General features: G+C 43.5%; 2 protein-coding genes and 1 long non-coding RNA gene across 54 annotated transcripts; 1 reads left to right on the top strand and 2 right to left on the bottom strand.

Annotated features, from left to right (window-relative positions):
• The first annotated feature begins 2,350 nt into the window (after nucleotides 1-2,350).
• On the top strand, nucleotides 2,351-33,921 carry TMEM200B (transmembrane protein 200B). Of its 3 annotated transcripts, XM_083627544.1 has the most exons (3): nucleotides 2,351-2,478; nucleotides 3,651-3,877; nucleotides 31,747-33,921. In XM_083627544.1, exon 3 carries the CDS (start codon nucleotides 31,769-31,771, stop codon nucleotides 33,134-33,136), a length of 1,368 nt encoding a protein of 455 aa, XP_083483670.1. In that variant the 5' UTR covers nucleotides 2,351-2,478; nucleotides 3,651-3,877; nucleotides 31,747-31,768; the 3' UTR covers nucleotides 33,137-33,921. The 3 variants fall into 3 exon arrangements, with proteins under 3 accessions (XP_083483670.1, XP_083483672.1, XP_083483671.1); XM_083627546.1 differs by lacking the exons at nucleotides 2,351-2,478; nucleotides 3,651-3,877 and adding an exon at nucleotides 29,186-29,489; XM_083627545.1 differs by lacking the exons at nucleotides 2,351-2,478; nucleotides 3,651-3,877 and adding an exon at nucleotides 29,186-29,598.
• A 20,933-nt stretch (nucleotides 33,922-54,854) lies between these two features.
• EPB41 (erythrocyte membrane protein band 4.1) lies at nucleotides 54,855-195,816 on the bottom strand. 50 transcript variants are annotated; one of them, XM_083626814.1, is made up of 24 exons: nucleotides 195,394-195,794; nucleotides 179,386-179,497; nucleotides 126,184-126,615; nucleotides 123,670-123,900; nucleotides 121,994-122,098; nucleotides 115,764-115,806; nucleotides 113,897-113,972; nucleotides 111,943-112,161; nucleotides 110,127-110,214; nucleotides 107,607-107,759; nucleotides 107,282-107,379; nucleotides 106,129-106,301; nucleotides 105,232-105,348; nucleotides 103,316-103,432; nucleotides 102,806-102,931; nucleotides 101,077-101,282; nucleotides 96,765-96,827; nucleotides 91,107-91,286; nucleotides 75,963-76,445; nucleotides 74,675-74,803; nucleotides 67,521-67,622; nucleotides 62,329-62,409; nucleotides 61,680-61,804; nucleotides 54,855-59,904 (listed from the first exon to the last, which is right to left on the bottom strand). In XM_083626814.1, exons 4-23 carry the CDS (start codon nucleotides 123,721-123,723, stop codon nucleotides 61,709-61,711), a joined length of 2,709 nt encoding a protein of 902 aa, XP_083482940.1. In that variant the 5' UTR covers nucleotides 123,724-123,900; nucleotides 126,184-126,615; nucleotides 179,386-179,497; nucleotides 195,394-195,794; the 3' UTR covers nucleotides 54,855-59,904; nucleotides 61,680-61,708. The 50 variants fall into 50 exon arrangements, with proteins under 50 accessions (XP_083482940.1, XP_083482941.1, XP_083482945.1 ...); XM_083626815.1 differs by having other exon boundaries at nucleotides 101,077-101,279; XM_083626819.1 differs by lacking the exon at nucleotides 67,521-67,622.
• LOC310769273 lies at nucleotides 141,610-147,327 on the bottom strand. The gene is made up of 2 exons (XR_014551596.1): nucleotides 144,868-147,327; nucleotides 141,610-144,679 (listed from the first exon to the last, which is right to left on the bottom strand). It is a non-coding gene; the product is annotated as an uncharacterized lncRNA (long non-coding RNA).
• Nucleotides 195,817-207,512: the final 11,696 nt, after the last annotated feature.

Raw genomic sequence — 207,512 nt, 5'->3', positions numbered from 1 at the left:
GTAGGCAGACTGGCACCTAGAGAAGAAAGGAACCTTAGAGACAGGAAGCCTAAAGGCAAGGTACTGAAGAAAGGGGAGAGAATAGGAAAGGAACTAAGAAACAGAAACCAAAATGCAAGAGAAAGAGACAGGTAAACAAGTGCCTAGGAAAGGGCTGGGGAACCTGGCCGCCAACTCCCATCAGACCCAGCCAAGATGGCCACTGGTCAGGGACAAAAAGGAAACTATTGGCCAACAAACTATTGGCCAACAAAAGGAACTATTGGCCAACAACATGTGGAGCACCAAAGGTTCATCAGCAGTAGGATGGGAGATGTCTGTGTGGCAGGCCCAGCACCAGAATGCATTTTTTGGGGTACCAGCAACCTGATAGGGCCTTTTCCTGACATCTGCATTGGGTCCCCTTTAAAGCTTTAAAATGACCAGTGCATTTTAATCTCCCACAAATGTCCACACTACATGATGGGAAATTAAAATGTCAGCCATCTAGCACTGATCAGAGATCCTCAATGCTGCTGTCACCAGTTAAGCCTGTTGATGTCTTCTTTTAATCTGGAGCCAAGCTCTGATGCCTGGTGTATATGAGTTTCATGTGTTTGGGTTGGATCCAGACTTAGGGCTATATTCGACTCTAAGAGCTACCCAAAGCAGACCCACTGAAACCAATGGACCTAAGTCATGTTTATTGGTCTACTCTGAGCGTTTCTAATGTTGGGTACAACCGATTGTCATGCATAGAGTAGACCCAGTGAAATTCATGGGACTTGAGTCAGCTATGACTAAGTTTCACTGTTACTCTGAACAGGACTAGGTCTGTAGCGAACCACTGGTTTGAATTAGCCAGCCAATTATTTGGCTATAGGCTTTTGAGTATCCAGCCTTAGTCATACTCAAGAGCATCCCCACTGAAATTAATGGACATTACTAAATGAGGACTATTAATTGCAATGGGATTACTCTGACTGAACTTAGTTGGCTACAACCCCATTTAGTTTTTCACCAGAATCTGTAACTTTGGTAGCATGCAGAACACCATGCATTTAAAGATTCCACAAGGAATCTTGGGAGTTGTAGTTAATCTCACAGAGCTACAATTCCCAGCAACCATAACAAATGAGGAGTGGTTTTGTGTGTGGAAGATATGTGTCTTAAATCAATGGCTACTATCCATGATGGCGATGCCCAGTGTCCAAAGTCAGAGTCTTCTGAATACCAGTTGCTGGACCCCGCAGGAGGGGAGAATGCTCTTGCTTTCCAGTCCTGCTTCCCATAGGCATCTGGTTGGCCACTGTGAGAACAGGATGCTGGCCTCCATGGGCCACTGATCTGATGCAGCAGGGTTGTTCTTTACTCATGGTGTGCATCAGCCTTAAAGAAGCAGATTACACACCTCACATCACAGCTACCATAGGAGCCAACGGTTCTAGGGGCCGAGGGGGTCTTTGCCCCCCCAAATAAAATATTTGAGGGGGCTGCCCCTCTAAAGTTGATGGGCATTGTCATTCAAATAGTGTGCGTACACCGCATCATGTGATTGATTGTGTGGGGCGGAGAGTATTTTATTCAAATTGGCACCCCTGACAGCAACACTTTCCCCAGTTCCTTGCCCTTTTCGTAAGGGCAATTGAGGGCACCCACCTACCCACAGAGAATATTTCAGAATCATTTCCCTAGGCAAGGAGTTGACGCACCTTCTATTCAATCCCACTCTGAATTCAGCTGCTCCGACACGTGTGTGTGCGCGCGGGGGGGGGGCGCAGCTCAGTTGATTCTCTGCCCCCGCCCCCTGTTTCTTCTTCGCCTTCTCCGTAACCCCTCCCCTCTTGGGCCACGAACTCTTTCCCTCTACCAAGTTTGAAGCGGGAACTGGGCTGGCAGGGAGCGACCTACCTTTTCCAGTTTCAGCCTTGGGGAAGGAGAGCGTCTCGCTCCGCGAATGAACGCAAGGCAAGAAAAGAGCGGGAGCAAATCTCTTTCAAGCGCGATCGCGAGCACAATTAGTCCTGAGTTCCGAGCAGAGTAACCCGATACGAGAGAGAGAGAGAGAGAGAGAGAGAGAGAGAGAGAGAGAGAGAGAGACTCCGGAGACAGAGCGTATGCGTAAAAGCGCACGAGAGAAAGACTGCAGAAGGAGCCAAAGAACAAATAACGGACTTGGGCGCAACAGAAGCGGGATCTAGCAGAACGACGCAGAGGGATCCTCTTCTGGAGAGGGCAGAGAGGAGGCAGGTGGGCTGGGATCCAGCGGATCTGGCTGGGTCTCTGCGCCGCCGCCGCCGCCTCTGCCTCTCTCTCTCCCCCTCCCCACGTGGCTGCTCCATTTTGCCCTAACTGCGCGAAGGCAGGAGGAGGGGGACCAAGGAGGAGGAGGAGGAGGCATCCACTGCGCTTGGGCCGCCGCGAAGGCGCCTTTGCGGGGGTGGGAAGAAGCCGGGAGCAGCTGCCGAGACTGTGGGGAGCCCGGCGGCGTGGCGCAAGGTAACGGGGGGGAGCAAGGGAGAGTCCGCGCCGGGCGCTTCGTGCGTCCGCCCTCGGTTCCTGGGCTCGAACTTCCTTTGGCACCTCGTGGACAGAGAGGGAGAGGAGCGGGCTGGGGCTTTGATGTGGGACGCGGTTTGGCGGAGCGAAGACGCGGCAAGGCTTGGCGACAGAGGAAGGGGGGCTGTTTTCGTGGGGAGGTGGGAGGGGGTGTCTTTGCCTCTTCCCGGCAACAGATCCTCCAGGCTGGGGAAACTCCTCCTGCTGGGGAGCGACCCGCTTTGTGCTTTGCCCGCTATCCCATTATAAAAGGAGTAATAATGTTCATAATATGACCATATAAGCCCGCGAGAGAGCGCGACAGAGAACTTCGTAGGAAACTGGCTTTTGCGGAGTCAAACCATTGCTCTGCCCAGCTCAATATCCTCCACGAGGGCTCTCCTGGGTTTCAGGCGGAAGCCTCCCCACCCCCTCCGACCCTACATGCAGATGCCGGGGATCGAACCCAGGAGCTTCTGCATGCGCAGCAGATGTCCGGCCGCTGACTTGCGGCCCTTTCCCCTTAATTTGCACGTGGGCGCCGTGGAACTGACGTGTATATGTGTGCGTGTGTGTGAGAGAGAGAGACCACTTGGATACAAAACCACTGCTCCCAGTAAATCTCGATGGATGAAGTCCTCTACCATTCCACACCCCCCCCCCGCAAAAAAGATGAAACAGGAATGCCCAACCAGGGAGGGGTGAACTCCCCTCCCCCCCACTCCATCAGCCAATAAGGCGTTGTGTGTTGTTACACAGGCAGGGATCTGAGAGGAACCTTGCTCATGTAAGGTAAGCCAGAGGTCCCCATACATTTAAAACCCACTTAGCGTACATTTAATGCACATGACTCCACTCAAAGAAACCTAGGAACTGTAGTTCTCTCCCCCTCACAAAGCTGCGATTCCTAGCACCCTTTATTAAACTACAGTTCCCGGGATTCTTTTTGGGGAGAGGTGCTTTAAATGTGCGTCAAAATGTGCTTTAGATATATGGTGTGGATGGACTTAATTTTCATATGCATCCTTTTGGTTTTTCTTGCTGTTTTGTGCCCAGCCAAACAAACAAACAAAATCAGAAACTAGTCTGAGAGAAATTCACAGAGGTTTTCTTCTTTCCCCCCCACTTTCAAGCTCACCTTTGCAAAGAGTCTGTGGCTGCAGCCTGCTCCCTCCCCCTTCCTGACATGTTTCTCTTCGGATGGCTCAGGAGGAACCAGCAAGCTGGGATGCTCCACTTCTGAGCTCCTCTCTCTTCCTCCGTCCTCTACGGGAGAGCAGAACCAGGTGCCGCTGGGGGAATAAGCCAAAGGCAAGGCGATCAGCCCACACACTTGAAGCAATGCGGTGGTGGACGAACGGTAGGTGGCTCTTTCAAGTTGATTCCCCTGTGGGCTGGGGTAGGTGGGTTGCGTTGCCGTTCGGGGGTGCAGCATCTCCGAAACGGGTGTCGGGGGCATGCAAGATGTTTGGATGCATTTGTTAGAAAGGGAACATCTTATACTTGGAGGGAGTGTTAAACTCTGCACTTAATGTTCTTACGGGGGGCTCTTTCTTTAAATGGTAAGGTGTATTAATTACTCTGCTTACTTCAGAAGCTAGTAAGGCAACCCTACTGTGTTGGGGGGTTTTTTGGGAGCGGGGCTGCTTGAGGGGGGGAGCTTTTTATGCTGCCTGCAATGCCTAGCCTGATGGCACCGCTGCCTGAATTCACTCGCAGAAAGCTTCAAATCTCTCCTTGGACAGCCCCAAAATGACATTCCTAGAAGTGTTATAAGGTCGGGGGGGTGACCCAAAGAGACCTGAAAATGGTTGAAGTTCTTGTCTGAACGCAACACTGAGCTAGGCATTTATGCTGGACTCAGTGCAGACTCTTGCTTTCTCAACTGCTGTGCCTCAGATTGGCCAGAGGGCTAAAGTCAGACAGTTGGGGCTCCCCCCCCCCCAGCTGTTTCTTTCGTTGATCTAGGGATCCTTGGGGCAGTTCAGGAGAGGGGGGTTCAGGAAGAGAAGGAACATCCATTGTTTGAAGCCCAAAGCTTAAAGCTCTGGAAGGAAGACTGGGGGTGGAAGCATGTCCATAAATCTAGATTCTTGGCGCGGTGACAAAATCATAATAATAATAAAAAAAACAACCCTCCCGGGTTTTATAGGACTGGTGGGGCTGCAGAAGTGCCTGTAGCATTCCATTGTTTTTAATCGAGGAGGCGGCTGTGTGCCTGAGCATGGCTATGTGCAGGGAGGGAGGGAGGGAGGGAGGGAGGGAGGGAGAAGCCCCTTGGCAGGTATCCATCCACTGTTGATAAAAAGAGATTTAAACGCAAGGAGACAGGCTTTACAGCCCGAGAGAGAGAGAGGAGATGCAGTGGGGTGAGAGTTCAAGACAGTGTCAGGCAATATCCTAGTAAAACTCGCTGGACTTATAATTCCTTTTCTGGAATGGGCCAAAGCTGAGTGGTAGATCGTCTGCTTTGCATGCAGGAGGTCTCAGGTTCAGTTCCTGGGGCTGGGACTCTTGTCCGAAACCCCAGAGAGCTGCTGCCAGTCACTGTAGAATAGATCATGCTGAGCTAGATAGACGAATGTCCGACCCCAGTTAGAAATTAGCCAGGTGCCAGGCGCGTTTTTCAACTGGTACGGGTCCAGTTGTGACTACCTGGAGATCTCTGGATGCCAGAATGACGACCAGGGTAGCCAGTGATCAGGAATGATGGGAGCTGTAGTCCCCTGGAGGGCGCCAGGTTGGGGAAGGATTATATGAGCCACGGTTGTCAATTTTGACTGGCAGGAGTTCTCCAGATCCACTGGCAGAGAAGTCTTTCCCAGGCCTGCTATCTGATATCATTTTTTTAACTGGAGATGCTGTGGATTGTGCCTAGGGCTTTGCAAAGCATGTCCTGTGCCAATGAGCTGACTCTCAAGTGAGCATAGAATTGCAGCCTTAATTACACAGGGTGGGATTCAGTTAGGTGTTACTCAAAGTAGACCCACTGCAATTAATGGACCTAACAGAGCTATGCCCATGAATTTCCATGGTTCTGCTATGAATCGCACTTCATTGAATTCCACACATACCTTAAAAGATCCATAGATGTCAAATATCCCCATTCACTTGGCACATTCTCACCTCGCTCCAATAATGTGACCTACTCTCTCCTGTTCTTTTACCATTGTTGGAAAAAAGTTATTAAGCACAAAAAAACCCTCTCTCCTCCCTTTGTGTGACCTTTCCTGTATGGAGTAGAGGATAATTTTCAATAGCTAATGGGGGATCAACATTTACAGTGCAATTCTGTATAATTGAGTTCAGTGGGGCTTACTCCCTGCTAAGAAGTCTCTTCCCACAGTTTTGTTTAAGGAAACTCTCCCCCCATGGGGATTTTAGACTGTGATGCAGAAAACCCCCACCTCATTTCAGAAGACTTTTTCTTTAGCAGTTGCTTAAGCAGAGCTCCCAAACTGTGCTTTAGACTCCTCTTATTAATGTGTGTGATGCAAAACATGGATGAGCAGCGTGGAGGGAAATGGTTATAAAACCTCTTGAGAGATTATCTAGAACTCAAATTATGACTCAAGCCTTTCCCCACTGTTTATCGCACAGCAGAAATTATTATCGTTATGCTTCCATCAATGTAACATTCATTTGCAAACGTGAAAAGCAAAAGGCCACCTTAGCTCCATGCAGAGCACACACGTTGTATTGAAAGGTTTAGTCCCTGGCATGTCCAGCTAAGGCTGAGAAAGGTCCCTGTGTCAGATTCCCTGGAGAGCAGCTGCCAGTCAGTGTAGAACGTGCTGGGTGAGATGGACCAGCTATCTGACTTGATAGTTTTCTGCATTTGTATGATGCTGTTCAAATACATTCGTAATCTTCAGCTCTCACTTTAAGCAGTGCTGGTCCAAACTAAAAGTGGAGTTTCAAGAACACGTTGATGCCCCATCAAAGGACAATTTCTTTTTTTTCAGGGGAAGGCAAAGGAATCCCAAAATGGAGTGGTGGGACAGAATGTGTCCATGCAGCACAGCAAGGCAGTGGATGTTTCCCTCGTGGCATCCGTTCTATCAGACTGCAGAGTAGGGGGAGAGAAGGAAGGCAGGACTATTATTCCATTGGCTCTGCTGAGAGACCGTCTACTGCCTTGGGCTCTTCCTCAGCCTAGTGGTAGCATCCATTCCATCAGGCTGCAGAGCAGAGAGAAGCAGGGCTTTGCAAAGAGACCATCTGCTGCCTTTGACTCTGCACCCAAAAAATGTCCCCTAGCAGCAGCCGTTCCATCAGGCTACCTAAATTGTTTGCTAGTTGTTACGAGAACGGTAACTTTCAGAACTTGTGCCTGCCTTTTTCCTTCTCCTTCTCCATCCCTGTTTCCTTTTGTGTTATGTCCTTTAGATTCTAAGCTTGAGGATGGGGGCTGTGTGACTTTGCAAGTCACCCTGGGAGTCTTTTTGCCTGAAGGGTGGGATAAAAATGCTTGTTGTCAAGAGAGCCTGTCTGCCATCCTAAAGGGGAGCTTCCTTCCCACTTAAACATACATTCAAAGTAAGGGCAAAGGATTGGCATTGTTTGCTCTCATTGACATTGCCCTATAGCCGGACCTGATTGGCTCTGCAACACCGTGGTGCCGTCGCGTTCACTGTGTGATCCCTAATTGGTTGGGATCGCAGTAAAAAAGGAGAAAGCCTTTACAAATGGCACAGAAACAGCAGCATGGCATGAATCCCTAGTTGGAAGACTACTGCAGTATTTCAGTAAAAATGAGATATGCCCCCTTGCGCCCATACTCTACTGTAACAAAGTAATGGCATGTAATGGCAGTAATCCTATACACTCGCCCTGTTCATTCCCTTTCCCTTTCAATGCTTTGCATAAGAACATAGGAAGCTGCCTTATATGGAGCTGTCAGACCATTGAGTCATCTAACTCATTACCTTTGACATTGACTGGCAGCGACTTTCTCAAACGCCAAGTGGGTTTTCCACCCCTGTCCTACTTGGAAGTGCTGGACCTAGGGCTCTCCCGCTGAACTATGGCTGCTTGGTCTCCCTTGTGGCATTTTCCAGATTGTAAGCTTCTTGGGGCAGGGATCTGACCACCTTGGAACAAGTCTCGAATTAGTTCTCTTCCTAAGACAGTCTGCATTAGCAGATGGCATTTCATCAGTCCGTGGTAATACCAAGTGCTTTGGTGGTTTGGCATGGCAGTTAAAGGGAAATGCTGGGGAACAAATTGGCAACTGTTTCACTCTGAGGAACTCAGGCAACACACATGTAAGCCATTTGTTGAACTAGGGAGGCTGGGGAGTTCCATGGAGGAGCATTTAACATCATGCATTTTTTTTAAAAAAAGAAATATGGATATGCCCAAGTGCAAAACATGTTGCTCTAGATTTCTGGCTTAATTATTAAGGATGGGAACCAGCTTCGCTTAAAGAATGCCAAAGTGCTGAGTAGAAATGCTTTGCAGGAGTTGGCCGCAGTGTGCTAAATGGTCCCACGGGTATGAGTCAGGGTGTATTTTTACTTTTTTGCTTTCTGTTATCCAGAGATTCCAATTACAGTCATATCTTGGTTGTCAAATGCCCTGGAACTCAGACGTTTTGGCTCCTGATCGCCGCAAACCCGGAAGTGATTGTTCCGGTTAGTGAAAGTCCTTTGGAACCCAAACGTCCGATGGGGTTGGAGCTTCCTGCAGCCAATCGGAAGCTGTGCCTTGGTTTCCGAACATTTTGGAAGTCGAATGGACTTCTGGAATGGATTCCGCTCGACTTCCATGGTACTACTTTATATATATTTTTTGTATCCAGATTTCTCAGGGGTCTCTTCCAATTCTAGAGTTCTATTATTTCCATGTCTCTCTCCTCCCCTCCTCTCACTGCATGTCGTCCCCTCCCTCACTGACAGTCTTAGTGAAGTGTGATGTGGGTTTTCAGAACAGAGCTGTGGCTCCATGGTTGAGCATCTACTTTGCACATGGAAGGTCCCAGGTTCAGTTCCCAGTATCTCCAAGTGGGGCTGGGAAAGTATCCTGCCTGAAAACCCTAGAGAGCTGCTGACAGTCAGTGTAGGCCAGGCATAGGCAAACTCGGCCCTCCAGATGTTTTGGGACCACAACTCCCATCATCCCTAGCTAACAAGACCAGTTGTCAGGGATGATGGGAATTGTAGTCTCAAAACATCTGGAGGGGCGAGTTTGCCTATGCCTGGTGTAGACAGTACTGAGCTAGATGGACCAATGAGTCTGACCCTGTATCCGATGTGCCTAACATTTCTGATTTGGTATGTTTGAATGATGTGCTTCTTCCGACTTTAAACCATCACCTTATCTACCACCCCACCTATTTACAGATTCATAGAATACATAGAACGTGTGTTTGCGTGGTGTATTTAAAATATTGCATCCAGCTACATTTTACTCAAGAGTAGACCCATTGAGATTAATGGACCTAAGTTAACCACACCTACTGATTTCAGTGGGTCTAGCACTGAAGGCAACCCTGTGATTCCCGAAAAAGATAATTGCAACTCTGAAATGGGCTTTGCCTGTATCCATATAGGGTGTTGCAGGAATTAACGTTCTGAAACCACGTATTTCTCTGACCCGCATCGCTGTAGAGTAGGGCAGCAAGGGAGGAAAGGGCTCCTGCACCTTTAATTGTTGTGTAGGAAGAGGGGGTTTCTACAGGCTGTCATGTGGCCCTCCCCTTATGTCTAGCTGCCCTGCCATTCAGTGCAGGGGAAAGGGCCATGGCTCAGTGGCAGAACATCAGTTTTGCAGGCAGAAGGTCCCAGGTTCAATCCCCGGCATCTTCAGGTAGGGATGGAAATCTCCCCCATCTGAAGCCTCAGAGAGCCGCTGCCAGCTGCTGCTGCTGCTGCCGGTATGGAGGAAGATGGACCAATGGTCAGACTTCAGTGTGATGCTGGATGAGGGTGAACAAACTGAAGCTTAATCCAGACAAGACAGAGGAGTTCCTTGGGAGTCAGAAGGTCAGACAGGCTCTCCCTGAAAACTCCGGTTCGCTGCTTGAGTGTGTTCCTGGATTCAACCCTAAGGCTAGATGCCCAGGTGTTTGGAGGGGGGTGTCCGCTGCACCCCTTTCTGAGGATGTCTGATCTGGCCATAGCGATGCACAGCTTAGTTACACCCTGTTTGGATAACTGTCATGTATTCTGCACGGGACTGCCTTTAAGAAGTGCTGGGAAACCTCAGCAGGTCCAAGATGTTGCTGCCAGATTGCTGACCAGAGCTGGTTATAGGGAGAACAGACGCTCCTGTTACAACAGTTCCACTTCAATTCAATGTAATGGCTATGACCTACAAAGCCCTATACAGCTTGGGTCTAGGCTACCCAAAGAACCTTATCTCCCTGTATGAGCCTGCCTGAGCTTTGAGAACTTCTGGGGAGGCCTTTGTCTCAGTCTTGCCACCTTCACAGGCAGGTTGGTAAGGACACAAGACAGGGCCTTCTCAGTGGCTGCTCCCAGATTAGGAATTTGCTTCCATGGAAAACTAGACAGGCCCTCTCTCTGCTTTGCTTTCACCAGCAGGCAAAGACTTGTTTTTTTGTACAGACACTAACTGGCTGTCTTCTGAGGGTGGGTGCTGTACATGTTGTCTTTTGTGTGTGCTTCCAAACAGTGTCAAGTGTATCTAAGGCTGTTTTTAAATAGGGCTACTTTAAAAAATAATAATTTATATTGATTGTATGTTTTTAGCTGCATTTGTTTCAATTCATGCTGGGAGTCTCCTAAGATCCTGTAAGAGGGGAAAAGGTGGAATATAAATAATATAAGCATAACATAGGCAGCTTCCTATGTAAGTGTAGCCAGATTTCTGTACATGTGAGTTTTCCCTTACAAGGCAAAATAGCATCTTTGGTGAAATTGCTTTAGTTGGGGAAACGATGTGGGAAAGAACAGCAGATCTCCCCTCTCTCAGCACCACTTCCCTGATCAAGATGGTGCTCCCCTCCTTGAGGCAGTTCTTTGCCATTTTTAAAGAGACGGGAGATCAGATCTTCACCATCTCCTCTCTCTCCCCCCCCCTTTCGACCTTTTACATCATTGTCACCAAAACCCAATCGAATATGGGTAGCGGTAAGTAGCTGGACATTTGTAAGGTTTGTGCTGTTTCTCACTTGTAGACCCTTTGCAGAAAGAGCTCTGAAAAACATGGTTGTGGAACCTGCCACCCTACAAATATTGCTGAACTCCCATCACCGTGAGCAATGTGCCATGCTGGCTGTAGCTGATGGGCAGTTCAACAATATCTGGACGGTCGCAGGTTAGCCATCCCTGCCTTAAAATGTTCTCCTGACAAGTATGGTTAAGAGCATAAGAATTTGCAAGCTCAGAAGGACAAAGGACAAACATGGGGCTTTCCAATGGTCCGATTCTCTCCAACTACCCGTACAGAACTGGCTGTGCTATGAGTTACCCTAGCTCAGCAGTTCTCAGCCTGTGGGTCCCCAGATGTTGTTGGACTACAACTCCCATCATCCCTGAGCTCTGGCCTTGCTAGCTAGGGGTATGGGAGTTGTAGTTCAACAACATCTGGGGACCCACAGGCTGAGAAAGGCTGACCTAGCTTGTTGCAAGGATCTGCCCCATCAGTTCTATGCATGCTCTGACCTTAAGCTTATCAGAAGAGTTGAGCAATGCAAGTGCCCTGATTTCTGAAGATAATAAATGGCTGGAAAGTGTTCAGTGTGTTTCTGTAGTCTTTGGTAGGAACTGGATCATGCCAAATGTAAAGGCTTCAGGCGGCCAACTCATTTGGTGACCCTTCTGCCTTATGAGAGACTGCGGTTCCCTTTCCTAGCTAGAGAGCTGAGTTTAATTAGCAGTGTGGAAATGGGGGCGGGAGACAGTAGACTCTGTAATTAGCATTTGGCCATTGCACTGAATAGTTCAGCATGCCACTTCTGTCATACAGAAGACTGCACCAGACAGGCTCAAGAGCCCTCCTTTATGAAAAGGAAAGGTTACTGCAATCCTTTATTATTATTATTTATTAAATTTGTATGCCGCCCTTCCTCCGAAGATCACAGGGCAGTTCACAACAGAAAAATGAGGACACAAGAATACATAACAAAGCAAAAACAAGAATAAAATCTGACCACCAACCCACCTCCCACAACCACACTTAAAAGGCCATGAAATGTTAATCAGCAAAACGCCTGGTTGAAGAGAAGCATTTTCACCTGGTGCCTAAAGATATGTAATGAAGGGCCAGTCGAGCCTCCCTGGGGAGGAGAGCATTCCACAAATGGGAAGCCACAGCAGAAAGGCTCATTCTAGCGTTGACACCCTCCGGACCTCTCGAGGAGGAGGCACACAAAGAAGGGCCTCAGAAGATGATCGCAGGGTCTGGGGCAGTTCACACTGGGAGAGACAGTCCTTGAGGTATTGAGGTCCTGAGCCATTTCAGGCTTTATAGGTCAAAACCAGCACTTGGAAACTTAAGTGGAAGCCAGTGCAGTCAGGCCAGGATTGGTGTAATATGCTCAAACCATCTCGTCCCAGTGAGCAACCTGGCTGCTGAATCCTACACCAGCTGAAGTTTTGAAACCATCTTCAGAGGCAGCCCTATGTATAATGGTTTGCAGTAATCTAACCTAGAGGTTACCAGATACTCATGGAACTGTGGGTTTGATTCTGCAGTGGCTGTGCACACCTATTCCTCTGCCGGGAACTGGTGTATGCAGCCAAAATCAGCAGGATTTAACCTCCACTCATCAGCTGATGAGCAGGTATTAAATCCTGTTCAGTTTGGTTATCTGTGCCTATTCCTCTGCTGGGAACAGGCGTGCCCAGCCAAAGTTCATAAGGGGCTGTTTGAAAGCCCTTTTGCAAACAGCCTTGCACTGCTCTTTTGGTGATTCAAAAAAGCAGTGTGGGGTTGTTTGCAAAAGCTGTTTCAGAGAGCTCTGTACTGCTCTTAGGAGCCCCAACAGCCAGGGCTTCACAGTGCTGTCAAATCTGATGTCGCTATGATGTCAGGTGATTGACAGGAGAGAAGCCCCAACCACCTGTCAGATTTGGGCCTCCAGGGGTGGAGAGATAAGAATCTGGCCTCCTGCCAGAAAAGGTTCCCCACCCTTGATATATAGTTTTGAACTAAGCATCTAGTTCTTCTTCTGCAGGCTCCTGGGATTAATGCACAGCAACGGTGCCAGGGCCATAGACTCTGACATTGTAACCCTAGTGGGCATTCTACCAGTTAGAATCATAGAATCATAGAGTTGGAAGAGACCACAAGGGCCATCGAGTCCAACCCCCTGCCAAGCAGGAAACACCATCAGAGTACTCCTGACATATGGTTGTCAAGCCTCTGCTTAAAGACCTCCAAAGAAGGAGACTCCACCACACTCCTTGGCAGCAAATTCCACTGTCGAACAGCTCTTACTGTCAGGAAGTTCTTCCTAATCTTTAGGTGGAATCTTCTTTCTTGTAGTTTGGATCCATTGCTCCGTGTCCGCTTCTCTGGAGCAGCAGAAAACAACCTTTCTCCCTCCTCTATGTGACATCCTTTTATATATTTGAACATGGCAGTTATTTGAGTTCATTTCTGTATGCACAATCTCTTAGCAGGCCTTCAGAATCAGTCTACGTAAAAGAGATAGATAGATAGAAAATGGAACTGAGCCCAGGAATTCTCACTGCTTTTACGGAAATGACACTCTTCGCTTCCATCTCTCCTGTGACTCTGAGCTGATTGCTGCTGTGTGCCAACTTGTGGCTTGGGTCCAGCTCCGTAAAAAGAGCAGTTCTGTTGACAGCTCTCTGGTGGAGAGAGCAAAAGTGCCAGTTAACGAAGGGCACATTCACAGATCACGAGCCCGCTGCCAGCTCTTCCAAACTGGAGCATCCTTACCATTTTCAAACTTCTTTTCACATTCTTTTTGCTTTAATCTCATGCCACATCAGGCTTTGTTGCTGTGTTTCCTGAGCGTTCAGTATGAAGGATGTGGCCAACATGACAGTCAAGTCTGGGCAATGGGATGGGCTTCCTTTAGTCCGTAGCTCAGCGGTAGAGCAGATGGTTTGCATGCAGTTCCCAGGATCGAGCCTTGGCATCTCGGGTTAGAAAGAGCAGGTGGCAAGCAATAGGAAAGAGACCCTGAGACCCCAGTTAGGCTGCCAGTCAGAGTAGACAACACTGGGTTAGATGGACAAAGAAGACAGCTTCCTGTTTTCATGATGCTTCTGATTCCCACAATATCTATGTCAGGATGCTCAGGACACCGAAATGTGGGATGACAGGGTGGGGAGAGAAACAACCTTTTAAGTTTGTGTTTATTATACATAATAGGGACGCGGGTGGCGCTGTGGGTAAAACCTCAGTGCCTAGGACTTGCCGATCGTATGGTCGGCGGTTCGAATCCCCGCGGCGGGGTGAGCTCCCGTCATTCGGTCCCAGCTCCTGCCCACCTAGCAGTTCAAAAGCACCCCTAAGTGCAAGTAGATAAATAGGTACCGCTTTATAGCGGGAAGGTAAACGGCGTTTCCGTGTGCTGCGCTGGTGCTGGCTTGCCAGAGCAGCTTCGTCACGCTGGCCACGTGACCCGGAGGTGTCTCCGGACAGCGCTGGCCCCCGGCCTCTTAAACGAGATGAGCGCGTAACCCTAGAGTCGGACACGACTGGCCCGTACGGGCAGGGGTACCTTTACCTTATTGTATATAATGCCTTCTCCCGCATGGTGGAGGTCAAGGCAGTGTTCATAGGACTCCTGAAAAGTCTCCCATCCAAAGATTGACCAGAGTAAGGTGGCTGCATCATATACCTTCAGATCATGTTGTCAAGTGCACATAGCTATATTGACATAACTCCAGCTGACATAACTATGCTGGCAGCAGTGTTAGAAGCTGATATATAAAAGCTATTCTCCATATGACCTAGGTTACGGGCACACTAACAGAATGTTTAGGCCCCTTTTGAAAAAAGAATATTAGAAAACTGAAAATGAATTGTGTGTATTGTCAGCTCCAGCTAACATCTGACTCGTGCCATAGCACAGCACCAAAAAAAATGCTGCTGTGTGCCAGCCAGTCAGATGGTGGAGATGTCAGGTGCCATCTTGGCACCTGGGCATCTTCACTTGGTTGCAAGTGACCAATAACCAGGTGCAAAATGCACCTGGCTAATTTCAAATACTGTTTGGCAGGGAGGGTTTTCATTGGAGTGTCAGCAGCTGGCACAAAGTCAGTAGCAGGCAGCGGGGCTTACCTGACCTCCCGTTGCTGCTGCCTGCCAGGGGCAGAAGGGGCAAGGTTGGCACGGTGCAAATGCACTGGCAGAACCAATCCATATTCCTGCTGGTTCAATGGCACTGCTCCATCCTTGCTACGGCCCTCTCCCTGGCCCAGGAAGCTGCAGCAATGCTAGTGATGGGTAGTCAGATAAGTGCCACCACCTCACTGACATCTGCTGTGCTAAGCCTACAGTCCTGTGCCAGCTTACTTGGGAAAACACCTTATTGACTACAGCAAGACTAACTTTTGAGTAAACATGCCTAGGATTGCCTTATAAATCAGGGTTCAGGGGGTGTAATAACATGCTTAGGGTCTTTTTTTGCAAACAAGCATTACTGGTGTAATGGTGCACACAAAGGACGTTTTCACGCGTGGGATTAAGGGGAAGAAATCTGATGAAGATCACTTGTGAAAGTGAACCTACCTAATTCGCACATTTTCGGAAAAACAGGAGAATTGAAACACAGCTCTGCCATTTTAATAAGTCATAATGTCCTGATGTAGCATCACTCCAGGCACTTTGGGAAAGTTAAACGATAGCTCTGAGCCTCCCGTTGAGTATTGCAACACTGCTGTTGTAGCGGTCTCTTCCCTTCTAGCCAGCGCAGGGGTTCACAAGAGGGCACTTTGCTCAGGGTGCTCTTAGTCTTGGAGCCCATTTTACTGAGAGCACAATGGGCTTCCCTTCACCTTCAGCACAGCACACGCTTCTTTTATCACTTGTGAGTGCGCTTTCCAAAAGCTATGACTTGTTTGCTTATTATTGGCATTTTGTGTGTGTGTTTTATCAGTGGAGGATTATCACACACCCCCTTCCGTTCTCTGCAGGTTAACACAGGTTACCATCCAAGCAGGAATTATTTGCATGACGCAGTTAATGCGATCGTATCATTTTTATAAAACAGAACTGGTGGTACTTTTTGTGCATGTTCATTTTCGAACATTTATAGGGTGCTTAATCTTGTAAGTGTTAAGGTTTGTTTCACATGCTTTCTTTTTTAAACAAAAAAACACCCGCCAGTGAGTGTGTGACAGGTCCTTTTTAGACCACATTCTGTTGAGAAACTCATGTGGCTGCTCTGACCTATTTATCTGTCTAACCTTGAATGCAAGCCTGGACAGGAAAGAGCAATGGGAACAGAATTATAGGGATGACTAATAAGCAGCAGTGGAAACCTTGCTCCATGGGGTCTTCAGGTTTGGCTGCCCCCATCCCAAGAATAATTTTCTGGAGCTCAAAATAGTGTGAGGAACAGGGTAACCAAGCTCACATTCACACCATCCAGTTAAAGCACATGGCTTTGTACCAAAGAATCTCGGGAACTGTAGTTTGTTAAGGGTGCTTGGAATTGTAGCTCTTTGGGGGGGGGTTAAGCTAACATTCCTAGAACACTTTGAGGAAGTGGTCTAAATGTGCTTTAAATGTATGGTGCAGATGTGACGCTTAGATGCTCCAAGGTGCATTAAAAAACCCTCAACCTCTTCTACAAGGAAAGGTCAAATACTTTGGAGTTGGTTGAGTTTTTTTGTTTGTTTGTTTAAGGGGAAAACCACCAGTAGAACCCTGTGTATGTCTACTCAGAAGCAAGTCCTGTTGAGTTCAATGGGGTTTACTGCCTGCTGAGTGTGTGTTCAGGGCTGCAGAATTTCAGTGGGACCTGCAACAAAATGTTGCGGTATGGAGTGCTCCTGTTCACTCTTCCAGTCCACACGCCATGCCTTCTCCCACAATCCTCCATTCTGCTCTAGTTTTCCTACCCCTCCACTGTCAGCAAGCTCAGCCCTTTGAGAGTGCGCAGCCCTTACTGTGTCGCTTTTGGGGTAGCTCTCTTGTGTGTTTTGTGTTTTGATTCCAGCGATTTTTGTATTTCTGGAAAATGTTGGGGTTTCTCCAAGCCTGCTGATATTTCCCTCCTGTGCATGGACAGTGCTGTTTTGGAGACAGTGCTCCAGTAGAGAGAAGGGGTGTATGTGTGCATAAATATGGACAAAGCAGATAGAAATACTTTTTTCACTTTCTCATAATATTAGAGCATGGAAGTTACCCAGTGAAACTGATTCGTAGCAGATTCAGCATTCATAGCAGAGAGAAGCTTCTCCAAATCACACATACCTAATGGTGGGATTCATTGCAGAACTGACCACTAGCCGAGATGGCTGTGAAGTGGAGTGAGAGAAATTTGGAGTGGGGGGAGAGAGAGAATCAAATTCCTCAAGGCTCTGTGGTGCAATGGGTCAGTGTGTCTTTGCCGTTTACCAGAAAGCTGCTGGTTTGAGCCCACCCAGAGAGCCCAATGCAGAATTCCTGCATTGCAGGGGGTTGAACTAGATGACCCTTGCGGTTCCTTCCAACTCTATTATTAATTATTATTATTATTACATCTGAAGGTAGCCCTCTTTAGGGAAGCTTTTAATGTTTAATAGATTATTGTATTTTAATATTCTGTTGAAAGCCGCCCACAGTGGCTGGGGAAACCCAGCCAGCTGGGCAGGGTATGTATGTATGTATGTATGTATGTATGTATGTATGTATGTATAAATAAATAAATAAATAAATAAATAAATAATTATTAATCATCTACTGTTCTGTGGTTCTAACACTTATTAGCAAAGAGGGCAATATGGCGCCTCCATGTTCCTAGGCAGTATATCACTGTAGACCAGTTTCCGGGGAGCAGTTGTGGGAGAGGGCTATTGCATGGGCTTCCTGAAAGCATCTGGTTGGGAACTGTGGGAAACTGGATTGGACGGACCATTGCTCTGATCCAGCAAATTTCCTCTTACCATGCCTCTCATAACAACTGGGTGGCTGAGTGCCAGTCATCCAGGACCACAGAGGCTCTTCTCTGATAGGTGCCACTTCCAGTAAAGTCTCATAACTGAGCTTGTAAGAGGTGAAATTATGCCAAAAGCGAATGTTCATTTGAAGGACCAGGGGAAAGCTGCTTACAGCGGACGAGATTTATCAGGGTTTGAGGCAGCATTATTCTCAAAGCCAAAGAACCAGAATGTGCAGACAGCAGGGGATGATCTGGCACAGCCAGGCAGGTGACTCAGGTGACCCTTTAGGGCATTTTTATCCAAGAGACCCTGAACAGCCACAGAGGAAGAGAAAGCGCATCACACATTGTAGCTGATCTAAGGAGAGTTCAAAGTTATTAGTTTCACTGGAGGTGGGGATGGGGGTGGTTCAAAGAGAGCCCCCGACTCCCTGGCCAAAAAGCTCCACTTTTCGGTCTTTTGTCTGTAGACTCACTATATTCAGTCTCTGGACTCTCTATTCAGACGCTGGGATTTCCCAAACAGGGCTTTGTTTCATAAGGTGCCAAGCGTTGGGGTGACCTTTGTGGCTTTGGCAGAACGGAGCCGGCGGTGCAGCAGGAAGGCAAGGCTCGAAGTGGGTCGGCTACAAAGGAGGCTCTGAAGAAGCTGGGCTTGCAAACAAAAGTTTGGCTCTGGGTGCCGGAGGCAGGAAAAATACGCAACCCTTTGATGTCTTACCACTCTCACTGTTTCTCCTTTTGTGCCTTTTCCCAGCCTGCCCTTAGCGCTGCCTCTCTCTCTCTCCCCCCAGCCACACTTTCTCTTTCCTCCCTGCTCAGCACCAGACTGAAATGTTTTTTGGCAGCCTGGGAGAAAAACAGTGAAGTTGGCCTTCTTAACTGTGGCCGGTTTGTGAGCATCCTGCTGGCATTGGCTATCATCAGCTGACTGACTCAGACCATTGGTCCATCCAGCTCTAACTTAGTAGCAGCGAATCTTTGGCAGAGTTTCAGGCAGGGGCCTCACCTGGAGGTGCTAGGAATTGAACGTGGGACCTTCTGCATGCAAGGCAGTTGCTCTCCCACGGAATTGTGGCCCTTTCCTTTACTCTCACGGCAACATTACTCCCGTTGAACTTGACTAGATGCTTGCATTCCACTTCCATCAGCTGAGTCTGTAGGTGTTTGAATCTTGAACTGCCTTCAGATTGCAGAAGCTATAAATAAAGCAGTTACGGTTTTCCCTTTGGCTTAATGTGAGGCTGTAGAACGCACAATTCAGGGCGCATTTAGTCTCTCTGGGTTTGCTTTGGAAACAGCCCCAGGGTGGCCCAATCAGGACTGTGCTGGGCTGGGCCAAGGGGATTAATTCTCTCCGCGGTCGGAAGCAGCAATGCTTCTGAATTCCACTTCTTGGAAACCACAGGAGGAGAGAGGACTCTTGTGCTCAGATCCTGTTGCTGGTTTCCTCACAGCTGGGCGCTCTGAGGGCAGGATGCTGGACTAGATGGGCCATTGGCCCAATCCAGCAGTCTCATCTTATGTTTTTCTCCCCCCGTCTCCAACAAACCCAATGCTGACGAAAATCTCCCACACCTGAAGCTGCTGTTTGATCCAGGAGGGGATCTAGGCGGAGGACTACAGATCAGTGGTAGACAGCCTTGCATGCAGAAGGTTCTAGGTTCCGTCCCTGGCATCTCCAGGTAGGGCTGGGGAAAAGCTCCTTCCTGAAACCCCAGCAAGTGTAGACAAGATGGAGCTGGAGGAAGCAGGAGGCAGTTTCCTGGAGGGGTCCTAAAACTTGGCGTTAATGTCCAACAGGAAGTCAGAGGCTGCAATGAATAAGCACCTCGCACTGAAACCCATCTTCTAAAGGGGGGTGGGGGAATTGCAGCAATGGATAATACTGTGCGCTGCATAATGTGGGCATGTTGTAGGAGACCCTGCAAAAAAAAAAAAAAGAAAGAAAGCACCATCCTTTGCATGCTCTATTTCCCCTTTTTGGAACACAAGACATTTTTGAAGCCAATTAGCAGAGTGAGAGCGCAGGAAATTAGACAACGTAGCCACCTATTTATGGAAAATCAGAGCATATTTGTAATGTGCTGATGTGATGAGCTACAAAGCAATATTCATCTCTGTAAATGTTGGAAGATTCAGGACGGATGGAGCAAAGTGCTTCCTCACACAATGCATAGTTAGATTCTCTGCCCCTAAAGGTGATGATGGCCGCCGGCTTGGACGGCTTTAAGCAAGGATTAGACAAATCCGTGGAGGCTGTCAATGGCTACAGGCTATGTTCTTCCTCCACTGTTGCAGGAAATGTGCCTCTGAATCACAGTTGCTGGGAGATCACAAGTGGGGAGACTGACGTTTCGCTCAGCTCCTGCTGGTGGGTTTCCCGTAGACATCGGGTTGGCCCTTAAGAGAACAGGGTGCTTGGCTAGATGGACCACAGGCCTGATCCAACAGCTCCTTTCGATTTTCATAGATACTACTGGGGAAAATGTTCTTTGCATAAGCAACTGATTTTGTATCTGTTGGTTATGAATTGCTTATGGATATTCTGCTACTTATTTTTACTTGCCTAAACTATTGCTAATCTGATCCCCCGCCTCCATCTTTTTCATCATCATTTCCTTTCAATTATCTTCTAAGTTGTTGCAGAACACAGAAATTAATGTGTCGTTTACCATCACATTTTTTAAAAGATGGCTTCTCGTTGCTACAGCAGTACAACATCGTGATCTTTTTCAGAACGTTCTCACAGAATCAGGAGAGTTGGTGGACCCCCCACCGAGGATACTGCAAAGTTAATCCGGTTTCTTGCCCAACACTGTTTACACAACAGTAACAGGGAACAGAAGGCAGCAGGAAGGATTTCAAAGCAAAGCCTAGTAGGGTGGATGGTAGCATATTTACTAAAGAGTCTTCTGGGTGCCCCAGCAGGTGCTGCATTTTTGGATGCCATCCAAAATTAAAATCAGTGTGAATGTTGCCATTTACATCCTTTGGAGGTGATTTGCACCTTTGGGCCATTATCCTCTGAGCAGCTAGCATGGAGCTGAGGAGCTCTCTGTTCCTCACTTGCTGATTTTGCAATCTGCTTGACATTCTGATCAAAATAAACCTCCCTTCAAGTCAGAATGTTGGGCTGTGTACACGTTGCAGATGAATCTTGATCCAGTGCACACCCACTGCTGGTGTTTGAAACCGAGTGCTCTTGGCATTGGCCACAATCCACCTGTATCCTGTAGTTTCTCGAGAAACGCTGCTGTTCGGTTCGTTCTCCCTCAAATCAGCTTCCATCCGATTTGAAAACCTAAGCTGAGGTGTGTACACTTGACACAGTGATTGCACATGTGCCGATGACAGCTACCATGAATTCAGGCAGGGGAAGTCACAGGCACAGGAAACAGATCAGGTAATGTGCATCAAGTGATGACACCCCTGCCTTCTCTTTGGTGTGCATAGCAATGTAAAAATGTGACTTGAAACACAACAACCTCACTGTATTTGAAGCTGCCAAGGTGCACTTGGCCTTGATCTCAAAAGGCTGGCTTTGAGCACATCCCACTGATTTCTACTGTTTTGAAGTGAATGGGCAGGCCTCTACCTTAGGTCCTCTGGTGAACATGGCACCTAGGAGCACCCAGATCCTGCCCCATGAACTCTCAGTGAATTTGACATGGTAAGAAGCAGCAGCAGCCTCTCAGTTTGCTTGGAAGAGTCTCCTTACATTCTCCAGACCCCAGCACAAATGTGAGGGAAAGCGCCTTATCTCTTAACGGCTTCTGACTTCAGTAGAGAACTGGAGAGGGCTTGACTTCTTGGCTTAGTGAAGGGATGGGGAACCAGTGACTCCAACACCCATCAGCCATCGTTGGTGTGGCCATTGGCCATTGGCCAGTCAACACAAAATGGCTGAAAGTCCTATTCCTTCACAGTGGGTGCATAGTTCCTCCATGCACAGAGGTGTCCTTGATTGGGCCAGGGTCCTCTCTCACACCATGTACATTGCATGGGCTTTGGGAGGCATAGCCTCCAGGTGTGACCAGGTCATGCAGCGACATGGGATCTGCAACAAATACTGTGGTTTGCTGTTCAAGATTCTAGCCTGCCAGTCACCCCTTCTTCCAGAATCTTCCAGCGTGTTCCCATCTACTTTCTGTCACCATCCCCTCAACATTCTGTGGCTACTGAGCATGCTCAGCCTTCACCGGGCTATTTTTTAATTTCCCCTCCTTAGTTTCTCCCCCTGCCCCCAGTGTCTTTTGTTTGTGTGTCCCCCCTCCAAGCTTCCTGAAACCTCATTTTGGGGTATGGGTGGTGCTGTTTTGGCTACAGAAGCACTGAAACACACACCAAGACACCAGAAATGGATGGATTTGTGTCTGAGTGCTTAAGTAAATTATTGTTCCAAGAAGGTCTGGGAGGGCCTTCCATTTTGAGGATTTCTGAAGCATGGAGATGTAAAAGAATGGCAGGAATATGGAAAGAGGCAGTGGGGCAAGGAGTCCTTGAGGGCTGTTCCCTCCTTACCCCTACAGTGTAGGTGACACAAGAAGGCTGTGTTGAAAGGGGGCTATTTTTAAAAACCCCCTATCTCGGTGCAGCCTATGATTAAGATTCTTCGCCATCTCCACAGAAGGAGGTGACTGGAGAAATGAGTGCAGTCGCAGTCAAGAGTTCAGAGCTGCTGCTGCCTTTTCCATAGCTGCCAGTTTCGGGGGTGACGATGCCTCACTAGAAAGTATGTTATCAGAATTAGCTGAGCCTGCAACAACAAGGGAGGAGTGTAAGGCCGCCTTTTGACTCCTCGTACTTTTTAATATTTGGTCACATAACGACGTTTGGACAGGAGGTTTGCTGTTTTCAATCTGGTGGAGCTGCACTGTGACCTTACTTGCCATGTAGTTAAAAAATAATGTTTTCTATGTCCTCTGGCATGCCTTTGTTTCTGAATTAATGTTTCGGCAATGTAGGGGGATCAGATTTGACGATCCCAGCCCCATCCCTGATGTAGAACCACCGACTTTCGGCAGCACGTTCCCCTCTCCTTTGGGGATGCGAATGATGCTGAGGGGTGTTATGGAGGCAAAGATAGTGGAAGCAGAGTTTGCTACCAGATTTGGATCAGGCGACACCCATCTCTGCCTCTTTCATGCTGGATGACGTGCTACCACTGCAGTAGAGTAGAGGATGCAGGTGGCGCTGTGGTCTAAACCACTGAGCCTCTTAGGCATACCAATCAGAAGGTTGGCGGTTCGAATCCCCGCAACAGGGTGAGCTCCCGTTGCTCTGTCCCAGCTCCTGCCAACCTAGCAGTTCGAAAGCACGCCAGTGCAAGTGGATAAATAGGTACCGTTCCGGCGGGAAGGTAAACGGCGTTTCTGTGCACTCTGGTTTCTGTCATGGTGTTCTGTTGTGCCAGAAGTGGTTTAGTTATGTTATGTAGTCAGGCCACATGACTCGGAAAGCTGTCTGTGGATAAACACCAGCTCCCTCAGCCTGAAAGCGAAATGAGCGCTGCAACCCCATAGTCGCCTTTGCCTGGACTTAACCGTCCAGGGGTGCTTTACCTTTTTTTTTACTTTTAGAGCAGAGGTGAGGAACCTGCCATCTTCCAGGTGTTGTTGCACTCCAGCTGCCATCATCCGTGACGGATGAGCATGTTAGCAGGAGTTGATGGGAAGCTGCCTTATATTGAGTCAGATGCATTTGCCCCTCCACTTCAGTACTGTCTACCCTGACTGGCAACAGCTCTTCAGAGGTTCAGTCTGAGCTACCAAGGACTGAGCTTGCGTGGTGTAGTGGTTAAGAGCGGTAGACTCGTAATCTGGTGAACCGGGTTCGCGTCTCCGCTCCTCCACATGCAGCTGCTGGGTGACCTTGGGCTAGTCACACTTCTCTGAAGTCTCTCAGCCCCACTCACCTCACAGAGTGTTTGTTGTGGGGGAGGAAGGGAAAGGAGATTGTTAGCCACTTTGAGAATCCTTAAGGCAGCCTTTCTCAAACTGTAGGTCCCCAGATGTTGTTGAACTACAACTCCCATCACCACTAGCTAGCAAGGCCAGAGCTCAGGGATGATAAGAGTTGTAGTCCAACAACATCTGGTCACCCACAGGTTGAGAATCGCTGCCTTAAGGGGAGCGAAAGGCGGGATATCAAGTCCAAACTCCTCCTCTTCTTGCGGCATACAAGCTCTGAGCTACAGCCATTCCCCCAAATTACACAAGTAAGGACTGGATTTTTAAAGGGCTCTGTGGGGGTCTGGCTGCATTGCTCCATGTTACCTGCTTCACATTCTGCTGGTGCCCAGCAGGCAAATTCCAAAACCCCAAGATTTATTTATGTTTTCTTAACAGGAAAGATCACTGGAACTGTACCCTTTTCTTCCGACTGGAATAATTTATTCTGACTGCTGAGTTGGTATCTCGGCAGTCGGAATCACAAATGCGCACTTGCTCAACCTTTCTAGGGTCTCCACTGTATAACTGGTACCTTGGAGCAGTTTCGAGAATGGTTCGGTTCCGAGAAATCTTAAGTGTTTCCTCGTCGCTGTCATGTTGCAAAGAGGTCTCAGTTTTCCAAAAATAGCTAGCCTTCCCTCTTGAGAAGAATCTGCTGAGTATGCTAATGCACATGATCAGACGCAAGGCTAGTAGGGAGCGAAGGCTCTGTCAAGAACCCCAATGGCGTTGTATATTTTTCGTGCTCCTAGATACCTGATTAATGCCCATCAGCTTGGAGTAGGAAACATCTCCATTCCAAATGTAAAAAGTTAATGCTTTTTAAAAAGCAGAATACCGCACTAATTACCCAGTAATGCAGTCAGGCTTTGGAGCAAAGGTGCAAGTAGTCGCTATAAAGCTGCAAACGTCAGAGAAATTGCACTTAAAAACTCCAACTAAAAACCCTGTTGAATCTCAATGGAGCGTCGGCCAGCACAGTTACCATTTTGCCCGGGATGTCCTGTGTTCATTACCTACATCATTAGGCATACATTATGCTGCTTTCCGTAGCTACATTTATATATTTGCCTTTCTGCCAATGCACTCAAAGCCATTTGTAGCTCAAAATAAGACCTTCCCATTTAATAGATGTTAGATGGGATGGTGAAGAGGAAGCAGACGCAGATATTGACCCTTCCATACTGTTACAGAAGTATTAGGTGCTGTTTATTAGATGTATCCCTTGCCCTTCCTCGCAAAGGAGCCCAGAGTACTTAAAACACAACCAAAACTAAAGCAGAAACCTATTTAAAGCAAACCATCTAAAAAACAGTAAAACTCAAGAAAACATATGATGTAAATTTAAGGACAGAGAGAACCAAATCATATGTCTGGATAGGCCTTCCAAAACAGAAAATGTTTCAGCAGGTGTCTATAAAGAAAGGACAGTGATGACCAGTGGTGTGCGGTCAGTGGAGTAACCATCAATAAAAAATCCTTAAAATGTGTTAGAAACAAAATGTAAAGGAAATGCTGCAAACAGCAGTATTTACATATAGAAAAGTGCTGTTGCTTGATATGCTAATAATATTTTCCGTTTTTATTATTGGTATCATTAGCTAAGTACCACGTTGCTAATGGCATCCCATGCGCTCCACATGATTACATTTGACTGCAACGTTTAATTATTATTATTTTAAATTTCTGGCCGATGTGCTTTTCAATTGAGTAGGATCACTGTGGTCCAGACTGGAGACTCCATAGCTGGCACAACACAACTATCCTTCTGGAATGTGTTGCATTGACTCTGATCCGCTTTTTGCATTTCTGCAAAGCATGCCACCATAATTCACACACATTAGTGAACTCTTAGTTCCTGCGTGTTGGTAACAACATCACAGAGCACAAGGAAAAGTCAAATTAGAACTAATTAGGTTGAGAAACTTCTCGGGGGTGGGAATGTCCTGATGTTGATTTTGGACATTCCCTTGGCCAGACATGGGAAACCTGTGGCCTGCCAGATGTTGTCAGGCTCCCATCACCCCCAGTCTCCATGGCCAATGGTCAGGGATGGTGGGAGTTGGAGCCCAGAAACATCTGGAAGGAGAACCAGGCTCCCCATCCCTGCCCTAAAGCATATGGCTAGATGGAGCTCTCCTTTATCCTTGAAATTTACACCAGCAGACTTTGAAGACCTTTGGAGCTCTGCTATAGAATCCTAGAACTATAGAGTTGGAAGGGACCCAGAGGGTCATCTAGTCCAACCCCCTGCAATGCAGGAATCTCCGCTAAAGCATCCATGACAGATGGCCATCCACCCTCTGCTTAAAAACCTCCAAGGAAGAAGAGTCCACAACCTCCCAAGGGAGAGCGTTCCACTGTTGAACAGCTCTTACTGTCAGAAAGTTCTTCCTGGTGTTTACTTAGAATCTCCTTTCTTGTAACACGAAGCCATTCGTTCGAGTCCTACCCTCCAGAGCAGGAGAAAATAAGCTTATTCCCTTTTTTTATGTGACAGCTCTTGATCTATTTGAAGATGGCTACTGTATCTCCTCTCAGTCTCCTCTTTTCCAGGCTAAACTACATATCAAGTCTGTCTCCTCCTCTGACCCACCATACTGTAAATATGGGATGTTCTTATTCCCCTTATGTCTTCCTTTTGTTCCATATCAAATCTAACCCCTTATGCTATTGATCTAGGATGGATGTAGGTAGGCTCGTTTCCACAGGCCAATGTCATCTAGGGGAGGAGGGATTCCCACGGGAGCATTTGGCTCATAGGAGCTTCCTAGGAGAGAAGCACTGTTTGAGCAGGCCTATCCCCTTAGCAATTCCTGTGTTCAATTCCAACCATTTGGCTGAGCAGCCATAGGATAGCAGCCTCAGTGTAATCAGTCCCAGGAGATAAGAGAAGCAACAAAGCAGAGGGAAAGCTTCTTGTCTACCTCTCCAGACTTGTTAAAAGCAGCATGGAGAACTAGGGGACACACACACACAAACACTTACTGGCGAGCAAGCGAGAGAGATTCTTGCAAACCATCTTACAAGTGCTTCAGAACTTTGCATTTTTCTTGAAGCCCACTCAGAAACTGTGTACCCCAGGGCTCAGAACTTTGCTCACTTATTTGCAGGATTGCAAAACATTAGGTAGAATGGTTTTGAAGGTTTGAGGTTGGTGCGTTTATTTGTGTTGAGAAGTGCACTGGAGTTAGATTAATAGTCACCTTCCTTTGTCTTGACCTCTGCAACGAAGAGCCACAGATGGATTTATGCAAGCATCAAAAGTCAGCTGATCTGTCCAGGGATCAGGTCCACCAGCCCAATCCAGTTCCCTTCATCTTGCTATATAGAGCAGGACTGGGAAACCTGTGGCCCTCCAGATGTTTTGGGCTTCCATTCCCATCAGCCCCAGCTAGCATGGCCAGCAACATCTGGAGTGCCTGAACTTCCCCAGCCCTGCTGTTGAGGAATCTAAATAGCTATTAAACTCCTGCTTGGGTGAAATTGTTGCAAGTTCCAAACGCTCCTAGATCCTCTCCAGTTTTGTATATAAATCTGAAGGTTCTCCCCCACCCCAATGGTACGCCAGTGTAGCTCAGCTATCAAAACTCTGATACATTGAATTAGGGAAATAATTCCATTTTATTAAAAAAAGAAAAGAAAAATGCTATCTTACAAAACCTGAAAGCTTAAACTCTGAGTCCCAGCCAAGGCACTGAGCTGTCATAATGTTCTATGATGCTAATAACACATAAATTTCTGGAGCATTTCTCTTCCCTTGAGCTGTCACAAGCCTTAGCGCCACCCCCACCTCCCCAAAATTGAAATGAGGTGGTTGGGGCAGGGGCAAGGGGAAGAGTACTTTTTAATAGGAGGTGGGTAGATTATGGAACTGGATCACAAATGGTCATTGAAAGCAACCTCCTTTGCTGACTTTATATTTAGCTAAGTCGAATGTGCCTTGCTGTAAAGTATAGAATTAATCAGTTAACTTGAGCGACAATGTCAAAGAGTCCTAGACATATATATCTTACGCAACCTTTCTTGGGAATTCTAATAATAAAGCCATGCTCTTGAACTCCATACAAAGAACAGCCTTTCCTAGCTCTGCTTTGTGTTCCCTTTTTCCTCAGCTTTTTAAATTCAACTTTGGCTGATGTCAGACGAATTGAGGTTGCTTTCAGATGACATGTGAACACTGCCTTTTAGCATGGGGCCAAATTGAAAGTCTGTGCATTTTATTTTTTGCACCAGAGTTAGCTAACTATATCCTTCCTTGATCTTGACCTCTCAACCTTTGGTTTGTGTGCTTAGGGACCTGGTCTCAGCCCTTTCCATGTATTTAGATGTCATAACATTAAAGGAGGACCTTAAGTGGAGATCAGAGTACTTGGATTTGCCCTCCTGTTTCCCACAGTTCAGCACTATGGCTGTCCAAAGTGGTTGCTCCTCTCCGTAGTGGAATAGTGTAAACACAACTTCAATGGTCTACGAGGGGAATAGGGTTGGGCAATATCTGGTTTTCAGCATTGTGATATGTCACCAGCTAAATATCGTGATATATTACCAATATATCACGATGTCTGAAATATGTAGGGACGCTGGTGGCGCTGTGGTCTAAACCACAGAGCCTAGGGCTTGCCAATCAGAAGGTCGGCGGTTCAAATCCCCACGACAGGGTGAGCTCCCATTGCTCGTCCCAGCTCCTGCCAACCTAGCAATTCGAAAGCACAAAGTGCAAGTAGATAAATAGGTACTGCTCCGGCAGGAAGGTAAACGGCATTTCCGTGCGCTGCTCTGGTTTGCCAGAAGCGGCTTAGTCATGCTGACCACATGACCCCGAAAAACTGTCTGCAGACAAACGTCGGCTCCCTCAGCCAGTAAAGCGAGATGAGCGCCACAACCCCAGAGTCATTCGTGACTGGACTTAACAGTCAGGGGTCCTTTACCTTTTTTATGTAGAGGCATTGACTAGCTTCGGGTTTCCCCCACATTGTGATTTTTGCATAGCACACACAAACATAATGATTCACAATATATTGCCAGGTCAAAAATTATGAAACCAATAACACTATATGGACTTAAAACCAGTTTGGGACAATATATTGATCTATCACCCAGCCCTAGAGGGGAAATGGTGAAGTTGATTCATTGCTAGTTAGGAAAGGCAGAAATCAAGGTAGACTTTGACCAGAGCATGCAGGGAAACTTAAAGTCAAGCATTCAAAGCTGTTCTTTGCAAAAGAGGACCAGCTGATTGTGTGACGGTTAACAGCTGTACAACAGTTTATTGCCACAAGGCGTAATCCCAACAGCAAGTCCTCCTGAATCAAACGGGAATTGTGCCAGAGCCCATGTGCTTTCAGCTATCCCGTTTATTTCAGTGGCTTGGATAGTGCCCTGTGGCAAGCTCCCCTGCTCAAGCTCCATTGAAATGACTGGAAACGCTAGAAGACCATGAACTCTTCCACAATGCCCTGGGGCAAAGGGTTTCTTTCTGTGCGTTAGTGCAGTGGTGGCTGATATAGTTGCCTTTTCTGTTAACGGAGGGGGGGCATACCTGCGTCCATTTTGTGGTCCTGCTCCCCCCCCCCACTCTTTTAGATGTGGCAGTTATTTTGGGCACGGCAGCCATGTTGCATTCCGCTGTGCCCTAACACGGCAGCCATTTTGCGTTGGGCCATAAACACCGTGGCAGCCATTTTGTGACCGGCGCCCACAGTTGGTGGCCGCTGCCTGAAAGGGCCCTGGCAGATTCTGCGATTGCATCCTCCTGCATGCATTTGGAACGCACATAGAAAACTATGAGAGGAGTCTGAGAAGAGGCGGGGCAGTATAGAAGCAGGCACTGAGAGCTGCCTACACCAATGGGGGTGGCCTGTGAGTTGGCTGAATCTGAGCCCCCCCTCATGGCGATGCTTGGACCCTGGTGCCGAGGACCCCTTGACGGTGAAATCTTTCAAGGAAGAGGCTGTCCCTGCTTGACCCAACAACATGTGATGGTAATTTGCAACGGCGCCTCATGGGTTTTGCAAAAAGGAAAAGTTTGGAAGGGCTGGTACCACCTACCTTGTCAGCAGGAGATTAAGCAGCTTACTGTAACGGTTTAAGGTAGGTCACATCTGAAATGGTAATTAAAGTGAGTTATTCTCAGCAGCAGGCTGACGGGACAAGCACATTTCGAGCCACTGCAGGCTGAAGTGGGGCAGGCAGCATGGAATAATCTCTGGAAAATTTGAAGGCAAGCTTAGAAACGCCTGTTATGGTGGATTTTTTTTCTGCTGGCTGGCACCTGGAAGAGACAAAGGTTACCCACAGGGGGTTGCTTCGTCAAGAGGAAGGGCTTAAATTCATGTTGCCAAAGGATTAGCTGAGTTTGAAATGTTATCTTGCCTCTCCCCGACATCTTTTCTCTCTATATATATATAATAAAATCTCCTTCCTAGAAATTGTCGTAGGTTGACAGTTTGGGACAAGAACACATTTTCCATTCTAAAGTTCAAACACTTAATTCCTTCCTGGGAGACTCATAATACCTTCAAATGAAGAACATGGAAAGGAGGACTTTTCTGTTGGATTTGCTGGTACTCCTTCTGCCTCTTGAATAGAACAAAGTGGTGCCCCGATGGCTTCTGATCTGAGATCCACTTTGAGCCCCAAATGAGTAAAATAAGACCCACTCCTGAAATTTAAGAATGTGTTGGTTCAGATGCAATACAACCATAATTAGTGTTACGTGAATGAGCCTAGGTAAACCCTGAGTTTACACACCCACCCATACCTATATCTTTTCCGGTACAGATCAGATGCAAGGAGGTCTGAAAAGTTTCATTTCTGATTTAGACCAACCGCAGCTTGCTGTGTTGCTTAAGTCCCAACACACTATAGTTCCTCTTGACTATGATCATCTAATGACATAGATATACGCCACCTGTTGAGTTTTGCTGGTACGGTCTGGTTGGTTGCTGCATTTGGGAAGGACATTCTGCATAGGTTAGTTTGGCCAGTGACTCCCCTCACTTCCCTCCTGTAAAACGCAGCTTGGCTCACTTGCCTGAGCTCTTTTGCTATTTCATTCTGCTGGCATTGCAGCACCTCTTTTCTCTGTTTGGTGGATTGGGTAAATTGATGGGGGGGGCTGGTGGGCGGATGGCCTTATATGCAAAGATTCTGCAGAGAACTTGCCTTTATGTTTAAAACATAAGCCTAGAGAAGTTTCAATTTGTAAATCTCTTCTCGGGGGATGCAGCAACATAAAAAAGTACCTTTTAAAATGGAGTCTATAACACTTATTGCACTGTTATTTATATATTATGCATGATATGCAGAGATAATGTGTATATTATATCCCATGTTTCTTTAGTCATAGAAATAAAGGTGGTTTATGCTTTGTGTTCCACTGTGGTTTTCCCTCCAGGCAGTGACCAGTTCAGGACTTGCTTAGCTTCAAGAAGGTGGCAGCATCACATGCCTTCAAACCATGACCTGGGAATACTGGCGGAGGATTGTACTTTAGGCGTAGGGCACCTTGAGGACACTGTGTTTGGGTAAATTAGGCTAAACTTTGCCAAAGGAAGGGGAAGGGCCATAGAATCGTAGAGTTGGAAGGGACCATGAGAATCATCTAGTCCAACCCCTTGCAATGCAGGAAACCTTTACCCAATGTGGGGCTCAAACCCACGGCCTTGACATTAAGAGTCTCATGCTCTATAGCTCAGTGGTGGAGCACCTGGGAATCCAGAAGGTAGCAAGTTCAATCCCTGACATATCCAGCTAGGACTGAAAAAGACCCTAGGGGTTATTGTGTGGTTGTTTTTATTTTGATTATATATTTTGTGGTTTTATATTTTGATTTTGTTCTGTGAACCACCCTGAGACCTCTGGGTATAGGGCGATATATAAATTCAATAAATAATAATAATAATAACTGCTGCCAGTCAGTGTAGACCAAGGACAGGTCCCTCCAGATGTTTTTGACTACAACTTCCATCACTGCTTACCATTGACCACTCTGGCTGGGGCTGATGGGAGTTGTAGTCCAACAACATCTGGAGGGCCACACATTCCCCATCCTAATGTTGAGCTAGGCAGATCAATCATCTGAACTGGTAGAAGGCAGATTCCTATATGCCAGGAAGTAGGCTGGGGTGCGAGTGTATTATTGCTACTATTTCCCAGTGGAGGGAGAGTTTGGACAAGTCGCCTCTGCTTCTTTCCCATGCCTCCCTCTCCTTAACACCTTCTCTCTTTGTTGTCAAGATGGCTGGCGGACGACGTGGGGATGGTGACAGCTGGAGGCCCTGCTGAAGCCGCAAGAGCCATGAAGAACCAGCCCCCTTCAGGGAACGCACCCGCTTCACCCGCCAGCGCCCCTTCCCGATGGCACCGGCGCAGGTTCCGACGCAAGGCCCCCTCAGAGGTGACCGTGAAGGGCCAGCTGCGCATGCGCTCTACCTCGGGAGCCTTTGTGATGGTGGGCGTCTCAGTGGTGCTGGTGGGCATGACCATCGCCGTCATTGGCTACTGGCCTCACCGTGCCAGGTCCGGAGGAGGCAGCCGGCCGGGCAACGCCAGCACCACCGATGAGATCAAGAAGGAAGTGAAGGCCTTGGCCCACCCTCGCCCCTTACCTCACAGCGAGAAGCTGAAGCTCATTGGGCCTGTCATCATGGGCATTGGCCTCTTCATCTTCATCTGTGCCAACACCATGCTGTACGAGAACAGAGACATGGAGACCCGCTTGCTGATGCAGAGGGAGCTCTACTCCATGAGTCTGAGGCTCCCACAGGACACCAGCCAGGCAAGCAGCTACTTTCAGAGGAGGCCTACCTTGTCCTCCCTCCAGGCGAACGCAGACTGTGTGGAAGGTTGCTACGAGGTGGACCTCTCCTCCAGCGGCTTCCAGTCTTGCTCCAGCCCAGCCGCCAAGTGGCCCAACGCTTACGACTCAAACAGGCTACAGGCCACCACCCAGTTCCACAAGAGCGTCTCGCCGTCCCTTTCCCTCCTGAGCGTCCGCTCGGATTCTGGCAATGCTGCGCCGGATAACCGCGGCCTCCCTTTTGCCCGTGGCGCGGAGTCAGTCATCTCGGCCGTCAATGCCCTGTCTCTGCCTCTCATTAAACTCAACAACTGTCTCCTTGAAAGCCAGCGAGTTTCTCGAGCAGCCATCCGGGACTTGGAAGGCAATTGCCTCAGCTTGCCAGAGGAGAAAGATGAGGTGTTGAGGCTTTCGTGGACCGTCCTCCCAGGGTGCAATGCCACGGGTCCCCGGAGAAGCGAGCTCAGAGGCAGCCACGTGGTTATCGATATGGATAATGTTGAGCCTTCCTCAGCCACCTCGGTGGAAAGACTCCTGAACCCCGAATGCACAAAGAGGGGATTCAGCTCGGACACTCAGATCCCTAATGCGGGTCACTCCAAGTCCCTGGATCTCGGCCAGCCAGGGGTAGTGTTAGTAGCGCCAGTCAAAGACAGGAAGCACAGGAGCTGGCCTAGACTCGACCACATTGGCCTGGTCAACTATGCAAAACTGGAAAGCCGGGGTGAGTCTTCTGATAGGCTGTTGGAGCCAGCGAGGGAGCCTATCAGTGGCTTGAGCAGGGAGCCTTCCCGGGAGGTTGTTGCAGAAACGGATTGCGGAAACTGACTCTGCATTGGAAGACGGCACATGCTGTTGGGATTTGCCATGTCATGCCTGGTGTTGCCAGGAGCGAACGTGTATATAGAACGTTTTGCAGCAGCGGCTGCTTAGTCAGTCTGCCAGTGGCCAAGCCCAAGTCTCCTGCCAGAGGAGAGATGCCTTTGAGATGCTGCTGAACAGATTGATTTCCTTCTCAAGGGCCTGCTCAATTCTTGCCTTATAAAGATCCCCTCTTCAGCTTCCCCCACTCTGTGTGTGAAAAGAACTATTTGCTTAGAAATGGAAAGAAGATTTGGGATTGCAATGGGGCGGGTGAGGGGGTGGTTGGTGGGGGCTGGTACTCCTCACTACACCCAAACCCACCCAGCCTCCCTTGGAAACACAGGTGGTAAGATTGCGGGGAAGAACGGGACGATTGCTAAGGTTTCAGAAACAATAAACTGGTGCCTCCTAAAATAGCACAGGTCTAGTTTTCAAAGTCATGAGATTATAATTTTTATACACAGATGCTAGTTTCAGAGCTCTTTGGGGCTAAACATCAGACCTTGCCTGCAGTATTTACCCCACCCCACCCCCGGTAGTAGAACAATTTTTATTTTTATTTTTAAAGAGATTCTTATTGTTTTATTGCCAATCTCATGTTCTGGGCTCTGAGAAAGCCAAAACATTTTAAAGTCAAAATCTTGCAAGTTAATTGGTGACTTTTCTTCTTCCTGCCTCATCCTCTGTCCTGAATCACTGGGTATGTACATGCCAAACAAGGTTATTAAAAAAAAAAAAGGTTTGCCTCACTGCTTTGAAGACCTCGAGTCGTTTGTTATGCCTTAAACATTGTTTGGGATTGCTCTCTTTCCGGGGGAAATTTATCAGCTGATTTCAGCTAGCCCTTGACCAAAAAATGAAAAATAAGCTCCCCCCCCCCCATGGATGGTGGGAATGTTTAGGGTAGGAGACCATGCATTTCCTTAACAACATCTGCAAACTGATCTGAAGGCTCAGAGAGACGCTTCTTCCCAACCACTCCAGCTGGGAACCCCAGTGCCTCAGCACACACACACACACTCAAGTGCCGCTTCCCAAAAGCTGGAGAGAGAAAACTCTTGCAGTTCAAATATAGCCTGAGAACGGGATTCGGGCTGCAGGCATTTCCCATAACTATGAGTGGCTGTTGTGATGCAGATGCTGCAAGTACAGATGCCAGGCACCGAGCCAGATGTGAAGAGGAGGCCTTACAGGGCTGGGTGGTGGAAGGCAGAGAATCACTGCCAAATAGCTGGGACCATAAATACAGGTATCCAGATCCGTTTCAAGCAATCTCATTGTGCGGCTTCTTAATAAGACTTTGTAGCGGCATCCTGCCTGTATGGGTTTTCCTTGTATCTCCACAAGTGAGAGGGCTAGAAACTTACTTTAAAAACAAGGAGAGTTAACAATCCATAAGAACATCAGAGAGTGCTTTATAGCAAGTCCAACCATGGGGTCCATCGGCTACACCGACTGGCAGCAGCTCTCCAGGGTTTTGGACAGGGTGTCTCTCCTAGCCATAGCTGTCAACCTTCCCTTTTTTTGCGGGAAATTCCCTTATTCCAGCACCTTTTCCCACTGCTTCCCACTGCTATCCCGGATTGTTAGATATCCCGTAGACTGTCCCCGGGACAGGTGAGGCTGCTGATCCCTTATTTTCAAATCTGAAAGTTGATAGCTATGCTCCTAGTCCTTCCTGGAGATGCTGAGGATTGAACCTGGAACTTCCTGCATGCAAGGCAGATGCTCTGCCGCTGAGCTATAGGCCCTTCCATACATCACCCTGGAAATCCTGTGTAAGGAATAAGACTTATGCATGTCCAAAGAGAGAGAGAGAGAGAGAGAGAGAAGCATCTGATTTTCATTTTGCTCCCTTTGATTCTGAACGTCTCTTGCCACATTCCTTTCACATTTTTTCCAGTTCCTCTGCCACGACCTCAGCTTCCCTCCAATGCTGGGCGTGCGTTAAGCTGAACTTTCTGTCTCCTGGTTCGTTTCAAAAGGAAGTGACCCGAAAAGAAATACTCCTGCCGTTCTGACCCCACAGACGAGCCTTTAAATAGAAAAATAATGCGGTGGTGCAGGCTGCAACCCAACACATCCCTAACCTGGGAATAAGGCCCAGGGGCCCTACCTCTGAGTAAATATGCATCAGATTGCCTTGGTGATCAACAAGAAGTGAGAAACACAGACATTCCATTGATATCAATGAGATTTCAGGATCTTCTTCTGTGTACTTGCAGCAAGGTTTGGGAGCCACCTACCTGCACTTGCACCCAACACCATGCAGAGAATCCTTAATGTGGGCTAGAAACTTAAAGCCCAAGTTTTGTTTTGCTAGATCATCTCGGTGTGTGAAATCCAGCTGCCGACTCCTCCAACACTGCAGACAACAGGTAGTCCAAAAAACAAAACAAAAAAATCACCACCTATAGATCTGTGGTTCCCAACGTGGGGCACACACCTCACAGGGGGACAATTTGATTTGGGGGGGGCAATTTGAGAATGAGTTATTAACAGTGAATGGCCGTTTAGGCTTCCTCCACGTGAATAATAAGAATTATATGTCATGGGGGGAGGGGATCAGGATTTTAGAGATGCTTAGGTGGGGCATGGCCAAGAAAAGGTTGGGAACCACTGCTTATAGATAAACAACCAATCCAATAGCCCTTATTCCCTTGCTGATGGGTGGGGTCAGACTGACCTCACACATCCAGGGCAAGCAAAGTGACTTCCCCGGGGTGTGAGCCTGGCCAGTGTGTATGGAGGTCCTGGTATGCCCAGACAAGGCCACCCGGGCAACAAGACAGGCGGACCCTTGTGCCGGACAGGGTCATAGCTGTCAACTTACAGATTCGAAAATAAGGGACCAGCAGCCTTAAAAATAAGGGACCAGCAGCCAAAATAAGGGACCTGCAGCCTCACCTGTTCCAGGCACTCCAGTCTTCCTGTCCTCCTGCAGTCTGGTCAAACTCATGCTGGTAGCTTCGAGAACACTGTCCAACCAACTTTGTAACCAGAGGTTCAACTGAATAGAATCTGAATCACATGCACCACAAGGCCTATGAAGCCTCAACTTAAGATGGCTCCCCGACCTGGCTTTGCACTGTAAAGTTTGCAGCAGCACATGCAACAAAATGGCGTCCAGCATTCAAAAACCCCCTCAGCTTGCATTAACTAGCCACACACAAGGCATGCAAGCTCCACCCCCCAGTCGTTCTTAGACTTCTTATTGGTTGAGCAACACAGCCAAGCAACACAGTTGGAGCCTCCCTCCTCGCTGGCCGGCAGGGAGGGAGGGAGAGGAGCTGCTTCCTTTGAAATTTAAGGGACATTTAAGGGACATCCATCAATAAGGGACAGCAGCGGGACATGGCACTGGAATAAGGCACTGTCCCTTCAAATAAGGGACACTTGACAGCTATGGACAGGGTGCAGTGAGTGCTCACCCTCTTTCCACCCAGCAGCAGCAGCAGTGGCAAGGGCAGGGTTACCGTAGTTAGTGTGTTCGGTCCTGCCCTGGGCACCAGCAGATAGTGCTACGCCACTGCTCTCCTCCATGAATTTGACTGATCTTTTAAAGCCATCTAGGTTGGTGGCCATTACTGCTTCCTATGGGAACCAGTTCCATTGTTTATGACTATGCACAGCATAGCCTTCCAAAAGTCAGCTTCATTGGAAGTCCACGAGTGCTATGAAACATGGCCATCCTTTGAAATTCACACTTCTGAACTTAAAAATGCAGACATTGGACCAAGAAATGTGTGCAAAAATGCATATGATGCAGTAAAGGGCATATAAATCAGTGAAGGGCATATATATACATATCAGTGAAAATTAACAGACAGAAATGTATTGCATTATAAGAAACCACTTTGCAAAAATGTGTATATTTGGTAAGACTGCATACAAAAATGTGCACACGAGCAGAAATTCACACTAAAATGCTGGTGAATTTTTCTGTGGACTTTTAAAATGCAAAATTTGCTGGCTGATTTATAAAGGTGGAGAACGGAGCTTAATACAGTGGTACCTCTGGTTACAAACTTAATTCGTTACGGAAGTCCATTCTTAACCTGAAACCGTTCTTAACCTGTGGCACCACTTTAGCTAATGGGGCCTCCCGCTGCCGCTGCACTGCCACCACGCGATTTCTGTTCTCATCCTGAAGCGAAGTTCTTAACCCAAGGTACTACTTCCAGGTTAGCGGAGTGTGTAACCCAAAGTGTTTGTAACCTGAGGTGTTTGTAACCCAAGGTACCACTGTATAAGAAAAATTAGAAACTGAAATAGATTTGTCTATCCTTATCAGTTGCTCATACAGCCCTTCATTTTCATTTTCCCTCTTTTAAATGGCAACATCACTTTCCCATCCTTGGGGCTACCTGGCCAATTTCTGTGAACTTTGTCCCTTTGGGAGGAGGGCTTCCTCCCTACTTCCCACCTGGTCCCAGAGGTCGCTCCTTCTAAAATTGATTTCAGCAGGTGAGTGCTGATAGGACCAAAAGCAGAAAAAAGAGAAGGAGCTATCGGAATGCTAGGCAAATCACAGCACTGTAGAGGTATCAACAAAAAAGGGGGGGCAGGGAGTAAGGGATAAACAAGCAAAAATGGAACTGGAGATTCATGGGAGCTGGCAGACTGTACAAGAGAACACTACACTTCAACATTTTGCTGCAGCCCCAGCTTCTGGTTCTTTGAATGCTGTGCCTTCCAGTTCTCCAGCACTGCGACAAACATGGGAGGGGGGGACATAAAACACAAAACTATGGTGATTTTATGAATATCCCACCGGCTCACCACAACACACTCCTTGTTTACAGCAAGATCTACCACATAGTGCTGCAGCCGTAATGTGGAGATGGGATATCATACAGCTGAACAGGATCATGGCTAGCTCAAGAGTCATGCCAAGGGGAGAACATCCATTTTATTTTTAAATCAGCAAAGCCCGTTTCATTTCATTTTAATTTCCAATCAGCAGCGAAAACCCTTCACCTCCTGGAAGCTCAAGAGTTGGCTTAGGTAGTTGGGCAGGTTGCCAGCAGACTCGGGGGGATCGCTTTACTCCATCTCGAAATCAAATACCGTAAAAACAGCGCAGTCAAAACACAGGAGTCCAGCTGCATGATTGCTTGAGAGTATAAACCACTGTACAAAGAGGTTTGCACTCTTTTCTGTGAAGAATCCACAGCTATGTCATTACTGTCTTCCCACCAAGGGCACCCAAACACATCTTGTATCTGTATACCTTTAAATATCAAAACGCCGGGTGTGAGTACCAACAGGACCCAAACCAGGGCCAATGAGAAGCGGAGGGATGTATCAGGTTGAAAAAGTGGGGAAGGGGAACTAGGGGAGCAGGCCCCCCCAAAAAAACACCTCAACCTACCGGTCATGAGAACTGAGCATGCTCAGTGACAACAAAATGCTTCTTATCTGTTAGGGGAAAGAAACAGAAAATCAAAGGGAAGGAAATCATAGAATTGAAGCGTTGGAAGAGACCATGAAAGCCATCTTGTCATGTGGAAACCAAGCCTTATGAGCAGGGATCAGCAAACTTTTTCAGCAGGGGGCCGGTCCACTGTCCTCAGACCTTGTGGGGGGCCGGACTATATTTTTTAAAAAATAAATGAATGAATTCCTATGCCCCACAAATAAGCCAGAGATGCATTTTAAATAAAAGGACACATTCTCACGTAAAAACACACTGATTCCCGGACCATCCGCGGGCCAGATTTAGAAGGCGATTGGGCCGGATCTGGCCCCTGGGCCTTAGTTTGCCTACCCATGCTTATGAGGAATGGTTGAGGGTCTTGGGTATGTTTAGCCTGGAAAAGAGGAGACTGAGATATGATAGCCATCTTCAAATATCTATAGGGCTGTCACATGGAAGATGTGCTTTTCTCCTGCTCCAGAGCGTAGGATCCAAATCAATGGACTCACATTGCAAGGAAGGAGGTTCTGACTGAAGAAGAAGAAGAAGAGTTTGGATTTGATATCCCGCCTTTCACTCCCTTTAAGGAGTCTCAAAGCGGCTAACATTCTCCTTTCCCTTCCTCCCCCACAACAAACACTCTGTGAGGTGAGTGGGGCTGAGAGACTTCAGAGAAGTGTGACTAGCCCAAGGTCACCCAGCAGCTGCATGTGGAGGAGCGGAGACGCGAACCCGGTTCCCCAGATTACGAGACTACCGCTCTTAACCACTACACCACACTGGCTCTCAACATTAGGAAGAATTTGCTGAACATTAGGAAGAATTTGTTGAAAGTAAGAGCTGTTCTACAGTGCAACAGACTTCTTTGAAAGGTGGTAGACTCTCCTTCCTTGGAAGTTTTTCAGCAGAGGTTGGGTGGGCATGTGTCATGGATGCTTTAGTTGAGATTCCTGCATTGCAGGCGGTTGAGCTAGATGACAATTCGGATCCCTTCCAACTCTACAATTCTATGATATGTAATAAATTAATAATAATAATAATTTATACCCCGCCCATCTGACTGGGTTTCCCCAGCCACTCTGGGCGGCTTCCAGCAGAATATCAAAATACAGTAGTCCATCAAACATTAAAAGCTTCCCTAAACAGGGCTGCCTTCAGATGTCTTCTAAATGTCAGGTAGTTGTTTTTCTCTTTGACATCTGGTGGGAGGGCATTCCACAGGGCAGGTGCCACTATCAAGAAGGCCCTCTGCCTGGTTCCCTGCAACTTGGCTCCTTGCAGTGAGGGAGCGGCCAGAAGGCCCTTGGTGCTGGACCTCAGTGTCCAGGCAGAACTATGGGGTGGAGACGCTCCTTTAGGTATACTGGGCCAAGGCTGTTTAGGGCTTTTAAGGTCAGCACCAACACTTTGAATTGTGCTCGTAAATGTACTGGGAGCCATTGTAGGTCTTTCAGGACCGGTGTTATGTGGTCTCGGCGGCCGCTACCAGTCACCAGTCTAGCTGCCGCATTCTGGATTAGTTGTAGTTTCCAGGGCACCTTCAAAGGTAGCCCCACGTAGAGTGCATTGCAGTAGTCCAAGCGGGAGTTAACTAGAGCATGCACCACTCTGGTGAGACAGTCTGCTGGCAGGTAGGGTCTCAGCCTGTGTACCAGATGGAGCTGGTAGACAGCTGCCCTGGACACAGAATTGACCTGCGCCTCCGATAGCCATGGACAGCTGCTTAACGATAGCCTCCCCGCCTCACCTAGTGCAGAAAAACCAACTCCACTTGATCACAAAACAGAAAAAACAATAACAACAGTACAACTAAGTAATAAAACCGGCATAAAAGAGTGCAGCAGAACAGAAAGTGTTGTAATACATACAGATCACAAAACAGCATGTAAAGAAGAAAGCCAAGACGGGCTTAAAAACTGCCGAAACTGAAAAATAGGAAGGCTTGGGAGAAAAGTTTCCAAGGCACTTGGAAAACATAACAGTGTGGGAGGGCCTGCTTCCCTTCTAAAGGAAGAGCATTCCAGGGAACTGGAGCCACTGCGCTAAAAGCATGTGGAATTGCAGCATGTTTTACCGCAGGGACACGTGGCGTGGCGCCACCCTCCACAGATCTAAGTGACCAGTGGGCGGGAGAGGCGGCTTCCCAGATGCCCTGGATTAAAATCATCTAGGCAGCGAAGGCTGGTCCATAAGGGCGACTGAGGCGCTGCTGCACCAACCTCAGTCTGCTCTTAGAAAAAGCCAGTCCTGAGGGTGGCATCGGCTGCCAGCACCCTCCCTCTGCTGCCTGGTCGCAGGCCCCAGCTGCAGTTCCACATTTAAAGCTGCCTCATGCCACTTCAAACTGCCATGGCTTCCTCCTCACAAAGATGCAGCACAAAGATTAGGATCCAAAATGCAGCAGTCTGATTGGTCCTAGAACAATAGGATCCAGAATGCAGCAGACTGATTGGTCCGCAGGAGCCACCCAATCCAGCTCCAGGTGGAAGTGAATCCGCAACCTGATTGGCTTACAGGAGAATCCCGGAATTACTCCATCGCGTGGGGCCCATTGTGTAAATCATGTATATAAAGCAGACACTTTGGGGGGACTTGCGTTCCTCACTACTATGAGCTGAATAAAGAGCATGAATTTCATACTCGGAGTCGAGTATGCAGTTTCTTAAGCAAGTTGTTGGCAGAACCCTATTCCTCTCAGCCCACTCGCTGGATCATCACCTTGTCGTGGTGAGTGGGCTTGCATGTTCCTATGACCCTTGTGAGCGAAGCCGTCGGGAATCTCGTACTCCCAGCAGGGTCACCCAAGGCTGTAAGGTCAAAGGGAAGGAGCCAGACAAAGAATGAGCCAAGAAGTCCTCAATGGCAGAACAGGCGGATGATGACAAGCGGTATGTTACAACGGCTGTGAAGGCAGATGAAGGCTGCAGCAGATAGGAATCTACTGGTTTGTCGTGGCTACTTCATGCCATCAGAACAGAGCCCTACAGCGAAGACTGTGCGTTGGCCAGCGTGCACTGATCTGCACACATAAAACAAATTCACGCACAGGCGTCTTCCAAAAACCCAACTCAAACAATCTTACTCGGCTACGAGTGATCGCACTATACATTTAAAGCAGTATCATACCACTTTTAAAAAGCCCTGGCCCCAAAGCATCCTGGGAACTGAAGGGTGCTGATCTGGAAGGGTTTAACAATCAACCCCTCTTCCCAGGGAACTCTTGAGAGTTGTGGCTCTGTAAGGGGATAGGGGTCTCCTGACGCCTCTCAGCACCCGGATCAACTACAGTGGGGAAATGAGAGAGGAGGACCTTCTTGGTGGCGGCTCCCAGACTTTGGAACTCCCTACCCAGAGAAGCTAGACCAGCTCCCTCCTTGTTGTCCTTCTGTCAGCAGGTGAAGACTTTCTTGTCCCAATGGACTTTGAGGAACTGACTGCTGTTAATGAAAGGCTGTGCTGTTTTTTATTGTAATTATTTGATTGTTTTTAATAGATTTTATGTATGTTTGTAGTTTGACTTCTACCTCTGTTTAGTTGTTTTTGTTCTATGTTTTTAGCATTTTTATAATGTAAGCCACCTTGGGTCCCGTCAGGGAAAAGGCAGGGTATAAATAAATATATGCCTATTATTTATTTATTTATTTATTTATTTATTTATTTATTTTCCCAGGATGCTCTGGGGAAAGTCACAGCTGTTTAAAGTGGCATGGTAGTGCTTTTAGCGTCTAGGGCAGATGGTGGTCACGGTGCTGCCCCTGTAGAACTCGGAAGGAAGGAGGACGAAGAAAAACTAAAGTCTGTTGACTCTGTCGTTTGATCTGGCTCTGCCTACAGTTCGCCTCCTTGCCCTTAGTCCCAATGGGCACCAGCTACCACTGCATAGAGGGCTTTATACACCAGTAGGAAAACTTTGGAATTAGTTAGGTGGCAGATAGGCAGGCGCCCAGCCAAGCCCGTCCCTTGACGCCAGACCTGCCCTATCTCACAACAAAAGAAAACGTTCTTTTTCAAAGGTTCCCAGAAAAAGAGAGTTGCTCCTTCTGATTTCTCCATCCTACTGCTGTGTGTCCTAATTAGACCCAGAGCGAGGACCATGCAAGAAGAAACAAATTATTTCATAATGACAGTTGTTTTCATGATTAAAGGTTGCACTAATTTTGTTACTTATTTGGCGGAAATGATGTTTTGTTATTATTAACTTGCTAAGAATCCATTTGCTTCCTTCCATTTGTTCTTTGGTTCCCCCTCTTCCCTCTCCCCAACCCATTTACCTTCATTTCTCCTATTGCTGCCATCTGTATAGCAACAGCAGAGGGAATTGAATTCAGCCGCCACACCTAGCAACCACCCATTTCCGTTTCCCACAACACCCAAGACATTTTTGGGCTATGCACACACCATACATTTAGAGAACATTTAAGGCACGTGATTTTCACCAAAGAAACCCTGGGGGCTGCAGCTTATCTCCTCACAGAGTTGTAGTTCCCAGCACCCTCAACAAACTACAGTTCCCAGAATTCTTTCGGACTTCTTCCAGTCACGTGCTCTAAATGTTGCTCCAGTGCTTAAGGCCTTTTATTTCAGCATCCTGTTCTCACAGTGGCCACCCAGATGCCTATGGGAAGCTCAGAAGCAGGACCTGAGCACAACACTCTCCTGCCTTGTGATACCCAAAAATTGGGATTTGGAGACATATTGCCTCTGACAGTGGAGGCAGAACATAGACATCGTGGCCAGTAGCCTCCCTGAATTTGTCTAAACCTCTTTTAAAGCCATCCAGGTCTGTGCCAATGGCTACATCTTCTTAGAGCAAATAATAATAATAATAATAATAATAATAATAATAATAATAATAATAATATATTTGTATCCCTCCCATCTGGCTGGGTTTCCCCAGCCACTCTGGGTGGCTTCCAACAAAGATTAAAAATACATTAAAATGTCACACATTAAAAACTTCCCTAAACAGGGCTGCCTTCTAAATGTCAGGTAGTTGTTTATCTCTTTGACATCTGCTGGGAGGGCATTCCACAGGGCTGGTGCCACTACCGAGAAGGCCCTCTGCCTGGTTCCCTGTCACTTCACTTCTCGCAGTGAGGGAACCGCCAGAAGGCCCTCAGAGCTGGACCTCAGTGTCCGGGCAGAACAATGGGGGTGGAGACACTCCTTCAGTTGTTTATCTCTGCGCTGTGCGAAGAAGTGCTTTAATTTTTTGTCCTGAATCTTCCAATATTCAGCTTCATTGGCTGGTCCTGAGTTTTATGAGGTGGGGAGGGGAATGTCTCCCTATCCACTTTCTTCATGCCGTGCTTAATCTCGCGCACGCCTCTGTCATGCCCCCTGCCCCCAATTACTTGTCTTTTTTCTAAACAAAAAAAAAATCCATTGTTGCTGCCTTTCTTCATGGAGGAGGTGGGAGAAAGATTGCAGCATTTATCTCATAACAATGTTCTTGGCATGCTTCCAACCTGTCGCTGATTTCAGGTGGGATTCAGTCACATGCCTGTAAATTCAGGCTGCGCAATTGTAGCTGATTGGGAGGCCTTGAGCAACAAACTTGTTTCTCCAGAAGTCTGGATGTTTGTGGTAACAAAATTGACAGGGGGGTGCACAGGAAAGTATGCGATCACACTGCCTTTGATGCAGCGTCATCTAATCTGCCCATAAACAAATAGGAAGGAATGCTCAATTAACAGGACACTGGGAAGCGCTCTTAACTTGAGCACTGTTTCTGCCATTTGCAGCCTCTCTCTCAGGCTTGGATTCACTCCCTGCAAAAATGGGAGTCATGATTTACCTAATAAAGCTGTTATGAGAGAATGGGCAAGGGCTGGAAGGCAGCTGGAGCTATGAAAGCGTAATGTAAACTGTTCGTGGGACTTCATGTTTTTGGCAGAGTTTTGTCTGTCAGGTTTAGGAGATCGGAACATCTCAAGTCCTCTCCCATGCCAAGCTTTCCAAATAAACTTCTAAGAGGCATTTGCCAAGCAGAAATGTGCTCAGCAACCCCACCCCTCAAAGCAGGCAACCCAGTCAAGCAGCCTAACGGAACTGAGGGACAATGCGCTGACACCGCTCTGCAAGAAATTAATCCACTCATGTTTACAAACCCAATATATTTTGCTGCCTGAGTGTCATGGACTGGCTGGGTGCAGAGGAGCTGGGGGAGGCACCAGCTGGGGGACTCCCAAGGGAATCCCCAACGGAAGAAGGCACAAAGCCAGGGGAGTCATGGTGGGATGACAATGAGTGGTCAGAGGGAGAAGAAGGAGCAGACTAGGAGAAGGCGGTGTCGGAAGCAGAAGTGGTAACAGGGTTTAGTGAGCAGGAAGAGGTTGTGGCAGAGAGCAGTCCAGATTCAGAGGCAGAAGCAGAGAGGGACCGAGAGGCAGAGTGGAGGCAGGCTGCTGAAGAAGCCAGGGAATCACCCCGATCCTGCTGTGACCAGCCCCCCCAGCCCCCCGGTCTCCCAGAACACGGAGAGGAATGAACAGGGTGGAGTAAAGAGTGAAAAGACGAAGGAGCCTTAGGCTGCTATAGGGAAGGAACCAGGGGAGGAGGAGCCTTAGGGAGTGGTGGGAAGACAGGGACCTTCAGTCCTCGCAGCTGCCTCATTGGGGGCAAGGCCTACTGGGAAGAGTTACTGTGCTCACCAGGCCTGTTTTGTTTCATTGAATAAAGCATTAACTTCACTGGCACCTTGTGAGTTATTGCTGACCTGCTCCTGTTTCCCACCTTGAAACTGAGGTGAAGAATAGGGCACCTCCCTGCACTTCATGTAAAGAAGCCGACCAACCTGGCAACAGGACAGGGCATCCAAGGACAAAAGACTCATTAAAGGGGCACAGAGCACTATTCTCCTACACCTTCTCTACCTCCCAACACCTGCTGCCCAGGTGGCTATCTCACTCCACCCTGGGTGCTAAGATCAGCAGAGGGTACCCTCTTGGCTGTTCTGCCACCTTCGGATTTGGCGGTGGCCGAGGAGAGGGCCTTCTCTGTGGCAGCCCCAGAGGTGTGGAGCTCCCTCCCCACAGAGGTGTGCCTGGCACCTTCATTATACAGCTTTCGGCAAATGATAAAGACACACTTCTCTACCCTGGCTTTTGACACGGGGTATATGTTTTTAGGACACACTTTATGCCTTTAATTTTAAATTGTTTTAAATTTTAAGTCTAATATTGTGTTTAAGTAGAACTTGTTTTGTTGTTTAGTCGTTTAGTCGTGTCCGACTCTTCGTGACCCCATGGACCAGAGCACGCCAGGCACTCCTGTCTTCCACTGCCTCCCGTAGTTTGGTCAAACTCATGCTGGTAGCTTCGAGAACACTGTCCAACCATCTCGTCCTCTGTCATCCCCTTCTCCTTGTGCCCTCCATCTTTCCCAACATCAGGGTCTTTTCCAAGGAGTCTTCTCTTCTCATGAGGTGGCCAAAGTATTGGAGCCTCAGCTTCAGGATCTGTCCTTCCAGTGAGCATTCAGGGCTGATTTCCTTAAGAATGGATAGGTTTGATCTTCTTGCAGTCCATGGGACTCTCAAGAGTCTCCTCCAGCACCATAATTCAAAAGCATCAATTCTTCGGCAATCAGCCTTCTTTATGGTCCAGCTCTCACTTCCATACATCACTACTGGGAAAACCATGGCTTTAACTATATGGACCTTTGTTGGCAAGGTGATGTTTCTGCTTTTTAAGGTTTATCTTTAAAGGTCTTTTAATTTCATGGCTGCTGTCACTATCTGCAGTGATCATGGAGCCCAAGAAAGTAAAATCTCTCACTGCCTCCATTTCTTCCCCTTCTATTTGCAGGAGGTGATGGGCCCAGTATAACTAGTGTGTTGTTATTGCTGTAACCCATCCCGGGACCTTAGGGTGAAGGGCAGGTAATAAATTTGAATAAAACTATAATAATAATGTAGCTATGTATGAAAATGCAAACTGGGGCACATTTTTCCTTCATCCCTAGCCCTAGCAGCTTCTGGGAAAGTGCAGTCCTTGGCTCCTATTTATATATTATTTATTCCTCTGTTGATCCCTTTCCCAAAACTCCCTGCGGGACAGAGACCACCTTTTGACATGTGCCCGGTTAAATAAACTTGAACTGCCACAAATCAAGCCAGATCCTCCTGCTTCTTCAGGAGTGGGAGAGACAGCAACTAAAAATACACAGCTTTGGGATCTTACCTCAGAGTTCAAGATCTCCCCCTTCTTCATCTGAGTGAAGCAGGCTGTTTGGCAGGGACCAGCAGTTTGTCTCTCTGGAAAAGCTGATTAATTTGCTTGGCTATGGGAGCGGGGGCCGAATCATGGCTGCTTTATTAGCTAGAGAAGGAAGAATGCAAGACCAGGCTCTGCTTTGGTGCAAGGCGGGGGTCAGGAACCTCAGGCTTAAGGGCCGAGGTCCTTTCTGGCCTTCAGGACTTTCCTTAGGTCCCACCTGCTTCCCAGGACACATTCAGCAATGCCCTCTTCAAGCGCTTTGGCCTGGCTAGAATGTGGTTCTTGAGCTGCGATAATACTTCTTGCTTGGCTGGGTAGACAGTGGCATGCGTAGAATCTGCTAGTTTTTCCCTACTATGCAGAGATTAAGAGTTACTTTCCTTTGGGGCAGGTTGGGGGAATGGGGGGGGGGGGAGGAGCAATGTTGAGATATCAAATACCATCCACCTCAGACCCTACGATTGGAAGGTGATGCCTTGTTGGTGATGCCAGCACTGGGAGCTGCCTGATTGCTATTGACCAGTGACAGGGCCTTTTCAGTGGTGGCTCCCCAGTTGGGGAATGCGCTCCCAAGTAAGGTACACCTGTCTCCATCATTATTCGTTTTCAGGAGGAATTTAAGAATATTTCCTGTTTACTTAGGCATTTGATGGCTGAAGAATACTATTCCCGGCAACTTCAAGATCATTGGATGGAAGAATGTTTCAACTGCAATTGCTTTTAGAGTGTTTCTGCTTTGCTTTTGTTTTTAAATTGTGTGTCTGTTTGTTGGCCTGGGCCCCTTGGGGTGGAAGAAAAGCAGGATATAAACTCAACAAAGAAATAAATATGGTCTCCCACATCAACTCTGTTGTGGACCTTATGTGCCATTGCTTAAGGCAGCCTCCCCCAACCTGAAGCACACCAGATGTTTCGGACAACGGCTTCCATGATCCTTAAACACCAGCCCATTCTGGCTGGGGCTGATGGAAGTGGAGAGCACAGGTTCTCCACCTCCCTGGTTCAAGGGGACCAGAGGTAAAGGAGGCTGGGACCCTATTATTTTAATGGTTTCCTAGAAAAGAGAATTGGAGCTATTGCAGCTCACCATGCAAAGGTGAGATAAGCAGTGATTGCTGAAATCCCGCCCCCATGTGGAGCTATCATGGCACCTTTAAACCTGGTAAAGGGTATGGCTAAAAAGTAAAGGGACCCCTGACCATTAGGTCCAGTCATGGCTGACTCTGGGGTTGCGGCACTCATTTCGCTTTATTGGCCGAGGGAGCCGGGTCATGTGGCCAGCATGACTAAGCCGCTTCTGGCAAACCAGAGCAGTGCACGGAAACGCCATTTACCTTCCCGCCGGAGCGGTACCTATTTATCTATTTGCACTTTGACGTGCGTTCAAACTGCTAGGTTGGCAGGAGCAGGGACCGAGCAACAGGAGCTCACCCCGTCGCAGGGATTTGAACCTCCAACCTTCTGATCAGCAAGCCCTAGGCTCTGTGGTTTAACTCACAGCGCCACCTGCGTCCCCAGGGTATGGCTATCAGGAGCAACAAATGCAGCCCCTTTGCTCAGATGAGCACAGCTTCTCCTTGTGCTGTTTGCCACTGTTTTTCTTAGCAGAGAGGAGGAGGAGGAACCAGCTTTTTTAACCCTGCAAACCTCTGCTGCCCATGCCCTTCCCTACCACTACCCTCTCCTCCTCTTCCAGCACAGCCCCCCCCCCCCCATGGAGATCTTCCCTGGAGTCAGACAGCTTGATCCTTGCAGCTGGCTCCAGGCCTACTCCAGACTGTACGCATTAAGCTGCAAATGACCCAGTTGCAAAGCCACTTGCAAACTGCAAGCAAAGGAAAAACAGTGGCTCAGACCGTTGAGCGAGGAGGAAGAGAGGGCTGCAGCCCCGAAGGCGGAAGGAGCAGCCAAAAGAGCTTGTGCTTCTTTGACTTCCTTCCCGTATTTTTTTCCCAGGTGTGTTGTTGAAGTCACAGAGCCTCTTGGTCATGAAAGAGGTGACCCACCCTACTCCACAGAGCAGGTGTAGAGAGTTTGGATTTGATATCCCGCTTTATCACTACCCTAAGAAGTCTCAAAGCGGCTAACATTCTCCTTTCCCTTCCTCCCCCACAACAAAAACTCTGTGAGGTGAGTGGGGCTGAGAGACTTCAAAGAAGTGTGACTAGCCCAAGGTCACCCAGCAGCTGCATGTGGAGGAGCGGAGACGCGAACCCAGTTCACCAGATTACGAGTCCACCGCTCTTGACCACTACACCACACTGGCTGTGTAGGGAATCTTTGGCCCTCTGGATGTTGCTGAACTACAATTCCCATCCCTGCTGTGTGATGTAGGGTGTGGGGGGGTCACCTCTGTCAATGGACACGAGGTTCTGTGTCTTCAGCCATGATCCACTAGCCCAAACCAACAGGTGCAATTCCCCCGCATCATTTTATATCACTGCAGCCTAACTAAAGAATTTTAAAATCTAATAAATGTAGATAAAACAGAAACACTGCTGGACTATGAACACTGAATTCATAACAAAGCCGCTAGTTATTTGGCAATGGTGTTTTAAGATAAAAAAAAGATTTATACAAGCTGAATTAGGATGGAATCTAGGATTAAAGAAGAGAGGACTGGAAAAAGCTCAAACTTCCTTTTTTAGATAAAACAGCCATTCTCAAAATGAAAATACTTCCAAGAATTTTTTATTTTATTTTTTTACTACAGCACACGCTGAATGAAGGCACGGGGGTGGGGGGAGCCCAACTGAACAAATGGCAACAAAATATTAGTGGCTTTATACTGGATAGTAAAAATAAAATAGAAGAAGAGTTAAATTAAAAATAATGTGTACTCTTAGAGAAAAGGGTGGATTTTCTTTCCTGGATTTAAGAGCTTATTTTTATGCCAATGGTCTGGTGTGATTATCTGGCTTGATCAAGCTACAAGACACTGTATACACAAATTAGAACAAAGTTTTCTTAAAGAGTGATCAATGAAATATGTAAACAATCTTGATGTGAATTACATGCTCTATACTGCATCGTATTTTGTACTATTATTTGATGTTATAAAAACTGGGGGGGGGACTATTTTTTAAAAAAGGTTTTGTTAAAGAGCCTCTGAACAACTTATTATGGCTGAAGCCCATCAAAAGGAAATTTTCAACAGATATAATTTTCAACAGATACTGCTTAGGGAGAGGCAAAAAGGAAGACGTTCTTCTCCAGATTTACCCCCAGACTCTGCTTTATACGACCGAGATTTAATTTGAATGACATTATAACGATCTTTTCTTTTTAAACGACAACGAAAGGTAAATAACAAATACACTGACTAGATAAGAGAGATGGTCAGATTCCCAACAAATGACAGAGACGAAATGGAGAGTGCAGTACCCCTAATTTTTGGCACACCTATGTCACAGGTGATAAAAACCTTTTCATCCTGATAGCATCCAACAGCCATACCTGATAGATGTATTTGGTAAAAAAGGTAAAGGGACCCCTGACCATTAGGTCCAGTTGTGGCCGACACTGGGGTTGCAGCGCTCATCTCGCTTTACTGGCCGAGGGAGCCTGTGTACAGCTTCCGGGTCATGTGGCCAACGTGACTAAGCCGCGTCTGGCGAACCAGAGCAGCGCATGGAAACGCCGTTTACCTTCCCGCCGGAGCGGTACCTATTTATCTACTTGCACTTTGACATGCTTTCGAACTGCTAGGTGGGCAGGAGCTGGGACTAAGCAACAGGAGCTCACCCCGTCGCAGGGATTCAAACCGCCAACCTCCTGATCGGCAAGCCCTAGGCTCTGTGGTTTAACCCACAGCGCCACCAAAAGAGGCATTCTCTCCTATGTGAGAGAAAAGGGGAATGCCTTTTTTAGCACAGTATTATCATGTGCAGTTTTTAATAGGCGTTTACAGCCCTTCACAGCCTGTTTACTCTCATATTTCTCACACACGTGGGACAGGAGGTTTACATTTTAATTTAGTTAATCCTCAATCCATCTCCATCAATCACGAGGAAACAGAAGTGGGCAGTGGCGTACCCGAATATACCATCTGTTCTCCAATCAACTCCGAAAAGTTGGAGGACTTTCTGTTCCTGAACCTCCGAAAGAATTTTCCATTGGTTCAGACAAGGGAGGCAAACTGATGTCGGGTTCTCTGCAGCCTTTGGTGTTTAATGATGATCCATACATCTACCATACATTCTTACACAAGAACTACCAAGCAATCTTGTTCGCGATCTGGAACTGTCCAAGGCCAAAGCGGAGTTACCGGGATCAAGACTTCAGCAATAGAATCGTCAAGAAAAATGTCTGAGCGGCTTCGTTTCACTCTCGTTCTGAGCAGTTTACACCTTACTTCAGAGAGTAAGATGGCCTTGTATTCTGCTATGATGTAGATGGCCTGATAAATGTCCTCGGAATCACACATGACCCACAAGAATGGTGACTATTCATAGACTCCTCAAAATTGAGTCTCAAGAGTCAAGGCGGTGTTGCTGCATAATGGAAACAGACCTCCCTCCATCCGAGTCAGACACACTGTCTACATGGAACCCACAGCAACCTAAAAACAGCTGTTACGGCTGTATTCAATACAGCAAGTAAGGCTGGCATCTCTGTGGTGACTTTGTGCAGCTGGAATATATGAAGTACAGTGGAACCTCGACTTACGTACGATTCCAGTTATGACCTTCAGTAGGTGCTTCGACTTGTGAACTTTCTCTAGATATGAACAGAGGCCTTGCCAGCAGCCCAGAGCTCGGCTGGCTGGCTGCGGAGCAGCGCTGAGGCCTCTGCTGCTGGGGAGAGGGCCCTCATCCCACCTCTGAAGCTGTGGAAGAGGTGCCGCCTGCAAGAGGCACAGCAGGGTGCACTGCAGCCCCAAACCCCACCGAGGAACTAACCTGAGGAAGTCCAGAGAAGAACCTGGCCTGGCAAAAAAAAACAAGTGACCCTGGCTGAAGTGAATAAGCTCTTTACTGACCCTTGCCCCACCCCCAGCTTGTAGCCAGGTAAGCCCACCCACCTCAATGCACGTAAGAAAATGTTTTTGTTTTTTTTATCTACAATACCGTCTTATTTATTTTATACTACAGTACATTGATTATTGCCTTCATTTTGTGGATCTATGGTCTCGTTAAGACAGTAAAATCCATGTTAAATTGGTTTTAGGGAGTGTTTTTCATTGTCTAGAACCGATCAATTCACTTTTCCGTTACTTTCTATGGAAAAGTGCGCCTCTACTTATGTACATTTCTACTTATGACCAGATCTCCGGAACAGATTATGGTTGTAAGTAGAGGTTTCACTGTACTCTGTTTTTATGTGAATGGGGCAGCCAAGCAAAGACTTTGCACTACGTGAAGAGACTGGCCTCCAAAGGTCGGAGAGAAGAATGTGCAACAGCCAGCACTGGCAGAAATGCACAAAATCCTACTACCGCCCCTATACATCAAACTCAGTCTGGTGAAAAACTTTTTTAAAATCAATGGACCAAACTGGATCAGCTTTCAAATACCTGGCTGACAAATTCCCTTGACTCAGCAAAGTGAAAATTAAAAACGGAGTTTTTGTGGGTCCTCAGATCAACAAGCTCCTCAAAGATGAGATGTTCAACAACCTGCTTCAGAATGACGAGGAAAAAAGCTTGGTCTGGTGTCAACTAACTTCCTTGGGAATGTCAGGACAGAAAACTGGAAGGAACTGGATGAGGATATATCTCTGTATCACAAACATGACTGCAAACTTGGCTTGGCTTTTACAGTACATGATGTATGTATGTAATCCTCGATTATACAATAAACTTTTGCAGATCTCTAAGAATGAGTAGCCAATTTTGTGTTTTCAGTGTCATATTCGGCACCTCAAAATCTACAGAGGCATGATTTTTGTCAACATTTGTTGTGCTGTGTTACCTTGTCCCTCCCAAGGTGAGCTAAATCTGGCAGGACAGCTTTCTCTATGGTTTTAACCCCTTCATGCATTAATTAGATGCATGCATGTTGGTTATGCAAGGCTGGCTATGCCACAGTAGTAATTGTGTCTTGCCAGTTTCACCAATACTGCCCATTCCAAGACTGAGATGCACACAGAATGATACTCAAAAGGATCTCCCTTAACCTTGCAGTCTCAAGAATATGGTGGTCAACTAAACCATCTCCAATAAAGAGGACAAAAGAGGATAAAGTGCTAATTCATTTGAAAAGATGCAAATGTAGACATAATTGCTATAATTTTATTGAGTACATCTCACTATAATGGGGAAAACTGTGACCAGGTAACCTGTGTACCTCCTCAGTCTGTTGTCCAGCTGCAACTTTGAGGCCCCTTCAGATCTCCCTGAAGTTTAAGGTAAAGGTAAAGGTACCCCTGACCGTTAAGTCCAGTCGTGGACGACTCTGGAGTTGCAGCGCTCATCTCGCTTTACTGGCCGAGGGAGCTGGCATTTGTCTGCAGACAGCTTCCAGGTCATGTGGCCAGCATGACTAAGCCGCTACTTGCACTTTGATGTGCTTTCAAACTGCTAGGTTGGCAGGAGCTGGGACCAAGCAACGGGAGCTCACCCCGTTGCGGGGATTCGAACCGTGGATCTTCTGATCAGCAAGCCCTAGGCTCAGTGGTTTAGACCACAGCGCCACCTTACATTTAAAAACTAGAATTGGACCAAACAGCCCTTCAAGTAGAGGTCCTAACCACCATAACATAAGTCACAGGGCTGCCCTACACTAGACTCATTGGATGACAAAACTTCCATCTGACTGGACTCACTGCTCAGTACAGATGTAAGAAGGCGTTGTTTTCTTTTCCATCCTGCATTCATCGCATGCAGCAATATTTCCATTCAGCTGCAATTCACCTTCTGCCCAAAGCTATTATCTGTCCGCTATGCCAAAACTGCATACCTTAAATATTTTACATAATTATTACTTTGTGTTGCTAATACTTTATTTCACCACAATCCTTTCAATGCAAGGGAAACCCTTTGCATGAATTGATTTTCATTCCAGACATGGGACAAATAAGCACACATTGGCAGTTCCTGCTTCTTTCAGAATTCTTTGACATCTGTCCTGCTGAGATGAAGGGGAAACATTAACATTGCTGAGTTCAGGGGGAGAAAAGATGGCTTCAGAGTCAGGTGCTTGGTGGCTTCAGTGAACCATGTAGATTTCTCCCAGACGCTGAGGATAATTTGCAGGCTGCATTAAAAACTGTTCCCTTGAATCTAGGAGAAAAAACCTGACAAAAGCATCACCAAAAAGTTAAGAGACAAAATGTGGAAACAAAGATTTCAAAACAGAAGTTTCTCTAGATTGTGGTGTGCTTTAGCTCTCCAAGAGGAGCCCTTTACACTATGGAGAGGAGATATGTGCACTTTTCCAGGTTTGCAAAGAACCAGAGCATCCTGTTTGATAGATCCCAAACTTTGCAGTGTGCTCCCCCAGGTGGCCCTGCTGTGTACAACATTGAATCAATCTGCAGCATTCAGGGTCGTGCATGAAATCTGATGTCCGCACAGAAATCGTTCAACAGAAATCGTTCAAAAGGGAGTGAGATTCTTAAAGCAATCATTTTCAACTGCAGCAACTGGGAGAGCACTGTTGCGCTCAGGTTCCGCTTGCAAGCTTCCCCTGGTCATCTGGTTGGCCATTGTGGGAACAGGATGCTGGACAAGATGGGCCTTTGGACGAATCCAGCAGCAGGTTTCTCATGTTATTATGCAGCTGCAGAAATGATGGCTGATACTACTGCATGACCTGTGGCATCATGCACTGGTACCACTCATTTATTTATTATTATTTATAAAATTATTAGTTGCTTATTACCTAAAATGTCTCCAAGCAACATTTATTTTAAAACATAAATATATTATACCATGAAAGATCTTAAATCAACCATGCTGACCAAGAAATTGGAGATATCAGTGCTATCAACAAACACCCCTGCTCAAGCTGTATGTGCAGATAAAATAATTAAGATGCAACAATATATGAGTTCAGAATGTGCTGGAAAAGTAGAACTTCAAAGCAGAACCAGAAATGCCATCTTTTATTTGAAAATTTATTGAAAAAATGCAATACAAGTAGCAAGATTGAACACGTCTAAATGCTACATCTACTTTCCCTTTGACTACAAAAGTTCAAAATAACAGCTACTTAAGCTATAAAGATTTGCTTCCCCACCCCCTCTGTTCCTATCCCCCACCCCCAAAGAAAGTAATAATCGGCTATTCTATACAATTCACCATTGTCTTAAAATTTTTACAAAGCTCCTTCATATCTGCAGTGAAATAATTTGTGACTGAATGTGTAAAAAAACAACAAAAACCCCGTCAGAACACAAATATTTAATTGTCCATTATAGGAAAATGGCAAAGCACAGTTTATGAACACTCCCCCAAATAAAACCCAGAAAATTTTTAATAGCTGGCTGCCCACTTCTGTCTGGCAAGTGAAGCTGCAATTTTTATTCCCAGTTTGGTCAGTATAGATTACCATCCTGCTGCCCTTCCTTCTGTACACACATTCATACATAAATAGCTTTCATTTACTATACAGTTAAGACAGTTTCCGGATAATCTCATAGATGAGGGAGGAAGTTACTGGGAACATATTGCCATCTCAGCATTATAAATAAATAGACCATATTTCATTTACTGCCCTAATGGTAGCACTGGCCCCCAGGAATTCCGAAGACCTCTAGAAACCAAATTTATTCTACAGGCAATTAATGTGATGGTGGTGGATTTGAGGTTGCCGGCAGCTCACTTACAAGAAACAGCAATTCCCCATGTTGGTGGCAGATAAATCAGAGGGATGCATCTCTGGTATCTTAGTCCTAAGTGAGGAATAGAGAACCTGTGGCCCTCCAGAAGTTGCTGGACTACCATTCCCAGGAGCACTGGCTATGCTGGCTGAGGCTGATGGGAGTTGGAGTCCAACAGCATCTAGAGGGCCACCAGTTCATCATCCTGGTTCTAAGTGGCCTTCACAGCACCCAGCTTGAAAAGGTAAGCCAGCTCAGCAAATAGTTCAAAAGAAATTTGTTTTGTTTCCACTGGTCTGTCTGCCCCTGGGTATGTGGGTTACTTATGGCACATAAGCAGCCTGAAATGGAAAAGAACCAACTTTGTCTATTGACAAAGGGTACTCTCTGCCTGGTGTTCCTTCCTTACCACAGGTAACCATGTCAGTGGCTATTTTTAAGCCCAGATGCTAAGGAAAAGTTTTCCCTATAGCAAAGGGAGCATATTGAAGGCTGGGGGTGGGGGTGGTATTTTGTGATTTAGCTTTCTAAGAAGCCAAATAATAATGTATTTTTTTAAAAAAAGCAAGCTTCTGGACTTATTAACGCTAAGTTTACAAGTGTACGGGTAATGTCTGCTGAAATCTAGAAATCGGGGGAATTGTTGAAGGGAGTACCTTGTAAAAGCATTGTGCTTCTCTCCCTACAATGATCATTAGCAGAAATGATATAGTTAATAGCAAAATACATGGCACAAAGGTAATATGAATCTGCATGATTTGCATACTTTATACAAGTAGCAGAATTCAGCATTACTTGCCACAGAATTGGGTTACTTCATTGCAGACTTTTTTCTTCTGTTTTGCGCAGAGTACACACAGTCTTGAATGAACCTAAAGGAAGGTAGGGGATCTTCTGTTGGAGACGGAAAGCTTACTACTCATCAGACAAAGCAAGACCAACTTCCATCACCGAAGGCTGTTAGTCCTAAATACCTTAGACTTTTGCCAAGAGGGTCTGTGATGGATTAAAAAACTATTTCAAAAAGAAACTTGGGTGACCCTCAAAGAGTTATTTACTTAGTAATTTACCTTCAGAGTTATGTCTGCCCAGTTGCATTTATACTGTCTCCTCCCAGGATTGTTTCTCACACTTGCTTTCTTCCCTTATGATTTTGTATGATTGAGATTTGAGTAGATTTTTAAGCAATGCTAAATATTTACACCCTGAAGGGGAAGACGGGGATGTGCAAAAGAAGCTAACATCAGATGTCCATATAGGACAGGAGAGCATTGGGGTGTATGGAAAGTCGGAATCACCCCCACTTAAACACACCCTATGCGCAAAACCAGTGGGGAGGGGCAATGTGTCTGCTGGATGAGGTTCCTGCACAAAAGGGGTGGTGAGCTCTTAAACTGGAAAAGCAATAGGTAGGTCAGTGGTCAGGAGAAGGGACAATCTGAGAAGCATGCCCCTGATTAGATAAGAGTAAATTCCTGTTTAATGGGAAATCCAAACTTCATGCAAAAGAAGTGTCTGAAAGTAGTTTTAAAACAGAACAGGACTTCACCAGCTAGTTAGCCACAGGATACAAAAAGTTAAAAATCATGCTGAGTGACAGCTCAAGGAAGGACAAGACATACCTTCAAATAACATACTGAAAAAGCAATAATTCCATTAATAAATGTGTAACAGTGCTGCACTTGTAGTAAGGTTTGAAATTTGATAAAGATGCCTTCTTTAGAATTATGGAACTATTTTATAGCTGGTGCTTAAAGCTTTTAATAGCAGAGGAAAAGGAAGCTGCAGAAGAATTATGCACTAGAGAAAGTGACACAACCAAAATTGTCTTCCACAATAAATACATTTTTTAAGTGCTATGGGTTGATTTTTTATTTTTATTTTTAAAAGTTCAGTCTAAGATTTTTAGGAAGGTAGCCCATTAGTTCTATTTATAAAGAGAAGGGCATATAGAAACCCACAAATAGTGTTACAGCCCGAGTTTGTTCACTTGGAAGGAAGTCTATTGTTTCCAGTTGGGCTTTACTCACAGCTAAGTGCATTAGATGACAACCACTGAAGGCTTGTTGTGGCTGACGGGACCCCAGAGCACATTGGAGGAAAGCTGATTGAGCAGTGCTAAACTCTTACATGTCCATAATGCTTTCAAACTCTAAATAAGACTGTATTAACTCCCTAACTGAAACCTACTCAAAACTGAGGGGGAAAGTAGACATGCGGTATGATAATATAGCTTCCACACAACTGCTCGTTTTCACTGAAATCAGATTCTTTTCAGTATGTGTCCTTGTTTTCTGTAAACTTTCTTTAAACAGCAGAAAGCATCCCTCTTCACTTAAATGCTAGAATCAGCCCTCATCCCGCCCCTCAGCTATTAGGTGGTGCACTCAAAAGAATTTCAACTTCATACCTCTCAGAAAAAACATCACTCATAATTCTACAGAACTTTCACATGCTGCTGGAAGGAAAGAACAAGCCTGCAGTTTTTAGTGTTGCCAAGGAAATCTTTCAACTAAGCATGGAGAAGAAGTTCATCTTATTTGTGAAGAACATGTTGCATCCCAATTTGGAATCCTCTCATTCTTCCTACATGGGGAAAACAGTTAAAGGAAATGAAACTGCTTCCCAGTTAAGAATACTGATACCAACTACCTTTCGCAAGATTTGTTTTAAAAGTGTACTTTTAAAGTCATAAGGAGAAAGAGTTATTTTGGGTAGAAACAAACCCACACAGAGAAAAACCAACTTAAATCTGCTCTTGTTCTGATTTGGATCCTTTTTTTAATGGCATTCAACATTCTCTAGTGATAGCCAATCAGAACATACCTAGGTTAAGATCCTGAGAACTGCAGCCAATCCTGGGGTTTGTTATTTCATTTAGTATGGTAGCAATGCAGCATCCACCATTCATTTCAGCAGCCTTATGCAATAAGTTTTGTATGACCTCAATGACTCAAAGGAAGGAGGTGCAACAGTAGTATGCTCTATGGACTGTGCACAAGAAGAACTACAAATTATTATATTGTCTTATAAGGAGCATTAAGTGACTTGCAAGATGTACAGGCTTAGTTTTTAACAGCAATCATTGGAAACAATCTACAATACTGATGATGCCTTTGTAATTGCCTGCTTAAAGAATACAGATTTAGGAATGCTGGATTGTCTCTAAGGGATGACTTGTGCTTCATTTATCCCTTCCTGTGATATGTTACCAGTGTGCCAAGTTTAAATAGTGCTTTAAAAACCAATATGATTTTAAAACTATGCTACCAAAACCACAAAAACTCAAAACACAAACAATTGGGAAGGAGAAAAAAGAAAATAAATGAACACCTCATCCTATTGTTATAAATTACAGCCTATTTCATAGTGTGTAGAGCCCACACCTCTTAAACACACAATTCTAATAGGCTTAATTTAATGAAGAACAAAAAGAGGGGGGAAATAGGAGAGTGAATTTACAAGAGATTTAGTATTCCAAGGAGTGCAAAAAAAGAAAAAAGGAGAGAGCTGGAAAAACATGGTGCCTTGTCACAATTGATTAAAACCTCTAGAATTCACAGCATAAAAGGTGAAGCAATTTCCATCATTTCTGAATCTAGACTACTACTGAAATACCTGGGCAAATACCACAACCCCCTGCTATATTCAAGCATCTAAGGGGCTGACAAACCAACAAAAGCAAGGGAAATCCAGAGGAAAATAGGGCAGGCACCTTTGTGCCTGGCATATATAAAATAGCTGTGATTAGGAAACTCTGAATATATCTCAGATCCACAAGAGCCAAGACAAAGCATTGCACAAGTGTTTTCCTGATTTCTCAGGCAAGAGGGGTCACTTCTAGGTCACTGAGACCCCCACACTATAACATGTTCAAAGTTATGTGAGAATGCAAACTGCTTGAGGAGGAAAAGAAGGAAGAAGGGCAATGCAGTTCAATCAAAGGCAATCACTTTCGATAAGCTCTACATGTTCTTTTTGTGTGGGCCTCTGACTTCATAATACAGATCCAAAAAGGGTGGTGGGGAAAGGAAATGCAAAAATGCAAAAAGTGGGGTGGGGGATTGCAAAACTGTAAAAAAAAAAAATCAGTACTGTGAAAAGTATGGCATACTGTCGGTCACAATATAAAAATGATAATCAAAAAGGATCCACTGTGTTAAGGAGAATCCGAAGTAAACATCAAAAAGCACAACTTCCTAGTAATAAATGATAGAATGTTTGACTGAGAGTAAATCTGGCAAGTTTGAGGTCATGGTGCTCCAAGGTAGCTTCCTTGTAGTTTTGCTGGTATATGTCGGGTGGCCTTCGCAGACTGAAACAGACATCGCCTAGGGAAAAACAAATTTATGCTAAATTACCAATCAGTAGAAAACAAGTCTGAAATTCTGAAACATCTGCTGGTAAATAGTCTGTATCTTCCTGCCCATCGCCATATGCACACATGCACACACCTTTCACACATGGCAAGAGGTCTGTGCATTTAGGTATCAGCACCAAAGTACACACACAGAGATGAGAATTAGTCTCACTCCACTCCATCAGAAGTAGTAATGAAACCAAGCTACCACGGATCCCTTGTTATATTCTGTGCACATACTACTCAAGTGCTTGAGAATGACTTGTAAGTTTAAATATGCTTTTCAGACGCCAGTTTTATAAGTTTTTGATCATTGCCTCATTATCGCATTTTTTTATTTTGAACTTGTTAGGGTCCCTGCCCTAGATGCTTCCTCAGTAAATGTACTTACATTTCCTGTCTTGCGCTGAATATGCAGTCCAGGAAAGTTTGCCGAATGCCACTTTCCCACAAACCAGGTTCCCTAAGCTGACCATGATATACCTTTTTGAGTGCATTAATGCATACCTCAAACCTAAGCATCCTGCTCTCTGAATATGTAGCATTAGGAGGCCTCTTTCTACAAGTGCCTAGTTCCTGTTCACTCACAAATTTAATAAGCTCTGCTGCAGCCAATCAAAAGTGACTAGACAGAGTAAGCTGAATTTCACTGGTGGAATAAAGTTGGCAAAGCTGTGCAGTTCTCAAGTTAACATTCTTTGAGTGTTGGCAATGTACCCAACACATAAGGGGAACACCCAGTGGGGAACCTGAGCAAGCAGCGTCAAGACTTATGGAAAGGGCTCTCGCCACACTGAATAGCCCAAGGCAGGAAAGGCTGCTAAAAGGATGGGGCTCTCCCTCCTAAATTCAGGATCCAACTACCAAGCATGGAGGTTCAAAATTACATCTGGGTGGTATGTGATTGTTTGTGGACTAAGGGAGTTCAGAGTTCAGTCCCACAAAAAGTAGTTAGCTTGCAATGGGCACCCAAAATCATAGTTAAGTCTACAGCAAGACTGCAAACTCAAACAACTGTGAGTTCTATTACTTGCCCATGCACTCATACCACATTAACTATCCATGGTAATAAAATGCAGACACTTGTGATGTATTTAAAAGATACATGACAGCATATGGAGAAGGAAGTGGAACTTTCAGACTGCATTAGCATCCATTGCAAAGTCACGGCAATTGTGGGACAGACCTCTGAACCTGTGAACTTCTTCTAGCAACAACTGTAACAGCACATGAGCTCTTTAAGCAAATCCTTCACTTAGTCACTTTGTGGCTTATGGGCCACATGTAACGGTTTAAGAGGAAGGCCTAGAAGGCTACAAAAGCTGAAGTTACACATTGTGCCTGTGGGCTTTATGTTGTGCAGGCTCAGCCTATTTATGTCTATGCATTTAGTGTCATTGCTCTAGTCTTAGTGGCAGCTAACTTTCAAGCAGATTTGAAAAGTTACAACCACAGCCAGGCTGACCTCTTGCACATGGAAGCACTTTGTCATATATTGGGGCTGGAGTGTTGACCTACAAAACAGGAATTAAAAGTCCAGACCTGGCCCCTCATCTACCAGCTGCTGAGCCTTCCCTATTAAAAGTCCTGCAAGGACAGAGTCAAAATGTACCAAGCACAAGTTTTGAAAAGGCTTTCCTTGAAAACTGCTAGAAATAAACAACCTTCAGTTGTGACTTAGGTGAAAAACCTTGCCACGCTTCAAGATGCAGGAGTGCTAATAAAAAAAGGAAAAAAGAAAACTACCTGATAATATATGTAGCTGGTCTTGCTATTTATTCTGCAATCTCAGTCTCCTGGTGGACAACCACCTTGGTCACAGACATGTCTGGGTGTTGCTCCTTTGCTTCTCTGATGGCCTGTACCAGAACCTGAAGAAAGATGGCATAAAGAACAAACTTATCTTGAATCGAGTTTAGGGCAACAACATTTTGCTTCCTATCACGATCTAACTTTACCAACTACTTTCCATATAGTAATGAAGGATTGCAACCTATCATTAAGGAAAACATTTTTGGATCAATATGCCAACAAGGTTGTGGCATATTTATTGGGTTCTTTTTCTGACCCACTGCAAGGTCACAGGGCAGCTTTCAATATAAAAATATTATATTTAAACCAGTTAAAACAGTTTACAATACAAAAAAAATAGGGAAGGTCTTAACAATGTATATCAGATGTCAAAGGCCAGGGTAATGCAGTGTCTCTTCAGTACAGAATGAAAGCTATGCACTAAAGGTTGGCAGAGTTCAGAATCTGGCTAGAATCTTATCATGGGTGAACTTCAAATCCCTCTGGAGACCCCAAAGGTCATGCAATATACCTTGCTCCATTGATAAAAGTGCCAGAAACAATGTGCACATACTCAGAATAGTCACTAAACTAAAAGTCTTACTTGATCATGATCAATGTCTGCATCTCCTGTGATGACAATTCTTTTTTCAATTCGTGTTTCTGAAATTCCACCTTTCACAGTCTATGAGAGAACAAACAGCTTACAATGCAACAATGCCAAAATGTTAAAAAATAGTTTTAAAGAGAAAAACAAGCCTAGTTAATCAATCAGAGCAACCAAAAGGTCAAGTCAGCAGGAATGATTCACAATTAGATCTAGTTTAGATGCATATCACTCTTTGACAACCAAATTCCTATGATTGTAAGCTTAATAGATATGCAAATGATTTTCCTACTGCTGTCACAGGCCTGGTTTGCACATCATGGTGAACATGAGAGAACAGGGGCTCCTGGAGAAGAGATTGCAGTTGTTTCACTCCTTCCTGGTCATTCTGCTGTTGCACTGTGCTGAGCTAAGCCATGGTTTGGTTTAGTGTCATCTGAACCCTGGCTCATGGCTTAACTCTGCCAGGCAAACCATGAGCCATAAGCAATAGGACAAGCTTTGGTTACAGCTCATGCTTAGTTTGAAGAGACATAAACCACAATCCCAATTTCCAATGATACTCTATACCAAGCTGTCGCTTGGCTCAGCTCAGCACAGCAGCAGAATGAGTGAGAAGGAGCAAAGAAGCTGCAATTTCTTTCCCAGAAGTCCACATGCTTATGCTAAGCCATGGTTTAGCTTAGCAAGACATGTGAATCAGGCTATAGTGAGAAATGTGAATGGAGTGTGTGATAACTGCTATCACAGGTTTGTTGAACTTATATGGCTCCCAATGGCGGCTGCGTTTTACACAATTCTTAGCTTGTTCAAACCCACAAGAGTGACCAAGCTCTCAGGGACACTATCTCCTTTTTTTCAAAACAGGGATCTGAAATGGAGACATGTTAGAGTCCACTCTAGCCTGGGCTAGACTCCTTTGAACCAAAGCTAACATTCAGGACTATACTGGCTCCTAAGAAAAGCAGACTACAGCACATGTAAGAATACATAAAGGACATCAAAATAAATTGTTTCAGAAATTACTATTCTCTGCTGACATCCTAACAATGCAAAAAAGAAAGAAAAAGAAATGGATGAATTTCCATATAGACACGTATCTTCAATGTATGAATAGTTAGAACCGCACTTAGATCTTGCAGACCTTTATCAGACACAAACTTTGTGTGTCCACTTAATAACTGACCTTTTTAGTCCTTGTAAAGATATACATCTTTGTTTCCTCCTTTCCCTATTCAGTTTTTGCATAAAAAGCTAGTTCCACATTAACAGAAACAGAGAGGGAGAGGAAAGACAAAGAGCAAGTGCAAAAAAAAAAGAAACTAGAAAAAAAGGTTTTGTCCTATGGTCTGATAGGATGAATGCTCACATCTGCATGGGGGAAAGTAACATCTAAAACAGTCCTACTAACATTTGCCTTTCTACTCAGACTACCACCCAATTAGAGAAATCATAGTGGATTCATTGTATGTGTTTTAGTTGTTTGACTACACATACATATGAATAAAAACAACAGTTTTTATGAAAAAACATGTTTTAAAAACATATTTTGTTTTTAGATTCTGCAATCTTTCTTTCAGATAATGTTACAGCAAGCATCAATTCCTGATTGAGAAAGAAGAGGGGAATTCGCCTTAAGATAGTGCTTGCAAATACAAGTACTTGTATTAAAAATGATACTTTAAAAAATCCACTGGACGATTGAGATGCGTCTTTAGTCCTTTTTTAAAATAAACTTTATCTACTAGACTGAAAGTCACAGATCCACTTTCAACCAAATTCATGCTAGCAGAAAACTCTTAGATTCAAACACACACTTCTTATACACCAGGAGAACTGGTACAAAAACAAAGAGAGGTAAAGGTGTGTAAGCAACAAACCTAGTCATTGAAGGAATGATGCAGAAGATGAACAGAAATGCTTAACAGCACAATTGCTTCATAATCTAATCATCCTAACCTACTGGCAAACTTATTCGTCTTCTCACTCTGTTAGTCCAAATGAAATGGAGCCCAGAAAACCTTAGATTGTTTATCAATTTGATCCTTTTAATGTAGTTTTGTATGTTTTGTGGTATTTTATGCACTGTGATTTGCTATTTTATTGATTATAGATTAGTAATTCTTTATTGTAATTGATAAGCGTAAACTTTTATTATTTGATGATGTTTAATTGTACTGTTTACTATTAGGTTGAATGATTGGCAGTTCGAATCCCCGTGACGGGTTGAGCTCCCGTTGCTCGGTCCCTGCTCCTGCCAACCTAGCAGTTTGAAAGCACGTCAAGTGCAAGTAGATAAATAGGTACCGCTCCGGCGGGAAGGTAAACAGTGTTTCCGTGCGCTGCTCTGGTTCGCCAGAAGCAGCTTAGTCATGCTGGCCACATGACCCGGAAGCTGTCTGCGGACAAACGCCGGCTCCCTTGGCCCATAGAGCGAGATGAGTGCGCAACCCCAGAGTCGGTCGCGACTGGACCTAATGGTCAGGGGTCCCTTTACCTTTACCTTTACTAATTGTACTGTTTACTATTAGGTTGAATGATTGAATATTGCTTTTTTGATATAACTTGTTTAATTTTAAAGTTATTGTGTTTTTTTTAATATTGGATCAGATTGTTGCTATGAATGGTTGATGTTTTATTATGTTTTTAAATGTGTTGGAAGCTGCCCAGATAGGTGGGGTATTATTATTATTATTAAACATGCTGAAATGCCTTTATCTGTGTTAACACAATAATACTTCTCCATTATTAAGTGAAACCACGCAACACCTAAACATTAAATATAAATTCCCCTCAGGAGGAAGACATGGACCTATAAATATCCAGTACTTTGGAGGATAAACTGTGGAGAAAGCCATCCTTTAATCCAACAGTGTTTATGGAATTCTCTTTTAAGCTAAGTTACACAAACAGTTGCTTATCTTCCTATTATTGGAGAGGTTGTCCAGTGAGGGGCTCCCTAAGAGACCAAAATAAAATTGTTTCAGAAATTACTTTTCTCGGCTGACATCCTAAGAATGCAAAAAAGAGATGGAGGAATTTCCATTTAGACACATATCTTCAAGTATGAATGGTCAGAACAGCACTTAGATCTTGCACTGAGAGCAGGAAAGATTAGATGAGCCAAAATAAGAAAAACCTTTATAAAGAAAAATGATGGCAACATCAATGACAAGGAAAAGAGAAGTTAGACTATTCATTAACTCAAAGGAACTTGAAACAAAAGACCTTTTTCACTTTATTGGTTTACATGTTTTCAAGCCCTAGGAAAGAATGGTGCTCATTATGTTATTCCTGCCCCTTCCCTTAAGTAATATGTGAACTTGCCCTACCAAAGAGCAACGGTATAAAGGTAGAGGCAATTACTCAGTTAAACCTAATTAGAAGTAAAGCCCCAAAGAAAGAGCAGGCTGAATCCACAGGGTTCTGTGCAAATAATGTCAGAGAAGTGGGGTGGTGATACTTCTCTAAGTGAAACCAGGTTTCATACTCATAAAGATTGTAGACATCACTTAAGTTGCAAGAGTGGCAACTATTCTAGAATGAGTAATGTACAGGATGGTGACAATGAACATTAAAGCATTCTTTCTGGAACATGGACCAGGATTTCCCTTCCAGGGTCAAGTTAATGGGATTGAGGATAACTGAGATTAGGGAGCCATTGAACTGTCAGTCACATCATCCCTCAAAACAGAGAGGTCTTTTAGCTTCCTTGACTAATACATTTCCTTTAAACAAAGCTGCCTTTGAATTCTTTCTGGTGGCTGCCTTCAAGAAAAAGCTTACTGCAGCTTTGATGCCCTCAACTTTGGTGCTTTTCTAACAAGTAGCAGTAACACTGGTGCTGGAGGAGAGCGCATCTGCAAACAAGAGGTAAAAATAATGACTATCTTGTATTTGGCTGCTCTACTACATGTTCGTTTGGGTCAACTGTATTGCAACACACGTGGCATATATATTTTTCTGCCACACATTTTCACAAGTGATGCATCTGGAGAGATCTCCACCAAGTAGTAAAGCTTGCCACATATTGTGAAGACTATCTGGAATTATTTCCACGTGGTATCACTGCACCTAATAGCTACAATGTTTGAGAGCCACTTTCCACATTAGTCATCTGAAATCCATATAGACTCGTTAACACAATCAGGTTGGTTGAACCATATGAACATTCCAGTATTACAGCCATCTTGAGGGACTGTGGAGTATGGAAGCAAAGTGAAGCAGCTTCTATGGGGGGGACCACATAATGACTGAAGCCTTATCTAAATATATTTGTTGTGCTTTAGAATGACTTGGTATTGGAGATGGCTTTCTGTTTTAGTACTATCATCTAGTGTACAAAGGTCAGTAGTAATCTGTGCTTCTTGGCAATCTCTAGTGGCAATTTGTATTTCTCAGCAATCTCTGACCTTGATTTCTAAAACATAATGGGTCCTTTAATGTAGGCTAGCCCCAGCAGAGAGAATATGCTAGACACATACAGCTAAACACCATTTCTTTTGCCAGCAACAGTGTGCTGAGCTTGCTCTATTGGTTATTTCAAATGAATCCTGTGTCCCAGATAATGTTAGCTAATGGTCTCTTCTCGGGGTAGCTACCCACTTATTACTTTAACAACATGGAACCTCCTGTGAATAGCTCCCAAATTGGAAACACCTGTGTACCTAGCTTGGGAAAAGACTTCCGTGTTGAAAGATGTTCAAAGTGGGGTTAGTATGCATTTCTCCAAGCTAGAAAGATCCAGGTGGGTCTGGTCAGTGTCTGGATAGGAGACCATCTAAGGACAGTATGTATGCTGCCTTGAGTTCCACGTTAGGGAAAAAGGTAGGTTATGTATGTTTAATGAGACTCGTTTCCATCAGCTTCTTTCCATACCATTGGAAAGAAGCTGTAAATGGTAGGGAAAATCCTGTTCAACAGTATTTTGAATACCATTTGTCCTAGATTGAAACCTTCAAGTGAAGCATCACTGGTGACTGTGTCACATCTAGAGTACTGACAAGACAAGTAAAAGGAAGCAGACACGAGCCCTACAGTCAGTAAAACTCTGATGTGCCACAAACTGCCAATCCCATTAGAGAGGGGTCACCCAAAGACAGACAGAGACTAGAGTTTGTACAACTCATTCCCTGTCAACGCAAATAGCTTATCAGTGAGGTCACACACTTGAGACTATTGTATTTTACCTTTGTAATCTGGGTAGTGGTAGTGCTGCTGGTGGTCTCTGAAGTGATGGTCTGAGCACTTAGCAGAACTCCAGGGTCTAAATCCCCACTGCCATCATCAGTCTATGGCAGAGATACATAACAAGTATAAATTATCTCCTTGCTCACCTAGAGAGAGTTGTTTGTTCAGCAGAGAAGGCTACAACGGCAAAGTGTAATGAGCCAGAAGGCTGTTGGTAAATTTGCAATAATTTAATGTTACTAATCAAATCTGCATCAATGTGGCACAGGATTGCAACTAATGGTTGTCTTCACACAAAACATTAAACCATAATTTAGCACTACATGAATTAGATATGGCAAGCCTTAGTGAAGAAGCATTGGGTTTCCACGCTCTCCTTTGCACCTTCTGTGGGATCAGGAGGAGGACTTATTCACCAGCAAATCACAAGAATTAAAAATTTGGTATTAAAAACAGTTAGAACCAAATGCAGCCACAGGAATCAGGTGGGTCCTGAAAACACATGTCTCAGCTGTCAAAGGTGAGGGCAACGAGGTGCATCTTCACCTTTCACCAAACGAAACATCTCTGGGAGAAGGGAATTCCACAGCTTAGGGGCCGCCACAGAGAATGCTCTCTTTCAGGTCACCCCCGCAAACTTCCATGGATGGTGGAACTACCAGCAGGGCACTCTCTGAAGATCTTAACCCCCAACAGGGTCTGTAGGGAAGGAGGTTTTCTCTCAGATATTTGGGGGTTAAGGTGTTTAGGGCTCTAAACACTGGTGTGGGCATCCTGAATTGAATCCAGAAACAAAACTGGAAAGCAGTGCAGCTGTTTTACAGCAGGGGTTTATATGAGTTCCAAAGGCAACCACAGCGAATAAACTGGCTGCTGCATTTTAGACCAGCTGAAGTTTCCAAGTCATCCTCACAGGCAGCCCTATACAATACGATACGATATCTTTATTGTCATTGTCCCTTGCGGAACAATGAAATTGAAAAACTACATAAAACTACATAAAACTACCACGAAACTACATAAAACTACATAAAAACTACATAAAACATTCAAAAACCCCTAAAAACTCTAAAACCCCATTTTAAAATACACTATACTACAAAGACAACTTATGCTGCGTTTAGAACCAGAATTGCATTAGCGTAGAAACTGTTTTTCAGGCGGCTAGTCCTGGCCTTTATAACCCTATACCTTCTTCCAGAAGGCAGAAGCTGAAAGAGATCATTTCCGGGGTGCGTACTATCATGTGCTATCTCTGCCGCTTTCTTATGGCACCTGGCAGCATAGATTTGATCTAAGGTGGGAAGAGTTCACCCAATAATTCTCTCTACAGTCTTTAGAACCCTGGATAGCATTGTTTTTCCCCTGGCCGTGCAGCTCCCAAACCACATGCACAGACCATAAGTTAGTACGCTCTCCACAGTGCAATGGTAGAATGCCATCAACAGGTCCTTTGAGAGATTGTTTTTCCGGAGGATTCTCAGAAAATATAACCTCTGCTGTGCTCTCTTCACCAGGTCTTTGCTGTTCTCTCCCCAGGTTAGGTCGTCTCTCAACTCCATTCCCAGAAAAGGAAACACTGAGACCTGTTCCACGCACTTCCCCTCAATAATAAGTGGCTGAATATTCAATTTACATTTCCTAAAATCCACAATGATCTCTTTTGTTTTCTTTAAGTTAAGCAGTAAGTTGTTTTTCCTGCACCACTCCCCCAACTGCTCAACTTCCTTCCTATAGGCCGTCTCCCTATAGAACTCATTGCAATAATCCAGAAGCAACCAGAGCACAGAATACTGTAGTCAAGTAAACTCTATCTAAAAGGGGCCCTAGCTGCTGAAGCAAACGTAGCTGGAACTCCTAGCTGCAAAGGCCACCCGGGCCTTCAGTATCAATGTTGAATCCAGCAGAACCTGCAAGCTATGAACCTGCTCCTAGTAGTGCAATCCCATCTAGAAGTGGAAGTTTTCCCACCACCTAGATTCAAGAACTTGGAACTCATAACACCTCTCTTTTCAGGATTCACTTTTAATTTGTTCAATTTGTTGGCCCCCACTCAGCCTGTCACACCCCACAAACACTTGTCTAGCACCTCAGCTGCCTCCTTTGATTCAGGTGTGTGTGAGAGACAGAGCTTTGTGCCATCTACATATTGAGGGCAATTCACTCCACAACTCCTGATGACAACTCCCAGCAGCTTCACTGAGATCTTAAATAAGACAGAACCCTGCAGGACACCACAGGAAAGCTCCCATGGCACTGAACAGTGTCCCCCATGACTACTTTCTGGAAACAACCCTGTAGGTAGGAGCAGAACCACAAAAGTATAGTGCCCCCACCCGCCTTGAGCCATTACAGAAAGACAGCATGATCAATGGTATGGAAAGCCACTGAGAACTGAAAGAGAACAAGAAGGGCCATACTCCCCCGCTGCCCATCTATCTTCCAACAAGTGTCATCAACCAGGGCAAGCAAGGCAGTTTCATTGCCATGACCAGGCCAGAAGCTGGACAGAAATGTATCCAGATATTCAGTCTCTTCCGAAGATGCCTGAAGCTGGACCACCAGCACCATCCTCTCGAGCAGCTTGCCCCAAAATGGGGTATTTGCCACTGGGTGATACTGAATACTTCCAGGTCCAGACAAATCCAAATGGGGCCACCTTTACTCAGAAGGTGGCAAGCTGTCCAAGATTCAACAATGAAGTGAATTACTTTTCATATTGGACCTGTTGCACAGACAATAGCTAAATCCATGGCAGCTGCCCATGAAAACCACCAGCAAGCGATAAGCCTGAATGTCCTCATCATCATACTTTTGAGTTCAGCTCAGCTAACTGGGACAGGGAGCAAAATGTCTGGTACAACAATATAACCCATTGTCAGCTCTGGTCTCTAATTCAGATACTATGCTTTCCATGTTGCATGGGTTAGGAACTGGACAAAACTGCTAAGGTAAGAATTTCTCCAGGTTTTTGCCCCTATCTTTTGCCCTTTCTCTTAGTCCTCAGGTAATGTGATACAAAAAGTCCCCAGAGAAAGCACACTTTCCAGTCACATTTCCAAAGTGAACTAGTCTTTCAACAAAAAGGGCTAGATAACTACATTAAATGTTTTGGTAGCACAGAGCAACATTTCAACCATTTTTAGGTACAAAGAAAGCTTATGCAGAGCAAGGTGCATCAAAACTCATATGTGCCTAATGTGTCAGAACATCTAAGCCCCATCCAAACAGTGATGCTGCTGTGAAGAAACAAACTAAAAAAACCCTACATCTTAATTCAACACCAAGGTTTAATACCTGCTGAACAATAATGCATTGTTTCCTCAGAATCTGGTTAGTTAGCTGTTTGACAAAACTTGTAGCACCCTCAGTGTTACTTCCTTGTTGCCACAATAGTAGCTTGAGCCTCAATCCTGCTTCTGGAGTTGGATGGCCACACAAACATAATGAAGTAAAAGGGGAGACTTGGCTCAGAGAGGATAGCCATAGTATGTGTTGGGGCAGGTGGTTACGTCTTTTTGAAGGGGGGAAGAAAGCTTTAAAAACCCAGATGTTTGTTCCTATGCTAAAAAAGAGAGCTCTTTTTTTTCTTTAGTAAAAACTAACTACAAACAATGACCTTGATAGTGTGTGTGCGTGTTTATGTGTAGTCTAACAATTAAAAAAACTTCCAAGGGTCACCATGACAGATTAGACTGAAAAAATTCGCTATGCACAGGTTCCTTCAGCAAATGGATGTTTCCCCTGGTTTGCCATCTCAGACTGGAAGAACAACACCAATATTTCTTAGTCTGCCTTTAAACATATTTGTGCCACAGTGAGATATCTACTCATGTACTTGTTTGTTAGAATTACATATTAATTAATATTTTACAAGGGTTGTGAAACTTACTGAAATATCAAATGCAATACCTTCAGAGTGTCCACTAGGTGGAAGCAGCATCCAACAGATATCACAGAATTTCCAAGGTTTCAACATATTCAAATGTGATGAGGACATTTTAAGCATCTCTCAGGTGGAGTCAGCTCTAGAATGTGTGGCTATTCCTTGTATGGTTGGCACAAAATAGCACAGAAATTGTTTTAACTCAGCCAGCAAACCTCCATGCCAGAGCTGACCAAAACCTACTTATACATGAAGTTGAGAGGGATTTTTATAATGTGAAGCTATATTCAAAACATATCAACCTCTACAAATGCAGATAATTTTAAAACAGGTAGTGGATAGCTAAGCTCTGTACCAGCTATTTAGGAACAGAATTTGGACATGTGCCAGGTGATAAACGTCATTCTCTGTCAAAAGGCACTACCAAAATGTTTCACTCAAAAGTTCAAAAGCATTAAAACTAAAAAGGGCCAATTAAAAAAAATTAAATTCATATCCTAACATTCCTCCTAAAGAAACACCAAGAGGAAAAAAATGTTGCATAGTACACTCACCAGCCAAATGGGAAATGCATTTAAAAATGAAAAAAGTTTTTTAACATGCAGACAGAAAAATAAAAAGGATAGATCCAAGCAGTTCTTCTGAAGAAGTGTATTCCGTACAGAAAACGTTGCCACCGAGAAAGCCTTACCCTGTGTTGCTGCTAACCTTATTTTAGCAGGTGGAATGCAGAGATTAGAGAAATTAGTTCCTAAAGCATGAAGGCTCTAAAAGTCAGAACCAACATGGGGAACTGGCCTGAAACAAATAGGCAATCCATGCTGTGAAGCCAGGACTGGAGTTCTACACTGTCTGGGGCCTCCCTTGTTTAATATGGAAGCTACCACATTCAGTGGCAGCTGAATTCCAGCCAGACTTCAAAAGGCAGTGATAAGTAAGCACACTGCAATAATCTAAATGGGAACAAAGCATGGGTGACTGAAGTAAAATCCTTGTAAGAGAAAAAAGGGTGTAGTCAGCTCACCAAGCTAAATGATTAAAAAGAGTGTTCCTCATCATGACTGCCACCTGAGATCAAGGAGCAAGGCAAGGTTAAGTAGCATTCCTATGCTGGATATTTGCTACTCTAAGGGGAGTGAAGCCTCATGATTAACTCTCTAACCCAGTAGAGGCTGGTTCATTAAGATGAACAGGGAAGACCTGGCTACTCCTGGGTTCGGGGGCGGGGATAAAGCAGGGTGTCATACTTAAGATACTCCAAAACTGCTGAATGATTGGCTGAAGTATCTGTGTATAGATACTAAAAAACAGAAGAGATCACAGATGGAACTTTTTGCTATGCCACAATATAAATCCCCAAAGAGTTGAGCAATAGCACCCACTGCTGTCTTCCAATTTTGATCAATCATGTAGGAGAAGAACCACTCCAGAGCAGTGCCTCCAACTCCTAACTGATTAAGCTGCCCCCAAAGGATATGATGGTCTATTGTATGGAACATTAAAAAGAATGTGCCGGACCACACTTTCCCTTTCAGATAATCCATGAGGGCAACAAAAGAGGACTGAAATCCCCAAATCTGCCCTGAACCAACTGGACTTACTCTTTCAAATTGGTTTCTCCTAAGAGTTCCTGCAACTCTGCCACCACCAACCACTCAATCAACCTGTCAGTACTGCTCAGTCCAAGTTGGTAGGTTCCCCCCCCCCCCATTCAGGGACTTTTCAAATTGGAACACTTTCCCCCAGTGATACAATAATCTGAGTCTTATTAGCCTGCCCTAGGTGGCAGGGTTAAAGTGAGCTGGTCATAGGACTCAGATCTTCTCTACAGCCTTGGGTAGCAATAAATCAAAACTTCCATCAAAACTGACAAGGAGGTGCATTACACACTTCACTGTGGCCTGCAGAAAACATGAAGCCTTGTCAGTGAATTCTGACATTGATACTAGTTCGCTTTGGGGAACACGATATTGTATACAGTGGTACCTCTAGTTGGGGACACGATCAGTTCCAGGGTGCCATTCACACCCCAAAAAGTCCACAACTAGAGCGGCACTTCTAAGCAAGCGCGCTGTGCATGTGTGAAGCGTGCAGAACGCTTTTGCGCATGCGCGAAGAATGCTTCTGCTGCGAAACCCGGAAGTATACACTTCCGGGTTTGCCGTGTTCGCAAGCCAAAAAGACGCAACATGAACCTAACGCAACACGAGGTATGACTGTACAGTGGTACCTCGCAAGACGAATGCCTCGGAAGACGAAAAACTCGCAAGACGAAAGAGTTTTTCATTTTTTGAGTTGCTTTGCAAGACGAATTTCCCTATGGGCTTGCTTCGCAAGACGAAAACGTCTTGCCAGTTTGTTTCCTTTTTCTTAAAACCGCTTGAAGAGGTGCAGTTGCGACTTGACCGTGCTTCGCAAGACGAAAAATTCGCAAGACAAAAAAACTCGCAGAACGAATTAATTTTGTCTTGCGAGGCACCACTGTATAGGGAAAGCAAAACAGACACAAAACTTGGCATATATATGCTCACACAAGTTATAATGAATGCATGAGGATGAAAACTACATGCTCAGAAGCCACAAGCTACTTTCAGTTTTGATACTTCTCCCCAGAAAGTCAATATCCACTGGGTAGGAAGTATCTCCCTCATTAAATTCCTCCTAAAGGGTTAATAACCAAGAAGACAGTTGGAGTATCAAAACTTCTAGAAAGTTTTATTGGGGCTGCAATCTGGCTTTGGAATTAATGTAATATGTTTTAAAATTGATGTAAAGATTGTAAAGGTCTAAAGGTTCAAGTTCAATCTAAAGGTTCAGGTTCAAATAGCTGTCTTTGACCACTGCAGCCTCCCCTATTAACGCATACTTTCTTCCCTTTCTTTGTGCCTTCCAGGAGTGTTGTGGCTATTGTGCAAGCATAGTGGGCATAATCCTCATATAGTTTGGGAAGCTCTACTCCTTGTGATCGATGCAGGGGGGAAACAGCATTACACCACTCTTTTCCGCAGCAAAGAGGGAAATCCTAGATGCCATATATATATGTACAAGAGTCTGAAAACTCAAGCCTGATCAGACTTCCCAGATATGTATTTATGTTTGTGTTTGGTGCAGAAAGCACTGGTGTCAACAGTGGTATTTCTCACAACAATTTAAACCTGTGAAGCTCCTCTCAGGTAAGCTTGTCCCATTGATATCAAATTTTCTAATTTTCACTGAGACTATTTACACTACAATAAAACTGTACCACCAGATTATGAAACAGCCTACCTGTGCAGCTTCATAAGTTATAGTCTTGGTCTCTGTATGGACAATAGGAACTTCTTTCGTTGGAATTTCACTTTTCACAGTGTTCGACACATCAGAGATAGTAACTGTCTGAGTCTTCACAAGGGGTGGCTACAAAACAGGATTTTAGAGAGAGAGAAATCACATTTAGTACCATTAAACTCTAACAATATTACTGACAACCATTACAATACTGATCTGATAAAAGCACAATGGACTCCATATAGAAATTTCAGTTGCTATGTTGTTTGCACTAAAGGCACATTTTGGAAAGTCATCTGTCAATGTTTGGAGATAAAATACAAATAACATTTTTCCCCTAGCTTCCTGGCCAAATGTGACCATCTGCGAACTAAAATATGGAAACTGTTTCATAGTTAAAAGGGTAAGCCAAATTTAGCATGCGGATAAGAATCTTTATGGTTAGGAGGAGCTCAAGTCCAATTAATATGCTAGTATATTAAGAGATTATACAAATGTATGATTTCCAGCCAGTGTGAGATGTGTAGAGTCCAGTAGCTTCTATTAAATCAGCATCAGATCATTATTTATGGATATTCAAATCTCAAGAATAACAGGAAAAGAAAAATCAGCTGTGCCACCACCTGATAATTAATCAAACGAGAATGTAATATTAGTAAGAGCACCACCAGGCTTTTCCCACTCTGTTAGGTTCCCTTCACCTTTTCAAAGTCTGACAGTTAGCACCTTGATTATTACCAGATTAAATGTTGAGGTATTTTAGCAGATGGGATTGTTAAGAACACTGGAGCAGGCAATTTTTATTTATTTTTTACTTTGATGGGCAAATGCAGGTGTTTCCTCAGAGATTTCCAAATCAGATAACTACAGACTCAAAGAGCTATGTTTTGTTCTTGTAAATGGAAAGACTTGCGGCGCTGGCTGCTTTTAGCTCAATATTTTCTGCAATGTATTTACAACACACAGAAGACATTTAGCACTATCTCAAAATCTGATGCCTTTTAGAATCGGTTTCCTTTTCTTTTAAATATATTCTGCTTGAGTCAGGAGACAATACTTTTTAAAAAATTGTTTTAATAAAATATACATCTACTTTGTAGATGAGGGGAATCATTCCTATAGACTGGAGATTAAGTGGTTGATTAGTCTGGGGAATATTTCAGGCCATCGAAACATAATCCTTCTTTATGGATTTATGACATATGCTTGCTGCAGTGTTTGTAGAATGACTCCGAAAATGTAGCAGAGAAGACTGCAAAGAGAGATGTTTCAAGTTCACATTTACTACCTGGAAACAGCGAATGAGGGCAGGAAACTCATTATCAATACTTGAGCTGTGACATTCTCCATTTAGCTTGCTAAGTGGCTCACTTGCCCCTTTCCCCCCTTCAACATCACAGGCTTCCTCCTCTTGTTCGTGGAGGTGCAATGGAGGTGAAGAAGGGATTCTATAGACTTCCATCTCATCCTGTTTTGAGTCCTCAGCCTCTTTCTCCACATCTGAGTAAAATCCCTCTCCACACCTTAGGTCTTCCTTGCTCTCACTGAGAGCGGCAGCAGCAACAGAGGCAGCACCCTGCTTTTCCTGCTCCTTGCTGCTTGTGGAAGAAGTGTCAGATTCACAAGTATGTGCAGACTCCTGTGGGCTTGACACTGGGCTCTCACTAAGGGCCACTGAGTGCTTTGAGACCTCCCATTCAAAGTGAGAGATAATATTTCCCCCCTCTGCCATTGCATCCAGATCCTCTTTGAAGGGAGAGTCACTCGCACTCTAAAATGAAATGAATACACAAAAAGGCCAGAAATTAGGAACAGGGCACACTAGAAACATAGACCATTTTAGCACATGTCAATTTGAAAGGGCCTATATGCAACCTATTGCAATCCACACAACAGAAGATCAGTACAGTGGTACCTCGGTTTAAGAACAGCCCTGTTGATGAAATATTCAGTTTATGAACCCCCGAAAACCGGAAGTAGTGTCCCAGTTTGAGAACTTTACCTCGGTCTAAGAACAGAATTCGAACAGTGGAAGGGCATCGGCAGTGGGAGGCCTCATTAGGGAAAGCGCGACTCGGTTTAAGAACAGTTTCGGTTTAAGAACAAGACTTCTGGAACAGATTAAGTTCGTAAACCAAGGTACCACTGTACTTCAAGTGTTTTGAAAAATGGCCAAGTTGCAGGTATGCCTGACACAATGGAATTGACAGCATTGCATATCCTGACAGCAGAACTTCCAGGGCCAGGGTGGGACACCCTGCTCTGCTTTTTGACAAGGTGGGGACAAGATGTCACTGTCCTCTCAACTACTCTTCCTTCCCTTGTCTCTGCCAGCAGGGTAATAATACGTTGGAGATGGGAGATTCAAACATCACTGCCTGTGCTGCCTAATACACACAGATATGATGGGATCACCATGTGTATCAGGCCAAACCAGATGAGATCTAATGGATTTCAGACTGCCCCCAAACTGGACTGGGGCAGCAACAATAAGGGGGCAGAGGGAAACCATCTTCCCCTGTGCCGTTTCCCTGGTTTTAAATTATTCTCTCCACAAAGCTGGTATTAACAGTGGCAGGGAAATGAGACAGAAAGCCATCCTGAATCTATATTTTCTCCTCCTCAGCAAATGGCAGTTTCGGTGTGAGCATTAACTAAGAAAAATGGCACAGGAGAAATGGGTTATCTTTCCAACACTGCACCCCCTATCCTCACCCTATGGCTGCACACAAGTCTTCTATAGTCCCACATATGGATTGGCCCTTGTTGGCACAAGGAGAATGGCTGACGTTTGTGACATGTCAAGTCCTCTCTGCATCTGCACTATATCCATTTCTAAGCAGGCAGTGATTCTTTTAAAAACTAAGTATTAAAGGGTTGTCTTCACCTTACTGAGAATGATCGATTCCTTTAAAAAGACTTCCATAAAGAGAAGGGGAAACCACATTTATTGCTGTATATTGAAAAAATATATTATCCGTGCAGAAGAAAGTTCTATGTGACTTTAGAAAGCTTATATTGCTTCCCAAGAAAGAGTTTGAGGATACAATGCCTTCTCCATGTGGCGAAAGTTCTGATGAGTTGGGATATCTACTTTTATATGCACCTCTAGGAGCCATCTCAGTTGCTGATGCTTCCAGCATTGCAGAACATCAAGTATAACTTTAAAGCAGACAATATTACTGTTTGGTAAGAGTCAAGACTCAGCAGATCTCATGCCAAGAGAGCCCCAAACATACATATGCCACATTCAGAAACCACACTGCAGCCTCAAGACGATATCACACCAGATGTGAGCACATTATTTAACCGTTTGCAATAGTGCTGTTTGTCTGAAAATAATATCTGATCGCTGAAATGCTGCAGTTCTCAACCAATGAGTTCTTTTGATCTTTTACTGTAAAATGAGTAACAAAAAAAGATGATGTGAAACAAAGAAATCCAACCTCCCTAAAAGAAAGCAAGTGTGTCCATAGCACCTGAGATACTTTGGAAGACTGTGCCAAGCCAGAGGATTTAACCAAGGCTGGTGCTATTCTGTCTTCCATCGTGCGCCTGTTAGAAAGTTCTCAACTAGGTCTTCGTACATCTCTGCGAGCCCTCTAGTTAGAACTTGAAGGAAAGGAATAGTAACAGAAGAAAAGACAAGAGTTAAAACATGCACAATACCAGAAAACGTGCATAGTAAGTAGGAAAATCTTAACAGGAAAGGGGGAAAGAGAAAGCTATAAGCCGCATATGTAAATCACAGACCACAGTTTTAAATAGGATGATATTTTTCGAAAGTAAATTTTCCACATTTAGTGGAAAGGATGGTTGGTACAGGCAATCAAATAAGCAAGTGGATGTTTATATAGCAGAATACAAAACATCGATTATTCTGAAACTCTGCTTTATTTAGTAATGGGATAACGCAGTTGAATAATGATAAACAGTCTAAGGAACACTTATTTCCTTTAAAATAAGTTTTTTAGATTTTTGCCCTGGTATCTGCAAATGCACATGCACACCCCAAGTACATGCACAAAAAAGGGTGAGCTTAAAAAAAAAACCTTACTTGTTTCAAAATTAACCAGACAACTATATCTCATTTAGCACTTCTTTCTGTATTTATATGCAAGCAAAAGAACTGTACTTAAGATTGCAATCCTATATATACGTGAGAAAAAGGGATACTGAACTCCATAGATTTACTCAGGTCCAAATCAAATGGGGGAATAATATTGAGGAGGGGAGCAGCTGTTCCGGGCAGATTAGGGGAGTGGCAAACAGCATCATACTCTCCACCTTCCTCCCTGCCAAGCCCTCAGTAGGCAGCAGGAACTGTGCTTTTGTATGGGAACTACTCACTATCAAGCAATAGGAAATGCCTGGTCAGGGCATTGCATGTTAGGTAATTTGATAACGGGCATGAACAGCCACAGCACAGGGAAGCTGAGCTTGCTTCCCACTCTCATTCAAAACTGTTAGCTTGTTTCCTGGAAATCCTATTGAACGATGACCATCTTTAGCTGCAAGAGCAAAAAGCTGTGGATGGATCTTCCCTCCTAGCAAGACTAGGGCCTCACTGCTAATGTGAAGTGGATTATTTTAATTAATTATTTATTTTAAAGTGCATCTAATTATTTTAGGGAGGTGCAGAGGGTGGAAAGCAGTCAGAAGAAAGGATGGTAAAGTGCCCTCTCTTCATGCTGTACAGTCATAGCATTGTATCCCGAACACCTTGGCTCCCAAACAAATCGGCTCCCGAACAATCGAAACCCAAAAGTGAGTGTTCCGGTTTTCGAATGATTTTCAAAAGTCAAACGGAAGCTTCCTGCAGCCAATCAGAAGCTGCGCTTTGGTTTCCAAACATTTTGGAAGTCGAACGGATTCCGTTTGACTTCCAAGGTACAACTGGATATGGAAATGTAATGTATCACAATTTCCTTCACCCTTCACCTCTTTCCTGTCATCTATTCATCCTCTGGCTGCCTTCCTGCCCTGTTCTTTACGTCTTCCCTTCTTTCCTTTCTCTCTTTCTCTCAACTTGTTTCTTTCCTTCTACCACCTTCTTCTCCTTCACTGGGATGCAGGTAGCACTGTGGTCTAAACCACTGAGCCTCTTGGGCTTGCTGATCATAAAGTCAGCGGTTCAAATCCCCATGACAGGGTGAGCTCCTGTTGCTCTGCCCCAGCTCCTGCCAACCTAGTACTTCAGAAGAACGCCAGTACAAGTAGATAAATAGGTACCACTGCGGTGGGAAGGTAAATGGCGTTTCTGTGAGCTTGGTTTGAATAAGATGTTTTTCTGCAGCATATGTAAGTGTGTGTTACAAACAGGAGAAAGGGCACCAAGCCACATTCAGGCATCTGCTCAGCTCCCACCAAGACCTTAATTTGTTAACTGTAGGATAGGCCTTTTCTTGGTTGTGTATTTTAGGGAGTGCTACCTGAGTTTTTTGGTGTGTTTTATTTGTTTGGCCAAGGAGGGGGGAAGGTGTAAGTACTTTGTGGCTTAAAAGTGTGTCCCTGGGCCCAAGGAACTCCATATATTGCCTCCCTACAACCCATAAACGATATGAAGAAATGGTGATTGGGCATAGTTGCAAACATTATCGTATTTCCTCATTGCTTGTATTTCAAATTTCATATCCATCTGCACCTTAAGAATTCTCCCTTTTTATGTCCTGCTCCCTTTTAAATAAAATCTAGATGACTAAGGCTATCTTTTCCCTAGGCTTCCCTCACTTAAACACCACTGAATGATAAATAATTATAGTAGCTCAAAAGGGGTTATTCACAATCAGGGAGAAGCGGGTGGCAGTGGAGACTCCCCCCCATGGCAAAATTTCTACATCTGCAACTGGATTTACTTATCTATATTTATAAACAGCTTTATACCCCTCAAGACATCTTACAATAGTATGCCATTTAAAAATAAGTAACATATATAGCACCTAATTTTAGTATCTTACAATGGTGGGTTATATGTCCCTAGTTATATGTCAGTCACTGAGCAGAAAAACCATCCACCATGAAGTTGTTTAATACAAGTATTTTGGGAGCTGGCCATTTTATGTTAAAAATCTTATCAATCGAATACTCAACATGATCCTACACAGGGCTGTAAATTTTGATGCACAGCCCTTTGCTTACACTGCAATTGTTAAAGCAGGATCTTATGTAAGGCAGGAACAGATCCATTCATTTGGCTCCAAAAACCCTTCCATCTTCCTTGCTACAAAGTTTAGCAAATATGTGCCAGTGCTCAAAGGATGGCCTTTTCTCATAACACTCGGGGTGCTGTGCTAAGTGTACAGATGGGTCTAACCCTAATTTTACCCTTCCAGCTCCACAGCAGCTTTTTCACAGGGTTCGTTCCACAGGGCCAAACCAACCACTGAGAGCTCTATGCCTGAATCCAGCGCCTGATATTTTTAAGAGCCAGAAATCAAACTTAGTGAATTTGAACAAACTTTGCTCAATGGGAGAGACAATTGTCTGCATTAGGAATAACTTGCTAAATGTCAGGGAGATTAGGAAATAGTCTGCAAAAAATTACAATTTTGATTGGGAATAATGATCAAAATATAAATACTCAAAAGGCATCTATAAAGCAAACATGTTTTCAATACACAATAGCTGCAAATGGTCAGCCACATGCAAATCTGAGGGGATGGGAGAAGCATTGATAAGATCAGTTGGTGGGAACAACTTTTTCTTGCCACCGGATTGCACCACCAGCCAAAATTAGCTTCTTTGAGAAGGTGAATGCTTTTACACACACACACACACACACACACACACACACACACACTTTACACTTGGGATTCCCAAAATCTTAAGCCTAAGAAGCCCCTTGCATTAGCACGCTGCTGCTCAAGGGTGGATTCATTTGTATACATAAGAGAGCACTATTTATTTTATTTATTTATTAAATTTGTATACCGCCCTATATCAGTAGATCTCAGGGTGGTTCACAATATAAAAATACAATATAAAAAAGAAAAATAGCCTGGCTCAGGAGAGTTAGAGATTAGTCACGGGGAAAGAGGTTTCCTTCTTATGCCCAGAGCCTCAATCCAGAACTCCCAAGGTTCTAAGGGATCACACAAATATCAGCTACACATGAGCAGCTAGCCATATCTGTGACAGCAACTCGTTTATTCTGGTGCATGAACCGAAATATCTGATCTTACCAAGCTTCTCCCTACTCTACCCACTTTAAAAAAGGTATTAAAAAAACTAAATCAAAACCCAAATGGACTGATTTTTTAGGTGCCAAGGCACAACTTTCATCAAGTAGATGGATAGCCTCCAAAGGAATCAGACCATTTGTTTCTGGCATAAGATACTGCAGCAGTTTTGCTAAAGCCACATATACATATATAATTTACACAGGGGCAAAAAAAAAAGACACAAGATGCAGTGTTCCCTGAATTTCTTTGTAAGCCAAAGCCCGTGGGGAGTTGAATAATGCCAACTAATTGCTATATTACATGTGGTGATCCAGAAGCTCACTGTGCCTAACAGAGCTCTGATGCACTTCTTCATTGACTGATATTCCCATGTGCGTGTCACCACAGTGTGTGATACAATTGTTGACATTGCAGCAAATGGGGAAGGCCATTATTGGTGGGCTTTCGGATCAGGTAGAGTATACATAAAGGTAGCACCAGAATAAAATAAAATAAAAATCAAGTAGGGGATAAACTAATATTGCTTAGTGCAAAAGCAGCAAGGATTGGTCCTGCTTTGTTATTTACTTACACTTGTAATTTCTGCCTTGCCCAACTACATGCATTTAAATTATGCCAAAATCTTAGATCTCCCCAGTAACAATTTATAAAATAGTGCAGCTGCTCAAGTATGCATTACTGTCATAAAATCCTCACAGGCATAAGATGATGCATCCTGAATATATATAAAAAATTACTATAAAAAATGATGTAGAAATTCTAACCAGCTGATCCAATAAGAATTTTATGCTGTGTAGCAATAGTATTAGGTTATCCCCTATATTGAAAGTCTGTGCAGAAGACGACACATCAAAAAGTGCTTAAAAGTGTGCATTTAGCAATTAAGTAGGGGTTAACTTTATAATGTACCACACTCACCAGTTAGAATTCCATAGACCAACATCCAATCTCAACAGGGCTGTCAAAAGTACTTGAGCAAGAAGTATTATGAAGCAGAAAATAGAAATCCCTAATTTAGCATAACTGTTCAATTGTCCATTCTTACAGAAGAAGAAGGGTAACACTTTCAAGCAAAACTACCATTAATTTTTAACTGCAATTTGTATATCTGGATATATTAGGCAGATATTAAAATTGTTAACAAACTGACTACCACCAGAGATGGATTTGTTTCTAAAAAGTGACCAGTCAATAAAACAAAGGAATAGCTAATTCCAATTTGAAGTAAAAATAAGCAAAATCATAACTGCATTTTAAATAGGAGTTTGCTGCCATGGATTAAAGTTACTCTTTTCAAAGACGACAACAACAACACCAAAGCTATCACAATTTTACTTTTCAAGGTGCTGAACCATTTAGAAGAAAAGTTATTAGCAAAAGTTATTTAAATAACCAATCCTCTCCAAAACAGAACAAAATTGTGTAATACACACACACACACACACACATACACAGGATGAAAGACTATATGTTCTATGAATCTACACTTTATGACATCACAAAATGCTCATTTCATGCATTGCTTTCTTCCTTTGCAGAGGAATAGGTATTTACAATAATAACTTCATAATTTGCATTTGTAAATATATTACAAGAACTCAAGAGTAAAGTTCAAAGAAGTAATTATGTTCCAGTGTTGCTTCAGGAGATTATTTAAGGTCTCAGTTAAAAAGTGCTCCATTTAAATGGGAGTTCTGTGCTGTCTCCAGAAATCCAATAGGCACCACATGAGTAATGTCACTTCCCACATTGCTCACATTAAGAATCACTTGCAGTTTTCTGCAATATATGAAGCAAGAAAATGACTTGGAAATGGGGTAAAGGCTCATAGGAAAAAGAATAAATAAATAAATATCCTCTAGCAGGTTATTTGCTTCTAAAATTTCATATCGTTTCATAATTCGTGTCAAAGCCTTCTACAATGGTAGTTTCTTAAAGCCAAAAAGGAGGCTAATGAAATCAGCATGGCAATCTCTTGCCTGACAAAATCATGCAAAAGCTAAACAGCAATGAATTTACATAACACTAAACTGAGAATGAGAAATATGTATACGCTCATCACAACACAGACAACGCTGTGACATATTAAAATCATGACAAAATAATAATTCACCTGGATGTTATGGGAATCTCATGGATATCACTGAAAACAGCATCCCCACTGTATTCTCTTCTCCCCAATAGTAACATAAAATGTGCAATGCAAATATCAATGAGGTTTTCATGTTCCCACAAGTGGCAGCCCAGTGAAGAGGAGCAGGGAAAGTGAGCTCAATAATATAATCATCACACATTTTATTATACAATATGCTATGGGGGGGGGTGGAGAGAGAAGAGGGGCAGCTGCTGCCAAGTCTCCAGTATCACCTAGCGTAGTGTCACCCTAAGAAAAGGCATTGCCTTTTATTAGTTAAATTGCTGTGATCTATTTAGTGCAGCATTGCCTACTTAGATTAGAGTCAACAGCTCTCCAAAACCTCAGGCAGAAAAAGGTCCCACAAAATTATGAGAAGAATAGCTTCCATAAACTGATAAACCTCCAGACGGCACTTATGTAAAATTATAAATGTAGGCAAAATCTGAAATACATTTTGCCAAACTTGAGCACACCCTTTTTACATGGGAAATGTCTTGTTTGTATGTATTCACCATAAGCAGATACATCTGCTACTCACTCGTCAATTATGTAAATACAGATCAAACTATGTAAATTAGCTTTTCCCTCTCTCTGACTTTCTGCAGAATTTATTTTTGCCTTCCTTAGGTGTTTGATTTTTTAATGCAGTGTAGTATAAAGTTATAGTATGCTGTTTAATGCAATATAGTACGAACATTCAAAGGGAGTCAAACTGGCTTAGTGGTCTAACTTACACAGTGGAAACCACTAAAATGATGTACCTTTAAATAATCCCTTAGCACTCTCCAAGATTTAGTGAGTGAAAGATTCAGCTGTAGTTTTGCAAGGGAAAGCAGAATATATACGCATAAACCAGTTTCCAAGGTTCTACTCTAGTGTCACATAAAAAAAGTGAACAAAGGGTTGGCTATACAGATGAAGGAGCTGGGTCATGCAGGCCTACTTAGTGATTCTATAAGGCAAAGTACGTAGACTGCAATCTGAGATCTAGTTAAGGAAGACAAAATCTGAATCCAGGTCCCTCAAGACCAGGATCATCAATCAAATTTAGCCTATGAGGCTGATCCTGATAAAGATCTGGCTCACGGAGCCAAAGGGGTTTTCCATTCCTGACTTACGGAGAAGAGCAACCAAATCCAGAACAGTTTTCCCAAAACAGTTGAAACTATCCTATCTTTAAGACCTCTCGTCCCTGGAAAATGTTGTAAGCAAGAAGGGTCAAGAGTCATGCAAACCAGTGGTAGAATGCACTCCTCTGATAGCCCTATCCACATGCTCAGGCCTCAACAACTGAAATTCATCTGATAAAACTGTTCCAGAGCTTCTAACATTTCTGCATGAGCAGCAGAACTAAAGGCATCCACACAGGTTATAATAGTAGGGAGAATGTGTTTATGAATGATTGTGTCAAACACGAATGCACACCTCACATAGTGTCATCTTTGCATCCCAAGGCCACTCAGGAATCCATCCAGATTCGTCAGCTACTGGCTGATATCAATTGATAATTCCTCTATCAGAAAAAAACCAAGTTACATTGATGGGGGAGAAATCAGGAAACCAAAATCTCCCACCAGTTTATTTCATGGTCTCTTTTCAACATTTACTCCTGCTTCCAAGTCTTACTGCTCACAAATTCTGCAGCTAAGGTCTCGTGGCACCCAGGTTTCATGGCAAGAGTATCAATCCCAGTTTCATTCCTGCATCTACCCTTCTTACCCCTCCTCAATATTTTGCATTCTTCTGTACAGAATTTGATAGAGATTACAAAGGCAGATATTCTGAAGCTGTTTTACAGTACTGGCTCCTATGGGAGAGAGCCTTCCATTTATGTTCTCTACCTTACAAGCTGCATTTTCCAAGATAAATAGGAGGGGAGGAAAACACTCTACAACGAACTATAAGGAGCAAGAGATTTTTCAACTATAAAAATAATGCAGTATGTGTTATCGTCAGGGCTCAGCAGGAGATGATTGCAGTGAATGAAAGTGTTGAAGTATTTGCATTGGTAAATTGCATGGCTGAAAAGTGACCAAAGTGCTCTCTATCTTTCTACAGAGCATTCCAAGATGACCTACATTAACTAGCAGAATGGCTCAAGCAAAATTCCTGAACATTATTATTGGGTAAGCCATCTGTCAGTGGCTAAACATCTTTCCCCCCAGCAATGTTTCAGGAAACAGATGTTTATCCACATCGCTAAGAGTACACAATACATTACAGGAGAATTTGTAATTCAATATTGTCACAAACATACACACAAACACACACAGCGTTTTCTTTCCTTACATTTGTCTGTGCATATGCACATACACAAACATGATTTTCCAAAGTCATATTCTATTTATCTAAAATAATATTCACAATGTGTAATCAGTGGAATGCAAATTGAATCTGATCTGTTAATAAGTAGCTTGCCCAACTTATGAAACCAACTGTCCCATAAGCCTTCCTTCTAGTAGCTCAGCCTAGCTGACTATCATAACTCAGCTCTCAAATGATTTATGAAATTCTCAGCATAAAAGACCCCTTCACCTGTCAGTGCAAGTGATTAGCCAAAACCTTTTATGTTTTTATGCTTTAAAAATGAGATAAAGAAGGTAGATATCAAATAGCTAGCCAGACATTTACATCTGGGTGCTGTTAAGAGTCAAGCAACATGCAAAGGTTTAAACAAACAGAGTTTTACCATCTGAACATATGCCTATTACACTGCTAGATCAACTTAACTGAAATCAACACTATGAACATCAACATTCACAAAACGTGGCACACACTTATAAACATGTTACTTCCATAAAGATAACTGTTACAGTGAAAGTGAAACACAGTTCAGTAAGTATGATACAGAAAAGAGATAAAGCAACAGAAAGACATAGGAAGAACTGGACTTGGAAAACAGCAAAGATTACAGTTTTTAAGCATCACTTCTAATAAATGATTGGTTTTCTACCACCTTAAATGCACCACAAACAGAAACCAGAAGTTACAATCTTTTCATCTACAGAAGAGTCATACAGGCAAGATAAATAACCATAGGTGCATATTGGTGTATACAAGGCAGATTGAGAAAGAATATGCCACCCTCACTTCCAATTTCAGGCAGAGAATGATGCAAGTTCCCTTCATTTTCTACCCAAGCAGCATCTGGCATCCTAACTCACTCCATGCAGTCATACTGATAAATCAAAACACAATTCCAAAACAAACGTCTTTAGGATTGAAGTGTCAGCAGTCGTTAGTAGTGAGGTGTGAAATTCGTTTCAATTTATATTAAATGAATTAATCCAATTCTCTGCAGTTTACTACACAGACACACACCTCCGCATTCTTCCTGAAGAGCTTTGTTTAATTACAGGTGGCAGTTATAGGCTTATCTTGCTCTCTTAGAATAGGACTTTTAATAAAATCATCTTAACAATGAACATAAAACAGTTCTTGAAATTAATTGCTGCTTGGTTTTTTAAAAAAATTCTCAAATGTTTTGCAGGATATGGAGGAGATCTTTTAGGGAAATCATCATATCTTTTCCTTTCAACAACCTGCTGAACTCAAAGACCAAAACCAAAAACACATAACTGACCACATTCATGATTAAAAGCCCGACAGTTTGAGCTTAAAAGGACTGCCAAAACCTTCGTATTTGTCATATTGCAGCTTGCAGGATTATCCACTGTGTCTCTTCCAAGTATGCCAAACTGTATTCTGAACAGTGTTGGTGCAACTGTGTGTGTGCATGAGCACTTTTTTTTTTTTAAAAAAAAAGAAGTTTCAAAAGACTCCCTGGAAGATTGAACTAGAGACAGAAGGGTTAATATGGAAAGAGGCATGGCAGCTTCAGCCAAGAGTTGAAGAGCTTTATAGTCTTGATGATATTTCACAGAAGCCCTCCATTTCCAAAATCACAGAAAAACCAGCCACCACACAGTCAGTGCAAGGACCACCAAAAAAGACATCATAAAGGGAATGCGTGGAGAAGGAAAAGCTCTAGAGTATAGGCGGCATGTTTTGAGCGATTTCTGCTCTTCAGGAATTTGAATAGAAATCTTTGCCTGGATTTCTTCATTTGTTTGTTCGGGCAAAGTTCCCTCAGTAGCTGTCTCTTGCTTTTTATTATTATCTTCATCCTGCACTAACAGAGGACGTTCCAGTGTCTGCTTTCATGGTAGAAGATCAAGAAAGACAGAGAGATGAACAAAATGACAGGTGGAAAGTGCTCAAAAATGATACTCGGGGATGTGCAAGGACAGAAGTCAGAGAAATTGACATGAAGTTAACTAAAGTGTGCTCTGCTGCTGCATTCAATACATTCCTCCACTAATCCTGTACATTGGGACCAGACTATAGGGACAAATACGAAGTGCTTTCTAAGTGGGTAAATTACTCCTAAGTTGATAATAGTTTTCAGTGGAGAAACCCATTTAATGTTAACTCCACCCATGTGCTAAAATACATCTTTCAGCATTAAACTGTAGAAATATTTGCAAAACAATAATCTTTTTGAATTACAAAGAGAAACACTGTTGTACAAAACGTTGGTCATAACTTCCTATGCTACACTGATCTTCAGAATGGCATTAATTATTTGATACTTAAATTGTAGTGCAAATATAATTGAATTTTGTCAAAGATATTGCCATGGAAGATAGTATCAAAAGTTCCACTTCAAAATTATATTGTGGTTAAAGTGCAAAGTGTTCAGTCACCTGAAAAACCAATAAGCTGGAATATTATTTTTTTAATGTTACAATTACAAAGAATGGAGTTACTCCACATTGATTTCATCTGTGTCACCAGTGTGTAAAGAATGTAACACAATACAAAGCTATATTGCAGTTGTATATGAAAACTAAGTGTAAGCTAGAAAACAGGGGATTTCTTTGTTTTGGTCTGTTCAAAACATATTCTATACATTTATTTTTGCTATGTATGGCAAATGAAAGCAGCTATCTAGGAAAGGAAAAAATTAGCTCTCAGCTCTCTCAGCTGAGTCAATCTTCTTTGCTCAGCCTGATATTTGGGGACATTGTCTTTGCACACCCCTAAGTGATGGGTATCAGGGAGAAAGTAGCTGGGGGGCTGGGCAGCAAAAAAAATGATAATGATACAGAATGCAAGAGAGTTTAAAGAAAAACAGGAAAAGAGAGGAAGACAACATAAAAAGAACAGGGTACAGTTAAACTTTCATAATTGCTCTCTCTCTCTCTAAATATATGGCAACATATTCATGCAACTTTTTCAATCAGCCATGCGCTGAAAAAAAGCAACTGAAAGCTGCAAAAGCTTGCAGCAGTGCAAATCCTTTTTAAAAGTGTTAGAACAGGAGGCTGTGAGAGATGAAACTATTTAAAAAGGCAGCCAAAAGAAAATGCCACTCAGCAGCTGCTGTTGAGGGTTTTGGTTTTGCTCAGTGCCATTACAACAGCAAAAGTCTGCTTCAGAAGCACATATCAAAACAGCAGCTTTACCTCTGGCCCACCAACCTGTCTCTCATAGGACTGAAATGTGGCTTGCTTGACCTGGACATGCACAAAGTATGGAAAGTTCAGTTGTTTTGTGATGTAGAATAATAGTAATAATAATAATAGTAATAATAATAATATCACAGCCCCACTGTACAGATTACCAAGATTACTGCAACAATAAAAAGGTAGCCTTCCTTCCACATAAGACATCTACAGACAAGATGTAGTTGTCTGCAGGTGACTCTTATTACAATTGTTAATTACAATTCTTGAAAAGTCCACCAGTCTAATGTTCGATCCCTATATTGGCCATCTGCATATTCTAGAATTGCAGGAGGTTTTACTCGATGGCCCTTGGAGTTACTTCCAACTCTACAATTCTATGATCATTTGCACAGTTCATGGAAGACAAACTTGGGAAATGAATAAGCATTCTCAAACACTGCCCTCAAGTCACAATAACCACTGTTGTAGGAGGGAATGTATCAACAATTCAATTTACACATATCCAGCTCTTACAAAAGCAATACTTGCAACGTCTACTTCAACAACATCTTGCATAAACTTTGCTTTAATCAGAACTCCCAGCCAAACATTTAAAGTTTTGTGTGCTGTTTCACTATCATCAACAAGGATCAATCCATTCATATTTTTATCTTTCAATGTAAACGTAATTGTAATCAGCTGAAAAATACCCTCTCATCTCCTCATTAATCAAATACCAAACTGTAATTTCTGGACATTCTAAGTTTACTCAATATTTAAAATGCCAGATGCCTTGAATATTAAATTAGAAGAAGTATTTGTTCAAACTGAACTAAACATTTAATCTAAGCCAGTGCTCCGTAACATTGCATTCAGGTTACTGGGTTGGATCCAAAGAACCAGGAGCTGATGGAACATAACTGCTGTTCCACAATGCTTGCATGGGTGTCCACAATGAGCAGGTTCTACAGCGGTTCTCATTCTGCTTCTGTTTGTGCAAGAAACTGCATACATTCTTGTACGAGAAGAAGAACATTGCTGAATTTAGAAAGACTTTTTCTCATGTAACATAATAGCGTGAAGCACAAAGCAAGTCCTTTTGCAAGTGAAAGTCACTTTCTGCACATGGAAGAACATCTTTGGATCCAAGCCACTGAAACTACAGTTTTACTGCAAAGGTTGGTAGTAATGTCAAAAACAAATTCAACTACTTCTTTTTTTTCTAAGTAACACAGAACCACTAGCTGATTATTATTCAGAGAGCCCAACAGTTACCCTTTTGTGAAAGTAAATGACTGAGACATGCATATATACATGGGTCTTACTCACTAAATGTCTTATAACTAGAAAGACCTTATGTTGTCACAGAATGACTTTTCAACCCCTTGATTCAGCAGTAGTCTCACAAGATTTGAAAAAGAATCACTTCAGGCAAAGTGGTTTGAAAGCTATGACAAAAAACTGTCAGCTAAGATGTGAAAACAATTCTCACTCAATATACAGAACAGGAATCAGTAACAAAAATATAAATATTGTTGCATTGCCTTTGGTTTATTCCACCCACCTCCCCACCCTGCATTGTACTTCCCTGGAGAACAAAAAGCTGGTTTTGTTAAGAGCAAAGCCAAGCAAATCACCAGTTCCATGCTATGTAAAGTACTCACTCCTTCTACTCCTGTGGGGATCTGTCCATTGATGTTAAGGGTCCTGAAGGGAGAATGAGTTGAGAGGCGCTTGTCCCATTCACTTGGCCGTGGCTCAGGGACAGATTCCATAAAGTTCTTCTTCAGTTCGCTAATGCTAGCATGATGCTTCTTTATCCCCTCTTGAGGTTTATCTAGATCCTATCATTTAAGAAAAAGAAGCCAAAAAACAAACCGGCGAAAAATTTATTAAACATGCATTTACCACCTTCACACTATCAAATTCACTGCACTAGGTGGCTCAGTCTCCATTAGCTCTACTCACAATCTGAACTAAACACACATTGGGAATATCACTTTTTCTTCTTTCCCCAAAAATAAAAGGATATAATTTTATAATGAGTTATAGGTGTCCCCCAGTGAATCATTTAAGTAGTTTTCAGTTTGAAATCTTCTTACCTAGATTAACAAATAAACTCACAACTATTAATTGAACACTGTCTCTCCACACCCCTGCAATGTTGAATTACTTTTAAATAAAAGTAACTATAAATCCCCAATGCACGATAAATAATGTTAGCATCTTTAAGGCTGCAATCCTGTTACCAACTTACCTGGGAGTAAGTCCCATTGAAATCAATGGGATTTACTTCTGAGTAGACATATATTGGATTGCGCTGTAAGAAGCTGGCTCTAGTATCTGTTTCTATGATATACTGTACTACTGAGCTTCACAAAAGCAGCTTATGCATATCCTTTTTTTGCAAAGCATTAGCATACATTGATTTAAGCAATGCAAGAAAAAATAATTCGGGAAGGATGCCAGAGGTTATACAAAAATCAATTAAGTCACTGGCAAACCTAAATTCAGAAAATTATGTTACTTCCCCCTTGCACTTTCCACAGTAGTGTGATTGATTTGATTGATTTGATTTATCATACTTAGAAGGGGAGGGAAAGACAGGGCAGTATATGTGGCAATTTTCCATGTGCAGGAAGCATTTTGCTCTGAAAGATGAACTGAGCCCTTGTAACCTTGTGTAGGACATATGACTGGGCAAGGTCCTCCTTGCAAGTTAAGGGTTGAAAGAATTCAAGAACTTGAGATTGTTCTGGCTTGCACTCTGAACACTTTCTATTATGGCTTCTAGATTTGCCCTCTGTTTTAATCACATATGAGAGCTTTCCAGATAGCGTAACAGCCATCCAAACCACTTATTAATATAGAAGAGAATTCAGACTGCCCCAAGAAAAGTCTGAATCATTAGGGCTGTATCCAACTAAGTTCTATTTGGAGTAAACTAATTCAAATAACAGTGGTACCTTGGTTTAAGAACAGCTTAGTTTATGAACAACTTGGATTAAGAATGCTGCAAACCCGGAAGTAGGTGTTTTGGTTTCTGAACTTTGCCTTGGAGTAAGAACATGTTTCGCTTCCTGTAGAGTGTGTTCCATTTGTAAATTGAGTCCCCCGCTGCTATGGGAAAGCACGCCTTGGTTTAATAACGGACTTCCGGAACGGATTAAGTTCGTAAACCAAAGTACCACTGTAATGGATCCAAGTTAGACTTGGAACAGGAGTGCAGTAAACACTCCCAGATAGGTATTTTGTGTTGTTGTCCTTTAGACTGTATTTTTGATTTGGGAACTGTTGGGACTCCTTAAGTTCCTCTTGTTTCAGGAAAAATTTCCAAGGCTGGGTCATAAGACCCCTGAAGTGATCCAACCAGAAGGAAGGCTACACCATGTAAAATGGCTCATAAAAATAGACATATTTCTACTTAATAGCAATATCCATTAAATTCAATTTGTGCCAGTGATCTAGTATTCAATACTTAAAGGTTCCCAGATTTTTCAAAGACCTGGAATAGCTCAGTTGGTAAAGCATGAGACTCTTAATATCGGGGCCATGGGTTTGAGCCCCATGTTGGGGGAAATATTCCTTCATTGCAGGGGAGTTGGACTCGATGACCCTTGTGATCCCTTCCAACTCTACAAAACTATGATTCTATGAATTCTTAAACATAAAATACTGGGAAAATTTAATGGACACCAACCAGGGTGGGCCCTTGAACAATCTGGGACATAATTAGGCTAAACCACTGAGTAAGAAGATGTCAACAAGATTTGGGCTGCCATCCTACACATGCTTTCCAGGGAGTATGTCCCATTGAATACAGCATGACGTTTCAGTTAACATAAACAGGGCCTCATCGTTAAGCAGGGTTACCCATTACTAATGGAATCTAACAGTGACAGTAAATCTGTGACTCTCCAGCAGGAGAGTCCTCATCTTCCCAGATCATTGACAAGGCAGGCAAAATCTGAAGGGGGACAGATTCCCCATCCCTGCTCTTACATGTTAAGAGCTCCAGTCATAAAGCTGTTTTTTACTCCAGAAATATTTATAGAAAGGTGGCCATTTTAGTCGGTTGTTTTTGCTGCAAAGGGTAATTGAATTTTAATATATTCGATATTCATCTTTAAAGTGTCACAAAACTTGGTTGTTTTTATTCCAAAATATTTTAAATGGCCGGATTTTATATTTTCTGAGGCAGTTTTGTATAATCCAAGATCTACCTCCTCCCCAAAAGCCAATACAATTAATTAGTTAAGTCATGCCCTATGATTTCAATGGTTCTGCTCTGAGAAGGACCATGGCTGCCAGGGCTTCATTGCAAGATCATGCCACCTGAAAGAGCAAAAAGGGAGTTTTTCATTATCAAGTGTGCCACTGCTTCAAAGGATCATATGGTGATTTAAATCTAAGACAAACTGCACAAATTGAAAACTGGAGAACGGCAGATCGTAAGGTGTTTAACTAGGTCTTGTGTGCTTCTTTTAAATGTTGCTGTGATCATCCCTGTGGTCTGATAAGATAAGACAAACAGGTGCATCAGTGGATCACTCTTCTTTCCTAAACACAATCAGATGGAACTGAACTTGCTTGTCCGATACACAAAGTCAAAAAGAAAAAAATAACCACAATCAAGGTTATAATTAGAGGGGTTTTTGTTTTTTATTTGATGACCAGTGAACACCTGCAACAAAACAGTTAAGAGTCAGACCAGGCATGTGAATGGGAGTTGGTAGTAGGCACTGGATCATACAGAGCCTTATATGGCTACGGGAAGGTAACAGTACTGGAAAGAGACATGTGCATGAAGTTATAAAACCCCAACTGGAAGGAGGTAATAGATTAAACTATCAGATAAAGGACAGACTAATATGTCATGGGTGAAATTTTCACCACCTCTTGCCAGAAGAACTCTTCTTGACTGGATTACAGACCATTTTACTGATGTCCAAAAGTTCTGCACTGTAGCAATCAAACCCAAAAGCTGTAAATCACTAAATTAAACTTCAAAAAGTAGTTAGTGCATTTTAAAAGAAGAGACACAGTTTATGAAACTCCTATTAGCTGCTATTTCTGTAAACGTGGATAAAAACACATAGCACATAAGAATGGAGTCAGTATAAGAAGCCACACATCTCCAAATATCAGTAATATATGATTGGAATGTTCAACACTTCCAAGATCTGTGGGATACAAATTTAATCGGTATTAATCTGAAGGCAAGGTAGCCATGATCTACATTGTGTAGTCAAAGCAACATAAAATTTAGTGGTTCTAGAATAACAAGAAATACAAAAAAAGTTACCGGTAAATCAGTTGAAATATAGCAAATGGCCTATGCAAGGAAAATAGCCCCACTCTGCTGTGTGGAAGCAGCTGTCTACACTTTTTAAAACATGCATTCAGAGAAAAAGCTTATGTGATGACATTCTACTTCCAGATTTTAAAATTATTTGCAGAGTTAAGATATAAACTACTATAATATCAGTGCTTTTAAATGCTACTGAATGATTTGTTAATTTTGGGGAGATGGAATATATCTCCCAAGAATCCTATTAGTATTAATTTGGTGGTAGAGTACATGTTCTTCAGGAAAAGGTTCCAGGTTCAGTCCCTGTCATCTCCAGATACGGCTGGGAAAAACTTATCTCTAAAACCTAGAGAGGCATTACCCGTTAGCATGGGACAACTAAGCTAGGTAGACCAATTGTTTGACTTGGAACAAGATACTTTCCAATGATCATCCAGCAATTATGCATTCAGAATGCTCCTTGGGCTTGATCTCCTGCCACTGTCACTAGTTTTTTAAAGCAATACTGTCCTTTTACATAAAAAAAATGTAAGAGCATACAAATGCCCCAGGAGAAACTAAAGTACATAAAATAAATGGAGTACACCTAGCCTCAGTGTAGCTCAGTGAACTGAAAAGAATGAAAATGGTGAAGCAGAACTGCTTGGTGGATTGTGACCATGGTTCCCTAGTAATTCTACTAGATATATTGCACACCACAAAGATGGCAGAGCTTAGTTTGCTGGGGAAACAGTCCTTGGTACTAAAATAAACATAAATTGCAGGTAGCTTTGAAGTCAGCTGTCCAGGACAGAAATCCTCAAACTAGAGGAAGATTGCCATTTGCAACTTCGGGTGGGATGGAAGACAGGCATACTCTCCAATCACTAGGTATTACTACTCAAATTGGCTTGTACTGACTAACCCTTATGCAGGATATGAAATTAAATATCCAGTTCTGCTAATACTTTTCTTGTACTCTTCCTTACAAGGTACCCTGAGTTCCAGTTAGTGCTAGATCCAAATCTGAGTAACTGCTTACTTTTGTTCTTTCAAAAGGAAAAGCATCAATTGATGGTCTCTTTGGTACAACCTTAGACCACTTTTTGCATATAGCATGCATGGTCTGCCCTAATTTAAGGCTGCAATCCTATACGTAGTTTCTTGGGAGCAAGGCTACTGTACTCAATCAGATTCACACTGTAAATCTAGGTAACAGAGTGAGCTTTTCCACCATGAAGATTCCTCCACCACTACCCTTCTTTTATTTTGTTTAGTGCCTAAAGAGTTATGAGGATCTTAAATATTTATCTACTGCTTTATGATGGCTTCATTAATCCCAATGAAAATATTACCCTACTGGCATTTCCTAATTTGTAGCAATTCTTCTACAATAAACCAACAACTGTCCCTCTATACACCAGGAGGGGGAGTATTGCCCTTCTGATGTTACTGAACCCTCAACTACCATCAACCCCAGGCATCATGACCAATAGTCAGGGATGATGGGAGTCGTAGTCCAACAATATCTGGTGGACACAAGTTAGTCACCCATGCATTGTATCTTAAAGGAAAAGGCACTGAAGAAAGATCAGGGCACAAATTTAGTGTTCTGTCAGAACCCTATTAAAGATCTATTCTCAAGTTGGTAATGGGCTTACAGGAAATAGAATGGCATCACAAAATGCAACTCTGAAAACCTGGCTACTTGCTTGGTTCCTCGTAGCCCTTGACTTTTTGTAGACAGCCATGTAATCAAGTTGTTGAGCTTTTAGAAAACACTCAAGTGAAAAACTATCCCAATCACATATTTTTCAGGTAAATTCAACAGAAGAAAAATCTAAACAGGTAGGAAGAATGGCTGTATAGTGTCATGTTTATTGCATGCAAAAGCCTATTTCAACGTCTTCATGCAACAGCATGCAAAACAAAAACAAAACAAATGTAGCAGCAGAGGAGGAAAAAGAGTTCAGCAAAGAATGCAGAGGGTCCAGGCAAACGCAACCAAAAGAAGCTTCAAATTCATACAAACCTCCAACATTAAATTGCTATGTCTTATATAAATGTTTTCACCATCTAGTCTCTTTGATCTTTTCTGTGAAAGTGAAAGAAAGGGGGGGAACAAACAAAAAAAAAGCACAAAAAAAATTAAAAGGTTGTTGTTGCAGGAATTTGCAAATCGGAAAACGAAAAAGGTTAAATTAATGTTCGGAGAGCTGTGATATGCCAATGGGGCGTAGGGTATGGAGCCACAAGATCATGTGAAGAATCTGAGGGAAATGAAAAGTTTTGCTCGTGAATCATGGGGAAATGTAATGAGTTCCCTTTAAAAAAACAGTCCCTAGGGCTTCGCTGGCCTATTTGTGTTGTGAGTGTTCTCTCAGTAAAAAAATGATCATGTACTTTCTGTGGAAGGCAATACATTTTGAGGAATACAGCTGCATGGGACATCAGAATGTCCTGCTGGGTTAAAATAGGTATTTATTAATATTAATAAATGATATACTTAAAAATATGTATGCAATCTGAAATATTTTAATCTGTTCCTTCTTATATTACTTCTGCAGTCAAGCATTTTTCACTTCCTTAAATGCTGACTTTTCACAGTTCTCATGGATGGACGACTACATTTTTATAAGGAGCCAAGAATTAAGTTGTTATCTGCAACGTATAAAATCTAGTCCAAATCATCTGGACAGAGTAGACTGTCTTATAAATTAACAACTACTGATTTTTTAAAAGGCACGTGAAGCAACCAGGACACTGTCTTTTTAAATATGCATGAATGATATGGTAATTTTGCTTTGATGGAAGTGAAGAAACAGCTAACCTTCCTCATTCTTATTGGTTCTTCCTCTTTTCCTGCACGCTGCTGTTTTGTGATAGATTATATAAAAAATGGGGAGGGGGAGGAAAAAAATGGTTCATTTATTTATTTTGGAACTTTCATCTTTCAGCCTTAAAAATAAAAAATAAAATAAAGAATACAAGCAACCTAACCAGACAAACCTGATTTTGGTCACCATTTGTGGTGGGTACTGACACTTCGATATACACTTTCCCCACCTACATTAAAAAAATAAAGTGGCAAAAACATTTTTTTGCTTTGTTAGTAGGGTGTTGGAAACAGGTTTGTTTCAAAAACAGCTATTCGTTTTTGAAACATTTGTAAGCATGCATTAAGTAACATGCAGATTTTAAAGAGTTACAGAAATAAGTGACACCATACCTTTACAGTGACAATTTGTTAGTTCACCATAACTTACTTTGAATTTAACATTTTATAATGTTTTTATAGATATTTTTGAGAAATAAAATATATAGAGAGAAATAAAAAACAGTAAGAAAACAATTTTGGAACAAGTTCTAGATTCAATTTTCCTATCCACTCTCTGATCAAAATTCAGGGTTAATACATTTTAATAATGCTAATAATAAGAAGAAGAATAAATTATTTATACCCCACTCATCTGGCTGGGTTTCCCCAGTCACTCTGAACGGCTCCCAACAGAATATATATAAAAAGCGACAAAACATCAAACATTAAAAACATCCCTAAACAGGGCTGCCTTCAGATGTCTTCTAAAAGTCAGACATCTGATGGGAGGGCGTTCCACGGGACGGGCGCCACTACCAAGAATTAATACCAAAGATCCCAAAATTTACTTTAAACATGCCTAAATGCTTGCACACATCCAGTGTGTTTTTTCACTTATTCTCCCTTTGAAGACTGGAAAGAATATCACAACATACTGCCTAAACTCTCCCCCCACCCTGAACAGCTTGCCACATGGCCTGGTTCAAGTTCCTTGAGCATGTGGAACTATTTATTTTATTTGTATGCAGCTTCGTAAGAACTGCAAATAAATACCACAAAGCAATCGAACTCAAAACATCATGCACATGATCATATAATAAACATCAATATAATCACAAATAACTAAGTAGTTGTCTAGTTCTTTTGATCCCCAGTTTAAGAGTAATATACGTAAGGCAGTAACTCTTCTCACATATTTAAGGAACAATCTAACTTTAAAAGTTATATACTAATAGACATTTCAAGGGAACTTTTGGAGAGGCTCCCATGCAAGCCCCACTGAATATTTTTAGTATTAAAGTTTTTGTGTGCACAATCTGAAAGTGGACTCATGTGCTGCACCATAAACCAACTGTGAAACTCTCCCAAATTTTAAGTCTGGTTTGCAGTGAAGCATGATATATGTACATGGATATGCTCTTTCGGATGGAGCAAAGAAGACTAAAACCCTACGATGTGAAAATCTAGCTAAATGATCATTTGGGATACAATGATTGAAATAAATGCACATTGTGTGGTGGTGCTATCAACTCCACTCATTCCTATCTGTCAACTTATTGACTTTATCTGAATTACTCCTATTTCTGGATATACACACAAATACAGAACTGGTTCATGCTGTCAATTCTGGCTCCACTGAAAATGCCTTCTCAGCTGGTATTGCAATAGCTGAAAATGTGTATCAATAGAGATTCTGGTTCTTATGTGACCATCTCCATACAAATCACTTGGAAAGCGCTGTAATGGAGATGAAAATGACCCTGAGAACTGGCTCTCAGATTTCCTGTTGGGTCAAAAAAATGCCTTGCCGGAATTGACTCATCAGTGGGAAGCTAAATGCTCCACAGAACTCACAAGTAGAGTATGATCAATGGAAAGACCCATTCCCTGATATCATTGTATCTGGTGACAATGAATTATGCAGTGCAAATCGTAGGGCGTCCTATTGTAGTGTCCTGAACTTGTTGGCAATCAAAATCATTCAATGACCCACAAGTTCCAAAGCTGAGAAAATAATTTCACACCTTTTCCAAAAACCTCTCTTGCCTATTTCCCCTTCCCTGATTATTCTTTAAGCTTAAAATACCCAACCTCATCCAAAAGGCTTAAGAATTAATGCTACAAAGCCCTGGTCATTTCATTTGTCTTTTCCACTTTCTTCCAACTATAGGGACACAAGAACTATACCATACGGCCATTAACTGAAGTCACACCAACAAACGAAGTGTATGTTCTACTGTACATGACACAAATATATGTAAGAGATGAGCAGAAAAATGCTAAAGTAGTCCTCTCCTAAGAAGCTTCTATCATGGAGGGTTTATTTTCTTATATCATGTAAAGAATGACAATCCACCTGTAACTAGTTGTCAGCATAAAAAGAACGTTAATTCAGGGAAAGCAAATAAACTGACATTCTGTAGGTGCTGAAAGATTTTGAGTTCAAACCTCAGCAACAGTAAATGCACAAGTTCAGCTCAAGAATAGGCCTAATCACTGACCAGAATTAGTAGAATTGCAAAGGCAATCAAGCCATGTCATTACAAGTCACATGATCAAGCCATACATTTTGGTTTTGATTACTAGCAGGCCATAATTTTTAATTGCAAATAAGTCTCTATACACTCGTATAAAGTGTTGCATATCTTTGCAACAAGAGTGTAAAAATCAGAACTTTTCATGGAGAAAATAGATTGTACCTCTCATCACAACAGTGTTGTCACCAAGCCCAAAGGACATCTGAGTACAGCTACAATTAATGGGACTTAAGAACAAAATTTTCTCCTTAACTCCTACAGATTTCAATGGGAGTAAAATATGTTTCACTATTTTCAAATGCAGCACTGAGATCAAAACAAGTATGACAGAACAAACAACTCACAAAGTCGCTTGGGACACCAATAAAGCCATGTGCAAACTGATTGCAAATGCCACAGTGAATACCAGAGTAGACCCCTCTGACAGAGCACAGGCATTTTGGAAGGAACCCAAAGACTCTGTGTTCTCAGAAGAGCCAGAGGGTGAGCAACTCTCTCCAGCTGCAGGTATGCAGAGTTGGAAAGTACAGTCATCCCCCTACCTAGGCAGAATAGTCAGGCAGGAAAAGAGAAAGGACTACTGGAAAGTATTGGTTACAAGGTTCATATGGCATATTTAGAATATAAAAGGAAACCAGAGAAATGTCCTGATTAGTCACAGTGGGAATTGTTTGGCCACTGAGGACAACTGTGACAAATGTTCAGCTTGAGCTTTCTCCTGTGTCAGGAGGCAGTGTCAGGAGGGCTGGGCAAGTAGTGTAATCTGCCATTCCAACTCTAACCTACGTACAGAATACAGAACAAAGAGGAAATAAGGGCACACTTTCCCTGGTGAGCCAAGGAGACACCTTTATTGGCTGCTTTTGGCAACAAGGTGTATTGGATGGGCCCTGACTGAGATGAACTCCTACATAAAGGACCCTTCAACTTTTTATTTTTCTCTCACACAAGCAAACAATATATAATTTAACAGTGGTAGTCTAACATACCTGGAATCCTTCAGCAGGCTCTGTTTTGGTTTTCTCTGGCAGAGTTTGTTCGTGTTGTACCTCTTTTCTCTCCTTCTCAGCTTTAGTGACCACTGGCTCCTTGCTTTCAGATACAACTGGAGGAGTTGGTTCGGTTACATGGCTCTGAGCAATAGCTGGTGCAGATGTAGGCCGTGGGCTTCGGTCTGGTGTAACCACTGCTACTGCTGAGTAGAAATATATTTTGTTTTAGTGAGAGTGAGTAAGAGTGAGGCAAACCCCCAAAATCCGACCCCAAAGAATGAAAAAACCAGGAGGAAAGGAGTCACAGCAATGCAAAAGAAAGATGTGCAAAGCAGCTGGCACTGGTTTAATGTGGAAGGCTAAGTTTGTTTTAGCATGTGTTGAAAAAAAGTTAAGAAACCAAAATTAGATATCACTCAAGAGCCACAGACTTAAAATGCTAGTCAAATCCACACTGTAAAAGCACTTCATTTCAAATGCTGTTTTTATAAAAACAGCTAATTGTGGTGTGAATAATCACCAATGTTACAACAAAAGCCAGATTACTGCTGTTTACCTAATACCAATACACTCAAAACCCAAGAAAATATGAACTTGTTGACTATAAACATGTTTGTTTAAAATGGTGGACAGGCCTCAATACTAATGGCCCTTGTGATGTAACTTGCAATACTGCAGTTCTTTCCTGTGCTGTGAGGATAGCATCAAAAGCCCTAGGTTGTATGGGAGAATCTACACCACCTTTCTACAAAACCTGCCTTGGAAACTGGGTCAATGCTTGCATCAGGAGGTGACACAATGTGGACTCTTCCTACATGATATTGGGCTGCTGACATGTTTGAAGTGCAGATGGGCACCACACAATAGCAATGTCAGAGGGCGCTAAGAAAAACCGCTAAGGATGCAAGAGAATGTGCAAGTGCAGCACCACCTCCTGCTCCCAACACAAAACACATTAAATGTATTTAGTATTAATTAATAGCACCGAGAAATTCTTATCAGCCCACAATTGTATATGTTCCCCCAGAAGAGCCATTGCCTTCACAAAAGACATTTTCAAAGGTTAAATTCAAATACCAAGTACATGTTTAATCAATTAAATATACTTAATAATCAAAAACTAAGCTACTCAAGTTAAAGTATGATCTTGGACACCAATCTGTCTTGCACTCTTTAGCATTAACCAGAAGCACTTTAAGTATGGTTAAGAAATTGTGAGCAGGCTGTAGGATCATGCACTTCCTTCTCTGCCTGTTAAGTTCTTTGCGGACCCCAAAAGGCAGGAACCTTTTGTGTTTTCCCTCCACACTGTGGGCCTACTCTGCTACTACTGGAAGGTCATGCTTACCTACACTGATCATGCAATTTCTCTAGAGTACGTAAAGTCAAGGGCCCTGCAAAACACAAACACCCCAGAGCATGCATTCTGCAAAGGTTAGAACGGCATTCAATCTACATACAGCCCTTTTCAAAACTGCTATATATGGATGTTCCCTAACTTTCACAATGCTATTTGGTAATTTAAATTCTTCTTTAACAGTTCTCAACAGAGCTGTTGCTTCTTTGAAATCTCATACCATTCTGTGAGAGTGCCATGCCACTAGTAAGTTTTTGTCACTGCAGTGAGCACTAGTGAATTCTTAGGTGGTAGAAGCAAGAGAGAGTGTATTAACTACAAAGGAGAAAATATTAGCCACACAAGTGTGAAAAGCTATCACTGTTATACCTGACTCCTCCTGAACTGTTTCAAGTAATAGTGGTTTTTGTTCTAGATTCTGCACCACAATTGTTTTTTCTTCCTTCTCCTCTTCTTTTATTGGGCTTATGTCAAACTTCTCAAGAACATGTATGGCTAAAAAAAGTTATGCATTCGTTTTAAAACTGTTAAGAATAAAAGGGAAAGACTACTAGGACTACATTTGCTGGCAAATCTTGCTTTGCCTGAATGCTAACCTTATAGAGTATTTATTATTCCTTATCTTAAGCTTTTAAAAATAAGATTCCAGTAATATGTTTCAATAAATCATGCACTATACAAAGACAGATACAACATAAAATTGCTATTGATTTATTTAGAAAGGTTGCATACTTTTGTGTATGGTATGGTTAGTTCAGCGACTATCGTGTGGGGTTTATATTATTGATATTAGCCTTTAGGATCTTAATATTCTCAACAGGGGAGAAAGCAGAAAGGAATGTTAAACCACACTCATATGAGAAGCTGTCACACTTGTACCTGACTGTTTTTCTAATGATTCCACTAATTTTGTTTCTGGAACAGGAACTTTAAATACTTCAAACTTCAGCTCTTCCTCAGTCACTATTTTTTCAAAATTCTCAAGCGTATCTTTCGCTAGAAGAATTGCACAGTTAATAAACCGCCAGTAAGATTTCAATTTTTAAAACCCTCTAGGTTGTATCAAAGTTTTACTCAAAGCAGACCCATTTAAATTAATGGGCCTACCTAAGTTGTTGTTGTTGTCGGTGTTTACTGTTCATTGGATTTCTTACCTACCCTTCACCCTAAGGTTCCAGAAAATGTTACAATAATATAAAAATACATTATTAAAACACAGTTTTAAAAAATAATTTCAGACTAATCCTAAAATCTCTCTCTCTCTCAGGTGTCAAAGGCCAGGGTAAAGAGCTGGTGCTTTAGTGTATGACAAAAGCTATACTGTGAAAGTGCCAGCTGTACCTCTGTATGGAGAGAATTCCATAGCTTAGAGGCTGCCACGGAAAATGTCCTCACCTGGATCACCAACCTTCAAACTTATGAGGGTGACAGAACTACGAAGGCTGCTGCTGCCTTTTGACAATCCTAACACCTGATATATTAGTCATGTCCATTAATTTCAATGGGTTTACTCTGAGTATGACTAACTGGATACAACCGTCCCTCTAAAATGCGAAAGTCCAATAGTCAGCCAACAGGCAGAGCTTTAAAAAAAGTTTTACCTATATGAAGAATTTAGTGTATTAGTGGTACAACCATTATGGTTATATTGTTCTTATCTACAACAGAGGCACACATCTGAGAAAAATACAGTTTGTTTAAAGTCACTTAAGAAGTTAGATCCCCATCACAACTCCACCTGCACACTAAAATAAGTACAAAGAGCATGCTTTTGTAAGAGCTAAGATGTTGTTCTGTAGGAGGCCACATCTCTCAAGTACTTTTGTTCAGCCTTATAGTATGCAATGTTAATATTGTGCACAAGAAATGATTCTCCAGTGCTCAAATAATAAAAATCCCACTAGATTTCTAAAATGAATTCATGCAGAAAGAAGTGTACAGGGATAAACCCTACTTCATTTGTATAAAGCTAAAGAGGAGCTCCCAATACCAATAAGCAGAATGCTCTGACTAGATCCTGTTGATAAGAATATAACAGAATAACATGAAAGGTTCGTGTGAAGAAGCCAAACTGAAAACTAGTTCAAGACCCATTGTAAGAGTCTTTTCATTACGTCAGAAATGTGCTCAGCTAACATAGCAAATGCAAATGTATATTAGATGAGAAGCTATGCAGTTTCTAAGTATCAGTTTTTGGGAAAAGTATTATGAAAAATTATATGTCTTTAGAGACACACTTAAGTTTTGGTAAGAAACTTGAGGTCTTATTAACATTAATTCTGAAACTGAAAGAAGCAAGCATACACCTATACCTACACCTACACCTATACACCTGGGAGAGTCTGAATACAATTTTAGAGTTGCAAATCTATTATTTTCCAGCACAGCAATTACAAAGCTCTCAATCTGAGAATTCAGATGTGGGGTGGTGAGGGGCAAGAGTGGGGGGGTAACAGCTCCATCTCAAGTTCTTTTCTTTCCATTCCATTATGTTGCAATATGATACAGCATGAGCAAATATTTGTATTTCAGTCACCTGACAATTAATTCAAAGTGCAGTCCTCTGAAATCTATGCTACTGCTGATGCAAGGGCTTTTATGGAGTGAAGTGCAGAAGTGGCCAACTGTGTTCTGACCAGTTAAGACATAGTTTTATTTCTTTGAAGGGGAGAAAACGGGTGCCAGAACATACGAAGCATTTCAGATTCAGATAAGATGTCTCGGCTCATGAAAGGATAGAAAAGGCACCGCAGAGGCAAGAAGAGAGAGAGAATCAGAGCTACCCACAGCGATACCTGGCTTCTCTCGAATTTGTTCCACAGGTTCTGATTCCGGAACCCCAACCAACACCACATCCTCCTGCTTCTCCTCCTCTATGGGTTTGAACTCTATTTTTTGAGAGCCACGTTTAGCTGAAGAAATTGTGTACATGTTACAGAATATTCAGGGTATAGTATATATAAAAAGAACATTGTAGATTTTAGTCTGGATATAATTATTGTTTGCTCTTATTCTTTGTTGTTGGTTCTTCAATTTGAGTTTCAGCAGGGCAATGATGGAAAGTGGAATTTTGCCTCATTCCAAAATAATTTACAATTTTATCTCAAATTGTACAGCTGTTGGTTATAATTAACAGGATGCATTCAAAGGCACACCATTTAATTTGGTGATAATTTGGGGGTAATATAAAAGCTACTTTTATGAACATTCAGAATTTTAGAGTCCAGTTCTTACATTATCTCATCAGCTTGGGATTCATTACAAAGCAAATCCTTCTCATGCCTTGTCCCATGTAACCTTGGACCAAATGTGAAGAGCCTATGTTGTGACTTCTCCTCACACCAGCATCAATGCTCTTAGAAACCGGCTCCTCACATTTCCCAACAGAGAAGGCATGGAGTTGCAGTGGCACCCATGTGTTCAGGATGTGGTAAGAACTGTGTATAAGTTACTGAGTTCTACATTCTTTCTTCCCCTAGGGCATATACCATGGACAACCTTGTAAAACAAATTAATTTAATAATTTTTAAAAGAAAACACCACTTGATAAAGAAAAAACCTTTAAACGAATATGAGCATCTGAAAACCAAATTAAACTGAAGCTCTGAGCAGAATCTGTAAACAGAAAATCTACAGATTAAGACTGGTATAAGGGGGTCCCTATAGCAAAGCAGGGAAGTTTAGATACTCACCACCATCAAGACTTCTAGAGGCCCGTTTACTTGCTGTCCGTTCAAACTGTGGTGCAGGTCTATCAATCAGGGCACTAGCTTGTCTTGTCTGTGCCTGTGTCCGACCACTGTATCGGAATTTAGAACCCAGTACCAGGAACCTGCTCTTGGGAATTGCTTCAGTGGATGTTAGCCTGAAACGCATGTGAATATTTCCACATTACTCATCTCCAACCAATAAACCAATAATGACAAGTCAAATAAGATCCAGCGTGGTGGCAATTATTTGCATAAGATAAACCCATAGGAACTTAAATTGTATGAGTTAGACCACGGTGGCCATCACAACCCCAATGGTGTCACCAAGTGCTCCCCCTATATTTCCCCCACATATGAGTACCATTCACTCATATGAGAAAAATAAACAGCTGCACTTAGGGTAGCAAGCCATGGGGAAAGGCCACAGCTCAGCGGTAGAGCAGATGTTTTGCATGAAGAAGGGCTGGGAGGAACTGCTACCTGAAACCCAGGGGAACCACTTCCAGTCCATGTCAACAATACTGAGGAAGGTGAATCAATAGTCTGCTTCAGTATAACGCAGCTTCCTATAATACTAGCATTACATTGAATGAAGACAATGACTCATCCAAGATGGTTCTGAGAAAGCCATGTGGAGATCTGAACCCAGGTCTCCCTGGTTCATCTACCCTACTGTACCACACTGGTCCTCAGTTAATGAAATCCCTTTATGAGCACTCATTCCTATTACCACATTCTCATTTCTTCATTCTTCCTATGGTAAAAGTTGACTACCTACATTTTATTAAGCATTTGCAGATTAATGGCCTTAGCTCAGTGGCAGAACATCGCTTTGCGTACAGAAGGTCCCCAGAATGTCCAGGTAGGGCTAAGAAAGACTCTTCCCTGGAACCCTGGAGAGCTGCTGCCAGTCAGTGTAGACAATACTGAGCTAGATGGACCAAAGGTTTGACTAGGTGTAAGGCAGCTTCCTATGTTCCTGCTTTCCTGTCTGAACAATTCTGTGCAAATTAGAGGCTTCCTTTGCAACTCCTGGCAATGTATACCAACAACTGGAATAAAAACTTACAGCTTTTACACACACACACACACACACACACCATTTGTCATATTGGATGGGGGAAAAGAAACATACCTGAAAAATGTATGATGCTCAACACAAACTTTCCACAGCTTCTTAGCTGCCCGATAACTAGGAAGCTTGAATCCAATTGTACTTTCATATTGTTCATGCTGCAGAGAGCAACAGTACAGAATAAGTTTCAAACTATGTTTGAGGACAGCCTCACATAAAGTGCATTGTAGTATCAAGCCAGAAAATTATCATGTTAGACCTCTGTCCACTGCAATACAATTTGGACAATCTGCAGAACAGTTCATTTGCTCTGTCAATATTTTTCTTAGACAGAAGTCAGATTTTAAAAAAAGGAATGAAAATAGTATATAACTCCAAAGCCTACCTCGCCAGGTCGAATTTTGATAAAAAAGCTGCTGCGCTTGTAGGAAATCTTCAACACTTTGGGCCAAGGGAAACGGTTGATTCTCAATTTATCTTTGTAGACAAGAAGGCCACTGGAGCAGACTCCCAAAGTAATATCCACACCTTCCAAGTCCTACAAAAGCAGAGTTTGGAACACACTTCACACGTGTTGGCAAATCCACTTTTCAGCATGCAAAGCACTTGCCCTCTATGCCCCTTACTCATTTCTCGGGCCCCAGAATTCGTAGTGAGATATTCTGTTACTTGATTTTTATGATGCTACTGAATCTGTCTCCCCACTTTTCAAACATTCAAATGCCAGAAATCACTAGCAGCTTAAGCATTCCTCCCAACATGCATTTGCAGACATGACAACTCTTTCCACTACCTCTTATGTGAAAAACGCTTCTCCCTAAGTGTCCTGTACTGCATTATCTTCAAACAATTGATTATCAGGGGGACCTCTGTAGGTCCTGTTACTGAGAATCACTGTCCCAGACGGAAGAGCAATGACAAAAAGGCCATGAGCAAGTTTATTTATAAGTCCTAGGGTAGAAAGAAAATTCTACTTAGGCTATATACACACTACCAGGAACTGACTTTTCTACTCACAAAAATAGAAAGATTCAAGTGGAAATAGAATAGATGAGTGAAAAACTTCCACCCCCGGACAAGCTATTTTTTTTTTTTTAGAAACTAGGATACTAGGACACCCAGCAGTCACAGTTGTGCTCTGATTATTTAATGATTGGCTCAGTACAAAAGCATCAATACTAAAAATCTTTCCAGTCGAGTTTTTATTGACCATCTCATTAAGATTATTCTGCCACACAGTGACAAATTTAGATCTTTTCAAAAAATACAACTCACCTTTCTGAACCAAAGACTACTTAATGCACAATCAACTATAAAACACCAATTTAAAAAAAAACTTTATCTAGCAGCATAATACACACAGGCCAATAAAATACATTTAATATGCTCCATGCCCTATAACAGGTCCCACAAGCTCAAAGCAACTGGGTATGATGCAACATCACCTGCAGAATTCAAGAGATTCTAGAGCAATGATGAGTTCTAATGAAACTCCCTCCTTTGGGTAGAGAATAATGAGGGTGTACAGGCTAGCAATCAAATACATGTCTACTTAGAAATAAGCCCCATTCAGTTTAATGGAACTTACTCCTAAGTGTGTACAGGACTGCAGCTTATGTCTTTGTTGGACAGTCACTCAGATACACTACAGAATGAAATGTGACAGCAGATTCCATAGGAATGAATTCACCCCAAAGTATCCAACAGACCCTTATCTATAAACTGAAAGATATACTGATTTAGTTACTATGTGGTTGTAAACATCAAATATATAGCAACCATTTTTAAACGGTCAAGAATGTTATTTCTGAATGAGGTATGAACTCTGTCATCTGTAGGGCGGACACCACATTTTAGGCTGTAAACCCATTCCAAGTATGATTAGATTAACTAGATCACATGAGGAATTCCTTGGCTTCAACCTCTGATGCAATAATCCAAAATGCCTAGCCATGAACCAGTACCATACAGATAGTTCTCGGAGAACAAACCCAACACCCTTTACAGTGGTACCTCAAATTACATACACTTCAGGTTACATACGCTTCAGGTTACAGACTCCGCTAACCCAGAAATAGTACCTCGGGTTAAGAACTTTGCTTCAGGATGAGAACAGAAATTGTGCTCCGGCAGCGCGGCAGCAGCAGGAGGCCCCATTAGCTAAAGTGGTGCTTCAGGTTAAGAACCGTTTCAGGTTAAGAACAGACCTCCAGACCGAATTAAGTACTTAACCCAAGGTACCACTGTACATCAAAGATATGGGGGAGGAGGCAAGATCCCTTGGAACAAGTGCTGAGGATCACCTGGAAGGAATCTCCAGAGGGAGATTTGCTGAAGAACCATCACTATTGTCAGAGGAGGAAGTAAAATCCCACCCCCAGCCCTTGAGAATGTCAGTGCCAAAAGGTCCAAGTCCAGGTTGAAGAGTAACAACACAGCATGTGTCTATGGATCTAGAATAGAGGTCTCATTGAGAGCAAGCAAGACTGGAAACAACAGCTGTGGTCCAGGAAGGCCACTGTCCATTTGACTTGGAAACAACATAGATCTCTGGTTTCTTGAATCTGAACCTAGTCTCCTCTGCCTGCTGTGTTGTATCCTTGCCTGGATTTGACCTGGGACTGTTACCAGCCTTTGTCTATGGATTACAGTATGGTCTTGTGCATGACCTTTGCTTGTTTTGGATACTGCTGGAACATCATCCCAGTTCTCTATGAATATCTTGGGAGAAGACTTATACTTCTCTGGACGGGATCCTAGACCCTGAGGGGCAACTACTGGAGCATGACAAAAACCAAGAACCCTCCCTACTCATGGTATCGAGTAGGAGGGAGAAGATGAAAACCAAGGGCTTTGCACATTAAAAGTAAAAATATTGTGATATGAAACAAGTATTTTCTTCTACCTTGGCGTGATGAAGATCAACTCCATACATAGACAGCTTTTTGGCATTCTCAAGAAATTCCAGATCAGCTTGAGCAGGAGTCATACATCTACAGAAATATAATGGAAAATGATACAGCAAGCCCACTATTTGCTTACTTCGCAGGGTGGTTTAAAAAAAATAAATCATTAGCAGATACTACAGTACATGCATTTATCAAAAGAAATAAAAAAATGGACCCTGCAAACCTCTTGTTTTTTTAACCCTTCAGTGAGTTCTTTAGCACTAGAATGGCAACTTTCTAAAATAATAATTATTATTGTTATACAACATCCTAGGAATTATCTATTTGCTACAGATTCTCCAAAAGAGGCTAGCTTGCAAGAATGTGGTTAACAAATTAAACTAGACAAACTAAAGAAGACAGAAACATATGGCCAAAAGGTACCAGAAAAATGTATCTCAGATATGTGTACAATAAAAACATTGGAACAGTTGGGGAGTAAAAAAAAAGTAATAAATCAACAAATCAATAACAAATCAGTTAAGGTTACAAACTTATGCATGGCCTCCTGGGAGTGAACTTCACTTAACACAGTGCCAGTTTCTTGAGTAACCAGGCTTAGAACTAAGCTGCAGCTCTTGAAAATTTAAAGCAAGGGCATATGAAATCACTTAAGGGAAAAGACATGCTAGGGACAAGTAAAGTAAATATGGAGTTATGTGAACTTATGCTCAATATGAGGCTGTTTTCTGTCTTGAACTTTACTAACAAACTTCATCTCAGTGGTACAGCAAACCAGCGCTTCACAGATGCTTTGTTTAAATGTTTAAACCTCCCACCTCCTTTCTAGTCTTGCTGTGTATTCATGGAACAGAAGGACTGGTGTATTTATAGAAGTTATTCCTAACAGTATGAGACGTCTCTTCCAGCCATATGGTGCATTGAGAATTGAGCCACAATCTATTACTGAAAAGAGTTTCAAAATACACTTCAGGGTAACTGTAACAAGTATTGTTATAAAATATTTTTTATCCAGCTCAAGCATCAAAAATGCTTTGAAGTGAGTCTTAAATCACACCCAGTGCGAAGTTCCATGTCATTTTTTAATGTTAATTAAACATAAGTCCAATTGAAGATCCATACACACGGGTTTGAATAATTCACAACAGTAGCACAATTAAGGGATGCTTCACATGAAATGGACAAAAGATAATCTCCAATGGGGGGGCATGTTTGAAGGCCTTGAAAGTATTTTGCAAATGTCTGGAAGCTACTTCACAGAACAGGTTTCAAATACTTGTACTTGTCTTCACACTTGCACATTCTTCAACTTTATCTTATTTTTATTTTATTTTTTTGGTGCGTGCAACTTAGAACAGGAGAAGCCAATATGGCCCCCTCCAGATGTTGCTGCCAGCATGGCCAATGGTCAGGAATGGTGGGAGTTGCTGTCCAACAACATCTGGAGGTCACTATACTGACGATCCCCGACTTACAAGAAACAAATGAAGAAAAATCTGCTTCCTGACCCCTGCAGCAGTCTCAATGCTAGTCATCAAACTTAGTTTCTGGGGTACCAATTGTTACTGGGGACCTGAATTTTTGCACCCCTATTCACAGTTTTCTTTTGCACAGATCCTATTTCCCTTTCCTTTAAGGTTATATGAAATTTCTTTTTAGCATATTTATTTTATTATTTCAATTTCTATTCGGCCCCTCATTGATCCAAAATCCCAGGGAGGTTTACAATATGTATCATAAGCACCAATAAAATGAAGCTAATAACAATGCAAACATTAAAAAGTCATATAAAAATGCTAAATTTAAAATTACCTATAGGTCTTATGTAGTTCCATGACCTTGTCTTCCAGTTCCTTTGTCTGATTTGGGGCCAGCTTGAATTCACTGACATAATCTGGGCTATGAAGATCTGGGTCAAAGTCTCCTAGTTCTGACTGGATTGTGTAAGAACCCAGCAAAGCTAATGTTGCAAAGGAGCAAGGAAGCCGTCCAGTGAGAATGTCTTTTCTTAGCTGGAGACACAAATAGTACCTACAAAGGAGGAAAAGAAAGCCTCAGAATGGGGAATTCAAATTCTGATGACAAAACAGTGGACATTGGTTCATTAGAAATATGTTAGTGTGCTTCTCGCTTGGAACAGTCTACCCCTACTTTCATATGACTGGAAATTGTACCAGACCATATGGACAGAGAACCCACATGAATAAAGTATTGTTTGTCTGTATTTAACATAGACAACAACTATCAGGCGAGGATGCTCATACTACACAATCTGGAACAGGCACTTGGTTATCACTAACATAGCATAACACTCAGTCTCTTTTCTCCTCTGTTATTTACAGCTGACTGATAGCAGAAAAATAAAATAAGTTCCTCAACAAGAAAATAACACTGGACCTGTATAATGAGCAAGATCCTATATCCAATAAAATGGAAGATTGGATACAGAAGCCTCTGAGTGTACAAATGGAGCGGACACTAGGTGTGCAGGGCAGCCAGCACCATATTCTTTTCCCAGGGGTTGATGGATTCCTCAGGTCTCTGACTGTTGCTCTGCAATTGTGCCGCCTAGCAATGAAACTAGCCTCTCGGGTCTCAGCTGGCCCTTGACCACAAATTACTCCTGTCTAAGAGGTTCCCGATGGATCCTGGTTACATCTGGTAGAGATCACACCAGGAGAGGGAACCCTCTTGAGTTCTGCAGCCAAGCCACCAATCTACTCAGCCTCCTACTGCTACCTTTTAGTTACCATACCATCGCCCGGAAAGCGCAAGATCCAGGAATACTTTCCCTAGCATGGGACACGCACCTGCAGATCCAACAGTGCAGTCAGAGGTATGCCACTGAGCACCTGTTCTTTCCAGCACTCATGTGAAAGACTGGATACCATCCATTGTTCATGGCATGTTTAGAGCTTAAAGAGGTTTACAGTCTTAAATTTCTCATGCTCACAACTGCCTTTTTACAGGCCAGTTTTCCCAAATGTTGAAAGTTGGAAGTATGAATGGGTCTGTAAGCTAGTATAAAGAACGGAGTTTACTTTTTAAAGAAGGTATTACTTTTGCAGGGACACAACCTATTTCCAAGTTCTCTAAAATGCTCCACTGAGTTCCCTTATTACCAGACATTAAGTCTGTCATGTTACTAAGTTGACAAGCATTGTAATAACTGTTTGAATTTAGGATTCCCTATCGTTCGTTCTACATACATATACATAGGGTTGTAATTTTTTGCTGATTTTACTGTTTTATCTTTCATAAGCAATTTTGAGGGGGGGGGTTTACAATCAAGTAGTGTATAAATTTTATGAACTAAATAAATAATAAACATTCAAAAACATTGTATCACAAACAGCTTTTCAAACACCTTTCTTTTCCAAAGCTGTTTGTCATGCGTCATAAGGTAGCTTGTCAAACAGAAATGCAAGTTTAAGAGTCCTTAGGCTTGTAGAACTAAGCACACAGTTCTCTGAATCCTGATGAGTGCAGTCGTACCTTCATTTACGTAAACTTCAGGATGTGTGCGCAGCAAACCCAGAAGTATTTTACCGGGCTTTGCCATGCATGCATGTGCAGAAGTGGTCCTCAGGTTGTGGAAACCTCGGGATCCGACCAGATCTCTGGAACGGATCCCATCCGCAACTGGAGGTACCACTGTATTTATCAATTTCATTCATTATTTGTCACAATTATATCCTGCCTCCCATTACCCTTTCCTAAATTACAATATTACTTGATTGTTAGCTTTCCTAAGAGCACTACAGACCTTGTTATGTCCTCTGTCAGCTGTGCTGGATCTGGAGGATAAAACTTGACATTGAAAGTGAAATTCCATGGGCCTCCTGCAATTAAAACCAGATTGGTTGTGAGTTTTCCTTTATAATATTGCTTTCAAGTAATATTAAATACTGCAATATAGTTATCATGAGATAAAAATAAACACAATGAATGTGACATTGTCCCACTGGTATGTCTCACCGTCAACAAAACAATGGTTCCCTGACATCCTTGGGATCTCCAGGTAGGACTGGGAAAGACTCCTGTCTGAAAACTTGATGAGCCACTGCTAGCTGGCATAGACAAAAGCTAGATGAACTAGGTGGACTAATGGTCTGACTCAGTGTAAGACCGTTCTATGTGTTCCTCTAGTGCAGGGGTCACCAACATGGTACCTACAGACACACCTGCAGAACTCCCTTTGCAACCATAGGTTGTCCTCCCCCTGCTGAAATAAGTCTTGAAAGAAACATTCTACAGTATTGTAGCCAATAGAATAGTTGCTTAGTTGCAGTGTGTGTGTGTGTGTGTGTGTGAGAGAGAGAGAGAGAGAGAGAGAGAGAGAGAGAGAGAGAGAGAGAGAGTGCTGCTCATAACAGTTTCTCCAGTTTGCAAATGTACACATGGACCCAAAGAGGTTGATAACCCCTGCTCTAGTAGATCCTGGCCCATAACCATGAGGGCTTTTCAGTAGGGGCTCCTCCACACTCACTCCACACTGACGCAAGTAAATATGAATCTCTTCTGTGAATTTTTTAATTCACAGAAGTGGTTTAGATTAATTTGACGAATTTTCCCCTGCTGTACTACATTATGATTTTTTTTGTTCCAGCTATAATTTGGTATAGTTTTTATTAAATTTGTATTTGCTTCATTTCTGTACACTACCCTATGATTGTAAACAAAAACAAACACAGCAAGTTTGTGTGTTGAGACCCCGAGGCCACCCCCTCGTTGATGAATGAGACACAAGGACACAGATATTAGGTTAATGTCATTGGGCAAATTTATGCCACAACTTTATTGGTTACAGAATGTGAACGGTATTGGCTTAGGCATTGGAATTGATCCGACTATATCTGACTCCTGCCTGTCACGCAGGGAGTCCTGTAAGGGTCAAGCACCAGTAGGGGGAGCTCAATGAAGCCCCCCCCCCGCCCCCCCAGCCATCAGATTAGCCGGATGGATCTATGACGTGGCTGGGACCTCCAGGTGACGAGGGACTTCGTCCCCGCCCCCAGAGGGGAGTGGGTGGCCACTGTGTTGCACTGCAAGTCCTCCCCACTGGGAAGTGGAGCAGATTTATCATCCCAAAATAAAGAAAAGTTAAATCAGTGGTGGGGAACATCCAGCCTACAGATCTAATTAGGCCTACCAAACCTCTCAGTTTAGCCCATCAGGCCATATTGGGTGGACCACACCCAACTATCACTCACCAGAGATCAAATGTAGGGAGCGCACACCTGATTTTTTCCTTTGCAGCAGTGGCTTTCATTTGGCACTGTTCAAATTTGGTGCTGGATGCAAGCTGTATTGACAATGGGTGTTTTAACCAGAAGTGACTTGCAAGTCCACCCTTAATTTTCAATGATGTTGCTATATTCTAGATTTAAACAATTCCTACTTTAAAAAACATAACCTATACAAACTGTCCTTCTGTAGAAAAGCAACAGTTTTATTAAAAGAAAAACTACATAATATGGAAAACAGAGGACTTGCACTCTGTTTAAATTTGTCCTGATCTATTCTATCACCCTTACATGAACTCCAGCAATGCTGAGTGCTTCTTTTGATTGCATGCCAAGGCTATAAATATCTACCATTTCTTTTATAAAAAACAGACTTGAGCCACTTACCATGAACTTGCTTTTTTATCTCTTTGGCAGCATCCAACCATGTCTGCAAGAAAACAGTAGCAATTAGTCATATAGAGTCTGACAACAGTTGCAAAGAATATGGCCTGAAAATGTACTGTCACTGAGTTAAGTAGCAACCATCATTGGATGCCAATTGGGTTATCTTAGATTGCAAAAACACTGCATATAGGATTAATTAAAATTTGATCTTTGGGGGCACTGACATAATCAATAGATTAGGCTTTAACTATGGACAAGCAGCCATGGTTTTATTTAGGCACAGTTAATTTTTCTCTGACAGCCAGACTACAACAAACATTAAATGTGGGTTTGCAATTAACATGCATAGTTTTTAAAAATGGTTATTCAAAGCCACTTGGGGACTGATGACTATTAGGATTGTAGCAGGCGGGGAGGATAATCTAATCCTTTTTTTCCATGCTGTAGTCATGAACAAAAAACTCTCCTCTGAAGTTGCTATGTGCATTGGGAGGAAATCTTTCATTGCCACCAAAGGAAAATTTAATCCAGATACAAATACAACTTCCGAGGAGTGGTTCTATCAGGACCACAAGCAGGAGAAGAAAGGGTTAAACTCCCCAACCACCACCACCTGTAGCAATCCGGACAATTACCAGTGAAATGGATGGTGCCATTTTTGCTTCACACTGAGTTACTATATAGTATTTGAAAAACTCATTCCATAAAAGACACAGAGCTCTAGTCCATGAAAACATAGACATACCTATGCTTCTGGTGAATAAAAACTAGCCTAAATCACCCCCTGGCAATAATAAAAAGTGGCAAATTAAAATAAATTAAGAACCAGCGGAACCCAAACCTTACAAAATAAAACTTATTTATTTGGCAAGGAAAACGTAGTTAAGATGTTGCCCAGCAGGCCTCCCTAGGAAGAAAAACAAAACTAACTTTCAATTGCCAGCATTTGAAAGTTCCCAATTCAGTCACTATTCTATGGCTAGCAACTGGAACTGGGTGCACATCTGGTCTTGCTGGCTCACAACCATAATATTTCACTAATATGAACTCATACAGTAATCTTGAAGATTGACATATATAAATAATCTCTTACAAGATGCTTGGTGGGGCTCCAAGTGGTTCAAAGTTCTCTGAATTTGCCTCACTTAAACAGCTTACTGACAGAATGTGAGTTCAAAGTTATTTCTGCCATACTACAGCATTAGGCAAGTTAGTAATAAGGAAAATGAACATCCATGCAGCTGTAATTGCTTCTGGAAAGTGTCATTAAAAAACCCCTTAACTCGAAATAACTTTTAGGAACCAGTTATTTCCACATGGTGTCTGCATACAAAGCCATGGTTTTGGCTCCTTGCCAGTGCTTAGGAGCAACAACTATGACTCTTGGCTTAGTGTTGCATCCAAACCAGGAATCAAGGTTTGTAACGTTAAAACAAACTATCATTAGCAAGTCAAGACAAAACCTTGGCTTCGGACCTTGGTTGGTTTGGAGTGAAACAAATCATAATCCCTGGTTCAGATGTAGCGCTTGTGATGTAGCACTTGTGATATTTTTGCTCCTGCTAGTTAACTGGGGGGGCGGGGGGAGAGAGAGAGAGAGAGATGGGGGGGGGGAGATCAAAGCAGGAACGATCTGCATATTCATGGTACAGTGGTACCTCAGGTTACATACGCTTCAGGTTACATACGCTTCAGGTTACAGACTCTACTAACCCAGAAATAGTGCTCCAGGTTAAGAACTTTGCTTCAGGATGAGAACAGAAATCATGCTCTGGCGGCGCGGTGGCAGCAGGAGGCCCCATTAGCTAAAGTGGTGCTTAAGGTTAGGAGCAGTTTCAGGTTAAGTACGGCCCTCTGGAACGAATTAAGTACTTAACCTGAGGTACCACTGTAAACCATTAACTGTGGTTTACTACTATGTGTCAAAGTAGCCAATTTGTCAGCTGCAAAGTTTATGCTACTTCAAGTGCTTTTCTGGTCACCATTAAAAAAAACAGCCTTGATTTTGTGATTACAACGTAATATGGCAGTTCGGTGGACTGTTTATTTATTTGGGCCATACTTTTACATGTCCCTGTAAAAACTTGGCCACAGCTTATGACTGAGAGATCTTATACCACAAATCTGTGCTCAGACTACACAATAAGCCAAAACACAGTTTAACTGCTACACCAAGGGGAGGTGGAACAGTGAGAAGCAAAATGGGTGTGATCCCTGGGAGCCAGAGTGCATTCATGCTAAGCCATAGTTTGGCTTAGCATTATGTAGGATGCAGCCTTGCTGTCTTTAGAAAACTTTTGTTTCTTCTGCCTATATTGTAGTTTGTTCAAATAGTGTAAATATAGTAAATACATTAATAGCGCAATCCTATAAATGCCTGATCAGAATTTAGTCTTATTGAGTTCAGCTGAAATGACTTCCCAGTTCTTATTATTATAAAGAATTTAGTCTCTGCAAATTAGTCACTCAAAACTGCTAAGCATTTACATTTTGATAATAGCACTTTGACTCTCAATACCAGGCAGTACAATATTACGGTACTGTGTATAGAAACTAGAATGAGGTTACCTGTTTCATTTTCACGTGACTTAAGCAGGATTTAGAAATCAGGTCTAGTGAGGTGAAAGAATAGCCTACTTATCCCTTAAGCTCATCTTTCTTAGCCCACAACATTTTACTCTACATGTAATTGGTATAGTTATGGTTAGGTTTAATATGAAGTACTTTGCCATCATTCTAATTGATTGAAGTGTTACAGAACCCACGCAACTGAGCACAAAGGCCATTCATATTAACTGTTGCGGATCTGCAATTTTGCAAGCCAGGCATTTTTTTTTTTAGAACATGCAAATGCTTATGCTGCAACTGTTGGCTTTGCACAGCAATTTTAAAAAAAAAAATCCAAACACGGCCGTACAGTCTCTGAATGCAATCACGCATTCATAAAACTCATTCTGTCTGACTTAATCAAAAAGACAATGAGGAGTCTGGGTAATTAATGATACATTTATCCTTTTATTATGTCAGGAATCAGTGGGAAATAATGCTCTCTTACAGGAAAGTATTAAGTTCTACAGAAACTCTTCCAGTGCTTCAAAGATAAACTATTAACTTTTGCTCTCTGGATCACAGTGTGGGGGGGAAATCCCTTTCTTGGAAATAAATTATTTCTCACATGCAAGAACAAAAGATGTTATTGCTGCACACAGTACTATATACATACATACTATAAGCTCATTAGAGTTGCACATGGAGCTGTTGCATACCTGCCTACAATTCCCGTATTTGTTCAAATGACCAACAAGAACTACCCATGAATATATGCCTTCTGTCATTGACAAAGGGGCATGGAGAGAATGGAAGTAAGCGGTGTTGTCCTCAGTGTTCACTTCAAATGCAGGAATCAATCTAAGATCCACCTGCAGACTTTTTTGCCAGCAACATCAAGCTCACAGGTAAAGTAAATGGGTCCTATAATTCCTTTATTTGTACTCATTAGATCTGTGGTGATATACATAAATTGATCCAAGATTGCCATGAAAAAGACATTTTGAATAGTCATAATACAGCCATCTTCAACTATAGGTGCTCTCTTCCAGGAGTCTATCTATGGGCTGTGTGTCTCTTGGACATCCCAGAATATTCTGTTTAAAGAGTCATCTACGTCGTAACCATAATATTTCCTACTCCATTTGCAACACAATGGGGCATCTAGTTTTAATACCATCTTTCAGCACTGATTGGATCAAAATCTCCAAGTGACATTAAATTCTACAGCACAGGCTTAATTGGATAAGAATGAACAACGTAGAATGCCTCCACAAAAGATGTCTCTCCTCCCACTTCAAATACAGCTTTGCCCTGCAGAGGCATTTCCAAAACAGTTGGAGAGAGATGCTGTCCACGGTACTGATTGTCAAGAAAATCCTTTATGTGTGGAGCATTATGTAGTTTCTGGGTATTTTAGCACCTTTCAGTGTTAAAGCTACCTTGTGCAAACTTCCATCAGTATGAAGTCAGACTAGAGAAGTAGGTATTACCTTTATTTTCAATATGCATTTCAAAGTTTTATTTCTGAATTGAAAGCTTTTGCAGATGACCTAGTTTTGACGTTACAGGAGCCAGAATCTAGTACGAAAAGAGTATTAGAATTGATTCAAGAATTTGGTCATGTGGCAGGATTTAAGTTGAACAAGTCAAAAACTAAAGTGCTTGAGAAAAAATTTACACCAATTGAGAAAGAGAGGTTTCAGAAGGAGACAGGTTTAACATTAGTTAAGAAAGTAAAATATTTGGGGGTTAATATGACTGCTAAGAATCTAAATTTATTTAAAGATAACTATGAGAAATGTTGGATAGAAGTGAAAAAAGATTTGGAAATATGGTCAAATTTGAAGCTTTCCCTGTTGGGTCGAATTGCAGCTATAAAGATGAACGTATTGCCAAAAATGTTATTTTTGTTTCAATCATTGCAAATTTTTGACAACATGGACTGTTTCAAGAAGTGGGAGAGACATTTCCAGATTTGTCTGGCAGGGCAAGAAGCCTAGAATAAAATTTAAAATATTAACTGATGCAAAGGAAAGAGGTGGATTTGTCCTGCCAGACCTTAAACTTTACTATGAATCAGCAGCATTCTGCTGGTTGAAAGACTGGCTGCTTCTTGAGAACACAGACATTTTGGACCTAGAAGGTTTTAACAACGTTTTTGGATGGCATGCATATTTGTGGTACGACAAGGTTAAAGCACATAAAGCATTTATAAACCATATTGTCAGGAAAGCATTGTTCAATGTCTGGATAAGATACAAAGATTTACTGGAAAATAAAACCCCAAGGTGGTTGTCACCAATGGAAGCGAAGGCTCAGAAAAAGCTCAATATGGAGGCCAAATGGCCGAAATATTGGGAAATATTGGAACAAGAAGGAGACAAATTGGAATTGCAGAGTTTTGAGAAATTAAAAGATAAAGTGCGAGACTGGCTTCATTATTATCAAATAAGAGAGGCCTATAATTTGGATAAAAAAATTGGCTTCCAGGTGGAAAAATCAAAATTGGAAACAGAACTGTTAGATCCCAAAACTAAGATACTTTCAAGAATGTATAACTTGCTGTTAAAATGGAATATGCAGGATGAAACGGTTAAATCTGCTATGATCAAATGGGCACAAGATATTGGTCACAACATTATGTTTGCTGACTGGGAACAGTTGTGGACCACCGGTATGAAATTTACGGCATGTAATGCCTTAAGAGAGAATATTATGAAAATGATATACAGGTGGTACATGACACCAGTCAAGCTTGCAAAAATCTACCATTTGCCCGATAATAAATGTTGGAAATGCAAAGATAATGAAGGTACATTCTTTCACCTTTGGTGGACGTGCCCAAAGATTAAGGCTTTCTGGGAGATGATCTATAATGAAATGAAAAAGGTATTTAAATATACCTTCCTGAAGAAACGAGAGGCCTTTCTCCTGGGCATAGTCGGCCAATTGGTGCCAAAGAAGGATAGAACTTTCTTTATGTATGCAACAACAGCAGCAAGAATACTTATTGCAAAGTATTGGAAGACACAAGAGTTACCCACCCTGGAAGAGTGGCAGATGAAGGTGATGGATTATATGGAATTGGCGGAAATGACTGGCAGAATCCGAGACCTGGGAGAAGAGTTGGTGGAAGAAGACTGGAAGAAATTTAAAGACTACCTTCAGAAACACTGCAAAATTAATGAATGTTAAAATGATGTTGGACTGAAAATAAGTGGCATTAGCAACAAAGTTAATAAGAATATGCAAAAATGAATTGATAAATGGATGAAAATATAGAGTTATAATATGTTAAGATATAGAGTTAAGATAAACTAAAGAGGGTAAGGATTTGCTGATTTGATTATTTAAATGGGAATACAAAAAGGGGAGGTGTGAGGAGGTTAAGGAAACAAGCTAATGAGTTTAAAGTTACTAAAAATGGATTTGTTTTTAATTCTTTGTTATCTATTTGTTTTTTGTATTTTGTATTTTTCTATGTCTTCTTTTTTGTATCTTGCTCTTTCTATGTGACTTTTTTCTATTTTGTAAACTTATGTTTTTGTAAAATCTCAATAAATATCTTTTACAAAAACAAACAAAGTTTTATTTCTGTTTTCCCAATACAATTTCTTTAATTAAATGCTTTAACATACAGTCCTAAGCAGGTCATCTCTCTGTTTTTGCATTCTACTTACCTTGGAGCTTGGGGTATCCCAGATGGCCAGTCCAAAGTAGTCTTCTTCCAAAAGATTGAGGTGATCACATACTTTCTTAAGAAGATCTTGCCCTTTGGCATGTTTCTGCACATGAACACAAATCTGTCATATGTGGTCACTTTTGTTTTGTGCATTCTAATATTCACATCCACAAGGTTATTGTATAGTATGTCTACCTTCCTTAGGCATTGACTTGAACATCATTAGCCCTTAAAATGAACACTGATCACTTTTAGATTGTTTCATTAAGATGGCTCACTTGGATGCAAAGAGAAAAAGGATATTTCGGCAGAAAAGAGACCTCATGCCGCTCAGAAAAATATCTAGGAAATTCCTTCCATTTTAGGAACATTACTTTAGCAAATGCAGGTTCCCCAAACCATGGTTACTGTGGTGATGCAAATGCAGAAATAAAGGAAGCCTTTCCTCCCTAATTAGTCTTGATTCTGGTTTTAAATGGTTGGTGGGAAGGGAATGAAGCACTAATGAGTATCTCCTGCAAGTGTACACATACTTACTTGCCTTATAAAAGCAAAACAGAATTGAGAACCTAATGGTCCCCTTGTAACATCTGTTCTGTTTGACTAGTCAGCGGTTCTCTTAGAAAGTGGAAGGTCCCCAAACTCCTGTTCATATTTATTTGATATGGTGGAAAGTAAGATGCAGGTTTGTGGTGAGGGAGTAGTTCAACTTAACCAGGTAACAGACAGGTGAATAAACACCCTGTTTAATCTAAACAGCAGTTCTCTAGAAGTTTGTACATGTGTTTGGCTAAGAGCCAAACCAATAATGTCCCCTGGAGCCCCAAACACATAAATCAGCAAAGCAACATTCTTTGTTTGCCAAGGCTTGAATTTCTATGCTCCAACAATGCTTTGCCCTCAGCTAACAGATCCCATTAAAAATACTCTAAATAGCTGCTTTATACTATCAGAACATTGTCTATTTTGGTTAGGAACAGTTCTCCAGGATTTCAAACTGGGTTCCTTTACTCAAAGACACTGGAGAGTGAACATGGGACCTTATGCAAGGTTAGCATGTGTTCTACTGCTGAACTATGGCTCCTTACCACATGCAGCAGCATGCCCAGTAGCTTCTACATTATTGCAAGAAGCTAAACCCCCTTCTACGCTCTGCACACAGGATGAAGATCTAAAGTTTATAAACACCACACTCACGTAAAGCCACTGCTGTATTAGCAGGCAGAAGCTAATCTTATGCAATAGTAATAGTATCATTAGTGTTGTACATGGATGAACTGACCTAATTATACAGGATCATTTAAGGTAACTGTTTTGCTCAAGCAGTCATGAAAACCCAGCCAAGATATGTATCTGCCCTGAGATTTAACCAGGGAACCTGAGATCATCTTGTGGAAAAGGAGAGACTGTGATGCATCTTGACACTTGAACCCTTTCAATTTCACTCTGTAAAATTCTATTATTGTTAGTAGTAGTAATATTCCTGATAATGTCCTCAAATCAAGTGGGCTAAAAGTCCAAACAAAATACTGCTACTATTATCGTCTTCTAGACATTACTAAGCAATTTATCTTAAAACTGCAAATTGTATTCTTTAAACTATATTAATAAATTCTGATAGTGTTAAAAATCATTTTTCTTTTTAATAATAAAAATAGATAAAGATATGCTTACATCCAGGGAACACTCAAAAATTGTGTCATCCAGCAAAATAATCTTGCAGTGCATGTTGTTTCTGGGTCTTCTGACTGTTTTCTGAGAACCTTTTAAGTCTTTGTCTGCTTTCACCTTGGTATTCTCCTTTTTTTCGTCCACCTGCTCCCCCTGCTCTCCTTCTTCCTTAATTTCAAGATCTTTATTTTCTGGATCTTGATCTTGATCTTCTCTCCTATCTTCCTGAGCAGGCTGAAATTAATGGATAAAAGTTAGCAATTTTGAACCAAAACACAAAAGTGGATCTATTCTGAGTAGAACATAAATGTTTACAACCCATAGAGAAAAAAGAGGGCATAGCCACAAGGAGAAGCTGAGAAGGTTCTGCTTCCATTTTAGTACTTTAGTCTTTCTGTTTTAGTGGGGGACAAGCTAGGTTCATAAGCCATAGTTTTCTCTAAGCATACTGTACATGGCCATGACTTCCAAAACTAGCAAACTACAGTTAGCACCATGCCTCCATGTTTTAATTTGCAACCACAGTTTAAAGGATTGGAGACAATTCTAGCCACAGTTTGACAATTCATATACCGTATTTTTCGCCCTATAGGATGCACTTTTTCCCCTCCAAAAATGAAGGGGAAATGTGTGTGCATCCTATGGGGCGAATGCAGGCTTTCGCTGAAGCCTGGAGAGCGAGAGGGGTTGGTGTGCACTGACCCCTCTCACTCTCCAGGCTTCAGGAGAGCCGCAGCGCCAGCCCCACAAGGTCGGGGGACAGCGGGGAGGCGGAACGCCGCCATCCCGCTGTCTCCCGATGTGGTTTGGAGGCTGACAGCGGGGAGACGCATGCTTCTCCCCGCCGCCAGCCCCGCAAGCTCTGGGGACAGTGGGGAGGCGCAGTGTGTCTTCCCGCTGTCCGCGGACCTGGTCTGCAGGCGGGCGGCAGGGAGAAGAGCGCTTCTCCCCGCTGCCTGCCCCGCAAGCTCCGGGGACAGCTAGGAGGCGCAGCGCGTCTTCCTGCTGTCCCTGGACCTGGTCTGCAGGCGGGCGGCAGGGAGAAGAGCGCTTCTCCCCGCTGCCTGCCCCGCAAGCTCCGGGGACAGCTGGGAGGCGCAGCGCGTCTTCCCGCTGTCCCTGGACCTGGTCTGCAGGCGGGCGGTGGGGAGAAGAGCGCTTCTCCCCGCTGCCTGCCACACAAGCTCCGGGGACAGCTGGGAGGCGCAGCGCGTCTTCCCGCTGTCCCCGGACCTGTTCTGCAGGCGGGCGGCGAGGAGAAGAGCGCTTCTCCCCGCTGCCTGCCACGCAAGCTCCGGGGACAGCTGGGAGGCGCAGTGCGTCTTCCCGCTGTCCCCGGACCTGTTCTGCAGGCGGGCGGCAGGGAGAAGAGCGCTTCTCCCTGCTGCCTGCCCCGCAAGCTCCGGGGACAGCTGGGAGGCGCAGCTCGTCTTTCCGCTGTCCCCGGACCTGGTCTGCAGGCGGGCGGCGGGGAGAAGAGCGCTTCTCCCCGCTGCCGGCCCCACAAGCGCCGGGGGGGGGGAATAAATTTTTTTTCTTTATTTCCCCCCCAAAAAACTTGGTGCGTCCTTTGGGCCGGTGCGTCCTATGGGGCGAAAAATACAGTATGTTAGAGAAAATGAAATGTTAGGGGTTATTAGCATACAATAGGGGAAGAAGTTGCATACAGGTCTACAGGATATTCACAAGCCTCCAGACCATGGTTTGGAGGAGTGGGGTTGTTGTTTTGCAAGCCTTCAAAAGCTTCTTTAATGCTTTTTATATTTTTAAAATTCATACATATAATTGGAAACTGGGAAAGAGCATAAAATATCAAAAGTTGGTTATATAGGTAATGTTGTATAAATTTCCTTTTATTAAGCTGCTTTGAGATTTTTGATTAAGTGATATATAAATCTAACAAAATAAATAATTATATAAACTAGAGCCTACTGAAATGCTTACCTTAATCTTTGGAACATATTACAATTTGCAATAGACTAAACCTCTTACCAATTAGATACTAAAGGTTGTATCTAACATTAGCCATATTTAGATAGACCCACTGAAATTAATGAATATGACTAACTTGGGTTTCTTAACTTCAATGGATTTACTTCAAGTAGTACTTACCTGGACACAAATCTGAGGCTGCAGTTCTAGTCACATTTACTTATTAAAGCCACAAGTGTATGAGCAGGCTGCACATGTCAGCATGTTCTTGAATGTCTATTAATCACGTTAAAGGTAAAGGTACCCCTGACCATTAGGTCCAGTCACGGACAACTCTGGGGTTGAGGCGCTCATCTTGCGCTATAGGCCGAGAGAGCCGGCGTTTGTCTGCAGACAGCTTCCAGGTAACGTGGCCAGCATGACTAAGCCGCTTCTGACAAACCAGAGCAGCGCACGGAAACACTGTTTACCCTCCTGCCGGAGCGGTACCTATCTACTTGCACTTGATGCACTTTCAAACTGCTAGGTGGGCAGGAGCTGGGACCAAACAACAGGAGAAAGAAAACTAGTTTGTGTCATATTTACCTGTGTTTCTGCACTGCTCAATGAGTGAAGATCTAAAGATGGGTCAGTCCTGAGCTCAGGTTCAGGAGCAGCTATTGGGGCTTTCAGCAGAATCTCCTCATTGAGATCGAGGTCTGTCTCTTCCTGGCCTCCTTCACCAAGATCCTTTGTTTCTGCCTCGTTACCTTCTTCCTCAGAGACCTGAGATTTGGGCCTCTTGAGGAATGATGAAAACAGGCGTGACAGGCCCCGACTTTCAGAAGTGCGCTCTTTGTTCTTGCTCTGGTCCTCTCGTGTAGGCGTGTCACCATTGGATGCTTTTAGCTTCTTCTTTGACTGATTATCCCCCTCAGGTGCTTTCTCCAAGAAAGCTTCCTGTGTTCCTGTTTCAGCAGCTACCTCCTCCTCTTTTGGCGGCTGCTGCTTGGGAGTCTCAGCCTCTGCCACTAAACTCTTTTCAGTTGTCATGTTTCTGTTGACAGAAATGTATAAGAAACTTAACTGAATAAATGCTATGTGATCACAAAACCACTGCAAACTAATCACAAAGCTCCAAAGGTAACAAGGGTGCTCTTGGTGTCCGCTTATCGAAGATGCAATTAATAATGGAAGCAGCAATTCTTGTTGTTCGAAACTATTTTCACATACAAGTATAGCCTTGCATGCAAGTGCACATTGTTATGCTATATAAACATCTAGCTACTTTTGTTACTTCAAGAATGTCTAGAATTATCATTCGCAATTATGATCACAGAAGGAGCACAAAGGCAGATGACCAAATCTGCCAAACTAGGTGCTAAATTACAATCAACAGCATATAAACTGTGTGAAATAAATAAATAAAATGTTGTCATCTTAGAAATCAATATTAGAATGCCGGTATCAGAACCAGCCTACTGAACAGCAGGTATTTGTTGTTCTTGCCAAATGCTCAGGGACTCAGAGCTCTCAGAGAGCATTCATACTACCTCAAGCACACTTTCAATTATACTGCATTGTCCCTCTCTCAAGACAGAACAGATGCAGTTCCACACAGAAGTGAATAACCTTTCTGGTCCAGTAGGCCAGACCCTTAACTGTCCCCATCCTGAAGGCCAAGTCTGACAGGTGGGTAGGCCTGTCAATCACCTGTTCATCACTATTTCACTGCAAACATTCCCCACAAGTAATTGATGGCACATTACAACCCTAGTTAAATTCAAATATTGGTAGAGAAGAGTTTTTGAACCTCTTTATGCTTTTATCCAAAATGCAGGGGGCATCAGCATGGTGCAGGTGCACATGTGCCTGAGGAGGCCCTTCCTGGCAACAACAGAGCCACACACCCCTCCCAAAATAGACTTAAAACAGAATTCTTTTTCAGCAAATAGAACAGGATACAGTATGTGTCTAATTACAGGTTGTGTATATGGTCCTTTGTAAACTGCTTTGTGGTTTTTTGAAACAAGTGATACATAAATTTTATGAACAAAAAAATAGAAATAATAAATAAATTAGTTTCTGGGCCTGAAAATGGTGTCAATCTGCCCAAATGCATTGTGACTGATCAGAGTAATTTGTCCAAATTTTGGTGACCTGTTTGAAAAGTGGCCACCCCTAATTTTTAACTAAAGGCTGATTCAGACATAACCTGGTTCATACATAACGCTGATCCAGTAAACTATGTATTAGCAGATCAGGAGCAAAACGTTTGCTTGAACATTATTTCCTCAGGCCTCAGTTTTCCTAGTTTCTGAAACCATAACACATAACATAAAAGTCTCTTCAGCTCCTGTTATTTTGTTTACATAGATTTCTACCCTATCCTAAGGACATCCAGTGAAATTCATAAATTTGAACCCAGACCTCCAAATCCAAAAGTATATTAATTCAAAAGCTAGTGTCATGCTCTACAGAATTTCATGCAATAACATTTCCAGAGGTTAAGTGAAAAACACACTTCTGTTGCAAAATCATCTATGCCTTTGAGCAATTTGTCTTTATCCAGACACACTAAACAGCTGAAATCTGCCATTCTGCTTGTGTAAGGCTATCCTTGCATTTCAAGAGAGCAGGGGAAGAGTGCATCTTTCACATTTCTGAAGTGAATGTTTTCTGTTAAAGGGCAGTTAGTTCATGTAATCAGTGGCACAATGTTTAGCATGGCTGCTGAGAAAGATAAGAGTCACATGTGAATTATAAACACTTATCATTTATATAGTGCATGTTAGGTTCCCAGGACTTCCCATACATTATCTTAGTAATCTTCACAACACGGGCCCCAATGGACTCAGCAGGACTTGCTTCTGAGTAGACAACTAGAGCACTGTATTGTAAGTTACTGCTAACGAAACAAGGGCAAGGCAGCATAAAGCCAGCATGCATTTTAGTTTAAACTTAAATGTGGATATTTTTCATTCAATTTCTATGTAAGAAACACATCTGAAATGGGACATTTCCTCCTAAATTAAATAGAGAAATGTAATTTTAGTACATCAGGCATGTTGAAGAGGTTGATCACGATTGCCCAGTTGATCGCATGGGTATCTTAGATCTCTTCCAAAAAAGCTCAACAACTCTTGGCAATGACAATGGGTAGATCACAGCTTGTCTTTTTGTACTGTGAGTAGATCGCAGTCTTTTGGGAGTTGGACATGCCTGCAGTACATGATACCCTTTACCCTGTACAATCCAAACCCATCACTTGATATCATTGAGTGGAGCACTAATAGTGGCTCCCCTTTGGGCCAAAATCACAACTTATGTCAATGAAGAGTTGTGTCTTCAGTGTAAACTTCATGGAACTCCATAATACCACAGAAAGTTATAAACAGGCACCATTCCTACTGAGTTTCAGACACCTAGTATCCTGGCTTTCTCTGTTAGATGGAGAACTTGAACCCACAGCTCTAGTTCTGCTTCTCATATGTTTTTTTTGTTGTTGTTGTTGTTGTTTTTGAGATTCTAAATTATTGAGGTTTTACATTTTGTAGGTTTAATTTATATTTTACATTTCATTGCTGTAAGCTACTTTGAGACCTTTATGGTGAAAAGCAGGGTATAAAATTTTAAAGAAATATAATGCCAGTTTTCTGAAATTGTAAAATCACCATTTGCAGTATTTCACCATATAATAAAACAGCTTTTCAACTCGTGCAAGTTCAGAGTCCATTCTTTACACTAGTAAAAATTATCCAGCCATCCCCAGCTACTCTGGTAGCCAATATTCGTTTTCAAATGGTATAAATTTAAATACACCTCTGAAGAAAAGTGCTTGGAAAAATAAATAAGGCTGTTTCTTATTTATAATTACACCAGATAGTGCAATGAGAGCTAAGGCGGGCTGAAGAAAGTATATGAACAAATATTTTCCAGCAACCTGCTTCCCTTCTGATATTTTGAGCTACAATTCCCATCAGCCAATGGCCAGGGATAATATCAGTTGTAGTTCAGCCTGGAGAATCCTGCAAATAATTATACCATCATCATACTGGGCTCCCTGCTATTTAGCTTGTGTGATGGAACTCCATCCTAACTGTGATAAGAGAAACTCCTTTCCTTGCTAGTTTTTAAAAGGTCTTTAAACCTCACTTTTTATTGAAGCTGTTAAGAATTATTTTACCTGTCATATGTTGGATAAGCTAGATGGCCACTTTGTTGTCTTGCTGGTCTGTATATTTTTAGGATGCTAAATTGATTCTTTAAATGTTGTGATAGGTTGTGTTTATTTTATGGATTTAATAGAATCATGAAATTGTAGAGTTGGAAAAGACCCCAAGGGTAATCTAGTCCAACCCTCTGCGATGCAGGACACTTTTACCCAACGTGAGACTCAAATCCACGACCCCTAGATTAAAAGTCTCATGCTCTAATGACCGAGCAATCTAAGAGGCAGAGCCTGCTTGCTTGAGTGTCTATTTTATTTGTATACGACGTTGGGAGGCGACTACCTGAAAAGCAGTGTAGAAATATTTGCAATGAAGTGAAATAGATATGTTTCCATTCAGCCCTATCATTAGAAAGAATGAGGGGACACAGGCAGCAGATGCTGGGGATGTGGGGCAGGATTGGCAGACACAAGGCTGTTCCTCCTGAGCCTCCTGGTTCCCTTCGGCTGGAGGATGTTTGTAGGCTGTGTTACCTGTCACACATCACTAGGCTAGTCAGCTGCCCAAAGGTGTCATCCACAATACTACGCTGCTGCCAGTACTGAAATAAGATTCAGCTGCTATTCTAGTCTGTCTGAACTTAAGAGTGGTAAGGGTCTTAAGAGTGGTATCTTGTCCTTCGCCTCTGAAAGCAAAATGTCTTGGACTGGTCCTACCATTCAGCAATGTGAGGACAGAGAGAAACAGAACTATACTTTGGGCTGAATGCCAAAACAACCTGCTTTGTTACTGAATTCTATCCAATCAACTGGGGAAAATACAAACAAAAACATCATGCTTTAGAAATCTTTTCAATCTACCACTCATGGCTTTGAAGTGGGGAATGAGGTACTAGTTTATGTGCAACTGCAGCCCTAATTGCTATTTCTACATAGTAAGCAAGACACGCCCTTAAAAAAAAACCATTTCCAGTTTTAAAAAGTAAACTTGGGACAACAAAGATTGTCGCAGGACTGACTGTTTATACTGGCCTGTTGTATTCACAGGATATACAATTCATAGCTGGGGTTTGCTTAGATAAATTAATGTCTCTAAGTCTTCCTGAGAATAACAATACTTTTTACAGGGAAGCCTTAGTAGCATCAGCCAAATAAGCTTAGCAGGAAAAACAAGAGGATGCAGAGATGGGCACATACAAGCAGTTCCTTTTCCTCTTATCTCCTTTGCTCCTTCATTGTGTTCTTATTCTGTTTTTAGACCCCCTAAGTATGATCACCTGGAGTCTTTTTTCTCTCTCCTTTCAACTGAAACTTGGCAGCCTTAGCAGGATGTAAAACAAAGCACCTTTTAATTTTAAAAACATAATTATTTTTAAAATAATTAACAGGGCACTTAAAAAAAAATCTAAATAAACAACGAGATAGAGCCAAACATGCCCTTCTGCTCATAGAAAGCTCTTCTGCTTATGGAAAAGTTTTATAGCTAACACTAGTGCCTTGTGTGAGAAATGTTAAACTAAATGCAATTTCCTGCACAAGCAGAAACATGAGATCTGTTACAGAACCTATTATAGCACTACACAAATTCTTAAAGGTAAAGGTAAAGGTACCCCTGCCCGTACGGGCCAGTCTTGACAGACTCTAGGGTTGTGCGCTCATCTCACTCTATAGGCCAGGAGCCAGCGCTGTCCGGAGACACTTCCGGGTCACGTGGCCAGCGTGACAAGCTGCATCTGGCGAGCCAGCGCAGCACACGGAACGCCGTTTACCTTCCCGCTAGTAAGCGGTCCCTATTTATCTACTTGCACCCGAGGGCACTTCCGAACTGCTAGGTTGGCAGGCGCTGGGACCAAGCGACAGGAGCGCACCCCGCTGCGGGGATTCGAACCGCCGACCTTTCGATCGGCAAGTCCTAGGCGCTGAGGCTTTAACCCACAGCGCCACCCGTGTGGTCTTAAGCGTTTGCAAACCGTGTGGTCTTAAGCGTTTGCAAAACAGGGCAGTGGCTATATTCCTTCCGTTCATGGTTTTTTGTATCCAACCCTATAATCTGTCTCCAAAACATTATTACCACTATAAATGTCACACACATACAAAAATCCAACCTCAAAGTCAACCAAGTTCTGTAGACAGCAGCCAATGGGGTAACAGTGGGGGCAGAAAAATGAATAGCAGGATATCTTAGGGAAAGTAGCACTAAGCACACAGAAAATGTGAATAACTTGACCCAAACATCATAGTAGACGGGGGAGGAGTTAATCTGTTTTCTAAGTAAAATGCAGAATGCTGGAGAGTTGCTTCTGTGGTGAGAGTATGAATGCAGTTCATAAACAAATCTCTAAGATGGCTTCTTGGTCATTTTGCTTTACATTGTTTGGTTTGATTTATATTAATATTTTGTTCACCACTTTTAGAGCCTTTGAGTCATATAAGGTAAAGGTAAAGGGACCCCTGACCATTAGGTCCAGTCGTGGCCGACTCTGGGGTTGTGGCGCTCATCTCACTTTATTGGCCGAGGGAGCCGGTGTAGCTTCCGGGTCATGTGGCCAGCATGACTAAGCCACTTCTGGCAAACCAGAGCAGCACACGGAAACGCTGTTTACTTTCCTGCTGGAGCGGTACCTATTTATCTACTTGCACTTTGACGTGCTTTTGAACTGCTAGGTTGGCAGGAGCAGGGACCGAGCAACAAGAGCTCACCCCGTCGCAGGGATTCGAACCGCCAACCTTCCGATCAGCAAGCCCTAGGCTCTGTGGTTTAACCCACAGCACCACCCACGTCCCTAATTGAGTCATATAGCAGTATACAAAAATATCATAATGTAGCATAATATAACATCCTGAATGGGATGTGGTAGTAATATGGAAAAAACAAAAAGACTCATTGCATTTTCACATGGAACCCTTTGTTATTCAGCAGAGGCTACCAGGCAAGGGACTGTTTATGAGCACCACTGTTTAAAAACTGTGGAAAAATTAAATTCTTTCAGCTTGTTTGTGGCTGAAAATAATTTTAAAAACATATGCAATATAAATTGTTTATCTGTTGATAACTGTGAGGCACAATCAAGCCAACTTCAGCACTTTTAGGTCTCACTGATTTCAAACAGTGAAGTCACATATTTCACATATTTAACTAAGCCGTCTTTCTAGAACATCATGAAGCAGCAGCTTTAGACAAGATTTAGATTTATACAAACATTCAATTGTCTGTTCAGCCATGAACTTACTGGAAAGCGACTTTCCGTTTCAGTTCTCATTTGTAATCTAGTACCTCATAATGTCACTGGAGGATGAGTGGTAGGGCTTGATAATCTCACCTGCTCCTCTTGCCAGCTTCAGAGGCCAAGATGAGTCTGAAGCCAGAGCTACAGAAGCAGGCTGTACTCTGAGCTTGGATAACCTATCAGGCACAGAAGCAGAGCAGGCTCAGAGCTAAAGGAGGGAGGTGGAAGCTTGCATCCACAACTGAGGGGTACTCCAAGCTCAGAGCACTAGTTGGGTTCAGAGGCAACTCAAACTTCTCTGCCTGCCTGCGCCAGCTCTGAGTTATTGGGGAAGGACTTATTTTCTACCCTCCTCCCAGTTCCAAGGTTAGAGCTCGGAAGAGGATGAGTTATTTATTGCTTTCACTTCATTCTGCATATGAGAAAAAGGAGAGAATATCAGGAAGAATCTCCCAATTTCTTTTAAATGTTCATACTCTGAGTATATCCAGGTCTTTCCCAAAGTGGTACATTCTTGAGCTACATCCTTGCATTAATACATTATTATTATTATTATTATTATTATTATTAATCAGAGACTAGAGTTATTTGTTAAATCTGTGAATTTAGCTTGGATCTAGGAACCATAGAATTGTAGAATGCTTTTCATTAGTAAAAAAATTAATAATAGTTTCCATATCAATCTGTGAGGAATACTTTTAAACATTACAATAACCCATGATGCTTGTGGTAGTACATATACTGAACACTTCTTTTGTTCCCCAATTATGATAGACTCTGCACAGTATTAGAAGCTGAGATACGAAAGCTAGGAGCTAAATGACACCTTAAACCTAGGTTATGGGCACAAGAACGGAATGTCTAGGCACGCTTTTTTATAACAAGAGTACAAAGCTGAAAATGAATGAACTGCACCTAAATAATCTTATGTTCATTTTTAACATGGTCTAGTCCTTCCCTTGCCCACCCCCTAATATTCTTAAGAAGTCTCTTCTCTAGTCTTCAGAGGGTGGCTGGAAGTGGGGAGGCAAAAAAAGGTCCTCCTTTCCTTCCACTCTGCAGTTTTAATCTAAAATCTTAGGCGCAGTACTGCACCCAGAGCTCAGAAACTGCTCACACTAATGAAATTCCCTGTCGCAAATGTGCCTAGAACAATGGGAGTTTCGAACACTAAATCTGCAACCAGCCCATGGAGATGCAATACTATTGGCAGGAGTCTCTGGTTTTCCTGTATACCTTAAAGAAGTATATCAAATTTGTGACCTAGTGTGTCACAAATAGATCACTGTCAGCACAGCTGCACACCAGCATGAAAGCTATTTCCTTTGGAATAGGGATAGGCAGAAGACTGTGCAACAGTTATGCACATAATGTATACATATGTGTAAAATAAGTGAGGGGCACTGTCTTTTTTACATCTATATTCTTCTTTTCCTACAAGAAGCTTAAGAAAATGTACATTATTCTGGCCCTATGTTTTATCCCCACCACCCCATGAGGTAAGTTAGGCTGAGAGAGAGTGATGGCTAAAGGTGAGCTTCATGGCTGAGTAGGGCTATGAACTTGGGCTTCCCCAATCTGCTCAACACTCCACCTATTAAAAGAACAGGAACCTGTGGCCATCCAAATGTCGCTGAACTACAACTCCCAACATCTGTGACCATTGGCCACAGATGGCTGGCTGAGACTGATGGGAGTTGCAAGTTCAGATACTTTTACAGACTAACAGGTTCCCCACCTCTGCACAAGAGAATAGGCTGCTATTATCTACCTAGGATATCTAAATTCTTTCCTCAAGCCAGTTATCTCAACATGCAACAAGGAACAAATATTTCATTGTGTGATTTTTAAAAACAGCCGGCAATAAGTGTTTATGTATTATGCTTGTTCTGTATTATATTATATTGGATAAAACACTTAAAGCAGTCAAAATAATATTCTCTTGTTTCTGATGTATATGATGACTTTAAACACCCTAAGAAGCTATTAGCTGTTTAACATTGCCATTATTATCTAACAACCCTTTCAACTGAGTAGTTAAGCATATCTAGGATGGAAAAAGTGCTTCTGATAGCACTCTGTGATCCTGCCAAAACCCTGGTCTTGCTGTGGAATGACAAGATGCTGAGTACAACCAATACAATTGCTCTGAAGCACCCTCTCTAATACAGGAAAAAAATGTTTTTAGCCCTATAGTATACTGGGGATCTGCATTCTATGAAACCGGCTGGAAGACAGCAGGAAAACAGGTGACAAAAGTCCTGCTGTGAAGCTGGCTGAACGTAGATTGTGCCTATTTGATGGTGAAAGCAGCAAAAAGGACATATTTTGCTACCTCCATCACATCCTCAATGAATCATCCAGCAGACATGTGTATCAGTGGGCAGTGTCCAGGGCACCTCAGAGACTTGCTGCGATTTGCTTGCTAGCCACTTTGAAGACAAATTTGTCTACCTCCATAGCAGACTTGACACCACAGTTGACACAGCTCCAATTAAGCAATTCTGCTACCTAGCAGAGTTCAAAATGCATGTACATGCAAGGCCCAATACAGCTTGTTATCACATTACTTGAGAGACCATGTTACCCCCTTACATACTCAGTACATTCTGCCAGAGACTCTCCTTGAAGTCCCTAAAATATCAGACACCTGCTGTACAGCAACTTAGAGCAGGGTTTTCTGTGGGGCTGCCTGTGTTTCGAGATGTGTTTTGAGATCCGTGTTCAGATGCTCACTATTTGTAGGTCCAGTTTTTGGAAACAGTTGAAGAATTTAGGGGGAAATTAGTCCACATTTCAATTAAAAATAATTTCCAAAGTTAATATCAAGAATAAAAACAAGAATATCCAACAACAAACAAAATAGGATAGATGGCATTAATGCAGGGAAAATTAGGAGCAACAATAATACCTGAAATCAACAAAGACCAATTTTGTTGTCTTGTGTGCAAATTGATGTATTCAGCGATTTAAGTCGTTCAGTCCTCAACTCACATTTACATTATCAATGTAATGCCTCAATTCAGAATAGGTTATAATTTACTCAGACTAATCTGTAAATTTCCATGTTCAATTTGAACTTCTGAAGTCTGGTCCCCTTTCTTTCATCAGTCAAACCACACAGTCCTCCCCACCTCACCTTATAAATGGGCTTATTTTCTCTTTGTTCTTGCCATTAATATTGGATTTCCCTCTTCCTTTTGTCCAGAACTTCTTTTCCAATAGATATCCAGCTGATAAAGATTTCCCCAATGTATCCCTGGTCCCAACCAGCTGCCCGATTAAGCTTCTGTTTCATTTTGTATTAAAAACACTCAACTGGGAAATACTTAATATCCCTGATTCCATTTAGGAGAACCTCCAACGCAGATGTTGCTAGGAAGACAGCAGGGGGGCATATGCTGTGAAAACCTGGGCCAGTTTTAAAGCAATCTTTTGATTTCCCCCTTCTCTCTGTTGTGCTAAATACAGGCTTCTTTTAGAACCCTCAGACACAGGACAATCAGTCTGCAATTTTCAGTTTTCATTTTCAAAGGCAGCCTGTGTGTGTATTTACTTAGAAGTAAATCCCACTGTGTCCACTAAGGTTCACTCCCAAATAACTGTGCAGTCTTATTGCAGCTTAAATGATTCCCAAGATACTAATTCAAACAGGAAACTATACATTAAGTAACAGACAAAACCATCACAATATAGCTAATGTCAAAAACAAAGTAGAAAAGGGGCGGGTTATACAATGGAAACACTGACTGGGCAAGATCCACAATAGCGTTAAGCATGCATCTGTTCATGCCACAGAGCTTCTCCTCTCCCCTGTACCCCCAAAATCTCCTTCCGGAGTCAGTGAAATTTCCAGAGCAGAATGGAGGGGTGCAGGGACTAGAGTGGGGAAAAGAGAAACAAAAGGTTTCACTTGTGCAAGCAGATTTCCATTGCAGAAATGAGCAAACATCACTGAATGTCATCCACTATGGCCAAGTTCAGATATCATTTTCCATATTTTGATGGAACTATTAGGAATAATCAGTGCTCCCAGATTTAAGCTACTGTTTCATGTTAAAGGTCTTAGGTTTCAACCCACTTCTCAATGAAATTCAGGGCAAAACTGACTGATTTTAGCTGATCTTATTTACCTTCCGTAGGGCAAAACTAGACATTATATGGAAGACCAGTGTAAAATTCACTTTATTTTACTTCATTATGTTTTATGATTAGCAACCAAAGGAGGTTATGATTTGGTCAGAGAAGTGCTGAAGGGGATTTTTTTTCCTGATCACAGTCCATCTCCCAACCTGCTTTTCCACCTGCAGAGAAAAAGATACCATCTTGCTCCCACTGCAATGGAAAAGCAGTTGAGAGGCAATTTTGTCTGGAAAAAGCAACCAACAACCATTTCACTGTTTGTGTGATCAAATATGTAGCCTCCCACAAATGTTTTTTTTTTCTGTTAAAGAGTCAGGAAACTTTTATATTATTTTACTTCACAAAATTCACAATAAGAAGTCATTTGCTTCATGCCCTCAATGCACTTTTTAAAAAATTGCTGTTTGCAATTAGAGAGGCATAACAAAGTCCATGGTTTAGAAATATCTTTCTTAGAGTTCTACAGAATTCTTCACCAGGCTGTTAGAAACTCAGATATATAAACTAGGCACCAAATGGTGCCTTAAATACATGATCTGTCACCACAACAGAATGTCTATTTTCCATGGAGTTGAACTAGATAACCCACAGGGTTATCTTCCAATGCTATGATTCTATGATCTCAAATGCATTGCTTGACTGTAGCTTGCTCTTACAATAATTCACTTGTCCCAGTATGCTGCAAGCAGAAAAAACAGAAATGGAAGTGGTATTAACAATGGACTAAGGCAGAGGTTTTTAAACTATGGGTGCCAACCTAGCACCCAGAAAACTCCATGTAGTTGCAAATGGACCTTCTCCAGTAGCAAAATATGCCTGACACCTGGGGAATTTCAAACAATGGTCTTGATGTTATGATGAAGAGTTATGAAGGATTTGAAAGCTTACTCACTATTTTCTGACATTCTGGTTGGACCTAATAGGTAATGCCTCACAATGGATTCTGCAATACTTCCTAATCAACACGGCTTCCTTTTATCTGTTTAAGACTCTAAGCAAACAACGCATTAGCCTCCAAACAAGTATTCATCTTCAATTTGCACCCAATAAGTTACATCCAGATCCAAAATAATTCTGATTGTTAAAGGCATAATTCCAAACATATTACCTATTAGCTTCAGCACGTAGATGTAGCTTACAGCAGAACCAACAAGACAATTTTGTAAAAATCCACATTCAGAGTATAAAGGAATAAAAAGCCACACAAATCCGCTTTTCTGCAAACACTGTTGATATCATTGTTAGAGTTAAAACCACAGTGATGAAGCCCCTTTAAACAAATCCAGCATAAAAATGCAGCGCGGGACCAAAAAGCTGGCTATGATCATACTCTGTGCTAGCCAGAAAATGCCTGGTTTCTGCTGATGTAATCAAAACCTTCTTAAAGCCACCCCTTCTATATTTCCTCAAAAGCAAATTAAAACAAATTATTTGGTATACTATCATAAGAACTAAGGGATCAGAAGCACTTTCATGAAAAACCCACTTTTTAAAAGTAAACAATTATACCTGATTAGTGAAGTAGGTACCGTATATTTCTTATGTGCCAGGTGATTATAACATAGATGACCACCGCAAACCTATCAATTGTTCATAAGATAAGCAGTAATCAAAGTCTACAGTCCTTGCTCTTTCACATTGTGAACTTAAATAGCAGTAAGGAGCTATCCGGCAAGCTGCATTAAGTAAGCCTGCAATCCTGAAGTGTAAATCCCACCAAACTTAGTAGGTCAAGCTGCAAGACTCACAACCTGATCCTATGTTTACTCAGCAATAAGTTCAATGGAGTTTGTTCCCAAGTAAACATACATATGATGGCAGCCTTGTTTTTATCAGTTTTACTAGATAAGAAATAGAGAAAAGCAGACTTGATGCTACAAGTCCTATGAAATATCAGAATGAAGCTGATTTCAGAAGCACATGCCTAGCTTTGGCTCAATACATCATGGCTGGGATCCAAACAGCTACCTGAGGTGAACCCTATGAGTTGTCTGCCCAGTAGTTCCCCAGTACTTTTTCTTCTTTCAACACCAGACCTATAATTTTTTCTCCAAAGTTTGTAGTATCAGAGTGAAGTAAGAGTGAAGCCAAACATTGATTTTAGTATTATAAATCTGTTATTTTACCAAAGAAAATCACAAGATAGAAAAAAGTTAGTATTATCAATAGTTTTAACATTTACAGTGCATTTCTATACATGCCTATGTAGAAAGAAGTCCCATTTCAACGGCTCCTACTCCCAGGAAACCTTGTATAGACTTGCAGTCTTACTACAGCAGACTGCAGTCTTCATGTAGCAGAATGATGCAAGAAAACAGGATGTAAAAAATACACTTGACCTTCGTAACACTGTACATAGAACACACCCATTTCTGGTGAAGCAGCACAGTTACTCACAGAAGGAGCGTGTTACCAATATAGAGATTTGCTACTGCATAATAAACAACAGGAGAAATCACTCCCAGAAAGGGACATGGGGCAATATTAGCAGGGAAAGGGCATTTCAGTGAACAATTGCATTCACCTTTCTGTCACTTGGACTACTAAGGATGAATTATATTGCCACCAAATTTCTATATGAAAATCACTTCCATGTGCCAATATACATCACTGAGAGCAAGATTACACAAATATGGAAAACCTTCACACACTAGGACCTACAGGGATATGACTTTAATGTAGACAGATGAATTGGGATAAAGGTGCCAGAGCATACAAAGTTACCCAGTGCATTCCTCAGAGGGTTGAAATAAATGTCTTTCCACAATCCCAGATATATTATGACAGAGGTGTGAAGTTTCAGATGCCCGGTGGGAGGAGGGGATTGATGCAACCCTCCAAGCTTCTCCATCCAGCCTTCAGGAGCCAGGCTGGAATGTTCCTTAACTATGATAATATTGTTCGCCTTGATGGAGTTGGGATATACAGTATTTGTGTGTGTACAGAAACTTTTAACTTTTGTGTGACTGGATGTAACTTACTATGCAAAAGGCAAAGAGTTACATCCTACCTACTTTTCCCTCTGGCAAATGTCAGTGCTCCCTATCAAAGGTTTCCCACGCAAGATTGCAGGCCTTGAGCTGAGAAAGGATCCTCACTTCTGTATAAGGTTTTTAATATTAGACATACTTGGAGTCTACATGTTAAAATCAAAGGATCTAAGTTAATATCAATCATTTCAATGGGTCTACCATGAGTATAACTTAGATTACTGTATCCTGCATCTCTTAAGATGGAATAAAAAATGTCATCATAGAATCATAGCACTGTAGACTTGGAATGGACTCTGACAGTCATCTAGTCCAACCCCTGCAAAATGCAGGAATAGCAGCTAAAGAATCCCTGACAGATGCCCATTCAACCTCTGCTTAAAATCAAAACTTAAAAGCTATACTTATTCTCATTCATTGCTGTAACATATACAAATCAAAATTATTCACTCAAAAAAAATGATTCATTCTATTAAAACAAATAAGATAGAAAGCCAAGTAATGAGGTCAATGCAGAATTCTAATCCTCACTGAGAGACAGGTACAACAAGGAAATCCACAACAGAAGTTGAGATGAGACACCATTCGTGGTCATTAATTAGAGCAAATCCACATCCTTTATTAAAATAACCCTAAGATTTTCTGTTTGGGTGAATATTTTGTAAGTCTGCACAGGGTTGCTGCTATGTCAGTACTTATGCCAGTGTAAATACCTGGCATCCTGTGGCTTGTACTTTGGACTACCACCCTCCTGTAAGGGCTCCACTTGTCCCACATCTGTTATGACTTAGGAAACTTTCACATTCCAACGTATTGTCAGGAAAACACACAAGTGAAATAAACTCCCTATTCTTCCCTCCAAGTGATGACAAGCTTCATTGATACTTTAAGTTAAAACTGTTTCCATAATGGAAACAATTAGATATTGGTAACATACATTTTCTGTGACTTTAATTGTTTGTGCTGCCTCACCAGAAATGAATTCAAACTGGTTTTGGATTATTTATCGACCAGCCCTAGATATCATGGTCAATGATATTGAAAGTCAAAGAGAAATTGAAGAGAATCAGCAGGGTCACACTCACACTATTTCTCTCCTAACACAGGTCATCAAGCAGGGTGATCACAGTATATAGTTTTACTGTCCTGAGGTGGTGGGCCAACATAAAATTGACAACTTGCAACACTGCATTCAGTGAGCCTGAGCATATCCAATTTTTGCTTTGAACAGCAGACCTTAGGAAGAGGTTATAAAACACTAAACTAAATAAAAAAGCATAGATTATTTAGAAACAAATTCCATTCCACTCAATGGCACACTGCACAGTAATGTGTTCGGAATGGAAATGCCAGATTCAAGATTATTGCTCTCCTAGTCTGTCATGGTCACTGCGAATGAGGATGCAGAGGAGAAAATGACACACCAGTGAATATAGCACCAACTTTTCAGATGATTTGTGTTTTGTGTAAAAACATTTTCCCTAACCTGCTATATTTTAAGTTTATTTCCTCTGTTTTAAGCAGTAAATCATTTCTACTTTGCAAGAAGAGTTAACTCGCAAACCATAAAGAACACTACAGACCTAAATACTTTCAGAAAATTAATACTTTGAACACTAATTTCCAAAAGGTAAAATAAGATCTATTTTGCCGAAGCAAAAACACATGTGACCATGTTAGCAGAAATAATATAAGCAAAGAGACAGGAGACCATATCAGTACAGCACACAGGGAAAATGTGTGACTGATATGAATGAAACTGATAATATTGAACCATGTAAGAACTGTATCATTAAAAAGAGGCTAAGGAGCAGTGTTAGAAACTGAGATATGAAAGCTAGGAGCTAAATGGCACCTTAAATCTAGATTATGGGTGCAACAACAAAATGTCAAGGCACACTTTTTATAACAGGAATACAAAGCTGAAAATGAGTGAACAGCACCTAAAATCTTATGTTCATTTTTCACATGGTCTGCCCACCCCACTAATATTCTTAAGTCTCTTCTCCAGTCTTCAGAGAGTAGCTGGAAGTGCGGAAGCAGAAAAAAGTCCTTTCCTTCCACTCTGCAGTTTTAATCTGAAATCTTAGGTGCAGTACTGTGCCCAGAGCTCAGAAACTGCTCATGCTAAGGAAATTCCCTCTTGCAAAATGCGCCTAGAACAATGGGAGTTTCGAACACTGCTAAGGAGTAAACCCTACACAAATCCAAAGTGGAGTCCCTAAAACGGTTGGATGGTGCCAGTGTTCAAAATTAGCCTGGCTATTGACCACATGTGACCAAGCAAAGATGCCTGGGGGTCAGCTGTCTATATAATAAGCCCATCAAAAGTAGTAGCCTGCCCTGCCCTGCTCAAGACCATTAATCTATGGTAGGTTGGCTGCACTGAATTTTCTGCATTTGCCTTCATGTACAGTCATACTGAATGTTACGTTTCCTTCAGGTTGAGCATTTTCAGGTTGCGTCCCACGGCGACCTGGAAGTACCGGAAAGGGTTACTTCCGGGTTTCGCCACTCGCCCGCAAAATGATGCCACACGCATGTGCAGAAGCAGTGAATCCCGACCCGCGCATGCCCAGATGCGGGTTGCGTTCCTTTCAGGTTGTGAATGAGCCTCCAGCTCGGATCCCGTTCGCAACCAGAGGTACCACTGTAATTCCTTCTAGCCCATGGCTACCAGGCTGATTTCTATCCTAACCCAACCCTTCTGAATACAAGGTTAAACTTGACAGTCTCAGGTTTTCAAGTAAATGGTAGAGTGCAGCCTGCTCATACACTTCTAAGAACAGAAGTTTGGGTTTATCCTATGAATACCAAACACAACAAGACTGCCTATGTGGATGTTACTATCATGGGGATTTACTGTGCCATAGGCAGTCACTTAAGAGGAAAAACTTCGCTCTTTCACCTCCTCACGTGAGCAAAATTTGGCTAAGCAGTAGTGCCACTGCACCATAAATGCCAGTACATCCACGGTAGACTTCCAACTTTCTCTTAAAAACAACTTGCACAACTGTGATTCCATGCACTAGTAACAGAGCACAGATTATACACCAAAGCAAGAAGGAATTAAACGTATGCAAATCAGCAGCCAATAATTTCTAGGGTAACTCTTTTCCTACTATATCAATAACACAAAAGTTATCACATGCTCATCATTGGAAAGTTTGGCTGCTGCTTGAGTTAGAAAAACTAAGATGGATCCTACAGCCAAATCATGTATACTTTAAAACCAGTATTTTCTGCTTCTTGTGACACAGGCAACCTAATAAAAGATTTTCCTTGCATTCATAAGAATTAATTCACGTGCTGAACCTACAAGAAGCCCTTTCAATTAATGTCAGCAATATCACATTGCTCTGATTTCCCAACAACAGATGGGAAAAACTATCCATCATAGGATGTGGGAGGGCAAGTACAAAACTTCACAAGATGAAAGAGATGCACATTTACCAGCACAGATGCTTTCCCTATGAACACACAAATGAAGATAGATACACTAATGATATGGTCATTTTTCTCAGCCCAATTTTTTTTTTAAGTTGCCTATCAAAACAAATACAACAGCACTTCCTAGACAGTGTATTTGTGGCCAGATAAGATGACAGATAAAATGATTATAATAGTTACAGATTTCACAAAGCCCTGCTTATGAGAATTCCAAAATTTTACTAATGCTTCTTCCTACCCCCAGAACTAGCAAAACCTACCCAAAAAACTAAACAGCTCCTTTAAATGAGAACTAGAACATCATGAGTTAATATCTGGAAGTTTAATGTGGAACTACTGCTCACAAGATTAAACAGGACAAGCATTAACAACTAATATTATTATCTGGATTAACTACAAGCCATGAACATTCCAATCTAATCCATTTGATAAACAAAGCCAAATCTGTCTGCACTTCAGTGTACTACTCTCTGAAAAGTTTTATAATCTCATCCCCTACTACAACAGTGGTTTCCAAACTGTCGGCTTTCAGGGACTCTTTTCCACGCTGGCTTATCTGCCAAGGAGCCCCTGAATGATTATTCTGTGAAACAACTATGTTGCAAAAGATTTGGGATATGATCAGATTCTAGCACACACATTCACTTTATGCAGGACACTGGCCAGACAAGTTAAGACTCACCACTACTCCTCATGAACCAAGTGTGTGACCTAAACATACCCAATACAGTACTTAGCTCACTGAAGAACTCCAATAGACTTACATAAGTTTGAAAATCTTAAACCAACAATATCTACACAGTGGGTTGTAGCCATAACTAATCCTATTCAGAGTACACCCATTAAAATTGTACTGGGCATGACTACGTTAGGCCCATTAATTTCAACAGATGTCCTCTATGTAGAACTTAGCTCAAGAGAAAATGCAAACAAATGCACAGTTATTTTATTTTATTGTATTATGTTTGCACGTTGTTGGCAAAATTAAATAAAAAATTTCTTTTTAAAAAAACTTAATTGGATTAGGTGGGGTGGTTGCTATTCTATGTTATTTTGAAAAATCAATGAAATATATTTAAAAGATACTCCATTGAGTACCTTAGTTAAACTAACTTACCAGACTTTTAGAAGACATCTGAAGGCAGCCCTGTTTAGGGAAGCTTTTAATGTTTGATGTATTACAGTATTTTAATATTTTTTTGGAAGCCGCCCAGAGTGGCTAGGGAAGCCCAGCCAGATGGGCGGGATATAAATAATAAATTATTACTATTATTATTATTATTATTATTATTATTATTATTATTATTACAAGATACTTAAAGGCAGATTCTCCTATGTGAATCTGCCCATCCCCTAAGGTCAATTGATATAACTTTATTGTGTGTTCAACTGATAGCAATGCATGAAGGGGTCTCATATGTGACAGCAGAACTAACTGCCTCAATAACTTAAAGATATAATCTATTTTTCCACTGAAGACTTATCACTTTCAGCAAGCTTTAACTCTGTCATTGATTAAGTTAACTATTATTTACTGGACGGTTTCTTAAGCTTTGTCTTATGCTTTTTGCAGCTGTGTTACTTATTTTATTGTTTTAATAACGTAGTTTAATGTTTTGATTCTGTTGGATTTTGTAAGTAATATTGAGCACCTCTCTAAGGAGAAGAGAAGTGGGATAAAATGTTTAATAGATGTGATGTCAATCAAAGTGCATACAACAAATTGCTATAAGGAAATCTGCTTATTCTGTGTTTTACAAACAAGTACATAATTTGGAAGAAATGTTTGTGACAATACTGAAAGTACTGCATCCATTCACAAACAGGAAGATTTTCTGTGTATAGTTACATATACTCTTCACTGAACTATAGCCTTTTTAGATTACTGCTTGTTGAATGTTGCTGTGGTGTCTTAGAAGTAATGAAATTCCAGCAGGGCAAATCAAAATGGCAAAATTCAATGCCACATTCAATGTCACATTCATTTATTTCAAGTAAGACTGAAGATCACTTCACTCTGTTATACAGAGCAGCAAACAGAAAACATCAAGGGACACAGCAACAAAAACATAGTATCAAATAATACTTGAATACTGTACAAGGGGTTTAAAACTGTGAACAAGTAAGTTATCTTGCTGATGGTTCGAAAACTATAGGAGTCATTTTCCATTACACAATAAGCCACAATTACAGTTCATGAGAGAATTTATCTGACAACTACCTTCCATAACTAAGCCTTTGAAAATGCACTTGCAGTTTGTGGGGGAGGGTGACTTTTCAAATGAGATAAATTCACACGGGACTATAAGCAATGATCATCCACATAACTATATATTTTGGCTTATATCTAGCAAGAGTCCTACAGCCATGCTGGTATGTTTTTATCGCATAAAAGTGTTTAAACTTCATAGCTGAGCACTTTTTAAGTAAGACATTTCCACAACCAAGGATGTTGTTTTGAATGATTGGATTATCCATGACAAATAGGCACAAATGATTTAAAGTTTGACATCATAAGGGATAAAGTTGTCCTCAGCAATGCCAGGTGGCCTACTGGGCACTACTGCTCAGATTAGATAGTGAACTTCTATCCCCCAATATCACTAAGCGCTCTTCAAGCTGTTCCTACAGAAAACCTAACTATTTACAACCCACCACACTAGTCATTTCTGGGTGCATAACTCCATCAGCTCAACAGAGATTTGGTAGAAAGCATGCTGTGCGAAGTTTGGCTACATACAATCCTCTGGACTGAGAAAATGATTAAGCTGATATTGAAGCGTAAAGCAGTAGGCACGTCACCAAGAACTGACGTGACAGCTCAGCCCTTTTGCACATTGCCCCAGTGTCTATTTTCAGCCATTCAAAATTTAGTGTACATTATAATAATTTATTTGAAGTTTTCAAGCATCTTCATCCATCAGTTTCAACCCCAAAAATCTACTATCAGTCACCTCAGACTGCTTTATAGTCAGATCAGCCAAAGAATGAATGTAGAAAATCTAGTGCCTTAGCAAGAAAACCAACACTTCATTACCCCGTTGGTTTACTCAATGAAGCAATAAAACACAGCATCGTATAACTAATAGATTGAGTTAAAGATTCAGTTACAGGAAGCCACATATAGCTTGACTTTGTACAGTCCAGGTCTCTTTGAGATTGATAAAATGAGTAAGTCTGCAACAAATAAATATGAAATTTAAGGCCCAATATATTTTGACTGTTTACAAAAGGCAAATGAACTGCTTCAATGCATTCAGCAGCTGGAATTCTCTTATTAACACAGGATTACATCATTAAACAAAACTCTGACAGCTGGTACAACTGATAAAGCTGCCAGTGGACTCAAGATAAAGTGGATATTGCTAAAACCCTGAATACTAGATTCCTAGGAGAGAAATTGTATCTGAAAAACCTTTTCTCCACACACCTTTACAACTTGATACTGCAATATTTCATCACAGTACGTATACATTTGTAATATACAGCCTTTACTACCAGCTTACACAGAAAACTTGAAGTGCAAAATATATCAGAAAGACTACAGATACATTAAGTTACAGTCTGAGACCTCACACATGTAATCCTTATTACAGCATTCTGTAATATTAATTTTAATGCCATCCATGTTTACTATTTCCAGAACAGCAACTGTATTAAGTCTATTGCAGCAAAAACAACAAAGATTCCTGTGGTGTCTTAAGGACCTCATACTGCAATACAGTGGATGCTCGGGTTGCAAACATGATCCGTGCGGGATGCACGTTCATAACCCGCAGCGTTTGCAACCCGCAGTGGCGCATCTGCGCGTGTGCGGGTTGTGATCTGCGCATGCACGACCACTGAAACCCAGAAGTAACCAGTTCCGGTACTTCCGGCTTTCAGCGGTCCGCAACCTGAAAAAATGCAACCTGAAGCGTCTGTAACCCGAGGTATGACTGTATAAGCTTTTGTGGGCCAATACCCACTTCACCATATGCTATGTATACATCCATGTGATGCTTGCTACATGGATGTAGTTAAAACTGCTGCATCAAATTTTGAATGAACATTTACTTGAAGCTTTTTAAAAATGTGGTTTGGGTATGTGCAGTCACAACTGGCCACATCGGCAGGCAGGGGCAGGAAGCTGTCACATAGTTAAGTCTGGTGAGCTCTCTTAGCCACTTTAAAGGCAGCCCTGTGACTTACTTTCAGGTCTATGGGATGCACTGGCAGGGTAAGGAGCACCTCCAAGGCCAACCTGCAGCATTCAGCCCTAGTTGTGAAGGCCAGGAAGAGATGAAGCAGTAAGGCCTCCTTACTTATCTCAAAGGCTGCAGATTAAGCAAAGTGGGTAGACAAAATGCTACCTCTTGCCTTAGGCAGGGTTGGCTCACCCAGTTTATATGCTGTTGGTATCCCACTCTCTTTGTTTCCTTCTGCAGACCTTTGGTGTTAAATGAATGAAATGTGACACAGTTCAAAGAATATTTGTATCTTGCCTCCTTATTTCCCCGTATGGTCAAAATTTGTAGCTCCAAGTTACTGCAGTTTCAAAGTTGGGGTAAATATCACAGTCTCATCTAAGAAAGACCCACCCATCCTATTTCCCATGGTTGGGGAAAAAAACCCCACAGGAAATAAACACATTACCCATCAAATATTGCAGCCAATTCAAATAAAAAATATCTCAAAGATTTCCCATAACCTGTATTTTGAATGTGAGAGGTAAAAATCATTGGGTGTCCATGAATAGTTTAGATTTATATCACTTTTAAATTTCAAACTACTTCTGCTACCTACACAATATTCTTTGATGTTCACAGGAGCAAAAGCAAAAGCAAAAAAATATTCTGAACTGTATTTGGGAAGAAGTGTATGAATGCAGTGGCGTAGCGTGGGTTGTCAGCACCCGGGGCAAGGCAAGTAATTTGCACCCCCTAACCCGTGGATTTGCGCCCCCTAACCCATGGATTTGCCCTAACCCCAGATGTTGCGCCCGGTGCGGCCGGCCCCCCCTGCACCCCCCACGCTACGCCACTGTATGAATGTGATCAAAACAAAACAAAAATGAGGAAGATTGAGTGCTCACAACTAACAGTATGTATTGTTTTTAAGGCAGCGACAACGTTCTCTGTAAGCTGGGCACACATGTGAACAGCATCTGCTAGGAACAACTGACTGCTCGGACTCCATCTCAATGTTGCAAGCCATCCCCCTCTACCTGAGCTGCTTTGTTTCTCTCCCCTCCCCCTCCCTCCAACGCTTATACAACTGCGGAAGAAGGTCCTCTCTATCCCCCCCACCCCAACCTGTCACTGCCATATCCTTCTGCCCACCATCATCCTCCTCCTTTCCTGTCATTACGACGACAAAAAAAACAAAAACAAATAGAAGGTTAAAAAATGGGAGGAGGGACGTAAGAGGGAAGAGGGATTTTAATTTCGCGCATCTATATTTCTCTCTCTCCGCCCACCCTGCAAGCAAATCTCCAGGAGGAGGAGGAGGAGGGAGAGCAGGACACTAAATGGATGCCATCCCCCCCGATGCTAACCCGCCATCTCTCCTTTTAATTCCTTCCTCTCCCCGCCCCTCACAACCCTTCCCCACCAACAATCCAAGGCGATCTTCTTATGGAGTCACACAGCCTACCCATCCCATAATTCTCCCCATCCCCTGGCAGGGATGATGCGAGACACACACACAAGCGCGCGCCCGAGCACAGAAGTGCGCGCGCACACACACGCATACGGTTTTCAAGAGGCGCCGCTAGCGCTAAACGTGGTTTTTCTTCAGCGCCAGGCAGGGATCCAGCCGAGAGAGAGAGAGACCACCCCCTTCCCTTCCCTTCCCTGCGCCACATCCCGATGCCCCCCGCTTGGCGCAACGCAGGAGGCTCCCGCTGCGCCTCAGAGCCGCGCGCCGCTACTACCCTTTTCCCCACCATGAGGCTCGCCTGAGGCAAAGGAAGGCACCTTAAAATGCGACCCAATTCCCGGGGGCCATAGAGCTCTCTCCCCCCTGAGCCTTCCCCCCCCCGCGCTGCTGCCGCTGCTGCCGCCGCCGCCACTCGCCACCCCGCGCATTCCCCTCAGCGCTCGCCAACCGTCTCCCTCCACACAAACAAGATACACGCGTCCCTCTCTGAGGTAAAAGCGAAAAAAACAACGGCCGGGAGGCGCGCGCGCGGGCGCGCTGTGGAATATCCCCCCCCCCGCCTCCCACTTCGCTGTTCTCCCCTTACCCCGCCGCTTATGGTCGCCTCACTTGCCTGCCTTCTTCCCCAGCGGCTGATGCTGGGCGCTGATAGTGCTTGCCGAAGGCGCCCAACGAAGGAGGAGAAAAGGAGGCGGGGGGGGGGGGGAAGAGGGGCCCCAGGTCTCTCTCTCTCTCTCTCTCTCCTACAACCACCTCCCGCTCCCCCGCCCAATAACATAGTAGTAAGTTTCTATTGGCCGGGAGGGGAAGGCGGAGCCGCTTTGCTGCCCAGCCATTGGGGGGAGGGAGGGGAGAAGAGAGAGAGAGAGGTTATTAAAACGAGGGGGGAGAGAAATGGGGGCAGCGAGCTCGCCTGTCTGCCTGCCCGCGCGGCACGCGAAGGGGAGGAGGGTTTATTTGAGGGGGGGAGTAGTGGAAACGGAAGGTATAAAAGCGCGCGCACCAGATGGAGCGAGGTGGGGGGCGGGAGAGAGATTGCGCGCGCACAAAACTGAGGGGTGCTTCTGTTGAGGCGGCTCGCCACCAAAAAGTGGGGGGGGGGGGAGAACCCGAACGAGACCAACGGCCATCTGGGTCAGTGTGAAGGGATGGTGCGCGCGCGCGCCTCCTCCTCTCGGTCCACCTCCCCACATAAAGAGGAAGGCTGGATGCGCGCCCTAAGAAATATTTCTTTCTTAAAAGGATTTTTTTCTTTGGCCATACGCACAACAACCCATCCTCTTGCCAAGGGGTGCGCAGGTTTCATAAACAAAACGGCATCACACCGAAAATGTAATGCGTTTAAGGAACCATAATACACAAAGGGTACACACAGTACCACCCCCATTTGGATCAAAGCTGGCTGGAGATAGCGGATAGAGCATATGATAAGGAGGGGTATATGGTCACCTGTACGCCTTTTCCCAAACCAGCAGGAGCAAGCACTGGTCAATGGGAGCATGTCCGCACAACCTTAGAGCATCGCTGCTGGAACAGGCCAAGGAGCCCATCTGGTCCAGCATTCAGTTGCCAAGAGCCGGCAACCGGATGCCTCCAAGGGAGCAGCACACCTTCCCCATTGTTTGTGCCTGGCACCTGGCGGGAATAGCAGCTGTAGAAGGAGAAGACGACAGAGGGCGAAGGAAGAGCTGTGTGTGGAATGGGGGCTTTTCCCCATCCTCTGGACCACCCGCCACCGGGGGGGGGGGGCTCAACAAACCTGCTGCACTTGGAACTGGGTGCAGAGAGTGTTGCTGAATTTGGACACAGCTGTGGTCAGGAAGTACCATCCGCCTTGGGCCTGCCCATATAAAGCAAGTCTAGCATGAGAGACTAGAGTAATGTCCGTTGTTTCCAGGAACGCTTCTCTGTATGAGACTTTTGTGGGTGAGCTGAGAGTTTGCTCGGACCCTGGGTGAGGCTGAGGGGGAAAGTGTGTCCGAAGGAAAATGAATTTATATTGATTTATATATATTAGTATTTTTTGTATTGGTGTAACGCTTGTAACTGTATTTTTAGTTTGTTTTTTAAGGTTTCTGTTTCAGTTTTTTTGTACACAATTCGGAGATATTTTTAATCTATTAAGCGGTATAGAAATTAAATAATCAATTGGTTTGCCTGCAGGCCCCAACTGATAAAAACTAGCATTATTCCCACCTACACAAAAACACACTTCAAACAAACAAAAACTCCCATGCTACTTATTTTGGTTCGCTATAATAACTTCATACGGAAAGCAAAAGCACCAGTAGTATCCCTTATTCTTTTTAAATCATGTGCATAATCGGTAACATGTTTTGCAACATGCATCCTGCTTCTTAGTCCTTATTTTGCTGGAACACAGGTGGCTGGTACCCATAGGTCTGGTAGAGCAGCCTACCAAAGATAGAGCCAATGACAGCGACAGGCTAGAGGAGGGCTAGTTTGCCACTTCCCTGACCATCACTGGAGCTGTTTTTACACCCCTCCTGAATCCTGCACCAACTTCTCACCCTTACCTTCAAAACCCTACATGGCTTTGCTCTTATGATCTGACCAATTGTTCCCTGTTCTCCTTGCTCATCCACCTCCAGCACTCCCAGCCTCCAAAAGGTTTCCTTCCCCCTGAAACAACCCTGACTTTTCTTCTATTATTATCATCAACAACAACAATATATTAATTGCCTTCTACACAATCATCTCAAGACAATGTACAATGAAATCAGATAAAAGCTGATACATTTAAAACAAGCTAAAACAATACAAAACAAACACTCATGGCAAAGACCCATTTATCCAGTTGGGAAAGCCAGTCGGAACAAAAGTGTCTTAAATTGTTTCTGGAAAGTGCAGATAGAGGGGCCTGTCATTTCTCGATAGGAACAGGGGCAAGCCATAGAGTTACTGCAGAGCTGGTGTTTGAGATCTTTGGAACTTGCAGGATAATCTTCCCCACAGACCCCAGGGATCCACTGGACATAAAAATAGCAAGGCAGTCCCTCATGTAACTTGGTCCTGAATTATCCAGGGCATTAATATGTTAGTTACCAACACACTGAACTTGGCCTGGTAGCAGATTGGCAATCAGTGCAAATCCTGATGTTATATGTGGGTGATAATTTGCCTCCACAAGCAACCTAGCCACCACATTCTGCACCCTCCAGAGACGAACCCCAAAGGTAGCCCCACAAACAGCACACTGCAGTTATCCAATCATGCCATTACCAATGGTCAAGATTCCCCAAGCCAGGAACTTGATGTCCTTATACATGGAACTGTTCCCCATTGTGTGATCACCCCTCTTACTTCGCCCATATTCCTCTGCCAAATTCACCTTTTTCCAGGAAGCCTTTTGATCAATGCATTAACCTCTTGGGACTAAGCTAAACTACTTATAATCACAATAATCACGCATCTGCCCCGTTTACCCTTACCTCCATTTTCCTCCCTTTATCTTTTCCCTGTGTCTATTTTTAGACGTGTTTACTTATTTTTAGTATTTTTACCCTGCTCCTTGGCTGAAGAAGGCTCCCAGAGCGGCTTAGAAAAATCATTAAAATAAGATAGTCTCTGCCCTCAGGCACACAATCTAAAAGGCACTACACAAAAGAAAGAGGCTGGGACATGGATGGGGGAAGCAAACCCAGGAACCAGATTGTAAACCCTTTGGGTAGAAACCTGTCAAACACGTACATTGTAAAAGCACCAGATGCATAGACTGCATTATATAAATTATAACGCTAATTTGTGAGAACTAAAGGCAGGGTCAAACTTTCTTTTTCCAGTTCAACTCCTACCCCCAAACACGTTGGAAGAGGGCCACAGCTGCCAGAGATTGAGATAAAGGATGCTTCATCCCTAAAGTGTTTGTGACTGGCAGGGATTATGACTACTTACGCATCAATGAAGAATACACAGATTTGCATAAACTTTGCATGTGCTAATTTGTATGCATAGGAGCAAATTTGGAAGTACACCTCACCATTGTAGGAAAGACTGTGACCAGGTGACCAGGGTGTCTACAGGCAAGCCGTGATTTGTGCAAGGGTTGTGTTCCAGATAATTCCACATGACTGCGAAGCACACACAAGACAGCTCCGCCCCATTACCCCATTCTGCCACCTTTTCCTGCCACTTCCGGGTCACCACAATCTGTGCATGGACAGTCATGCACCAATTGGACATGTGTAAATCGGCCATTGCCTGTACTTCATCTGTTGTTCACATGCTGCCATTGATGGGCAACTTCAAGACCGATGCTCTCCCTTCTTATGATACTTTAAACCAACTTGGGCAGACAGCCTTTCAGATAGAGCACTGTCCTCTGTGAAGTCAGGTCTTTGCCACCTTAGTGGCAATGGGGGAATAGGCACTGCTTCCGAGTAGTGGTGCTACCTTCTACTGCCTCCCTTTGCTCATCTCAGAGACTTCCCAGAGGCAGGCCACTATGGAAACGGAAGCGGTCTAAATGGAGATGGACCTTTGCTCTAATCCAACAGGACTCCTCTGACGTTACCACTGCATTTATTTATTTTTTGTAAGAGGAGGAGATACCTCCTGGACGTTTATTTGTAAGCTCCTTGAGGCAAGGACCTGTCTTTTTCTACAAAGCCATGCACAGTGATACCACCACAACAATAACAGCAAGTAACAAAACCAGGAAGAATTGTCTCCTAACCATATCTTTTTAAAAATTTAAAAATTGTCCAGTAGCACCTCTAAGGTGCTACTGGACAAGTATTTTTTTATTTATTTCGACTGCATCAGACCAACATGGCTACCTACCTGAATCATATCTTTTAAGTTCGTCTTGTGCGTATTTTTAAAACCTAACCCCTGAAGGAACACCAAATTGCTCGACTCAGATCTGAAGAAGGAACTCCTAAGAAGAAGGAGCCTTTGAATCAGGAACAGTTCCTACCAAATCTTTGTTTTGAATGAAAGCATATATCCAGGGCAGAATCCTGGCAAGTAAAGGCCAGGGCAAGTGCTTAACGATTTGGCATTGTCCCTTATGTACACCTTATTTCCGACTTACTTCAAACTACTACACAACCACAATGTGAAGCAATTCTGCCATATCTGTTCGGTGGAGAAAAGTGAGATACAACACCTCAAAACCCTTATTTCCAAAGAGTTGTGACGGCACATTAAAGAAGTGCATTCCCTTAAAACATAAGGGAAGATCTAACACCAGAGAAAGTCCATTCCAGAACTTGCCTGCCAAGTCATACTGCACTGTGGCCTTGTGCCTAACGTTTTAGGACAGCGTAGAAAAGCAGCATCCAGTCCTTCCTCTCCTCTTCACTGACACTTACACCAGCGCCTGAACACCTCTTGCTTAAGCAGCATGCCCACAAGCACAGGTATTTAAAATGCACTCATGTAAGTTAGGGATGCGGGTGGCGCTGTCGGGACGCGGGTGGCGCTGTGGGTAAAACCTCAGTGCCTAGGACTTGCCGATCGTATGGTCGGCGGTTCGAATCCCCGCGGCGGGGTGAGCTCCCGTCTTTCGGTCCCTGCTCCTGCCCACCTAGCAGTTCAAAAGCACCCCTAAGTCCAAGTAGATAAATAGGTACCGCTTTATAGCGGGAAGGTAAACGGCGTTTCCGTGTGCTGCGCTGGCTCGCCAGAGCAGCTTCGTCACGCTGGCCACGTGACCCGGAAGTGTCTGCGGCCTCTTAAGTGAGATGAGCGCACAACCCTAGAGTCGGACACGACTGGCCCGTACAGGCAGGGGTACCTTTACCTTTACCATGTAAGTTAACTGTGGGACATGGGTGGCGCTGCAGGTTAAAACCAAAGAGCCTAGGACTTGCCGATCAGAAGGTCAGCGGTTCGAATCCCCGCAACGAGGTGAGCTCCCATTGCTCGGTCCCTGCTCCTGCCCACCTAGCAGTTTGAAAGCATGTCAAAGTGCAAGTAGATAAATAGGTACCGCTCCAGTGGGAAGGAAAACGGCGTTTCCATGCGCTGCTCTGGTTTGCCAGAAGCAGCTTAGTCATGCTGGCCACTTGACCCAGAAGCTGTACGCTGGCTCCCTCGGCCAATAAAGTGAGATGAGTGCTGCAACCCCAGAGTTGGCCACGACTGGACCTCATGGTCAGGGGTCCCTTTACCTTTAAGCTAACCGTAACTCTTAATTTAGCGGGGATATTTTCCCCATGTGTAAGAAAAGACCAAGCAACAAATGTGCTTTCAGGTAGAAGAGAAATTCATATTATCCATCAGATAATAGCTAGTGGGTTAATGTTCTCCTTAAAAACGTGTTTGTGTGTTCTTCAGTGACTCTTCCCCAAAAAATCACCAGTGTGCTGATGTTGCCACTATACAGTATAGTATACTGTAATGGTTAGAGTGACTGACTAGTGAGTCTAGTTATGGTTCAGAAAACCTGGGTTCAAATCCATGAAGTTCAGTTCCTAGAAGTTCTTGGGCTAGCAAACACTCTCTCAAGCCCAGACTACCTCTCTTATCAACTTACTGGGAGGTAGGGTGGGATAAATATGCAATTGAATAAATACATTTGTCTGACCCAATATCTCTACCGGCCACATTTGCATGTAACACTAAACCAGACTATGACTTAGCACAAAAATGCTGTCTTCCCAGGGAAGACATCACAGCCACTTTGCTCTTCTCTGGTCCTTATAGCTCAGCAGGTTTGTTCTTGGCTATAAGCCTACTTGGTTAAGTAAGAAATAGGTTAGCCCTGATCCAGGATTCAGATGACACACTAAGTAAGCCAAACCTTATGTCTATCTCATTTCTAAATGAAGACTTCCTAATAATTCATAGCTCGGGCTTTTAATCCAAGTGTGTGTAGAAATAAAAGCTCTGTAAGAGGCTGCTTCATTTAGCAGTACTTTTAAGCAGTCTGCAATATACACCTGCTATCAACAGAAATTGAGAAGCAGCCCTAAAGATAGATACTGGATTTAGCTGTGAATGGAATTGTTTGTTTATTTTATTACATTTTATATATCACCATCTTTGAGTTCAAGGGTTGAGTGAGTGGACTGCAATCAAAGCATTTCAGACAAGGCCACTGCCAATAGCTAATGAAGCTTTTGGTTCTTCTTATTAAAATTATTGTTCCAAGCACAAAGATGTTCTCAAAACACTGTATAAGTGCCCTGATATTTTATGATATGGCAGTATATAAATATATATATATATATATAAATGAAGCAAGCAGAACTGCAACTAATCCACCTTAGCCTGTATGCAACTAATCCACTTCAGACTAAAAATCATAGTTTGCTGAAGAACTATGAGATTTACAACATTTTGTGTTAACTGCTATGTTTGTTTCCAGGGCACCAACTTGTGTTTTCCTTTATGATATTGAAGATAAATGTTTCTAAAAATTAAATAAAAGAACAATGTCTGTAATCTTACTGTAAAGTTTAGGAAATACCGGTATTGTTTGACCAAAGTGAAACATCCATCCTTGGTCTTGAATGACAAATAGTAGGGGACAGAATTGTACTCTTCCAGTAGGTTATCCTTGTAATAGATAATATATTCAAATTTAATTTATCTTGGTAGTGAGAAGATACTGCCAGTCTGAGCAGGATTAGGTATGTAAGGATTTTGGAGAGAAGTGGAAAATCTTTCTTTATAGTATTCATTTATTTAAAAGTATTTCTGGGCCACCTTTCAGGGAAAAGCCTCATGAAGGTAGATTCCTAAGTATAATTAGCTTAATACACAAAGCAAGATAATATATTCAAGTACATAGTATATTCAGATAATTTCCTTCAGCTATATGACCTTGCCATAGCACTGAGATCAACCTATGAGGTTTTGTTCTAAGTCCCCACTACCACCAGAAGCATGGGAAGTGACCATGAGGGACAGGGCCTTTTCGGTTATGGCACCAAGATTGTGGAATGCCCTTCTAAGACAAGAGTAGCCAACATGGGGCCTCCAGATGATGTAGGACTACGGTTCCCATCATCCCTCTCCATTGACCATGCTGGCTGGGGCTGATATAAATTGGAGCCCAAAAACATATGTAGAGTACCACATTAGCTACCCCTACTCTAAGGTAAGTCCATCTGAGCCTATCTTTGCTCTGCTTTTTTTCTGACAGGCGTCTAAAGTGCATCTCTTCCAAAAGGCAATTTTAGTATTTGGCTACTGCTGTTTTTAAGTGACTGATAGGTTGCTGAATTTATAATAATTTTTAAGTTACAGATAGGTAGCCGTGTTGGTCTGCCATAGTCAAAACACAAAAAAATTTTTCCTTCCAGTAGCACCTTAAAGACCAACTAAGTTAGTTCTTGGTATGGGCTTTCGTGTGCATGCACACTTCTTCAGAATTGAATAATTTTTAAGTTTGCTATTCCCTTCTAAAGTTTGCTATTTCCCCAGCAGAAATATTGAAATAGAGTTTTAGTAGGAGTCACAGAGTATGGCTACAACTTTTGCCTATGCTCTATTTTGGATTCCTAACAATTTAGCAAAGCCTCGCCACCAATAAATACAAATAACTGTATTGCCTTCTAATTATTGTGGGTTCCAAGAAGGAAAGGAAATCAAAATAGCCTCCTCCATTCAAACCCTTTTCACCTTCATTTGTGTGTCAAAGCCAGCTGGCTGCAAATCTGCATTCAGGGAATTTCAAAACATTTTCTCTCCTCTCTTGGGGCTCATGGTACAGACAGCACTGCAGGAGATGCAAGCTGGTCACAATAGACTGCTCCTGTGGCTAAAAGACACACAGATGCAACCCCCCACGTGCTAAAGGCCTTTTATGGAGAGAGAGAAAATGTTTCTGGTCATGCATATTAATAACGACGGCCTACTATAAAGATTTCCTAAAATAAAGACATTTGGCTATATTAAACAGATTCAGTGCTTGACAGTTTCTTGAATGGATGCCATTTGAGGAGGCGTAGCCACTTGAATCCCAGTTTCTTTCAACTTGTCATCTAGCACAAAAACAAACATTGGTCATTAAGAGAGGGGTTGAAATGACATGATTAGAGCCGTGATTCCCTCCTAGGCTAACAGTTAAGAGGATAGAGAGGTGAAAGGATTATAGTGAAAGAAAGAGCAGTCAAGCAAAGAGATCGATTAAGTTTATTAGTTCAGAAAGAAACAATGCACGAGAAAAGGGGCATGATACTACCGAGGGGGTTTTAAAGACAGGAAACATAGACAAGATCTAGGGCAGTGCTGCGGTGGGATAAATATTTCAGAGAATACAGATGTATACCTCCGAAGTTCAGAATTATTGTTTTAATCAGAATTTTGTTCTTATATTTATAAAGCGGCTTCTCTTTCATACCAGAGTTAACAGTTCGGGGGTAAAAATAGTGACAGCTGTTCAGTGCTTAGGCCACATTTTGCTTCACCAACATGTATAAGCTCAAAGAGACCTGAATATGCCTCAGAGATATTAAGCACACATATACACACACATCTACCCTTCCCTCTAACAGACGTTTTGGTAACAATGAAAAAGCCCAAAGCAGAATGCACTTTGGAGCAACCACATATCTATACAACCATTACATAAAAGGCACTGTCCAGCATCTGCAGCTAAAGTATTAAACATTTTCTTAATAGCTGGCAGATGCCGTAAGTCTCATTGCACGCTGCCCAAATATCTGAGCGGTGCAAGATTTCCGGTGTTCCAGGCCCTTTCCCAGGGTTCTGGTTTCCTCAGAATGAGGGACAGAAGAGACTGTTGTGTGTTTATGATGCATGGTTTATTTACACATATGTGCAACCTGACCTTATGATGGAGGGGCTCACGGCATTAACATCTCAAGAGGGTCTTGCTTCTCCCACGGCCACACCCTTGGATCCCACACCCTTGGATCCCAGCAGAAACCAGGCATGGCTCTGCCTCAGCTGCCCAGCCTGCTTGTAGCTTTTAGCTCCCACACACAGCTTTTGCCTTTCTAACTACTAGAGTCAAGGGAGGGAGGCCCACCCATTTGCTCTCTGGCACAGAGCCACTTCCTTTGTTACCTTACCAACCCAAACTTAGCAGGCCCGATATCAAGAAGCTGGTCTGACAATTGGATCCTTGTTGGATCCAGGAATTAGATCAGGGATGCAGCCTGCCCACCCGCCTCCCAACTCACTATGATGTTACATTCGTCAAAATCCCATTTGGTTTGTGTTTATTAACCTCTCATTCATTCAGGTGCTCACTTTTCATCTACAGTTTTCTTAATTTTGGTATCTCTTTTTATAATGCTCTGGCACCTGCTGCGACAGCAGTAGAGACCATAAAAAGAGCCCTGCGGGGTCAGGTCAAAGGGTCATCTAATTTAGCATCCTCCACATGCTTTGGGAAACACATAAGGAGGACCTGAGTGCAACAACACTCTCTACACCAGGGGTAGGCAACCTAAGGCCCGGGGGCCGGATGCGGCCCAATCGCCTTCTAAATCCGGCCGCCGGACAGTCCAGGAATCAGCGTGTTTTTCATGAGTAGAATGTGTCTTTTTATTTAAAATGCATATCTGGGTTATTTGTGGGGCATAGGAATTCATTCATTTTCCCCCAAAAAATATAGTCTGGCCCACCACATGGTCTGAGGGACGGTGGACCGGCCCAAGGCTGAAAAAGGTTGCTGACCCCTGCTCTACACACATGTTCTCCAGCAATTGGTATTCAGAGCCATGCCATTCAGATAATGGAGTTAGGACATGATCACAGTGGCTGGTGGCCTTGGATAAACCATGGATTTGTCTAATCCAGGCATAGGCAAACTCGGCCCTCCAGTTGTTTTGGGACTACAACTCCCATCATCCCTAGCTAACAGGACCAGTGGTCAGGGATGATGGGAACTGTAGACCCAAAACATCTGGAGGGCCGAGTTTGCCTATGCCTAATCTAATCCTCTTTTAAAGACCTCCAAGTTGGTGGCCATCATCACACCTTGCAGCAGCTCCTCTTCTTAACCACCTTTTCATTTTTGCCCACTTTGGGGAAAACTATCACCACCTATGGGGGCCATTTTGTTTTCCCACAATTCCCCATAATAGCACAATACCCAGGGCACTATGGGAAACGGTGCCCCATCATAAGCCCTTCCCCAGTATATGCCACAAAATGATCTGATGTTCAGAGAATTCTGGGGAAGGACATAATGGCAGCTGCCATGAGCTGCCACCCAAGATGGTACAGGAGATAAACCCTCCGCCTCTGGTGCCCGAATGGAGCACATAGTTTCCCTGTGTTTTATTTTAGGAACAAATGGAAATGGAACCCAAGGGACCCCATGCTGTTGAATTTTCTTTGTTCCAAAAAGAATGTGTGGTCCTAATCCAAAATCCACCACTTCTTCACATGAGGAAAATCCCATTCCATGGTACCACCACCTAACTATGTCTTGGGGTACGCAAAACAATTGCTTTGTGTAGCTATTAGTATACTTTAACGACACAGTATAACCACATTACAAAGAAAGGACTAATGGGGTGGGGGTCTGCATTTTTAAGGGGGCTTCCATTATGGGTTCTAAGGAACTGGTTGAACTGAAACAGTTCTTCATGAGACATATTCGGCACTATTTCCTTTCCTACAGAAAATGCATTTCAGCACTAAGTTGTGGACAAATATCTGCTGGGCTTTCACAGCAGATTTCCAAGAGAAAAAAAGAGCAAAGTCAACACTGACCAAGATTATGGATAACATGACTGAATCCAAAGCCACCGGGGGGGGGGGGGCGAGACGACATTAAAAATCAACACATCGGAAAAACCACTTTTGTTGGTTTCTTGCCTGCATCTTTCTGCTGCTTTTTCTATTTTAGCAAAGTTTCCCAGCAAAGTTCTCACTGGGCTATTTTGAGGGCGCTCCCCACCCAAGGAGTTTTGCTTCTTCTGCATAGCTTGGGGAGTTCCCCCAAGTCCACTCATGCCTCCCTCTTGTCAGTGGGTGGTCCCTTTATGGCCCTATAAGCAATGACCTGCCCCACCCAAGGACTGGAATCAGCATACAGTATATGATAACAAGCAATACTGCATCCTCATGAAAGCTCAAAGAACCATACTTAGTCCTTCACTTTATCACAACAACTCAAGTGATGTGGGTCAGGGTGAGAGACAAGGGCTAGTCTCATGGTGCAATCCTATACATGCCTGCTCAGAGCTTAATCCCACTGTGTTCAATGGGGGTTCTAAGTTTGTGAGGTACAGGACTGCAACCCCAGTGAATTTTACAGTGGAGCAGGGATTCAAATTTGGGTCTAGCACTCTGACCACTGCACCACACTGGCTCTGAATACATTATTTTGTATTTGGGGGGGGGGAATAGAAACAGAAATTTGAAAAATTAATTTTGAATTTAAAGCACGTTGTAATCACGTAAGAAGAGAGCTCTTTACATTTTTACTTTTATTCACAGCTCCCCCCTCAACTCTCCTTCCAGCCTTAAGGGTAAGGGTGGATAATAATTTTAGAATGGCGAAAAGGCTCTTTGATGACACACCAAACAGAAAGACGCACAACTTGCTAAATCCCTGAAAATTAAATTGTAGCTAGCTTATACCAGTGCTTGCTTCCATGCAAGAATAATAATAATATACATAAAGAAACAAATCCACCTCAGTCATAATGTTTGCCTCATTTATTTGTTTGTGTTTACTTTGTGGAAAATGAAAGTGTTTTCAGATTTGCTTTTAAGGTCTTTTGTTTCCACAGTATCAACAAAATAAGCTCTGTAACCTAGAATGTTTCTTTGGGAGCTGGGATTTTTTCGTGTGGAGTGGCGGGGGGGGGGAGTACTGCAGAGCTCATGACAAAATAATGAGAATTGAATCTGGCTGCCTCTTGTGGTCTGGAACATGAAAAGCAAAAGGATTTTATTCTGAGGCTATAAATAACCGCTGCCATTTACATTCAAAGACCAACCACGGAAAATTGCAGACCCCAGAGGAGTGCCTTAAAGACTGACATCGGTAGCTGATGGTAGAAGAGATACAAGAAAATGCTTTGCAGTTCCTATCAGGCCAAAATATTCCTCTGTGCCCCACTTATTTCCTCTGGCGAGCACATAATTAAGATGGTTAGCAGCAGGCACTGTGGATCAGGGTTTGCATAACTATAACATCTTTATATCAAGATGTACAGAATGAACCTATGGAGCCTTTCCCAGTATGTTAAGCCAATTCAAAGCTGTCACAGCTCTCCCTGATGTCTAACCCACAGCAGAGTCCCCCTATTATCTTTCTTGCGTTTTTTCTTCTTGTTGTTGTTTAACTGACTGCTTCCCCTCCCCTCCCCTTCTCTTCAAATCTATCAGGTTCATCAAACTGGTGAAAAGCAAAAAGGAAAGGCATGTTTTCCCCGGAGGCAATGCTGTTTCACACTTTGAGAAAGATGATTTCAGCTGTCTCTTTACAGGAAGTAAACAGCTCCCAAGGAAAAGCCTGGGCAAATGTCAACACTCTTGTTCATAAATGGTTTCGCTGCTCCTTAGAAAACCAGGCACTTACAGGTCAACAAAACCAAATAGTGGGAAGGGATCTCAAGGGTCCGGCATCTCATGCATGAACCTGCACCTGGTATGACTAGACAAGGATGCCTGGGATCTTGCACACTGTGCAAAGGAAACATGAAGTCTGCAAGTAGCAATGCTGTCTGAGGCAGTGGCCATAGACCACCTGGCTTGCAGATTTTAAATCAGTGGCAAGGAACTCTGTGTTCCTCCAAATGTCCCAACTAGCAATTGATGTCTTTTTAAAATTATTTATTATGGGGTGTGGGGGGGTGTAAAAGTCACCTTATGTGGGCATAGTTCTTTTTATTTTTTAAGCGGCATGTTGATAACTTAAGGAAAACTAAGTTATCTCACATTAAAATCAATGGGATTTGCAAGAGCTTAGTTTTGGCCCAAGCTCCCTAACAGAGGGTGTAAGACAATGATCACTTACACTTTCATATTGACCTGACAAATCCTTCACTGGCTGTTTGCACAAGGCTGCAACTTTCAGAAACAGTGCAATACCAAATGTTTCTTCTTGAGTTCAAGCAGATTATGCCCTCTGAACCATACCAGAGCTGCAGGGACATAGCTAGCTGCTCTGGCACTTGGAGCGGCACTGCAGGCCAGGCCCCATGGTAAGTGTCACCCCCCATGTTGTGTCATTTTGTCACCCCCCCTCAAGGATGACACCCGGGGTGGACTGCACCCCCCGCACCTCCCTTCCTACACCCCTGCAGAGCTGTTGCAACTATTCATACACACACTACCCTCCAAATTGTAAGCTGAAAGGAACTTTTCCAACAGAGCCTAGCCCATCAGAGACTGACAACAATGATTTGAACTGCAAATGAAGGTGAAAAGGCAACATAAGTTAGCTAACAAATCCTCAATCAGCAAAGCTCAGTTCCAGTGAAACAAGCATATCACATGTTTTCCCACTCCCATCATTAACAGGCTAGCATTTAGTCTACTTCTAATTATCTTGCGTACTGGCCAGCGCTAAAGACTTAGATCATTCATCAATAAATAATGGCTGTCCACTGCTCTGGCTAAAACTCCGATTCCCAAACAAGCATAGAAAAGTTTGTAGCAAGCCTTTTAAGTGCTGGAATTTGCCCCTTTTCCACAACGTGCAGTTTAGAATGTACCGTATTTTTCGCACCATAGGGCGCACCGGACCATAGGGCGCACCCAGTTTTTAGGGGGGGAAATCAAGAAAAAAATATTTTCCCCCCAGCCCCAAAGAGCAGCGTACAGGCTGCACACAACCTCTCCTTGCGGAGGGGTTGCACGCAGCTATGGAAGAAGGCAAGGCAGCGAGCGGGATGGATCCCGCTCGCTGTTTTGTCTTCCCCTTTAGCCCCGTGCAGCCTCTCCTTGCCGGGAGACGCTGCACAGGGCTAAAGAATCCATAGCCCCGTGCAGCCTCTCCTTGCGGAGGGGTTGCGCGCAGCTATGGAAGAAGGCAAGGCAGCGAACGGGATTGATCCCGCTCGCTGTTTTGTCTTCCCCTTTAGCCCCGTGCAGCCTCTCCTTGCTGGGAGACGCTGCGCAGGGCTAAAGAATCCATAGCCCCGTGCAGCCTCTCCTTGCGGAGGGGTTGCGCGCAGCTATGGAAGAAGGCAAGGCAGCGAGCGGGATGGATCCCGCTCGCTGTTTTGTCTTCCCCTTTAGCCCCGTGCAGCCTCTCCTTGCGGGGAGACGCTGTGCAGGGCTAAAGAAGCCATAGCCCCGTGCAGCCTCTCCCTGCCGGAGGGGTTGCGCGCGGCTATGGCACAAGCCTGCATTCGCTCCATAGGACGCACACACATTTCCCCTCAATTTTTGGAGGTGAAAAACTGCGTCCAATAGAGCGAAAAATACGGTATATATACAGAGAAAGTTGACCCAATACCCAGGGAAACTTGGGTCGGGGTGGAGAGCGGCATCTGCCAGTGGGCTAGATTATCAGCTTCCCCATGGTCCCACTATGGGCCACCTTAGCAGATGGGTAGAGCCTTCCACCTGTCAATCACACGATGCCACCATGGCAGCAGGTGATCCAACTTCAAAGGGACAGGGGCTTTCATCAAAAGGAAAGGGAAGATGTCCTCCAAATGAGGCTGCCAGTCAGGCCAGAGAACCCTCAAGTTCAGCCAATACCAGCAGGGTTTGCAGTTGGAACTGATCATCTAACTGGCACCAAATACGAACTCCTTTTGGGGAGAAATCAACAGCACCTGAGAGTGCACAAATAGAGTCAATCCCAGCAAATTTGGTACCGGAATTTAAAAGGAGCCAAATGCTGGCCCCGATTCCTAATGAATGAGCAGGAGTATGCTTCAAGAGTCCCAATTGTTCCTTCGCTTATTCATCCCACACCGGGAATACATATCGATCCAGTTTTTGCTTTCAGTCTGCAAACAATACGCAATTGATTACGTTGTTCTCCCCCACTCCCATTTGCACTGTGTTCCCCTTGCTTTGAAATGAATCATGTGGAACAATGTAATGACAACCTAATTTAAGCAACAGCATAAGTTATGTGATTTTGCCAATGAGGACAGCGAGACCAATAACGTAGTTCTGGGCAGAATACGAACTGCAGTGGAATGGAAACAGTACTGTGTGTAAGAAACACAGGGCAAAACATCCCTACTAGTGACTAGTAATCACTGACAGGCTTATCCTTCATTGATTTCTCTACTCTCTTTTTAAAAGCCATTAAACGAACAAGAACATCTGAGAAGTTACTCCCTCTCTTCCTCCAAGTTCTTACAGGAGAATCTCCTATATAAAAATAAATAAATACAGCAACTGATTTACCCTTTTTTTCTTGAGGGTTCTTTGTTTTTTTGTTGTTGTTTTTGTAAACACCCGGGATGCAAATAAGAGACTGAAAATTAATCTGGCTTTTTTTAATGAAGGCTAAATATACTTCTTCCATTCAAAAAGGCAAACGGGGGAAAATCCCAAAGAAAAAGCCATCCATTGTAGCAGAACAACTCACTACCATCTAAAACCCTCTCTCGTGCATTTGACTTCCACCCCTCTCCATTTTCCCAAAAAAAAGACGAGTACATTTTTTTAAAAAAAAAAGTCCTTCAATTGCATTAGAAGGGAAGTGCTGTAGGATTAAACAAGTAGAACTGAATTAGAAAATAAAAGAGGGAACCCATCCACATCTGGAAGGACCGTTTCCGCTTATTAGCAATGTAACGAAGCGCATACTCACCAAAAGAGGAGCCAATCAGAGGGAGCCCGTAGGTGAGCCAGCAGAATCCATCAGAGAGCAACACATGGAAAAGAGCGAGAGAGGCAACATATTGATTAGCCAGGCAACGTAGCTTTCAAAAACAGCTGTACGTACAAGTGACCTTAATCCACAAAGGCGAGAGAGTTCATACCTACAGATTTACTTTATTTTCCTCTAAAGTCTAGCAGCAGTTGTTCCTTAAGATCTCCTGCAGAGCAAAAAGCAACCAAACTAGCCAGAAATTCATTCTGGACTCTTTTTAGAGGTATATTTATAATTAAAAAGAGCTAGGATGGGTGGGGAGGAAGGTTTAAAAACCAGCCATGTGTTATTTAAAACACAGACGCTCCAAGCATCCTGCATATGGCCAGCATGAGTGTTCCTTGCTTTTTGTTTGTTTTTTAATCTCAGCGATGTGGGTTTATGGGAAGCTTTGGGTGGTAATCTCACATACGGATCCGATTTTCACAACCCAAAAATCAAGGAGAGCGAGGAAATGACAGAGAATCCAGCAGAGTTTGGGAGAGGGGAAAATACGATGCTGGAATTTGGAGGCTACGGGGGAGCTGATCGGCTGCATGCTCCGCTGCTTGCTGGGTCTGGCTAAGCCTGGATCAGTTACGTAAGGGAAGCCTTGTTGGGATGGGGGAACTGGTGGTCTGAATCCGTCCAGCTCAAACTCTTAATGGGTTCTGACTGAGCCCTCTAGCGGATTTTATTTTTTTTACAAAAAAACCATACTTTTTAATTAAATTAACACTGCAAGCCAGCTGATCATCCCAAATCCTACACACAAAAGGTGGCGACAAGTAAACACACCAGGTTGTTTCTGTTTAACTATAGTTCCGCAGTTTAACTATGTGGTGCACAAAGGAAGAACTTCTTTTTATCTGTTCTGAATGTCACTGGGTGCACACAAGCATTATGAAAGGAGGAGGAGAACTTTCCTCTACCTACTTTCTCCATATCATGAATAATTTTGGCAGTCTTCTGTCATGTTACCTCTTACTCGTCTTTTCTCCAGACTAAGGCACCGCACTGGCTACCCGTCACCTTAGAGTTACAAAACATTGTCTGTCTTCCAGTTCATTATGGAAGTTTCATCGGATGCTTTTGCCTGAAGATGGGGGCGAGCAGGGCATGAGCTTGCAAAAGCGATTTCCTAACGCCAGTTCACAAAGTGAGAAAGAGGATGAAATCTTGACTTTGCTTCTATCTTTGCCCAGTGAGGAAAGACAAGCACAGCTACACCAATGTCCTGGGTGTCACCCCATTGTTTTCTGTGAGCAGCTGCCTGTTTCTACCCCCTTGCAGGAGACTGCCAGGGGGGAGGGGGGAGTGAGCATCATCATCAAAGTAACCACAAAGTCCTGTATCCAGACAATGGCAATGTATCTAATCTAGCTCTATGACTACCAGAATCAAGGTTATGGTCTCTTTGGCCTTCCTTTGTCTGCCATCGCAGGAGATGGATGGGGAGTCTAAGTGAGCTGGGAGACGTGATTAGGCTCATTTGTCTTGCACCTGCTACCTCCATAGTTGGAAAGGGTGGGGTCTGGTCAGTAGCCTGAGCTGCCATGTGGAACGAAGCCAGCAAACAGTCATGTGCAAAATGCAAATCACAGCCAAGGGACTAGCCAGGAGCAGAGTGCCAAGGACTAAGCCAAGTAAAAGTGATACAGTGGTACCTTGGTTCTCAAATGGCTTAGTTGTCGAACAAATCGGCTCCCAAACACCGCAAACCCAGAAGTAAGTATTCTGATTTGCGAAAGTTTTTCGGTAGCTATACATCTGACGCGGCTTCTGCTTGAGTGCAGGAAGTTCCTGTAGCCAATCGGAAGCCGCGTCTTGGTTTTCAAATGGTTTTGGGAGTCAAACGGACTCCAGGAACGGATTGAGTTCGAGAACCAAGGTACCACTGTCTTTCTAGAAACATATGCAACAAATAATACAAGCTGAAACCACTAAGAAATTACAAGAGCCACTGAAGATGATGATGATGATTTTTTTGTGGGCCAGCCACTCTGGGGAAACTTCCAACATAATATGCAGAAACACAGCAACAACCACAACAACACAACAGAACACCACACATTAGAAGCTTCCTGATACAGGGCTGCCTTCAGGTGTCATTGGAAAGTCGTGTAATTGTTTTATGTCTTTGACATCCGCCAGGAGAGCGTTCCACAGGGCGGGCGCCACTACCAAGAAGGCCCTCTGCCTGGTTCCCTGTAACTTCACTTCTTGCAATGAGGGCAAGGAGCTGTACCTTAGTGTCCAGGCTGAACCATGGGAGTGGAGACACTCCTTCGGGTATACAGGGCCAAGACTGTTTAGGGCAGGGATCAGCAACCTTTTTCAGCTGTGGGCTGGTCCACCGTCCCTCAGACCATGTGGTGGGCCGGACTATATTTTATTGTTGTTTTTTTAAAAGATATTTATTGAGATTTTACAAAAACATAAGTTTACAAAATAGAAAAAAGACACATAGAAAGAAAAAGATACAAAAAAGAAGACATAGAAAAATACAAAAAGGAGAAAAAAGAGGAATAAAAATACAAAATACAAAAAACAAATAGATAAAAAAGAATTAAAAAACAAATCCGTTTTTAGTAACTTTAAACTCATTAGCTTGTTTCCTTGGCCTCCTCACACCTCCCCTTTTTGTATTCCCATTTAAATAATCAAATCAGCAAATCCTTACCCTCTTTCGTTTATCTTAACTCTGTATCTTAACATATTATAACTCTATATTTTCATCCATTTATCAATTCATTTTTGCATATTCTTATTAACTTTGTTGCTAATGCCACTTATTTTCAGTCCAACATCATTTTAACATTCATTAATTTTACAGTGTTTCTGAAGGTAGTCTTTAAATTTCTTCCAGTCTTCTTCCACCAACTCTTCTCCCAGGTCTCGGATTCTGCCAGTCATTTCCGCCAATTCCATATAATCCATCACCTTCATCTGCCACTCTTCCAGGGTGGGTAACTCTTGTGTCTTCCAATACTTTGCAATAAGTATTCTTGCTGCTGTTGTTGCATACATAAAGAAAGTTCTATCCTTCTTTGGCACCAATTGGCCGACTATGCCCAGGAGAAAGGCCTCTGGTTTCTTCAGGAAGGTATATTTAAATACCTTTTTCATTTCATTATAGATCATCTCCCAGAGAGCCTTAATCTTTGGGCACGTCCACCAAAGGTGAAAGAATGTACCTTCATTTTCTTTACATTTCCAACATTTATTATCGGGCAAATGATATATTTTTGCAAGCTTGACTGGTGTCATGTACCACCTGTAAATCATTTTCATAATATTCTCTCTTAAGGCATTACATGCCGTAAATTTCATACCGGTGGTCCACAACTATTCCCAGTCAGCAAACATAATGTTGTGACCAATATCTTGTGCCCATTTGATCATAGCAGATTTAACCGTTTCATCCTGCGTATTCCATTTTAACAGCAAGTTATACATTCTTGAAAGTATCTTAGTTTTGGGATCTAACAGTTCTGTTTCCAATTTTGATTTTTCCACCTGGAAGCCAATTTTTTTATCCAAATTATAGGCCTCTCTTATTTGATAATGATGAAGCCAGTCTCGCACTTTATCTTTTAATTTCTCAAAACTCTGCAATTCCAATTTGTCTCCTTCTTGTTCCAATATTTCCCAATATTTCGGCCATTTGGCCTCCATATTGAGCTTTTTCTGAGCCTTCGCTTCCATTGGTGACAACCACCTTGGGGTTTTTTTTCCAGTAAATCTTTGTATCTTATCCAGACATTGAACAATGCTTTCCTGACAATATGGTTTTTAAATGCTTTATGTGCTTTAACCTTGTCGTACCACAAGTATGCATGCCATCCAAAAACGTTGTTAAAACCTTCTAGGTCCAAAATGTCTGTGTTCTCAAGAAGCAGCCAGTCTTTCAACCAGCAGAATGCTGCTGATTCATAGTAAAGTTTAAGGTCTGGCAGGGCAAATCCACCTCTTTCCTTTGCATCAGTTAATATTTTAAATTTTATTCTAGGCTTCTTGCCCTGCCAGACAAATCTGGAAATGTCTCTCTGCCACTTCTTGAAACAGTCCATCTTGTCCAAAATTTGCAATGATCGAAACAAAAATAACATTTTTGGCAATACATTCATCTTTAAAGCTGCAATTCGACCCAACAGGGAAAGCTTCAAATTTGACCATATTCCCAAATCTTTTTTCACTTCTATCCAACATTTCTCATAGTTATCTTTAAATAAATTTAAATTCTTAGCAGTCATATTAACCCCCAAATATTTTACTTTCTTAACTAATGTTAAACCTGTCTCCTTCTGAAACCTCTCTTTCTCAATTGGTGTAAGGGCCGGACTATATTTTGGAGGGGGAAATGAACGAATTCCTATGCCCCACAAATAACCCAGAGATGCATTTTAAATAAAAGCACACATTCTACTCATGTAAAAACACACTGATTCCTGGACCATCCGCGGGTCAGATTGAGAAGGCGATTGAGCTGGATCCGGGATCCGGGCCTTATGTTGCCTACCCCTGGGTTAGGGCTTTAAAGGCCAGATGAGCGCTGCAACCCCAGAGTCGTTCGTGACTGGACTTAATGGACAGGGGTCCCTTTACCTTTACCTTTTAAGATTTTGAATTGTGCTCAGAAATGTACCGGGAGCCAATGTAGACCCTTTAGGAGTGGTTTATATTTGGTCCCTGCGGCTACTCCCAGTCACCAGTCTGGCAGCCACACCAGCAGCCCAATTCTGCCAACAATACTACAAGGCAAGATGTCCAGGACTGAATCTTCTCCTGTACTTCTTCAGGTCTGCAGAGCACCCCAAGGGCTGGAGGAAGAGACCCAAGGGTTCACATTGGGCCCCAGGGCCTGAGGTTCTCCACTCCTCCTTTAAAAGGAGCAAGGTCTAATATACCCCACAATAAGAAGAGCCCTGCTGGTTTACATCACTCTCATAGAATTTGAGCTTTCTCCTGCTTTTCTGCCCGGCAACTGGCATTAGATGGCAAACCTTCCCTGGATACAGAGGCTCTGCTTAGCGCCCTTCGATAGAAAGAACTCAGCCCAGCTTTGGGTAGTGAATACACAGAAGACAAAGGACATTAGCACACAGCAGTGGGGAAGTACCATGGAAAACATCCTCCCTCTCTTGGTTTAAGTCTCATCTCTCTCTCTCTCTCTCTCTCTCTCTCTCTTTCCTGATGCTTTGCTGAGCACCAGGCTCCCTGCCTGGATGAGAGCCGGCTCAGCAGCTCTTTCAAAAAGCAAACAAAACTGTCCTCCTCTGACCTGGGGATGTTATCTGGGCAGCCAGTGAATAAACAGCCCTCTCGAAGTCCACCTTCTGGAATAAATCCCAAGAGCTTTTTGGCCTCCCCAGCCTAGGCAGGGACACAGATGGTCCTGGAGATTATAACATATAGGGGAATTAAACAAGGCCACACAAATGAGCTTCCTCATTCAACCCGCCCCCCTCCGCAGGGTTGGCAGGTGCTCCTGGGGGCTGGTGGTCAGGATGTGTTCATTACAAATTGTTTACCTCTGGTGTCCTGCTATGCAACGGACAGACGAAACATGGCACACAAAAGGGGGTTGAGAGATGAGAAAGATAAAAATGGGGGTGGGAGGGGGAAGACAGGTCGGGCTGGAAACCGGAAGGGCCAGCTGCCTACTGAGAACCCTTGCCGTCATGTATTCCTCTCCTTTTAGGCTTGGTTTTGTGTGTTTTTTAATAGTCTCCCAAGAACGATTAGGGTCCGGGTGGCAGAATTGCACACAGGGAAGAGGCTCTGCAGCTGGGATTGAGCATGCTGGGGAAGGAAATAAATAAATAACAAGACGTGATATTTATCTTGCTGAAAAGACCCTTCTGCAAAAGGCCATCATCCATGCTTTGGCGATCACAAACGCTCGTCCGATAAGATAAAATGGGATAAGGAATTATGTTGGCTTTGTGCTTGAGGTTCCATCACGTTCGTGTGACTTCTGCTGTATAATGAGACATGGGGGTATTAAATTACTTAAAATCTCGACGGGCAGAGACCAATCCCTCTCTTCCCCACCACACACTGAACACACACACAGGCAAATGTGCAGAAAGTTGCAATGCCAACCCCACTTGCTAAAGTACTCGGACAAGGGGAGCCAAACTGGAGCCCTCCAGATGTTTTGCACTACAACTCCCATCATCCCTAGTCTTTGGCCATGCTGGCTGGGACTGATTCACAGAATCTCATAGCACTCGCTACAGAGAGTGTGTGGCAATTCTATAATTCTTCTCTGGCTCGGATTTGCATCTCAGACAAAGAAAAATTAAGCTCCTTTCCTCTTCCCATGCAACCATATCGGAGTCTAATGTGCTTGGACTCAGCCATATTACTTCCCTTCTTGTTGGAAGGGAGGAGAGAAAGAGCTCCATTCCAAGTCAAGCCAGGATCCAAGCTTACTGATCACTAAAGTGCCTATCACATAAAAAGTTCATACAGGAAAGGGTTAAAGCTCAGCGGTAGATTATATCTACACTGATGGCACTGCGCAAAATAGTATTATTACAGTTGTACCTCGGGTTAAGTATTTAATTCATTCCGGAGGTCTGTTCTTAACCTGAAACTGTTCTTAACCTGAAGCACCTCTTTAGCTAATGGGGCCTCCCGCTGCTGCTGCACCCCCGGAGCACGATTTCTGTTCTCATCCTGAAGCAAAGTTCTTAACCTGAGGTACTATTTCTGGGTTAGCGGAGTCTGTAACCTGAAGTGTATGTAACCCGAGGTACCACAGTTCTCCATAATCATGGGGCTCCAAGTGCCTCCAAATCCATAGATCTGCAGAAAATGGCAACCAAAATCATTGGGGGTCTGGAGCACCTTCCTTACAGAGGGAAAGACAACTAAGAGGAGAGGGATGTGATACAAGGTTTACAAAGTGATGCATGGTATTGCAGAGAAAGTGGTGTTCTTCTCCCTCTCATAATGACAGCTGAGTCTCAAAATTGCTCAGCTTCAAAGGGGCTGCAGCCTCAGATGCTCCCCAAACACACACTTGGCCCACAATAGTCAAGTTTTTAAAAAAGCCATTTGCTCCACAGGCTATGAACCTCAACTCCTCCCTGACCACCCGCTCTTTTTAAAAAGTAGCTATTAACCATCACACTACAGAAGTGAATGAGAATGCAGACAAGAGAAGAAAACACAGCTATCCATGTACATGCGTATTGGCAAAGCCATGTGCACTAATGGGCAGAAGAGTATTTAAACTTGTTTGCGCATGACACCTCCCTCTCTCTCTTCTCTCCCTCACACACACACACCATCTTCCATTTTCTGTTCCCCATCAGAGAAAAGCACCAAACAGCGCTGCTGACCCCATCTGCCTGCTTGAAGAAATGAGCGACTCGGAAGGCGGCAGATTGGACAGGGACAATCTGTCCCATCCGCAAGAGGTTTACCTTCACGTCACAGACACGTGCGCTCACCATAACATCAACAAGACTGCGGGAAAGTCACGTTACAGCACAACGTGGAGCGGGAGGGGGGAAGGGAGTAAGTGGGTCATGTATCGCCCTCACTTACGTCGATCCCTAATGCTGTAATTAATGGAGCTTCTGCGGGAGATGTTTACTATTTAGAATGCTAACTCTCATCAGAGCCAGCAGATCTCTAGGTGTATGCAGATAATTTTAGATGTGTGTGTATATATGTTTGTATCTCAATACAGACATAAATATTTCCAGGTAGTCACTTAGCTTCTATTTTTGCTACTTATGTTTGCTCCACTTATTATCAATTATTGTTATTATTATTCATTGAGCTTATTAGTTGCCTTTTTTAAAAACCAATGTGACTCAAAGTAACTTACAACAACAAATAAATAATATGCATCAATACCAGCGTAAAACAAACCATAGTAAACTCTAAAGCACATCCATATTTTTAAAAAGCAGGATTAAAACACCACATCCATGGAATGAGGCGCTTATCGAGAGGTTTGCAAGCTGTCCTTAAGCACAAAGACATTTTTTGCAAAAATGGGCCTTCTTTCCCTCATACCTTCCCTCTCCTTTTTGTGTCCTCATCTCCTGACGGTGGGCTGGTAGAAACCACAAGGCATTGCAATCAATGCAGCAGTGGGAATGTTGAAATCCACCCAGGAATTCTTTCAGCATAAAATCGTTCTGACCAGCGCCAAATCCCTGTCCTACTCTCGGCGCTGTTCTCGCGGGGGGGGCAAAGTCCTTCTGATCAAGGCACAGCCCATAGTCAGTGTGAGGTCAGTAGAGGCCTCCAGCACACCAGGTCCAGGTCTTCTCAGAGTCAGGCTGCTTGAGAATTCAGCCAAAATTGAGTGGCAAACTCCATCTAAGGCAAAATACCAGCCCAAGACCCGAAAATCATGGGCACGTGCGCAGACACCGAAAATCGTGGGCAGGTGGGTGCGATCCGGCCCAAGGAGGGATCTCCCCAGGACTGATCCGGCCCAGACAAGATAAACCTTGCTGACCCCTAGCTTAGTGCTTCAGAAAATGTGTTATTTGGTAAGTTTACCTTTAAATGTGAACGGAACCGAGGTTTCCCCCCACCAAGCAGGGAGCATCTGAACCAAAGTCAGCCACCCCTGTGCACAGGATTGCCCCATGGCTTCCCCTAATTTCCAAGGGTTTCATAAATTTGCTCCTTGGAAGAACTATGCTGTCAGTTACATGGACTTAGGCTGAGTTATAGCACTACACTGAAACTCCTTCCCATTATAAAGCTGCATGGTTAAAATGTGTTCTTGCAGGCGTAGCCCTCAAGCATTTTTCTTGCAGTCCCATTCACATGGCACAACGGTTTCTTCAAACTATCTTTACGAAACAAACAAACCAGGGTTGGATGGGGGAGAGGGAAGGGGATTTGGGAAAGGGTTATATTCAGACAGGTATCGGGAACAACACTGAAACATCTAACCCTATCCCTGGACATTCTTGCAGAAGCAGGCTAGTCCTGAACATGATATCTACACTTAACCTTTGCAGGCTGCCAGGTCATTTCGATGGGGCAGTGGGGGACGTTATGGTGAAGATACTGGCTGACCTTCTGAAAGCATTCCTTGGCATGCAGAACTAATGCGTTTTCCCTGTTTCAAAGAAGACTTGATGACTTGATAAGGGGAGATAATGGATATACATACATTGATCAGGAATGGGGTGGAGGTGGGGAGCAACATTAGAGGAGGAAAAATGATGAGCAGGGTGAAGGAAGAGGGCAGCAGCGCTGCATGTAGACGCCAGGACTCTCCCTCAAACGTTGCCATGTGCACTTAGATATGTGCTTTATCCCCTAGAGAGGTGCTAGCAAGCACCGTTAGGAGGAGCAAATTAACAAAACCCTTGGAAATTAGTGGGAACCGTGCTTTGGGTTTAGTATTGGGCTTTGGGGAGAATTGGGATTATTGTGCCTATAACAGCTGTGTGACAGGCAGAAATTCAACCAGTTAAGTCTTTTTCTAGTATGGAAACACAATTACCAGGGAATGCTTCACCTGTTCACATTCTGCCTGTCAGACTTTTTATTATTTTATTACATGTGTGGCCGCTGGTTTATTTTTGGACGCTCCACTCCAACTGCAAAAAGGGACAAATATTTGCATATGACACAAAGAATATGCAAATATGTGTCCTGTTTTGTCTGTGGGTTAGAGGGAAAACCCTGTTGGCCAATCCCCAATACAGTTACAATACGGTTACATACGCTTCAGGTTACATACACTTCAGGTTACAGACTCTGCTAACCCAGAAATAGTACCTCGGGTTAAGAACTTTGCTTCAGGATGAGAACAGAAATCGTGCTCTGGCAGCACAGCGGCAGCGGGAGGCCCCATTAGCTAAAGTGGTGCTTCAGGTTAAGAACAGTTTCAGGTTAAGAACGGACCTTCAGAATGAATTAAGTACTTAACCTGAGGTACCACTGTACCAGGGATGGGCTGCTTTAAGACCGGCAGGATCTACTTCTTTTTTTCTTAGATCCATCAGGTTCACCAGATACAGCCAGGTATAAGATCAGGCATAGGCAAACTCCAGCACTCCAGATGTTTGGGACTACAACTCCCACCATCCCTAGCTAACAGGACCAGTGGTCAGGGATAATGGGAATTATAGTCCCAAACATCTGGAGGGCTGGAGTTTGCCTATGCCTGTATAAGATAGTGGCTCAGGCAGGCAAGCATATGCTAAAAATGAAGGGAGAGGGTGTCTCTGAGCACATGCTCTATCTGGACACTTATTATCAGAACCAGAACTGATCTTACAAGCCCTTCCACACAAAAATCCACTCCTGGTTTTCCCCCAAGTATTCTTTTCATCAGTCTAACTTGAGAGGGGGTGTACAGTGGTACCTCGGGTTAAGTACTTAATTCGTTCTGGAGGTCTGTTCTTAACCTGAAACTGTCCTTTACCTGAAGCACCACTTTAGCTAATGGGGCGTCCCGCTGCTGCCGCACCGCCAGAGCACGATTTCTGTTCTCATCCTGAAGCAAAGTTCTTAACCTGAGGTACTATTTCTGGGTTAGCGGAGTCTGTAACCTGAAGCATATGTAACCTGAAGTGTATGTAACCCGAGGTACGACTGTAATTTTAGTTGTTGCTGTTAGACCATTGGGAGTCAGAAATCCTTGCTGCTCTACTACAAAGCCTCCAGCACTCTACTAGGAGAGCTCAATCCACCTTCTGCCAGCCCTTCATTGACACGCCCTGTCCTCTAACACCAGCCTTAGAGCACCGCTTGCAGCACAGACCCAGCACAGTTGGCGGAAGCAGGCAACTCGGAGAATTGGTAAAGACACATAAACTAGATCTATTGCTCAAATCCGGGCTGAGGTCAGCCGTGGCCAAAAGTAATTACTATCTGCGGGCCTAGCCAAAATGAATTGCAAATCACTTCTAAGAAGAGGATTTGCTTACATCTCTCGCACAGTGATCCTTTGCAATGTAGCAAGAAGGGAAGCCTGTGCTCAGGATGGATGAGGAAGGTTATTAATGGACCTCAGTTTGGAAAAAAAAGGTATTATGGCAAGGCAGGGTGGGGCATTTGGAAAGCATTGAGATACACCCCTTGATTAGAGTCGCCGATTAGGGTTTGCTTACAGGTTGGGTTTCAAGGAAGCAAATGAGTCATTAAAGTGGTAATAGCTTCTTCACAACATTCCTCAGGGGTTTTGGAGAGATGTTGCAAGAAATTTTGTCTTTGGCAAGCCTGGGCCACCTGCAGCAGGCAAGACCTTTTATTAGGACCAACCAAAATGTCACAAATTAGCAAATACGCTTTCAGGTTCTTCAGAAATCTTCATCGGGCATGATGTTAAAAAACAGGGGTGGAATATGAGACAGAGAGAGAAAGCTGGCGTTAAAACCATCAAGCCTGCAGTTGTAGTAACTGTGCAGTGCAAACACCGGTCCTGAAAGACCTCACACTGGTCACATAACATTTCCAAGCACAATTCAAAGTGTTGGTGCTGACCTTTAAAGTCTTAAACGGCCTCGGCCCAGTATACCTGAAGGAGCGTCTCCACCCGCATCGTTCAGCCCAGACACTGAGGTCCAGCACCAAGGGAATTCTGGTGGTTTCCGCACTGCGAGAAGTGAGGTTGCAGGGAACCAGGCAGAGGGCCTTTTCGGTGGTGGCACCCACCCTGTGGAACGCCCTCCCATCAGATGTCAAGGAAATAAGCAACTATCTTACTTTTAGAAGACATCCCTGTTTAGGGAAGTTTTTAATGTTTGATGTTTTATCATGCTTTTAATATTTGGTTGGGAGCTACCCAGAGTGCCTGGGGAAACCCAGGCAGATGGGTGGGGTATAAATAATAAATTATCATCATCATCATCATTATTACCTACTCAAAAGTAAGCACCACTAAGTGGACCATCAAGGCCAATGAAGTTTTCCTATGCATGTTCACCCAGGAGTAACTCTCACTGTCATCAGTGGGGCTTCCTGGCTCGCAAGCAAGTTTAGGATTGAACCCTTAATGGGACTGGCCTCTCAGGTGCTAAGTTGGAACAAAGAATGGATGATCTCTATTAAATGGGGCAGGTGGCAGGTGCCTGTTTTCAAAAGAGCCATTCCTTCCTGGGTGCCAAAGAATAGGAAACTCCTATTCTAGAATGATGCTTACCATCATTAAATGATATATATGAGCATCACTTAAAAAAATTTTAAAAAGCAGAGCTGGCCCAGGACGTTTAAGCAGGAATGCCTCCTCCCAACCCCCCAAAAGAACCTCAGGTGCATAATACTCATGACTAGCTAAGTTGTTTTAGCAGCCGAGGCTGAAAAATCCTACAAGGGCATTGCCCCGTCCCTGGCAATAAAATACAATCACCATCACAATACAGCAAGCAGTTTAATGCCCTGACGTGACTCCCAAAATCATCTGCCTCAGGTGGCTGCAGAGGTGGATCTAGGGAGCAGGGCAGGAGCACTGGGTGCCCAGTCCAAGAGGGAGCCTTCTCAAAGCCCAGTAAGCAGAATGGAGGCATGGCAGTTCTAACAGGGTCCTAGAGTCCTCCCGCCTCCTTCCCAAAGCTGGGCAAGCACTTATCAGGCTTTGGGGAGGAGGAAGGGGGTCTCTAGGACCCTGTCACTGCCCTCACACCTCCTTCCCCAAGTCCAGTACTTTGTTTACCTGGCTTTGGGAAGGCTGCGTGGGGGTGTCAAGGTCCACCCCTGGTGGCTGCCTCACTCTACCTAACGGTAGGAGCGGGAAAGCACATTTCATCTATTTAGAACTATTATTTCTCTTATATGCAAGTTTATATAGATTTAATCTACAGTCGTACCTTGGAAGTCGAACAGAGTCCAATTGACTTCCAAAACGTTTGGAAACCAAAGCATGTCTTCTGATTGGCTGCAGGAAACTCCTGCAGCCAATCAGAAGCCGCGGAAGCCCCATCAGACGATCAGCTTCCAAAAATAGTTTGTGAACCAGAACACTCACTTCCGGGTTTCGATTGTTGGGGAGCCAATTTGTTCGGGAGCCAAGGCGTTTGAGATCCAAGGTATGACTGTACTGGCTAACAACCAGTAAGGTTAATCTTTTAAGATTTCTTTAAATTTGGGGCACAACCCTCAAGTAAGGCCAAGGTAGTGACGTCACCCAATTAAGTACCAAGTTCAGGGTACAGTGGTACCTTGGTTCCTGAACAAATTGGCTCCCGAACACCGCAAACCCAAAAGTCAGTGTTCCAGTTTGCGAACATTTTTTGGAAGCCGAATGTCCATTCCAGCTGTTGGCATTGTTTCCAATCAACCAATGAGAAGCCACCAATTGGTTTTCAAATGTTTTGAAAGTCGAACTGACTTCCAGAACAGATTGAGTTCGAGAACCAAGGTACCATTGTAGTCACAAATGATTAATTTTAATGCTCCCACAACAAACTTCCACCCAGTGACGTTGTCACCTTTTACATGCCTTGTTGTTTTCAACCTTACCTTGTTTGTTTCATCCCTTCTGCATATACACCTGTCACATTCATAATTCTTCACAACGCAACAGGTAAATTAGGCTTCGCCAAGAGGCTCGTGTCACAAGAAACCAGTTTGCCTGAGGCAGAAAGGAAAGAGAGAAAATGCCATTACCATGTTAGAAGTCTGAAGCAACAAAGGTATTTCCATCATGCTGGATTCATAAATCAAGCACGAGCTAAGGCGGTAATGCTTCTGAAAAGCAGTTGCTGGAACCTGAAGGGGAGACCGCTCTTGTCCTCAGGTCCTGCTTCTGAGTCTCCCACAGGCATGTGTCTACTATAAAGTGGTACCTGGGGGTACATACGCTTCAGGTTACAGACGCTTCAGGTTACAGACTTCACTAACCCAGAAATAGGATGAGAACAGAAATCGTGCTCCGGTGGCATGGCAGCAGCAGGAGGCCCCATTAGCTAAAGTGGTGCTTCAGGTTAAGAACAGTTTCAGGTTAAGAACAGACCTCCGGAATGAATTAAGTACTTAACCCGAGGTACCACTGTACAGCAATTATGCCTTTCTGAATCTGCCTTAGTTCAGGAACTAACCAGCACCCAAAATAAGGAGTACTTTAATGGTATCTATAAGGATGTGACAGAGTATTACCTGCCCGAAAATTAAAGTGAAGAGGATATTCAAGCTCAAAAGGACAGGTTTTTAATATAGCTTGGGGAGTTTGTTTTAAATATGGAAACTGAGTGCATTCTGTCCTTATGTAATTTCTGTACACGCCATCCTAGACATTGCCTGTCATTTAAAAGTGTAATAAACACAAACAATTTGTTCCATTTCCCCCCCAAAAAAATTCCAACTGAACATTATCAGCTTACCAACCGCATATTCCACCCCTTCAGCTCCACATTTTGTGTGCAACTATCATATCCCATTTGCTGCGGCTATTTTCAGTAGCGGGCAGCATGGTGGGGCTGCATCGCTCACCTGACCTCCCTGCAGCTACGTTGCTGCTGCATCCTGGGATGGGGAAAGGGGAGAGAGGCGAGGTCAGCATGGTGCAAACCCGCCAGCAGGACAACCAGACTGGCTCCGCTGGTGTGTTTGCGCAGTGACAACTTGGCCACCACCTCACCTATCCCCGTCCTGGTATGAAAGAGCGACATAGCCGGAGGGAGGTCAGATGAGCAGCTTCATCATGCCTTCCATTCCGAATCTGAAGGTGCATTTCGGCAGTTTGAGAGCCCGAGTACATCCTGGAGACAGAGGCAAGCAGGCACCCACACACACACAAGAACACAGTCTGTCCATTACCTGACCATTAAGGGTTCCCTCATCGAGAGGCGAGAGACAAAAGAAAAACCATTCAGAAAGGAGAGACCTCGCAGCCCTGGACAGAGAGTTGCTGAGCTCCGAGAAGCTGCTTGAACCTCTGGCAATCACAGTAACAGTTCCTTTGGAAAATAATTAGGCCAACTGCCACCCACACACCCACACCCTCTGGCTGGGAAGCTTGCATCGTCCCCCTTTCCAAGCAAGCAGTGCTGGAAGTCAATCCTGGAAGTTGGGTAAACTCTGAACAGCGGACAATGGCAAACAAGGCCTGGGAGCCCGTCTGACAAGTTCCAGATTATGTAAAACACCCGAAAAAATCCATTGTGAACAAGGAAACGGCAGTCTGTTTCTGCCTCCAGCCAGCTGGCAAAAGCAGGGCCAAGGCCACTTGCCAACTGCGAGAGAAAGTAATTTAAGCCCAGAGAGTTGCATCACCACATCAGCTCGTGATGCAAGGTGGCAGCGAGCAAAGCAGCGGTAGCACTCTGAGACAGCAATCCAAAAACATACTTCCTTTATATGGTATTTCTTCCTTTCCCTAATCAGATGTTGTAACAGGCTCTCCTGCAACACAGCTGCAGTTTAAGGAGTGTGGATGCCGCAAGGCAACAAGCCTTTCTGGAAAGCAACGTCTGCAGGCAAGGAAGGATAGTGGGCGGCCCAAAGGTTCTGAGAATGGCAGCAGGACTTGTTACCAGCAATGTAAGCCATGCGGCTACATGTATAGGAGCTAGAACCTGGCTCAAATTGTTTGAGCCTAGTTTGTTTTTACTAACCACCGTTCCCTGAGCTTGGACAGCAAACAGCACTGTGGGAAGTCCTAAAAGGAGAACAGGATGTTTTGACCCCCCGATGCATGAGAAGGAAGCAGAAGGACTCGTTCCTCTAATGCTAAACTGTGGTTTAGCATTGTTTCTGAGCAGAGTCCAAGTGTTTTGCTATTTTTATTTCATGCACTTTCATCCATGCAAAAACAAAAAAGCACCCAAATACTTTGGTTTAGCCCAATAGGAACAGTCACTCAGTGGAGAGCTAAAAAGAGGAAAATGAAAGCTCAAAAGAAATTGTTCCCTTTTAACTATGCCTAAATTTTATTCAACTTAAACCCCACAGGACCCACAAAGGCGGCCTTCTATCATTAGTAAAGTCTCACCAATTTTACTAGAACTTACACTAACACACAGTAATTTAGCCATACTGTGCTTAATTAACTTAACTTGCTCCACCTTTGCTTTGCAAAATCATCAGAGTGAATCACTTTCAGGTTTCCCCACACGAAGAACTGAACCAGTTCCAGAGATGCGCCAAACCGATTACCAAACTGCTTGTGGTTTGAACTGAAACGGCTTCAGCTCCACCCCAGCCTAAAATGTTCATTATGTGCAAAGTAACCAACTGGATTTTGCACATTTGTGTACATGTGATAGATCTTCGATATCATAGCTGGCTGCTTTCTTCTATAGTGTTCTTACTATATTCATTTTAAAAAGGGATCAATCGTGCTGAAGGCATAACAATAAACTTGAGCAGGTGGTAATTATTCTTCTGGTCCTACATGTAGTCCAGATCCACAAGCAAGGAAGGGCGATCACATGATTTCATTCAGAGGCTCTCCAATATGCATGTGAATAAGCTACTAAGAACAAATAGAATCATAGACTTGTATAGTTGGAAGATACCCTGAGAGTCATCTAGTTCAACCCCCTGCAATACAGGAATCTCAACACATGGTCTCCCATCCAATTTAAACCAGACCGGACTCTGCTTAGCTTTGCAAATGTGCTAGCAATTTTTACTGCTGCACTGGAGGTCTAGATTTAAAGGGGCACATACCACCTCCTCCTCTCCTTTGCCACAGGTATGGGAAACCATTGGGCCTCCAGATGTTGCTGGCCTACTATTTCCATCATCCTCAGTCATTGGTCATGCTTGCAAGGGCTGATGGGAGTTGTAGTTCAGCAACATCTCGAATGCAAAAGATTCCCCCCTCCTAGCCTAAGCTTCAGATCCAGAGTTTGATTTGGCTAAGGGAAAGAAACAGGTTCATGTCCATTAACCCCCAGCAGGGCTAACAGCAATACCAGAGGTGGTGGGGTTCAGCTGGGAAAGTGACATGGAGCAGGGTGTAGCCAAGGTGGTGTAGTGGTTAAGAGCAGTGGAATCGTAATCTGGTGAACCGGGTTCGCTTCCCCGCTCCTCCACATGCAGCTGCTGGGTGACCTTGGGCTAGTCACACTTCTCTGAAGTCTCTCTGCCCCACTCACCTCACAGAGTGTTTGTTGTGGGGGAGGAAGGGAAAGGAGATTGTTAGCCGCTTTGAGACTCCTTCGGGTAGTGATAAAGCGGGATATCAACTCCAAACTCTTCTTCTCTTCTTCAGGGTGGACATTGTGTCCTATTGTGCAAAAGGACAGCCATATCTTTGAAAGGCTGACTGGTCTAAGTCGGGTTGTGAGACAAATCCAGTGTTCGAAACTCCCATTGTTCTAGGCACATTTGCAACAGGGAATTTCATTAGCGCAAGCAGTTTCTGAGCTCTGGGCACAGTACTGCACCTAAGATTTCAGATTAAAACTGCAGAGTGGAAGGAAAGGACCTTTTTCTGCCTCCCCGTTTCCAGCTACTCTCTGAAGGCTGGAGAAGAGACCTTCTTAAGAATATTAGCAGGGTGGGCAGGAGAAGGACTAGACCATGTGAAAAATGAACATAATATTTGAGCTGCAGTTCATTCATTTCAAGCTTTGTATTCTTGTTATATATATATAAAAGTGTGCCTAGACATTCCAGTGTTGCACCATGACCTAGGCTTAAGGTGCCATTTAGCTCCTAGCTTTCATATCTCCGTTTCTAACACTGGATAAATTATCCTTTTTTTTCCTTTTTCCTTTTTTAATTTGAGTTCGGGATTTTTACATACTGGATAAATCATCCTAAGGAGGAGGAACATGAGAGGACCTTGACATTGCCCACCCACAGTAAGAACATGGATAGCAGACTGAGCTGCCAGACAGGTCATACTCTATCCTATTTCCATTTAATTATAGTATTAATTGCTAAATTTGCATCTATCCATAAAAATCAGGTCATGCAAATCCCTATCTTTTGCCCTCTTTTGGATTGATGCAGCTTGAGTTCGCCAGTGGCACAGGGTTTCACCCCTTCGCCTCAACCACCCTCCCAGAAAATTCAAACGCCAGTCATCACGCCCCTCCTGCCACTTCAGTTCCTGAGGGAAAATACTGCTAAAGGCTTTGAAGAGATCTGGGTCTCATTCCTAATTACATTAGGATGAATGGTTCAAACAAGAGTAGCACACCCTACCCAAAAATGTCTGGTGGGGCAAAGAAGCAAACCTGCCAGATCGCCATACTGAGCAGGTAATTGCCTTAAATCCTTTTTCTTTCTTCCTTTCTTTTTGGCTGACTCACTACAGGTGCCGAGCAAGGGGTAGGAACACACCTGCTGTCACTTCAGCTTGGAGCGAGCCATTTCTCAGAGCCAAGCAAGAACCCTCCTCCTGGTCGGAGGCAAGCTGCTCCTTCAACACAGTTAATTCCTAGCCCGAGGCAAGAGAGCGATTTTGGGGCAAGGAGTTGAGAGCTGGCTTTGAGCCAAGTTCCACATTAAGCTTCGTGCACAGCACATATCCGTGTCACTGGTTTGTCTTTAATTACATGTATGTGGGGGTTGCTGATTTTAATCCAGGTCACCGTGGTGTGGGGAGGGGAGGTTTATTCCGCCCCCCGCTTGCCTCACTAAGACTGCCACACCCACTCATGTGGTTGGAAGGCTTGAAGGAGGAGAAAGTCCCCCACATTAGCAAGGAATTTTCATCCTAATGGCAGGTAGGTGTGGTGGCAGTGCCAAATTTTTGTATAAGCTAAACAAGCTATAGCCTAGGGCCCCACTCTCCTGGGGGCCCCCAAAAAAATTTCACTATTAATGTACAGGTAGGTAGCCGTGTTAAAGGGACGCGGGTGGCACTGTAGGTTAAACCACAGAGCCTAGGACTTGCCAATCAGAAGGTCGGTGGTTCGAATCCCCGCAACGGGGTGAGCGCCCATTGCTCAGTCCCTGCTCCTGCCAACCTAGCAGTTCGAAAGCACGTCAAAGTGCAAGTAGATAAATAGGTACCGCTTCGGCGGGAAGGTAAACAGCATTTCCATGTGCTGCTCTGGTTCGCCAGAAGCGGCTTAGTCATGCTGGCCACATGACCCAGAAGCTGTATGCCGGCTCCCTCGGCCAATAAAGTGAGATGAGCGCTGCAACCCCAGAGTCGGCCACGACTAGACCTAAAGGTCAGGGGTCCCTTTACCTTTAGGTAGCCATGTTGGTCTGCCATAGTCAAAACAAAATTTAAAAAAAATTCCTTCCAATAGCACCTTAGAGACCAACTAAGTTTGTTATTGGTATGAGCACACGAAAGCTCATACCAATAACAAACTTAGTTGGTCTGTAAGGTGCTACTGGAAGGATTTTTTTTTTATTTTGTTTCGACTATTATTATACTTCTTAATTGTATTTCAGTTCAACAATCACTTTGATAAAATACATATTTTGTTATGTGCAAATGGCTTTAGATACCTATTAGGTCCATAAATTACCATATAGCATATATTCAACACAAAGAAACAGTGACATTTGTTGTTGACAAAGGACAGCTGGACATATAAAGGGCCCCATTACCTTCAGTAGCTTGGGGCCTCATCAAACCTAAATCCAGCCCTGTGTGGTGTTATAACGGGAATGTGTCATTGAACTACAACACCGTTTTTTGCTTGTCTATATGGAGAGGACAATATCAATAGCAGGTGCAATGGTCAAGAAGGTGACTTCTGCACAAGATACAGAAGGAAATGAGGATCAGATGGGGCTAATCAGCTTGAGAAAGAAGCCAATCTACTCCACTGCCTTGCGGGGCATCTCTGGGAGAAGAAAAGGCTAAGGAGGAAACTCTACACAAGTCTAGAGTGGAGTACCTAAGATGGTTGGATGGCGTCTTGCACACCTCCTTCCGGCAACTCCTGCAGCCCAGCTGTTGCCAGATGTATTGCTCTGCTTACCTTTGGACCACATCAATGAGGCCAAGAAGGGGGTCTTGTTGTCTTGGCAGCCCAGGACCTCCAAACACACTGCCCAGGCTTGCGCCCCAGGGAAGTCACTTCAGTGCTGCCAATGCAGCGGTTTGACTTCACCCACAGAGGTGCACTCCATTGTCTCTCAAGACAGCTGGACGCCAGCGGTGATGGTCCACATCACCAAGGTCTTTGAGGGAGTCGCTGCTAGGGAGTTGAGGAACAGAAGGGAGTATCCTGATCAATGACATGGCAGTAGCTGCCTGGGGGACCGGACAGAAGAAGAATTCCACCCCAGAACATTTTGTTGCAGGTCCCGCCAATTAAAAACGCTCAACACAGTTATCTATTCACTTATCAAACTTACACCCTGCCTCTCCTCCCATAGGAGCCACAAACACAAATGCGATCAGACGATACAGTCAAAAATAAAATAAAATATTTAAAACATTTTCATTAGTCCGCTGGCAGAGATCAGCAACTACATAGCGATGACAAGCCCATTTCTTTTTTGGGCCATTTCCCTTCCATCGATTAGGACTGCATTCAAGAAAATAGCTTCCACTGCCCTCCACCACCACCCCTTGTGCTTTGGCAGCTGGCCACGCTACATTTCCGGACACAATTGCTGCGTCTGGCTGGGCTCTTGCCAGAGTGGCTCGGTGCAGCATGTCACACCAGTGGCACTACCAGAGGCGCAGATGAGGAATCGCTTTCTGAGCCAAGCCAGAGGAGGCTTCGGGAATCTTCTAGAAAAGCTGCATTTTTTTTTTCAAGCTTCTGTTTGCTCATCATCTGGTTAGAACAGACTCAAGAGAGCTTCTTTCATTTCCGCCTTGGAAACTTTATTTGTTTCAAGCCCCAGATGTCAATTAAACATTACAGATGTTATTATTCAGACCTTCTAAATCATCCTACCTGAAAATGTAAAGTGGGCAGCCATGTGCGCTTATTTCATCGATCTAGGGAAGAGCAGGGGCCAAGAGGGCCTATATGCCACAAATCAGAGAGTCCCTGGTTCAAACCTCACCTCTGCCTGAACTCTCCAGGGACCTGGAGGGGAAGCCATTCCCTCAAATAAAAAACAACAACCCTATGATTAATTGACTTAGCATACCATTCATCAACCAAAAGCCATTGCTTTCAATGCTCAGACATGCTCTGTTCAGGGCAAGTATAATTTCCAGAGGAGCAGCCTCTGTATTTTTCAGCAAGAACAACAAGGAGTCTTGCGGCACCCTAAAATCTAACAAATTCATTCATTCATTTCTGTGTAATTATAAGCTGCCTTGCAGGGCAAAGCCCTATTGAGGCAGCTTACGGATGATTAGTTTCACAAGAATGTAAGAAGTGCGTTTTTGGACGAGGCCAGTGGCTCAATTAGCCCAGCATCCTGTTCTCACAGGGGCCAAATGGATCACCCAGTCACAGCAGGGTCTGAACACACAGGCAACCTCCCCACATGCAAGTCTCAACAACTGGTATTCAGAGACATGGGGGAGCGGGTGTCGCTGTGGTCTAAACCACTGAGCCTCTTGGGCAGGCTTCCTCAACCTCAGCCCTCCAGATGCTTTTGGCCTACAACTCCCATGATCCCTAGCTAGCAGGACCAGTGGTCAGGGGTGATGGGAATTGTAGTCTCAAAACATCTGGAGGGCATTGGGTGAGGAAGCCTGCTCTTGGGCTTGCTGATCGGGAGGTTGGCAGTTCGAATCCCCGCGACAGTGTGAGCTCCCGTTGCTCGGTCCCAGCTCCTGCCTACCTAGCAGTTCGAAAGCACACCAGTGCAAGTAGATAAATAGGTATCGCTGCAGCGGGAAGGTAAACGGCATTTCCATGCGCTCTGACACTTGTCACAGTGTCCCATTGTGCCAGAAGTGGTTTAGTCATGCTAGCAAAAATGACCCGGAAAGCTGTCTGTGGAAAAACGGCACCTCCCTTGGCCTGAAAGCGAGAAGAGTGGCGCAACCACAGAGTCGCCTTTGACTGGACTTAATCATCCAGGGGTCCTTTACCTTTTTCACCTATTCAGAGACATACTTCCTCTAACAGTGGAGTGATCCAGCAAGACTCCCATCAGCCCCAACCAGCATAGCCAATGGTCAGGGATGATGGGAGTTTTACTCCAGAAACATCTAGGAGGCCACAGGTTCCCCATCCCTGCCTTTGGTAACTGGGTTTGTTTCCTATAAGTTTCTTCATCTAAACTCTGGAGCATTTTGCACAGAAACTAGGCAGCGTCTTCCTGCTGACAAGCAAGCCATGCCTCACCCACCATCACAAGGAAGGTTTGCCTTTTAGTTTGCACAGGAAACCGTGGTGATGATTAACGTGTTGAAAGCCCAAGCCTACATGAGATGGGAGGTTCAAAATAGGTACATCACCACAGGAAGCAAGTTGCCATTTTGAGGCCAGACATCTCAAAAGCCGTACAGTGGTACCTCGGGTTAAGTACTTAATTCGTTCCGGAGGTCCGTTCTTCACCTGAAACGGTTCTTAACCTGAAGCACCACTTTAGCTAATGGGGCCTCCTGCTGCTGCCACGCCACCAGAGCACGATTTCTGTTCTCATCCTGAAGCAAAGTTCTTAACCTGAAGCACTATTTCTGGGTTAGCGGAGTCTGTAACCTGAAGCGTCTGTAACCTGAAGCATATGTAACCCGAGGTACCACTGTATTCTTCAATGACTCGGTTCCTGAAATTCCTTCTGATGGTACAGATAAAAGATAACTGATAGAATTCTACAAGATTTAGCATAACTGTGTGAAAACAGTAAATATCCAATGATCCCCAGGCATGCACCTCCAGATGGTGGAGACCTCAGGCACCATCCTGGCAACTGGGCATCTTCACTTGGCCGCAAGTGGCCGATAGCCAGGTGCAAAATGCACCGGGCGAATTTCGAACCCTGCCTCAGAGAGGTACATTCCCACTGACAGAGCCCCAATGAGGAATCTCATGGCATTAGCTGAATTTTCTGAAGTCTTCAAGGACAGCAGTAGTCTATCCTTGCAAAATCCCATCTTCTTCTTGCCTTATACACTTCTTCAAGAAAACACTAGCCTTGTACACTCTAGCACTTACCATCATACACAAATTTAATAAATAATATTAATAAATATATTTATCAGAAGCATTTAAGCAGATGCTAGGTATCAATCCAACGAGGATGGTACAGCTATGCTGTCCGGGGCTGCAGGCTGGTAAAGGCTGCTGTATGGATACATCACCAATATCTGCCAACAGAGGATACACTTAATGTATCTGGTGCTGCGGCATCGAGTCCATAGCAGCTTTCACCACCGTAAATCTATTAATACCTTTAAGATTCCATTTACCGTATATGTGTCTGTAAAATTATATTCCCAACTGCCCCAGGCCATTGCTTTTCTCAGCACACTCACTCTCTGTTTGTGGCACGAGTATTCAGTGCTGCCTTGGGCAATTTTAGACTCTGGACTAAACTGGTCTCACGCACCACCCCTCTGGAATTAAGTGGCCCTTCACAGAGGCCCTTTTTGGAAAGAAATGCCTGCTACTTCCCTTCTTCTGAAACATGGCAAGCCAGCCCTAACAAACCTGGGGGGCTGCAACATGCAGCGAGACCACACAGGCCCTCCCCCTAATCCAGTAGCAGAAGCAACACCCAGAAGTAGCCCCAGTATTAGGACAGCAGTCGCCCCTTCTAAGCACCAGAACCATTGGCAGGAGCCCAGTCATGCTGACCCCCAGCCCCAGCCTTTGCCACTACATGGTGAGTAGTTTTCCAGAATGCAATAGCATCCGTATTCCATTGCAAGGAAAGGAAAGTTTGTGGGCCATCCCTGGAATATTGAATTACTCACAACTTTTACAGTTAAAATCAAGAGCTCGCAATCGCAGGCAACCTGATCCTGGGTGTCTGGGAAAGGAACGGCTGGCTCCAGAGCACCAGAATAATCTAGTTTATCTCCCTATTCCTTCCTGCCACCCTTTGCTTCTGTTTGGGTCTACGCTGGCATTTGGCTCCCTATGCATGGGGGCCTCGCCATTTGATACCAGGGCTGGAAATTTGCCACCTAGGAAACCCTAGCTAGAAATAAGCAAAAGGGGATCTGCTTGCTGCAAATTCTATACAGTATACTGCTGCAGCACGGTTCGCTGGCCAAGTGGAGTGGTGGGTATAAATTAATGGGCTGGCTAAAGCCTTTTGTAACTGTGGTTTTTCAAGCCATATTTGCCAGCCTTCTTGGAGCACTGAAAGGAATGGACCAGTGGTCCATCGACTCCAGCACCATGTTCTCACAGTCGTCACTCACGTTGCCTGTGGGAAACCTGCCCGCAGGACCCTGAGTGAAACAGCACTCTCCCCAGTTGTGATTCTCAGCAGCAGGCAAATGCAGCCATTGTGTTGGTTCAGACACTAGGTACTACATGGACCAATGATGTAAGACAGTCTGTTCCTGAAGAACAAGTCAGAATTGGAGGATTAAGTTGGGAGACAGGACCTGGAAGAATCACCAACAAGACCTGGGTTCTGCAGCAAGTGGGTATTCAAAGGCATACTGCCTTCCAGTGCTGGAGGTGATTTCTGGAGGTTTAAGTTAACAGCACCACAGGCCCATTCGCCTTCATTCTCTGGCTCAGACAAGGGTCAAATAGGTGCACGGGAAGAAGAGAAAGGCAGGCCAGGGGAATGAAGAACAGGTCCACCTGCATATGAATAAGCAGCATTTTTAATGAATGCATTAAAAAAAAAAAAGCCCACATACACATAGAGCCACATTTAAGTCTGCCCAGCCAAGTTTCAGGTTTTAGAAGCAGCAGAAAGCAAAGGAGAGAATGTGATCAGCACACAAAAAACCAGGCGGGGAAGAAGGTGTTGCAAACTGTTCATCTGTTTTCACATTCAGCAACGCCTAGGGTGGACACCTATGCCTCACCGAAAAAGAGAAAACTTGTGACCAAAAGCAGGCCCAAAGTTGGCATAACATTTGCACATGCCACTTTACAAGTATCTAAATGCAAATTTCAGAAATAATTGCTGTGATTTAAAATAGAACATATTGAGTCAGACCATTCGATGGTCCCTTTAGATCAGTGTTGTCAACACTGACTGGTAGCAGCTCCCTGGGGTTTCAGATGGGAGGGCATTCCCAAGTCCTACCTGGAGATGCTCAGGATGGAACGTGGGACTGGTGTGTCATTGCAAGTGTATTCTGCAACGTGTTACTGACCAAAAACAACAGTGCATTAGCGGTGGATTTCTTCTGCAATGCTTCCTCAAAGCTACCACATCACTGCTGTCTGGAGTGGCTCTAAAGCAGCAAAAGCTGGGGGGGAACATTTGTGGTATGAAAAGGTATGGGATATCAGCAGGAAATTACAGGATATGAAGCTGTCCCTAAACTTTTGCATGTTTGAAAGCGGGAACATGTATGGCTCCCCAAAAAGCATCACGAGAACAATGTAAAACCAGCAAAACAGTGGTATAAAAACATTTTTTAAAAAATAAATAAAAACAAGATCTAAAGAAAGGCAGGGCAAAAAGGTACAGCTTTCAATTATATATATTTTCTTGAGACACTCAACTCTTTTGTCTTAGAGGAAGCAGGGGAATGGAGGTTGGAAGGGATGTGCAGGATAATTACACAAACAGTAATGCTTGTTACCTCAAGCTGGGTATTCCAAATGAACGTTCTTTGGGCTTGATTGTTTTAAATTAAAATTCCCAGGGCACGTGCCAAATAAATCCACCTCACAGGTCTGGGAAAGTTAGGCAGGCTCGTTCCTAGAGCCTACAGAACACCAAGTGTAGCAACACAGAGATAACAACTAGAGTATGTGAAGGAACAGCAATTTCTGGTGGTGTTCCTTGCACCTCCTCCACATCAGGAACAGTTCCAGGCCAAGACATTCTGCTGCCTGAAAGGGAGCCTAAAAGCCTTCTCACCCGCGCTAGGACTGGCAACATTCAAAAAACGTTTCGCTGCCTCATTAAAAGGCAAGCCTACCAAATTTGCATTCTGAAACAAAATGCAAACCAAAACACAGCCGCCCTTCAAAATTCATACCTCTCCGAATTTGCAGTGCAGTTCCCCAGCCAAGTTATATGTACAAAAAATGTGTATGCCAAGGTAAAGTGTGCATAGTAAAGCATGCAAAAGCATGGTTGGATTACTGCAATGTGCTCTGTGTGGGGCTACCCTTGAGGCTGGTTCACAGGCTGCAGCAAGTACAGAACATGGTGGCTAGGTTGCTCATCAGGGGCAAATTATTGCCAGCATGCAACACCTTGCATGTGGAATTTGCTCTGGCTTTAAATCTGCTAGTGGGCCAAGTTCATGGTGGCGTTGGTACCAACATACAAGGCTCTATACAGCTCAGGACCAGGTTACTAGAGAGACTGCCTTATCCCTTATACAACCAGTAGATCTCAGCAGTCTACAGGAATGTTTCTCCTGGCCAGCTCCATAGTAACTCTATGGCTGCCCCTGTTCTGTGGAATAGCATTCCTGTCAACATACGACAGGCTTTTTTTTACTATCTGCACTTTCCAGAAACAACTGAATACACTTTTGTTCCTACAGGCTTTCCCAGCTGGATAAATGGGTCTTTGCCCAGAGGGTATATTTTGCATTGTTTTAGTTTTGTTTTTAAATGTAGCAGCTCCTCCCCCCCCCCTTTCATTGCACATAGCCTTGAGACAGCTGTGTAGAAATACATTGTCATTGTTGATAATAATAATAATAATAATAATAATAATAATAATAATAATAATGTGAGGTTGCTTCAAGGAGAAGGAAACCTTTGGCAGACTAGGGGTTCTAGAACAGGATGAGCAAGGAGAGCAGGGAAGAATTTGTCAGGACGCGGGTAGCACTGTGGTCTAAACCACAGAGCCTAGGACTTGCTGATCCGAAGGTCGGCGGTTCGAATCCCCGCAACAGGGTGAGCTCCCGTTGCTCGATCCCTGCTCCTGCCAACCTAGCAGTTCTAAAGAACGCCAGTGCAAGTAGATAATTAGGTACCGCTCCGGCGGGAAGGTAAACGGCGTTTCCGTGCACTGCTCTGGTTCGCCAGAAGCGGCTTAGTCATGCTGGCCACATGACCTGGAAGCTGTATGCCAGCTCCCTTGGCCAATAAAGCGAGATGAGCGCCGCAACCCCAGAGTCACCCACAACTGGACCTAATGGTCAGGGGTCCCTTTACCTTTTAAGAAGGGTAAAGCCTTGCACAGATTCAGGGGGGAAAGCAGGAAAGCAGCGAAGGGATTTCAGGAGGGGTGTGTCAACAATGGCTTTGGTGAAACAAGCTCTCTCTTTTCCAGCCCAGGCTGTTGGGACAGGTCTTGCCTTCCCAGACTGGTGGAGGCGGGTCCATCAGGGCAAATGGGGCCCTGCCCCAGTCTACCTTCAGCCACCCGCCACCTGCCTGTCTTCTTGCTTACAGCCAGTCTAGGGGGTGGCCCTGGCTCAGCATTGCCCTTGTAGAAAGAATTCAAGGGCCCAAACCAGAACTAGTTAGCTCCACCTGTCTTTGGGCTCTACCTACTGATTTACTGCATTTGCACTAAAAAGCTAACAAATTTTCATGAGGATGGTTTTTTATATATTTTTTTAAAAAATCGCAAAGTGATGTGGAAATGTGAAGAACTCAACTCTCCCTCTTTCTATAAGAAACTGAAATAAACCAAAATTGACAGATTCACCCACCCTTACTCCCAGGTAACCAGGCTTAGGACTGTAGCCTGATGCAGCCTCTTAGTTCACCTTCCTGCTGCCCAGCCAATTCTTGAAGGAAAGGGGAGGGTGGAGAAGGAGGCCAGGCTCCCACCCGCCACTCTCTGGGTGGAGAAAGTTGGTAGAGAGAAGTTTTGTCCCTCTCCCAAACCACTAGAACTCATGCACATCCAGTGAAGCTGGAAGATTCATGACAGATAAAAAGGACGCACTTCTTCACATAGCTAAACTATGGAACTCGCTGCTACAGGAGGCAGGAATGACCACCAACCTGGGTGGCTTTAAAAGAAGATGGGACGAATTCATGGGATGGCTACTAGCCATGGGGGCTACTGCCTCTACAGCTGAGAGGCAGCGATACTTTCCAATGCCAACTGATTGAAACCACAGAAGAGGAGAGTGCTCTTGTGGTCAGATCCTGCTTGTGGGTTTCCCAAAGGCATCCACGTTGCCCACTGTGACAGACGGGTGCTGGACTAGAAGGGTCATTCGCCTGACCTTCCTAGGCTCTTAAACCACAAATCATATGCCTTCCAAATTCTTCCCCCACTGTTCCAAATGACATTAACCTTGGGTTTGCAGCGGCAGCGCTGTACGTGATCAGGAAAGCTAGTCAAAACTAACCCGTGTGCCGCTCAAGGCAAGCAAAACTTTCTCCCTGTTTTGTCTGCTGGCGCTTTGCCCTCCGCCCTGGTTGTGTGGGGCTCTGTTGGCTCCGGCATGTGCAAGCCACAGCAGGGATATTCTCCAGCAAGTGGAGGGAGACAGACAGAGAGAGAGAGAGAGAGACCAGATTCCGCAGTGCTTCCCTGGCACAGCCTTCTTTCTATGCCCGGAATCTGCTGATCTTTCACTCCCAAGCCAGGAAAATCATCCAGCAAAGCGCCTGCCCCTCAGCTGCCGGCACTGCAGTGCTACAAGGCTTCTCCCCATCCCCAAAACACACACGCGCACAAAAAGGCAAAGGCATAACAGCTCAACCTTTAAAATTAAATTTTAGAGCACGGGGAGGGGCAGGGCTTGCTAGATCGGCGACGCACATTGCAGAGATGGCTTTCTGGACACAAACAGGTGTGTGTCCGTCCCCCCCACTCCTCCCCGCCCGCAAAAGTTTGGGAAAGCAGGAAGTCTCTCCTTTAGATGACTTGGCATGTGCAGAGAATTGGAGGCGGCGGGGCAAGGCGGAGAAGGAAGGAGCCGGCGGGACAGCCGCTATTATTGCCGAGAAGTTTTCTCCAGCGGCGTGGTCGCCTCGGCGTCTCCGTTTGCTGAGTAATGGCAACACGGAAACGTCACCGCAACGCCGCCGAGATGTGCAAAGTCATTCCAGGCGCCGGGAGAATCTCGACAGCTTTGGAAAAAGGAGAGCGGCCAGATCTGATCTGATGATGAGATTCTACTTCTGTGCCGCTTTTCATCCGAAGGAATCCCAAAGCGGAATAATTAATAATAATAATAATAATAGGCAGCAACCCGGAGGAGGGGGCCGCGTTTTCACCCCTTCCCCCCTCTCCTCTCCTCCCCACCCACCCACCCCATAACACACCTCACCCCCTAAATTTGCAATCCTCTTCAAGCAAAAGAGAAAAAGTAGCGGAGGCAAGAATGGGAGAGCGCTGGCCCAGTTAGATCACAGAATCCACCAACTCTCCAAAGTGGTCGTTTCATCTGCAGAGAGAGAGAGAGTCTGTCCCTTTCCTCTTTCTTCTGGCTTGCAAGTTATAATCCACTGGCTTCTTCGAGCCTTCTTCCTCTTCCTCCGCTCCACCCCAAAGACCTGGATACCCCAAAGACGAATCTCCTTCGTTTTAGCAACGGCTTTCTGCCCCAGCCCCATCATCTCTCTCCCTCTCTCTCTCCCTCTCCCATCCGCCCTTCCTCGGATCTGGCCTTACCTGAGCCGGTCACTTTTGCAAAGCAGGCCCGGAGCAGCCCAGCGAGTCAGGGGCGAGTTAAAGGACTCCTCGCCCTTTAAGAAGCAGCCGCTCTGCCTCCGCCAGCCGCTCTCGGGAGCCCTTTCCACCTGCACCGCTGGGGACCTGCCTCTTCTGACGTCACTCCAGCGATGGGCCACGCCCTCCGTCCACCGTTCCCGGTTGGTCACTGGCTGGCTGTCCCGCCGATCATTTCCCTCCGGGGCGCAGCGTTCCCGGACCTTGGCAGCTCCAATGAATGGAGGCGGCGGCGGCTGGCAGGTGAAGCCGCGTGACGCCTGAAGCAAAGAGGACCGAGAAACAGCGTCTCACCCCCCCCCCAAAAAAAAATAGGATTAGTGCATGCAAAAAGTGCCAAGCCGGGAACAGCCAGTTCGTTTCCAGCTGCTACCGCTGAATTTGAGGAAAACCTTTGCAGCATTCTGATTGGCTGGAATGGCCGTGATGTCACAGAAAGTTTTTGCTCGGGTACTGACATGACCTCAGGAAGCCAGCCCAGAAGCATTTGCAATTTCTAATAGAATTCTGCTACTAAAATAAGCTCCATCACTGAAATTCAAACTCTCATCTATGGATAACATCTGCTTTTTTTAAAGAAATAAAAAAGAGCAATGGATCCAAACTACAAGAAAGAAGATTCCACCTAAACATTAGGAAGAACTTCCTGACAGTAAGAGCTGTTCGACAGTGGCATTTGCTGCTAAGGAGTGTGGTGGAGTCTCCTTCTTTGGAGGTCTTTAAGCAGAGACTTGACAACCATATGTCAGGAGTGCTCTGATGGTGTTTCCTGCTTGGCAGGGGGTTGGACTCGATGGCCCTTGTGGTCTCTTCCAACTCTATGATTCTATGATTCTAAGAGAAAGTCTCAAGCCATCCACTGAAATATATAAAGTTTCTAAGTTACACTTTCCTCCCCCACAAATGGAATTTCTGTATCACAAGACTCATTTGCCAGAGATACACATTGTTTTTTGGGCTTATGGTGGTGATTTTAACAATGCAATCCCATGCATCTGTACTCTGAAATAAGTCCCACTGAGTTCAATAGGATTTGCTCCTGCGAAGGTACATGTAGGAGTGTAACCTTAATAGCTCCTACCTTCAGAATTGCCAGTTTTCTGTATAGGACAATAGCTGGTTGGAAGGAAGCTTCCTGGGAACAAATCAAGAGGGGAGAGTCTTTGTAGTAGACTGACCTTTACTTTGTGATTTGATAGCTTTCTTTTATAAAGAAATTGAAAAGCAAATAAGGAAATGCCTTTGTTGAAGCCATTCAGGCCATTAAAATCCTGATATTAACTCTTCTGTTTAGGGAAGCTTTTAATACTGGATGAATCATTGTATTTTAATATTCTGCTGGGGAAACCCAGCCAGATGGGTGGGATATAAATAATAAATTAATTTATTTATTATTATTATTATTATTATTATTATTATTATTATTATGCTGTTCAATGTGTTCTCAGCAAATAATTATTTTCAATATTTAAGCTGATGCTATTTATCTATTTAGTTTACTTGAACTTATTGAAGCCCCCTTTCTAGCCCCAAGAGGCTAAGTGGCTTGCAAAAAACTCTCACAATCAAAATAATGTTTTGATCGGGCATCATGAACAGAAATAGCATTGTGACCCTATGATGCCAGGATTATCCATTTCCTGTCCCTTGGGCGTAGCCAGGATTTATGTTGGGGGGGGCGGCAGGCTTCATGTTAGGGTGGGCAGAACTTTACTTAGTTAAGTAGTTTTATTGATTGACTTGATTTAGGGGGGCAGCTGCCCCCCTTGACTACACCCATGTCCCGTCCACATCCATGGTGTTCTTTGATATTGCCCTTCAATCTCTGAACCAGCCGGATTTTGCTCAGTCCACAAGGGAGGTAAGCCTTTCCTATGTCATGTGGCTTAATACCGTTCCCAGGTAGGGGGTTGCCCTTCCTGGTGGATGACATCTGGCAGTTTCTTTCTCTTTTCCTGCCTCCTGATCAGTAGTAGTATGAGCTTCTATGTAAACCGCTTAGACGTTTTTTGATTAAGCGGTCTATAAGTCTTGTTAACCAAATAATAGGTGTCAGGGAACTGCCATCGGAGCTAAAGGCGGAGGCAAGGCTCCACAGCAATGCTGGAGAAGGGCCCAGCAGGGAGAGAGGCAGCTCTTTGGCTGGGGAAGGAAATCAGCGTAACACCAGGGATAAAGGGGGGCCGATGGGGGAAGCGGAGAGGGGGCTCCAGGACTCCTCGCAGGAGACCAGCGAGGAGCGCATGGGTCCTCCGCTACCCACACCCACCCTGCGCAGAAGACTTCCGCGCAGGAAGAGTAGGTGGCGACTTGGCGTCAAAGAACTTCTTTGCTGGAAGAGGTTCAAGAAATGCCCACTGACGATTCTGCTAGCGACTGAAACAGCCACGAAGTGAAGGGCTGTCCAGACAGAAAAGGTTTAACCAGGCAACCTAGCCAGGAGTGGCGGCAACTTACGCACGAGCAACCCCTATAACCATTACAATAGGTATAGGGAGTTTCTGCCACCACTGCTTTTTATTTGACATTACTTTGATTTTTCTTACTGTCCTTTTTATTATTGAATTTAATATTCAATTTGTGTGTGTGCGCGCGCACGTGAACACAGGTAAGTGCATACGACCAGCCTTATATCTGGTATTACTAAGAAACAAAAACAAAACAAGGCTATGGTTTTGAAGCCGGTGCTTAAAATCAGTGCGATTTTTAAAGGTTCAGGTCACCATCTTGATTCAAAATGGCATCCAGATGTATCCAAGCAGAGACAAGCAAAACCCTGCCTCTTGATTTCAGGAACCATCATGTAGAATTTGGTTATGAGATCTTCAGAGATCTCCAGTGCATATCAGACAATCAACTTTCCAAAATATATAGGGTGAGATCCATTGTTTGTCCTACTCTAAGCAGGCCCACTGAAATTAATGGATGGAACTACTGCAACAGGTTCCTTAATGTAATGAGTCTACTCTGAGTAGGTTGACTATGATCCATAGATCGATAGATAGATGATAGATAGATAGATGATAGATAGATAGATAGAGAGATAGATGATAGATGTGATATATAAAAAAGCTAATGCGGTTTTTTTTAATGCACTTTAAAACTTCTGAAGACTTTTGCACAGAACACCAGTGGCCAAAGAGAAATCTTGGGCAATCCCAAAACTCACATCCATCTGCTTGGGGATTAATTGGACCAAAGGAAGGCATTGCTTCACACGGTGTTGTACTTGTTCTGCAGGATCAACATGGCTTCTTGGAGATCCCAACCAAGCATGGTAAAGTGTATGATGAATTCCATTCTTCTTTCAGGTGGCTTCCTGGAGGCAGGGAGTTTCCCAGCTCCGTTACAGCAAGAACCTATGTAGTAAGAACTTAGGAAACTCCTATCCATGCAGCACAGTTTTGTCTGCTCTGACTGGCAGCGCCTCATCCAGTCTCCAGCAGGCCTCTTCCTCCCTCCCTTCACCTGCTGTTTGATTCCTTTTGATGGAAATCGTGTGGAATGAGCCAAGGACCTTCTGGGTACAAAGCAAGTACTTTGCCACTGAGCTATTCTCACCAGCATTTGTATGCCACCCCTCCATAGTCAAACCATGCTTCAGGTTTCCTACCAGTGGCTACCTGGTCATTTCAACTGGCAGTGCCAGAGGTTGAACCTGCAGCCTTCTGCATTCAAAGCATGAGCTCTGCCTCCCAGCTGCATGGTACCTCAGGTTAAGTACTTAATTCGTTCCGGAGGTCCGTACGTAACCTGAAACTGTTCTTAACCTGAAGCACCACTTTAGCTAATGGGGCCTCCTGCTGCCGCTGCACCGCCAGAGCACGATTTCTGTTCTCATCCTGAAGCAAAGTTCTTAACCTGAAGCACTATTTCTGGGTTAGCAGAGTCTGTAACCTGAAGCGTATGTAACCTGAGGTACCACTGTATAAAGTTCCAGCCCTCGTGACTCCAAAAGAAAAGTCAATTTAAACAGGAACGTAGGAAGCTGTCGCAAACCATGGGCCTACCTAGTTTGCTGTTGTCTGCTTTGGCTGGCAGAAGCTCCCCAAAACCTTTCTCAGCCCTGCCAGGAGATACCAGAGATCAAACCTGGCACCTTCTACACACAGAGCAGAGGTTCTATGGATCCCCTCTGTTTATGAAGGACACTTGGGTGCCAGTATCACCTCCACTTTCCGTGGTTTATTCTCTTTAAGCAGCGCCGGGAACATTGGACTCGTACACAGCGCTGAGCTTGCGAAAGCAAAGCCAGGCACTGTTGTGCTTGCTGGGTTAGCCCCCAGACTTATCAGCTCGGCCCATGCATTTTCCAACTGGCTGAGTCATTGCGCTCCAGCGAGGGTCTCTGCTGACGGGGCAAAGGAGGAGGCTTACTCAAAAAAACAAACTCAGCTCAAACAAACAGAAGAGCAGCAGCAGAGAGAGAGAGAGAGAGAGAGAGAGAGAGAGAGAGAGAGAGAGATTGCACGCAAACGCCACGTGGCCCCCAAGCTGCTGATCAACAGGTCAGCACAACAGGACACTAACCAGTCTCAGCTGAAGCAGCAGAAAGTTCCTGGTGGCCAATGAACTGCAGAGTTATATTGTACCAGGCAAGTTCAGAGGGTTGTTCCCCCAGTCCTCTGAAAGCTCTGCTCAAAGCACCAAAGCTCAGTGGCAGAGCGAAGGAAGCAGGGAAGGGGAGAGAGAAATTTGAATCAGTCCTCATTCAAAGGAGAACCTGCCCAAGGCCCCATCTGCACTGCATATTTAAAGCAGTATCGTACCACTTTAGACAGTGGTGGCTTCCCCTCCCCTTACCGGCTCCTGGGAAGTGTAGTTTAAGGGTGCTAAGCGGTGTGAAGAGACCCCCAATTCCCCTTACAGAGCTACAGTTACCAGAATTCCCTGGAAAGAGGGACTGAAAGAGGAGAATCGTCACTCCTTTTTGCCTGCTGTCTCTGCCAGGTAAACTCACCAAGTCTAGGGCGCTTTTTGCTAAGGCTCTCCACCCACATGGTACATTTAAAGCACACAGCTCCCGCACTCCACACACACACATACAGAGTGTGAGAGAGAAACCTGGCGGGAAGAGGAAGAAGAGGAGTTTGGATTTGATATCCCGCTTTATCACTACCCAAAAGAGTCTCAAAGCGGCTAACAATCTCCTTTCCCTTCCTCCCCCACAACAAACACTCTGTGAGGTGAGTGGGGCTGAGAGACTTCAGAGAAGTGTGACTAGCCCAAGGTCACCCAGCGGCTGCATGTGGAGGAGCGGAGACGCGAACCCGGTTCACCAGATTATGAGTCTACCGCTCTTAACCACTACACCACACTGGCTCAACTAGTTTTACCCTGACAGTTTCTGTTATGTACTGAAGTTCTCACCCTGGGCCAGCAGGGGGATACTGTAGATAGTTTTAACTCAGGTCCACATATGCAAATAAGGGATTGAAAGTGATGTTCAGTGATTGGATAGTTACAGAAAGTTGCTACTGTTGCGTTGTAGTGGAGCTCTATATAAGCAGGCTGGCTGAACCCTTCAGTTCAGTTCTGTTCTGGCCTGTGAATAAACAAGAGCTGTTTGAAGAATCGCTGTGTCGTCTGATATGTTCACCCACAACTTAACAGTTTCAATCCCCCGCAGCCTTAACAAACTACAGCTCCCAGGATTCTTAGCAGGGAGCCATGTGCTTTTAAATGTATGCTCTGGGTGACCCTTGTCAACCCTGGATGCTACACAGAGTATGCAGTGTTTCGTATGCCTCTGAATACCAGTGGCTGGGAATTGTAGGTGGGGAGAGGGCTGTTGTGCTTAGGCTCTACTTGTGGGCGTCCCATCTGGTTGACCACTGTGAGAACAGGATGCTAGCTCAGATAGGCCTTTGGGTGCTTCCTAGATTCTTTTCAGTTGGCAAAGACTGGAATGCAGTGTGGGATCTCCCATAATGATGGCCTCCTACTGGGATATCAGATCTTTCAAAGAAACGCTGCTTTTGTTCATGCGTGAGTGTGCGTTGTACATACACACAGGGAGTTCCTTGGGAGTGGTTAGCGTTAGGGACAGTCTGAGTTACGGAAGTCTTTATGAGGAGCTGGAAGCATGGAATCGTCCATGCTAGGAATTAGTGGCATTTGGCTAAGACGCAAACCGAGTTCAGCACACGTACCTCTTGGAAGGTCTCTTATTTATTAGCTGACAAAGATTAGGATTCTAAATAAGGCTACCCTGTTTAAATAAAGCAGTGGGTTGCCCTCACCTGGAATGCTGTCCTTAGCTGTTAGCATGTAGGTCTTAAAATAGACAGAGCAGTAAAGAGAAAGTAGCCAAAGACCGGGACATCAGAATGCTTGGGAGAGATTGAAAAGAGCATGTGCAGGTTTGCTATAAGAACTCTGCACACTGTAACCATCCCTATTTACTGCAGACATTTTCTGATTTCTCAATAGCTGTCCTGGCCACGGTACATTCTGGTTTCTATTTATGCCTTTTGAAGATAACCTTGCTAAGATTTTGTCAGCGCGAGGTGCTAGGATTATAATTCTTCCGAGGTTTCCCTCCCCAGTAACTCTAGAAAAAATATAGCATGGGATTTTGTCGGTCGGGGCTGTTGCAGTGCGCTTTTAAGTGGGGCTGCTCTCAAGGACTGTTCAGAAGCTGCAGCTGGTGCAGAATGCAACTGCGAGAGACCATGTGGCCGGGGACCAAAGAACATTGCATTGGCTGCCAGTTAGCTACCGAGCTGAGATACGGAGCCAGCGCATAACTCTGGCGTTCAAAAGCTTGCGCTGGCTGCCCAAAAGCCACTGGGCCAGGTTCAAGTATTAATCTGCAATGCCCTTAACAACTTGGGTCCAGGATACTCCAGCAACTGCCTGATCCTTTATATCCCTGCTCACTCACGAAGGTTTTGTGGGCTGTCACCATTAGTGGTCGCTCATGGCTCCGATGGACGATGCACAGCTGTTGCTTTTGGTGTTGCGGATCTATACAGTGCTTTTTTTCCTAAAAAAAAAATGTTTTCCTACTCAAATTGAAATACTGCCCCTCAATGAGGCCAAACTTAGATTCACAAAATGTTTAGGGGTATGCGTACCCCCAGAAAAAAAAGCATTGGGTCTTTGTAATACAAACAGCAATCCTATACCCACTTACCTGGGAGTAAGCTCCAATGAGCCCAATGGGTGTTGTTTCTGAGAAGACATATATAGGATTGCTCTGACATAATTTAAAGAGGAGGCATGCTCTGCATTCGCTATTAAAAATACAGATCAGTTGAAGACACATTCTGTTTAATATTGGGCATGCAGAAGATATAGTTTGTTTAAATTTGCTTTTTAAATGACCGTGTAGGGTATCCTTCCGTATTCAGTGAGGCCTATTTCCTACCTAATGGTGTTTAGGATAGCAGCCTTGAACTGGATTTCCGTTCTTTGGCAATTGCAAGCTTTCTATCTTCTATAGCAGCAGTGCCTGGTTTTGAATCATTGGCATGCATTGGTTCAGGTCTGCCTAAAGGGTAATTTAGAACAGGGTTTCCCAAACTTCTGGGTTCAATGACCCTTTGATAAGCTTAGGAAGTTGTCATGGATCGCCCTCCCCGACTGAAATTCTTAGGAATGTAAATGCAATAAAATTAAGAAATATCAGTCTATAATCAATATTTATTAATCATCAATCACCATTACCAGGAATCATAAAAGGTTAAAAAAGAAAAAGAAAAAACACGATACCTGCAGACTTTTTTCTTTTTTAGCAATAAAGCAGCATGGTCCAAAAATACTGTTGAATTGTGGGATCATCCATTAAATGCAGAGGGTAGATCCACACCAGACATTTACATATTCAGTGCACATTTAAAGCACATTACTTTCCTTTTAAAAAATCCTGGGAACCATAGTTTCCTCCACACAGCTGCAATTCCCAGCACCCTTACCAAACTACAGTTCCCAGGATTCTTTGGAGGAAGCCATGCTCTTCAGATGCATGTGTGCATTTGCCCATGGTGTGCATTTGCTCCTTGGCAAGGAAGGTACACTCTGTACATGCCTCTGCCCTTTAATTCCGAGTTCCTAATCCATTTTTTGGTGCTATACTTCATAAAAGTATTTTCCACCACAGGGTGTTTTGTGCCCACCCATTTTTATTTAACCCCCCACCCCCACCCCACATAGTCCCATCAACCCTCTGGTCAATATTGACTTAGAGGTCATTTCAGTTTCTTTCCTTTCGTACAGCAATATGTGCAAACTCTACCTTTAAAGCACATTCTCCCCCTCCAAGTATTCTGGGGCCCTGTAGTTTACCCATTGCAGACTTACAATTCCCACCAGCAACCCTTCACAAACTACAGAGCCTATAATTATTCAAGGGAAAGCATGTTCTTAGAATCTGCTTTACGAGTATAATGTGTACACTGCCTTAGTCGTTTTCGTTCTATGCTGTAGTCCCATTGTATCCTTCCTACGCAATGGCGAAAAGGCCCTTTCCTATGACCTGGGGACGCTCCCTTTGTTTCCCAGCCCAGCAAAGCCCAGAAGAAGCCGAAGAGTGGCCAAGAGCTCCATCCTTTGAACATCTGCTGGCAAAGCAGAAGAACCTCTTTTCAGCTGCAAAAAGTGGCAGCCAGGTTGCCCCAGAACTGCAGGATCCCCTTCTTCCATTAGCGGCAGCTGGGCCTGGCTGATAAGGAGCTTTACTTGCTAGGCAAGGGAGCATTCTGAGGATGAATACTCGCCTGATGGCAAGTACCAAGAATCTCCCCCTGGCTCCCTTATCCCTCTAGAAGCAGCTGGGGCCAAGCCGGCACGCCCAGGATGGGCCCCATCAGCCAGACACACACACGGGACAGCAGCGGCCTGGGATCAGGCGATACGGCTGTTTATGTCCTGGCCACAGCTTGCAGGGACCGTGAGCACGTCCTGGGTGATGAGCTGGGCTCTCTATCCAAGCTGGGCCACCACCGTTGAGCAGTCAATTCCTTCCTGGGATAATTAGCTACTCCCTGAGCAAGGCAAATGGATGCCCCTGCCAGAGATGATGGAGGACAGGGAACAGCTGCTTCGCGACAGGGCAGAGGGGAAGGTCCAGATAGGTGTCTCCGATAATGCTACTTAATAGATGGCGCTCTTGCCGTCCTGTAGTTGTAAGTAGCAGGCCATGTTTTGCAAAGGCTTCTTAAAGGGCAAAGTTAAGGTGATGCTTAGAGAGGAATTCTACAATGGATCTGCTAAAGAAGATCTCATACGGCAGTGATCCCATTGTACGCTTCCCTGGGAATGAGTAAAACTATCGTTTAAAGCCATAGATCCCCACGATATAGATGCCCTCTTTTTTTTACACATTCAGCAAACAAATCTATGTACTAAAAGGAGAATTACCTATGAATGCATTCAGTGGGACTTATTGCCAAGCAAGCAGCTTTAGGCTCACTCCATATAAGAAAGAACAAGCAGTACATATTTTAAGGCGGATTGCAATCAATGTTTCGGAAGCTTAGCAGCTGAAATATAGATCCGTGTAGTGTGATTTATTTTTGTCTACTATTTTTCTCAGGCTGTGCATTAAATTGATTTTCAAATGATTTTTTTTTAAAGTGTTTGGCTTTTACTGGTTTTACGTTGCTCTAGGGCAGTAATATATGTTTGTTTGGGTTTTTTTAAAAAAACAACCCACAGCCTATTGCACTAATGACATTTAATTTTAACTGGTTGTATATCAGGTTTGGTCTTTTAGGAACTCAAGACTCGTTTGTAAATGTGTATGTTGCAAAACAGCAATTGTCAAAACAGCCTGTGGTTGGAACCCTGAATTTCTTCTAGCACTGCCATCACAGACCCAGACCCCTATTCCAGACTCATCTTAGTTTTCTTCCTCCCCAGACTACTTCTGGGCCCTGCAGATAATGCTGAATGCCTCTTTTTGATGGGCCTTTTAGTTAGTGAGGTGCACACTGCCATCTAGTGGCCAATGCCTCTAATGAAGGTGGAAAGAAAGAGAGAAATGAAGACAAAATTCATCTCTCCCTTCGTTAATAGCAGCACAGCTGGTGCAGCTTAGGGTTCTGCCCAATGACCCAGTCTTCCCTCATTCATCCTCATTTGCTTGCACAAAGCTTATGCTGTAGTTGGACTATTGTTTATATACAGGGCGGTTATACAACAATCGGCATTCACTGTTCATCCTGATTTGCTTGCAGGGTGTTTACACATTTTCCTGCTCGTCGTTCATTCACCCCAGACTTTTCATTTCTCCCCATCACTTTCCAAACTGCAAGTAACCCAGTTTGGGGCTGTTGTTGCTAAAGTAGGAGCTACCGCTAATTAACCTCTACTCGGAGTAGACACATTGAAACTAATGAACCTAAGCTAGTCCTGGCCATTACCTTCAATGGGTCTTCTCTGAGTAGGGCTAGCATTTGCGAACACCTTAGATTTGCTAGGCTAGGGCAGCAGAGTGCTTTAGGCACAAGCCTAAAGTTGAATCTCACCCCACCCCTTGCAAAACACTGTCTGGAATCTAAAGGCACCTTTTTCCTGTAAAGATCAACTGAGACCTCTAGCAGACTTTAGCTTAAACTGCAAGATCCTGTGTTTCCTATTGTCAGGAATTATTATTCCTTGATAAGCTACCATACGTGGTCTGGATCCATCCATTCTTTTACCCTGCAAGCCAGTCCCAGATGCTTAGTGGCCCCTTGTCATCAGAGATTCACCCAGAAGACTGAATGGGAGCCCTGAATATACTACCCTGTGAAGGGCAGGGAGGGAGATCAGCCCCCAGTGGAATGATGTGGCGAGGAGCAGCTTCCATAAGCTGTTAAGCCTCCGCAAAGCCCCTCTTACATTCAGGCCACACTAACTGGCTGCTGCTTTGCACATCTGTTCTGCTGCTATTTGTAGCTCAGCATCAAGGACTTTGGCTTTTGGAAGGGAGCTGACCGCCCAATGTCTGCTGCCTTCGTTATCACTGGGATGGAACAGAAGTGACAGCCAGGCCACATATTCCAACCGTCTCCTATTTCATAGATACGATCCTTGGTTTCCAGTACCCGTCCCTGGGAGATCACCGTCTCCATTTTTGCTCTGGGGCATGTTTGGGAAGGAGAATGTCCTTTAAAAAAATAAAGGTTTGCAAAAATACGCATTAGGAGCCAAGCCTGGTGCCAGCATGCAGCACCCTCAGGCAATTGCCGGGCCTCCTCAACACCCCAGAAAGGGCTGCCACTGACAGCCCACACCCCTATACACCCACCCACACCATATTTTTCCGTCTATAAGATGCCCCCGTGTATAAAATGCCTCCTATTTTTGGGGACTCCAAATTAAGAAAACACCCTTCAGCACTACCCATGTATAAGACGAGCCCCAAAACCTTTTTTTTTTTTTTTTGGTTAAAAAAAACAACCCTAGTCTTAAACACGGAAAAATACAGTATATAGGCAGCTCTCCAATCCCTGCCAAGCAACAGGCCTGTTAATTTGCCACAATATCCCTGATGTAGCAGGGCATTCTGGGAAATTTAGGCAGGGTCTCTTCTAGCCAGCTGCCTATTACTGCCAGAGCTCACCCACAACAAAGGAAGTTTGGGAGGGGGTCCTGTAGGTCATCTAAAGCCCCGCTTGATGCCAGAAAGCCGGAGACCAAGCATCCCTGGTGGGTGGCTAGACATCCTCTGCTTGAAGATCTCCAGTCTACTGCTCCTCCAAGGCAACCAATTCCACTATGTTACAAAGCAGCATCTCTCAACATCAAGAAGCTTCTCCAATAGTCCAGCTGAAATCCACCCTCCCCTGAATTGACGCCATACAGTCCAGTCCTGCTTGTCATAGAAGAGGGCCCAGACTTGTGTGACAGCCTTTCAGGTGTTTGAGGAACGCTACCGAGTGTGTTTCCGAGCACAACTCAAAGTGTTGGTGCTGACCTTTAAAGCCCTAGACGGCCTCGGCCCAGTACACCTAAAGGAGCATCTTCACCCCCACCATTCAGCCCAGACACTGAGGTCCAGCGCCGAGGGCCTTCTGATGGTTCCCTCACCACGAGAAGTGAGGTTACAGGGAACCAGGCAGAAGACCTTCTCG

The sequence above is a fragment of the Podarcis filfolensis genome (genome assembly GCF_964270895.1).
Source record: "Podarcis filfolensis genome assembly, chromosome: 8".
NCBI classification, from domain to species: Eukaryota; Metazoa; Chordata; class Lepidosauria; order Squamata; family Lacertidae; genus Podarcis; species Podarcis filfolensis.
This window is presented reverse-complemented; position numbering and strand designations above follow the sequence as displayed.

Coding starts and splice junctions, on each gene's coding strand:
- TMEM200B (XM_083627544.1), top strand. CDS start 31,769: ATGGTGACAGCTGGAGGCCCTGCTGAAGCCGCAAGAGCCATGAAGAAC.
- EPB41 (XM_083626807.1), bottom strand. CDS start 126,630: ATGACAACTGAAAAGAGTTTAGTGGCAGAGGCTGAGACTCCCAAGCAG. Junction 105,349..106,128: donor CTCTAGAAGTCTTGATGGTG/GTGAGTATCTAA, acceptor CAATTTCTTCAG/CTAAACGTGGCTCTCAAAAA. Junction 67,623..74,674: donor TAACTTATGAAGCTGCACAG/GTAGGCTGTTTC, acceptor TCTCTGCCATAG/ACTGATGATGGCAGTGGGGA.